This window comes from Rhipicephalus microplus, chromosome 7 (genome assembly GCF_043290135.1).
Source record: "Rhipicephalus microplus isolate Deutch F79 chromosome 7, USDA_Rmic, whole genome shotgun sequence".
Taxonomy (NCBI): domain Eukaryota; kingdom Metazoa; phylum Arthropoda; class Arachnida; order Ixodida; family Ixodidae; genus Rhipicephalus; species Rhipicephalus microplus.
The window spans coordinates 10,962,485-11,249,977 of record NC_134706.1 but is presented as its reverse complement, the minus strand read 5'-3'; the positions used below and the strand labels follow the sequence as shown (position 1 = coordinate 11,249,977).

Genomic DNA, 287,493 nt, shown 5'->3' with positions numbered 1-287,493 from the left:
TGAAAAGTGGCCATCGGCATCGACGTGAACACGAGTGATGCAGGTATTCGCAACAGCTCTTGGATAATGATGACGTCATAGAGAAGTCACCCTGACTTCACATCACGTGACAGCCCATGGCGACGTCAGCCCATAACATAGTCACTTGGTCGATCCCGGGGTCATATGAACGGTAGGAAACCTAGGGGTATTCCAATACATTTAATGGGATCAATACAGTCTATCCAGAACGAAATTAAAGAGAAGATAAGATGACCATAATGTCTTTCACCTTCGAGTCTTCTTATGCAAATGCGTAAGAGACCTTGCTACTTTTAGTTCATCTATCCACGATGAACATTTGTTGGACACTGGGCCGGCGGAGTAGGAAAAAAAAATCTGGAGCAAAGCCGAGCAAATGCACACACAATAATTTATTTGCCGTTGTGTGGCGGGAGCGGTGCGGCCATAACTTAGTGCCACTGTTAAATTTAGCTCGGCCTTGTGCAAGGACGTTCTATCGTAACAGGGAACTCGAGAGAGAAAAAAAGGTTCTCCTGCCAAGATTTAGAAAGGTCGCCCACACCGTGCGTAGTGCAGTAATACATCACATGGCGAGAGAAAGGCAGGAGAGAGAAAAAAGAATGTTGCGCCACCCTGGACGAATACCACCCGTCCCACACACGTTGTGCTTTCGACGCATTAATGTTAACTGATCATAGAGTGAAGTATAACGATAGTCCTGCGAGTCTCCAGACTGTACACAATGCAGACCGCTCGTTTTTACTACGTTCCGATTCAGGAACGTTCCGACGTCCACTGTTGCATTTACATACGCTGAAGGTCTCCGCAACGCCAGGGGCACCCCTGTTTCGAATAACGGCCCTGCAAACTGAAAAGAAAATAAACGCTCTCAAGGAACGGTCGGCCACACCTTTCCTAGTAGGCCACGGGGTCCTTAAAAATTAGAGCCATGAATTAGAGCCACGAAAGCTGGCAGCCATGGCAGGCTGTTGAGTTATCTACAGCTCGGCGGCGCTGCGAAACCGTGCAGACTGCGATCTTCATGAATATTTATTGAATCGGCCCACGCCTGAATAAAGCGCTCCAGTTCAAACGAACGGGCTGAATTGAAACACGCAGAAAAAAGACTCCGCCCCCCCCCCTCCCACCACTTGCTTTCTTTCCTTGTGGAGAGGGTTAAACCAATCGAACAGACAGCGCGAGTTAGCGGTACGGCGAGTGCTGGCTACGATTGCGTTGGCCACAAGCACTGTTCCCGCTGCAAGACCGAATGTAGTGACCTCGAACGGAAACCGACCTAGCGATTTGTTTCTGGCAGCAAGGACGTATAAGATTAAGCCGTGGCTGAGTATCACGCAGAAAGAAAGGTATACCGACTGAGCCAATCTGTATTCGTTATCTGCAATCCGTAGAAATAGTTACGTTACTTTATAGACACGATAAGCGCGCGTACCTTGCCTTATTCACTATAGATATCGCCCTTGGTCTTTTAGATAATGATGATCTGTGGGGACTGTGGCATTTGCAATGCCATGCTTGCACGACCACGGTATTGACTCTCTCCATAACGGAGATAGCAAGGAAAGAAAGTATGTCAAGATGAAGCTTAGATAAGGAAGCTGAGATTAATTAGTCCATTCTTCCAGTGCTCTTTCTGTTCTGGCAGCCGTTTCCAAGGGAAGTAAGGAAGGATACAAAATAGAGAAAGGGAGCTTAACAAGAGACGTGCCCGGTTGGCTAGTTCACGCTTGGATAATAAGAAATAGGGTGGACAAGAGAAAAAGCAAATACTCCGTGGTATCCCATCCGAACGGCATCTTTATTTATGTTTAGAGCTTTGAGTCCGGGCTTTCTCACTTTTTGGGCGTTACCCTCTTTTAGTCTTATCTAAGCTTTGTGCTTCATTTAATTGTCCTGAATCATGTAAATATCTTATACGCAATAAAAAATCCCATCAAACCTTGTGGACGCAATGAAGCCCTAAGAACTGTGGCTGTGGCCTTCCTCTAGCCTCTAATTTTGTTTAAGCTACTGACTCTTTCTCTAAGTTCATGATGACGTACACGACATTACCACATACTTTAATTTATAACCAATGGTTGAGCAATACACACTTTACAGTGAGCGCAATGTTTCAATGAGGTATGTCAAATTGCCACTCGAGTTCCTAATGTTCCCCTTGGGCCACTGTCGGTTGCCTCACGTTGTTCGGATGTACAGCTTGAACTTTCTTGGTGTATTAAAGCAGTCATGAATAAACTATTATCTGGCATTTTGCTGCCCTCATATTGTTTTTTTTTACCTACCACACAGAACTCTGTTCCTTCTAGAAAAGCATTCAGAATGTGAACTGCTCGAATCCAAATGAAGAAAAGCCCAATTTTCTTCGTAGAAGGTTCGTAAAGAGTTCTCACTTGTACCTACGCAGCTATTACTTCCTAGCCAGATTGAGGTTTTTACTCATGCGAATTCAACTCATTTCTTAAGAGGACCTGTTCCACAAGAAGACAAAAGGGATTTCCACAAGAGAATATGCTATCGCCTTGGCAAATTTGATTTCTCTCTTGCTGGTCGCTACTTAAATGAGGGGGCTTTTTCTGTGCCTTTACAAAGAGAAGTTTTCTCGTCTAATAATATCCACCACAAGTGGTTATCTATTCATTCTTCTGAAGAGAAGTTTATTCGCTCGAGTGCCAACACTATATTTAGGCACTCTATACTGTATCTGCTTACTAGTTCTGCTGAATCTTTATAAACTGGGGCTGCATGACGCTAAGACACGAGCCGTGGAATGGCGGACCATGATGTTTGTTGAAATCTTAAAACTGAGTTGAAGAGATCGAAAATTCGTGACAACGAGGTTTCACTACCGCCGACGTTTGGACTAGGTTTCATATTCACCCCAATTTTTGCCTTTATTTAATTTACACATAACTGAGGCACTCTCCTTCGTTTGCTATTTGCTATTTTTGCTGAATGTTTCACAAAGAGACCAGCGGTGTCATGTGAAATGAGCCCAAAGCATATATATTTTTTCGCTTTTTCTTGCTTTATAACGGTGAGTTTTAATGATCAGTACACCAGATGTTATGAATGCGGGTCTACTCATCACCAGTTCCTCATCTTCGATTCAGTGTGGTTCTCAGAAAAAGGCATTCACATCGTTTGCCCTTCTAGACACCTAAACTATACGCCTCCTCCCCCCCTCCCAAAAAAAAAAGTTATCAACTCAAAAACAACACGAAGTTTCACACAAGCAATCATATTTTTAGCTTTTTTGCTTGTCACTGTGTCACTGTGAGTCAATGTGAGCTATCATTCACCAGATAAGTACAATAAGCATCGAAGTGAATTGTGCAAAATATTTTCACTACGATGCACAGTGTACAATCACCAAACGCAAAGCACCTTCTGCCTGTTGAGACACGGAAGTTCTAACGCATTTGAGTGAACAAACAGGAGAAATGCCATTTGTCTGGTCCTCTCATTGCTTCGTAAAATAATATGTGATGTTATAGTCTAAGCCGTATACAAAAGTAACCGTAAATCTGTATATTCGTGCATTCATTTGAAGATTGCATGGCACCCAGTGTTGTGCACTCACCTGAGTGTACATCATGATTGCACATGCAGTAAACGTTCAATTATTCTTGAAGATGACCCACGTGTCTATAATACTGGTGTACAATCCAAAAACGACTTGTATTTACCATTTCAGCGGTAACCTGGGTAAGCACGCAGAAAAATATTCAGACAATAGACGTCCATTAATAAATTTATTTGTCTCATGCGCAGAACACAAAGGTTGCAATGTACCCACACCATCGTTAAACATACACGGTAAAAGCAATCCATACCGTGCCTGAAATTCGAGCAGTTCCCGCAGCAAATGCAGCTACAATGCCATACAGTCAATATATGAAAATCATTTAATCGCAGTTTTGTTTATATGATCCTCCATTGGTAGTGGCGTAGGCAGAATCTTTTCTTTTTTTTTTTTTCGAGGGGGCGGAGCGGCCACGTTCCCAGTTCGGCATGGGGTTCAGGCTTGTAAGCGTGATCGAGTGCCATTTCCTGCTCTGCCTCCCACAGAAAAAAAAAATTAGTGGGAAGGCTGTGAAGGCACGGACCAATTTTCCCACCCTCTGCCTATTTTATTGTCAGTAGGTATCATAAAGAAAGCCAATAATTAATAATCTTGTATTTATCTCCGGCAACACTGCATCCCGCTCCTCTAGCTAACGCCTGTAAAGCGAGCTTCACCTTTTACCGCTACGTTGTGAGAGAAAGCCAATGTAAAAAGCAATTGCCCATTTGCGAGGCAAAACGTTCTTTACGGGTTCGCCATCAGGGACTATTACGAAAGCACAGAAACAACAAAGTGTTTTCATGTTAAGCCGGCTGATAGTATTTAGAGCCGCAAACTAATTTGTCTCGTCAATTGTGTTCGCAAGTGCTTACCAATATCTGGACGGTGAACTTGTTTCAAGATGCATTTTATGAAAACCGCATTTATTTCCGTTGTATTTTTATTCTTTGACCTCGTTGAAACCAAACAGCACACTTCAGTGCAAGGTTCTCAGAAGCTTTTGTTTATTTTCAAGGCTTTGTTGCAAGCAAAGCGAGGATATACACAAGCCGTGAAAACAAAGAAGGAAAACAAGAAGAGATGTACAAAGCCACTGAACTCCCTGCTGTGGTCAGCTGGAGTTCAAGGGAGACTAAAGTAAAAAAAGCCTTATGAATGATAACGTGCACATGTATGAAGTGGCCCCAAATGATCGCTTTCATAAAGCCCATTTCCGGATAAGCGGAACAAGCAGATATTGTGCCCACAGCTTGTTTGGCCCGCGCAGGATATAAGTGGTTGTCACCACGATGACTTTCTATGCTTTTATATACCTCCCCTCTCCCCTTAGAAGTGCAAAATGGCGAAGCATTTGTTTGTTTTCAATAACTTAAACATTTTATTAACGACAACAACCAATGACTCCAGGCTGACTGCGTAGCCCAATGCAGGCCGGACTTGCTTGCAGCCCTCGTCCCGAAGATCGGTCTTCTGGCGGGACCATTCATTCAGTATTTGTTTCCTAAGTGATGTTGTACCTGTAGCGAAAATTGAAAAAAGAAATGCATTAGTCATTTCAGCTTAGTAACACAACTCCCTACAAAATTTCGGCTAAGATAGCCAAGATGCCATTAGCACTTTAAGTAAGGCCACTGTGGAACCTTAACATTGGCCATCTCGGTACTCGTTGAAAATCTGCTGCATGGTTTACGTAGAAGCGGGCACAACACTTTGCGATTTATTCTTAGCTATCTATCACTTCGATGAGCTACATCATCGCTACACTAATACAAATACTCAATGCTTTTTGGTCATCACATACCCCTCTTTACCACCCACGAAGAAGCAAATCGTGTGGGTTTCATTAACATCCCTTCCTTTTCCTTTGTTCTCAGCTGTCTCTCTTTCTTTCTTGTCTTGCCCAGCAAGAGAGCTGCAGCATAACGTATCGACCGCAGTTGCCAGCATGCCCAATTCTACACCACGGCAGAATTCTATTCTAACAAGAATATCTGCTCATATTCGAATCAGGGCGCAAACGTACCGCTTAGTACTTCTTGACGGCGAGGCCGACGCCGTAGCCGAGTCCGTGTCCGTAGCCAAGGCCATAGCCGAGTCCGTGTCCGTAGCCAAGGCCATAGCCAAGTCCGTGGCCAAGGCCGTAGCCGGCTCCATAGCCGTAGCCAAGGCCGTAGCCGGCTCCGTAGCCAACGGCGACAGCGGGAGCAGCGACAGCGGCGACGGCGGGAGCAGCAACGGCAACAGCGGGACGCGCCACGGCGACGGGAGCGGCGACAGCAACGGCGGGACGCGCCACAGCGACGGGAGCGGCGACGGCGGGAGCAGCCACGGCGACGGCAGCGGCGGGACGAGCCACGGCGACGGGAGCAGCGACAGCACGGGCGGTGTAGCTCACGCCGTGGTTAACGTGGCTGGCGTAGGAGGAACCGACGAGGGCGGCAGATGGACGGGCGACGGCCACAGCGGGGGCGGCGGCCACAGCTGGGGCGGCGACAGCGACAGGGGCGGCAGCGACGGGGGCGGCAGCAACAGCGACAGGGGCGGCAGCGACAGCGACACCAGCACCATAGCCGAGGCCACCGTAGCCATAGCCGCCGTAGCCGAGACCATAGCCGCCGTAGCCGCCGTAGCCACCGTGGCCGTAGCCTCCGCCGAAGAGGCCGATGCCACCGGCGTTAGCGGCGGCGATGAGTCCGCAAAGGGCAACGACGGCCTGTGAAAATGGATTGTTGGGATGACCACAGTAGGACAGTGACAAAGCGCAGTAATATGAATGCGAAAACAATAGTCCAGAAGCTCCACAACAGTAGACTTCCTCTGCATGCCCAGCGCATTCCTATAAACAATGATGTAATGGTTTGTGCTGGCAATTGGGGGGTCTTCAAGTAGTGTGTGGTTGTTTCTCGTTCAGCCCGTAGTAGTGATGAACATATAAACTTTCCAGGGGCACTTCCAGGAATACGAAAACAGTGCACGCCACAACAAATATTATATTAAAGACCATACGCACATACACAGTGAGAGAAAGGGGCTTTAACTCTACTGCAGTAACTGAGTGTCAGATTAAGGAATTAAAACCTTGTGGCACGTTTAGCTCGCTAACTACCAGGCCTTTAGATCCAAATCGTCATCAAAGTAAGCAAGGTGGTCCTATCGTCGTCAGTTACAGTATCTGGCGTTCAATTTTCAGGGTGGGTGAGAGGTCGGAAGGTGAGGACAATCGGGAGCGTAGTTCACACCTATAGGTAGGTGTCATTCGCAAGCTCGGTGATACTCCCAGCTTTCTTGCTTCTCTCTTCATAATCTTACATACACCGTGCCGTTTGAAATGCAAGCCGCATCGGGTAACCTCATTTTGTCAGCGTAATAATTGCGAGCCTAAATCTCGAAAAACCGTGAGTGGTCCTTTTACGGGACGGGTTACAGTAACAGGCGCCCTTCTTGCGGGACAGACCGTACCAATATTCCTCATCCCGCCATTCGGCAACGGAATGTTTCTTTCGGCACCCGTCTCAACCTCTGCACGAGTGGTTTAGGTATAAATACTTACGAGGGCGTTCATGGTTGGCTTGTGAGCTGTTTTACTCGTGGACCCGAGAAGACCAGTGAGTTGTAACGGCTTCCGTCGGGCCCTTATATACTTCGGCCACCTTTCCGCGTCACGGGCGAGAACGAGAGGGTCAGTTAGGCTGACCGTCAGTGAGAGTGGGTTATCGCCCTTCCTCTTTCCTTCCCCCTCCACACCACACCTTCTCTCCTCTCGCTTGACCCTAAAGCCTACCGGGCGCAGTGCGGCAGCCAATGATCTCGGCCAAGGGACCGCGAGCGGAAGAGGGGGTTCCGCTAAGGAAAGCGAAGGCGCCTTGGGCGTGTCGCACGCGGTCGGGACGGAGGAGGCGACGGACGATACAGAACACCGCTGACCGCACCGAGTCTCGGACGACGTCCGGCGCCCGTGGCCAAGGTCGCTGAGGACCGGTGACGTTCCTATCGTTTCCACGGGACACCGCCGCGGGGAAAGAGGGGGGCCTTCTGGTCAGAGGCGGCCGAGAAATGCAGGGCATGGAAAGGAGGACGAACAGTGTTCTGAAGAGAGGGGTATTCCGGCGAGGTGTACAGTGTTAGATCAGTGGTACTTTTAATAGCTGGGACACCTTGCCTGAGTAAGAGGAGGTTAGAGAAATATGCAGTATTGCAAGCAGTTATTCCATCACGTTCTAGGCGCGTTGGAGGTCTTGACCCAGACATGTGTCTGGGGTACTTTCCACGACGTATTTTCTTTTTTCTAGATTTTTTTTTGTTCGCGGATGCATACACGTGTGTGCCCGGCTGTGAGCGCTTGCGACGCGAAACTTCTTAACAGGCATGGGTTGTACAGATAGTCGACATTTGCCTTCCAAAGAACAAAAAAAAAAGGCATGTGGGCCAAATGCGCGATGTACATATGGACCACATACGTTTGGTGCAGTTGGTCTACAATAGACATAAGAGGTGGACCAAATGCCTGACAAACTTATGACTTGACGTAACACGAAACCCCGATCTGTCTGTCCTGACTTAAAGGGACTGTCTACCGTCTTTCGTTGCCCTCCTATTTTTTTTGTCACAATAAAAAACGTACCATGTGAAGTGTCTAACTTTGCAGCGGCTTCTCTGGAACGAACGTAGAAATTTTTAAAACAGAATTTTTCGTTCCGCGTTATGTCTCCTTCCATCGGTGGAATGAATGTTCCCAACACTGGTCGGTGCCAGGGAAAGTCGGAAACTGAAACCACGTGAGGTTCTGGCAGGCTTCATCAAGTTTGGTTATTAATAAAACAAATATCTTAGTGGTCGTTCTAAGCACACACACACACTTTTGTGTTGTTCTCATGAGCGGTGGCGGACGCCGTGGTCGTGTTTCTCCGCCGTTTGCAGGCAGGCATGCAGGCAAGGGAACACAATGCTGGCAGCGCCACTGGGCACGTGAGAAAAAAAAAGCAAGAATTGGTCTCTGGCGCAAGCTAACGCTGCCTCAAGTGCATGAAATACAATTTCAAGTAAAACGTGTTTGTTTTTAAACAAAATAAGTTTAGCGGCGTGTATTTCTTGCCCTACCAATAGATTTTGCCCTACCACCTATTTTTTTAGTTTAGCACTGTTTAGAATATTATGTAAAAGTTGCAAAATGGTATTGTTGCATGCAAGGAGGGAACGAAGAATCACTTAATCAGTCATGCATTACCCGCCATGATAGTCTGTCTAGTAGTTATAGCGTTCGACCACTAAACCGAAGGTCGCGGGATCGAATCGCGGCCTTGGCGGCCACATTTTCGATAGAGTGAAAATGTTTGTCGCCCTTGTGCTTAGATCTATTGGTGAACGTTTGCCGTCATGAGCCACATGCGTAACATAGATTTTTTTTTTTTCCACCGGGTGAAGGGGCCAGTCAAGCTGTGAAATGCAACTTTTTTTTTTTGCACCATGCCGCGTATACAATGCGTTGTTCATGTATTTTTCAAGTGGTTAAAAAAATGAACTCAGACTCAAACGTTAAAAAAGCCCACGTGGTCGAAATTTGACGGAGGGCTCCATTAGGGCGTCCCTCGCTAGCATATCGCTGTTTCGAAATAACTTCGTCCTGCACAGCCCCCAGAACCGGCCCACATTCAACGAAGTGACGATGTCGCAGGTTGAATTGCGTCATTATGATGTCATGTGTTGTGACATCATAGTGACGCGATGACGACGTCACAAAATTCGGCGACCTCTGACGTCAGGATTGAGGCATCGTCAAATGATGATGATTTTTTTCATCGCTCGTTTGGACACCCATGGCACCAACGGCAAATTTTCGCATTTGATTAGGTATGTAAAACATTCACAGGGTATTGCTATATTAATATCTGTAGCATTAGTCACAACGCGTCATCCGGAGCATTTATTGTGAGACAGTCGCCATCCATAGTTACGACGTGATTGTACCACTTAACCCAACCAAGTATCCAGTCGCAGCAAGTGCGAGCCCCTCCCGCGGCGGCCTTGCGATGGCATCGCTGAAGAAACGAGGGCAAAGAGGAGTGGGGCAGCAGTAATACGCGGCGCGCCCTACAGGCGAGGGAAAGGGAGCGTTGGAGAGGGCGTCCAGCATCGACGCGGGCGAGCTTCTTATAAACGGGAACCCCTCCTCGTGCCTCGGCTGTCATCGTGGGAACCGCTGGCGGCGGCCATGGCGAGCTCTGGCTCGAAGTAAAGGACAGCTTAACGACGAGGAAGTGTACGTTCTCCAGGCAAGAAGTTCCGACGGTGCTTTCGCGTCTGTTCTCAGTCCGCCGCGGCGGAGCAGTGTTTAAGGTCCTCAGCTGCTAACCTGAAGGTCGCGGGTTCGATTCTGGCCGCGCCAGTCGCATTTCGACGAAGACGAAAAGGTAGAAGCCCATGTACTGAGCGACATCAGAGCACATGTACATGGTAGAAATCTCCGGAGCTCTCCGCTACGGCTTCTCTCATGATAATAACACGGGTTTGGGACGGAAATCTCTAGCTATTATTATGATCTTTTGTTCTTGCGGAACTTTTCAAATCGCCGCCGCTGTGTTCTGTCCTCGAGCGGCGAACGATCCGTCTCTCATTGCGTCCCACTCGAAGGCAACCGGCACTGGACTGCTAACATAGGTGTGTAAGGGTATAACGCCCCGAAGATTACGTTACGTTTATGAAGTATGTCATAGGCGAGGGCTCCGGAAATTTCGACCATCTGGCGTTCTTGGCCCTGCACTGACATCGGGCAGTGAACCTGCCTCGAGCTTCTCGCGTCCAACGCGCGGTTGGCTTTCAATCCCTCGACGTTGGGCTCCGCATTGAAGTCATGGTTAAATTATATGAATCGCGAAACTTGAAATAACTAAAAGTGTCGGACACATATTGCCATGAGCATCAACGCCCGCCGACGATTGAAGCACGACTAGGTGAGGAGGAGAAAATAACAAAAATCAAAAACTCAATATCTTTTTTTTTCAAATAGTGGTAATTTTATATGCGTAAAAGAACTGTAAATTTACTTTACGTTCATCTGACACCTGGCTAAATAGTTGGTTGTTACAGTTTTTGGTCGAGTGCCATCGTTGGAAAGGGGAGGGGGGGGGGAGGTGCATCCAGACAACTTGCTATCAGAGCTTGTGTTTAGTTCGGTGCATCGCTAGATCAACGAGGCATCGCTCACTTTTGCGTGGCGGTTTCGTGCGTAACTTCCGTAATTCGTGTATTTGCCAATGTGCTGTTTACTGGTGGGACATTTCGGAGGTGAACTAGTTCAGAGAATCTGTAGTTAGCCGCTCATGGCCGATCCCCCAGAGTGGGTAGGTTCCAATGATCCCATCATCATCATCAACATCATCGTCATCATCATCATCATAATCAGATAGCTGCTTCTGTGACTGCCGACTGTTTTCGCTGGCGCAAGATTGGCGTGCCCTCGCCTTTGGTGACGGTAAATTCGACACGCTATACGCAACGAGACGCCGTGCTGTACGGTTTCCAAAGCGATATTCTGGAGGCTGCAGCCTGTCTGCATTGGTTTTCCGCGATTGGGCACCGTGAATATTCGAATCTTTATGCTATTCTGCTCATAAACATTCGTGTGACAATTTCATCGGCGAAGATATCGGTGTCCGTTGCAAGTACACCATTTGGCTAATAAAACAATTTTGCTTCCTCAATCTTTTTTTGTTGGTCTTTTTTTTCTTTCGCACACGCAATTAGCTAGCCATAAGGCGGATAAAACTCGCGTCTTTATAACGCCGCATAAAAGGGGGGCAATCTAAAAAAGTTCAATTTCGCGTCGTGCAGGGAAAATGCGAGACGTCGCTAGCGCTTCCGGTTGTGGCGTCTTATTTTTTTTTTACTTTTTGTTAGCTTGCCTCTCCACACGTAGATGGCGACGGTGGTACAGGCCGCCAACTACTGGACACATGGGCTTCTATGGAAGTTACGTTAACAGTTTACGTATACCATCCTGGAGCTCTATAACTACAAGACCACCAGCTGGTGCGCTGGACTGAAGCGAAGGGAACAAGACAAGTGACACCGATCATACATGTATTTTCCCAAGACGATTTGAACACGAAAGCCGCTTTATTTCTTTCTTAGTACAATACATCTTTTCGCCCTCCACCCCACCCTCTGTCGCCCGCTACCTGAGAACATTCCGTACCCAACATGTTTTAGCACTACCTCCGGGATCGAAACATCTTTGATCATGCGTGCATGTCATGTGATGAGGCCAAAATGGCTGCATTGTGGATCAGTGCAAAACTACAAACTGGCCGGCTATACAGAGCAGGTGCGTGTTAATGTCTCTCTCGCCGGTGTCACTGTGTTTTGCATAATATATGCATACCAATTAGCTCGACATGATCCTTGTTAATGTCATAGTACAGTCGTGGCGGTAACCCTAACGAGGAAGGTATACACCAGTTGCATCTTGCCGGCACTTATCTACGGAGCAGAAACCGGGAGGCTTACAAAGATGGTTCAGCTTAACTTGAGGTCGACACAGCAATCGATGGGGGGGAAAAATGATAGCTGCAACGATAAAAGAAACGAGAGCAGAATGTACAGGGAACAAACCGGGGTTAAGGAAGGACATTATAGTTTAAATCAAGAAGAAGTGGACATGGGCTGGGCACGTAGCGCGTAGGCAGGATAACCGTTGGTCATCACGGGTAACTTACTGGATTCCCAGAGAAGGCAAACGCACGAAGGGGAGACAGAAAGTTAGGTGGACCGATAAGGTAAAGACGTTTGCAGGTATGACGTGGCAGCAGAAAGCACAAGACCGGGTTAACTGGCGGAACATGGGAGAGGCCTTTGCCTGCATCATCATCGGTCACTCTGATTATTATTATTATTATTATTATTATTATTATTATTATTATTATTATTATTATTATTATTATTATTATTATTATTATTATTATTATTATTATTATTATTATCAAGATAGCCAGATTAAAATTTCTGTATGAACTAATTCACGGTTACCTAAAATTAGAGGCCTCAGACTATATATTCGTTGATCGAACAAGGCTAACCAGACTAAAACATCCCCAAAGGCTGACAGAATACTGGTTGTATGATGCTTCATGAGCCCCGGTCATATGATGCTTCACATATATGATGCTTCACGGTTGTATGAGCCCCGGTCATATGATGCTTCACATATAAAATGGCGGACACTTTAGAGCACTACTAGTACTGTACTGTGGGAGAGCGCTACGCTAAACGAGAAACGTTGCGCGTTTAGAATTGTGAACGCTTTAGAGAACAATACATGCACACTGATATGGGAGAGAAGACATATGCTGCCCCGGTATGGGTTTAGAAGAAGTGGTTAACGATATACAGTACTTGGTACTGAACTATTGGAGAGCTGAAAGCCGTCCCACGTGATGTGTTTTGAAAAGAATTGTCAGATCCCACGTACTAGTGCGAATCTACGGTATGCGAAGCACGAATGAGAAAGGTTGATATGTCGGATTGAAATCAGCACAACGTTACGAGGCGGAGGTAAATTATGCCGTATAAGACTTCCATGCCGTGATTATCATGTTTGGACGTACCGTTTACCTTCGTCGTCTATTCACGTCACTTAATACCAATTTCGGTATATGTTGAGCTAGCAAAACCGCCGCGAGCACACTATGAGCGTAGCATGTAGTCATGCCTTACATGACACGGATATGATGATTATCATGTTTGGACGTATCATTCACTTTCATCGTCTATTCACGTCCCGTGATACCAAATTCTTTTTATGTGTAGTTGGCGAAACGGCCGCGAGCGCATCGTGTGTGTGGTATGTAGTCGTGTTCTTACATGACACGCGTGCCATGATTATCATGTTTGCACCAGTCATATGCCTTCATGATCCATTGACGTCACGTAACACCGAATTCGGTATATGTGGAGCTTGGAAAACGGCCATGAGCGCATCGTGAAGGGCCCAATATACTGATGTAACGTTGACGCACGCGATGCTACGCTAGCAAAACGCGAGCACTCGATAGTCTGACGCCAGGCGCGACCGGCGTCCGTCGGCGCTGCCCGGCGGCAACCGGCGCGAAATACGACATGCTGCATTTCGCGCCGATGACGTTACGCAGACAGAAGTGCGTCTGCCTCTTTTCGTGACGGAGGGACGCCGGACGCGCTGAAACGCGCATGCGTCAACGCAACGCAGCACGAAATCGGCGTTTGGCATGGAGGCGCCGTTGTGTCACGACAAAACGAACGCCGGCGCGCACGTGTGCCAGGTAACGTCGATGTGTATTGGCGCCTTGAATGTGGGATGTAGTCATGTCTTTACATGACACGAACCTCATGATTATCATGTTTGCACCAGTCACATACCTTTGGAACCATTTACGTCCCTCAATGCCAAATTTCGCATATGTGAAGCTAGCGACACGGCCGCGAGCGCATCATGAGCGTAGCATGTAGTCATGTTGCTGCATGGCACGCATATCATGATTATCATGTTAGCACTAGTCACATACCTTCGTCATCTATTCACGTCTTGTGATACCAAATTCGGTATATGCGAAGCTAGCGAAACGGCCGCGAGTGCATCATGAGTGTGGTATGTAGTCATGTTGTTAGATGACACGTATGCCACGATTTTCATGTTAGGGTCTGTTCCTTGTGTTCGCCATGCGGTCTTGTACCATACCAGTTTTGCAACATGCCATGTGAACGAAACCACCACAAGAGCAGCAACACCATGGAATGTAAACCATGACAATGACATACATGACATGACTTTCATGTTATGAGTAGTCGTGTATGCTCGTCTTACAGTCATGTTATATGCCATACCAACTTTGGTGTAGATACCATTATTGACACAGCCAGGAGGGCTCAAAGTCGTAGGCGTCGAGATAGATAGATACGCTCAAAGTCGCCGAAGTTCACCAAGAAATGCTTCGCATTTAAAAGTGGTTAACAATTTAGAGCACTAGGTACTCTACTATGGGAGAGCGTATGTTTAGAAAAAATTTATTTCCACATACGTCAATAACACTCAACAGAACATTTCCGTCTTAGACATACTCTAACGATGATGACAAGACAGACGTCATTTACAAGAACATGGATATGAGATGACGTTGAAAAAACATGTACATTCGATGGTTCACTCAAACACAACCACAAAATACTTCAAGGTAAACAAGAGACAAATAAAACATAAATATGCAGTTTGCCTTTTATGGACGTTTATTCTGTTGCAGTCTTACTTGAGTGTGACTTTAGGGTTATCATTGTTGCTGTGCACCCTACTTTCACTAGTTTTGATCGGAAACTACAATGAATTAATGAAATTTTCACAACATAGGGGCAATCTTTATTAACCCAGTGTCCCAATTTCTTCTAAGAACAGCCAAACTTTATTTGACCATAACTCTCTATTCAGTTATTATAGAGACACTAACACTACTGCGCATCACACACGCAATAGGGATACGCAGCCGACCCGCCGAAATGGGCTGATGAATGAAGTCTGCCTGGTTGGTCTGAAAGAACCGGTGTCGCACGCCAGAATCACACAGAACACGTGCCACGACATGCGCTCTCCGCCCCTGCCCCCGACCTCTCTATCAGGTCGAACGCGGGCGTGATCGTCCTGTCGAACTTCTTCTAGGACCTGAGGAGCAACCACAGGGTCCTGTGCAAGACCGAGGGTGACGACGAAAGGAATGTGAACGGCTGCCGAAACGCCCGAGTCGTGTATTGGGGCAAGTTCAGAGAGAACAGAGAACGAGAGAAGCAGGAGGCGCTGATCTAGAATATTAGAGACTGATGCAGGTTAGTACTCGCGCACGTAGAGAGAGCTACAAAAGAAATCAAATGGGGCCGTAAAAGAAAAAGTAGCAATGCCACCGGCTGAAGAATCACCGGCTCGCCACCTAACCTCAACGAGTGGGCCCACCTCGTCACGAGGCAACTTGCCCGCCGCAACGCGGTCACTCAGGCAACAACAGCCGCAGCCGTTGTTGTCAGGGTCCCCGGTGGAGGAACGGCGGTGGCAGCCACTGGCACCAGTGTTGCCGCTATCGTCACCACCACTGCCTGCGTTGTAGCGGTGACCGAAGTTAAGGCAGACGGAACCAGAGGTGCAGAGACTGCTAGGCCGAAGAGTGGCCACGTGCCACGCGTTGCTTCGACACTACAAGAAAGAACGAAAGAACAACATCTGGAACACCACGTGTGCCTGGACAAGTCGCAAGCGCTGGACTTCAGGGAAGCGGGTGCTGTCGACCACCGCTACCACCTGCACCGCCTAAGGCTCGTCTCCTGGCTGTCCATGGCACAAGCACGAACGGGCCAGTGTGGCCCGTTCGCATCGCCATTCGCATCGCCGTTCGCCAGTGTTCGCCCATTCATTGTGCATTGAGAATGCGTCAGAAACGAAGGTTGGTCCCAAAAAAGGACGACGCCAACAGAATGACCCTCTGAAGCGGGGCACCTTGCTGTGCGATGGCAAGCCGCCCTCCTCAGCGAGGTCCGCGAAGAACAGGACCTGGTTATCCAGCGAACCAAGACCATCGCGAAGATCCCGAAGATGTTCCTCGAACGACGTATCTATGGCTACCTATCAACGGGCGCAGTGGCAGCCGTTTGACAAATGAACTGTATTCAACTCCATTCACAATACTTTTACTCCTACTCTCATTATTTTACAACTACTCTCATATTCAAATAATGTTACCACCACTCTACAATTCAGTAAAAAAAAGAAAAAGCTCCCAAATGTCGCTGGATCGCAGCTGATGTGAACTTGGCTGCCATGAGGTCCCCTTACCTGCAACAAACGCCACGTTTCTCTCGGAAGATTCACTTACGACCTTTCATGCCACGATTGAATGAACTGCAAACATGTTTCTCTTATCAGTTTTTAAATACGAATTCATCCTTAGTGAGGCTATGTCAGGCGTCCGGTGGCGTCCGCGCGCCGGCCGGTATTATCTCTACTCTCTCACTCCCTCTTCTATAGCAACAGTTGCGGGCGCACGTGCTTATCCTCGCCTCTTTCCACCCGAGATGATGGTGCGGGCGGGGTATCAGAGGATGAGTGGAGAGGAGGAACGCGCTGTGGCGTGTGAGTGCGCTCGCATAGCTCCAGCTCGGCTAGCTTCCACGTGTGTGGAGGGTAGTGATTAGAATGAAGAGGAAAAAGGCACCTAATTTCTGTCTGCCTTCAGGCGACACGGCGCAGTGTGTGGAGGCAGTGTAGGAGAGGGTAGGAGCAGTGCTTCGCCGCTCCTTCTCTCGCCCTTCGCTCTCTCTCTCTTCCCTTTACCCCACTGTCCTGTCTGCTCACTCATACGTATATATGCATGGAGCGAAGCGCGCCTTAATTTTGACCATTCGCTAGCTGATGAATGTGTAAATAAACGGTTAGGGTGCAAACCCTTGACTCGTCATTAATATACGCCACTAAAATTACTACGCCGTGTACTCTCGGTCTGGTTGTATGTGAGCCAAAGCGGTAATTACAGGTAAGGAACGTTTCCACTCAATACAAGCTGAACTCGGCCAAGCATTGTCGTCCGCATCGAGGACATCACCGTACTCTCGTAAAGACAGTGGGTGAAAAAGAGCCTAGAGTATATCGCTTTCAAAAATACTAGCGTTTTCTTTCGTGATATATTCGGTGACACATCAGCCTCAAATCACCATTAACGCCAGAATGGCAACTGCTCTCGTTTTAACAACTTTGACCATGGCGTAAAGCGGTAACAAAAGTGAACCGCGCAACGAGGAGGAGTTCGCATTGTGATCTGAGACAGGAAGCGGTGACTTCAAACAATTCTATACCGAAAGAAAGCACTTTTTTAAAGTTTCCTCCGCATCTGAATCGCGTTCTTCGTGTAAGCCAAGATTATTTAGACACGAAACAAAAGCAAAGATCGCATCGTCCGATGGGCGAAAAAGGGAAACCTCGGAAACGGAGTATGCATTCCTGCATCGCGACTTTTTTTAATGGAGCGAGAGCTCCTTACTGACTGCCAAGGGTAGCGCCATCGACAATAAAACACCGTGGAACAATGGCCACCTGGCGGGTGCGTGACGAAACAATTTGTCGGAGACGCCATTCGCCCAGCGGGCGCGTTCTTGGCTTACGGCACCAATTGCGCAACACGTGACCACCGAGCGACCGCGTGCTCGGCCGCTCACGCGAGGAAAGGAATTTGCAGACAGGGCGTAGTGTACCGCACTTGCTCATTTACAAGGTGCGCGTCTTTGCGTGCCGTGTTCCTTCGAGATTGAAAAAGGATGGAGCAGTGTGACAAAAAAGACGCTGCCACCACATTGTCGTCGGAAATCTAAAATTAAAACCTCATTCATCATCATCATCAATGAAACTGTATTTTCATGAATAGATGTATGCAATTACAGGGATTATTCGGACCTATAGCCTAAAGTGGCTAGTGGACGGTCCAATACAATGTGCAACATAAAAAAGTGTACAGGTCAGCTCTGAGGTAACAACATAAAAAAACAAAAAAAACAATCATATAATACCGATAACACAGTAATACATTTTTTCCTGCAGATATGCATACTTATTAGCTTGCAGCTAGTTTCTATAGATAGGCACTTATCAAAAAAATACAATGAAAATCGAATCAAACACACACATGCTTACATGTCTTGACTCCACAGAAAAAATGATTTACATGCCATGCTGAAATTACGTGCCGTTTTAATCTCTAGGGGGACCGTGTTCCATATTTTTGTTCCATTAAACTGTATCAGTCTTTCTCCGTAAACATTAAAACATTCACTTGTCGTATGCAAGATATTATCGTCGTCACCGTCATTATACGATAGTGACAAAATAATAATTTCCGTTTACTGAAAACTTTTTTTCCGCTAATTTCTCGCATAATAATCGTAGTGTAAAGTTTGCAGTTCCTAACTAAGTTCAATTTTACTTCTTTTTTTGTTATACGGCACGCTTTCTCACGCTTACACAAGATGAATTTCACATGAACTGGACATGTAACGATGACTTCGACGGAACATCACCTTGGTAGGTAACAGGATCAATGTTAGAGCGGGTGACTCGTCATTTACGCGTACAAAGAAGTTCACGCTGAAGCTAAGGGTATCAGAGGTGAAGCCTATGATGGGCGATGCAATCTAAATTCACCTTAATCATAGTAACGCACGTTGACTTAATATTCAGCTCAATAACGTACACAGATTAAATAAAGATTGACATCAGTTACGCCGATTCACAGTGAAATCACTTCATTTCCTATAGAATCACACCAAAATTTTCAATTCACATTAAACTCCCGCCTGATTATCTCGTTTCACTCATTATTAGCTCAAGTTTTCTTAAAACATGAACTGGCATTTGGGGGTCCACAAAGTAAATAGTGTTCACAACTAGGTAGATGAACTGCGGTGTCTGTCATGTTGCAACAGGCGTGGCATACATCGCCAGCAAATGTTTCAACTATGCCTATCACGGTTTAAGAATGGAAACTTCAGTTGGTTGACGTTCATTTTTTGTTCGAAGCAGCGCACAAGGATAGAGAACGAAAAAAAATGAGAGTGCAGTAGTGGCGCCTGTGCTATCGTGATCGCGATGACGATGCCTCTAGCATGGCTCACAGTCACTTGGGAGGTTTGGCGAGAATGGATTTTATCAAATTTATTGACCCCTGAAGTATTAAATATTCATGACAAAAAGGAAAAACAACGTAATAAGAAACGGAAAGAGCGCAATAATTGTTTTTGCCATTCAGATGAGATAGTATAGTTTTTATCTTGAATACAAATGACAGTAATAGAACAAGAAAAATTATTTACTTTTTGAACTAGTTCATTACTGCTATAATAGTATATATACAGGTAGAAATTCGCTGTTATTTTTTTCGTCCACGCCCTATGTGTGCTAGTTCAGCCAAAGCTGGACTTCGATTATCATGGTTGGTTTGCAAGGGCATGTCGACAAGTAGGCCTCAAGGGAAGCCAAACAGCAGCCTTTGAACTTTTGCGTTGGTTGTCGCAGGCGTCGGCGTGCGCACGTTTTCTTATGAGGGGAGTGGAAGATGAGGTAAAGAGGCAAGGTTCACGAAAGCACCCTCCGCCCTTTCTGAGTGGTCAAAAAAAGGCAGAAAGAAAGCAGACGATGACGCACTTTTCACAGTTATATTGAGCTTTGGTGTCTTAGGTTGGGAACATTGCCTAATGAATGCTTTTGATGTGGTTTGCAATCATATTCAAGCTTCTAAACGTACTACATGGTAATCTTTACTTCAACAAATATTCGAGAAGTAATACGCATATACTAAGAAATGTTAGAACTCAACACATTCGAGATTGATATCATAAGGTTAATTCCACAGTCTGGTCTGCTAGCACCATTGCACAGTGGAATAAGCATTTTTAAAATACTGAGTGTTCCCGTTTCGTTTATTTATTTCCTAATTATTCAACGTTGTTGAAGTCATCTTCTGCCTTTGAAACTACCTCGTCGTGGCCAATCCCCCTGATTGGGTATGTGTCATATCCATTAAGGCACGAACAGCAATCATGCATGCGTATTATATATTGGCATACAAACTTTGAAATTACGCCGTAAAATACTCTGGCCTAAATTTCTTTTTCTCCCGAAAAATAACAAGTTGTACTTTCATCCCGGTCCATATCTACGTCCGTCAACAACAAGACAAACCAGCCATCATCCCTATGAAACTTTAATTTCTATCAAACAAGAACTCACACCTTCAAATTTTCTTTTTTTTTTTACTTCGCACTATTGACGAATGGAACGCACTGCCATCATCATTGCTAAAATCAGTCGAGTCGGTCGACACAAATACCGATATGTAAACTTTGAATTGAGTTCTCAGTGTTTGTTTGTTCTTTTTTCTTTATCCTTTTGAAAGTCTGTATTCTTTATTTCAATTTCACCCCCCCGCCTGGGCCCTGTAAGCCTGCAGTATGTTGTAAATAAACAAAATAAAAACAAACTAACACAAAATTCTGCCTTCCGTCCTCGGCTTTTCTTCGTAGAGTTAATAAACCGACTTTCGAGGAAAACCTTTCCATGGAGTCCATGCATTAAATCTTATCTAAATCTTAAATCTTAATCTGCCACCTAATCTTAAATCTTAATCCTTATTTTAAATCTGCCACCGTGCATGATGGAACGATACTCAGCATTCCGGTGACGTTCAATCGCACTCGCCCCTGCATGCTGCAATAACTCCTGGCATTTTTTTTTTATTTTTCGCGTATCTCTGTTACATCGCAGTAAGATACTGTCCGATGAAGCCAAGTTTTTGGATCATGGCAACAAAAGGCACGGACGACGTACGAGGCCCCGTAAGCGACTCACTCGGCGGCCAAGCAAGCCAGCGCAGCACACCGCCACGCTCTCAACGTTACAAGGATGGTGGCGCCATCTACTAAACAAACCTGCAAACGCTCCAACCCGCGCGCGGTAAATTGCATAAATGGTCATTGGTATCTGTTCTAAAAGTAGTTGATATGAATGACATGAAAAATTTTTTTTTCGTTAATTCTACTCGGACATGCTTGTTTATGCTTGTACTGCGAAAACTTGAATGTTTTAAACGTCTAAATTCGCCGGTTCTTTTTTTTTAAAGTATTCTGATGACGACATTGACAACGTTCCAAGATGTCAGTGCATAGGTCGTTAAAGCCATGGAGTTAGCATGGTGAAAGCTTTTCCGGCCCAGCTTTTCTTCTAGAGTCGGTATATTAACTCTATGCTTTCCTGGTATGAAAATGGAAGGTAACCGCTATTTGAACGCCAGATCAGGGTTGTTTGGTCGCATCATTGACAAAAATCTATACTCATAACCCCGCGCAATGAAAACTGGCCTGAAATTTCCAACGGTTTTCAGCGGAATCCAGGCCCCCTTTACATGATGACCCTGGTTATAAAAAAAATAACGTGAAGGGTCCGACTCAGTAAAGCTATGTGTTAAAGTTGCCTCCCCCCCTCCCCCACGCCACCTTTTTACGGTGTCAGGAGGAGCTACTGACCCCCTTAACCTCCACTTCCCATCTTCCGCCTTTGCGCACGCCTGTTTTGGCGTGCCCTTGATGCAAAATAAACGACTTCACAGATACACTGTTCCGCACAAGCTCTATGCAGGCTGTGGTGTGTATATCATCGCTTTTCTTCCCGCAAATTAATGCGGACATAGTACAATCTGATGTTCAACGTCACCGACGTCACTGATTAAGGCACAGAAGGGGCACGCGCATCGTCTACTTTTGAATAATCAAGGCGGGGTGTACAATGAGGTTCAGTTTGTGAAGGGATCTGCGTGCATTCGGAAAATAGCTTTTGTGCCGAGTCATTCAGCGTCTCTGACAGTGACCTGCTGTACTAATCATGAGTGACAGATCTATGAGAAGATAAATTGCTGGAAAGCCGCAAAAACAATTAGGCACCCTTGGGCGTCTGTCCGGTAACCTCTTTTCCTTTCGTGCTGTTTTCCGCTCATACTTTCACAAAACAGGCTTTTCTCCTATCTAAAAAATAGGGGCAGACGAATTTTCGCATATACATACCAAGCCTGCGTTTTTTTTTTTTTCTCTCAACCTTTCTTTTTAGCATTGAGCGATATTTCTCCTGCAGGGGACAGTTTGTAGAGGATAGTTGATGTTCTGTTAACCCACACCCCTAACCCTTTTTTTTTTTCCAACGTATCGGGACTGAGACCTTCACCCCGTACTTATCAGCGCAACACTTCGCAGCGCGACGTATGTTTCGCCTGCGAGTTCTTACGGAACTCATCAAACGATCTGGGTTGCCCTCAGTTAGCAATAGTGGTAGAATTTGCCGCCTAAAATTATTTTACCAAATAGCTAAAGGGCATTATAACATAGACTCCTCTCCCATTATCAATTAATCTCAGGGTTACGAAACCAGGAAAAAACATTGTTTCACGATAGCCCCTTTAATTTCATGAAATAACTACTTTAAATACTCATTTTCTCTAGAACTATTGTTGATTAGAATAACCTCCCCGACAATATTGTAGCGATGCTGAGGCAGACAGGCTAAAAAAAAAGAAGCACTTTGACTATATTGTATCACAACACTCGCCTTCTTTCTTTGAAAAATATTTGCAGTAGCTCGTTAGCACCGTTTAATATAATTCTTTTTATTATGAGTTCCAATTTATTGCATTCCCCTGTTCAATTTAATAAATTTTATCCTTAAAATTATATTCTTTTTTGTGTTTATTGAGTTTGTTCTTGTACTCTTGCCTTTTACAGTTACTATTTGATATTAAATTTCCTTGTGTTCTCGTTCATTTTCTTAACCTTATTGTTTTATCGGTTCGCATTGTATTTTTCACTTCTTGTGTTTTCTCTGAAAACAATTGTGCCTGTTTTTATAGCACGTATCAATGTATCACAGCTGTTATAGTCTCTGCTTGAGACTGCAGTATCAATAAATAAATAAATGAGCGCAACACTACTCATGGCAACTTATACCTTTCACCTGCGACTCGTCTAAAGCGGATGCATGAAGACTTTAGGTGTCATTGTATACCTGGTGCTTAATTAATGCGAATGCAGCATGGCTCATTACTTTAAGCTCACCTGTTGCATGTCAGATTCAGCGGGCGTATTAAAGTCGAGTAAACACGGTACATGCTTCGCCCGGCGGTTTCTCTTCGCGGTTGTGCACGGAAGCGGACATGCGTGGCACGCGGCGGCGTCTAGCGTACCCTTCGATCGCATCTGGGTTAAATGTTTTATTTGACGTCAGCGCGCTCGCAGAGTCGGCGTTATTCGCCTAGCCGTACGCCCAAGAAATGAGGTAATGGTGCATGAAAATCGGCAAACTTGGGCGGTGCAGATTGTAGCATTTTCTTTTTTTTTTTCATGCGGGCGCGTTTCTGCATTCCACGATCACCTTTCGTTGCTTCGAGGCACAATGAAAGAAATAGTGTGACGGCCACGCCATTTCGGCACGATGCTTTTCGGGGTGGTGGTTGGGTGCCCTTCGTTAATCTTGGCACTCTTTAAAACAGATGTGCGTGTTTATAATCTAGTTCAAAGCTTTAGGGGACAAAAACCACCTGGGGTTCTTTAACGCGCACCGAAATCTGAGCACGCGGGCCTACAATATTTCCGCCTCCCTCGGAGATGCAGCAGCCGGGATTCGAACCCGCGACCTGCGGGTCAGCAGCCGAGTAACTTAGCCACTAGACCACCGCGGCGGGGCACGGCACGCAGAACAATTCAGAACACGAGTATCCGGCCATCCGCACTTATGCCCGTCAGTAAGTGCTATGTACACCTCACGGCAAACGTTTATGGGACGTTGGCTCCAGATAAAACTCCAATTTCTGCACTATTATTGAGTAATGAGTATAATTTAAATGATGACTGTGGGGACTGCTATAAGCAGGAACATTTTTTGGGGGTTATGTTGCCAGGCGAAGTGAGACCACAGTTTTCTCGAACCATTCGCGTTCCTCAGACTGTCGCTGCTGCATTTACATGGGGAGGGGGTCAAAAGTTCCCAAGCAACTATCCCATGTATTTCAATGGAAGCGTGCCCTGAGAACTTTTGATCATGACTGTACGCCTGCCTATCTAAACATCTATTTGCCAGTTTCTCTATTTGTTCGTCCGTTGTCCGTACGCACCCCTATTTCTGTCCGCATGTCCATACGCCAACTTCTTCGTCCCTCCACTCATACTTATATACATCAGCCTATATGTTCGTTCATTCATACGCCTGCATGTCTGTCTGGCTACCTGGGCGTTTGAAGGAAATTCTTCTCTCTGTCTGAATGTAAGTTGTTGTGTCAGAGATTTTCACATTAATTTGGTACGTTGGTAAACGAGGCGCGTCAGTCCTGAGTCATGATGACGGCCAAACTGACTACCTTGTAGAGTGAGCGATGATGCAACCGATGACAATGCCAGCAGAGCGGCTGACGCAACCAACGTCCAATGCCACTCTAGCGGCTGATTCGATCATCGTCCAACCTTGCAGAGCGGTTGAGGCAACCCTAATCTAATACCAGAGAAACAATTGATGAGACCATCGTTCAACTAGGAATATGGTTGCATCCGCTGGCTTTGGAGCATCCACTTGTAGTGGCTGACGCAACCCGCGTCTGATACCAGCAAAGCAGCTGATGCAACTGTCGTCCAACCTTGCAGTATGGCTGATGCAACTCTCAGCAAGCCCTCGCACCAGTTCGTCCCACTCGGACTGTTCCCAGGGGCGTTTCATGATTGGAATCCTTGAACTGCTGACTGCTCTGGCTGACCCCGGGGCCCAAAGGGTCCCGCGAGGGGGAGGGACCCCCGGGTAGAAAGAGAGAGAGTGAAAATCTTCGTTCTTTCGAGTCATAGACGCGCGTCTCAACGCAAGCCCGTTAAGCTCTCAGCTACTGTGCCGACAGTGTAAATCCTTATATTTCGCCCAGAATATCTTTATTTACATAACTCTCCAACGCCTTGATCCCTTCATGGATGATCTGCATGGTCAAGCGACAGCAGGCAGCATGCACGAGAAGTGGTGGATCTACCGAACGCCCTCTACGTCTGGGCGGTGAGTACTTCATGTTTTCTGATGATATCCCTAGTCTTCCCTGGCACGGATTGTCGTAGTTTGGTGCAAGGTGGTGAGAAACATTTAGGTGAGCTTCGATTGTTCCTACAAAAAAAGGAGCGCTTTGAAACTGAACTCCACGCAGAGGGCGTAAACACTGTCCTCTAGTGTCTAGATGGCTTACGCCGCGTGTTGCTATATTAGTGGCATTGCGGGAACCGTAAATAGATTTCAGGAGAGACAAGCAGCCAGAGTCTACTGTAAACAATGGACCAATATTGAATTAAACAATTGCTCTCGGAGCTTGACTGTGTCGTTCGGAAGCATGTGATTGTTTAGATCACGCACAAGGATGACCTAATGCCCGAGGAGTTGGAAGGCGTTCAGACTGAGATCCAAGCTCACCGCAAGTAGGCTATGAAAAAATCCAAGGATCCGAATCACGTACCACTTATCATTCCATCCACTCCTTGAATGTGGATGACCACTAAAGTTACTTAGCCCACGGCACAGATGTGACATAAAACTTCGAGTTGTAGCAGATCACACACTCGGAACTACATCCAAAATGTCTATCCTGAAATTTCCGTACGAATTCAGCGCAAGTTCCTTTTGGGGTTGTTCATTTGAGCACCATCGTCCTCACGTCATTTTGCAGCCTTTTCCGTTAAGCGACATGCGTCGCCTTGTCGGGCTTGCCGCAAGCGCTTGGCGTTTCAAGCTGCGTTCTCTCCTTCATGTTTAGTGGGCCAGTGCTCAGTAGTGGGGCCTGCTGAATGTCCATGGCACATACGCACTTAGGTTTTTTTTTTGTTCGCACATAAAATGGACGAATTTCAGGACCCCGTGAATGTCGTCGCCGGCTTGGTGGATGCCTTGACGCCCGGGTACCCACACTCGATGAACTCGCGCGCCGCACCTTAGCCGCGTTATTCCAATCACCAGCGCGACTCTTTCTCTTCCTCCTTTTCTGTGCAGTGGCTCTGGATTCTATCTTCAGTTTTCTTTTGGTTTACATCCTTTTTTTTTTTCCTTGGTGCTGGGCACTCGTGCAAGTAACATGTTGTCACTAGCTCGTTCTCGTCATCTTGCCATGCCAACTTTGAAAAACACCTCACTCGCGCACTTCACTCCCAACAGTAAGGTCGTGGGACATGCCGCTTTTTTGAAGATAGTTGACATGTCTCCTTAAAGGACTACATGTGTGCCGTAAGAAAAGTCAAAGAACTCTCCCTTCTTCTTTTTCTTAGTGTGTATGGTAACATATGAGCTTTTACGTATCATCTCATGTGCTTCGCATGAGATTACAATGAAGCGAATACAAATATCAAGCCTCACAGATAACGTGCAACAAACTAAATCTAACCGCGCGGCAATATTTTCTTTTTTTTCTGGCTAACGCTTTGCTGTTATACGAAAGTCATACGAAAGGCAGCCACACAACCCTAGATCTCACCCTGGACCTCAAGCAAAACCAGTGCCACGCATAACTTTCGCAATATGATTCCCCTGTTACTACTCATCATAAACAGCCAGAAAAATACACGGCGACGTTAAGCAGACACACTGGACAAGCGTTGTCCAGTATATCCGCTTTACGGTCCTCGTCTTTTCTTTCGTTCTTTTTTTTTCCGCGCAGTTTATTACCATTATGAACGACCAACCATCCCAGCCATCTATCCATCTGATTGCCCCTACGCTTCAAGTGAAAACATGCGTACTGGCCATCCAGTGAACTCAAATATAAAACGCCACGCCATTGCGTCCGGTGGTGCCGGCTGCCTGTCGGCGACCAGCAAGCGCAAAGTCGACGCTAATCGAAGACGGCCGAACCCCTGATTGGGATCGGCGCGCGGTGCCGCTCTGACGCACCCATGAAAAGAAAAAAAAAAAAAAGGCCGGCAGTGCGCCGTGGCCGAGGACGAGTGCTGAGCAGCTGCAGCGTGCCAACGCTAGAAGGCTGGAAAGTAACAGCAGCCTAACGAACGACCTATACCGAACGGGCGACTCGCTGGCGCCAAGGACGTCGTAATCGAACGAGAACACGTCAGTTTCGACACGCCTATACACCGTGCAGCCATCACCTCGTGCCGTCCACACCACATTTACACCCTAACTATAGTGTGATGGGAGTCTGAACATGGGAGTCTGAACCAAAGAGGTTTTTAAAAACACATCGGGTATTTTATGTATGCGCCCAACATAACCCGAAAGCGATTTGCTATTTCTTCTTTGTCATTGAAACGATCCTCAATCCCCCTTCCGCCCCCTCCGAAAGTCTTTCTGTCCTTGACGAGGTTCTGCACTGGTTCCAAGATCGAAGGCATTGCAAAAGCTTTACGCACCTCAACTGGTATCGCATTGCCTCCGTGAGCAGTCAACCAATCACGGAGGCAGTGCAAAATGGCGATGTTATGTGATGACGTAATATATTAATGCAATCACGTGGTGCTGACTTTTAACATCACTCTTGTTGAAGCCCCCTTCGAGAAGCGCTTCCTGGTCTCAGGTCAAATCTGGACAGTCGCAAGTCTTCTCCAACGTGTGTATTAGTGACATTTGTGTGCCTGTCAGGTGTGGGGAGATGCCTTGAGGAGCCTGAGGTAGTGTAATACACGGGTAACACAGGACTTCCTATGCAGAATCTCGATAACACGTCGAAAATATGGAATGCAATCTCTTTAAACGGGATGAGCCTCAGTTTGAATTCTTCTCCGAATGATGGCCTCATCCCTTCTGAGTTGTTTGTGGGGAGGGGCTTATATTTCTCGGGTAAAATGTTGTCTGTAGCCACAACCGTATCAAGGTCACAGCCCACCCTAGCATACCACGCATTATGGTACATTGGTGCATATGCACGTCATTATTGCCTATCGCAGTATGGGATAAATGTTGGGCTTAACAAAGCGGACGCACAAACGATGTGCCGCACGCATGAGCGTCTATAACCGAGACGTTGGTGCTAAGACCCTTTTTTGAGGAGTGGGGGATCTCCTCCTTTCTGGGCTGTTTCTCGGGAGCCCAAAAACGGACGTCACAGCTTCGGCAGAGCCTTTTCGGGTGGTCATGCACGTTAACAACAGCCGTGAGGGGACTGTGGTGTAGCCCAGGGAGCCTTACAGGTCCGAGAAAAAGCGCCGTAAGCGCGAGATTACAAATAATGACGTCACAGCCTGGGCAGTGCACTTCGGCGGGGGGGGGGGGGGGGGTAACGCTTGTTCAACACTTCCTAAAGAAGATTATGGCGGCGCCCGGTGAGCTGTCTGTGAAAATGTCTTCATAGTAACTCTTGCGCCTCACGCAGCGTGGCGCCATCTCTTGAAGAAACGACGAAGCCCGCACCGCTTGTGACTGCTTGGCCGGATATCTCGTTTCGTTCTGCTTTTAGTGCACGCCCGGTATCGTTTGACAGCACTCCTCCGTGAAGTAGGCCCGTTTGGCTCGTGTTTTCAACGACGGCCATGTTCGAATAATGCCACTGCATAAAATTTTCTACGTCGGCTTACACAGCCATTTCTGAGTGAAATTCATCGCAAGCTCCTTCGGGGAGTCGCTTAAATAGCTGGAGGGCGACGACAGCTCACCTAAAGGCGAATACGCCATTTTGACTATGAGATGCACTTAAAACGTGCGACGTTCGCAGACGTTCCAAAACGCGCAGTGACACTTCATAAAGCAAAACAAATATTATTATTCCTTTGGTTTGTGCAGCGTCTCCTTAAAAACAGCGTCCCATAGAAAATAATGTTTTTTTTTATAACTTTCATGCTGAAAACACAGACGCATTTGTGGGACTATGTTCTTCAGCGGTGGCATACGCCCACTTTGGTTCCGTAGCCTTCCCTTCATTGCCACCGAAAGTTGCCCCCGGGTATAGTATAGCTACTCGACTGATATTCTTATCTTCAGAACCACAGTTGCAGCAGCGATTTGTGCAACAAAATAGCGTCCGTAGACCTCACGTTACCACTTCCTGTACCTGTATAGCGTTTGTGACGTGCATGCGCACCTGGCGGTAATTAATTACCACGGGCAACGACGACGGCTGGGAGTCACGAGTGGCAACGCTGCCGCTTCCAAATGTGCTATATAGAAATGCAAGGTCGTTCCGCGTGTCCGGCAACAGCGAGTCTAATCGAACAACCTCTCAAGGCCACTGCATCGGCTGCTCGCTTTAATTTGCGGCAACGGCCAGCCGTGGACGCACTCGTATTTAAGAGACCCGCGTCGTGCCGCGCCTTCTTCAAGTCAAGCGCTCTTCGATTTCTCAGAACATAGTCGAGGCACCGGCGCACAGCTGCGGATAAGCAAATAATTGGTCCCGTTGTGAACGATGTTGATTGATTGATTGATTGATTGATTGATTGATTGATTGATTGATTGATTGATTTTTATGTGTGGTCCCGCTGGCGACGGGGAAGTGAAGGTTGAAGCCACAGGCACGCGCACGCGTCTCCCTAGTCATCGAAGTGAGGGGAGGGCAAAGTTTGCCACAAATTTTGTGATAAACATTCGCCGCTAACCTCCCGAGGAAGAAACTCTGCTGAAGAGTGCATGATGCGCCAAAAAGACGAGACACAAGAAGGAACACAGGCAGACGAAGCGCTAACAACAGTTTATTCGCAAGAAATTTGACCTATTTATACCAACGGCTAACACTCGTTGCGTGTCAAGAAACAAGTGTTAGCCGTTGGTATAAATAGGCCACATTTCTGGCCGATAAACTGATGTTTGCTCTTCGACTGTCCGTCTGTTTCTCCTTGTGCCTCATCTTTTGTTCGCATCACTCCCCATCAAGATGAAACCATATCTGCACATGATTGCGGCTGAAGCGTATAAGTAAGGGGTTGGTTGGCTGTGTTGAACAAAAAGTAATTTTAAAGAAGGTTCTTTTCATATCCCATATAATGATCATTTCTCTGGTTGCGTGGCGTAGAAGAAAGGGATGAACCTTCTCGCGCGAGGGCGGATTTCTTTAACCTTTACTGAAAAGAGATTAACACGAGCTGATGATATAGTTTTATATGCTTACGCTGTACACCTAAGAATCCTTTCCCCGCCTATTCTCAAACTGTGCCCGAGGGCCGTCCTCTTCTATGAAATCAACATTCATTCATTCATTCATTCATTCATTCATTCATTCATTCATTCATTCATTCATTCATTCATTCATTCGTTCGTTCGTTCGTTCGTTCATTCTCAAACAGATTGGGCCTCAGCACTCGTGAAACAGGTTGACAGTGATCTACAGGATGGCTGACCCCCGTATCCTAGAACGTCCCTTCACTCAACGCTCCACCTTCACTCGGGAAAGCCGATGGGAGCGCCGTCTCTGGTCACGAGCTGTCACTGCATATTAGCGATAATCTGCTGCCATTTTCCAGTAGCGCAGTGCCATTTTCAGCCGAGCGGTGGCGCAGTGCTCAACTCTGTCGAGTGAAGGGGGAAAGTCGAGTCGAGGAGCGTTTGTGAATTCGGGGGTGAAATACAGACGCCGATTGTGAAAGACAAAACTTTCTTTGCATGGCTATGTTTCGACATGTGCTAACAGCATGGGGTGACTCGCGAAAACATATATGTCAAAGGCAGTCACATATGTTCTGGCTGGGTCACTACCGAAATGTCAGTGGTCTGCGCACGGCCCGTGAACCACGTGTTTCGACCTCTGGGCTGGGCGATAAGATAGCGACAGTTAATCTGGCTCAATGATAGGCTTTAAAGAATGCAGTGGACAACGATGTCGGGCCACTGACGTCGAACATGGAGATAAGATAGTTCGTCCAGCTCTAGCACATGGTTTTGAGGAATGATGTTGACAATGGTGCCCAGACACGAGCACTCGAGTCCGAATCTGAGACGACCTCACTTTCTCCTGAACCTTTGTTTATATCCAGGGTAGAGGTGTGAAGGATATGAAGGCGATAATTTCACGTCGAAAAGAGCGGATGATAGTAACAGAGAGGGGAAAGAAAAAGCAATACGAAGCTTAGAGAAGTCAACTTGGAATGCACCCGGGTCATGGTCTCACGCGTAATAATAATAATATTATTATTATTATTATTATTATTATTATTATTATTATTATTATTATTATTATTATTATTATTATTATTATTATTATTATTATTATTATTATTATTATTATTATTATTATTATTATTATTATTATTATTATACATAGGTGCTCACGTGCCAAAACGACGATATGATCATGAGAAACGCCGACGCCGTACGATAGGGCTCCGGTGGTTTTCTGACCATCTAGTGTTCTTATATATATATATATATATATATATATATATATATATATATATATATATATATATATATATATATATATATATATATATATATATATATATATATATATATATATATAAGATTTAAAAGACAATAATTCCAAGAAATGTATAGAGGAAGGTATTAGAACCAATGTAATGTAAATAGTAAAGAAAGAAAAGTGGGTGAAAAAATAACTTGCCGTGAGCGGGAATCGAACCTACGACCTTCGAATAACGCGTTCGATGCTTTGATTACTGAGCTGCTTTTAACTTTTGTGTATTTCACCTTGGTTGGCGTTTTGTTTTTCTTTTTTTTTTTACTTTGCACTATGTTTGTCCCCGACCAGACGGGATTATATCGGACTCTTGACTATGGTGAAGATGTCCTGAATTTCTACAGGATGACGTCGCAAAAGTTGTATTTTGTAACAATTGACTTTTTTTGACAATCACTCACGATAACAATAGCACGGTGCCATTCATGAACCAACAGTGAAATATGAGAAACATCACACACCTCTGTGTTACAAAGCACCATCGTGGAGTTGCGTGACCAGCGTTTCTTGGTGATGATCAGTCGACAGACAAAAATGTAAGACTTGCAGAAATGTGCGCAGGATACAGAATCGTCACACACAAACTCCAATTATGAAACTTTGGGGTCCATTTTGTTGGAAAATGAAAATGGGGCACAAAATCTTCGCCTGCTCATCTGCGAGAATGGAAGCTGAACTTCCGTAGTCGTGAAAGCTCATTGGTGGCCCTATTGAAAAGGACCTTTCAAGCACAATGTCCTTCAGCATAGAGTGATTTCGCCATAACTAGCACACATGTAGATTGATGTAGCAAGCGGCTAAACGTATAGTTGTGGTAAAGAGTGGCGTAGACGCGAGTACGCAAATACAATGGTTTCGCAACTGCTCGGTGACGCATCTCTAGAAGAAAATTGAGATGAATGTGATGCAGACTTTGCAAAGGTAATACTTTGTTAATTGTGTGCCACTGAGGCGTGAAAACTCGGCAGGCGTTATTTTCGCAGCGACAATGGTGAATACATTGCCCTTACAGCGATCGGTGGTCTACATTAGACAGCCGTTAGCCGCACACTGAAGCACACCGCGGAGATACGATTCAGAGTAAAAATAGCAAAATCAATTCAAAGATCTTGAAACCATGCCTGTACGCATGCAGAATATTCACGTGGTGTACAAAAAAGTTGCGCGAAATTCGGTGTGTACCAGTTCGTCCGTGTGGTGCTTCATAAAAGTAGGAGACGTAATGGCGGCCACTGCGGCCAACAGTATGGTTGTCTCTACTCTATTCGGAACAACGAAAAGAGAACGCTAGGTGCACGGAACTCTTTTACAGCACGATCTGGCGCACTCCGGAGGACAGTCGCGGAAGATGGAGCTGCTTACTGTGGAACTGGAATGGCGCACGGGGGCTCCTTTCCGCGCGGATCTCCGATTCGGCCGTGTTAGGCCTGGCAGTTTCGTGATATAATTTTTTCTGCTTAGGACGCTTGAGGGCTCTCTGCCCGACACAAAACTTATAGCTCCGATTCATCATAATCATCACCATTATCATTGATTGATTGATTGATTGATTGATTGATTGATTGATATGTGGAGTTTAACGTCCCAAAACCACCATATGATTATGAGAGACGCCGTAGTGGAGGGCTCCGGAAATTTCTACCCCCTGGGGTTCTTTAATGTGCACCCAAATCTGAGAACACGGGCCTACAACATTGCCGCTTCCATCGGAAATGCAGCCGCCGCAGCCGGGATTCGATCCCGCGACCTGCGGGTCTGCAGCCGAGTACCTTAGCGACTAAACCCCCACGGCGGGGTGATCATCATTATCATAAACATGATCAACACCTGTGACGTTCTGGTGGGAAAACATGGTTCGTATGTGGGTTCCATGATCTCTGACTCCCTAGATATAAAGTGCTTCGACTTTATTAGACCACGAGTGATCTACCCTGGTTGTAGCATAACCACCCACATAATTTAGGAAAACTCTATAAGGAATAATAAAACTAATTGGTATGGGGTTCAATCATTTTGATGATATCAACTACAGAGTCACTCTAATAATACACGTCTTCACTTCAGACATTCGACCCAATCAGTCGCGGGCTGATATATTTAGTCACAGCTGTGTTAGTTTAAGGCGCTAATCAAGTTTAACTAAGGTATGTTTTGACACAATGTGTATCTTCTCTCGCAGGGTATGTACTCTCGCATGGAGGAACCCACAAGGACAACAAGTCAACACAAGAACAAGCATACGTGAACCAGGCAAGACAGCTGCAATTTTTCAATAAATACCAACTCAATTTTATTTTTTCATCCTAAGTGTTCATCGACCAGTGAGAAGCGATGAACAGCCCAATCACTCCAGTTGTTCAACAACGCTCCCTGCTAGTCTGTACATGTCTGCGTCGCGCGCCCAAGGACATTTCGTGCAGCCTGACGCTGCCATCGTCGTGCGTTTCTGCACAGACGAGCATGCGAGGCTCTCGCGATGTGGCGAGTCCTGGCCCAGAGTCGGAACCTGCGTGGGGTTAAAGGAGAACGTCAGCCTGAACCCTCACACTCCCTCTGACAGCATTAATCAAAGATTGACTTTGGGGTCGTCGCAATCGTTTACATGATACCGCTCATCAGTTTTTCTCCTATCATCTCGCAAAAGGCAGCCATCCTAAACGTGCGTTCCTCAAGTTTCATGGTTGATTCTAGTCGTTGCCTTTTGCATGCCCCTGTCTCACCTGTTTTTGCCTTCGCGTTAATTTAGTTTGCTTTTCTCTGCAGAGGTTTTGAGTGGACCACTGCTAGCATGTAGTCGTACGGCTAGAAAGGCCTGCACCAGGGGCGAAGTGCCCTGACTTCAAGATCTCAAGTCAGTCTCTGATCATTTCACTCAGACTTCAGTACTCAAGACATTTGCGATGAGCCAGGAGGCAACGAAGTTGAGGAAATTTGCCGCAAAGACAACTCGCACCTGGTTGGGACCTCACTCGTAACTCTCACATTACGCTTGCGATTTCCCACAAAATGACCTGCACTGGCTGTCGTTCTCCCGCCCACTTGGCCCGCATATTTCTGCGTACGCGACCCTGGGATGTTAGCCAGTGTCACTCGCGGCCGTTGCAGAGAATGTAAACATTCCTACTGCCAGATGGCGCCAGGTAAAGAGTGATCCTTTGAGAACTGTCCTTTGTCCGAAAAACCCACGCGTGTAAATCCTCACCCGAGGACATTAGCCCTGCCAGGTAGGCTATGGAATGAACACTTTTTTCGTTCTGAACCTACCTATTTCTGTCTACGTTAACTGGAGATTTGCGTGTGCAAGCAAGCAAGGCTGATCTGCCAAACTGATGCAGCATGAGATACATGTGTATTCTACAACATTCATTGGTGTAGTTACGTAGACCGGGCAAAATGTTTCCTCGCGCTTTATGTCGGCAGCATAAAGGTCAACGAAAAATTCGTGACTTTCGTACTGCAACTTACGACATCATGTCGTCCTTGCAATTCATTTAATCAGTCACAATTGCCGTTGAGAGAGTATTAGACGGACATGGAGTAAAGTAGGCAAAATAAAAGACACTCACAGGTGCACTGATGGCTTGAGGTGGCAACACGGGTGCTCACAGTCTGCGCTTAGCCGTGGTAGCCGTAGCCGTGGCCGTAGCCATGGCCGTAGCCGTGGCCGTAACCATGGCCGTAACCATGGCCGACGGCGACGACGGCAACGGGGGCAGCGGCGACGACATGACCATAGCCGTGGCCGTAGCCGTATCCGCCATATCCGCCATGGCCGTAGCCATATCCGCCATATCCACCGTGGCCGTATCCTCCGTATCCGCGGGCAGTGTAGCTGACGCCGTGGTTAACGTGGGTACCGTAGGAGGAGCTCCTGTAGTGGCCGAGGGCCTTCACAACGGGAGCGGCGACGGCATAGCCATGACCGTAGCCGTGGCCGCCATAGCCGTATCCGAGACCGTAGCCATGGCCAAGACCATAGCCGTATCCGCCATATCCTCCGTATCCGTACTTGGGATAAGCGGTGGCGACGGCGACAAAGCCCAGAAGGGCAGCGACGAACTGGAAAAGAAAGGCGAAGGCTTAACATATTGGACTAAATCCCGCTATATTTATCGATGAATGCGGTAAATGAGTTTATCTCGCATAAACCCTCTGGTTAATTCACCAAATAAGTACAATGTCCCGCTCTTTTACAGAAACTCGGTCTATTTGAAACAATTGTGGCCTAAGATTTACTCTCAACAACACCAAGCCGTCATTATCGTCTAACTGCACAATCTGGTTCGCTACTACTGTGACTACAGCGCTAGGCAAAGGCGCGATTAACCAGAACTATCCACGTCCCGTTCCTGAGCGAGCTGCTCCGACTCGCTCGTGTCCAGCAGAAACCTCAAAGAGCGCGCACTTACAAGAGCGTTCATGATGAAAACTGGGTGGTTTTTGGCTGTCTCGCTACGGAAACTGTGACTTTGTGTGAGCACGACACCCGCTTATATGGGGGACCCCCGAACCATCACGTGTCCAGGACAACAACAAAATTTCCACATCGCAAGACAAAAGAGGGGGTGATATAGAGAGTAAGGCGACAATATAATGGGCAAAGGCGTGGTGTTGGCGCGTTGAACCTACATGACAGCCGCCGTATCGGTCAGCAATCACGGCTTTCAGTCCCGAAGACAGGGGTTCCTTGTTTCAGCTAGCACCCCCTTCCTCTCCAGTTCCGGCCCCTTGGGCTCACGAGCTTCTTGTTCATATTTCGCCTTTTGTTTTCCTTACATTCGCCCGGGATAATTGGTCCACAATACCCCGCTTTTCTATTTTTTTTTTTCCGATTCTGATCGTGCGTCTGCGACTGAGAAAACGATGCATTTTTGGCCCCGCGTGATATCTTGCGTCCCAAGTTTGTATATGTGTGTGCTTTGTCCCAAGGGACAAGCGGTGGTCCAGAGAATGTTCCGAGGCACCTTTTTTTTTTTCCTACTGAGAAACACACACACAACGGCGAAAGGAATGTGCCCGATGAGGGCTCACGGGCATAGGTATATACGTAGGTGGCTGGCAGGCAAAATGTATAGAGCCGCGTGCATTGGGGACCTTGGGCGTGCCCCGATCTCCGCAGGCTATGACAGACGGCCGGAGCGGGTACCTTCCAGATATATGGCGCCTTCGTGAGGCCGTTACACTGACGGCGATCGCGGTAAACAACGGAAGGCGGGTTGTTCGTTTTCTGACGTCCCGCCTAAAGACTATGGCGTTCAAAGGGGAATAAACGCATTTTGCTTTGTTACGAGTGGTTCGCGGTCGAGGGTATTGTAGATTCGTCTAGAGTAACTGTATAAGTTCCTTTAGCATACACAGTTACTCTAGATTTGTCAGCATCTGCAGCGGCTGCATTTCCGCTGGAGGCGGAAATGTTGTAGGCCCGCGTGCTCCTATTTTGGTACACGTTAAAGAACCCCAGGTGATCAAAATTTCTGGAGCCCTCCACTACGGCGTCTCTTATAATAATAATATAGTGGTTTTGGGACGTTAAACTCCACATATCAATCAATTAGATTAGTCAACATCGTGGCTCGCCTCGCGAGAGATGGGACCGATCATGAAACACGATGATTATAGGTGTGAGCTGGGACAGCTCACTTTCACCCTGCTACACTTTGAGGGGTACCGACAAGAAAATTTTCACATGTTTTTTCATGTCAAATGGAAGTCAAAGTTTTGAAGAGCGTAGAGAGTGCACTGCTAAACGTGTGTGTACTATGCAAGACCAATTACGTGCGTTTTTGAAGCTAGCCTCGGTAGCTCCTGTAAACTGACGTCACGACAGTAAATGAACTTCCATTAACCTGCTCGTGTAAGGTATATAGTAAAGTTTTCTAGAACGCTCCGGTGACGCATAAGTGGCCATTCCCGATTATTTTTGTGCCGGACGTCACGAAAACTGGCCATACTGGTGTTGGTCATCAATACTTTTGGTGCGTATCTTAATCGATACTGCAGCCTGACATCACGCTGGGGAGATTAAGTTGGTTAGATTAAGAAATTCGTGGGTATAACGCGGCAGCAGAAAGCAATAGACTAGGTTGTTTGGCTCGACATTGGAGAGGTCCTTGTTTTGACGCGGACGTAGTCAGGCTGATGATAGTCATAATGGTACTAATATTGTTTCAAAACAAAATAACGAAACTCCAAGTTAGTTGGATGCAGCGCATTGAAGATAATTTTGGTAATGCATACAATGCGCGCTATAATGCAGAAACATAAACTACTTGACATGCCCAAAAGCAGAGCACTCGGTAAGTGTTGCGCCAACACGTCGGAAAGTAAAAAAAAAAAAGACACAGTTTCTTATGCATTAGGACGCCAGAAAACTACCATTTTTTTTGGGGGGGGGGGGCGTCGAAATAATTGTTTTGTTAATAATCTTGCCTTTTCTTTCATTGCATCTGCCCCGCCGCGGTGGTCTAATGGCTAAGGTACTCGGCTGCTGACCCGAAGGTCGCGGGATCGAGTCCCGGCTGCGGCGGCTGCATTTCCGATAGAGGCGGAAATGTTGTAGACCCGTGTGCTCAGATTTGGGAGCACGTTAAAGAACCCCACGTGTTCTAAATTTCCGGAGCCCTCCACTACGCGTCTCTCATAATCATATTGTGATTTTGGGACGTTAAACCGAACATATCATATTTCATTGCATCTGGTATGGAACGCGAAAGTACAATAAACAATGTACAAAAGCCAGGCCTGGGGAATGAGGCTTAGTAGAAAACAAAATCGTCCCTGACGCATGGGCGGGCAGGACAAGCTTAATGATAGCGTCAAGGCCGTGCGCGTGTCACGCGCGTTTCTCAGAAAAACAAGGTCGATTAGCGGGAACACTGCATTAATGTGCGCTGAACTATGACATGCAGTGACTGGAAAGGTTTGCAGAAGCAAACTGGTAAGTATTGGCGATGTTTTACCTAAAAATTAAGAACGCAGAGCCTTCATAAGCGCTCACTTCTTAACCCGGGTATTGTCACGTGGCCAAGGACGGCGCAGGGTTCATAAAACAAGGTTTATTAGACCGAGCGTGGCTCCGCAACAATGCAAGAGAAAACAGCGAGAAAAAAGCTATAAGAACGACGTGCACAGGTGAGCGTTGGCGGGAAAACAAGATGGTCGCAGCGTTAGTCTATCCGCAACCATCAAATTCTTTTAATATCTATACAGTCTGGTTGTGACAGGGGAAAACACTATCCCTGCCAAATTAATTTAGCTAGTGTGGCAAGAAAAGGAAGTAAACTTGCATTTTGCTTCAAACAAGGATTAGACAACCAGGCGGGGCCATACGCTGGCCACAATACAGCTAGACCAAGCTTTGTGGCATAAATCGTGACAACATTTCGTTCGGAATATTCGTGTTAATTTGATATCACGCGAATGGTGGTCGCGTTACCATCGAGTGAATATGGCATGTCATTTCATTGCATGTATCGGGAGTGTAAGCCCACTGAGATGGTCTATAAGGGTTATGATGCTTGAATACTGATCCCAAAGTCACGTGATAGAATCCCGGATGCGGCGGCAGCATTTTTGTCAACGAGAAGTGCTGCATGCCCGTGTACTTGGATTTGGGTGCACGTTAAAAGGCTCCATGTGGTCGGTATTTCCGGAGCACTTCACTACGGCGTCTTCCTTATTCATATGGTGGTTTTCAGACGTAAAACCCAAATAAATATTTATTAACTCAAGTTTAATCCGTGTCATCTATGGCGTAAATTGCAAAATCGCCAGTCTTTAATATTGTCGTGGTCGCTACGTTGTTATTTGATGTTCGTCCCATACAACAGCCAAATATATTAAAACCGGCAGCTCCACTCATTTCGTACCCGGCATGATCTGCAGAGCAGAGCGGTGCTGAGAAGGGGGGGATATCAGAAGCAGCCAAATGAAATCAACAGACAAAAAAAAGCAAAGTGTAGCTAACAATATTTGTATTCTCTAGCTGTAGTTTAGTAATCATTGCATGAATGGAAATGACTTAAAGTGGATGGGAACAAACAACTCCCCGCCTGTAGAGGTCGAAACTAACAACCTTCGTATACCGCGTCAGTGAACAAGGGTTTCAACTGTGCTTCTTTCATGACGCGTTACAGCGATACGTGTTTACGTATGGCCCTTCAGGAATGGACTTCGCATTTTGTGAAATATTGCTGGCGGATAACTGTAATACCAACCCAACCACAATGACGTATACAACATGGCATCCCCCATATGGCCCAGTCGATCCGCTTCCATCCGAAGTCGTGCTTCTCGCTGGCTCTCTGCGCTCTGAGCAAAAAATAAGCGGCATAATCTGTCATCGCTTAATCTCATTTGACACTAAGGTCAAATCAGCAGGTATCTTTTTTTCGTGATTATTTAGATCGCTTGTTTGGTTTTGTTGCTGCTAAGACTACCAATGTGGTGCCGAGCCGTAAAAGTGGCCTGATGTGAATTGAACAGTTGACACCGCAACGTTAGCAACGATGATGCGTTTACTGTGCGAAACTGACTCTGTGCAAAACAACGTGAATTTGTATATCGTTTCATGTGCTGATGATTTGCTGTTCCACTCAAGAACGGTACGTGATGGTCGCTGAAAGTGCATCAAATGAATTTGCGGAGCATTGTAGGTCGAACAGCAAGAATTTTGCCAAGGAAGTAAGATTAGCAGCGCTAAATGTGTTGGGCGCTTACAAAAAAAAAAAAAAGCGGTGAAAGCGCCAATATCAACGCTTTCATAAAAAAAAGAACCACGTTCCTCACAAACGCCACTAAACATGCCCTGTACAAGTAGGTGTCTGAATATCAAAGAAGCTGTGAGGTGGCGTTTTCGAAATTTTTTTTTTTTGGGGAGCAAGTATCGACAATGTAGGCGAGCAACGAGTAGACAACGCGACAGGGATGAACACGTCTTACGGGGCTTTCTTCGCATTTCCTTATTGGCCAACAAGCGCTGCAGCTTCCTTCAGAAGTACCTTGCTTCCTGAAGCGGGGTACTTCGGAAATGAACTATAGAGTCCTGTATGCTGCACGATGTAAGGGTAAGTTAACGCACAACGAGTAATCGAAATTGTGTAGCCCCCCAGTTCTCCTTATTTCATCGATTTCTGTCTATTTATAACTTCCCCTCAACGATATGGTGAAACTATTTGGGGTCTAACGCCTCAAAACTCCGACAGGATTACGAGGCACGCCGTGCAGTGAAGGCCTTCGGAAATTGAAGCCATTCGGTGTTCTTTGCCCCGCCACGGTGGTCTAGTGGTTAAGGTACTCGGCTGCTGACCCGCAGGTCGCGGAATCAAATCGCGGCTGTGGCGGCTGCATTTCCGATGGAGGCGGAAATGTTGTAGGCCCGTGTGCTCAGATTTGGGCGCACGTTAAAGAACCCCAGGTGGTCGAAATTTCCGGAGTCCTCCACTACGGCATCTCTCATAATCATATGGTGGTTTTGGGACGTTAAACCCCACAAATCAATCAATCAATCAATCATTTGGTGTTCTTTAACGTGCAATCACATGGCACAGTGCACGTGCCTCTAGCACTCCATACCCATTGAAATGCAACCAGCGAGGCCCGGAATCGAACCCACGACTTTTCGATCACAGCCCAGACCCGTAACCGCTGTGGCAGACTCTGTACACACAGTAATTCATCACATTAGGAGCGTGCCGATAGTAACAAAATAGATATTTTACATTTGAAAATGCGTAGAAATCCATAGAGGTCACATCCCGTAAAACTTCGTGGCCGATTTTCAGCCTGCTTTCGTTCAATCCACGACCCCCCCCCCCCCCCAACAACAAAAACAACAAAAAACAAAAACTACAGTGACGCTCACTCAGTTCATGACGACCACATTGTATGCTAACATGGGTACAAGGTCGCAACGTGAAAAAAAAAACAAAAGGAAAAAAGAGAGAGAACGCCCTTCCCTTGGCACCAATTCTGTCACTATAGAACGGGCCACCTACTGCTACTGCCTGCCATACGCATTACACGAGCGGCGCAGCCCTATTTTTTTTTGTACGCTTAATGTCAACTAAAGACACTTAATGTGTTTGCCTCGAGTGAACCGAGCTTATAATTATTTAAATATACGCGCATACTTAAAAGCTAGATCCTATTGATTCCTCGTGCTGGCGTACGGCCTCCGGCAGCTTTAATAATATCGCGCCAGTGTCGACCACAGGAAGTATCAGCGCCTTACAACGGCGATAACTGGCAGCAGTACCAGCAGGAACACGAAGCAGCGCTAGCGCAAGCGTCGTCTGCCAGGCTGTTTTTTTTTTTTTTTTTTCATGATGAAACACTTCCTTTCTCTGTTAAAGGCACCCGGAGTGCGCTCAATTGCAGATAGGAACGTTACGAACGTTTTGATTTTAAAGACGATAGTCCTTTTTTTGGGTACTTCGACGCAGAAAGTTTGGTCTGTCTGTCTATCTGTCATTTTGTCTGTACATTTGTATATTTGTCCGCCGTAACAGTACCCCAAACAGCCCCGAATACCCAAAACGGCGAAAGCCACGCAGAACCCATCAATATTGCTGAAGTTTCTGCGTTCAGAATTGTGCTATTGTCCATTTAAAAGCAATTATTCCGCATATCTGAGCCACCGTAGCAAAATGTCAATATTTTTTATGCGTCTTTGTACTATATAAAGCATACATACGTAATTCTAAGGACCGTAGCGTTTATCACGCTGCGCTGAAAACGCAACACGACGCTCAAAAAGATTTGATTGATATGTGAGGTTTAACGTCCCAAAACCACCATATGATTATGAGAGACGCCGTATTGGAGGGTTTCTGAAATTTCTACCACCTGGCGTTCTTTAACGTGCACCCAAATCTGAGCACACGGGCCTGCAGCATTTCCGCCTCCATCGAAAACGCACCCACCGAAGCCGGGATTCGATCATGCGACCTGCGGGTCAGCAGCCGAGTACTAGACCACCGCGGCGATGCGGGATCGTCAAAAAGGAAAGTGTTTCGAACGCTTTGCTAAGACAACCCGGTGGTGGCACTTGTCCGTCGCTTTGCGTTCAACACTTTATCGCCTCCGAGCCAGGTGCGCACGCCTTCCTTCGTTTTCGAAGATAACTGCCAGATAGCACTCGTGTCTAACGTGCCTCAATGCGCTCGTTTGCCTCCGCTGCACGGATCGAGATTCTCTATTGCAGCGCCTCCAGAATATAATTCAGCAGTTTTCTCGCTCAGAACACCAAATAAACGTTGTGTTCACTTTCTCTAGACGTAAGATTATTGCCTTTCGACGAGATGTGGAGTGAAACATGCAGATACAGGGCCAATTTTTTATTTCCACGTTTGCGTTCAATAGCACGCGCTGCTGCCAATACTAGCACCTTCTTTAGGTGGAATAAACTGACATAAGCGTGACGTAAAATAACGTTTTTTTTTTGCAGATTATTACATTTTATTACTTTTTCATTCAAACTCTCCCGTGCATCAACTTTGAGCGATTTCCTTGACTGAAATCACAGAAACGATCAAGAGAACATGAATCGGTAGATCACAGTTTAAGTTGTGCGCACAGTTTCGTTCACACTACTTTTGTTTTTCTTTTTTTATCTAAAGATACTATTACAGTCATTGTGGTAGGGCGTGCATCGTCCTCAAAGGAACAGCGTTGCGGACGACGCTAGCGCTGCTTTGCGCCTGCGCGTACTGGTGCCTTGTCTCGCAGATTATCGCCGTTGTACCGATACTGCCTACGGTCGACGCTCGCACGATATTATTAAAAATGTTGGAGGCTGTCCAGTTACGACAATAATGTCGTAACTGGACAGACGTTCTCTGTCTAATTTCACGTACTCATCCGCTGACATAAACCTCCAAAGAGTTACAGAATATAAGTATCTTGGCATTATTTTCACAAGTGACCTATCCTGGTCAAAACACATCGAATATGTATGCACAAAGTCACTTAAGAAACTGGGTTATCTTCGACGCACACTCAGCCAAGCACCGAAAGACACCAAACTCCTGATGTATAAAACACTAATCCGACCGACACTCGACTACGCATGCTCCGTGTGGAACCCTTACCGAAAAGGCGAAATTAACAAAATTGAAGCCGTTCAAAAGAAAGCCATCCGATTCATCTGTCGCAGGTATGACTGCGCTTTTTCACCAACCACAGCCCTCGTATCTCTAGAGCTAACCACCTTAGCTGCCCGTCGTGAAATTGAATCACTAACCTTTTTTCACCGCATCATTCACTGTTCATATCGCCTATCATCAAACAAATATGTCACATATGCAAGCCCCACTCAGACCAGAAGCAATCACACCCTTCACGTTTCCCCGTATCATCCCCGCACAGACACGTTCAAATATAGCTTTTTTCCGCGAACAATTGAGCGTTGGAATATGTTGCCTGGCCACGTGCGCTCTCTTGACTTGCTTACATTTCCTTCTAAAATACAACTATTGTAAACTACGTACATATACCGCTTTGTTTCCTTTCCCCCTTTGTACGAGTGCACTTTTGTACTTAGATGTGTGTATTAGGTCGATTTTATGTAACTCTTTACCATGCCGCTAAAACTGTACACTTCCTTCTATGTTGACTTTCGAATACCTGGTTTTGTCGTTACTATGTTTTCTTTCTTTCTTTTTGCTTTTGTTTCATTATTGAACTTGTTCGATGCACGGTTTTGTGCGATGTACCCACTCCTGCTATAGCCCCAAGAGGGGCTGCAGTATGTTAAAATAAATAAATAAATAAATAAATAAATAAATAAATAAATAAATAAATGTGTCCTATGTGCCAAAGTAGGCAATCACTCAGCTGTAATGAAGTTTGTTGCCGGTTTTTACGAGGCGAAATCGTGGAACTGAAACTTTCTCACTTCATAAGGATTTAAAACGCTTATCGGTGGGAGTAAGATAGCAAAATTGGAGCGCGCAATGAAAGATGGGGACGCAAAAGGTGACCACGAGGACGATGCTCTTCCTTTCACCACACTAATAATTATTGATGTTTGACGTCCCAAAACCACGGCGTGATAAAGAGTGACGCCGCAGTGAAAAGCTCGGGAAATATATATCCACCAACTGGGATTATTTACCGTGCGCCTGTATCTAAGCACATGGGCCCCAATCATTTTCCATTCATATAAATACAGGCTACGCGGGCGGTATTCAATCACGCGACGTTCGAATAGGCAGTGGAACGCTATGGCCATCAGACTACCAATGCGGTATCTCGAAAAGATTAATGAGCCAAATGGGTACATGTATGCATTTCATTTCTTGAACTAAACGCGAAGACATGGCTATAAATGTGACAATGTGTCCCATTCGAAGTGCATTTTTTCATTTTGTTCACTCCATTCAGTCATTATCAAAGCTGCAGGTACAAAAGTATGACCGGAAAAAAACTGTTATAATCAGAAACGGGCAGGTACCACAGAAATTGGGCAAATGCCACAACTACCCATTGGTTCAATAAAAAATTCAGTCTACAGGCGGCCTACGAAATCGAGTAGCCTAAGACTTCGAGGACGTATAGAACGAGAGAATACTATAAGGGAACGGGAGAAGCAACGGCGCTTGCTAGAAGACCCCGAAGCGATAGAATTCGAACGAGGACTTTCCCGTAGATCTTTGTGAGGTGCGAACACTCAGTGTCAGCCCGAGCTTCTTTCTTTGAAGTTCGGACGCCCTTGTCGCGTTTGTGAGTGTCCGTGGCTTCACTCGAGCCTCTCTCCACTGCAGGTTAATCGAAAAACAACATCGCATCACCTGGTTAAAATCTAGCAACAACCTTGGTGGGCATGGTCGAGCAGCAGCTATGCAGTCGACTTAGGCCCGTATTCACAAACCAACCTCATACTTTAATTCTTCCAGTCTTCCCGACGAACTGGCTAAAGTCATTAGGGCAATAATTACACACGTTGACACGCGCCATAACTAATTAAAAAGTTCTTGATGAGCTGAAGTCTACCCAGGTGACTTCGGAGCAAACTGTTTCGATTGATTGATTGATTTGTGGGGTTTAACGTCCCAAAACCACCATATGATTATGAGAGACGCCGTAGTGGAGGGCTCCGGAAATTTCGACCACCTGGGGTTCTTTAACGTGCACCCAAATCTGAGCACATGGGCCTACAACTTTTCGCAAACTGTTTCGAATATTTACTCCAGATTGATTGCTGTAGAAGCTCGCGTGAATTATTTCGACGAAAAGTGACCTGCAGCAAACCGTAACTGACGGAGTTATTGCGGTTAACGCTGAATTAGGTTCACGCTTAGGTGATTTTGAGAATGGAAAACGACGAGAAAAGCTCATTTTTTTCGGAATACCCGACACTGCAACCGAAACCTGGTTATAGTCAGAGGAAAAGGCTCGCGAGATTGTGTCCACTCTTCGTCTCCAGCTACCGTCACTACACGTGCGCATTGACTTGGTTCGTACGCAATTGAAAAATGTCGCCGTCTACATTTAACAATTTAAATTAGGCAAAAAAGTACGGCAAAGAAGGCAAAATATAAAAGGTACTGGGATCAGCTTACGTGAAAATTTTTGCGAAGAAACTAAAAACACACGGAGCAAATTGTATGAGTTCACTACAACAAATGGTTTATTAACAAAAAAAATGATTTCTTTACTGCAGATATATTGACGGCGTTTGTGAACTCACCCGTAAGTATGCCTCATTGTCGCCTTCAGGTTCTAATATTCTCAGAAGTGTTCCACCTACTTTCTAGCAATCCCATCCAACTAAACGTGCAGCAACACTTGAACCAGTTTCAGGTTTGATTACAAATATTAGAAGTGTACCAATCAAACGTGATGAGTTATCCTTTTTAATTGATTACTGTTCAGCAGACAAAGTAGCGCTAACAGAAACTGGGTTGCCGAGTAAAATTCGCAATACTGAAGTTTTACATTGCAAGAACGCTCACAATTTTTACAGATCTGATCGAATAACGAGGACATGGGGCGGCGTTCTCGTCGCGATATATGATAAATTTTCCTCTCACACTATTCCTACATGTTCACCGGTTGACCTCTTATGTGCATGCGTTCGCTTTGCGTATCACAAATTAATTGTGAGTGCTTGCTACAGTCCGCCGAACTGCTCCTCCAACTTTTGCGATAATTTCCTCGCCTGTTTGCACGCTATTTCTGTCAGATACCTAAATTCGCAAATATTTGTCATGGGTGACTTTAATTTCCCAGAAATTACTTGAAGCAGGGAGGATGGAACGGCTAGCTGACTTCCAACGGAATGTAATCGCTTTTTAGATATAACGCGAAGATTTCAATTTATCCCAAGTAATCCTTGAACTCATGCGCAAACAGCATTCTCTTCCATTATACTTGGCTTGGTTTTCACAACTAATCCTTCAATAATTTCATAGATTTATTACCTGCCTGAACTTAGTGACCGTCGCGTCGTACACTTCAGCTGCGTGATTCAACCACAGCGTCGCATGCACGCAACCAAAATAAGAACAGATTATGCGAAGGCTGATTACGTATCCGTATACCACATGTCACTGAAAAATACACTGCATCTGCTACTGATAACACTGTAGAGGATAACTGGCTATCGCTTAAAAATAAGTTTAATTCACTCATAGATTGATATGCTCCTACGCGAACTGTTTGAGCAGCGTTCCGCTCTCCGTGGTTCACATCAGCACTTCTTCGCTTACGTAATAAAAAAAGCGACTTCATCGCAGTGCTTCATCATCTGATACCACGGAGAGATGTACGGTTTATCATAGTGCAACATTAGAATATAAAAAAAGCTCATGCATTTGCTGAACGTAGTTTCTTTAGCGATACACTTCCTTCTCCTCTACAGTCTAACCCTCGTAAGTTTTTGGTGTACTGTAAATGGTCCGAAAAATAAGAACATCGATCTTTGAACGAACTGGGTTTCACGATTGCAAGTGACAGGTGCTGTGAAGTTCTGCAAGATATACTTAGAAACGCATTTTTATTCTGACAATTCTAATCATTAAATAATTGAAGCTGATCCAGCATATCCCCGAACGGAACCAATATAATTTGATTAATACGGCCTTTTTCAACTGATACTTAAAATGGAACCTTCATCACCTGGCATAGATACAATCACTCCCCTGTTTCTCAGACTGCCATTTATTGTTCAGTCATCCTTTCACAGCCTTTTTCACAGTCATTGCAGCATGCCTTATTACCCAGTGACTGAAAGGTGGGGAAGGTGGTTACTGTGCCTAAATAAGGCGACTTATCTAATCCTTCTAATTACAGGCCCATTACTTTGACTAGTATTCCATGTAATCGTCTGAAACACTTCTATCCTTACTTTTGTGTATTGCTCAAAGAAAATCACTTCTTTCACAACAGTCAGCATGGTTTTAGGAAACGCTACTTATTTGAAAGCCAACTACTACTCTTCACCAACGACTTATTTTCAGCATCTTGAAACTGGCTCCATTCCAGACTGAATTTTTCATAATTTTCAAGAAGCTTTTCACATCGACTCCACCGCTCACTGCGACTAAAAACTACGCACGCCGGAAATCGACTCAAACCTATTACGATGAATGCTTCTTGTCTAACAGAACTCAACATGTAACAGCTAACAGTTACATGTTTCTCAAGGTTCTACTGATGTTTCTCAAGATTCTGTCCTTGGACCCTCACTGCTCCAACTTTTCTTACTCGGCAATAAGCGTAATAAAGTGCGGATGTCAAGCCCAAATTATTAAGCGACTAAACAACAGCAAAGTACGTACAGTCATTCGAACGAATTATTCGGACAATGTCAAGGCTTGTGCACCAGGTATAACGTGTGGTGTCGATTTTTAATTACCTTAGTGGGGCACTCTGCGCATAGATCGGCGCAGTCTCTGCCTCATCATCATCTAGCCCGCCATGATACTGATGCTCACTCCAAGGCTCCGATAAGTGACAGCTTCAGCGCATCACACAACATAATTCATTTAAAAAGACAAACTATGTGACCAGGAAAAAAAAAAGTGTCTCATTTCTTCTTTGCTATTCACAGTCCTCCCACTCCCTTAAGTGTCTTGATGAGACATATTGTGGTTGATTATTACTCATTTTAATGCTGCACCTAAAAATGCAATCACGATTTTGTTTGCTCTATCCCAGTAATTTGGGCTGACAACATGATTATCTGACCGGCAGAATATCTAACCGCTAATGACGTTCATTCTTTTGCAGATGAGACACCAACGAGACCGGGTGACGGTACGTCAGCGACTAAACCTTTTAAAACTAACGCCCCATGGGTGACAAGGCACCTCCTTTGCCCTCTCCTTCCCTCTTTTCCCTGTCTCCTCCCCTTTTCTTTGGCGCCCATCCATCATAGGAAAAGCAGCAATCTCACCAGGCCATACGGCGTGCTTCACAGAACAGGCTACCTCGTCCTAGTATCGGTTGTTGCAGCCGCGTTTAAGCGTACACAAACCATAACTATACATTTTGTTTTATGAATTTTTCTTTATTAAGGTGAAAGACTTAAGTGTCTCATCAAACGTTATCGTTTGATGAGACACTTTAGACACATGAACTAGGTTATCGTTTTCAACGATAACCTAGTTCATGATTTTGTTTTGCTATTACTAAAATTGTTTGATTGTGTGTTCTTTAACGGCAATGTATAACCTATGATTTGCATGTCATTTTGTAATACCGTCTTTTTTGTGTTTTCTATCAATATGAATCTGTGTAAACAAATATTCGTTTTCATATGCCTTTCTTGCTATAGTCTTGCTATAGTATCATTAAATAAAATGAATAAATAAAAATAAAATAAAATGGCAAACTTGACCACTGCATGGCTACGACCATCCCGCTGCGCCGAGGACGAGTGATACAAAACATCATCATCACGTGTTCTCACCCTACGACGGTACCACGACGTCCCAAACCACAAACTTTTAGGACGTCATTATGACGTCACTAGTTCTGGGGTGACATCTTGTCACGTAACGCCACATGATGCCGTTGTAACACTCTTCTTTGAACGGTGAACACAACGAAAGAGCGTGCGACCTCGAGAGGAGGAAATGAAAACTGCGCTCGACAGCGGCACGTCAAGCCACGGTTCTAGTTCCATCTCTCTTGTACATCGGCTGCGAAGAAAAGAAAAGGAATACGGCTTTTCCCTTTAAGTCATCCCATAGTGAATGCGCAACGGAGTCTGCTAGTACTTTACGTATTGCAGGCCACAGAGGAGCCAATAAGTTACGCAAACACTGAAAAACACACTCGCACAGTACTCGTGATTTTTTTTTCTTTGCACAACGACTGCTATGAGGGGTCGCTCGTGATAGACGCGTTACGTCCCTGCATATCTGACCACTTAAGGTAATCTTGGCTCTGACACAATTGTCTGAGGCAAGGTTACGCTAATATGACACAAACTGTGGATGCTGCAAACAAAAATAAGTATACATCACCCTAAACTTTCGCGCTTTCAATAGGTAGGTCCTGCACAACAGTGAAACAATGCACATTCAACACCAGAAATGCATAGCACTTCGGAGCGGTAAAACAATGTGAGAACTTTATGCATGTAACCATTCCGTTATTCTTGTAGAAAATAGGTGAAGACTGCCAGAAAAGTGGTCGTAGCATACGAAACAAGCAGCACGGATAGGCAAGTTCTCTATTTCAAGAGAGTGCTCACTGCTTGTCTTCTCACTTGGCTCGTGGTCTTACCAGTTTGAATAATTATTAGGCTATTCCGAGAACTGGATACGATTCACCAGAGTCGTCTAGCCTTCTAGAGTGTCAGCCACAAGTTCTATACGTTCCACGAAACTAACCAGTTCTGAGAAACGAACTAACTTGTTTGTTTCAATCCTTCCTTCGTCCTTGTTTGCCTCGCGCAAAGTGGTTAAAAAATGACTCCGCGTCTTGTTCTCAGCAAACTTCCTACAAGATGTTGGAAGTTCGCTGGTATCTTTCTGGCAGCTCACAGCTCACGTTACAAAGGCTGTTGGAAGCTTAGTTCTTGGAAATCTCGCAGATCGAAGGATTGTATGTCAGTAGCCAGATTTATAGTGTCCTCTTAAACCGGTTGTGTTGTTGAAGCTCACGTTTGGGCTAGTGGTGTTGTCTTCTTCAATGCCTCAGAAGGATTTTTTTTTTCGTAGCGCACAAACTAGACAGGACTCAAATAAAGGCATACATAGACACGCAGGCCCGCAACCTCAAACATCATGTTGGAAGTTAGGGGCCCATGTGTTTATATATGCTTTCCTTTTGCACAGACAGAGCACTCTTCCAACATGATGGCGGAAGTTCTTGCCCTGTGTGTCTACATGTGCCTTCATTTTAGGGGCGAAGCATCCGAGGCTTGGCGTGTCATGCCATTGTCACGGTCTCGGCACGTCGCCGTGTCATGTCTTCGTCACGGTACATCATGGACTGGCATGCCCCACAAAAACTAGGAACATATCACCACGCACCACCAGTCCATACTATGCATATCACGAGGTAAAGGTTCGTCGTTACTGCCTGAAACATTATGTTTGGCTTAGAAGTGGTGTAAAAATACCCAAAGAAACTCGCTAAGGTGCTCAAGTTCTTTTGATCTAAAACTAGACACACAAACGCGTTCTCTATAGGGTGAACTGATATATTCGAAACACCCCCTTCTTGAGATGTTTCTGCAAAGTGATGGTGCGTTAGTGGAGTGGTGTTGAGTGTAGCGGTAGAGAGTATATATTTTGCTGTGGGAAACACTAGCGCCCACTGCGTACTTCTCTATTCTACAAGTTTCACGCTATTGTAGCTGAAACAGCCATTCTTTCTCGTTGCGTAGTTCCTCTTCTTATTTCTTTAAAGACCATGCGCTTCGAGTTGTGTACTCATTCATCCCCTCGTACTGCCAACTGCTTTTCTGGTTAACTCATTTATTAGTGCGACAACGTGGCAAGGTGTTGGGCCCTGTTTGAACCTCTTGGAGCAAGACAACTGTTTTTTCATCACTTCAGAAGCCTATAGGTGTGAGTAATAACTGTTAATTTTATCGAAGCTTTGTGCAACCAATGGGTGCATGATTGACAATTTTTTTTCGCAATCTTTTTGATAACTTCCTTTCGTAACCATGAAGGAGAACTCCGCACCATGTTTATTTATGGGTTGCAAAAACCACCGCCTTTCCTAACCTCAAACTAGTAGCGTAGCCACGTGGTAGCTTGAGGGCTCCAATCTCCCCTGCCCCGAAACTTTTTACATGTTGTACTTGGATATATACGGGCACGAACACACATAACGAGAATCGGAGCTTTCCCTTCTCCTTCTCCGAAACGAAAAGCTATTCCTGACGACGTCCTTGCATCCCTCCTCGGGTACAAGACAATAGAAGCTAACGAGTACACGAGACCAAGAATATAGGCGAATAACGTGTACGGCAGCAAGTAGCCATAACGTATCTAATTCTTTTATTTCACTCCTAAAGTCCATTGACTAGTGAGAAGCGGCGAACAGTCCAATCACTCCATTTCATCCACGCTCCCCGCCAGTCTGCACAATCTGAGTCGCACACCCCATGACGCTTCGTAAGGCCTGGCATAGTCGTCATGTTTTCAGACGAGCATCCGAGGCCCTTGCGATGTGGCCAGTTCTGGCTCATAGTTGGAGAGTCCGAACCTGAAAGACGGTAGAGAAGAACGTCAGCCTAACCCCGTGCCCTCCAACTCTTCTAAGAGCCATTAATCAAAGAATCATGTTAGTCTCAGTGCGAGCATCGACACAATTCCGTCGATTACTCTTACAGCGAACCTGTATATGACTACGCGAAACCAAAGTTCGTTCGCCTTATGGCAAAGACACTTGGCCAGAGAATGAGAGTATTAAGAGTATGAGAGTATTTTCTCATACTCTTAAGAAAGTGGCAGCTAAGTACGGTGTCAAGGTACTATTCTAAACAAAAAACTAAGTAGGGGGTATGTGTCCGGCTGTAAATAATATGTACGAAAACAGGACAAAGGATATCGGTAGTGTATACATGCTCCAAGCGTGCAGGTCATCAAGTGGTCGAATGCAAAAGAAATGTATAGTGTATAAGACTCCCTTTATTTGTGGGCACTGTTATGTCGGTCAAACTGGCCGATGCATGAATGTGAGATTGAAAGAGCACTTAAACAATTTGAAGGGAAGGCTGGAGACACATTTAGCATTAAATTGTGCGCGTTGTTCATTTGGTTCATGTAAACCTTTGTTTAATCAAGCTGAAGTTTTGTATGTTAACCACAATCAGACAACAAGAGAAATTGTAGAGGCGTGGCATATATCTAGCCTTAACGACACGTCTGTTAGTCATCCATCCGTATCACTGAATGAAAAAGAAATTGAACCGATGAATAACATGTGATATTACAAGGCATCTGTTAAAAAATGTATATGTTTTATATATTTTCTGGTTGTACAATGCCGTTTTCGCTCATGCGTAATGATCACGAGGTGCTGTAAAAAGTATACATAAAGTTTTTTTATCGGAATAAAAATCAGTTGTCAGTCTGCGCCGGTCCCTGTGTCTCTATCGTATTTGTCTTCGTGCGTGTGTGCTAAAGCTTCAGTATGCAACAAAACCAACTAGCCCCTGTTTCCGTTTTACTGCAGTAAGATTTCTCGCTTTATTATTTCACCCCTTTCTCTTCTCGTCTTTTTCTCTCCCCTTCCTTTACCCAAGCAGAGTAGAAAGTAAGCGATTTCTATACGCCGGCTAAACTCTCCGTTCATAACTAAAAACAGCGCAAAAACACATGAACCCACACATACTCGCCCAACTACCACTGCTTCTAAACTCTCTGTGGTACAATAAAAGGTACTCTCTCTCCCTCGGCCAATGCTGCTTATTGTCAGGAAAGTATACCAACTGGCATAAAGAAAAGTGGGTAAGACCAGACGCTCACCGAGTGTACTGATGCCTTGAGGTGGCAACACAGGTGCTCACAGTCTGTGCTTAGTAGTAGCCGTAGCGGCCATGACCGTAGCCGTAGCCACTGCCGTAACCTTGTCCATAGCCGCTGCCGTAACCATGGCCGTAACCATGACCGACGGCGACGGCAACGGGGGCAGCGGCGACGACGCCGTAGCCGTGGCCGTATCCACCGTATCCTCCGTGGCCGTATCCACCGTATCCCCCGCGGCCATATCCGCCGTATCCGCGCACAGAGTAGCTGACGCCATGGTTAACGTGGCTGCCGTAGGCGGCAGTCTTGTAGTTAGCGACCTTCACAACAGGGGCGGCAACGGCGTAGCCGTGTCCGTATCCACCGTATCCACCATAGTTGCCATAGCCACCGTAGTTGCCATAGCCACCGTAGCCGCCATAGCCACCGTAGCCGCCGTAGCCACCATAACCACCGTATCCGCCGGCGAACTTGTGGGGATAGGCAGTAGCAATGGCAACAAAGCCCAGAAGGGCAGCGACGAGCTAAGAGAGAAAAAGAAAATGGCAGGCTATACCAACGTGAACTTAATCACATTATAGTGAAGCATAGCGTTATAGTGGGGCACCTACTCAAGCGCCATCTAGTGGATTTCTCTCTAGGGGACATTATCAGTGGACGCTGCTCGTACTTGGGGTCCGTGAATTGAGCTTTTGAGTGAGCTTTTGCCAGTGTTCGATAAATGCCTTTGTAACATTGATATCTGAACTTCATCACACTCGTTCCCGACATCAACTCTGAGAAGCGCACGTCAATTTCATCTCTGGCCCCGCCGCGGTGGTCTAGTGGCTAAGGTACTCGGCTGCTGATCCGCAGGTCGTGGGATCAAATCCCGGCTGCGGCGGCTTCATTTCCGATGAAGGCAAAAATGCTGTAGGCCCATGTGGTCTGATTTGGGCACATGTTCAAGAACCCCAGGTGGTCGAAATTTCCAGAGCCCTCCACTACAGCGTCTCTCATAATCATATCATGGTTTTGAGACGTTAAACACCACATATCCAATTTCATCTCGGAAGTGAACGACTTGGCCGATCATCTTTTGATTCCCATGTGCCACTTTTTTCCATAAGCTGGCTTTATTGAACGCTAAGACAACCTGAAATTCACATCCTACATATTCAAGCCGTTTTCTGATATTTTTGTTCTCTCTCTCTCTTTATAGGCTAAATTACACAATACGACTCGCTTGTACTTCGGCGAGCGTCAGGGGAAATAAAAGTTATTAACTACAACCTATATCAGCTTCCCCCACTTCTAACAACTGCTGCAGTTTTGCGTCCGAAAACCGCGACATAATTATGAGAGAGAGGTCGTAGCGGAGAGTTCCGCAAATTGCAGCTACCTTCTCTTTGTCGTGCACCCTGATCTGAGCAGACGGGCTTCTAGTACTTTTGCCACCATCGAAACGCGGTCAGGATTCCATCCCACGACCTGCGGCTCCCCAGTCAACCACCATAACCATCAGACCACTACTGCAGCTGAAAGCTATACCAAAACAAACATGTGATACGGTATCAGACAGTGATTCTGACCAGGGCGTCCACTGTAGACGTGCAGTGATTACAGTGCGCAGCCACAGGCGCGGAAATCGCAAGTTCGAACCCCGCCATGGTGGTCGCGTTTCCATAGACGCGAAATGCTATACACACCCGTGTACTGTGCCATGTCGGTGGGCGTCAGAGAACTCTATATTTTCGAAACTGCCGGAGTCTTCCAGTATATGGCATGTCTCACGATCGTTTCGGAAAATCCCAACAATTACTAGTATTAATACCGACGACGACTTTGTTACAGGACGAAAAGACACCCTTTCCACTCGATTTTTTTTTCTTAGATGGAACAGGAAACCACGGGTATCGTTGAGTCATACTTACAAGAGAGTTCATGATGAAGTGTTGGGGTTCTGGCTGTCTCGCTACGGAAACTGACTTTCTGTCGGCACGGACACCCGTTTTTATAGCAGACCATCTGGGAACCCCGTATGCGAGGCGAAAAACATCACCACACAAAAGGTCCTACATGATCGCAGCGAGAGGGAGACTAAGACAGCAATATAATAGGCAGAGGCGTGGAGGTGCTGCTGTGGACAGACGTGACAGCAGCCTATCGGTCAGCAATCAGGGCTTTTGATCCCTGCGACAGGCGATACTTGTTTCGGCTCACAGCTTTCTACCTTTCCCTTTGATGTGTCTGTTGCGAGTGCGATGGAAAATAAACGGGGCATTTGTGGGCCCGCGTGGATACTTGAGCGGAACTCTGTGATGCGTGAGTGTGTGTGGCCCGCGGAACCAATGCTGGTCAAGGGAATGCTCCGAGCCATTTCCCTATTGAGAAACACACACAGAACTGCAAAAGGAATTCTGCCGCTTTAGAGCTCACACGTTATTTTTCGGAGGTATATATATACAAAGGAGCCGATAAGTACGAACGGGCCAGCGGAGTAGCCTCGTGACAATTAAATGAAAGTGGATAAGGATAGAGTCGCAGCAAGAAGGCGATCCAGGAACCCGGAGGCGCATAATTAGAATTTTTATTTCGAAGACTTGGTGTGGTGGGGTGGGAAGGCGACCCCTTGCTTGCATGTTCGTGGGTATATATATATATATATATATATATATATATATATATATATATACACACTTCGGGGCACCTATGCCAGCGGGATGCAGCAGCTGACTACCTGCAAGCAAATATATACAAGTAGATATCCTCACATTTGCAAAAAATAAACAAAAAACGAAGCAATTACAACGCAAATCGGGCTGGTGTCATTTGTCATCATCATTGAGAATAGCGTTCGTGCAAGAAGCTAATAGCACGCTCACAAACACCTTACAACACCTTGCACGTCTTTCACGCAACTGGATATCGCTTTCAGTTTCTCATTACTTGCGCGTACCCTTTGTTTGTCGGCGTACTATCATAGCTTTGTTACATTTCCTATTTAGTTCCCACCATTTTAGATGTTTCCTTTACATCGTTGCAAGCTTTTGTCGCCACTGCTGCCGCTTGGCTGAACACTATGTGCTTCCCAAAGCGGCAAGCAACGGACGGTGCGCACTGATAACTTACATATTAAAAGGCTACTCCAATGAGAATTGTCAGTTGTTTTATTAGATTCAAAGCAACTCTTTGACTCACATGTGTAACGGCACACGTACGTGCGTCCGTATAAATGCACTGCAACGCGTTCCCTTCGCTGTAAGTGCTGGAGCGGTGCCAAGTAGGTCACGCTGCATCTGCGCGCTGAGTAAAGAAACTTTAGCGCTGACGGTACGCTCCCCTTGCATGCTTCCCTCGCAAGTGCGCACTGATGTCGCTCTCTTCCTCACCCGCAGCACGCTCGCAGCAGCACCCACAGCTGCCGGCTCCTCCGTCCAGTCGCAACTCACTTTGCTCTCGCTTCACCCTCTTCACCGCTTGCAAAGCTCGACCGCACGTTGAGTGAAAAGACTCTTTCGGCTCGTTTATCTGTTATGAAACTTGCACAAAACCCAACCCACCTCGCGTGTCCTTGCGTTTCAAACAAACGTTTACTCGAGTAAACGCAACACCGAGTTTCGCTTGAATTAATTTTTTCCAAACCCGCGTCAACGCCCGTTTCAACCGCGTCAACGCCGTGCGCATCGCTGCCACTTCACATCCCATCAGGGTTTAGTTCAAGAAGATAGTTCATTTTTCTTTATTTTTAGGGCGAAGCACTCCGTCCATAAAGCGCCACCAGGCGTCTAGCTACGACAGATGTAGAAACCAAAATATTTGAGAACAACAAAAAAGTTATTAAAAGACTGCTAGCCAGAACAAACAAAATAAAAGGCCACAACACTGAAAAAACATCGACATTAAACCACTCATCAATGAAAGCACGACAGAACAAAAGGTTACTCAGAACAAAATAAAAAAACTGTTATTGAGAACAAAATTGAAGGCCATAATTCATCATTGAATGCACACCGCTTCACCCGTTCACTAGCCTTCACTTCGTAAATATGCGTGGATGTATGTTCATGTGGATGTGTGTCCGCTTATGTCGTATGTTGATTCTTTCGCGGTCCCGTTTTTAGCGCTGTTGCCCACTGTATTATGCGTGGATGCTTTTTTTGCGCCAAATGAAAAGCCAGACGCTTAACAGCCCAGACAGTGCAATCAAAACGCAAGCGAATCACGAAGAAATCATTAAAGCATGTGTTTAAAAGCTAGTTGTTGTTCCTACTGTACCCTGATGCCGAACCACGGTATTTTATAAGTGAAGCTCCTAAAGCCGTGGGTCTGTCCGTGATAGGTGGTTACAAACCAGTCTTCGACCGGTTTCTAACCACCCAGTTGTATAACTCACTCGGCAGGTGGCGCTAGTGTGAGTAACAGACACACAGACTGACAGACGGACAAACTAATGGACGGATCTAGACAGACAGACAGACAGACAGACAGACAGACAGACAGACAGACAGACAGACAGACAGACAGACAGACAGACAGACAGACAGACAGACAGACAGACAGACAGACGAACGCACGGACGGACGCTTCGCCCCACTCGTTGCCAGTCACACCATATATATGCTGATGTTTTTTTAGGGGCGAAGCTGCTCTTAGTCTAACCTTGTCCTGCGTGTGGCGTGCGCTGTCTTATAGAAGTACACACAAACTGCACTCTAGTGAGGATATTCTAAATGGCGCTGTACCACTACTCTCCGATTGGCTGCTGCGCGGGTTGTGCCTGGGTGCGCGAGGAACGAGTGCCTCCCTCAGTCTCCTGGATAGTCGCCGTACGTGGCGGATCGTCGGTGGGGCATGGACGAAGCACAGAGCCGGGCACGTTGAAGACGCTTGCGCTCGGCTTTCCTGGCTCGCGTCTCGTCGGTGTTACCCGCACGCCATCTGCCTTCTCTAACGCGATCGGACACATGCACGGATGGACGCACTCACGCACAGACGGACGGACAGACGGACGGACAGAAGCACGAATGAATGTCGAAAACGATAGTGCCTACATTACAATGATTACATTACAGTGCAAGATTGCGTTATGTGAAGAAATATTAATTATGCAGCAAATTTTCTTCACCCAAACATCAATGGACGAGTATATCGCTGCTTTTAGGCATACTTGACACAACTATAGCAAGAAGTGCAGTGCACAATTCATTTTTATAAGCCGCAAGTTCGCTTTCCCGCTGTGACTGTGCTGCGTTTTCACGCTGGCCTGGCGTTTTTTTTTTTTTTTAACTGCAGTGTCATAATTTTTTACTTGATTCGAAAATAATTCATGTGAATAAGAAAAATGGCAGATTCCACGTACAGTGGGAATCGAGGATATGCGAAGCATGAATGAGAATGGTTTTGTCACTTTGAATTCAGCACAACGTTACGAGGCGGAGGCAAATTAAAACGTAAAGTCCTCCGTGTGATTACTATCATGTTTGGGTGAGTCGTTTACCTTTGTCATCTATTCACGTCACGTGATACCAAATTTAGTATATGTGTAGCAAGCGAAACGGCCGCGAGCACGCTATGAGCGTGGCATGTTGTCATGTTCTTACATGACACGCGTGTCAGGTTTATCATGCAATGTACCAGTCATATATTTCGTCATCCATTGACGTCACGTAACACCAAAGTTGGTGTATGTGGAGCTAGCAAAACAACCGCGAGCGCATCATGAAGGGCCCAATATACTCCAACGTAGCGTTGACGCACGCGCACGCTGGCCACAGCGACGCTACGTTAGCAAAATGCGAGCAATCTATAGTCTGACGCCGGGCGTGACCGGCGCGACCAACATCCGTCGGCGCGGCCCGACGGCAACCGGTGCGAAATGCTACATGCTGCATTTCGCGCCAATGTGCAGCTAGACTGCCCTGCGTCTGCCTCTTTTCATGACGAAGGGACGCCGGACGCGCTGAAACGCGCATGCGTCAAAGCAACGCAGTGCGGCCCGCGCCTGCGAGTATATGGCAGGACCGGCGCCTGGCGTGGCAACGTTGGCATGACGCGACGAAACGAAAGCCTGTTCGAACGCGTACCGGGTCGCGTCTAAATGTGTTGGCGCATTGACTTTGGTATGTAGTCATGTTCTCACATGACACGCATCTCATGATTATCACGTTTCCACAGTCGCATACATACCTTCGTCCTTCATTGACGTCACGTATAACCAAATTCAGCATAAGTGAAGCTAGCGAAACCGACGTGAGTGCATCATGAGTGTGGCATGTAGTCATGTCGTTACATGACACGCATGTCTTGATTATCATGTTTGGATGTGTCATTTACCTATGTCGTCCGTTGGCGTTACGTAATACCAAATTTGATAGATGTTAAGCTAGCGAAACGGCCGCGAGTGCATCATGAGCGTAGCATGTAATCATATTGTTACATAACACGCATCTCATGTTTATGTTAGGGTCTGTCGCTTGTGTTCGCCATGCAATCATGCCCTACCAAACCAGTTTTGCAACATGCCATGTGAACGAAACCACGGTAAGAGCTGCAGGACCATAAAATGTAAAACATGGCATTAATGACATACATGTCATGATTTTCATGTTATGACTAGTCAAATATGCTCGTCATACAGTCATGTTATGCCATGCCAAGTTTGGTATTGATACCATCAACGAAACGGCCAGGAGAGCTAAAAGTCGTAGGCAGACAGACAGACAGACAGACAGACAGACAGACAGACAGACAGACAGACAGACAGACAGACAGACAGACAGACAGACAGACAGACAGACAGACAGACAGATAGATAGATAGATAGATAGATAGATAGATAGATAGATAGATAGATAGATAGATAGATAGATAGATAGATAGATAGATAGATAGATAGATAGATAGATAGATAGATAGATAGATAGATAGATAGATAGATAGATAGATAGATAGATAGATAGATAGATAGATAGATAGATAGATAGATAGATAGATAGATAGATAGATAGATAGATACGCTTAATGTCACCGAGGTTCGCTTAGAAATGCTTCGCATTTACAATCGTTTTCTGTTGGTGGGATCTGGTCGAAAGGCGAATTGCTCTCTAGGATACTTATGTGTGCCTGATTCCTGGGAACATACGAAGCGTAATTCTAGAGTTCTCGGTTCATTTCGCACCGACGGCAAGTGCAGTTCTTGTTCACTTTAGTTTATTTTACATTGCAGTTAAAGAAACAACCCGAAATGACCCGTATGACTTTCCTAGCTCTAACCCACTGTTGGTTTCATTGCTTACGAAGCGTCCCAAAGGGATAAGCAAGGAAACCGGGGTGAAAGTTCGTGTCCCGCGACCCGTACCTTCTTTCTTTATCCGCCTGTCTACGCGCACTCCGTTTACAGTCTCCGCATAATGCTTACTCGTTCCGGAAAAAAAAAAAAAGTTAACGCGCAGCAATCGTAGCCACGGGCAAATTGGCAGAGACCGCGAAAGAGTGGGGGGAACGGGGCTTTGGTAAAAACGCGGTGGACAGTATTTGGGTGAGAGAGGGTGATGGGGGTGGGCACGGATTTCTAATCGGCCGCTACAACGGCGGGCAGCTGCAAGGGTTTCCTATTTGGGAAGGCCGAGACCTCCACACCAGGTGCCGGGCGCGACCACTCCCTTCATTCTTTCGAGCGCGCAGAGCCCGCAGCAAGGTCCCACTGAGACCTTCGTTGCATATCACACGAGCGCTGATCCCGAAGGCGGGACACGTATAAACGTCCGCACACCGCTCAAAGGCGCCCGCCGGGTCGCCCCTTTCCACCGCGCCCGTTTATACGAAAGCGGCGTCGGAACGCGCCTTTCAGTCGGACGCACACCGTTGTGCGCAGTCGGGCGTCCCGAAATCAGAGTGCCTTAACAAGTCCCCAGCCCCAATGTCCTTCGTGTCCTTCTCGTCTCTGTGTCGTCCTTTCGTTCTCGCGCTATAACTATCGCCATGCCATACCAACTAGCCCAAGCTGCCACACTTCTAAGTCGCAATATAAAGCCTAACATGTTTCCTGCACGCGGGCAAAAATGTTCGACCTGTCGAGCCATGCTTGAAGATAGGAAAGACCTCAGCACCTTGTCAGCGAAGGCACTTTGGGCGACGCTATAGTCCTGTCTGGGTTGTTAACATGTGTGACCCCCCAAGAAATGCACGGTTAAGGTTGTGACGTCGGATTTCGTACTCCCGGGCAATAGGACAGAAAGGAGAGCCTCCTCCTAAGCGTTAAAACAACGCATCTTTACATTGAAGCGAGAGCTACGGCAGTGGTGCTTCCGCACATTCATGTTGCTTTGCAAGTATACTCCGGCAGCTCGCGGACGATTTCACTTTTGTATTCTGGCACGTTGACGCGTTTATAAAATTATATTTACGAAAATGTGAATGATAGAGACATTACGATGGTTAAGCATACATTTTTGTCTCATATTACGACCAGATTTTTCTTGAATTTGCGTCCTCACAGTGACCCACTAAGTTATGGACATGATGTTTAATCTGGAAAACGGTAGTGCCGAAAAGGTGGAGCTGTCTAAGAAACGGAAAGAAGGAAAGGAAGTCATTATTGCAAAGTGAACAGTAGCTGTATTTGGCCTATACGACTTCGTGTGTGAACAGTAGCTGTATTTGGCCTATACGACTTCGTGCAGCTGTTTTGTTCTCGTAATGAATGAAGTAGCATTTATTTCAGCGAGGAAAATGAGAAAATTATCGGTACACGCAACTACTAATTTCCTGGCGCGGTATCAGGCGTGCACTTCGGTTCTGTAGCTTCCACAGTGCTTGCAAGAAAGGTTGTCGCCGAGTGCGATCCTTAAAAACTTCTCGCTGAGCCATAGTTGGCGAATATTTCAGCGGTAAGATAAACGAACCAAGCGCTTGTCCAGTGATCTCTCATGAGTTGGTCTTTTTTACCGCCGAAATCAACGTCTAGTCAATTAATGAACACTCAGTGTAGACAGGTAAGGGGGGCGTCTCTCATAATCATATGGAGGTTTTGGTACGTTAAACCCCATAAATCTAGACAGGTAAGGAGGTCCTCCAGATACGAGTTTCGTATATTCCTGTACTACACACACACACACACACACACACACACATATATATATATATATATATATATATATATATATATATATATATATATATATATATATATATATATATATATATATATATATATATATATATATATATATATATATATTCTGACGAAGGCCGGGCCCACGACGAAGGCCGGGCCCACGGTCGAAACGTCAAGTAAAAAATCTTTTCACTTGTGAGTCAAACTCCTTTTATTCTCCTATTATTCCCGGATCCGGCGACAAACGCTCCTCCAATATATATATATATATATATATATATATATATATATATATATATATATATATATATATGAGACAGTAATGCCAAGGAATGTACAGGGGAAGTTATTAGAACCAATGGAATGTACATAAGAAGAAAGAAGAAAGAAAAGTGGATGAAAAAATAACCAGCCGTGAGCAGGTTGGTTCACGGCTGGTTATTTTTTCATCCACTTTTCTTTCTTTTTTCTTCTTATTTACATTCCATTGGTTCTAATAACTTCCCCTGTACATTCCTTGGCATTACTGTCTGTTAGATCTCATAAATATTGTGTTAAAACACGGAAAAACGAGCCCTTAGAAATACACTTCTTTCCCTTATATATATATATATGCTGTTATATTTCTACTGGTACCAACTACCGTTCACTACTACATTTACTACAACTATACTACGACTGCTATAGAGAGCCCCAAACCGAACAGATCATCTACTTCCCTTATCTTCGCTATGGCATACCGCTACCTCTATAGGCGTAAAAACTTGAATCAAACGCGAGCAAAACCACGTGAAGCGAGCCAATCTTTCAAAACGTACAGCGTTCGTATCTGCAGCAGAGCGGCTAACACGGTCGTCAGCGGTTGGGCGGAGACGTGGGAAAGGCGAGCACGCTCTCGCCGTGCACTAGGTCACCTCAGGAGGGCTCCCCGTTTTACGAGGCCAGCCTGCGGCAGCCTTGCCACCACCGAGCGATCGTGCAAGTGATTAAAAGAAAAACAAAAAGAAAAAAAGAATTCGATATGCGTCGAGAAAAACTGTATCACCGACCGCCCAACGGGTAGGGCATACGGCGGACCCCAAAAAGAACGCGGCGGCCGGGCATGAATGCCATTAGCCGATTCGCATAGCCGCATTCTATACTGTATTATCGGTCCGGCTCTCACTCGATAACCGTAGCGAAGCCCACACCCCGTGCACGCGTTGACTGCCGCGGTATACGCAGGCACGCACGCACTACAACTACGGCGAAAAAAGCGACGCCCACGACGTTGGAATTCTCGTTTACGACATATACTCTACCAACACTCATGGAGTGTATGATTGATTGATATGTGGGGTTTAACGCCCCAAAACCACCCTATGATTATGAGAGACGCCGTAGTGGAGGGCTCCGGAAATTTCGACCACATGGGGTTCTTTAACGTGCACCCAAATCTGAGCACACGGGCCTACAACATTTCCACCTCCATCGGAAATGCAGCCGCCGCAGCCGGGATTCGATCCCGCGACCTGAGGGTCAGCAGCCGAGTACCTTAGCCACTAGACCACCGCGGCAGGGCTCATGGAGTGTATGCATGTGTGTGTGCTTCGATCCGGAGCAGCACTTCCGGCAGTCTATACGTTTACCGCTGCGAGCTTTTCAGCGCGAGTTGCCCTGACTAATGAAAACGAATCGATAATACGACGATTATGAAGGTGATAATTAGTGAGGCGGAAGCCATATAGGTGCCTTATCAAACGCGAAAAGTCACCTTCGGCAGCATCAAAATGAGTCATGAAAGAAAAACATAGTGCGATGACGTCAAAGAATCGCGTCATAATGACTTCACAGCTCGTCAACGTGTGTGCCGTCGTCATAGATTCACATGACGCGTCGTCATAGTATCCTTTCTTCCTCGACGTTGCGTCAAGCGACACGTCATCGAGAGAAAGGTATGTGCCGGCCGTACACGTTCATTCTACACGTTCACTCTTTGTATAGCATGACGCCTTGATGCCGCCTTGATGCCGCCTGTTTCCTTTCTCCGTGCAGGAAATTGCACCTTTATCTACACGCTTAGCCACGCTACAGTTGAATTGTCACATATGCAACAACCATACGGTCATGCGTTCATAAAATGTGGCAATGTGAAGTGACAAGTGACGTCGATAAAAGATCACATTGCATTATCAGAAAACAGCAGGCGCAAACGCTCATACGCCAAATAATAATAATAATAATAATAATAATAATAATAATGATGATGATAATAATAATAATAACTCTGGGCTTTACGTCCAAAACCACAACAAAATTATGAGAGACGCCATAGTAGAGGACCACCTGGGACTCTCTTTAACGTGCAGTTAAGTCTGAGTACACGGACCTCCAACATTTCGCTTCCACCGAAATGCGACCGGAATCGAGCCCGCGACCTTCGGGGCAGCAGCCAAGCGCCACAACAACCGCTGCTCCGCCGCGGTGGACGAGCATCAATTATTTGAAAGCGTAGAGCGCGAATATGCATGTTATCAGCGCACCCTCGAAGGCCGCGTTCGCGTACTATCGCGTGCGCCGGATTTATTTAGGTACGACGCAGCAACCGCAACGTGCGAGTTTTACCAAGCTTCGCTTGAAAACAACCCTCAATCAATAAACATAAGGGCAGCTTCGCACTAGCCATGCCAGGCCTGAGGGAACTGCGGAGTTGGGCGGCATTCTTCGTTTTAAATGCGGATGCATTTCATAGTCGGGCTATGTCAGGCGTCCGTCGGGATCCGTCCACCGCCCTCTCCCATAGCAACAGCTGCGGGCGCACGCGCTTATCCTCGCCCCTCGCAACCAGAGCCCCCGACTCCTCGACTTGAACGTGACCTGCCACCGCCTCAATGCAGTGCGTTTGAAACGCGTTTGCAGCGTTTGTGCTTCCAGCGTTTGTGTGGCGTTTGTGTTGATAAGACGCTCACAATATGGCCGTTAGGTACAATGACAACACAAAGAGGGGCTGATGATTGTGCAAGTAAATGGTTACGGCACAAATCTTCATATCGTCGTTAATTTACGCCATTACAATTACTACGCCATGCACTCTCGGCGCAAGAAATGCATTCGCATTTCCTCACGACTTACTTCGGAGAGGTGGGGCACTTTTTAGGGGCGAAGCTCCTTAAAGCTGCGCCCGTTCGTCCCTCGTAGTAGTCGTAGCCGTAGTGTGTAACCAGTCTTACGTTTTAACCTGCAAGGTGGTGCCGGGGGGGAGATTTCTCCTGTGCGTTGTTGAACTATAAAAAATTCGCAGCGTGCGCGTTACTAAAGGCCAAATCCTCCGGTCTCTCATTCCCCATTAGCAGCCATTGGCATGTACATTGAGCACAATCTGACAAGAAAGGGTTGCTACGTTATACTCGCCGGGCGTAACCTCCTTGGTTTTAGAAAGGTTTAGCGAGCGTTAGGCCACAGTGCCATGAATACAGTGAACTAGTATATACCATGGACTCGAGGTGGTTAAAGGTGGGAAGTAGACACGAAGCGCAAGCCGTAAGAAAGTGTGCGTGTGCCACCTCTCGTTTAGTCCTTGGAATGTCCGCTCGATGGCGGTGCTTATATATGGGGAATATATGATGAAAAGATGCGAGATGGTGGTACTTGTAGTGTTGAATAGATGGACTAACGGACAGACAGATGCATGGACGGACACACAGGTGGCTGCACGGACAGATGGACGCACGGACAGACGCAGGGGTGGATGCATGGATGAACGCAGGGACGGACGCACAGATGGACGTGCCGACGCACGAACAGACGCACGCACGGACGGGCAGATGGGCGCACGGACGGTCACACAGACGGACGCATGAACGGACGGAAGCAGGAACGAATGGACGGACGGATGCTTCGCCCCACTCTCTATCATTCACTCCGTGAATATGCTGCCATTTTTTTACTTTATTTTCTCTTTCTCCTTGCCTCCTCTCTGTTATTTCTGCATTGTTGTTCCTACTTATTGTGGTTTCTTTCTCTCTTAATTTTTTTCTTTCTTGCCCTTTACAGGTTTCTTTCTCCCTTTCTCTATTTCTCGCTACCTAATTCTCTCTCTTTTTTACTTTACTCTTTCTCTACAGCATTTTCGCCTCCATCAAAAATTCTGCCGCCGCAGCCGAGATTCGCTCCCGCGACCTACGAGTCAGCAGCCGAGTACCTCAACCACTAGGTCACCACGGCGGGGCAGGACATCAGGAGAGTTAACTACTGATTTTGTTTTACCATAACAGCACATTTCCTGCTCCATTGTTTCAACCACCTGCCCATCATCCTTCGCGACAAATGGTACAAATCACCTGTGCTGCGAAAATTAACGTGTTCAAATGTTCTCTTTTCCTGTGTATCCACCCCTTATGTCATACCCCCCAGTGGGGTCCTTAAGTAAATAAAAATGAAATGAAATGAAATGAAAAAGTATATACATCCAATGACATTCAGAATATGGGTACTGGTTTTCGCATAGTTCGGATATACTTATAGCGGTTTAAGTAGGATATCAACAGAAAAACATTAAAGCGGACGTATAGACAACTTGCCGCAGGCAGCAACAAGGCGGTGAACCATGCACCACTCAATCGGTAGGGCAGCATACACGTGAGCTGAAGGTTGAAGGTTCGGTTCCTGCTGGCGGCAAGTTGCCTTTCCGCCCACGTTCCTTTCTTCTGATTTATATCATGGTGATACCACAAATATATGGTTCACTTTAGTGTTTCTTTAAACGATGACGTAATTCTTATTTGGAGCCGCAGACAGAAATTCATTCGTGGTGTTTCCTTGATAATTCCACTTCGAATATCGAAGCCTGATGAAGATGAGCAGTGCTGTTTTTTTAGGGGCGAAACTCCTCTTAGTGTAACCTTGTCGTGCGTCGCGCGTAACCGAGATAAGAAGAGATGAGAAAGAAAAGAAGGCAGTATCTCCCGGACAGTATAAAAAACGGCACTTTTTCATAGAATTATGCATACAAACTGCAGTTAAGTGAGGATATTCTAGATGGCGCTGTACCGCTACTCTCCGATTGGCTGCTACGCGGGCTGTGCATGGGCTTGCGGAGAACGAGTGCCTCTCTCAGTCTCCTGGATAGTCGCCGTACGTGGCGGATCGTTGGTGGGGCAAGGACGAAGCATAGCGGCGGGCGCCTTGAAGACGCTTGCGCTCACCTTCCTTGGCTCGCGTCTCGTCGGTGTTACCCGCGCACCATCTGCCTCCTCGAACGCTGTAGAACGCATGGACGTATGCACAGACGAACGGACACACGCACGCTTCGCCCCACTTATCATTTACTCCGTCGATATGTTGGGATTTTTTGTTATTTTGCGCATCTTTGTTTTTGTCACGTGTGCACAAGAACACACGCTCTACATCAGCCCTAGCAACCGGTGCGCATTTGTCAGCAAATATATGGTCAGCCATATACATTTGCAAACCGGCTTGGCGCTTTGTCACTCAATCTTTTGATGCAAGCCACACGTTACATTGTGGTACCTCAGCCATACGAGCCTTCGGTCGGGGTGGAGGGTACAACACGTCGACCGACGCGAAAGAAAAGCTAAGAAACTGTATTTCGGTCATAAAACAACAACAAATAACTACTAAATGTGCCAAAGCAGACGTTCAATGTAGCCAATGAGCAGCCACGGCGCCACCATTAAATTTTTTCCGCCAAACGCAGTCGTAAGGAAGCCAATGGGTGCAAAGTAGCCACCAACGGCGACACCTACGTGTCCCGACCATGGCTTCCTAATTTCGATGGAGGCATATAACTTGCAGCACACAGGCGTACGGCCTGTGTGCTGCAAGTTAGGTGCACGTTAAAGAACACCCGATGGTCAAACTTACCGGAGTCTCCCGCTACGGCGTCCCTATATTTCGTGATGTTGGGACTTAACCATAACACCATAACAGTTACAAACCATAACAGTCGTATCACCTTTTCACTACTCTTCACACCGTCACTAAGGCTTTTTCTAAACTCCGGTGGTGATTGGTATTAGCGATAGATAAGCCACGCCTACAGCTTTTTGTGTTACTCATTTCGAAATCATGCGAGCCGCATACGCGTCTCATCCAGCCGCGTACGTCTGTCACCAGCAAGTCATAAACGCCTTCCTGTGCTGAACGCATATTCAATACGTATCTGTTCCATCTCAATCAAACGGGACGGCCCGCTGGGTGCGGCCTGGCACGAGTCGATGCTCAAGGGACATCGAAAAAAGAAGTCCAGGAAGCGGAAGCGTACGTTTCCGTCCAAAAAAATCCACTCTCCGTCGTCACGAAAACGTCTCGAAGACAATGAAGCACTGCAGCACTTTGTCCACCCCACTCGACCCATAACCGTCAAAGTTTGGGAGCGCACTGTGCACGGAACTAAATGCCCTCGTGGCCTCTTTACGGCGCCGGATGCAGGTGTTATCAACAAGGGCGGGTGCCACGCCTTGTGCGCGACTAGCGCATTTGTGTTATTCGTTTTTCGTAGTTTTTTTTTTGTTTGCCGCATATTCGCTTTGTCTCCTACGAAATTGCGTAGGAAACTTGCAAAGATATGTCGGAGTATCAGTAAAGCAAACTAGAATCGAAATGTAAGGCCCGACGACAACGGACAAGCAGAGAACGCACTCACAGAGCGCAATTTTCAAGGATGTTTATTTCGAAATGAGCACATTATATACAGACACAACACGCTGTCGCAGGCGCAGTCGCATTCAAGTAAAGCAACTCCTTAAGTGATAGTGGCACTGAAGCCACGCCAACGCACTTGCCGCCTGCTTTAATGATTTTTTTTGTTTGCCTCAATGGTTAACAGGGAGCTTTAGAATAACGTTTGCAGGCACTGCGGGCGTTGCGGGCATACCAGGCGCCATACGAGTTTTAGAATAGCGTTTGCCCTCCTGCAAACCGCAACGCTCGATCGCAGCGACACCGTAGCCTCGAAGACAACGTTTGCGGGCCGCATGCGGGCTGCATACGCCATCCGCTAATTCGGATTTTCTGCGGGCGGGCCACGAACGGCGTCTCGCGTTGCGACGCATGCGCAGTGGCAGCGGCCACACCGCAAGCGCTTGCGGTGCGCTATTCTGAAGCTTCCTAATTTTACACATTTATCGTGCTTTCTGTCGACCGCTGAGCAGGCGCGAAAGCTGCACTTCAATTATGCTAAACCAACACGCCCAGCCTGCCATTCTCACAACGAAAACTCGCATCTATTGACAAACATGGTTGACACACGTCCACACGTGTAGTAGACAAGCGTCGCATTGATTGATATGTGGGCTTTAACGTCCCAAAACCACTTCATGATTATGAGAGACGCCGTAGTGGAGGGATCCGGAAATTTCGACCACCTGGGGTTCTTTAACGTGCACCCAACTCTGAGCGCACGGGCCTACAACATTTCCGCCTCCATCGGAAATGCAGCCGCCGCAGCCGGGATTCGAACCCGCGCCATGCGGGTCAGCAGCCGAGTGCCTTAGCCACTAGACCACCGCGGCGGGGCTAGACAAGCGTCGCAGTTCCGGACGCTGCATTCTTAAGGTTTACGCCCAATCACAGAGGGCGCGGCCACATTGCGAGTCGACGAGCGGTGTGAAGACGAATAAATCGTCGATACGTTGGACTTAGATTGTCAGAAAAGTACATATTGTCAATCGAATTCTACGAAATACAACGGTGGCGTATAGATATGGCAATAACAATCGCCACCGATGCGAATAAATTCAAATAGCACATCTGTATTATCTGACAATGTATATTTGGTGCGAACTAGTCTGAAAGAGAACAATCGCAAGCACTTAACACGCAAAGCCTCGTTCACAGTTTCACTCAGTAACTATATTCACTGGTTTTTGTTTTGTTTGTTTTTTCAGCCACAGAACTGAATCAGATGAGAAGCATCATAATGTCAGCTTATTTCGTGGGGCAATAACAATGCGAGCAGCAATTAATACTGTGTGTCGACGAATCAATAAGTCGCATGCAGGTGTGAACATCATCCCGTAGAGTCGTTTTTCGGTCGCCAATCGCTAATTATGGCGCCACCTGTGCTAGTCGTTGGTGTGAGTGAGCCTTCACTGCTGAAAACAAATAAAGATAGTATCAAAGTATGCATCGTACGCGTCGTAAAATGTTGTCGTGAGTTATAAGTGTCAATCAACTGACACGAGGAATCGCTTAACGTGAGTCAATTAAGAGAACAGAGCACCAGAAATTTCACTTGAGCCTCGTGCGAGAAAATACTCGTACTGAAAGAAAGGAACGGAGTAAGAAATTTAAAAAAAAAAAGACACCGCAGTATACGTCTTTTTGCGAGAAAGCAACAGCGCTAACAGCGGCGAGATCTCTGGGACAACAGATCGCTGCAGGAGATAAGTATCGTAGGGCCACCGCTATCGCCGTTATTCACTGCACAGGCACGAACCAACGCTAGATCAGCGGGAGGCCGGCATTGAAGGTAGCCGGCGCGAGACGTACGTTATTAAGAACGACGCCCGTCGAGGATACAAGCGCGCGTTACCGCGATGTGGAGGGGCACTCACTTTTCGGACAATGCGAAACTAACCCCCGTATTCTCGAACGCCCCTCCACTCAACGCTCCACCTTCACTTGATGGATGGATGGATGGATGGATGGATGGATGGATGCTATGAGCGTCCCCTTTATAACGGGGTGGTGACAAGTATGCCACCAGGCTCGACAAAAAAAAAAAAACCCTTTTTCTTTTTTTATGTTGGCCTAATGCCTCTACTTCGATAAATTCTATCTTAATGGAAAAAAAGGTAAATTTTCAGCTTAAGTTCTCTGCCATTTACGGCACACTGTCCATATTTTATTTTGATATTGATAAAGCCGATGGGAGCGCCATCTCTGGGTAGGGTAAGTCACTGCATATCAGTGATAATTTGCTGCTATTCTTGAGTACCGCAGCGTCATTTTCAGCCGAGCAGCGGCGCAGTGCGCAACTCTGTCAAGGGAAGGCTGAAAGTCGAGTCGAGGAGCGTTTGTGAATACGGGGGTAAGGCCCGTGTTCACAAACCAACCTCAACCTTACCTCGAGTGTTCCTCGTCGGTTTTTAAGCCGTTATTGCGCTTCCTGAACAAAGTAGGCTAGTATACATGAACCAATCCCGTAGGTATGTTTCACCCTGTTACCATTTCTGTGCCCTCATAACGCACGTAAAGAGTACAGAAACTTGAGGAAAACGTGAGGAAATGGCAAGGTTAGTTTGTGAATACAGGCCTCGAGAACTGAAATGCCAAAAGACGGCAAAAATCGTTTTCCAAAGAGGGACAAAGCGTGTAGGACAGGCAGTAAGGTTGACAAGACCAGGTGCAGTTTGTTACCCTTCACATGGGAAGGGGAGCAAGGAGTAAAAGAGAGAGAGAGAGAGAGAGAGAAGGAGAGAGAGAGAGAAGGAGATACACGTACGTCTCACAACACACACAAAGTGCACGGTTTCACAGGCGAGCAACGGACGACAAAGAGAAAAAAAAACAACCAAGGCTGCGCTAATCGCGCAGCACAGTCCTATATAGCTAAAACTGGAAGAGCAGCCTTTCTAGAGTGTTTTTTTTTTTCGAAACACTCTTGGGCCAACTAGTATACAAGTGAAAATGCATATGGCAAGCACGACACCATAAATAATCGTGAAGTAGGGAAGCATGCCCTATTTCATCAGTATTTGTCACTCTACGGAGAAGCACGATACCCGCTGCACACCTTAAAGCTGACGACCATAAAGAATTACGGCTGAGCACTTTGTAATGGGTTGAAAGCATTCAACGACCTACTCCTTGTGCAATTCGCAATTCGCGTTGCATAACACCAGGTTGCTTATTTTTCTGAAACGCTCTTTTACACACGCTACCGCGCTTCTTCGTTCAACATGAAGCCTGCAAGGGGTCAGTTTCAAGCACGGGTGGCTCTGTGGCAGAATTGGCGTCACGCAGAGGGCCTGGGTTCGAACCCCATTCGCGCAATAGCGGTACGAACACCGCCAGCGGCGCCCAAATCGACCCTTGTTGTGATCTAACAGCTTGCGGTGTAAAATGGGACGCGCACTAATGGTGCATTCAGACGACGGACTGAATCCGGATTTGTCGTGGACGCGGATGGCTAATCCACAGATGATCCGCCTGCAGGCGCATCCACACGACGGACGGTGTCCTAAGAGAAAACAGCCGGATTACCTTCGATGGCAGATTCGGCGCTCACCTGCGCCCGCTGGCAGCAGACCGGTTTGAGAGTATTCAACATGGATGCCCGCAAGAAGTGACGCTTGACTGTGATGACTGTCGCGTTGTGACAAATGAACGAGGAGTGTTATTATGTCAGGAGAAAAGGGAGTTGCTGGTAAAATATTCTTTCAACTACACTGTTCCCTACTTGTAGAACTTCTGAACGCGTCTCCCATCCTTCTTTAGAAGCGGCACGTCGCCGGTTGCAGAAGTTAGAATATTTCACCATCATGACGGCTAAGAATCTCGCATGTCAAACGACGGCGGCGACATTTCCCGAATCACCAAAAGTGATTTCTGCGTATTTAATCACCTGAGAACAAAGCCCCCGGAAACTAAGTAAATGATGCTCAAGCGTAGATCATGCCGACCAGTCATGCAGCTAGCTGTCCGCGAGCCATGGAGGACATGCCGCGAGCAGACGAAAAGTGTACTGGTTGCCAGAAACCCCGAGCTAATCCGCTGAAGTATCAGCTTTCTCCCGCCAAAATCCCGATGTGAGAAACAGGTTGGGTTCATTCGTCCGCGAGCCGCGCGGACGAGGGAAATCGCTGATGTGAGGTCACGTGACGCGCCGTCCGTCCCGCCACATCCGGATTCGGTCCTTCGTCTGAATGCACCATAAGTGTCTGCATTGAAGTGTTTGCGGACGCGAAGCTTCGTTTAAAGAGTGCAACAAAAATGGCCGATTTCTCCGTCATGAGAGTCTATATAAGGCCAAAGAAGCAGTTGGATGCTTAATGTATTATCATATATGAAAGTGGGGGAAAACATGTATTGGTGTTTGGCGCAGCTATAGCACCACTTGACGTAGATGCACGCCCGTTGAATTCTGACGGCCGATCTCCACCCCGATACCAAGGTCAGAGGTCGTCGGGGTGGAGGTCCGCCAACGCATGCTTGAGAACGGGTTGGTGCATTACATGTTTCATGCGCTAAATAGTAAAAGGGAAAGAATGCAGCCCGCTGCTGCAAACATGAAGCCTGCTGCTCGACACAGTGCAGCAGGCTGCAAAGTTGCTGGCATGCGCAATGGACATAATCACTTTTTATAAGTGTAAACATACCTAGCAGCGTCATATATTAAGGTCTACAATATGCTTTTTTTATTAATAACGTTGCACGCTTCGCACCACTGTGATAAAATTGTGCAGAGAAAAATTTTGTTGATTTGATTTGATTTGTGGGGTTTAACGTCTCAAAACCACCATATGATTATGAGAGACGCCGTAGTGGAGGGCTCCGAAAATTTCGACCACCTGGGGTTGCTTTAACGTGCACCCAAGTCTGAGCACACGGGCCTGAAACATTTCCGCCTCCATCGGAAAAGCAGCCGCCGTAGCCGGGATTCGATCCTGCGACCTGCTGGTCACCAGCCGAGTACCTTAGCCACTATAGTGGCTGAGGTACTTGTTCGTTGCCCCACCGCGGTGGTCTGTAGACCACCGCGGCGGGGCAACGAACAATTTTGTGTTGCAACTAACTGCACCGTAAAGCTGTCACACAGTGTTGCGTTCTGACATTCGCCTAGAAATGAAAAAAAAAAAAAAACTTATTTTGCAGACGTGAATGTACCGATTGACGGGTGATTCTTTGCTTTTTTATTTCAGTCTTAAATGGTCATTATTGAAGAGAGAAACGATTTTTCTCATATCAGTTGATATTTCAGAATTCCAAAGTCGCAGCGAGACGACGCTTGGAAATAAGCGAGAAAACACGCTCAAAGAAAAAGCGGGCAGCCTTGGAATTGCCGCATCAAACGTTGGGACGTCCGCCTTTGAAGACCTGTACAAGGTCCTATGTAGTTCCTGATCAGCGAAAAATGGAGTGAGTGCGATGTCTCCTGAGCGGGCGACACACCAAGTTTCAGGAAATTTCACGAACTCTTTCCTTACCACGCAAATATGGTTATTGTTCATACGTCTCAGGAAGAGAGTTCTTGCCAGTTTGAAAAGTACACCAGCGCGCATTGCGACATACCAAATTTTGCACAAGGAAATGCTCTTTCTAAATATATATATATATATATATATATATATATATATATATATATATATATATATATATATATATATATATATATGTTTCAGAGCGACGAAAATATTTTAAAATGAATAATAATGTAAAATGTGTGTAATTTTTGGTGGCCAGCTAATAAACAGTCCCATAAAGAACGCTATATATGAAAAAATATCCAGAATAGAAAGAATTCAGAATACACAATTTGATATGTTGTAGAAAATTTTCTATATTTCACATAGACAAAAGCCATAGAAACCGAGGTGCTGCTTCATTACTCGTGCCATGCGGTGACGCATTGCTTAGTTTTTTGCGAGACACCTGAACTCATACCCTTTTTTAAGTAGAATTTCGTTCTTTTGCTGCAAGACAATACAGGTCTTCGAATATAGGTGGATACCCGTAATGTGAATAATTCCTGTATAAATCATATGTCCAATGAACTTCTCGATTTCGTATAGCGCCACCTTTTTCCATATCAACCCCCTTCTGCAGAGACACTTATTCTCGCGACGCTTAATCAATCAATCAATCGAATCTTTATTTCCAACATTTTTTTTTACAATTTGTTGAGGGTCCTTCATGAGAAAAGCTGTTACAAACAGCTCCAGAAAGCCGTAATACCCTTTATGGCAGCACTAATCACAGCGTACAACAAAATAAAGAAAATAAGTGTACATGAGTTGCATTAATAAAAGCACATTTATAAAAACATATAAAAATTAGTTTGTGTACAACAGTAGTCATTTGACTGTGATGATTAAAACTAGAGGTAAATACCATAAATATAAATAGCAAAGAAGTCAATAAAATAAAAGATAAAGAGTGATACTTTCAGCAATGCGGCCCTGGATCTGATATAAATAAACGAAGCAAAACCAAAACTGTTGGAAACTGGTTTAGAAGGCCCCTCCTACTTTCCGAAATATTTTTTTGTTGATAAATTTTCCTCGGCTCCTGGCAACAGCTCTCTATTAAATAGCTCGCATAAATTTCCGGCAATTATTACTGATGAGCACTGTCAGATCAGCAGACACCTTAATTTGACATTCGACTTGCAAAGGTTGTTTTCGTTACAGAACCTTGATGTTACTGCAGCGCAATCACGAGAGGTGCGCACTTGTCGCCAGCCTAGTGCACTTTTCCAGAAACTCGCACACATTGGTTCGCGCAAAGGTGTGTCGCAAACGACCATGTAACAGAAGCAGCCAAATTCTAATCGATTATGAATGTTGAGTGGCTGGACTAACTACTATAAGGTGCTGGATGCACGATAAACAAATTCAACGAGCCCACATTGACGACCCGAAGCGTCAATCACCGGTGATCAATTTGCATAGGCGTGGTAATCGAAGAGTTAAGCAACAGCCGGCAAAATACGAAAAGTACACTTTGAAATCCGCTACGACACGTTTGGTTTTAAAAGGGAAACGTCAGCGAAATGTCGTCAATTCCAAGTGACTAAGGCGTTTTTAAGCGCACATGACGAACAAGTCTCGATCAAATACTACTAAAACCAGTTACCCTTGCAGCACCAACAGCGTGCATTTCATAAATACTCTTTCCGTGCTTACTTTTGCACGTACCTGCTGACTGTGTCAACAATCCAGTGGTGTTCTCAAAACACGAGGGCAACGCGAGAAAACAAAAATGCAGCAACACGCAATCCCAATGTAGAAGAAAACTTTTATTCAGAACATTTGCTAACCTCTCACACATCAGTTCCATTCAGAGTGACACAACGTATAGCCACTGAGAAAGCATACATCGATACGACTGTTAGCAACAAAAAACTTGTCTAGAAGCACAACAACTAAAAACGCACAAAAAATACCAGTGGTAGCAATCATAAGTGACATATTAGCCGCATTAAGCAATAAACTACATGAACATAATGACTCAGGTGTTCCCCGATTGATATGTGGGGTTTAACGTCCCAAAACCACCATATGATTATGAGAGACGCCGTAGTGGAGGGCTCCGGAAATTTCGACCCCCTGGGGGTTCTTTAACGTGCACCCAAATCTGAGCACACGGGCCTACAACATTTCCGCCTCCATCGGAAATGCAGCCGCCGCAGCCGGGATTCGATCCAGCGACCTGCGGGTCAGCAGCCGAGTACCTTAGCCACTCGACCACCGCGGCGGGGCTCAGGTGTTCCCTGCCCACTAAAGAACTTAGTTGTCACCCCAGTCTACTGCACTTTGATGCGAAGGCATTGTGTGCCCCACAAAGCGAAAGCTGTCACCTTACCAGAGAGTGTCGGCGTAGCCAAGTGGTGGCAAAGCTCATGTGATCAACTGACGACCTCGTCTCTTTATGTGATGACAAAATTGTGACGTGACAACTCGTCACGCAATACCGAAGTTAATTTCGTCACATCCAGGCACGCTGAGCATTCTCATTGAAGGCATGTATAAGACGTAGGTGCCTCTGTCATGCCATCTGAACACTTTTTTGTGTGTGTGGGATGCAGTGTTACGAAATGAACAATGGGTACAACACAAAGAGGCTACAGGTGCTTTTCCGAAATTTTTACCTGCATCCATAGCAATGTTCACAACTGAAAAAGCCATAATGTTCAAAGCCAATTAGTTTTTGCTTCTACATAAAAGCACTTATATTCGGCGAGCTTTTGAGACACACTGAAAAGCACCTTGAAGAACATCCAAGAACCTCATAATACTACTGTATTTAAACACTCCAACTTTATGTGAACAACCCCTCCCCCTATCCCAATAAACACACACTAAGCATGCCATGGAAAGGATGAGGAGTCTTTCAAACATGCTCCTGCGTATGAAGAAACAAGCACGTGAAAATGCAACTCTCAAAGAAAAGAAATTAGTTGGCAAAGATGTGGGAACACAATCTTCTTCGTGCCATCACGTTAAGTCTAATGTAAAGTTAAACCAAGAAGAAAGACATATAGATCCAAGCAAACACATAGATTACTGTGCTGCAAAATATTTTTTTAGCTCATCCAGAATATCTTGGGCAATTAAATACTGGGTCTACACGTGCCAAAAATCAGATGATCACAACTCCCCATCAGGAAGATAAAGTTTGACTGTACTTAAAGTGGATCTAAATCTAAGCGATAGGGTGCTTTTGCATTTTGCTACGCTGATGTACAGCTCCTGCAGTGGAGAGACGAATCTGTACCCTCATGCTTGGCAGTGCAGTAACATAGTGGCTAAGCTACCAGAGCAAGCTAACATTTGGACATTCTACCTTTAAAGCTTCAGCAGCTTCGGCTAGTTGGTACAGTCCAATGCAGTTACATTGAGTAAAAAAAGCTAACAAAGAAAACTGGACAAGTATGCGTGCAAACTTTGAAATGTTTATTTCCGCAAAACCACATCAATGGTATCCACACAAAACAGTAATGACAGAAAAGGAATACGTGGTATATGTATATGCACATACATGTGATATAAATACACATACATGTGATATACAAATAGACACATATGTACATACCATTTCGGAATATTAAACAAATGTTGGAACGAAAAGAATGAGGGCTTCGAAGCGGGGACTTGAAATACACACAGGGCAGGTGCGATCCCAACGCAGACAAATGTTAGTTAATATAGACAAAAACAGAGTTGACAATTTGCACACATCAGTGTCCCATTCACTTTCCTAGTATGTGCCTCTCACTTGGCACAATTGCAGTAGAATTCTACGCCAAAATCCCACACCATATCTATGACAGGAAAAGCACCAAGACTCTCCCAAATATGATGCCGTCAAATTTTTATTAGCACGCGAAAATTCTACCCGCAATTAAAAAAAGAACTACGAGGCTTGGGCAAAGAAAAAGGTAGAACACCACAATCTTCCTCCGGTCGACGTGTTAAACCTACAAAGAGAAGAAAAAACGAACGTGCGTGCAAACACACAAGACGGCAAACGAAGTGGCACTGAGAAGAGGAGATAGAGAGAGACAGGAAACAACAGCGTCGCACACACACAGTCAGCGGCCGGTGCTCAGGCTCGTGAATTCCCCGGCTAGTTGCGAGGGGTGGCGCAGTTGCACGACACCATGGAGATGTCTGCGCCCTGCGAGCCTTCTCGGGGCAAGCTCTGCGCAAAACCCGGCGCGACACCTCGGTTCAGACAACGGAGGACTTTGCTCATCGCATGTGCTGCGGGGTAGTATGAGAGCCAGCAAGCTGCGTCACCGAAAAACCACCGCGTCACACAAAACTCGGAGGGAAAGTTAACTTCTCTGCGTTTCGGGCACAACAACAAAGACATACACAAGAAATCAGCGGGGGGGGGGGGGGGGGGGGCGCTTTGTAATCTTTCGATTATATCTCATCTTTCTTAGGTTGTTTATCCACCCTGTCATCTGGTATGCCTTCCACGGAACCTCAAGTAAAACAAAAATTACAAGAAGAACACATATACAACAAAGTGGGAAACGTACAGTGCAAACATGAAAGTTAAAATCGGGAAGTCATGTTCAATAATGAAAGTCATGCGACAAACATATCTCTACATCAGAAGCACTTACTGATAACTTGAATTCTTTAGAAGAAAAGATGCTTGGGCAGGTTCGTAAAGATCTGCAACCGTACTTAGAAGTGCAAAAAACAGAACATACACAAGAAAAAGGACTAGACAGGTCAAGTTTGAGTTTATTCCGTGTTTTTTTTTACACTTCTAAGTACCATAATGAATTTAAAACTAAAAGACGCCCTTCGACGAAACCCTGGAGCCTTTTCGTGCCTTTGCCAGAATGAGGTTTATGACCATTGCCATGGCATTGTGAGAATGCACGTCAATACAAACGTTGGCATATTCCCTCAATACATCCAGCAGGGAGGCCGTTTGTTGGTGATTTATTTGATGGAACTTAACACCAGAAAACATGGAACGCTGGAAAACATATAAACGAGCAACGCATACAGTAGGATCTCATTGATACATTCCTGTTTTGTTTGATTTGCCCGTACCAATGTTCCTGGTGTCATTATCAAGCGAAACTACATGATGTTTCCGCAAATTAGGATTGCGCGAGTTGCTCTGCAATTTTTTTCAAAAACGCATAAAAGGGGCTTTACTGTGCGGGGCACTGATTGACTGATTGATTAGTCACCACACTATAAGAAAGGAAAAGTTGAAGATATGAAAGCGGACAGCACACTTTATGCTGTGTACGAGATGAAGTAAACTAAATTTTTGCATTAGAGGACAATGTACACACATAGAATTTCGACAATTTACGAGTGTTATGGTGTTAACACAGAGGCTCCACATAATACAGACTTGGCGAGTAGTTTTGCATCTTTTTCCAACCGTGCAGCGGAGGAGACAAAAGATAGATAATTCAGGACTCGCATGTTGCTTAGGCTGCTTGAACACACAGAAACAAACCAAAATTTATTTTAGCTTCGATTTTTCCAAGCACTGCACTAACTTGATGCATAATGAACATCTAATTCCAAATTTGAAGTGAGCAGTACTACAGTCTCTATCAGTGACACATTTTGTTGAGGTTTATGGGAGGAGCCTACTCTAAATATAGCAGGTACAACCACAGTCGACGTCCCATTTCTCGGACACCCGAAATTCCAGACATGTTTGATTTCCTGGACACATCTATGGCACTGTCAAGTTCTCCGTAGAGTCAATGTACTTTTTAAATAAAGTCCGAAATTTCGGACACTTATAGCTTTCGCCATCCGCTTTTTCGTACTTTTCACTGCTGATTGCAGATTCGAAGCCACTATCAATGCTGCCGTTTTGGTTGTTTTCGAATTCTCAAACCCATTTCGCCACGGCTGCCATACCCTCAAAACTGCAAATGCCCCAATCCGGTGCGTGCAATCCATTGCCCGCCGTAGCATAGTCAAATTCGTGGCCACAGCAGCATGGTGCTGTGCTGCCTGTGTTCCGACAGTTAAAAAAGCTACGCTGTTGACCTTTGGTCTGCTGTTGGCATGCTTGCAGACTCGTGGAAGACGGTTACACAACAGACCCCACGGAACTTTCTTTGCTACGCCAACTTCATACTGGATGCCAAGGCAGCAGTCTTGCCCGGAGTAGACAGCGAGTGCAACGAACTTCTACTAGCGAACTTGCCTTCGATGATCTGCACGCTGCCGGTGTTTTGATTCCAGCCAGGAAACCTTTGAGCATTTCAGGACTTCTTGGACACTGACAAAGACCTCGAGCTGTGTGCGGAATTGACCGGTGACGAAATCATTCGTCAAGTTATGGAGGATTCCGACGACTCTTACACTGAGAACGAAGAGGAAGCACCTACACAGAACACGAGCTCAGGGTTGACGCGACCACTGACACATTCATCGGTGTACAGCGACAGCATGACGCTAGCTGAAATTATGGCAGACATCATCACGGCCAAGTAGAACTTTATGCAAATGAAAATAAGCGACTTTTTTTTTTTTGCCCGTAAGTGTTTACAAACGCTGTAGTGCCAGCCACATTGGATCTTTTTTCTTTTCTTTTACTATATATTAATATATACAGCTCTTTTCAGAGCCTAAACGATACATTCATTCAACTGCAATGAGAGTCCTGTACTCCTGCCGAGACCCTCTCCGTCAGTAAAAAACACCTATTAAAAAAGCGTTCTTGCTTGCATTCGCATTTCCGGACTGCCTCATTTTTTTTAATGTTTTTGCGATTCCTTGAGGGTCTGGGAAATCTGACGTCGACTGTATTGCATTCGTCTACAGCATATTATTTTTAGGTAACATGCTACCTTAAATAATCTCCACTCTCTTCGATTCCTTAAGTCTTAAAGTATATTACTCGTTTGTCTTCATTGTTCCCTTTCGTGTGAGCTCATGCTTTTGCAAGTTAAAAAAAGAACATGGAGACAACATCAAATGTTCATGAAAATATCACATCACATTGTGTACCCTAACTGCTTTCTTTTTGTAAACATGCACAGCTAACAAGCAGAGGTATACATGCCCAACTGCTTCTTTCTTATTTCTTCAAATTATTTGTCCAAAGTATGTTTTTCTAAAGTGTCAAAACGCTGTGTTGTCTTGAATGTGCTTTCTCTTGTTCATGTCCTTTGTCTGCGCTACCATTTATTATCATGCTACCATACCAACAAACCCGAATTGCCACCCTCATCGATTGCAATAAGTGGTGGCACCAAATGTTTAGCACGTAGAGATGGCTGCTAGTGTAAGGTCTCAGAGAAACAAAAAGTGCCCTAGCAAGTTTCCTAGACTTTCTTCACACTGCTCATCTCATCCCATCGCTGCACCATCATCATGCCCGAAGCCATGGTGGATGGAGAAACGATCACTGAAGAGGAAGCCAGGCCTGGCTGGATCGATGCAATCCGTCGTCGACCAAAGTCTTTAACTACAACCACCGGCAAGCCAGCCGGCGCCCGCATTGGCGCCCTGCAGACCAGAGCTGTGACGAGGGTTGCAGCCGCCAGCCGACTCCCCCCGCTCCCAACGGACCATCACCACGTCATCGTCCGCCCCGGAGGTGGCCTGGATGTACGTAGGTGCAACAAGCTTGAGTTCTTGCAAGCTCTACTACTCGCTGCACGACTCCCGCCAACGGCGGCAGAGGAATATATCGTTTGCACTAACGACACACAGAATATCTTTGTGATCAGCACGCCGAACCTACAAACGGCCCAAGCGTACGCCAAAGTACGAGAAATTGTTCTCATGGAGCGAGCACATCCAGAATCCGCTTAAGTAGCGGCGTCTCGCACCACCAGCTGAGGCGTAGTCCGAGGGGTCACCGCTGACCTTCCAGACTCAGAGCTACAACGCCTGTTCGTCTCATCACACAACACCATGTTAATGAGGGTACGATGAATCAAGAATATAACCACCATCATCCTTCTCTTCGATGGACTTAAAGTGCCCAACTATGTGCGCTATGGCATGCTCCTGCTGCGTTGCACACTCTACAAGCAACAGATCAACACCTGCCGCAACTGCGGCCGCGTCGGACATCGACAAGACGTCTCTGCCCTAACCCATCTGAGAAAGTTTGAACACTACGGTATCAAACCCACCGTACTTGACCATGAGTGTGTGACACCCAAGTGCGCGTTGTGCGGCCAGGGCCCCATTACGGGCGACTGCACATGCCCAAATCGCTATCAAGTCCCCTACGTCGGTCAACGTCGACGACGCCGCAGACACCGGCGAAACAAGAACCAACAGACCCAAGGAGGCTCGGCCACGCAACAGCTGACGCCCAAGCAACCATCCCCGACTCCACCGACTAAGCACCTGCCTACCACCACCAAGAACCAGACAGCAACGCCTACTTGGGCCGATCGAATCACCGGTAAAGGTGAGACTCGCGTTACGCGCGGTCGGGTAACTTGCTACAGCATGAAACCGATGAAATTCGAGAGCTCAAAAGAGAGCTAGCCTTGCTGCGCAAAGAAAACGAAGAATTTAAAGCACTCATTAAAAACACGCAGCAGCCGAGTGAACGCGCTGTCGAGACGCTGACGCCCGCCGCTCCGACCGTTGAAGCCGCTTCCACTAACTCGTCGAACGCTAATCGTGCTGCTAAGCGTCACACAGCCGAGGACCCCCTGGACGAGCCCGTTACTATGTCTAATTTCATGGAGGCACTTGCCCGCCTTCGCGCAGACATTGCAGCAGACCGCGTTGCCGATATGACCCCACACACCCTCCAGCTCACCGAACTTCACGCACGGTTACAAATACTAGAAGAACAGCCTGCGGCAGTTCGTGCGACAACCCCTATGCAGTAATCATTGCTAACACAAGCAATTTTGTAATTTGACAGTGGAACTGCTTTAGCTTTCCCAAGCGGAGGGCAGCCTTGCAACAATTCATTCAATCTGGTGCCAATCGGCCTGCCATAATTCTATTACAAAAAACGCTAACCACCGAGCCTGTTTTGCGTACCTATCACACCGAAGCGGACCATCGAGGGATAGAGACGCTCATCTCCAAAAACTATGCATATGTTCGCCATTGAAGTCCGCCCCGATCTTAAAGACGAACACATTATGATAGAGTTAATTCCAAACTCAATGCTTAAACAGTCAGTCTTTATTCTCGACATATATAGTACACCCAAAAACAAACAAACTACATTTCAGGGCCTTTTTCAGCAAGCGAGCAAAATTCCAGGAGACCATATGTTGATAATCGCGGAAGACTTCAGTGCCACGCATCCCGACTTTGCGTACCCCGGCTCTCCCCGTAAGAGCAATGCTCTGGTAGCGCAAATGCGCACACGCAGACTCACGCTCTTACCCGATCCCACTTCCGCTACACGGGCAGGTAACTCGGTTACGCGTGATAGCACCCCGGACCTCACTATGGTTAGGCACGTGGGACAATCCACGTAGGCTAACCTGAGTGAGAATCTGGGAAGTGACCATTATATTATACAGACGATCGTAAACGTATCTACGAACAAACTGCAGCAGTTTTGCATAACAGACTGGGATCGCTTTCGAGAGCTTGAGAAACGCGACGACACTCAGTACGAAACCCTATCAGAACTCCTTGCACAAATCAAAGAGGACGTTGCAAATTCGACTAAAGACATTGAAACCGAACTGGAGGTCGAGCGCATGAATAACAGGCTAGCTCACCTAGTCAAAGCCAAGAAATCACTACACACATATGGCGCAAGCAAAAGCTCAATCACAACCTTCATAAAAAGATAGCTGACCTTAATCGTCAAATCGAGGAACATTGCCATAACCTAGAGGGTCAGCAATGGGACAAAGTGTGTAACTCGGTCAATGGTCAAATGCGAAATGGGGCCAAACGGAACCTGTTGAAACACCTACTAGGTGACAAACCGTCGAAAGCGTCTCAACAATTCACAATAGACAGACTAATACCCAAACTCAAAGTCTCGGGTAAGACCGACACTGAAATCACCGACGAGCTAGCTACGTGTTACCTATGTACCGAACCCAGCTCCCCATCCGGTTACCCACCTGCCCCGGATGATACGGAGGAGAATCCGTTCGCATTCCCCTTCACTAGCACGGAGGTGGAGGTTCGGGCTGTCATTTCCAAACTCAACTGCTGCTCAGCCCCAAACCCGGATGGTATAAAGAATAAGCTTCTCAAAAATTTTGCCGAGGAGGACATAACAGTTCTCACCGAGCATATTAACGATTGTGGGAGACTGATAGATAACATTCCGCCTGAATGGCGCGAGGCAACCATCATACTTATCCCTAAGCCGGGTGTCACAAAACGAGCGCTCAAAAAAGTGCGCGCCGCCAAATTCTCGCGACAAAGCGCCAGAGAGACGCCTCGAGGTCAACAATAAAAAAAAAAAACAAGAATCGAAAGACTCCCCGGGCGCGCGTCTCTCTCCCTTTGGAAGCGTAGGTTCGCTGACGAACCTCCTCACATTGGCGGCTGAGCAAGCCCTGGAAGGTTCTCGATGGAAAAGGGCGTGGTCATGCAGGGTTGCGTCATCTGTCGCGGACGGCCCTCGAACCGTCTCGCGCTTTCCCCAGCCTTTGCTGCGTATCGCGCCGATGAAACGATGAGAATTTTCTAGAATCTAGCGCAGAAGGTATTTAACCGAGCAGCAGAGATGGGAGATCAGGAGAAGAAGGAATTTCGTGCCAGAGTGCGTAGGGTGTTTCCGCCGTGTCTGTCGGCGAAGGTTTTGTCCTTGGTGAAAAAGCAGGAGAAGAAGAAAGTATGCGTCGGAGTGCATAGGGTGTTCCGCTGTGTCGTTGGCGAAGGTTTTGTCCTCAGCGACAAAGCAGGAGAAGAAGGAGTTTCACGCCAGAGTGCGTAGGGTGTTCCGCCTTGTCGGCGAAGCCTTTTGTCCTCAGTGACAAAGGAGGAGAAGAAGAGGATTTCCACCTCAGGGGTAAAGACTCGTGCTACAGACAGGAGGGTGTGTTTACCGCCAGCAAGCGAAGACGCGTGGCAACAGCTGCGTGTGGGAAGCCGACGTGTTACCGGCGAAGAAGTTTGGTGCTTGGAGAGCGGCCAATTGAAGACGCGAGGGTTCCTGGAAGAGAAACTTCAGGGGCAGCGGAACGACAACAGCGCTGAACTTTGAGTGAGTGATTCTCGGAAGAGTATCATTCAGACTTTTGTTCCAAGGACCTTGGACTGAATAAGTTTTCAAACTTTTTAGTCTTTATGTGTCTTGGTTGTTCGATGCATGCGACTGCATTGTAGTGCGTATTGTTGTATGTACCCATTGTTTCGAGTGTGGCTGATTATACTGCGTAGTATGTTGTTTGATTGGTGACATATCGTATTCATCTATTGTCGAGTGTGCATATTTTTGTATCGATTTGATCTGCCATAATTGAGAATATTGTGAGCGCGACAAGCGAATGACTCTTTATTCTCTTTGATATAATCATCACCTGTACATCTTCTTCATCTGTAAATATCATCACCAGCGTGATTTAGCTCGAGCCTGGCTGAATAAACCGGTTCCTTACAAGTGGTGGACGATTCTCTTCGTTCCCTCAAGTCCACTTGCTCGTTCTCGCTGGAGGTCCGCTCGGGTCGTCGCAAAGAGCTCCCTGCCATGGCGGCCCAAGAAAAACATGGCCCATCCAATGTCGCCGTCCTACTGCAGCCACCGCCACCCGCTCCTCCCAACAACATTCGCCTGCGTGATCCACCTGTGTTTTCCGGTCTCCGAGGCGATGATGTCGAAGACTGGATCAAGAACTACGACCTCGTCAGCGATTTGAACAGGTGGGACAATCCACAGAAGTTGCGCAGCATCCCATTTTACTTGTCCGATGTTGCGAAAACTTGGTTCTGGAACCACCACCCGGATCTTCCCTACTGGGAGACTTTCGAGCAGCAAATTCGTCAGATATTTGGTGCCCCTGCAGTTCGCACTGACGCAGCAAAGAAGAAGCTCGCTGAACGCACGCAGCTGCTGGGTGAATCTTACACCTCTTATATTGAGAATGTCCTTGCACTGTGCAAGCGCGTTAACACCGGCATGTCTCATAACGACCAAATACGCCACATTATTAAAGGCATTAACACCGTCGCCTTTAACGCCCTCGCCACGCAAAATCCTGCCACCACCCAGCACGTGATAACCATCTGTCAGCGACTTGACGAGCTTCAGTCTCTTCGCCTTTCCTGCGATGCCACTGACATTCGTTTGCCTGCACCCCTCGACTTGCATGCGCTTATTCGCGACATCGTTCGTGAAGAGCTTCACGGGTGCTGCTCATCCTGTGCTGCGGAAGTTACTTTCCCTTCTGAAAAAGATAGCTTGCGAGACCTGATTAAACAAGAGATCGCCTCCGCATCGCGTCCCACGTGTTCCAACGGTCCCTGCGTGCGCCAGTCGCGCACGTACGCCGAAGTTGCCGCGCTCTCCGCCGCACCCACCGTTTCTGTGCCTACAACAGCAGACCATACGCCTGTGGCTTCGTTATCACGGCCAGTGCGTGCACCACCTTACTACGCATCTCAGCGCCCACCTCGACGAATATGTTACTACTGCGGCTATCGAGGACATATCGCTCGGTTTTGTCGAAGGCGCCAACAAGACGAGCAACGCGGCTACGCTACTGAAGAACATCGAAGCTTTTGTCCGACCATGAACTACCTACGACCACCCTCCCGATTGTCCTATTACCGTTCACCGTCTCCTACCTACCATACGGACATGCCTGGGAATTCCCGTACGTCTCGCCGCAGGTCGCCTTCGCCAGGTCGCCGTTCAGTGTCGCCTCTGCGGCCCGCCTCCCATTCCACGAACGTCCACGCGGAAAACTCCCTAATGCAGTTTTAGGAGGGGAAACTGCATCCACCGGACAGCTAACGATTCCTCCAGAGCGGCCATCAAATTTGATAGTAGTGTTTGTAGAAGGTGTACGCGTTGAGGCTCTTGTAGACACTGGCGCTGCCGTTTCGATTATTCGTGCTGATTTTTGTTCCCGCCTTCGAAAAGTCACCATGCCTTATGGCAGCCCACCTCTACGTGCGGCGACCAACGCTCTCATTCGTCCACTTGCACAGTGTACCGTTCGTGTCTGCATAGAAGGCACTCGTCATCACATTGTTTTCGCGGTATTTCGTGAGTGCACCCACGCTCTCATTCTGGGGTGGGATTTCTTGTCTTCTGCGTCAGCTTTCATATCATGTCATCAGCGCCTCCTGCATCTAAATGCCACCGACTATTCTCCGCTTCAACGTGATGGACGCATCCGCCTTATCACGTCAGATTATGTACTTCGGCCATACATCGAAGAAATTATAAGTGTTAATTGCACCAACATTGTGGATGGTGACGTACTAATTCTCCCTTACGGCCATACCTTACGTAGGGGCATTGTGATCACACCAGGGCTTATTCGCTTCTGCGATGGGTCAACGTACCTAACCGCCATAAATCAAACGCCCGAGTGTGTACTGCTCTCCTGTGGCTCAACAGTATCTTGCGCGGTCGACAGTGAGCCCGTTGCGATTGTTACTCTTCCGAACAAGAACTACAACGATGTCCCAAAGTCACAATCATTGCCATTCAATGCCTCTGCCACACCTGTGTTGCCAACAATAAGGACTGACTGAACACCTGATCAAACTGAAGATTTGCTCGCCCTGTTAAATAGACACCGTCCTCTATTTGACGTGAACTCGCCCGCCCTCAGCATGACTACCAGCGCTACTCACAGCATCCAGACTGACGGCTCTCGTATTGTACATCGGCGTCCATATCGCGTGTCTCAGGCAGAACGCAAGATCATCGAGGAAAACGTCTCAGACATGCTACGACGCAACATCATACGTCCTTCCTCGAGTCCCTGGTCATCCCCAGTTGTTCTCGTTCAAAAGAAAGATGGGACAGCGCGTTTCTGCGTCGATTATGGTGCGCTAAACAAAATAACGCACAAGGATATTAATCCCCTCCCTCGGATCGACGATGCACAGGATTCATTACAGGGCGCAGAGTATTTTTCTAGCCTCGACCTTAGGTCAGGCTACTGGCAGATACCAATCTCAGAGTCTGATAAAGAGAAGACCGCCTTTTCAACGCCAGATGGGTTGTACGAGTTTAATGTGATGCCTTTTGGACTCTGTAATGCGCCTGCCACCTTCGAACGCATGATAGACGGCGTATTGCGTGGTTTGAAATGGAAAACATGTCTGTGCTATCTTGATGACATAGCAGTGTTTTCATCCACGTTTTCGCAGCATCTACAACGTCTTGACGAAGTCCTCACATAACTTGCAAAAGCCGGTCTACAGCTTAACACCAAGAAATGTACCTTTGCTAGCAAGACAATCAAGGTTCTTGGCCACCTTGTCAGCAAAGAAGGAATTCGGCCTGTCCCCGAGAAGCTTGCCGCCGTCGTCGATTTTCCTCGTCCACTATGTCAAAAGGACCTGCGCAGCTTTCTTGGGTTATCTTTGTACTTCCGGCGCTTCATACGTGGCTTTGCGGAACTAGCGTCCCCGCTCCATCAACTCTTCGCAAGAAACGTCCCCTTCATTTGGTCCGAAGACTGCGAAAGCGCTTTCACGGCATTGAAGCAAGCCCTCACGTCAGATCCAGTACTGTGCCACTTCGATTCCACCGCACTCACCATCCTTCACACCGACGCAAGTAGTCATGGTCTTGGTGCGGTACTCTTGCAGCGTGACAAAAACTCACGCGAACGCGTCGTTGCTTACGCAAGTCGTGCTCTTACCACGCCAGAAAAGAACTACACTATCACCGAGCAGGAGTGCCTTGCTGTTGTTTGGGCAGTGCAAAGATTCCGACCATATCTTCACGGCCGTCATTTTACCATCCTGACCGACCATAACGCCCTATGCTGGCTTTCATCGCTGAAAAACTTATCGAGTCGCCTCGGTCGCTGGGCACTTCTCTTGCAGGAGTATGATTTCGATGTCGCCTACAAATCTGGGAAGAAGCATCAAATTGCTGATGCTCGATCGCGCTGTCCTTTGCCCAGCAGAAGCCACTCATCATTGATGCTCCAAAACGACAGCACCTCTCCAATCGCAGCGCTAAGTTCATCACCTGCCACCCTATCCGTCCTTGTTTAACAACAATGTGTCGACCCGTACTGCCGCACCATTGTTGACCGCTTGACCGGCTCTACTACTCCTCCAAACGCCAGACTCCGTCGACAACTTAAACAATTTAAGCTTGTCGGTGATGCTTTATGTCGCTACATTTACCACATCGATGGCAACAAGTGGGTACCCGTCATCCAACGTTCTCTGAAACGTGAAGTTCTGAAAGCCTTTCATGATGATCCAACCGCCGCTCATCTAGGCTATCACAAGACTTACGACAAAATACGAAGTCGTCGTTTTTGGCCTGGCCTCTCTTCGGTCGTCGCTAAGTACGTCGCCTCCTGTGTCCATTGCCAGCGAAGAAAACGGCCGACAACTGCTCCGGCTGGCTTAATGAAACCTCTTCCTTGTCCCGCCTCGCCTTTTGAAGTCGTTGGAATCGACTTGTATGGCCCTCTTCCTACATCATCCAATGGGAATCGCTGGATTGTCCCGGCCGTCGACCACCTTACCCGCTACGCAGAAACAGCTTCTATACCATCTGGGACTGCCATTGAGATCGCCGATTTCTTTCTTCGCCACATCTTTTTGCGTCATGGAGCTCCACGCATTCTCCTGAGTGATCGTGGCAAAGTCTTTCTCTCTTCCATTGTCGAGCAAGTTTTGCGTGCCTCGAACACTGTTCACAAGACCACTTCTAGCTACCACCCGCAGACCAACGGATTGACTGAACGGTTTCATCGGACCCTATCGGACATGATCGCCATGTACAGTCACCACAACCACACGAACTGGGATGCAATTCTACCCTTTGTGACATTCGCCTATAATACGGCTGCTCAACGCACTACCGGCTTTTCTCCATTTTTTCTCGTCCATGGTCGCTTGCCGAGTTTTGCTCTGGATGTCTCTTTCCTTTCGGCGCCTGCACCCTCGACGGCTCCTTTCTCTGAAGAATTTCTATCTCGTCTCGCACACTGCCGTAATCAGGCCCGTGTTAACACCGGCCTCTCTCAAGACACTCGAAAATCTCGCTACGACTCGTCTCGCCGTGTTGTGAGTTTTTCCCCAGGTGACGAAGTTCTTCTATGGACACCAATACGCATCCCCGGACTATGCGACAAATTCATAAGTCGCTTCATTGGGCCAGACACGGTGGTCGAACAGACATCTCCTGTCAATTACCGCGTTTCTCCTCTTAGCGCTAGTCCTGATCATCGTTGCCGAGGGACAGAGATAGTGCACGTATCTCGTTTAAAGCCTTATGCACGACGCATTTCATTATACTGTCAAGCGACGAGACGGCCGCTTTCACCGCGCGGGGGAATTAGTGTGAGCGCGAGAAGCGAATGACTCTTTATTCTCTTCGATATCATCATCACCTGTACATCTTCTTCATCTGTAAATATCATCACCAGTGTGGTTTAGCTCGAGCCTGGCTGAATAAACCGGTTCCTTACAATATAATTTTGTTCTGTTTATCAACTCTCGGCTCTGACTTGTTCTTTGGGCCACAGCCGGCGTCCGCTAGCGCACCGAATAGGACCACTTCTAAATTGTCCACGCTTTCGTGGTGCGGTTCGGGGGGCCGATACTTCAGCCCTTGGAATTAGCCCGGCGATCGCCTCCCTAATTAATGGGACCTGTGACACCGAGTAAACAGTTAGCGCTAGGCTCACTTCGTCCCATCTCGCTCACGTCCTGCATGGGTAAGGTGGCCGAACACGTAATACTCAAGCGAGTCACAAAGTTCGTTGAAGAGCGCCAGACTCTACCGATTAACCAAATTGGCTTTTGTCAGTACCTGTCCACGCAGGACGTAATGCTGATGCTCAACTACGAGCTCATGGATAAGATCACCAGAGACACTAGAGGCATTCGACTGCGTCAAGCACTCTCATATCCTCGACTCCATTTGCGAAGCAGGATTAGGTACGCGTTTCTACAACTATGTTAGCTCGTTCCTGTGCGACAGGACGGCTACAATCCAGCTCGGCTCGATGGGCTCGAAGAAATTCAACTTGGGACCGAGGGGCACACCCCAAGGGGCCATGATCTCTCCGTTCCTGTTCAACCTCTCCATGCGCGATCTGTCGCAACAACTCTCACAGATCGACGGCATCAGTCACACCTTCTACGCAGACAACATCACCGCCTGGTGTACAAGCGGCAGTGACGGCCATATCGAGGAGCGACTGCAAGATGCTGTAAACATGGTACAAATGTTCTTACGGCAGGTTGGTCTTTCGCTATCGGCAGAGAAATCAGAATTACTTCTATACCGCCCGAAATACAAGGTGCGCAGAGATGCATACGCGGGGATCAACGTACTGACAACGGACGGTACACCCATCCCCACAGTAAACCAAGTTCGCATACCAGGCATGGTCATTCAGGCCAACGGCCATAATGACGTCAGTATTTCTCATATTTCCATGAAGGCTGAAGCAATGGCTCAATTAATTAACAGAGTAGCTAACAGGCATGGCGGACTATGTGAGGAGAACCTCCGCAGACTGTTTCACGCTTTCCTCTTGAGCCACACCAACTATGTGGCTCCCGCCTACCTGTGGCAAAAAGGAGACATACGCCATCTAGATGTGATCATCCGCCGGTCCGTTAAACAGGTGCTCGAGTTACCGGGCAGTACCCGTATGGTCAAGCTCAATGAGCTAGGCATTCATAACACATTCAACGAAATTGTAGAAGCTCAAAAAGTATGTCAAATTGTAAGGCTGTCTTCCACTGCAGCTGGGCGACGGTTACTAGCCCACCTCGGGCTCAAATTTCCCGTATCCCAAGAATGTCTGCGGCAGCTCTCCGAAGACCTGCACGAAAAATTTACAGTATCCCCGATACCCTGTAACACGTATCCCATACATAACATTGGGAGACGTCAGCCACTGGCGCGAGCCCTACTCAGTACCGCAGCCGCTATGGAGGATAACGTGGCCTTCGTAGACGCAGCGCAGTACGGCTCTATGGAGCACTTTGTCTCGGTGGTTACAACACTCAAAGGCAAACACTTGTCGTCTATGACTTTATTAACTTCAAAAGCTGATCGCGTCGAGCAGGTCGCTGTGGCACTAGCTCTCGCTGCCACCTATCGCACCGCCATTTACATGGATTCGTACGCAGCCACGCGGGCCTACATGACGGGCTCAGTTTGTCGGCAAGCCGCGCGCGTTCTCTCTGCTGCCAATTAGTCAGGCAAAAAACAGCTGATCTGGTTCCCGGCACATGTTGGCAGACACGTACACGGAACCATCCTTAATACCAACGAGTTGGCTCACTCCCGGGTGCGAGGTCTCACATTCCACGCCGGGGAGAATCACTTGAAGGCTGAGGACGTCACTTGTTTCCTCAGAGACCCGTTTGCTAACTTTTAACGAAATTTGCAAACACTACCAGTTGGAGCGGCGGAAATACCCACTCCCGCACCCACACTTAACAAGATCTCATTCCATAACTCTACGACTCTTACAGATGGAGGCGTATGCATCGCCTCTAAATTGCTCTAAATACATGTAAGGCATAAATCTGGGGTGCCCGCGCTGTGTTCATCCCAAATGTACTCTCAAACACATGCTGTGGCAATGCCCTACGTTGCGCGAGAGCAGCGAGTCTCCCTCTACTGAGGCGGATTGGACCTGTCTCCTCACAAGCCACGACAAAGGACACCAGCTTAGGGTTATCCAAAGGGCCCACGACATAGCCGTGCAGTTTAATCTCCCCGTCCTGTCGTGGGAGTGGCACACCGGTGTCAGCCCCTGAAAAGTTCTTTGCCTGCCTGCCTGCTCATCTCGTGAGCATCGTTTCCCAAGCCCGTGTTTACAGTGATTGAGCGATTCGTGTCAGACTTCGTGAATAGACGCAGTGCTCAATGATTCAATGAAGTGGACAACTGTGCGAGTTGGCGATTGATCCATGCATTTGAAGCCGTATACAAGACTAGGACTAAGACAAGCAGCAACCACCATGTTTTGTTATTCTTTTCATGTTCTAATGTTGCTTGCTACTTCAACATAAATGGTGTTCACTGACGTCCACATGAAACAACAAAATTTTCTTTAATCGCCGCTAGATGGCTCGTTATAATTATCAGCACTTTGCATTTTGGAGGGAGAGCATGCACGTGTTAGAAAACGGCACCTTTTCTTCTAAATTCTCTGGCTTTTCTCTCCATTTCATATTTACTACTGATTGATTGATTTGTGGGGTTTAACGTTCCAAAACCACCATTTGATTATGAGAGACGCCGTAGTGGAGGGCTCCGGAAATTTTGACCACCTGGGGTTCTTAAACGTGCACCCAAATCTGAGTACACGGGCCTACAACATTTCCGCCTCCATCGGAAATGCAGCCGCCGCAGCCGGGAATCGAACCCGCGACCTGCGGGTCAGCAGCCGAGTACCTTAGCCACTAGACCACCGCGGCGGGGTTCATATTTACTACTCATCATTAAGACGTATGAATAGTGTCTCCTCTGCTTTCCAGTTTTCTTACTTTTGCTATCACAAATCCTAACGAAAATTCGCATTCTTCCCCCTCATTTAAACATTGGTCTCTTGAAAAAACAGTACAAAAAGGAGCTTAGACAGACCACCACAGCTGCAGTGCTAATTTCTAAGGAAAGGCCGCACTAAGTTCTCATGCTGCCCAAGGGTGTATCTCACCGGTGCGTTGAGTCATGCAGCTATCAAGCTGAATAAAACGAGCGTCCAAATATATTAAATAATAATGTTTAATGCAAACTGTAAACCACATTTTGAAGAATCATTTACAATTTAAAAAAAACAACACCACAAAATTTTTGCGGACGTTGGAAACAAATCGAACAGACTGCTAGCAGTGTGGCAAAAGGCACAATTCTGTCTTCGTGTTTTTACAGAATATGCCGAATCAGTCCCGAGTGTGTGCTGCATCCTTCCGCAAAGGTGACAGAAAGGAATTAGCGGGCTAGCCTTCCAAAGCGATAGGACAATGTATTGGAATACGTCCTGATGAGCTGCAAACAGAGAGGGCACTGCTTAATGGTGGACAAAGGACCTCACTCATATGGGACGTAAACTTGACCCTTTCAATCCCTCGTCAGGTAGCTCCCACAAATGCAACCTGGCCGCAGCAGTAAGTGCTTGGGTACTGCTCGATGAGTTTTCTCACGATTGACCCACGTGTGTAGTTTCTCATAGCACTATGCGTCATCTCAAAATGAGCAAGACAGCTTTTTTTTTACTTGAGTTTTGATCGCTTCAGTTATGAACAATAGTGGATGAAAGGTGGGCTACAGTTTTGGAGCGCAAATGGTTAAAAAAGCGAGAACTAAGAATAAGTACTTCGCAATAAGCACTGACGCAGAAAAAAATGACCAAGCTGTGTGTTCCTGTTACGAAATGGCACCAAAAAGGCAAATAACCACCATGAGAACCTTTGGCTGAAAAACTTTCTTTTTTCAGTCAGTGCCAGGTTAATAAAATTAAATGCAACAGGAAGAAGAGCTGCAACCTCGTAAGTGTTCTATACACAAACCTATTTTGCCACACGCAACTGGTCGATGCTCGCATGTGCTGTACTAATTCTAAACGGAAATGCACAATTTTCGCCACGCGTGATTGGTCACGAGCCGGGCGCGCTTTATGCATTCTGAAAACAAACGTTTTTAACTGCACGCAATTACATGAAGCTCGCTCACACCAGACGAGTTGGCACAAAGAAGCACTCTTGCTTTGTGCAGGTGAGTGTGCCTCGCACACACTGCACATATTCAAGCATTTTTGCCAGGCGGGATCGGTCGACACTTGTGCATACTCTGTACGCTTACGAACAACATTTTTGTCATGCACAACGGGTCAAGACTTGCCCGCAGTCCTTCCACTTGTAATACATCCATGGGCCTCGACCAGTTGTGTGTGGTAAAAAGAGGTAGCAGAAAAAAAAGAGTTTCCAAGTGACCGGAAAAGTGCTCTTCTGGGAAGCCCGAGTTCGCATAACGCCCCCACTACGCGAACCGGTGTGCCATTTGGCCCGGCTGTGCCCTCCAATACACCGTCGCACACGTCGCGCCCATTATAGTGGCCATCTGGTTACTTGAAATAACAGAGGACGGCAAATTTCTCAAAACGAAACTGAGCTTCAATTAAGGTCAGTCCCTTCGATTAAACAGCCGATCACCTGCAGTCTAAAAAAAAAAAAGGGGGTTGTAGAAAAAGAGCCACCTTGTCCCACAACAATAACCATCTCACTTGTATGCATTTCCCTTCTTGAAAACACTGTGCTTGCTACTTTTCTGTCAAGGAATCAATGCCTCATTGATAACACACATGCCACTTGCGACTTTGAAGTACTTCGGCACGTAGCAATAATGCAAGGAAAGCCACGAGAAATGTATAATTGTTTAGTGACAGAAATATGCCTTTTTTACCCCCCCCCCCCCCTTTTCTTTAGGAATGTACGCAGTGCTATTCCTTACGCATAACGCACATTTTGTCTACGTGGTTCTACTAAATATTACGGACAATTGCCCAAGACGTTAATTTACGAGTTGAATTATCACATTGTGTCCCCCCAAAAAAAAATGGTGTCCTCAGTTTCCATTTTGTTCATCTTCTGTTGATTTGAAGCAGTGATATATTGACCAGGCCGCCAAGACTAGAGTCATAGTGCCAATAAATCAGCATTTACAATTATCAATACTCATACAAGCTTCTGCAGTAACTGCTTGGCATTTTACATTTCTTCTACTGCTGTTCACACAGTACGTAACTGTGTTTCAAAGAGGCAAAAAAAGCCTGCTAATGTACACCCAGCTGCATACTGCTTTTCAGAAAATGATTCGTTATATCAAGCTAACTTCTGATTGCATTCAATCTTTTGTGAAAACCTTTATGAGAAGGTCGTTATATGGGCCTTACCTTAACATGTATCTGATTCTTGAGCATTGCAGACCTCAGTACCAGTGCCTGAAAAAGAATGCACATTTAATAGAGCACACATAGACAACACTGAAACAACAGCAGAAAAAAAAATTTGTAGAAAATGTTTGACGCTACTCCTCAAAAAGACTGCAACAAGGGTAACTTGAGAAGGCAATGATAATTGCACAGATTTGCTTTGTGGAATGCACGCGTATTGTGTCCCATTATACCGGCATTCGCCACCCGTCATCTCTGGCCTTGCAAAACACCTTCAGTTCCGTGTTTATTTTTTTTTTCCTCCAAGATACATAGCAGACTCTAGTCGAATCACTCCCGAAGAGATCTGGAAAATATGTTCTGTTTGACAGAAGTGCTAGTTACTGATAGGTGAATCGGGGTGCACAATTTTAAGTACAAAACCAATCATGCCAGAGGCAGCTGTTCCATTTAGTTCCGTACAGTAGATTTCTGTCTACCAAGGCTACAGTATGTGTTTAGATAAGTATACAAAAGAAAGTATCAGAGCACACAGCTGTAACCTGACCATCTGTCCAGGCCTGCAGCTAGAAGGTGGGGGGGCGGGTCAAAACCTTTAACAAGCATACCACCCCCCTCCTCCATCCTACTGTCTCTTCGAGGAAAAAAAAATTTTCCTACAGGCTTGCTTCCGTTCAAAAACGTTGACTTGTACAAACGTGTTTAGCAGTGTACAGTAACATTCTGAGAGTTGACAATTAGAATAGTATACACAGTAAATATAATACAAGCTGCTAAAAGCAAAGTGTGACTGACAGTTTGTCAAAGAAAATCACAGCATATCCACCGAGTAAATGATGATTCGTGGGGCGAAGCATTCGTCGGTACGTCCATGGTTTCGTCCGCCCATTCGTTCTTGCTTCCATCCATCCATCTGTGTGACCGTCAGTGCATCCATCCTTTCATGCGTCTCTCCATGCGCCTGTTCTTGCGGCAGACCCTCTGCCTGTCTGTCCGTTCGTCCGCCCCTCTGTCTGTGTGTCCGTCCGCCCCTCTGTCTGTGTGTCCGTCCGTTTATCTAATGAACACTCTGAGTACAGCCGTCTCACATCTTTTCATCATGTATTCGTCATATACAAGTGCCGCCATCCAGCAGACATACCACGCTCGGGCTTTGAACAGCAGCGATTTCCTCTGCCGTCAAAATAGCGTGCCTCTTGGAAACATTCGCCCAACCAAGCACAGCAAGTTCCTATCACAAGGGCAACTGAATCCGATCCCAAAGGAACCCAATGCCATCGAGACCACCCCACAGGATGATACAAGATCTATGCGTCATCACAGAAAAAAACACATTAGAGACTAAAAGAGAATGGTCATTGGTTATTAGGGGATCCAAGTGGCCTTCGGCTGGCACATGCAGCCGACATAAATCGCAACAAGGCTAGAACCACAGTCGCCTAGAATTGGGTGCACCGCTTAACTTCTTAAACAATTTGCAAGAAAACACACAGTACAAAAGGAGATGCACTTACAGCTGTCCTGCGCTTGTAGTCCTTGCCCATTGCAAGTGCCCGTTCGAAGGTGGTGCTTCTCTGGTCGATGTCTTTAGCGTACAAAATCTGCAGAGCGATGGTGGCAGCTTATAAGACTCGGTATGAAATCGTGAATAATCACAAAACACTCAAAGCTCAATATAATGAAAACCAATAAAGTTGAAGTCATTTCTAAGGACACTCCCGTAAGAGACAATTAGTAATCCAAATCCGGGTTGACCAGAAAACGAGATCATGGTACCCTGCTTATAAGAGGCCCCACTTTAAAAGACAAGAACTGCTCGCCAAAGCGAGTCTCGTATAAAGGGGCTCCTCCGTGCAATTATTTATTGGTTATAACTAAATAAATGATTAATATCTTTGTCACAAATACAATGTTGTAATTTTAAACTTACAGTTGATTACCATTATAATAATAAGAGACCCTTCGGGGAGCAGGTCTTGTCTCCTTTATCAGGTCTCTCATAAGCAGGGTACCATGTTAGCATTGTTTTATGAACACGTACTTCAATGTCAGCACACTGGTGTCTTTTACACCTATTTCTCAGCTAAATCAGTGTTTCTTATGAAGGGATTTGACTGCATAATGAGTTTTTGAACATAACAAACTTAATTTCGTGTGATATGCAAATTATTTATGATATTCACGTGTAGATAGAAAACACACCTGCCATGCAAGAAAGGGCACACAAGTTTTTATTTTGCCCGTGCAAGTATTTGTTCAATAATACATTCAAGGAAAAAAATTTCAAGTCCCCGTGCTGCACTGCACTCAAACCTCGATATGTTGAACACTGATATAAAGAATTATTGGTTATAACAGGGTAAGGAAGGAATGCTTTTTTTTTTTATAGTGTTACAAATATACATCTATAACAAATTTTCAGATGTAGATAAGTATTTTCATGGAACATGGTGTTATAATGAGCTTTGTATAATTTTAGGCTCGTGTTCTCTGGGGTCTAAAATACCAGTGAGCAATTTTTCCTGACCACCAAGTTAAACGAAGCTGCCAAGTGCCGAATCTGCACTTGGACAAAACCATTGCCACCAACCCATGAAGACGGCAATGCAGACAGTGCTGTCTTGTTTCAATTGCCTGCGAACACCCATGTTCGCTATTTTGCAGTGCTTTGAGCTTAGCTCACTCGAAGGATGGCCCGAATGAACCGAGTTGAGACAAATATGACCGAATTAACGAGAGCTTCAGGCCATTAAACAATGCATATGCTGACCAGGATTAGAAAACACCATCTGAATCATCCAATTTTTCAAATTAACGAGGGTTGAATTAATGAGCTTTTACTGTATATGGTCTTATTGTGAAGGAGGATCAAGCACCGACACAGTTCTGTGGCTGAATATCTGGCTGCCCCACAGAGAGCTTGAGTGAGAATCCCATTCTATCCTGCACATTTTTTTTCTCTCATATCATTCGTTTTATTACACACAATATCATATTTACTCGCGTAATCCTCGCACTTGCATAATTCTTGACCCCCCCCCCCCCCCCCCCATCATCCAAAAAATATGCGATTTTTTTTCCTCTGGTAATTATCGCACCCCTGAAAATTGCCACAATAATGTCTGCTCATTCCAGCCGCTGACGATGATAGTGTGCGCAATCTGGCACCATCTCTTAAGCATTAAGCGTACTATTATTGCACGGAGATCCAATCTAATCCAAGCCAAGTCAAAGCGGCAAGTGTGCGTTGCGGCGTGCTTTGCATGTTGTGTCGGTAATCTTGTCACATTATGGGGCGATACTTAGGCTACACGGCTGCTTTCAAGTTGAAAGTGATTGATCATGCACTAAGCAACCGCAACAGGGCCGCCGATAAGCCTTTCAGAGTCGACGAGTTTTGTGTTCGCTACTGGTGACGGCAGCTGAAAGCCACCAAGACTCGTTAGGCCTGCCGTAAATAAAACTGGGATTGATGGTAAACTTTATTTCTTCAGAAGGAAACTGCGGACGATTCTGTTAAATAGCCATCAGCCCAATACTGACATTCTACGCTTACCTTTTGAGGGCTCCTGTTGAGTGACAACGCCACCGCTATGCCCGCAACGCCCACAAGCTTTGCATATGGTATTCTAATTCTCGACTATGTGCTTGCACTTTTTGTGTCTCAAATAAATCTTGCCTTGTGTTCAACCTCTGCTTTTATTACTAAGGTAAATTTTAATTAGTACTTCTCAAAGCTTGCTGTTAGTTGCTGGTGTGAGAATCCCGATTTGCGGCCACTTTCGTTTTCTTTTTCGCTTTGTACGTTTTCATGGAAAGTTCCCCCCCCCCCCCAACTTTGCATCGGTTCTTAGCCAAAAAAAAAAAAGTGCGAGGATTATGCGAGTAAATACGATAATGATTACCAACACCGATGGCAGAGAGTTGGGTGCGGGACAATTACGGAATCGTTGTGATTTCATAACAGCTTTTGCTGCAAAAGAGAATAGATTGGATAATCTAACAAGAAAGAGAATGCATAGTAACCTTGTTGTGAGAGTCGATGCGTGCCTGTATCTGTCCGTCGAGAATCAGCTGCATCAGCTCCTCCTCGAGCGCACCGACGGTCGTGTTGAATGCCTGCGCCATCTTCGTCATGTCGGCCGACAGGTACGGGCTGAAATACTACATGCGACAAAAACACACACATGAGAGAATGTTTCATTTGAGTGGCGAGTTGGGCCTTGCATGGTAAACAAAGTACCTGTCCAAGGTGACCATGTCTCAGAGATGCTTGCATACTATGAGTGGGTACCCAACCAATAAGCTGCGCTCAGAGTTCCTAACAGGCTATAACTCTGAAATATCGCATGTAACCGTACCTACACACCAGGAACGTTTATTTCAGTGCCATGTTTAGCGTGGCACTAAAATGTCATACACAGTGGTAGACACAATTATTTTACATTTAAGGGTTAAAAAATACCGCAGGGTCCAGGCTTTCGCAGAGTTGTTAGTAGAGTTTCCACTAGCGACTGTGGCGAATTAAACTCCATCATTTGGTTTTGGCCGCCTGGCCTCTAGCACCACTCTTGTATAACACTTTTGCAGAGTATGTTTACAGAGTTTTGCAGTCAATAAGCTTAGAGGGCCAGCCAAGTAACGACCTGAATGCAGGCATGTAAGTCTAGATTAATGAGACTGCAATTTACTAATGCATACACTTGCCGGGAAAAGAATATCTGCCAGATTTGTTCGGCTTTCCGTAATATTGTGGCCCGTACGCGAAACTTGGCGACAACTAAATTCCACGGTGACAAGCGTTCTCTTGCATCCTGCCAATATTGCTGCAGTGCTGTTTGACTGCAAACCAACATGATGCTAAATTAATATACACCCAAACCTCATCATACCGAAGTTGCATCTTACACAAAAGTAAGTTCGTCACATTCGAAGATTCATTATAAAGGCATATTACGTCTGTTGAACGTACAGTCTTCATTTACCTTGTTTTACAACCAATATTTATTTATAACCGAGTTGACTGTATTGAGGTTTTAGTGTACATAGTTGTGGTCCGAGCTTTACTTTTGAGACTGCAGATTCATCAAGCGCACAAGAAATGCAGATTACAAAACACAACCAACTGTGCAGACAACAGCCTCCTGACAACGACAACGGCGCAGGCTGACGCAAATGAACTTTACATTACAGTTCGAAAGTCAAGTGCAACAAATATTTATTCTTTTTTCAGACTGCCACAGCTAGAATCCCACTGCATTTTTCTTGTGATATTTTTCACACTGAGCTTACGTAGGTGAGCTTGCATGAGCTGTATGCCAACTTTATGCTAAAATTGGTCGGTCCAGGCATAGACCATCTTACTTGAGAACACGTCATTAATTGCATAACAAATGCAGATTGTCAGACGCTATCAACAATGCAAACAACAGTCGACGACTACAAGAGCACAGGCCGACGCAGATTAGTTAGTTAGTGCTACATTAGTTCAGTGCTACAAATTTAATCTTTTTCACATTGCCACAGCTTGAATCGCACTATTTTTCTCCTCACGAACGTTTTACACAGAGGTTACGCAAGAACACTCACCTGAATGAGTGCCCGGTTGCGGATCTGAGTGTAGAGAGTGTTGACGTGAGATGCCAAATACACGTCCAACAGAAGATTGTCCTGGAGACAGAGAAAAACAAGCGTCGCAAGAGAAGATGAGGGACACTAGCATTATTTCTATTCTAAAACCATTTAGTTTATCGACATTTGGAGTGCAGCTTGTTCAGGCCGGGCCATTTAGCATAGGATCAGCTCGGAGGTTGATTGTGATTTGATACAAGTCTACTCATTTTTCTCGGCTTAAGGGGGGACGTGGTAATAGGAATGGTAAATTTGGTCAAAATGTTGAACTTCTCAATGAATTTTTTCTGCAATGCTGAGAGCATACTTTCTGTCATGGTGGAATATTGGACGCAAATAAGTACTAGAAGTTGAGAAAAAAAAAGCAGTTTACTTCGTGAAAATTGGCCTTTAGAGAATACAAATCAGCAGATTTCCCTTGGCACAGTGGCACCATATTGGTAACATCGTAAAGAGTACAGATCAGAGCTCAAAATAGCCACAAAGCTGCATTTACCTAATGAAAAAATATGCAAGTTTCCTTCAGAGTTGCTTTCTAGAATCTAGCTCTAATTTCTTCGAGCTCCATTTTCTCAGCTTTCATTTTATGAGCAGCTGCTGTCAGTCATCCCTGTTCCATTTCGCAACAAATGAAGATATAGCCGTTCTGTTCTCTGCACTTAGATGCTGAAACATTGGCAAGTGCCGTAACCTAAACGATCCATATTTGTGTTCCCATCATACTAATCTTCGTAATTGTTTTGCTTGTTAGTGAGACAATATGCCCGGAACATGTCAAAAATTTGTTTGTGAACTTATTTAAATATTAAAAACAAATCAATAGCGCTATGGCACAGAATGGGCACTTGTGAATATCCTTATGCAAAAGTTAAAACAACTTAACTAATGAATTTTAGAATGACAATGATAGTCTATCAAGTGTAACTCAAAACTACATTAGATAACTCAAAACCGATTTCAGATATGATATCAGCATAACAAATGGCATCTGCATGCCAGATTTCATCACTTTATCTTCATAAACTACAAAGATATTTTTCATTACCATGTTTCCCATTGTTTTATAATTGTCAAAAGACGCACACCGTAACGTCCCACAGAAAGTTTACGTTTAGCATGTTCTCTCATTGAACCGCCATTACTGCAAACTTCAGTTACACAGTGAGAACTATAAGCCAACTTTTAAGGGGATGATTTCCCAGAACCACTTTTTGACCTTCTTTACAAAAAGTATTAGAAGTATCTGAATTGTTCTTCGATATTGTTCCACTGTTAACAAAACAACACCTCCCCCTTGCCAAAGCTAGCCCCTGCAATTGGCATACCTCACCTACTGTATATTCTTGTGTGTAGCCTGCCCCTGCGAATGACCCGAGTGCTCAACAACCCACGAAAAAACTATAAAAGACCCTTGCGTATGATCACAAGGTACGTTTTCTCGCGCATCCATAAACCACTGGCCTGAAGGCACCTTGCATGCCACTATACGTGTACTATAGGCCCCACTATGACATCGCTTCAATTTTTATGTACCGTATCTCAGGTTTTATGCGAGAAAATATGGTAAATTTTCTAAAGTGATAGTGGCAACGAAGCACATCCCGTCTGCAAGACAAGTTCTGGCTCCTTTTTCACTCCTATTTATATTCGCGACCCCTTTGCAAAGGAAGCATTACACGCTCCAGGTTGCGTGATGGACTGACATCACCTGTCATCGTTGGAGACATTCCAAGGAGCACCTCTTGCACGCGGCTCATGGGGATGTACCTTTCACTCTCTCGAAATACAGCTTCCACGAATAAAAAAAAGTGTGAACAGCCATTCGTTTCATTTTTTTACTGTCAAAACGGAGAGACGAGCCAGTTGGTGCTGATCCATTACAGAGTAAATGTAGCACAAAAAAGACACGGAGAAGAAAGGGTACACTACAAGCAGCTACTAACAATTAAAAACTTTAAATGCTTGAACCGAAAATATATAACATATACACTTGGTGCTTAACAAAATGCCGCACCTGCGCATCGTCGGCGAAACAATCAAATTAAGAACACACCTCCTGCACCCCCTCCCCATCGGTCCCAGCACCAAAGAGGCAGTTGCAACTTTTGCAATGACAGACAGCAGAACTGGCATGGTTGGTGCACGGCCCACATAGCGAAGGAAACAACGATTTGAAGTCCTCGAGTGTGGCTATGCAGTAACTACTCAACGCCCCCCTCCCCTCGCAGTGATTGATGAATCTCCCTACCCTCAGCAGCAATCTACACGCTCCACTTGCTTTATTTGCAGTGCCCCAAGTTGATGAAGTGCCATTAACTCCATTCTGAATCTACTCAAAAAATAAGAATGCATCACAATGCTTACTTTGATCTCGTTCAGCAGTGTGAGGCATGTGGCATACTTGGACTCGTAGAACTTGAAGATGATGTCCCTCAGCTGAGGCTCAAGCTCAAGGAACAGCTTGAAAGAACTGCAAGGACCGAGAAGCTTTCAATAAGACCAGAGGCAAGAAACCTAAACACGTATGGACACAAAATTTTAATAGTGCGATAAATCATCAAGTAGATATCTATGGATACACGCAAATCATCTGCTATAAGCTAAATACCAGCTGCCTTTGGATTGTGGCGTCGGCGAGTTGAGCGTCACAGTGAACTTTAAAATGACAAAGTTATCACTTCTTGCATTTATGGCTTCTAGCGTTCGAAGGCATTGTTTCATTAGTCGTTGATTGTAGGTGCGGAAAACGGCGTCAGAAAAGTTTGTCGTGCCAAAACTGACCGCAAGTCTTCACGCTGCCTTATTTTTCTGTTCTCCTTTACTGCCGTTCTGCCGGTGAAGGAATGCCTGGAAAATGAGCGACCGCGCTCGCGGCATCCGAAATTTGCGCGCGGTATTCGTCACGGTCTGTGATATCTTCGTCGCAAGTACCGTAATTACTCGAATCTAACGCGCACCTTTTTTCCGGTTAAGCGAGTTCATAAATCGCATGCGCGTTAGAATCGAGTACGAACAAAAAAATTACGGTCAATCTATTGCCATCGGCAAATCCAAAATGGCCGCCCCCTACGTGCGTCGGCATGGCGCGTCGGCCATTTCTGCCTATGTGTTTCCCATGTGCGGCACTTCGTACGTCTGCTGAGGAGTTCGTCATCTAGTAGTGCATTAGCATCGACGGCGTGGAAGGGCCGACTCCAAAAACTTGAGTGCACCACGATGCCGCTTTAAAAAAAAAAGTCATCGCGTGTGCAGAAACGGACGGAAATCGGGACGCATCGCGGTCGTTCGGAGTTCCCGAAACGTGCGTGCGGGACCGGCGGAAACAAAAGCAAAAGATTGTCGACAGCAAAGCTTCACGCAAAGGCTTCAGTGGGCCACAGCAGGGTCGGTTTCCGCAAACTAAAGAGCTTCTAGGCGAGTATGTGCTTGAGCAGCGAGCGGCACAGCGGCCCGTGACGACAGAACTGCTCCAAGTGCGGGCTATGCAATTAGTCTTAGAAAAAGGTCTAATGCGGAGCCAGTTTAAAGCGAGCAGGTGCTGGCTAACTAACTTTATGAAGAGGAAAGGCTTTTCCCTCCGAAGGGGAACATGCATATGCAAAAAGTTTTGCGGAGGAATACGATGAAAAGCTTCACAGTTTTCAGAGGTTCGTCCTAAACTTGCGGCGCAACAACGGCTACCTGCTTGGGCAAATCGGGAATGCCGATCAGACACCTCTTTACTTCGACATGCCGGGCACCACAACCGTCGAGAAGAATGGGGCGAAGCAAGTTCATGTGCTGACATCGGTCCACGGTAAAACTACAGTGACGGCAATGCTCTGTTACACGTCAGATGAGCACAAGCTTCGCCCGTACCTCATATTTAAATGGAAGACGCTCACGAAAGGAGTCGTTTTTTCGAGTGGTGTGATCGTGCGGGCCAGCGAGAAAAATGGGTGCACATTGCAATCGATGTCTTACGGTTTTTTTTTTTTTTTTTTTTTTTTCCCGCGGTGGAAATCGGGTGCGCGTTACAATCGAGGGCGCGGTAGAATCGAGTAAATACGGTAGGCTTCAGCGGGGCTCGCGCGCGCCTGTCACGTGCTTTAGAATGCCTGTTTCAACTTTTTTTCTCGCTTCGTGCGCGCCATATTTTTACCGCGACCATGTCAGAAGTGTTCATTGTAACAGCAGGAGGCTTTGAAAGATGTTTGCTATATGTGGACACAATTTCTACGGGTAGCATAGGAAAATTTTAAGTGCACCGAAATATGGTCGTTATAACCGATAGATGGTTATGAGTGGGTTCAGCTGTACATAAAACTCACACGAAGAAACCTTCGGCAATGGTTCTGATTATCTTTTATTTTTGGTATGTGTAAGGAGCAATAAAACAATGTTACAGAAAGCACATTACAATCGGCTCACCCAGGAAACACTTGGCCATCGAAGCAGCGGAAAATTTGGGAGAGGAATTTTCTCCGTACCTGCTAGAGATGACGTTGCGCAAGAGTTCCTGGCGATCGAAAGACGCCAGAGCACAGAGTCCACCGTACATGGCCACATTGTTCGGCGACAGCATCTGAGGACGAAAACAAAAGAGCAAACATGACTTGTGCCCACAAGGAATTTCAGTTTCTCGTGTGACGACTTGCAATTTCTCGTGAAAAACGAGAGCACCCACAAACACGAACAGCGCTTATGGATTGCAATCCAACATAAATACTTTCAGCTTAATTAAGAACCAGTCGGCACAACTGCATCAGGTAAGCGCATCGTGTTGGTACAAATCTGGCATTAAAGATAACGCTGGCTGAGAACTAAGTGTCTGAAATTTCATCTGTACATAAAGCACGAATGGAAAATGATACAAATGAAAGTATGCACATTACATAGCCCTAAATTTCGGCACTTTATATCGCTACCGCTAAACAATAGAGTGCAGATCACCACAGTGTTTTTCGTTTATAGACTCCAAACTAGTTATGACCCCTGGAGTTTCTCACAAGAGTTGCCAGTTTCACTTACTAACAAGCAGACTTGGGCTTCTTTTTTTTTTTTTTCATCTGGTTGCTTGTAGTATTTTCCCGGCACTTGTGATTCTCAGGCTTAGTTCCATTATTCCCAGCAAGAGCACATTCACCAATAGCATGTCAGTAGATGACTAATACACTTATACCTAATTATAACAGTTGCATCTTACAAGAAAATAAGTTCGTTATATTAGGATGTTCATTGTAAAGGTAATTTTTAACACTGTATCTTTTAAAGACTATTTTTTATTTACTTTATTACAACCAATATTTCATTATATCCTTGTTCGTTAAATTGAGGTTTGAGTGTATCGCATTTGCCTATGACTGAGTAGTTGAGTGTTGAAGTCAAACATAAAGGACTCGATATACTCCGTCGTTTCCAATGCACGCGCACGCCGGCGTTAATTTGGTCACATCCCGCCGGCGATGTCACGCCAGGCGCAGATCAGCCTGCCATATACTCGCAGGCAAGCGCCACGCTACGTTGTCTTGACGCATGCGCGTTTGAGTGAGCCCGGCGTCCCTCTGTCACGAAGAGAGGCAGACAGGGTGCTGTCTGGGTAACGTCGGCGAGAAATGCAGCATGTCGCATTTCGCGCCAGCTGCCCTCGGGCCGCGCTGGCAGACACTGGTAGCCCCAGTTGCACCTGGCGTCAGACTATAGAGTGCTTGCGTATTGCTAGCGTAGCGACGCTACGCCCAGCGTCCCCGCGCGTCGGCATTACGTCGGAGTATATCGGGCCCTTAACTTGGGGGAGTCAATAATAATTATGCACTAGCCAATGTGAGGATATGACTGCCTCAAAATGCAATGCAGTCACACTTTTCCATGCAAAATTAACTTTTCTTGAGAAGACATAACCCTGGATGCATGTCACGCTAGAACCAGCAACACGGCGACGTTGCCTGTGCTGTTCAAATTGCAATTGCACTGGGTCCAAGCTAGTCAGTAAAGTGACGTATTGAAACCAGTAAGCACGCACCAAAACAGGGACAACGAAAACTATACACAAAGCGCCGAGTAACTTAAGTTGGCACTTTGTTCAGCTGCCCCTTCCAGCCCTGTCCCCCTGCTTCAACCTTCTTCCCGGAGCTGAATTTCGCCACTACAACCCGCTAACTGAAACGAGCCCGAGACGCCTGATCTGAGCAATTGCAAAAACCTCGACTTGCTTGCACTCACATCCGGGAAGTCGCAGTGGTCGAAGCTGGCCTGGAGAAAGTTCTTGGCAGCCGACTTATACTTCTTGGTGGCCAGCTCGGCCAGACCGGCGGCGCACCGCAGCTTGGTCACCGTACTCTGGTGGGTGTCCTTGGCATGGCCCTGAGAGACAGAGTACGTTTTAAACCGGTGCTTTGTTGAACACATTTTCCCGGTCTCTTCAGGTTCCATTTAATGAGGGTCTACTGCACTCTGGACCAAATTCGAATTTGTCGTTACGTACAGGTTTACCTGCACATCAATTAACTGCTATTGGGAGGAGGAGGCAGGCAGGGAAATGCTGCCCCGAAAGCATGCAAATCACGCAAGCTGGGAGACAACACGGACACAAATGGAACAAGACCAAAAAGTCGAAGCATACCTCAGTGAATTCCGGCGTCGCCTCGGCCTTGTTGACGTATGTGAGCACGTGGGACCAGTTCTGCAAGTAGATGCTAACCTGCGAAAGAATAGAAAGCTTAGTAAATCAGTGAATGAGTACAACGAGTACAACGCTTGGTTAGCTACCCGCCACACAAATAGATTTGAGGGCGAAAAAAGCTAAGCTACAGTGGAATCTCGGTATAACGAACTTCAGGAGGCCGCGGCAATTTGTTCGTAGCTTTGAAAGGTCGTTATAGTGAAAGCCCAAAAATTAACTGTAAATACTTATTTTCCACCGACCAAAACGACTTACCTTTACAACGGTGGGTCCTTGAACTCGTTTTTCACGAAAAAAAAAAAAACAAATGCACAAGTGAACACCAAAAAAAGCACGTTTACTTTAAAGAAGTCCGTTTTTTTTTTTATGCGTGCAGCACGAACTTAGCAGCGCGAAGGCTGCCGGTTGATCCACATTCTTGTGGTGCTATTCAGTTCTTTGGTCACAACAGCCCGCTTTCTGCCTTCCAATTCTCGCTTAGCGAAAACTGCTTCCACTTCGTCGCAAGCAGACGTGAACTAATTTTTGTTGTAGCACCGCAGCGCAAACGCCGACTTGCTTTGTAGACGCAATAAGTAATCATCGAAAAGAGATGGACACGACTGACAAACAAGGTCTCCTAAAGCAGATGTAGAACTGACAAAGAAAGAAAAACCCGAGGCGTCGCGGCTGTCATCGCCTCTTCTAAAGAAAAAAAAAATGTGCCAGATAGAAAATTCCTCACGTTTCGTTCTCTGCTCCCTCGCTGTATCAGGTTTTCTGCACCCATGCTACGTGCTTCGCAACTCCCACTCTGCCTCGCTGAGCATGCCTTTACGTGTGGCCCTCACCCCTCAGCTCTGAGCTTATAAACCTGCAGCATCGGCGTTTCAACAAGAAAGAAAGTCGCCTTTTCGTTTTTTTTTTTTGTTTGTTTGTTTGTTTTCCCTCCGCATCGTCGCGCGTATTCCGAAAAGCAAGGCGCCCGTTAGCTGTGTCGTCCGCTTGTGTACGGCTCCGGTGGTTGCTATGGATTTCAGAACATGAATTTGTTATACTGAGGCGTTGACACGGAACTAAACTAATGCTCGTTATTCTGAAAAGTTTGGTGTTCTGAAACACGTAGTAATGAAATAATTTTACATTGAAACTATCAGCAGCTGGCGTGGGATTTTTTAAAAGTTCGTTCATCTGAAAAGTTCGTGAATGTGGGGCTCGTTCTACCCAGATTTCACTGTATTTCATGTTAAGGGGGTCATGAGCGAACCTTCGGACTCGGGTGAAATAACGCATGCTGCAAAGTGTTTAGAGATGGAGCGCAAAGCTGCCATTTTCTCAAAGGCCCCTCCTATCAAATCGAGGCATGCACTCACTCTCTTCGAAACTGTCGCCACACCACTTACTCCAGTGGGTAGCATGCTATTGGTAGGCCAACAGCATGCTACCATCGGCCAACATCCAACATCAGCCAAGAGCGGCAGTTTGTCCAAGTGCACTTCTTGCCACGTGCAGGCACCACACTCCATAGTTTGATAAACATTACATTGTAGCCATACTTGGGCAAAGGAATCTTAAAGGAACAGAGCAATGGCGTTTCATTATGTGCCTTCAAGGTCATGACTCAGACTGATGGCAACTTCTTTTCCCCGAGTCATCCACCTCTACGTAGCTTCTAGAGCACTTGTCGGGACGAGAGAAAACGAAAAACGCTTAAGCACGCAACGAGCTTGCACAACTCTGCTTGGTCTTTGCCAATTCGGCATAAATTTTTGCATCAATGAATTTCTGAGGTCACGAGTTCACTACTGAAGCAACTTGATGATTACTGTATTTACTCATGTAATAAACGCACTCACATAATAAGCGCACCCCCAACTTCAGTAGTCAACATCTGGATTTTTTTTTCCTCCCATATAATAAACACCCACCCTCCTCCCCCGCATTCGTCCAATGCAGTCCCGCGAACCGACACCTGGCGCCCCCTTGCTCATTGGATACCTTTCATTTTTATTATTATGCCAACTACTTTCGGCCACCTCAGCTCGCTTCCTCCCCCCCTTCGCCCGCTGTTGCGCGCCACATTGTTGTTTTTTCCATCTGCACTCGGCGCATCCCCTTTTTTTTATTATTTGTGCACCACAGCGGGGTTAAACGGTGCTAGTGTTGAGACATCGCAGCTGATAAGTACACAGTGAGCGAAGGTCACGAAACTGCCCAGGTCAACTAAAGGTCGCTTCCTGCAAATACAAAACTTTAAGGCCCACCCACATGCCCGTGATTTTCAAGTTACGACAACAGGTTTTGCTGTCACCATGGCTGTCGCGAAGGGCCATTCGTCGCCATCGTGTCGCAGATTTCTGAAAAACCAGAAAAAATCCCTTGTCGCCCAGAAAAGATCGTGACAACCGCAACATGATAGTATGCCCATTTCTCACCTCGTTTGCAATTTGCTCTTCATGCTTGTTATACACGCATACTTCAAGGAACGCAAGATATAGGCTACCTTTTCTGCAGTAACTTCTCATGTGAACGAGACGGCAGCCGCATTTTGTGGTTATCTTATTACCAACAGTTTCTTTTGAATGCTTCAGTGGTAGCTCGGTGCAATCTCAACGGTGGCAGCGTCGTCGTCGTACGAGGTTCAAAGCGCACGCTTTTGGATCCCCCTCGCGATCACAGCAGATACCACGGTTGCAGTTAAACGGTTGCGAGAAAAGAGAGCCGTTAAATGCTTTTATGATGGAGTGCGCGGGCCTTCAACTCAATGAAGATGAGTGAAGTACAACAAAGAAGCTGTTTCCCAACAGCGTACGCATATGCCATTTGCGAAAGACTAAGCGACCTAACTTTGCATTGTTTTCTTTTTGCATTACCACAATTTTTTTTCTAATCTCAAAAAGACCTTCATATCATTTGCCCCCCATATTAAATGCACTCCTAACTTTGCTCACATTTTTCGAGGAAAAAAGTCTATTCATTAGGCGAGTAAATACGGCACTTAGACAAAAGCGTTCAAGATTTATTTCAACGTTTTTCACAATCTGCTTCAGCCAGATGTGGCAAGTGAAACGTGTAGAACACCCTAACATTGGACATTTGCAGTATGTATGAACAAACAACTTCCAGCAACGTATGTGTCAACTGATGTTACCTTTATCACGTTGAGGCACATGTTGACGACGTGTCGACTGCTGGTGCAGTAGTCGCGCGCTCGGGAAAAGCATTTCAGTGCGTTGTTGAGGTCCCCGCAGTCAAGGTAGTGGTCCCCCAAGTCGTCGTGGCCGCGCCTGCAGATATGTCAAGGTTTTTGTTCCCTCAATGCGAAAACCACTTTTTATATGAGCTGCGTTTACAATTTATCCACACATTTTCTCAACACACTTGGCAAGCTCGTCTTTCCATTGTCGCATACCTTTGCCATCCGTCTACCGAAAGATGCAGGCCTATCCCAATGATCTCAGATTTGTAGAGGTGGATGAATATTAAGGAGCTTCAAATATTCAACAGAAACTGCAGCATCTGACTTTGCTCTCGCACAAATTCAGATTATTTGAAATTATGCAGTAGTATTCAAAATGAACAAAAAAATGCATAATACCCCTTCAGACGGCATGTGTACAATTGTACACAAACATATTGTACACAAACAGAAAACTAAGCAGACCTCAGGCTTCTTCGGGTCGGGGCGTACGCTAATCCCGCGCTATTGAACAAAATTTATCCCAAAATATAACTAATACATGTTCCTTGTGCCACGATATAGCTACTTTAGAACATATGCTCTGGCAGTGCCCCGCATTACGCTGTGGAAAAGTCATCACGCCTTCCAAGTGGGAGGGTGCTATTGCAAGCTCTGGACTCGAACAACAGCTATGGGCCTGTCCACCGGGCCCGCGACACAACAGAGAGACTTGGTTTTTCTGTTCTGACGTGGCAGCGGCCCGCAACGTGCTAAAGCACGTTTCGAGAACCAAATGAAGTTCATCCATTCATCCATCCATCTATTGGATGCGCACCACGCAGCGAGTGTTTCTATGGTTCGAAACGTAGCGTACAAGTTTGTATAGATTTCCTGGGTGGACAACTAGCTGTCGTTTAACTTTATTGCAGCATATTGCAGCAGAGAATTGCTGATGGACACATTACCATGTTCGACGATCCTCCAACGTACCGCGTATCATGACCGATGTTAAAGGGCTACTGACCCAAAAACTTTGCTTTGGCCTCATGTCTTTCTGCTGCAATGCGCTGCTGGGGGCCCGTTAGTCCTAACACGACACTTTGAAGCAGCATTTCTCTATTGGAGCAGTTTGGAGAAGTATTTCCATCCCCTACACTACCTGTCCCCATGAACAAAGCGACTCATTAAAAGCTGTGCAACAAAAGTTCGGGAGCATTTTCTGCAATGTCCTGTTACGATGGTTATTCACAACTCTACGGCACTTCACCTGATGCTCTCCTTGATAGAGTTGCTCTTGTAGTTCTTGAGATCGGTGTCAAGCTTCTCGAGCTTCAAGGCTGCCTTCTTACTGCGAGTCTCGATCCACTGGTTGTCGAGGGGCGGCACGGCTCCAGAGCTGCCACTTCCGCCGGTGACGTCGGGCAGGTTCGGCGTGCTCCTGCAATTTATATACAACCAAACCTCGATATAATGAACACGAATATAATGAAATACTAATAATAACAAAGTAAATTAAAAATAGTGTTGTATTAGATACAGTGTTAGGAATAACCTTTATAACAAAATTTTTAATGTACTACCTTATTTTCTTGTAAGATGCAACTTTGTGATAATGAGATTTGAGTAGGGACTATTTTAGGAAACGGTTTCGGTGCTAAGATTTTTTCAACTGTTTGCCTGCTACGGTGAATATAAACACATGGAAACGGCTGTGTTGGAGCATTTCACGTTTTCTAAGTTTATCAGCTAACGTCAGGAAATGCCAAAGTTGGGAAACGTTTGTTCGACAGCCCAAGTGGCCGCACCCACATGTCTTACGTGATGTTGGATATATCCATGGTAACGAGAGTAACATGAAAGTACGTCATTGGTCCATTCATTCAACTAACCACCAGTATTTTAAAAAAAAGAAATAAAAGCCACAAAAAGCTCGACTATCCCACATATCCTGATTTAGAAATCTTTTTCTTTTTACAGTAAAGCTACCCAAGTACCCTATGTCATAATAATCGAGGTAATAGTAGTCATAGTAGTAGTAGTAGTAGTGGTAGTACAGTAGTAGCACTAGTCGAAGGAGGCATCACGCGAGTGATCTGACCATAGGAGAAGATGAATAAAGAAATAAGCAAGAAAAAAACTATGATGTCAACTTTTGAGAAAGAGAAAGTGACAACTGCCTGAATGTAGCTCAAAGCTACAAGGAGATACGAATTTCTCTTCTCGTATCATCTGCCGCCCTGCAAGATTCTGCAGACTAATTCACAATGATGACTTTTGGTACAATAGACTCCTAGACTTCATGCCAACTTCAGCTTTCTCTCTACCATGCAAGCCGCAGTAGTTTGTTGTGTTTTAGCAAACATGTTGTCTTACAGCAACGAAATTTTGAAGAAAATAATGCAAAAGTAATCAATTACATTTCTGCAATTGCTCAGTTACTTTCTGGTGGTCTCATTACCACTCCAGTAAATTACATCTCAAAGGTACGAAAATTTCGATACAACACATCTGAAAGAAAAGACCACTGAAAATCATTTGTTATTTTGAAAAGTTATTGTAGTGAAAGTATCAAAAATTTTTACAAAAATCGTAAATGAAAACACAAGCGCCACCTACCTGTGCTGTGTATAGATTCACGATCGCACGCTAGGTTTTATACGCCGTAATTTTTATTTTTCTGCTAGTCCTGTACGATTACTTCTTTATAAATCATTAGCCTGTTCCCCACTTTGGTTGCATCTGTGTGGGACCCCAGTCAAGAAACGCTAATTTGTTAGGTTTATTCCATCCAGAGTCGGGCTGCTCGTTTCATTCTTTCTAACTGTCATCGCACCTCCAGCAGCACTTCCATGAAAACAGCGTTATTGCATCTGGTTTCACAACGTAGGAAAATACCTCGCCTCTGCGATATATTACTACATATATATTATGACAATCGGGTTTTTAAGAATAGATTGATAACCCCTTTTTCTTATGTATTTGCCCCCATTGACTTTCGTCATAAGATTGGTATTCCAACATGCCACACCAACCATTTTTACAATTCATTCATCCCCCGTACGCCAGCAAGTTAGAATCACCTTCCCCGATCTGTCGTCGAGATTACTCTTACCTGCAAGTTTAAGGCTACTGTAACTAACCTGTTTTCGTCATAATGGTACTATCATATCTATGACTATAGTATTTCATTTTTGAAGCAGCCCCTTTCGTCTTTGTTTTTTTTTTTTACATGTCTGTCTTTTGACAAATGTCGCTGCATTTTTTATGCATTTTTTAATTCATAGGCATGTGCTTGAATTTTTTTTTTCGTTTGTGCCAATTCCTTTTTGTAATGGACACTGTGAAACTTTGCATTTATTATTTACCTGTTCATCTTTGTTATTTTACTGTGCACTATTTCTTGTTGGTATCCTTTATGTAGCTATGTAACCCCCCAAGTTTTTTTCTTTTTTTTTTTAAGTACGTTGTATTCAAACTGTAACCCATTCCCCTCTGTAATGCCCTCGGGCTCTGAGGATACTGAAATAAATAAACTAATATTAGTCACAAAAAAAACACGAAATATTACGGAACCAGTGCACGTTTATTTGGGGAAGAGCGCAATCTATCCTGATGTGGGCACCTCGTCTAGATGCGCATCCTTTTTGCGCACTGCAAAGCACCGGCGTTAAATACTGATTTTTCAAATTTGTTCGCGCATGCAGTTTCAACATTGTGCTCGTTCTCCTCACCGTTTCCTTATCACAACAAATGCTAAATACCTTATCGGTCGTCAGCTAAGCTCACGCGCATGCTTTGTTGTCGTGCTGTGCATAGTGTTCGAGCGTTAGCAAAGCATGCATGGGTAATCATGGGCGTCTTTATCCCATAGGTCACTCGCGCTGCATTTTTCATTGTCGTAGCATTCCTTTCGTGCTGCTTCCGTGGAGCTCATCTTGAACTTTCGAGCCACCAACTAAAAGGCTAGAAAGCAGCAGAGTTAACGAGCATGCAGGTAAAGCTGCATGATGAAAACAAAGGGAATGGGGCAAAACCTGATGCAAACAACAAGTACCAGGCGGCGACGATGACGAAAGGCCCATCACACATTTGAATAAGGCGGGCAGATAGCTAAATACGTGGGCGTTCTGATGATAATGGTAGGAGCAGGTACGAAGCAGAAGGTTATATTTTCACAGCTGCAAGTAACATTTTAACTATTTGTTATTTTTAAGTGTTGTGGAGACATAAAGGGGATAACATTCGATACGTTATACTGAAACATTCGCTATTTTTAAATTCACAGTAGTGAAATACTTTTACAGAAAACCACCTATGCATTAAACAAATTGTAGGGGAATTTTACGAAATGTCATCAATCTACAAAATTCGTAAATCTGAAGCTTGCTATACTGAGACTTGTCTGTAATTGTAATTGGTGACTTGTATTCTGTAACAAGTGGAAGTCCGCTCCTGTGTGCTTTTGCAGTTACTTTTGCTAATCATGAATCACTAACTGGCCTACACCCACAAGCTTCTCAGGCATATGCACTCCCGTGCTTCCAGCTTCACTGTCCAACCATTTCCAACGAGTGGAACCGGCTGAATTTTTCTCTCAGTACAGTTTGTCCCGCAACGAATTTCGAAGCAGTCCCCGACTCACCCTACAGCCTCGCTAAGCTTCTTGTGGATCTCCTGGTACTTGGCAATGTTGTACGTGCTCTGCACGTGGGTCAGGGCCATGCGCAGGACCTCGACACGCAGTGACGGGCAGTGGTCAGCAATGTAGAGCAAGCGGTAAAGGCGGGCCAGGCCCGCGTAGCTGTTGGCATGTGCCTCCAAGTCCTGAAAGGGCATCCAAAAATTTCCAATTACAGAATTACAGTTACCGAACCTAGAAGGAGTTGAGTGGCAGTTACCACATTCACTTGATTGTAATAAGACCATGATAGTAACGAGAGGGCGAGTTTTCATTGCGTCCATAATGAAAAAAGTAAAACGAAAATAGAAGATACATGTGCATCACTGTAATTTTAAGACAACCTGAATTTCGGTATTCAATATAAAAGGCCAGTCTACAGGCTACAACTTATTTTTTCGAAGAAGCTCAGCAATTCGTGGAGTAGACCACGGCAATCACATTTTCTATATATTACAGCGATGCAGGCAGTGCCAGAGTCTTCATTTTCAAAAACAATTCCCATGCTCCTTTGCTACATCTGACCTCTTCTCCTTTCACGCACTGTTACACAAAGTCCCCGATCGGTGTCTTGACGTAGCCCGCAGCTCGTTCATTAGTATAAACCAGTCACGACGACAGGCTGCGCCTTCCCCTTCCCATGAGAAAGAAGGATGACGAGGCCGCACGAAAATTTCTAACTGGCTGAAAGCGACGTTCTAACCCCCCTAACTTCCTCAATATAACACATATTTCCAAAATTTTTGTGGCTGAACGTGCACAAGTTTCTTTTTATAGCAATTTTTGAACTTCTGGGTCATTTACTGGCCCTTAAAGGAAACCAAAATTTGGGAGAAAAAACATTACATTCGAGTAAATGTGGTATTAATGCATGGCAGGCTAGAAACGTGTGTTGTAGAGGCAAGCTCTTTAAAACTGCATTAAACCCAAACGCCATTTAACAAAAGGAAATGCTGAAACAACTTGCTCCCCACTTTTGTTCATGTTAGAGAGGACTATCGTTGACCACAATACAACAGTGATTACAAAATGTGTTGAAATCACTATCACTCACTCAACAGATGTGGGGCTTCAGGCTTCGCGTTGGGATGACACTGACAGTGCATTATATACATTACACGGTGACCTGGTCTTGAGAAGCTTATTAACTATAAAATTAACTCTTCAGAGGAATTCCAGCAGCACTGCAACAGTATCAATGCTGAACTGGTCTTGAGAGGCTTACTAACCATAAAATTTACTCTGCAGAGAAACTTGAAGAAATTGTACTGGCCTATTATTCTTCCAGGTAACCGTATATAAGCGTTACTACCTTCCCCCTTTTTTTTTCCAGGGAAAGGCGGCTTGTATGCCTTGACATTACTTCAAATAACTATACATATTGATGAAAAGTTCCCGATTTTGATGATTATAATTTTAAAGCATGTGGAACAGTGTATGTTAAGTGTGGTGTCTGCAATTTCGTTGCTCTCTGCTCAACGTTGGTCACTACTGCGTAAAACTTGAATACTTTTGTGCATTGTACTTTTGGTAAGAGTTGCTTTTCATTTGCATTACGATTTGTATGGTCTGTATGGTGTAGTTTTGTTTAAAGCTGCCAGATGCATTGTCTGTCTTCATTTCACTGTGTGGTGCTTGTGTCTTTGAACAATGTTCGAAGAGTATTTCAGTACTCCACCCTGTATTGGCCTTTGGCTAACAGTGTAAATAAATAAGTAAATAAATAAACACTGAACAAACGAATGACATTCCTGTCCCGCCTTTGCCTTTCAAATTGCAAGCATAGTCGACACACAACGCATAAGTTTTGTGCCTCCCTGCGCCCCTAAAGGAACACAATTGTGAGTGTCCCCCCCCTCCCGAAAAAGTATCCTGGCACCGCTCCTGGGAGAAAGCGTACGCTGAGCAGTCGTACGCATCTGAAAACAACAGAGTCGAGAGAAAGCGTAAAATAAGAAAGAGCCGCGAAATCTACAAACGGTGCTTACCAAACTCGGGTTTTCGACGGTGTACGTTTCCTCCTCGGCCGCTTCGTTCTCCTCGGGTGGCGCGTCAACTTGCATAGGCTCCACCGCACTTTGCTGCTTTCCGGGGCCAATGCGGAAGGGCACACACGAGAGAAATACACGTTATTGCAAAGACGGTGCGGCGGCGTAACTACTACAAACCTGCGAATCGACCTGTCGTCTCCTCCTTTGCGGCACTGCAGATGCATGCATTGCGTGCGATACGCTTTTTTTTTTTTTTTTTCAACAACCACGGCGGAGAGACGACCGTTGCGCGACTTGATACCTCGGGTCGCTCACTTGTAAGACTTTCGCGGCAGCGCGAATAGTCAGTTAAGAAGAGTTAACAAAAGATCGATCCGGCCCGCCACAGGCGACAATGAAACATTACACGCGGCCGAATGCGATAACGTCAGTACATGCACGCGCTTAGCTTGTTGCCAGGATTCGTGTCGTGCAAACGCTGTTACTACACACAACCCGCGCGGTATTTGAAGCTCGCTGCGGCGAATTCGCGCTTCAACAACAGGGACTTCGACAAAAGCTTTTTTTTCAGAAAGCCGGTCCGCACCGCAGGAGACGGGGTTTGGATGCGGTGCTTACCTGGAACATCATCATTTGATGAGGAATGGGCTGCGGCATAATGAACTAAGCAGCTCCTAAATAAGTTCGAATGCTTTTTCGATGCCCCTGAGTAACAAACGAAACCCCTGTTACGCTATTTTTCTTGCACGCGACACTATTTATCGAAAAGAAACATACATTGCGGCAAAGAGCCGCCAACAACGAAGTACGATTGCAGCGACCAATGTTGACTGCGATTGGCTGCGCATTGAACTGCGGATTGTAGCCTTGATGTTTATCGCGATGGAATTTGTTTCTTGGGATTCAATTTCGCTTTCAGTTTTGCATTCTGCGTCTCATTTCTTTGTACGCGTTAATCTATCTTTTCTTCTGCTTCGGATGTTTGTTTTCTCAAGTCATCGTTCACAATTTCTGCAAGTGTTGCAATGTTGCCATTGCAGTTATGTTGCAATAACTGCAATGGGTCAGGAGACGCTGCCATTCTGGAACGATGCTGACTCATGCTGTTCGAGGAAATGGTATGTGAACTGCGTCGGATCTTAAGGTAATGTCGGCAATTATATGTCATAAAGTTGCTGTTTTGCAAACTACCTTTCCAAGGGACAGCTCTTCTGGAGTGCAAGCACGTTATTCACAGATCTCAAAGGATGCGCGTTTGTTCACCTCCAGCGGCAGATTCAAATTTTCGAGCCAAAAACATGTCATGGGACATATGCTTGAAACATTGCACAAGTTCACAAAACAGTGTTCCTCACTATGATTAAACCAAAAACAAGAAGCTTTTATACGGCGGCTGTGAAGGTCAATTAAAAGCATGGATTGATGCTAATCCTAAACCCAGAACTTTCATTTCAATGCCGTTTAAGTACTTACAAGTACCAACGTCAAAAATACATAAGCAACCGCAATTCTTGGTTTCGCATGGGGAATTCATAAAAAGGAAAGGGTGGGTGTGAAGTGGCGGGTGTTCAAACCTCCCTTCCTGAAATGTAGTGTCACGTCCACAACACGAAGGCAGGCATCTCTCATAATCATATGCTGGTTTTGGGTCGTTAAACGCCACATATCAAACAACACGAACGCACACAAACCTACAGGAGGCTTCGGACACCTCGAAATAAATATCCCAACTACGCCAATGTTGCTTTAGAAGTGAGCAGTTTGGCGTATACTTTTATTAGGCAAATAAAACAACCACAATTAAAAATTAATAGTAGCAACGCAATGTACAAAAGTGCTACGCCCTCGTGTACGCACGCTGCCGATACACACAAAAATAAAATAAGCAAAAAAAGCTACAATATACGGAGATGTAACCGATCGTTTCATCGATTTTTTTTTTTTCTTCTGCGTGATATGGCGTGCAGGCAGATTGCGTTTAGGCGACAAACGGGTTCCATCGTTGCGTGCCAGAGCATCCAGGATAAGTGAGTACAAGCGTATAATGTGGCCCCTCCCTCACACGCCTCATCGATTCCTGCGGCCACTCCAGTTGCAGGCACAGCGTTCGTTCTTTTGCAAAGTGCTGCGTCGTGCTTTTTCTGACGCGTTGCAGCCAACTTCGACAGCGTACTCCCGTTCGTTCGGGCCAAGATTGCGAGGAATGTATGTTCCACCGACCATGAGAAGGTGACGGCCCAAGTACCGCCCTCCTCTGAACGGCTCAACATGATAAGACTGTAGTGATTATTTTAATCGTTTGTCATGTGGTTACTGCTCAGCCGCGAGGCTGGGTGGCAGCCATATTGTTTTTGGACTTCAGATAGGCCTAAGAGCAGAACCATAGGCATGCGTGCGGGTGGGGGGGGGGGGGGGGAGACGCTTTTTCTGATCTTCTTAAAGGGTTTGACCCTTAGTTCTACTGAGTCACACCTGTCCCTTTATTGCCCAAGGTTTCTGGCCATGCAACTTTTCTGACGATAATGACGGCCGGAGGTCTTTAGTGTGTCGGGAACGCAAAGCCAGGGATCATGTGCAGTCCAATGTTTTGAAGCATGTCGTCCCCTAATTTTTAATTTATTCATCTATTGCGAAGAATGATAATCTTGCACACTCGGCCAGCGGAAGGTTTGGAGGCACTGCAATGAACTTTTCGACTCACCCTGCACACGCGCGCGGTGCTTTGAAATGCCAAGTGCGACACCGTCAATGCGAGAATGTTGCATTGAGAGAGATGATTTTCTAAAAAGTGTGTGCGTATGATGTGTGTTCATCGATATGTCGACCTGTCTCACCCGTCGTGTTCCAAACCACAGGACCGTCAGCCCGGGAACGTTCGGAACTTCCGTGTCACCTGGGGTTCGACCTATTTACCACTCATGGAACAGGTTAGTGTACTGTGGCTTATATAGCAGAGAAAAAGATAGTAAGATCGATAGTGCCTATCTTGTTCTTATAGAAATACCCGTATTTCTGGTATAATACGTGCACATTTGTAAGTGACCAGTAAGTGATCAGTGGTGGCGTGCTTGCGCATATGTTCTAAACGCTGACGAGCTTGTCAAACTAACATGGATGCTGACGATAATTCTCATAATAACGAACAATTAATGTATTCACGTTAAAATGAATGTTTCAAAGGCCCTTTAAGAGTTTTTTTTTCTTTCAAGCAGCTTCGAATGATAGCTCTTCCAGGCGTAAGTACGCTTATGGCGAGCCAGAACAAACGAGCCTTCTAAGTACGTTGCGCTTGTAAAGGCGTGTGGTATGAGTATACCGTACTAGAATATAGTACACTATAGTATGAGGGTATACTAACCTGTGTTTTTATTCATGAACGCGAAGAAGCTATATAACACCCTCAAACAAAACATAATCATTCTAATCAGTCTGACAGCACCTACCACGGACAAATGACTCTATCATGTCACAATAATGTAACTATGCGTCACGTTACACAGCCTATTTGGTCTGTAATATGTGTGTAAAAGAAATCGAGCTCTACTTCATTTGTCATTTATTATCATTATTATTTCTTTACTGCAGAGGAGATTCCAGGTCCATGGACTCCATCAAGCCCATGATGAACAAGGCGTACAGCCAGCAGCGGGGTGTGAAAGTAACGCGAGGACTAAGCACAATAAGCAAGCACACTTCAAACAGCTCAAGGATCAAGGCTAAGTGGGTCAACCCTTACCTTGCAGTATACTATGTGGCAGTAATGGTAGTATTAGCGGTAGTAGTATAGTAAACATATTAGTAGCAGTAGTAGTAAAATAGAAATACACTACCGTATACCAAGAAGCTGCTGCCTGCTCCCAAGTTACCGATTGCATGCCTGCATGCTCTGGCTTTTTTTTTTTTTGATGTCATTTAGGTAGCGTGAGTATTTTTAACAGTGCTTATAACAGAACTTCATAGAGTGTCACGTGGTCATGACGTTCACGAAGGCAGCATAGCGTACGTTCAAGATGAAACTGTTTTATGTGGCCGAACTTGTGGCCAGGAAAAATGAAGGTCAGATTATAGCAACTCATGGGCACTGATAGAAGGGAACAGAGCGTCGGCCGTGGATCAACTGACAAGCAACGAAACACGTCGGCAGTTATGCATGTGCCGTCGAATATTCCAGCCTTATCACTTCTCGTCGCGCAAGATCTGGAATAATATCGAGTGTTCGCGTCTTGAGCGCAATCTTAACAGAACGATCTACAGTAATCGCGGACCATCTCGAGCAATGAGGCACAGTTCCCGCTGAGCATTCCTGTCAGGCTTCGCGGCCGGAAACAGAAAGACTTGAGCAAAGCGGGGGGCGCTGGTCAGAGTTTAAAAATACGCCGATGCACTCTAACGTGAGCGACCAAATGCATGTGGTTTAAAATTGCATGAAGTAGGTCCCACTATACTTTGGTTGTTCTGCTAACTTTCTTATTTGTACAAAATCTATATATATATATATATATATATATATATATATATATATATATACATATATATATATGTGAGATCTAACAGACAGTAATGCCAAGGAATGTACAGGGGAAGTTATTAGAACCAATGGAATGTAAATAAGAAGAAAGAAAAGTGGATGAAAAAAAATAACCAGCCGTGAGCAGGAATCGAACCTACGACCTTCGAATAACGCGTTCGATGCGTTTTATAAGAGGGACAATTAATCAGCTGCCCGCTCATAATAAGTTCACGTGCTACGTGACGCCAAACATGCGCATAAGAGTGTTTTTACACTCGTCGTTTGGCTTATAGATGGCGCTGACTGTCACTCCTACTTCTAAATTCACATATAAACCCAAAGAAGTGGATGGAGGGAAAGCCGCTATGGTAGCTCAGTGGTTAGAGCATCGAACGCGTATATATATATATATATATATATATATATATATATATATATATATATATATATATATATATATATATATATATATATATATATATATATATATATATATATATATATATATATATATATATATATATATATATATATATATATATATATGTGAGATCTAACAGACAGTAATGCCAAGGAATGTACAGGGGAAGTTATTAGAACCAATGGAATGTAAATAAGAAGAAAGAAAAGTGGATGAAAAAAAATAACCAGCCGTGAGCAGGAATCGAACCTACGACCTTCGAATAACGCGTTCGATGCGTTTTATAAGAGGGACAATTAATCAGCTGCCCGCTCATAATAAGTTCACGTGCTACGTGACGCCAAACATGCGCATAAGAGTGTTTTTACACTCGTCGTTTGGCTTATAGATGGCGCTGACTGTCACTCCTACTTCTAAATTCACATATAAACCCAAAGAAGTGGATGGAGGGAAAGCCGCTATGGTAGCTCAGTGGTTAGAGCATCGAACGCGTATATATATATATATATATATATATATATATATATATATATATATATATATATATATATATATATATATATATATATATATATATATATATATATAGGTTATAAACTTCGAGAATAGTGCAGTATAGGAAACAAAACAATAAAATATTTATTTAATCCTAACAGTTTCGGCTGGTGGACCAGCCTTCTTCGGAGGATGTAAGTGAAATGATACAAGTTCCCGTAGCAGAGGGTCACCCTCACAGTTTAAAGACCCTCCAAAAAAAAAAAAAAAAAAGAGAGAGAGAAAAAGACAAGCGGGCGAACGAGGTAGCAACAGACAACAAGAAGCAGAAGAAGGAGAGGAACTAGAAAGGAGCGACGGAGAGCCGCCGGAAACGAGCGGGTAATTCTGGCATTGTTACTTGGTATAGGTAAGACGCGCCGCCAGCGGAGGCGACCAAGAAAAACGGAAAAATGTGGAACATGTTGCTGCTTACTCGCATCCCACACATGGATCGAGTTTAAGTTCACGTGGTTCGGCGGCTGGCCCGTGGCATCGGGCCACACACACACACACACACACAAGAAGCATACGACCCACAAGAAGCATACGACACAAGAAGCGGGTCGTATGCTTCTTGTGTGTGTTTGTGTGTGTGTGTGTGTGTACCACAGCATAACAAATACCAGGTGTCAGCTAACTTGCGTTAATGATTAAAATATGCAATGATACGCAATGTAAGACGCTGGCGAATAAAATAAGTTGTATATCGCTGATAGCCACCAATTAATTATTATTTATGAATATTTATCAAAATTACTGAATGCTGACTTTACGCAAGTAACGGGATTCGATTTGTAACACCCTCTTTATTATTAGCGATAAAAAGAGGCTCACGTGTGTCATATTTTTTTCAAGCTTCAATGGAAGGACGCGAAATACAAAAAAAAAGACTATTGACTATAGCTTATTCAATAACCATGGCTTGAGCGAAGGCGATCAGCTGCGGTTGCGACTCGCCTCCGCCGTTGCAGTGATTGGCCGATAATTTGGCGGTATAGTTTCTTTGGTCCTACAATTTAGTGCTATAGTTAGCCACCAGATGGCCCACGTATCGGTGCGAATTGTAGCGAAAGCGGACCAAGAAACCGCCGCTAACTTATCGGCCATGACACACTGTTTGCGATCCGAATATGCGCTATATTGGTTAGTAATTGGGCCTTGACGTGCAAGGCGGAGAAATTTTAGTGCCTTTGGCCGAGCATTGGTAAACTTAGCAGTATGAATGTCGGGCAACACTGGTGCACTCGCGAGCCGTGACGTAATAAGCGACTTGCTGTGTGTAGGTGGTGGTGCTGAAACACATTTAGTAACAACAGGAAAGCAAGAGACCTCTTCAGATGTCCCTAAAAACAACGTGGGGCCTCTATTCCGGGACTTTCGCTCTTCTTTTAAGGCCAGCCGCTCCTGAAGTTGTGTACAGACGAGCAGGTGCCACTTCCGTGGCGTCTGCATTTTGTCGGACGATCTTGTTACGCACCCTGCATCGCGCACAATTGAGCTGTTTCAGATTTATTCAGCTTGACCGTGAAATCGAATGATTTACAACTGGTCAGTCCTTGGTAGAGGATGACGGTTTCGCTCGACGCAGCACGTGACGTCACATGCGTTCGCCGGCGGTGGACGAAGTTTATAGCCGAGAACGTGCACAGCTTGATTCGCGCTGAGATATTTTATTTTACAGACCATTATTCGTATACGTATAGGCACAATAGACTTCCGGGCGTGAGTGTGCTGGCAGGCCACATGGACAAGTTAACTCGTGAAATAGCTGAAGCATATTTTATTAGAAAACCTAGTGACGGATGCGTGAGCCAACCTTCGGTGGCCTTGCGTGACAAAGAGTTCGCGCTTTTAGATAAGGGTTAGCCATTTTATCATCGTACCTTATTTTTATCAGACCATTCCCCAGAATATGTCACGTTGCTCACGCTTGCTGTTAAAAGGTTGCCTGTTGTATATATTATCATGTGTGCTGCGAATAATGAAATTCAGTTGGTAGTCAGCGCTCGTGTTGTCCTCTTTGCCTTCCGTGCCTCGCCTTTCGTCTGTTTCTTCTAGCACCTTCGTGCTCGCGCTGCAGCCCTTATTACCACAATAGACTCTCTACTTGTACTTTTTTTCGCTGAAAACCGCAAACTTTTGAATGATCCTATCATGGCCCCTTTAATGAACTGCTCTGAACTCTTGGGATATGCCGTATACTAACAAGGCCAGAAGTTAGGCCTTGCGAACGATGCTTGCGCATTGTTTTGCGCAAGAGCGTGCTTTACGAAGTGTCATTGCACAATGAATACCTTACGCGTTGTCCTTTAAAAAGAAAGTTTGTCTGATGCAACTGTACCGTCTGCCTGGGTGATCTTAGACTCAGTCGCAGTGACGTGCACGCCGCAGGCTGACGGACCCTCTGTTCCTGATCCGCCTGCTGATCACGGTGGCCTGCGTGGCCGGATTCACGTACCAGGCCACGGACTTCTTCATCATGTACTTCAAGTTCCCCACCACCACCAACATCCGCGTGGAGTCCATGAAGGACCTCGTCTTTCCCGCGTTCACCGTCTGCCTCAGCAACTGGCGAGTCACACCGTGTTTAAGCACGCATTTTGATGATTTCCGCGTTCGCCTATATACACTCTGAGAAGTGTAAGAAGGGTGTCTTTTTGTTTCTTAACCATAATCGTCAGCTGTCTTGCGTTCGCTTCCTTGTGTGGCATACTTTTCTTCTTCTTCTGGCACGACACACTTGGGACATAAGTTAGTAGTGGGTAGTCTGCTGAGGAGAAAAAAAAAAGAAGGAGGTTGGAACAATGGTGGAGCTAGGTTTAAAGTTAACCACAGAAAATTTTCTAACTTTTGGTGCCTCTGTTTTGGGAAATTGCCACAGAGATGCATTCGATGCGGTGTGTAATTTTATTCAAGACTCTAAACATTTTTCAACATAAAGCCCACGTTAACAGATACTCAAAAAAAAACGGGTCGAAAAGTAATTTTCAATTCTGGATAAATCCGTGACATACCAAATTAATCGGGTTTGGCAAAACCAGCTGTCTGGTCGGCTCCCAAAATCAAGTTGTAGCTATTAGTGTCTACTTTGTTGTTGATTCTTTTTTTCTCACAATCTAAATCTTTGGTTTATTTCTTTTTTTTAACATACTGTCTTCACTATACAACTCCCCCCTCCCCTTTTTTTTCGTTGTAAGCAATAATGCGGTTATCGTCCATATAAGACTATATGATCTCTTGGCCAATCTCCCAGAGTGGGTACGAGCCATGGATTAGAGGATACAAACAAACAAACAAACAAACAATGGTGGAGATGCAATAATAAACCGCGCTGTGTTTTCGGAACCGCGTTTCAGAGTGCTATATTTATTGGTGACCCGGACGTGATACGCTCAACCTTCCATGGAGCAGCGTGAGCATCTCGCAAGCCACAGCTGTGGTAACGTCATGGTAGCAGTACCTCCAACAACACCCGAAGAGGGTACATGGCCGGGTGCAGTGGCAGCGGTACCAGGGCTGAGGCTGTCGCGAGGATTAGAACGAGCTTCTGGCCTGCATGGTGGTTTGGACGCTGCAGTTGCCGCCGCTCTGCTTCGGCAAATCGCCTTGGATTACAAAGTGGCGAGAGAAGGACGGAAGCTACACTTGCATTATCGCCGCGCACCCGGCACTTTCGGGTCACAAACGACATCCGCGCTATCAACGTGGCATGTCGTTTCTTGATAGGAAAGTGGCCAGCGCCGAGTTTTCAAGAAAGGAAGCTCAGGCGATTGCCGTTCGAAGATTACTGTTGTGGGACAACAAGAGATCAATGTCGCTCGTGTGTTTTTCAGACCGTACGTATGCATTTACACTTCTTTAGGGAGTCTTCTCTTTTGTCCCACAGCAAAAAGAAACAGCCATTTTAAAGGGCTGTAGCTTCTAGCAGAGCTCACACTTTAGCGTTCGTTCTCCTTTTGTTTAACGCTTATGAGAACACATGCGAAAGCGTGCGCTCTCATTCGTTAAATTACTTTTGCGGTTGTCGTGTTTTATCGCACACAAACTGCAGGGATGGAGCTAAGAGGTGCCCCAAAAGGTGCGTGCATTTGTGTATAGTGTGCACCGGAAACACTTAATGAACTTGGAACGCGCAAATTTCCTCGTTTTCAGAGCGAAGTTTTTAAAGCTCGAGGTAAAACCAGAGTCCTTCAACTCAAGTAAAACGTCGGGTGTGAGCAAATAATAATAATAATAATAATAATAATAATAATAATAATAATAATAATAATAATAATAATAATAATAATAATAATAATAATAATAATAATAATATATATGAATTAATTCTTAATTAGTGCCTGTCAGAGTGCATGTGATAAGTCACTAACCTCACCACAATCAGGATTAGTAGAGTCAAAAGCTTCTGAGGAGACAGTGCTGAGGAAATATAGGCTTAGATAGCACCTGGTCTGGAGCATTCTAAACGTGATGGCCTGAGGTCTAGACAACTTGCTGTGCGGAGGAGCAAATGACCGCCTATTCAACGGGTAGTGTTTAGCCACTTCACTGAACGTAAGTAAAGCGTCCCTGAGCATCTCACTGCCAACCTGCGGACCTACCTCCTCCCCAGCGCGGAGGGTTAGTGCGCGTGCCCGGGAGTGAGCAGTGTCATTCAGATTTACTAGAGAGTCCAGTAAGGGTTCGAGATGTCCAGGAAACCAGGTAATGGTACGAGACATAGAAGCCGAGCTGCAGCAAGCGGCGGAGATGGTGGACGCCTACGCCCACCGCTGCGGCTTCCAGTGCTCCCCGACCAAATCGAAATTTGTGCACATTCGCTCCTCGCCAAAGTGCACTACCAAATTGAACTGTCCTTGCAAAGCGGACCCATCCCAGAACACGATGAGATCAGAGTGCTGGGTATGTTTACTCACAAACATCGCCGAGTCGATACAACATTGACAAAACTGCGTAAAGTGGTGGACCAGGTGGGCTGTGTGGTCTGCCGGGTGTCCAACAAGCGTGGAGGGTTACGTACGTTGCACAAACGCCTTGCGGCTGGCGCATGCATTCGTAACCAATCGAGTCCTCTACTCGGCTCCTTACCTCTACCTGCGCAAGTTTTACGAGAACGCCCTTGAGGTGATTGTCGGGAAGATGTACAAGCGTGCCCTCGATCTCCCAATAACCACGTCCAACCAGCGCCTTATGGGCCTGGAGATGGTAAACACTATTGCAGAGCTCCAGGAGGCACACTTGACCAATAAATACACAAGACTTTCAAGGACTCCGTCGGGTCGCCGCCTATTAGCCCGACTACACATCCACCATCCAACAGAGACGGAGGAGTGCGTACGCATTCCAGAAGTCTGAAGATATGCCCTGCACGTGCGCCTTCTTCCGGCCAACATGACACGTGACGACCACCGTGGCAGGCGCCTTGCGCGGGAGGAGGCGCTGGCCCGCCATCATGGGAACAAGCACGGCGTCTTTTACGTGGACGCTTCCGGCCCTTTACCATGGGGAAGGGTACACGGCTGCAGTCGTCCACCAAAATGTTGCGGTGAATGGCCTCACATTCAAAGCACAGGACATGACATATGCGGAGGAGGTCACCATCGCACTAGCTGCCGCAGACCTGGACTCGAGCGTCATCATTACAGACTCGAGAGGGGCCTGCAGAAATATTCAAGCGGGTATATATGTGCCACACCTGACGTACCGCATCTCACAAAACAGCAATTACGCGGGCGCCCCGCGTCTCGAAGGATCGCATGGGCTCCAGGTCACATGGGCCTCGAAGACAATGAAACGGCTTACGCCACCGCCCGCGCGCTCACTCTCCGGAGACCTTTCCGAAATGGATGTCGAACCCAATCCGGCCTTAACATTTCGCGAAATTACTTAATTCTACCGATTCGGCTTCACTTCATCCGAAAACCCGTAAGGCCCTTACAAAGGCGGAGGAGCGTTTACTCCTCCGCCTTTACACCGAAACACTGCTGTGCCCGGCAGTTTTAGGGACGAAGCTCCTTAAAGCGGCACCCATGCGTCCCTCATGGTAGTGCGTAACATGTCTTACGCTTTGACTTGCAAGGTGGTGCCGGCGGGAGATTTCTCCTGTGCGTTGTTGAACAATAAAAAATTCGCAGCGTGCGCGTTAACTAAAAGCCGGATTCTCCTGTCTCTCATTCACCATTAGCGGTCATTGGCATGTACATTGAGCACTATCTGACAAGAAAGGGTTGCTACGTTATACTCGCTGGGCGTAACCTCCTTGGTTTTAGAAAGGTTTGGCGAGCGTTGGGCCGCAGTGCCATGAATGCAGTGAACTAGTATATACCATGAACTTGAGTTGGTTAAAGGTGGGAAGTAGACATGAAGCGCAAGCCGTAAGAAAGTGGGCGTGTGCCACCTCTCGCTTAGTTCTTGGAATGTCCACTGGATGGCGGTGCTTTTATATGGAAAATATATGATGAAAAGATGTGAGATGGTGGTAGTTGGAGTGATGAATAGATGGAAGAACGGACCCACAGACAGATGCATGGACGGACGCACGGATGGCTTCACGGACGGTTGGACGCAGGGCGTATGCATGGACGAACGCAGGGACGGACGCATGAACAGATGCGCGCACGGACGGGCGGATGGATGCACGGACGGTCACACAGACCAGCGCTTGTAAGGACGGAAGCAAGAACGAATGGACGGACGGATGCCTCGCCCCACTCTCCATCATTCACTCCGTGTACATGCTGCCATTTTCTTTAATATCTCGATCAAGGAGTAGCCGGCGCCATAATGGTGCGCCAACATCTCCTTATATATCATATCAATAAAGAAAAATATATCCCGATCCTATCTGTACAGGAAAATGCCCGCACTGTGCGGAAAAGTCTTCGAACATCTTCCACATCGTGTGAGTATGCCAGTCAACCCCTCATCTCACCCCAAAACTGAACACCACCCGGGAGAACCATCCACATACTCCCTGTATATAGATGCAATAAAGGTTTTTCTCTCTCTCTCACGCTTCGCATTTGAAAGAACCTAAAAACTTGCTTTCAGTTTTGACGTTAGGAGCCGGTAAATAAGGTGACCGGAAGTTTGCTTGGGTGCAACGCTTGTGACGTTGAAACCATCTATAGCACGAGAACAGAACGACGACAAAGAGACAAGGAGACGCTATAACTATTGTAATGCCATACCATATAGCTCAAACCGCTGCACTTCTAAGTGGCCATGCGTTTACAAAATGTGGCAAGAGAGAAAAAAACCAAGTGACCTTTGAATAAAAATCAAACTACTGCATGAAAAAGCAGCGGATTGGCTTCAAGTCTACGTTTGGGAATCTAAGATTTATTGCAAGACGGCGCATACAAACCTGCGTGAGACTGGTGCACTTTTGAGGGCCGCATTCTTTTAGGGGTACGAGTGCCTCCTCTTTCATCACTTTATACGTTAACAATGTGAACGAAGTCTCAATGGAATCTCCATAGGGACGGGACGGCTTTAAGCTCTCCCATAGTCGAGTTTGAAGTACTCTAAATTGTTACCCACTTTTTCTAACCCCCCCCCCCCCCCCCCCCTAAGGTATCAGTGTCTATCGAATGTCCAAACCTTCTTGCTGCTCACAAATTATGTGACGCCCATGGGACGGCTTTTAAACCCTCCCATAGTAGAGTACTTAGAACTCTAAATCATTAGCCGCTTTTTCTAAACACGTAAATTATGAGGCCCACAGTGGAGTACCAAATACTCTAAATCGTCAACAACTATATCTGAACCACTTACAATCGGATGGCTCACATCTCTCCTGCAGTTAACTTGAAATCGCGTGCGCCGTGCTTGTACACTGCCGGTGTCCGTAACCATATATCTCGCAATAAGAAAAAAAAAAAAAACTAACGGCACATTCGGGTGGTCGTTTTCAAGCGCTCTGGCCGTGTTTCGTAGTGGCAAATTCGGCAGTTTTGAGGCTCTACAACGAGAATAAAGAGGTATGCAAGTCCTGTCCTTCGTTGCTGAACGTCTGTTTGCCCAAATATTTTAGCGGCAGTGCTTAGTCGCTATTTTACGTAGATTTTTGAGAGCCGCCGGAGCGCTCGGAAACGACCAGTCGAATGTACCATTTGTGTATAAAAACACCATAAACATGGAGGGATTCGAAACCGGGTTAGCTGCGTGCCAGCCCAGTGTTCTGCAACTAAGCCAAGCCTGCTTTTTGGTGTTTGTTATTTGAGCCTGACTTGGAAGTCTGTCCAAAACTGACCCTAGACAGGCATGATGTCGGCTAAAGGATCGCGTTAATATAACGGCGTATTCAGTTGGGCGTTTTTGAGCGCTCTAAAAAGTAGCTGCGCCTTCAGTTGGTACTCTGAATTCCACTCTGAATTCGAAGTGCGAAGGTGGCGTGATCCGACCGAGAGGGCAGATCACGTGACACAAGTCGGCCAATCACGTGGCTGCCGGCACGTGAACGAGGTGAGATGAGGAGCGCGAGCGTGTATTACGGATGAGAGCATTGCCGGGAGCGTAATACTTCGTACACGTGCGTTGTTAATGGCATTTTTACGCGTGTCTGCGGCTAAATCACACTTACGATGCCATAAATGCACCACGTCAATGACGATGCGGCTAACGAAAGCGGGGGAAACGTCAATACTTCGTTACAGCAGCTCGCAGGCAGCATCGTGATTTGCCTTGAATATAGCAGTACAGACGAGAACGATTGCCAGATTTATGTGCACAGCTCAGAAGGCTTTCGCTTTGCCCAGACATGTCAGAGAGAGAGAGAATATAAGAAAGGTCAGACATGTCAGATATCCACTAAACTGATTGATCGGCACCATTTGCTGACGCGGCGCAGCAATGTTTACTCGGCAGCTTTCCGCACTGGCTGCACGATGGCGCTACAGGCGTGCTGCTCTGGGCACTCTGTAATCGCCGATGCGTTCGGTACGCTGCCTCTCGCGCTCCGATTGCAAGCTGCCCCCTGCATCTGGCGACTCTGGGCCAGAGGTCCAGAACGGGCAACCGAATACGCCACAAGTGATAAAGCGTTTTAGAACTACAAGATATCACACAATGCGAGTTGCGCAAAGAGTGGGTCATCGGATGCTCTAACCCATTACGAAATCTTCGGGCACAATTCTTCCTCATTGTTTTCCTATCATGAAAAAAATGCACAAAATTTCTCGCGAAAAAGGTGTAGTGGGTGCCACGTTACTCAGAAGGATGACTTAGTTAATGCCTGCCTATACTACACAAAAACTACGAAGATGTGTGGCATAGTTGATATTTTGCGTGTTGTAAACCAGTTACCCGAAGAGCTAAAAAATTGTTTTGAAATGCCACTCTTCCAGCTTTCGCTGTCATTGTGCTGCGCGTCCCACGAAGGCCTGGTTATTTTTTTTTAACACGCAAAAAATAGTACTTATGAGTGCGATCGAGGTTCGATTTAAAAATGTACGTTGAATAGGAGTTTTTCTAATCCAATCGTGCACTCGCAGGATCGACCTGAGAAAAGTGTGCGCCGATGAGAATCTGAAAGAGTACTGCGCCGGGAACGCTACTTCGGTGAGTCGGCATGTGCACTTCCAATTCCACTTTGCTGGTTAACTAGGCGTGGAAGTTGGAGTAATTTAAACATTTTTATCAAGAACTTAAAATTCTTATGTGATTCTCAAAGAGAAGAGAAGAGTGAGCCCCGTAACTGTCTGCATCAGAGTGCGACACCTCAACAGTACCTCACGAGGGATGGGGGTAAGGAGGGATTAAAAGGATAGGATTAAAAGGTATATAGATAGAGAGAGGAAGAAGAGGGCGAGGCGCAGGGACAGCGAACGACAGAAAACGAGGGAAGCAAAGAGGAGATAGGAAAGATGGACACGGTCGCAGGAGTCCGAGGACGGGGCACCACTCGGCGAGAGCTCTTGTCGGCTTCAGGAGATGGCGTAGGGCGAGCCTATAGTCGGCCAGAGCTGCGCTGCTGTCGGAGATCGCGGGGACACAACCGGTCGGCATGAAATCCACAAAGCGTGTGGGATCGGATATCGCAGCAATTCAAACTAGTTGGTATTTATTCAGCTCCAGACAGTGCACACACAAACACGGAGGCACGAGCAGCCCCTTGCGGTCACAGAAGTCACAAGAAGACAGTGAATAAGCGCTAATGACGTTAGTTCCTCCTGATGTCTTCGTTTGTGTGTGCATTATTTGCGCATGTAATGTGAGCTCGCAGCGGAACGAATAAATCGGCTATTTACTATTCACCTTGAAAAGATATCACGTGATCGCTTGTTACACGTGAATCGATATGTAGTAAATGTTCGAGTTTTACGCAGAAGCCTCCCTGCTGATGTGTTTAGGGTTTCTAACATTGGTTATTGACCCGCCACAAAGGTATAGTGGCTAAGGCACTCGGCTGCTGACTCGCAGGTCACGGGATCAAATCCGGGCCGTGGCGACCGCATTTTCGATGGAGGCGAAAATGTTCGAGGCCCGTCTGCTTATATATACGATAGACTTAGGCGCACGTTAAAGTGTAGGACTCCGGAATATCAAACCCGGAGGGTCGAAATTTTCGGACCCCTTCACTGCGGCGTCTCGCATAATCATATACGGTGGTTTGAGGCGCTACACCCCAGCAATGTTATTATTATTGACATTGGTAACACATTTCGAACATGAATATGCAAGTTTGACGCAAAGGGGGTTTGACCCGTCAGCCATCTTGAGCAAGCGCAAGAAAAACAAGGAAAAGGAAATCGGACAGGCGAGCAGGAGAAGGCACGTAATTTCGCATACTCGTCGGGGTAGCTTCCACCGTGCACTTGCCAGGGGCGCTATCTAGCTCTTGCTCATCAGCCATGTTTCACCGTCATTGGCCAATAATTTCGCTGTGAAAATTTGTCGCGGGAATAAATAAGACCAAGACGCACTTCGGTTTTCCCCGCTCATCGCATGGAACGCATGCGTACTTAGAAACCTTCAGATAATAGACACTCTCGTGCCTTGATAAAAAATACAACGTCGCAGCTGATGGTCATCGCATCTGCCCGATTTTGCTTTTTTCTTTCGCTACTCTTCGTTATGGCCCTGCCGTCGAAAGAGGAAGTTCGGATCGATGGTGCTGTCGCACCGTTCACACCGAAGGCGAGGCGGCCAAAGCGGCGAGGCGGCAACACGGAAAGCGGGGAAAACCTCCTCTCCAAGCGGCGAAAGCGGGAGAAATACCAGACGGCAAGGGCGACAGCTCTCGAGCACCGCTTTGCCGCAGCCAATCAGAACGCCGCGCAGCGGAGGCGCGGTGGTGGCGCGGGTGTACGTTTGGAAGAAGCACTGACAAGTCATAGCGACACGTGTGCAAAAGTGCGAGATGCCCACCTCTTCTGCCGCGCGGCCAGCCGAAGGAGGCATACAGTCTGAACACTTCGAAAACCCCGCTTTGTCGCGCCGCCTTCGGTGTGCGACATGCAATGACGCCTTTCTTACACGAAATTAGCTTCACGTCAAAGGAGCCCTCGCGCTCGCCGAAATGCACCCGGAGTCGCACATTATGGCGTGCCTAAACCGTTTCGTGATGCTGGGGCTTAAAACGTACGGGGGTTGTACATGAATAAGCAACGCACCTTTGCCTGCTGGTCGAGTTTCTTCCACATAGTGACGTGCGTAGATCGCGACCGTTTTGGAGGTTATCGCGCGAGCATCGACCACGAACTACAACGGCGCCACGTCCCGGAATACTCTTTCGAGGAGAGGGTGGAATCACGCAAGCTTTGCTCGCTCTTTGTGCTGTTCTTAATTTAAGCTGCTATCACTCCCGTCTCGGGAAACTGATTGAACGAAGCAGCGCCAAGCACTAGGATTAACACATATTTTCCAATAAATTTTTTTAATAGCCAACGGTGATAAGAGCCCACAAAGAATACATTTAATCGCAACAAATAGGAAGACTCAAAATAAAGAGGGGGGGGTGCAGATTTCGTCGTGTACGCGGTGATTGTTGTAGCGTGAAACATCCAACGAGGGCGAGAAGAATGCGCAATCTTCATTTTATTGTTTCTAAAACGTGTCGCTAGGCCCCTTGGGACGTTAGGCACGTCAACGCTCATGCGATAATCTTCATATCGCGCGCGACTGTGCCATTTTTTTTTTCACATTTCGAGCACGACCTGGTTTTACCCGTCAAGCCTATTTGTTAGACATGCTATCACTTGGTGGAGGCTGCGCCTTGGTGTGTAGGAAGCTTCTGGAATGATATCGGTGATTTCATTAAGATTTGCTGTGGAACTTCTACACTGGGGTGCGTACTTCCTGCATCTTAACGGGAGCACCAGCAGTTACGCCAGCATCTATATACCGGAGGAATACAAAGTCTAGTTACGCTGAGAAGAGAGCTCGCTTCTTCCGCTTTCTTTGTCCGTGTTGGCCGATAAGTAAGTGTGACTGGTTTGTGTTTTTGCCTTATTCGCCTATGGGAACTCGTGACAGCGTGTAATTTTCCGCTCCTGAGTATGTGCTGAAACGCCCAGCTACAAGTAGAACTACAATATTTTTTGGCAGGCCAGCGCCGTGGTCACCGCCATCAGGGAGCACCGGAACCTGTCATCGCTGTCACTCGACACCAGTGACGTCATCAAGAGCTGCAGCATGAAGCCCACCAGCGGCTGCGACCCGTTCGACTGCCACAACGAGTGAGTGATCGTGTGGTTGTTGCTGCCACTGCCATTGAGCCTGTCCAATGAATTATTTGTGGAATCAAGCAATCAATTAATTTTATCTTCGAGGAAATAACACGTTATACAGAGGTTCTTAAGCTAACAGCTCTTATGCATGGTGAGGTTGGATCGGCCAAAGAAACCTAAATTGATAAATGAATTAACATATTATACTTAATATTGCCGAAGACAACACTATATTCACCCGCTGCACTATAGTTTTAGGCGAAGATGCGCTGGTTGGGTACATAGTTTTTTCAGCTTTATAAGGGAAGCAGGATTTCTGGGGAATGTTTAAATTCTCGATGGTCGTTTACGTCATGCACTTTGTAATTTTTGAGAAGACGAACGAGGTTTTTATACTGATTACTTGGGATGGTGGAAGCCCGTACTCGGACAGGAGCCTCATTTAGGAGGCCGAACTTTTCGCGCTGTTTATATATTCTAATTAGGCGCACTTGGAGAAGGGGGGGGGGAGCGCTGAGATAAAACTTTGCCTCCCTCCTCTCCACTCCTAATGGGGAACACTGCACACACATATGAGAGTTACATTAAGAATGGTGCCTTAAGTGGGATGCAAAATACGCTAGCAGACTTACAAGAGACACCTCAACATCACCACTGATTTTTAATACATCTATGAAGTTGCTTAATACATTTATGAAGGCCCCTTTGTAACTGGAGAGGTATTTGCCCTGCAGTGGGTGTAGTTAGGCTGCTTCTTTAGATGATGATGATGATTATTGTGATAGCAATATCACGTGCTCTGCAGCGTGCTGAACTTGCATGTTCTTGTATATCCAGGGCGACATCTTCACTGAATATATCTGCCTGTCTACTGTGCCTCGCGCGGGTGAGGGGTTCCTTGTAGTTGCGCACGCAGATTCGTTGTCATGCATGACAACTTCGTTAACCACGGTGGCTAATGCAACCCCGGTGGCTAATCGGGACGCGAGTGTTCCCGGCCGTCCAGACCAAATGCGTGGTTGGAATTTTCACAAACGCCGTGATCAACGACAGCATTTCGTTTATTCAATGACACGAAATGACGATCGATACGTGATCTCTTTGCTGCCTTGCAATGAGAGAATGAGTTTGATTCCAGTCGCGTACCAGTATACATGGTGCATGCTCACGGTCTTTTCCGTCGACCCTTCTTGCCTATCATTCAAGTCGTCGATCCACATGGGCTTTCACTACATTAACTAATCTGAGCGTTTGGTGATCCTTCGCCACCCTCATGGTACCGCGAACCGGTAGAGCACATTTGATTGTATCGGGACTAAGAAGTCTTCTTTCCTTCTTGGAGACATGTTTGCTTTTTCCCTGCAGGGGAAAAAAAAGTAGTTGGATACTTGCGTCCCACACTGCATCGTGACATAATCTATACATTGTTAAGGTATTTCACCACTGAGGTACAAATACATTTTGCGAGCGTACCTCGATACACAAGTACAGATATTCAAAACTATCTCTATCGCGATACACTTGCGTCGTTCTTGTTGGCGATCTAGACTTGTCGATCTGGACTTGTCGGTCTAGACGTCGGGGCACAGTTGTCTCCTGTGCTGGCGGATGGGCTCCCCGCAGGCGTCCGCAAAGCGTACGAAGCATTCCTGCGGTACGCGGTCTTTAACTTCCTTGCGAACCCAAAGAAGGCATTCTGGAAGGAAACGAAAAATAAAACAAAAGCTAACGCTGGAAGTCTGGCGAGTTGGTGCGGGATCATGTTACGACAGAAGAGCGCAGCAGGACAGGACACAGCGAAAGAATAAGCAGACGAGTGCACACTCGCAAATAATTCAGTATGTATGATCCGCCCGACTCATGGCCGATCCCCCAGAATGGTAAGTGCCAATGATCCTAGCATCATCATCATCATCATCATCATCATCATCATCATCATCGTCGTCGTCGTCGACTGGTCTATTGAGGGCACGTGGCAACCGCCTTCAATGGCTTCCAGCGGGGATGACATGTCAATGTCAAAAACTAACAGAGTAACAAATGAAATAAAAAAATCATTATGAAATTCAATCAAGGCCACGTGGTCAGCCGCAGCGCAGATAAGCGAACTCCTTGTCAAACGTGCTGATAGATGGAGGAGACATCTTCCTTATTCCTGATACTTAAGGACTGCAACATCTCGTGGCCTGTGTTTCTTTCACTGGAGGCAACTGTCCCATCCTTGCTGGACACTAAGGTTGCGACGTATTTTCAATAAATCACTTCTAAGTCGGTGATTGTCTGTCTCTTAGTTTCCTAATTTTGTACTGTTCTGCTGAGCAGTTTGTTATGAGATGATACACTGAAAAGAACAGTCACAAAACTGGAGCGGTAGGAACGTGTAAGAATGTCTCCATCGTAAGCTGAAGTGGCAATTAACTGGATGTGGCAAAGTTTTCTTGCCCTTCCAATCACTGTGTTTTCATGTAAAATTATCCCTGCAGCTGTAGTTTTTTTTCTGAAGTTGCCGCTGCCGTGTTTCCCTGACATGAGTGTTTATGTCAGGTAAACACGGTGGAGGCGAGGCTAGCAAACGGCGAGGCCCCATTCCCTCCTCCCCGTTTACGGTAGCTAACCGGGCACTGGTCTTAATGACCTCCCGTCTTTTTTCTTCGCTATTTCTCCCTGACCCAAAGCCTACTTGGTCGTCGCCCACCCTGACGACTTACGTTTATTACGCACAATATATATTACTTTCCGACATTCTCGCTGCAATTTACATGATTTTCATTCTCTCCTTAAGTTTATGAGTTACACAGAAAATTACCATGCTCAAGGATTTGGCCTTTATGAAGAGGCGTGTCTTAATGTGATTTACTGAAGTCATCCCACCCCTCCTCTCCTCCGTTGCTGTTCTGAATACACTCGTAGGGTTAATCTGATTCAATGCGTAACCTTGTCGTCACTTGCACGTGTTTTCATTGCCATGTTCTTAGCCCATTTAAATTTAAAACGCACCATTTACGCACGGAATAACTTTCCCGCTGGGATCCCTATCAGTAAAGACCCATAGTGCGTCGTTTAAATGTATGCGACAGCGTTTCGGAAGTGCAGTCATCTTGAAATAGCAAAAAAAAAAAGAAAGATATTGGGAAAGTTACCCACTAATGGTACGAAGGCTGTGGAAACAGAGAAGCTGGTGACGTTCCCATCATTCACGACTCTTTCCCATCCCCTTGCTATGTTAACCAAACTATACTAAACTATATTTCACACGGCTAAGCTTTTTTCTGAATCTTTCTCTTTCTTTCCTTCTCAGTTTCACACGTTGGTTCTCTCTTTCAATTTATATTTCTGCCTTTCTTTTTCTCATTATCTTTTTTTCTTGTTCTTTTACCCATAGCAACGCAATCGTATGGTCCCCTAATTGCTTGCCCCGTTTCCCTGTCTCGTTTTCCGAGGATATAGTTAGGACGCTCGCCTCCAGACCGTGGGTACCCATTCTCGAATTTCGCCTCGGCAAGAAATTTCATTTTATTTTAGTTATTTCTTCCCATCCTCCTCTCCGCTTATCATCTCTTATCCTCCTTATTTCATTCATCCTCTGTCCGTTGCCGAGCAGTTTCCCCTTGACGTTCGCGTCCCTCCTCCTTCCCGGCTCCTTCTTGGCTCCTTCCCGGCTCCTTCCCGGCTCCTTCCCGGCTCCTTCCTGGCTCCTTCCCGGCTCCTTCCCGGCTCCTTCCCGGCTCCTTTCTTCGGTACCCCTAGTTTTTTTACTAGGCTTTACCCTTTCTGACCTCGGCCTCCAACCTTCTTGCCCATCACTCCCCTGCACCCCCTGTTCTCTCTTGGCATACCCTAATACCGTGTACCTTCTGTACGCTGCTGTGCATACACGCCTAACTTCCGTGGCGCATAAAGAGGGAACTCTGGCGCTCAGTGTCTATGGTAGCTGCAACGCACGGCGCTTCAGCGAGCATGGGAATGATGGGTAGTACACACATTTGTCCATTATTCGTACTTCTGGTCTGCTTTTGGCTCCGTGTGTGTGTTCGTGTGGCTTGGAGCTGTTTTATTACGAAACGAGTATTAGCAAATGTCCAGCGGTTGCGCTTCACCATTTTATTTTATTTAGACTTACTTTCCAAATCGACTCACGAAGTTCAAAAGGGTTGAATCTTTCTTTCAAAACAAAACCGAAACACAGCAATAAACGAAGCCGCAAGTACGAAGACTATAGGCAAATGTGTGTGCTACCCATCATTCCCATGGTCGCTGAACGATCGCAGCGCCAGAGTGCCCTTTAGTTAAATTTAGGGAACTAACTCTATGCCGTGGCGTATACGAGTTTTTGTGTGCGCCACCTGGAGTTAGGCCGAGCTTAAAAAGCTATACACTGTTATAATATTAAGTTGTCACAGCTATCCAGTCTTATATAGCTGCCCACGAAGTCATCATGTGGTGACTTACGATGTCCGTGGTACTCGAGGTCCATCACGAGGCAGTCGTCGTCCATGTAATAAAATACTCCCTCCAAGACTGTCGGGTCTGAAACGAAGAAAAAAAAAGTGGCGCTTTATTTTTAATCACCGTTTCTTACTTCAACTCCCCTATCTACATCACCTATTTATATTCTCCCTTCTATATAAAGAGTAAGCGGTTCTATTCCTCGGGCTGACATCGTGGTCAGACATTTTTTTTTGTTTAAATTTCTTCCGAAAGCTACTGCCACGGCCCCCTTTTTCTTAACTGTGGTTGCGCGTTGGTTCCGCGACAGAAATCGAGTGCATAAACCCTTGATGAACCTTTGCGTTAATAATAACAGTTGATGCTGGCTGAGGCTCGAGCTACTTGCAATGCTCCCGCTTAGTAATTACTAGTTCGTTAGTAAATTTATAGAACTCTCTGGAAAGCAGACGTTTGACCAGACTTTTTTTCACTTACTAACCTCGTATATGGCGCAAGTTAGCTGAAACATCCTGTGGGCACTCACCGTCGCCTACTGTCATTTCCATTGTGCCAGGAGTAGGCCCGGGTCTGACCGAAAACGTGATTTCCTGTCTGCAAATCAAGAACAACGTAATGTTAAGCAGGCTGTCCCAACTAAAGTTATCAATAGTTACAACAAGCAAACACAGGAAAAGTGAGAGATTTGGGTCAGATGGGAAGTTTTCCTGTCAATCAATGTTGAATGCAGTTTTCTTGCACAGGAACCTGAGGCTGGTGAGTTAAAAAGAAGCACTCCTAACAATTCCTTGACACCCACACGCACCCTATATATGAGCCGGCTACAACATTAGAATAAGTCTATACGAATAAAAACTCTGTACTCTTCTAACCTTGTAGCCAAACTGAAATATGTGAAAAAGGGTTTATTGACGACTGTTGCGACGGTGGTCCTACGAAGAAACACGATCGTGCAGGAGCAACGGTCAAGCAGATGCCGGCGATGATCAGCACGAGCCGAGCGAGCGAAGCCCAGCACCCAGTACCCAAGCGGTGGCGATGTTGCTTGCCAACGACGCTCTTTCTTCTTCACAATTTGCCCCCGCCGAAAAAGAGCCATCCTGGCGACCTAAGAGTCTGGAGGCAGAGGGCTATAATATGGCTTAAGGCGGGCGACGTGGACGATGTCACGTCCACGCCGGCGCATGTCGTCAGATGGGGAAAGTGGCTCGATGAGAAAATTCACCGGCGAGGTTTGCTGCAAAACGCGGTATGGGCCCTCGTACTTTGGAACGAGTTTTGAGGAAATGCCGGGGGTTTGGCAAGGAACAGCCAGCCATACAAGTGATCCCGGGGAATAGCTGGGGCTTTGTGAAGAGTCGACGTTGTTTTCTTTCTGGCGCTGTTGTTCTCGAGACGTAAAGGTGCGTGCGAGTTCACGGCACTCTTCCGCATTTCGGGCAGCTTCGGACACAGATGGGCATTCGGATGCGTCAGGACGGTATGGAAGGAGAGTATCGATGGTGTGGGATGGTTCGCGTCCATAAAGAAGAAAGAAAGGTGAAAATCCAGTGGTAGACTGTGCCGCGGTGTTATATGCGAACGTAATGAATGGAAGAATGCGATCCCAGTTAGTATGATCGGATGTCACATACATGGCGAGCATATCGCCAAGGGTGCGGTTAAATCTTTCCGTGAGCCCGTTAGTCTGCGGGTGGTATGCCGTGGTCTTGCGATGAACAACATGGCATTCAGAAAGCAGAGACGTGACGACTTCTGATAGGAAGGCTCGACCTCGATCGCTTAGTAGTTCTCGAGGTGCACCATGTCGTAATATGAAGCGATGAAGGATGAAGGATGCTACGTCCCGCGCAGTGGCACTTGGAAGGGCGGCGGTCTCAGCGTAGCGTGTTAAATGGTCCACAGCGACTATAATCCACCGATTTTCATCTGATGTTGTCGGTAGAGGGCCATAGAGATCAATTCCGATCCGATCGAAAGGTTTGGCAGGGCACGGAAGCGGTTGAAGCGCACCGGACGAGTGGAAAGGCGGTGATTTGCGACGTTGACAGTCAGGACAGCCCATAACGAATTTTCGAACGAAATTATACATTCCGCGCCAGTAGAAGCGATGGCGAATGCGTTCGTAAGTTTTGAAAACTCCGGCATGACCACATTGGGGATCGTCGTGAAAGGAGGCGCAGATTTGTGATCGCAAGCTGCGCGGGACAACCAAGAGCCACTTACGACCTTCGGGGGCGTAGTTGCGTCGGTGTAGTAGCCGATCACGAATGGCGAAATGAGCAGCTTGACGTCGGAGAGATCGTGGTACCGCAGTGGTTGACGATCCAGAAAGACAGTTAAAAAGAGAAGCGATCCACGGGTCCTTGTGTTGTTCACTGGTAAATGAGTCGAGGTCGAGAGATGCGATGGAGATACGAGTGGTTCCGCAGGCCGAGTCGGGAGGTAAAGGCGAACGCGACAGGGCGTCGGCGTCAGAATGCTTGCGTCCGCTGCGATAGATGACACGAATGTCGTACTCCTGGATTTGCAGTGCCCACCGAGCTAGGCGGCCAGAAGGGTCTTTCAATGTGGCGAGCCAACAAAGTGCATGGTGGTCCGTTACCAGGTCGAATGGGCGACCGTACAAATAAGGGCGGAACTTGCGAAGCGCCCACACTAGCGCCAAGCACTCTTTTTCAGTGACGCTGTAATTGGCCTCAGCTTTAGTAAGTGTGCGACTCGCATAACCGACGACGTATTCGGAGTAGCCCGGCTTGCGTTGGGCGAGGACGGCGCCTAGACCAACCCCACTAGCGTCTGTGTGAACTTCCGTTGCAGCTGTTGGGTCGAAATGCCGAAGAATTGGAGGAGATGTTAGCAGACTACGGAGCGTGGCAAACGCGACGTCGCAGTCAGAAGACCAGGATGAAAGGTCTGCATCACCGCGTAGGAGGTTGGTCAGTGGTGACATGATCGATGCAAAATTTCACACGAAGCGCCGGAAGTACGAACATAGTCCGACAAAACTGCGTAATTCTTTCAGTGTTGTAGGTTTCGGGAACTCAGCGACTGCTCGCAGTTTTGCAGGGTCGGGTCGAACACCATGCTTGGAGACGATGTGCCCTAAGATGGACAGCTCTCGCGCGGCGAAGCGGCACTTTTTAAGGTTCAGTTGGAGCCCAGCGTTGGTTAAACACGTCAGAACCAGTTGGAGCCGAAGCAGATGCGTAGGAAAATCGGGAGAGAAAACGACAATGTCGTCGAGGTAGCATAGACACACAGACCACTTCAGTCCACGCAGTGTGTTGTCCATGAGCCGTTCAAACGTGGCAGGAGCATTACAAAGACCAAATGGCATTACGTTAAATTCGTACAGGCCATCTGGTGTAATGAACGCAGTTTTCTGGCGATCAGCTTCTGCCATAGGAACCTGCCAGTATCCAGATCGTAAGTCTAAGGAGGAGAAGAATTCGGCTCCTTGTAGGCTGTCAAGGGCGTCGTCTATGCGCGGTAATGGATAGACGTCTTTCCGCGTCACCTTGTTTAATCGCCGGTAGTCGACGCAAAATCGAATCGATCCATCTTTTTTTCGAACTAGAACGACAGGAGATGCCCAAGGACTGTGCGATGGTCGAATAACGCGACGGCGTAGCATCTCTTCGACCTGGTCGTTGATGACGTGACGTTCTGCAGCAGAGACACGGTACGGTCTTTGACGCAATGGCTGGTGCGAACCGGTGTCAATGTAGTGGTGCACTGCGGAAGTCCGACCCAATTGCGGCTGAGAAACGTCGAATGAATTCGCGAAGTGCTGGAGGAGATTAAGAAGCTCGGCGCGTTCATGGGCACTTAAGGTGTCGGCGATGGAACTCGAGAAGGTGTCACTCGATGAGCACTCCAGTGGGGAAAGCGCATGAAGTTCGGTCGAGGCGATACTGCACGATTCGTCTGGCATGTTAAGGAATAAACAGGAATCGAGGTACTCCACTCGACCGAGACATTCGCCGGCAAGTAGTGTAAGCGGTGCAGAAAGGGGGTTGTGGACGAAAATATTGCTTCGGCCCGCAGTGACGTCGAGTGTAGCGAAAGGCAAGGAAACGGCTCTGCGGCTCATGAAAATGTCGGAAGGTGTAAACATTACTGTCGCATCGTTATAGTCATCGCAGCAAACCGGGACAACGGCAAGAGAGGCTGGCGGAATTTCAGTGTCCTCACGCACGACAAGTTTTGGCGACCGCTCAAGGGTTTCGTGCAAAGGTTCGTCACACAGGTGCGAAAATTGAACTTCAGCGCGTGCGCAGTCGATGATGGCATGATGATTTGACAGAAAGTCCCACCCTAGGATAACGTCATGCGAGCACACCGAAAGGACGATGAACTCGACAACGTACATAGAGCCTTGGATGAATATGCGGGCCGTACAGGTGCCAAGAGGTCGAACTTGTTGTGCGCTAGCTGTACGAAGCAATAGTCCAGAGAGCGGTGTGGTCACTTTGCGTAGGGAGCGGCAGAGCTGGGCGGCTATAACAGAAACGGCAGCACCTGTGTCGACGAGGGCAAAGGTAGAAACACCATCGACAGATATAGCGACGACGTTAGCTGGTGAAGTGCGAGGACTTGAGCAGGACTTGAGCATTGAGCATTGCGAGGACTTGAGGACGACGGCGCAGTTCTTGCCTCTGGAACTGCGGCGTTCAGTTTTCCCGGTTGGAGGAAGCGGGTCTAGGACGCATTGGGGACAGTGATCGCCTGCGAGGAGATGGGGAGCGGGGAGAGTGAGTTTGAGGCTGGTGTGACCGAGACTCAGGAAAGTTAGTGCATCCATACTGCGGTGAGGGATAGGGAGCAGGTATGTGCATGGGCTGTGGGTCATACGGTAACGGCCGAGTAGCGTCGCGGAGTGGTTGGAAGCGACGGCGACAATATCGTGCCACGTGTCCTGGAGTACCGCAGGCGTAGCAGATCGGTCGATTGTCAGGAGTGCGCCAGGAATTGCTGACTCGTGGTGCGGCCCAAGGTGTCGAAAATGGGGCGGAGTGGGGAGCGACTGAAGACATGGGTGGCAAATGCTGCTGGCGGGGTCTGCTACGTACCACCTGGGCATACGTAAGGGGCGCGGCCACGGGCTGCATAGCCGGCGCATGGGCAACAGGCATGGCCACAGGCTGCTGGTGGGCAGCGACGGGAACAGCCTGAGCTACCTCTTCGGCAATAACGTCGCGGAGTGGTGAGGGCAGACGAGAGGACGGCGGCTGCTGCGTGAAGGGAATCAACGACAGTTGCCGAGCTACTTCTTCACGCACAAAGTCTTTAATCTCTTGCAGGGTTGGTGAGTGGTCGGGAACAGAAGTGAGACTGGAGAGTGAGTCGGCGTGTGAGGAAAATGGGCGAGTCAGGGCGCGCTGCTTGCTCAACTCGTCGAAACTTTGACACAAAGTGACAAGTTCCGCAACGGTGGCAGGATTACGGGCCAGGAGCAGCTGATATGCACCGTCATTTATCCCTTTGAGGATGTGTTGAATCTTCTCCGACTCGGGCATGGTGGTGTTCACACGGTTGCAAAGACCAACAATGTCTTCGATGTAGCTGGTGAAAGATTCCGTTGGCTTTTGTGCGCGAGTCCGCAAGCGTTGTTCGGCTCTGGACTTGCGGACTGCGGGTCGGCCAAAAACGTCAGCAAAAAAGGTTTTAAAGATGGACCACGTCGTGATGTCGTTTTTGTGGTTATTATACCACATTTCGGCCACGTCAGTGAGGTAAAAGATGACGTAAGTCAATTTGTCCGCGTCATCCCACTTGTTGTTAGCGCTCACCAGTTCATAGTTAGCGAACCAGTCTTCCACGTCGGTCTCATCAGCTCCGCTAAAGACCTTGGGCTCTCGCAAACGAAGAACGCCGGGGTTGCTGGGGGATGGAGTGGAAGAGCCAGGTTGCGCGTTGTTGGTAGCCATGATGGGAGGTAGCGTTCGGTTGCGCAGCTCCAGGTTCAGGCGACGGCGAATGGCAGCACCCAGGTTCAGGCGACGGGGAATGTCAGCACCTTCCACCAATTGAAAAAGGGTTTATTGACGACTGTTGCGACGGTGGTCCTACGAAGAAACACGATCGTGCAGGAGCAACGGTCAAGCAGATGCCGGCGATGATCAGCACGAGCCGAGCGAGCGAAGCCCAGCACCCAGTACCCAAGCGGTGGCGATGTTGCTTGCCAACGACGCTCTTTCTTCTTCACATATGTAATAAACTTGACTTTTAGTCCAATGTTTGCCAAGTTAAAATTAAAAACTAAAACCTGACCCGACGTTTCGGGACCAATTCGGACCCTTCTTCAGGGTTGACTGTTGGGCCGGCTGCGATGCTCGCGACTTTTTTTTGTGGTGTCCCCCGGTCCATCGCCCGTCTTCCCGCCATGCAGATCTCTGTCATTTCCCAGCCAGACAGATCTCTGACGAATATGATCGCCTTTAAATAGGAACAAGTGTAAACTCCGCCCCAAAATTGAAAGAATTCGCATAAGTGCCCGTATAATCACGTTTGATGGTTTCCGTGACGTCAAACACTGTTCGACTATTTCGGGTAGGCAATTTTCTGATGCACACAGATATTCGTATAGCTGATTTTCGCTAAAAAATTTGCGCTCTCAGGCAGCCGAAAATAATAATTTATGTACATGCAGGACGGACTTGAAATTATTAATACGAGGAGTACTTCCATTAGCAGCGAGAAAGGCACTTGCGATTAGTGGCGAAAGCGGCAGCGGTGGTGAAAAGCGTTCATTAAAAAAACGAGACAGATAGATAGATAGATAGATATATATATATATATATATATAGAGAGAGAGAGAGACGTTTGAGTCTGACAGAGAGGCTCTGCGAGCCAGGTGGTGTCCCTATCGTCTGGGAACCCATTGGTCGAAGCTGCCCGCCTGGCTCTCTGGACCAAGGCCGTCTGGTTAAAAAAATTGGCGCAAGAGCACGAGACACAAACGCAGAGTACGCAAGGACGGGCACGTCATGTTCTTTCACCGGTTTTAACTATATGAAGCCAGGCCAGCTTGTCCAACTATCGGTGTTACTCAAGGCCTTCTGGGCCTGGTGGTCTGAGTACCCATACAGTCAGGATCGCTTCCCAATTCTTTCGGTTAGGGGTTAGGGTTAACCGTCTGCTGTCGAGAGCGTTGCTCCGGCAATGCCAGAGCCGCGACAATGGCATGGCCAGAGACGACAATGTCGACGCGCGCTGTCGAGGTCCACATTGTTTTGTGGCCGACTGTATGCATACCTTGGCGAATGGTCTGTCTGGTGGAGGGTCCACACGAAGGTTGCCGTTTGTGCCTCGTAGTCAATCGCGGTGCGGTTCGCCGTCAGACAGTCGAAAATGTCGTCGCTGTCCGAGTCCGCTATGGACAGCGCGGACTCCCAGCTTGAAATGATCTGCGGTGCGGAATAAATGGCCGGTATAATGCCACAAACAATGCGAAGTTTCAGAATAGCGTACGCCAAGTTTGCGTTCGTTACGGTCGCCCGCTGTCTCCGTCACCTAACTGGAGTTGGCAAAAGGTTAGTGCACGACGTGTGTGCAGTGGCGCGAAACACCAACACAAAGCTTTGCTTAGAATATTATAAAACTTCATAGTACAAGGCTGACCTCACGTGTAGCCCTTTGATATTTCAAATTCATCGTGATGGTCTATAGGGATAAGTGTGCTCTTGACCCCCGACCCGAAGATCATGGTATCGCACATCGGCTGAAATGTCCGCGTTTTGATGAATGCTTAATGCTAGATAGAGGCTTAGATTTTGGTACACGTTAAAACCACTTAGTCTCAGTTTAGGAGCCCTCCACTACGGCGTCTTTCATAAGCGTATCATAGTTTTTGGACGCAAAGCAACATATTATTACCTATGGTATAACACCGTGGTCAGTACTCGCAGATGTCAAGAGACCTTTTCCTTTTCTTTTCTAGATGTGTTTACCACGGTTACCACGCAGGCTAAATGTACCGCGCCATCTAAGGTACGTTAAAACGGTAATATAAACTTATAAAAAAAGTTCGCATGTAGCCATGTCTTAAACTGTATACCTTGAAGCTTTCCGGTAGATCGAACTTCTTCAACTTCATCGGACCACCCGGTGGTCCGAGCTTCGCCTGGATAACGTTGACAGTGCAAAGCACGGCGACCAAGACTACTACACTGAATGCTCCTTCCATCGTCTTGTAATGTGGGCCTATACAGTCTATCTCAATTTAGTGGTGCCCTGGACAACTACTTATATATAGTACCTACTGCCGATTCCTCCTTGTTTGACCTCGCGGTCTTACGGCGTAGATTGAGGAGCATTTTGAGGGTGCGGTGCGTCTTATTTCTGGGGAAATGTGGCTTTTTGCTTTGCTCTCAGTATAGGGCCAAACAACTCTCGGATAGTTTAGATCCGCGCTGTTGCCGGATACCTGCGCGCGAGACGGCAGTTGTCGTAAACGCGCGGAAACAATCAGCGCTTATTGTGGCTTCGTATCAGCTGTAGCACCATGCAGAGGCGCGAGGGTCTGGTTCTCATGGTTCCTGCAAGGTGACCTAGTTGGGGTCGTCGCGCCACGGGTGAATAGTACTGCCATCGATGTCGTGTAAAGATAGCGATAATGTGGCAATGACAAAAAAATCAACAACCAAAAAACGCGAAAGAAGAACCGCCCGTGTCATCTTGTTTACTTCTACGAGACGATGCAGACAGGATTCCATGGGTGGCGTTGGCCCCTTGTGACGTAGCTGAAGGACGACTTTTTTTGGAAGGCTATTGTTCTGTCGCGACGCGCCATGCGTGTGTCGGCCATAAACTTCGGATTATGTTGTTTTGCGTCTCCACATGCTGATGTAAGTGAGTTTCCTCGTGGCAGACAACCTATACGAAGACCAGTTCCATCGCGACTGTGGAGGTATTATCATGCAAAATTAGCTAAACAAACTCTCGATGTTCCCTCTTGTACGCATGAAAAATAAAGGAAGAAAGTCCTTCAAAGCCCACTTGCTGTGGGAATAAATGTAATGTGAATCAGCCAGCAAGAAACTGCATACACCGCATCATAGGTGTTCGCACCACAGGGGCGGGGGGCGGAAAGGGGCGCCCCCCTCCTTCTAGTCACCTTAGAGAGGGGTGCGCAAAGTCAGCCCCCTACATTTGCACATTAGTAAGAGGGGGTGGGGCACTGTGACGATAGAGCTTTCTAAATATAACGCTAGAACATTAGAACATTCTATGGCAGATGTCACAGTATCGTGACGTGGCTGAAGGCAGGAGACTGGTCGGATGGTCGGAAAATAAACTGTTTATTCGGGCCTAACTTGTGGCCACGTAAAAGGAAAGTAAGATTACAGCAAGACACTGTCACTGATAGCGGCGAGCAGAGCGTCGATAGATAGCGGCGAGCAGAACTGACAAGGGGCGAAGCGCGTCGGCCTTTACACACTTGCCAATGAATGTTCTAGCCTTATCGCTAGCGGCGCCGTATAGGCTCCAGAATAATCTGTAATGTTCACGAAGTGGGCGTAATCTTAAGAAAACTATCTACTACAGCCTCGAAGCTTTTCGAACATCGTAGGGGCGATTTGCGCTGAATGTAGTTTAACGGGGTGATAACAAAACCTGAGGAAAGGAACGTGGAAATACACATTAGAGGGAACTGTGGCACTAGTGTCTATGGCAGCTGCAACGCACGGCGCTTCGGCGAGCATGGGAATGATGTATAGTACACAGATTTGTGCAATTTTTGTACTCCTGGCTTCGTTTGTGTTCGCATGGGTTGTACCTTTTTTGTCACGAAACAAAAATCAGCACATCTTCAGCGGTTGCGCTTCACTACCACAATATTTCAGGCTTACCGTTTCGAATCGGGTCAAAGTTCAAAAGGGTTTGTTCTTTCATTCGAAACGAAACCAGCCACGCCGCGGTGGTCTAGGGGCTAAGGTACTCGGCCGCTGACCCGCAGGTCGTGGGATCGAATCCCGGCTGCGGCGGCTGCATTTTAGATGGATGCGGAAATGCCGTATAGGCCCGTGTGCTCGGATTTGGGTGCACCTTAAAGAACCCCAGGTGGTCTAAATTTACGGAGCCCTCCACTACGGCGTCTTTCATAATCATATGGTGGTTTTGGGACGTTAAACCCCACGTATCAATCAATCAATCAAAACTAAACCGAAACAGGGTGATAAACAAAGCCACAAGTGCGATTCGCCCTCCGAAAGTACGAATACTATAGGCAAGTCCGTGTACTACTCATCATTTTGTGTAAATAGACATGGGCATTGATATTTGCACATACCGTGTTCGAATTGGTTGTTTCGTAGAATTAAGTAGACACGTCCAAACACATTCACCTTTGTGGTTCCGGCCGAGTACAATCTGCCGTTCTTTGGGTGTTGGTAGTAGGCTTCTTGTTGTCCTGTTCTGCCTGTCGCATCTCATTGTTCGCACTGGAGATGTTGAGACTAATCCAGGGCCGGATAAGATAGATCAGCTACTAACGTTCCTGAAGGAGTTGGCGTCTTCAAACGAGAAATTTCAAAGGGATGTAACAGGTAGGCTGCAGGATATGCAAGCAGGCATCACAGATGTAAAAAGACGAATATCCAGTTTAGAAAGAATACCCAAAGATATAGACATCCTTCGGGAAGGTGTTGTTGCTCTAACCTCGGCGCTAGATGATGTAAAAGCTGACCTCAAGAGCTCCGACGTGCCGGCACTTCGCCCCGTCCCTGAAGAAGTCAAAACTCATCTCCAAAATACTGGCTCAAGACAGTTTGAACAAGCTAGTATTGTAGTTGACAATCTGAGTAACCGGCTGAGATGAAATAATCTGATATTCAAAGCAGTGCCTGAACAAGGAGGTGAAAAATGGGACGATATGAAAAAACTTATAAGCGAGTTCGTTTTGCGTAACCTTGGCCTTAACATTGGAGAAATTGAACGTGCACACAGAATAGGTCAACAAACACCCGGTAATAATCGCCCAATCATTGTGAAATTCTTGAATTTCATGGACAAGAGCACCATCTTGCAAAGTGCATCAAAACTCAAAAATCTTGCATCTCCATTCGTTTGGATAGAAGAAGATTTCTCACCACGAATTCAACTTATTAGGAAAAGGCTGCGGGACTCCGCACGCTCTGAACGTAAACCTAACGAAAAGTACAGATTGCGGTTCGATAAACTGTTCTTGGGTAACAAACTCTATACCTATAATAACTCGAGCGATACGGTAGTCCCACTTTCGAGGCGGGACGCGCCTGCGCCAACTACGTGACCCAAACAGCATTGCAGAAGTAGAACCTTATCTTTGATTGTGTCGAACTTCAGAAGCATTTTTCATAAACAGGACCACCTGTGTTCTTTTATCGAGGGCTGCTCTGCCGACATCGTACTTGGTACAGAGACATGGCTGTCCCCAGATGTGGCTAACTTTGAGCTATCACTGTCGAATAACTTCCTCATCTTTAGAAAAGATAGAACGGCCTCTCGGGGCGGTGGTGTGTTAGTTGCTGTAAAAAAACAGCTTTAACGCTCACATAGTTGAAACAGAGGCTAGCATTGAAATTTTATGGGTCGCACTACAGTTATCGTCATTTGTAACCTGTACTGTCGGAGTATGTTACCGTCCGCCAAACTCGCCAGCCGACTTCAATGAAAAACTGAATGATTCGCTCAGCCTCATACAATGCAGTTATCCCCGGTCCCCTATTTTTTTGGCAGATGACTTTAATCACCCAGGCATAAACTGGCGGACGTGTACACCCGAAGACAGCGCAGGAAGGTCTGACCGTCAGGAATTTCTTGATGTACTAGCCCTGTTCAATTTGACACAAATGGTTGTACTTCCGCCTCGCGGTGATGCTATTTTAGACCTCGTATTGACTACTGAGCCCGATCATGTACTTGTAAATGTTTTAGACAATATCAGTAATCACAATGTGCTTCATTGTGAATATACTTTAGAGAACAAAAAACCAGAAAAGCCAAAGAAAACAATCTACAACTACACGCGTGGTAATGTTGATATGATTTTAAATCAACTGTCTTCTTTTTCTTCGGACTTTTTGCGCACCTTTTTGCTGCGCACAACTAATGAGAACTGGCATCTCATACAGACGCAGCTAAATGAACTAAAAGAAAAGTATATCCCTAAAATTGAAATGACAACGTCAACCCAGAGCGCCCGGTTTAACTTGCATGTCAAGTGCAGCATAAATTAAAAAAAAACGACTTTAATCGAAAGCCAAATAGTCGGGATCCGCTAGTGATTGGGAGCGTTACCGTGAACAATCCAAGCAATGTAATACAGAAATCGAAGTAGTCAAACACAAATTCTTCAACAATGATATAACAGCGCTCTTAAGGGAAAACACAAAAAAATTTGGAAGGTAATTAACCCTAAATCATCTTCGTCATCACAAGTGTCTATATCCAAGGATGGTGTACTTCTTTACCCATCATGTGTTGCAAAGGAGCTAAATAATGTTTTTGCTTCAGTATTCGCAGAAGAAAATCCCATTCCGTCTGACCTTAAGTTCACTACTCTAGATTCGGTCATGAACGATTTAATTATTTCACACCAAGGTATTGAACGAGCTATTGAAAGGCTCCCAAACAATTCGGCACCCGGCCCGGACGGCATCTGCACAAAAATGCTAAAAATAACAAAGCCTGTTATTTCTCACATTCTAGCTTCTTTTTTTTTCAGCAATCTATTGATAGTGGTAGCATACCAGACGCGTGGAAAATTGCCCACATCACTCCTATCTTTAAATCAGGTGACCCCTCTATGCTCAGTAACTATAGACCAATTTCACTAACGAGCATATCATGTAAACTTTTAGAGCACATTATATCATCCGCAGTTATGACATATCTAACCACGAACAAGTTCTTCTTACCAAGTCAGCATGGTTTCCAGCGTGGCCTTTCATGCGAAACTCAACTATTCGAACTAATAACCGATATTCACGAAGCGATACATAATAAAACAGACGTCGTTGCCCTCTTTATAGATTTTGCCAAAGCCTTCGACAAGGTCCCCCATAACCGCCTAAATATGAAACTAAGCGCCCTCAACATCAACCCTAACATCTGTAAATGGGTTGCTAATTTCTTGTCCGATCGCTATCAGTCTGTTTTGTTAATAATACCTTGTCTTCATTAGTAAAGGTAAAATCAGGTGTTCCGCAAGGTACCGTGCTAGGACCAATCCTATTCCTAATTTACGTTAATGATATAAGTAACCAATTGTCATCCCCAATCAGACTTTTTGCAGACGATTGTGTAATTTACAGACAAATTACTAGTCATATTGATGCGAGTGCGCTGCAGTCTGACATTAACCAAATCACCCGATGGTGCTGCCAATGGCAAATGGAAATTAATGTTTCAAAAACAAAGTATATTCAATTTACAAAAACTACGAAACCTGAGCTGCATTCTTACATGATAAACAATAGGCTAGTGGAAAATGTGAACACAATAAAATACTTAGGAGTTCATCTTGCACACTACCTCTCATGGAATGCTCATGTTGAGGCAATAGCCAGTAAGGCTTTAAGAGCTCTAGGATTTATTAAATGACATTTGCACTCTGCTAACCAATCCACCAAACTTCTCACATACACAAACTTAGTTCGCTCGAAAATGGAATACGCCGCTTTTATTTGGAATCCAAACCAGCAATACCTTATTCATAAACTTGAGGCCATTCAAAACAAAGCAGCCCGCTTTATCACAGGAAAATATTCTCGGCTATATAGCATAACAACTATTAAAACGTCGTTGAAATTACCGACTCTCGAAATACGTAGGATTATCGCACTGCTGTCTCATTTCCACAAGCTTTATTTCGGTGAGTCATCTTCCTTACATTCACAGATTAAACCAGCTCATCGCATTTTTACACGTGTGGATCATGTTTACAAAATACAGCCCATGTTTGCCCGTACTAACTTCCTTCGTGACTCACCATTGTTTCTTGCGATTTATCATTGGAATAAACTACCAAGTGATGTTGTAACTGTGCGTGATCACGACACGTTTGTCCGCAGATTAATGGAGATGTGGAATGTAGAACCGTAACATTTTGTGGCTTTCTTTCGTTTAGTCTAGTGCCAATATTACATCAGTTATCGCGCACATCGTTTCATGCCACACTGAGTACTACATTACTATGTCTTCTTTGGTGCAAAATTTGTTTCTGTATTTACCTTTTTATTATTTTTTGCGTGCTCTGTGTAAATATTTCTGTTTTGCATATGACCCCGCTGTATTGTAACTACCCCCCCCCCCCCACCCTATGTAATGCCCAAACGGGCCTTTAGCGTATATGAATAAATAAATAAATAAATTCCCATGATCGCTGAATGATCGCAGTGCTAGAGTTACTTCTAGCTAATTTTGGGAAACACATCTGTGACGAGCGGCGACTCCTTTCGGAGGCGAACACATATGGACCGTGTTAATTCGCTTTGAAACGAATCAAGGCCTTCGCGCCACGGCATGTCCAATATCGGATGATTGTCATGCATGCATTCATGCATGCACGAAACTGTGTACACCATGATAAAATAACTTGCATCGTTGTATATGCAATGCCTGACGTGCCGTTAATGTTCGTCGTAGCAGTGTTCATGTATATCAAGATAATAGTTTGTACGTGAGCTCATCAAAACAATGTCATGTAAATCGTAATGTGCATGACATGTGTGTGCATGTAATGTGCATTGTTTATACTCGTCATGCGCCCCTCCCATGCCATTCTGATGTGTATATAAATATCAAGGTAAGGAGTGTAAGCCGTCAGGTGTGGCTGTCTTGCCGTTAACACTTAAACGGGGGAGCCAGGATTAAAACTTTCATTACTTATTAAATGGTATTAGCGTTAATATATACGTGAATATTTCCATGCACCTTGGCGCAAAAACCAGATGGTATTTGGATTAACGAGCCATCGCATTTCTATGTGGCACTAGCTCATGCTCGGGATACAATTTTGATGAAGAAGTGTTAACTTGCTGACATGCTTTCGCCGCAAATAACACACACACAAAGTATAAAAACATTCAACGACAAGCACAAGTGGCCTTTGTGTGTGTGTTATTTGCAGCCAAAGTATGTTAGTAAGCAGGTACCAACTAGGCCAACAATCAGTATTGTTACAAGCGTTAACTTATAGCCCTATTTCTTTCGATGTCACTCGGTCTCGCTCACCTCGATGCATCTATTGTCTTAGTATACTGTTACAATAATTTATGGTTGAAGAAAACGTGAATGATTCATAGTACTGTGCACTGTACTCTGTCGTACTCCGTAGTTGATCGAGAATGGGCATTGACAATACTCTCTGTGACAAACCAATAAAAAGTGGAAGCTCAGCCCACGTGATGGCGGCAAGTCTGCTCTGCAATCATGGAAGAAAGTTCCAACGACTAGACTACCGACTCGCAAGTCACAGGCGAAAATACTCGAGGTTCGTGTACTTAGATTTAGGTGCACGTGAAAGAGGCCCCGCAACGTTTTTTTTCCAAGTCCCCATGGAATGGATTCACTAAAGGGGCTTATTGCTCACACGTTCACCACCGCAAGGGTTTTCAGAATCCGTCCCGTACCAAGGAAGCCACAAAGACTTGTCACACGCTGCGATTGCATTCTCTCTCATTTCGTGCCAACGGAAGCGCTGGAAGCTAAGCAGTGAGGGATGACACGGTGAAAGAAAATACGTCACGCGTGCCTCGTGACGTTGAGCACCTTCTCTCTCTTTCTTTTTCGGATGTGTTCCTAGACGAGACGGGAATCGCGGCCTACCGCTGAGAACGGGACCCTTGTTACCGCTATCCTTGCTGCCGGACTGCTGTTCGTGCTGAATACGACGGCGTCCCTGCTCACTTGACCTTTTTTTCCCTCATATCCACTTTTCTCCCATTCCCCCTTCCCGCAGGCGCTGCGCCGTGCTCTGTACCGGGCTGCAGAAATGATGATGATGATGATGAGGATGATGATGATGAGGATGAAGATGATGAAGACCTAAAAGCTGCAAAAATTAATCACCTTCTTCTTTTTATATACTACTACCATGCTGCAGATCGATTGCTCAAGTGGTGGTATCCAGCGGGGGCCCCAGTAACGACCGAGCATGCCATGCTCAAACCAGCCAATGGCCGATGCTTGCCTGGGACGTAGTGATTTTTGAGCCTGTGACGTCATTTGTCAAGAGAAGAAAAAAAAGAGGCGATTTTCAGTGGACTGAGAATGAATTGTAAATTCCAGGCTGCGTGCTTCGCTAAAATATTTGGCATGCGTGTTCTCGGTAACCTCGACTATGCCGATCGGTAGCGCTTTCGGACCATACTTCTTCAAAAGTTTTCCAGGACCTCTTTAAAGACCACAGGAGGCAGAAATCTCGAGAGCCCTGCACTATACGGCGTCTCTTGTAATCATGTGGCGGTTTTTTGGCGTTAAACCCTTTCTATTATCATTAGCCATGGTAGGTGGTTTCCGCTCGAGACGTAAGTACTTTTTATTGGCTAATGCACATACTACACATATTAAGAGACAAAAATTTCGCCGTTACTACCCGACACATCATGTTCGGTTCAGAGGCGATGTCAGAATGAATCATTTTGCTGGGACGCTCAAGCTTGCGACTTGACTTTATAGCCACGGAAAAGGGCGTTTGTATAGGAAAGTCCGCCACATGAGACATCATAGAGGTGCTTGACTTTACGAAAATTAGTAAATGCTATTACGTGAAGCAACTATATATGCAGATTCTTTCTGTGGGAAGGACTGCCATGGCCGTGGGTGGAACTAACGTTTTTTTTTTCTTAGATTCTACCCGTGTATGAAAAAGCCTGTTCGATTCCTCGATTCAAAAAGTTAATCTTACAGCACAGCCGTTAAGCTGACAGTTTGGCGTGTGCCATAAATAAAAAAAATTGTCATCATCATTAGCTGGCACGTGCCTGATCACCACCAAAGCACTGACTATACAGATGACTTCCTTCATCTCTTCCCCAGTGCAGGGTAGCAAACCGGATCTGTGTCTGGTTAACCTCCCTGCCTTTCCTTGCATCGTTATATATCTCTCTCTCTACAAAAGAAGCTGAAACGAGCTATTCTTAACGGTGTTTGGCTAATCGGATGTCACTGCGTGTTGCTGTAGAGACCTCTTGAGTGGCTATGCCACTGGTTAGTGAGAGACGATTAGACTCTAATTAAGTATTCTTTTAGGGAGCAGAATCGACGCCAGTCGGGAACGTGCCACTGCCAATTTGTTGGGTACCCCATTTTAGAGCTCTCCGTCTTCTGCCGGAGTTGAAATGTGCGCCTCCGACTTGCACTTTGACACACAGGACATTGTCACCCATGCTGTGACGCTTATCTCTTGAGTGGAAATTTTGTGCGCCTTTTGCTCTCCCGGCAAAGGTCGCGTTCGAGGTATAAACTACATTGAGATCAGTTTGCTTGGTGAAGCTACCGCGTTTGCGAAAAGAATGAACTGCTAAATGTGAAAGCCGAAGTATATAACTATAAGAGCTAGGTGAAGGAGCAACTGAGACAGTTCGTGGTCGTCCTGTGTATATATGTGCGTTCTTTTCGTGCGTCATTATTTGTGTTTGAGTAGCGCACAGCAAGTTTCTGGCTGCTTGCATGTGACATTCCAATTTCTTGCAATCATATTCATTGCTTCGCCCTTGAGGTGAAACTTTTTTCCCTTATTTTTTCTCATTGGTACAGTTGGTATAAGTCATTCGTGAGGTTCCCGGACAGCTACTGCTATACGCTGGACTACAGCCGGATCGCGAACGAGTCGCACCCGCTCAAGCGATGTCGATATCCCTGGGATTACGGTGAGTTTTACAGAGCTCAGCACGGTGGAGCACACACTAAAGCTCACTGAAACAGCCAGCGTCCTACGACACTGCCCTTGGCGACTACTGCGGGTACCTATACTGGGTTAGTTTAGGTCCCCGCTGCAGACGCAACCAGAGCTGACCAATAGAAGCACCAGGGTATATTTGTCCGTTAATCTTTTTTTTATAACTAGGCTATACAAGACTGTCAGGCGCCTTTGTCTCGTATGTTTTGGGAGTACGGGTCGTTGGGCACCAGGTTCACCGAAGAAGAGTGGGACGCGCTCCTTCAAAGCCCCGCCAATTAAAACCAAGTCCTGGCCGCCCAGTGCGCCCGTGATCACGCCGGCAGGCTAGACCTGTCGGTAACGTCTTGGGATTAACCAGGTTCACGTTTTATTGCGTTTTTCTAGACCCTATAAAAATTTGCTCACTCACTCACTGTCACTTCCTCGTAATTTATTTTCTATGAGCCAAGCTCCTCTTAGTCTAACCTTGTCCCTCGTCAGGAGTAACTGGTAGTATATCCCGAACAGTACAATAGATGGCACTGTCTCATGAAGTACATACAAACTGCAGTTGAGTGAAGATGTCCTAGATGGCGCTGTAGCGCTACTCTTCGAGTGGCTACTGCGCGCACTGTGCCTTGGTGCACGGGGAACGAGTGCTTCTCTCTGTATCCTGCATTGTCGCCGTACGTGTCAGATCGTTGATGGGGCACGGACGAAGTGGAGTGGTGGGCGCGGTGGGCCGTGGCAGCTCGTGCTCGTCGCCATACAGACAGACAGAAACACGGACGGATGGACAGATGGACGTTTGTCTTATTCATCATCATTCACTTTGTGGATATGCTGTGATTTTTTTTCTTCGTGATTTGTGGAGCCTACTACATTTTCTTGTTTTTCAAATATCCGTGTTCGTGATTGGTTGGCTTGCTGTTCGTCGCAGAAATGACGTCTGTGATTGGCTGGGACGTCGTGAACGCCCTGGAGGCGGACCCGTTTGGCGCCGACGCGTCGGTGCACGAACACGACACCAATTCGGCCGAGCAAGCGCACTCGCTGTTCTTCGAGCCCCAGTCGAGGTACATCATTCTGGTTGAACAGGTACCGACGTTGATAACACAATTCATTCAATCAATCAATCAATCAATCAATCAATCAATCAATCAATCAATCAATCAATTGCTTAACTTAGCATTCCAAGTAGCAACATTATAAGACCTGGGCGCTGTGGCAGGCACAAAAAAATGAACTATAGAGAAGACGAAAAGCTACAAAAATTTTAAATAAAGACAAAAAACGAGCAAAAATTTACAAGAGGCAGTGCATTATACTAAATATTATATTATAATGGGATTAGAATCGTAATTTGATTTTTGTAAATTCTACACGGTAAGTTTTAATAGACGGTTTGAAACCGTAGCTAGAAGCTTTAAAAGGGTGCAAACAGCTCAAGGTGACAAATTGTACATGAGAACTTGAGTACGATAAAGACGCACGAAGGGATATGCATAACATACTATTACGCATGTGTGAAAAGTTCTGTTTGATAATGAATCGAATGCAAATCTTCTATAGTGCAGGAGGTTATCGTGTGTCTTTCATATATATTTTGCGAATGATATCCTCCATTTGTTACTATACCGATAACGAAATATTTTTTCATTCTATTGAAATGTCGCACAGGATGGCATGCATGGCTTGATAGCGACCTGTTGCATTCGTTCTGAGTGTGAACTAATGAGTACGAACACAGTCGCGGGTCTTAGATGTATGACTTTGCATCTTCGCAGCAAACGACGCTAGCATTGCCCAAACCTTACCAGACAAGGTGCGTCAACTACGAGCTGATGAAGAGGTCCAACAAGCACTATGGCATGATGACGCAGAATGTAAGTGAGAGCTGTAAGATATCATTTAGTTAAATGTAAAATTAATACTTGAGAGATCACTGAAAACAACTTCAACAAAGCGAGTACACTCCAAGAAAAAAAAAGTAATTTGACTCTTCCTCTCTCGTGTGAATGCCGACATACCACGTACATGAGTCGCTTTAGAGAGAATCATGAGCTCTCTGTGGAGACTATCATGTTCTCGTCTGAGGGTCATGAGACACAAAAGAGCTTTGCGTGCCCTCCTAAAAAGGGTTATATACGTGGTGGCATATAACCCACGAAAAAACAGTTTCCTTGGGGCGTACGTTTACGCAATCTAAAAACACCAGTTGCACTGCACACAACTGAATCACTCGTGCGTTTCGGTGCGCAGCTCTGCTACGAGCGGTGCCGCATGAAGCTGTGGATGAAGAATTGCGGCTGCATATCCAGTCGCTATGCGTATCGCGATCTGGAAGGGGCGCCGATATGCTCCGAAACAAAAACCAGTAAGTATACCACGTTGTTTGATGAATGCAACTATGTCGTTCACGTTGTCCATCATCTAGTATTGTCATTCGGGTTGCTGTAATCCTTCTCCGATTCCTCCTACCCCTATTCTTACTCCTGTTATAATCACCATCCTCTTATTGCAGACCACGTTCACTTACTGCACATTTTCTTCTTCTCATCACCTACACGGCATTCAATCATGCCAACATCATTCATTCAACCATGCCAACACGCCGCCACAGTTGTTGGAACGATGCCAAGTAGGTCAAGTCGCAGATGCGCGTTGACGTCACTCTCTCCTTCACCCGCAGCGGCAACCGGCTCTTTTTAACACACCTATAGGAGGTGTTGCTCCTCCGCCCGATCGCAATACACCTCTCTCTCTTCACCCTCTCCACCGCCCGCAACACTCGACTGCACGTCGAGTGGAAACGCTCTTTCGGCTCGTTTGTCTGCGATGAAACTTACACGAAACTTAACCCGACTCCCGTGTCTTTGCGTTTCAAAGAAACGTTTACTCGAGCAAAGGGTACACAAAGTTTCGCTTAAAATCATTCTTCCAGCACCCGCGTCAACGCCCGTTTCAGCCGGGTCAACGGCGTGCGCACTGCTGCTGCTTCACATCCAATCATGCATGGGTTCCTTCGGGAGGATAGTTGGAAATTTTTTCTAGCGACTTTTCTTTTTTTTTTTTGGAGTGAAAAATGCCGGTTAATTTGAGTGTTCTTCGCTAACGGTTATTAAGAATTGCACAGTTTCATGTTATTTTCACCAACCATCACTCGCCGTCCTCTCCTGCTACAGGACAATGCGCCGAAGTGGACGTGGCGCAAAAGTATACCAAGAAGTGCCTGAGCAAGTGCCGGCAGCCTTGCAAGTGAGGCACTTTTTCTCTGTATACTGCCATTGAAATATTTCGCGCTTGCGTCGTTTCTTGGATCAAGAGAGAGCAACATGTCAATGAAAACAAAAATAATTAAAGGACTAAAGACAATTTTTGAATTCTAAAGTGTGCTCGGCGAAAGCCTTTAGTCATTCAACCGACTTTGTCATGTTTTTTTTTACACTCTCAGCAATCACGTGTTTGCTGAGAGTGTAAGGAAAATAGGCCCCAGCCGCCACCGTTCCAGGGGACGAACGAACGGACGAGATTGATACATTATAGAGACATTAAAGACCATGTGAAACGGTACAAAAACAGGACTAGCAGAAAATACGCTGTTGCTGTTAGTCCGGTCTCCTTTTTGTCGGTGCAGATACACGCGGCTTTGATACACGCGGCCCGCTGCACTGAACGGAAGGAAGTTTAGTGAATTTGAACAATAGTATTTGCTTTGATTGATATGTGGGGTTTAACGTCCCAAAACCACGATATGATTATGGGAGACGCCGTAGTGAAGGGCTCCAGAAATTTCGACCAGCTGGGGTTCTTTAACGTGCACCCAAATCTGAGCACACGGGCCTACAACATTTTCGCCTCCATCGAAAATGCAGCCGCCGAAGCCGGGATTCCATCCCGCCACCTGTGGGTCAGCAGCCCTTAGCAGTACCTTAGCCACTAGACCACCGCGGCGGGGCCACAATAGTATTTGCGTTATTTTTTCGCCCCTTAACTAATAGCATTTGTTAAATTAAGCTGCAAACACGTGGCTGGCTTCAAGCATTTTTTTTCGTGAGATCCACCGTACGGCCACTATGAATTGACAGATCACCGTGGAAAGAAAACTCATCATTTCAACACCACCTTCCAAATTTTAATCACTGTGGAAATCAATACCAATACGTTTTTTTTTTCGAAGACTGACCTCAAATCCCCGTCACACATGACTCATTCAGGGTATATTGGAAAGGCATTCGTTCAAATGGCAATGTTAGCTCACGCTGAGTTCGCATAAATCAGAGTAATTAATATGTAGATGAAGAATAAATTAAAGGGCCGAAAAGGCGATCATCTCTGTTGGCTTGCAACCAAACCTATAACCTCCTCATTACTAGATTTTTTCGCGATACCATTAACAAGCTCATTTCGGTGTTGATGATGGTGTCATGGGTTGTTAGCGAAAAATCTGAGGTTTTTTTCTCACTTCAATAAGGTTTTCTTTTATGTCATGATACATACACTTCATTAAAGCTACAAACAACGCTCCGCGAGCTTTCCTTGGGTTATCTGTTGCCTTCAAAGAAGTGAACATGGATACAATAATCTGCTATGGTGATTAGGGTAATAGCTATGTTCGCAGCATATAAGAACTGTGGAGTCTCGATGTGGAGAAAGCGCCATGCTCTTGGAGTGGATGGACGCAGTTGGCACGGTCGGCACTAACCAAACAACACACATTTACTTAACTACTTTTATAACGACGATATCGTCTGCCGTATTACTATACACCAATTGTGATTAACATGCTAGACAACCTTACACAATATTACACAACACAAGGCAGTGTCGCTAACGCCGGACTCACCACAAGGGACCCCGGCAGACGGCCCGCGGTGCCGTGCACCAGGGACCCACCGCGAGGGACAACCGTTTGCGCCAAGCGCCACCCGCCAAAGAAAACCGCTCACGACCCAGGCCTGCCGATTGCCGTCACTCCCGGCGCTACGCACCAACTATGATGATGATGGTGGCGAAAAAAAAAAAAACGCTCGCGGGCACAACGCCACCTACCGCTCGGCAGTTGTGAACCCAAAATGCGGCCTATGTGCGAGACACGTGCGCCATGAGGCGCAAACAACTTTACAGGGGGTGTCAGAACCGTCACAGAATAGACATTAGAATGTTTTATATGATAGGTATGCGTGTTCTTATTACCTGTAGAGAGGTGAGCTATGCAGGAAATGATGGTTGCAACTTCGATGGCGCAACCAAATGAAAAAGAGTTAGTCTCAACGATTAATATGATCTCCAGTCACATAAATTATACAGCCACTTGTTCACAAATTCGTTGATGTCATTTATTTACACTTGCTGCTTAGTGGAGTGTGGATTGTCCGGGCATCGCAAACCGTGTAGCTCTTTCGTACTCGTTGTTTGAACTTTTTTACCGCTAGACGGCGCCACCGACGACGATGTTCAAGTTAACGTATCCGTTCAATAACGTAGCATGTGCAGCACTTGCGGAGAAGTTAAAATAAATGTATGGTAATTTTATCTTTCAAAGCGAAAGTGCACGCGCACGTCAGCAATGTAATTCATTTTGGAGGTGTGATGCAGCGTTAGTGGCATTCAATGCTCGACTTTGTTTTCGAACGCATTGCAGGGAAATCACTTACGAAGTTCAAATCACGGCACAAGGTCAAAAGGAAAGTGCCCAAGAAGATGAAGACAAAGAAGCGGTGAGTGAAAGAGTGGCACTTAGTGTAGCAAAACATATAAAGCTGGGAGCCCAGGTACGTATTTGATATGAGAGATTAGATATGAGAGATTAGTAATTTGCACATATACCACAAAAGAAACAACAACCAAATGAAAAACTATCAGCATCTAAAATTTTCGTATAAATCAGTGGAGTCAATCTAGACGGTGAAAATTATGATAACTGGATTTGATAACTGATTGCTGGATTGATATGTCTGCCCCCTCTCCTATTCTTCGTGGAGCCTATATATAGCTACAAGCATTTCTTGCTTCCATTTTGCTGAATTCGGTGCATACCCACAAAGACTGCCAGTCACAGAGAAGGCGGTGGCCATGCTCGACGCAGATCGCGCCTCGGCGTTCGATAGGCTTCGCGACTGGAACAGATATTTTGTTAAATTTGTGCACAAGACGCGAGCAGTCAAGTTAATTCCAGAGCTTGCGTGACCACCAGCAATAAGGCTGGAAAGTTGTATGCGCGCTGTATAAAGTAGGCGTGTCCAAATGATGGTCAATATATCGGCGGCTGACGCTCTGTTTACCGCCACCAGAGTGAGCTATACAATTACTTCGCGATTCACGGCCGTAATTTCGGCCAAATGAAGGTTGTCATCTTGGACAACCCGACTGCTGCATTCGTCTACGTCACGAACATGTGACAATATTTACTCAAGGCTGATATGATGGTGTCACCCATTGTCAATTTTGCGACGAAATAGGGACTATTAAATAGTATTTTTGTCTAATGTCGAGGATATTCGTTGCTTAGAAAGATACTTTACTAATAACAACATCTGAGCTTTTACGTTCCAACACCACGAGATAATTATGAGAGACGCCGTCGCGGAGGGCTCTGAAATTTCGACGGCACACAGGCCTCGAGCATTTCGCCTCCATTGAGATGCGACCGCCTTAGCCGAGATCGAACCAGCGACATTGCGGTCAGCGGCCGAACACCCCAACTGCTACACCGCCACGGCGGACAAAGACACTTTCCTTCGTTGCCGTTTACAAGACACGTTTAAACTTCCCCGCAGAAACTGTACTGAATTACGGTTGCTCCCTTTTGGCATATTGTCGCAGGGATACCTTTGGTGCGGTTTGTAATTTTATTCAAGCTACGCAGACCATGTATCGTCATTGCAATCTTTCCCTTACATATTTTCTTAAGCTAACAAAAAATTATAAGCTTGCGTTGTAGTATAGTGGCAATCCCAAAGAATGTTCGGAGCTGGCCAGCCAGGCTCATTTCTCTTCGTTTCTCATTTTCCTTCCACCTCTTTTGCTTTCTTTTGTATTTTTCAGATTCTAGTCATTTTTCTGTTTATTCCTATTCGTTTCTATCTTCTCCCCATTTTTCTGTGTCTCTCTTTCTATTGTTTGCTTGCTTGCAATTTTCGTGGTGTTACGCGGTGTAACACCACGTGGTGCTACGCGTGGTGTTACGCGGTGCTTTCGTGGTGTTACGCGGTGTTACGCGGTGCAAAGTATACCTAGAGTATACTTTGCACTTAGTATTATGGTCAAGACGCTCGTAGAACAAGAGGAGAAAGACTTGCATGCGCTAACGCGTGCTGCAAAGTCAATTTGTGTTTGTGAAGCCATAAGTCTTTAACTTAAAGATCCTGCCGCCCAGTTCTTGGGCGATCCCTCTTATTGGGTGTGGGCAACTATTACAAGGATCAGTCAAACAATGAACCAATTATTATTATTATTATTATTATTATTATTATTATTATTATTATTATTATTATTATTATTATTATTATTACAGATGACTGCTACATTTCGTATTGCCAGCGTATTGCCAGACGCCTACGTCAGCCCGGCCACCTAAAAGTACGCCGCACTTAAAACAAACAAACCAGCAAATAAACGACAGATTCGTCGGGAAAATACTCTATTAAACCGCTACCCCGACAATCAAACGACGTGAAAGTGGAAGTTTTACATCGTACAAAACTCGTACAAACAAACAAACCAAAAAACAAGCGAGGAAACAAACGAATGGCAGATGTTTTCGACGTACAACGTCATCAAAAAAAAAGGGGGGGGGGGGGACCCTAACGGGCAACTGCCTCGAAACTTGAGTGACGCGGAACCTGCGTCGGTTCGAAGACATTATAGTATACGCCAAACTCGTGACCTGCACGCTCCTTACATTTAAACATTGGCATTAACCCCCGTATTCTAGAACGCCCCTTCACTCAACGCTCCTCCTTCACTTGAGAAAGCCGATGGGAGCGCTATCTTTAGGCAGAAAAAGTCACTGCATATCAGCGATAATTTGCTGGTATTCTAGAGTAACGCGGCGTCATTTTCAACCGAACAGTGGCGCAGTGCTCAACTCTGTCAAGTGAAGTGTGAAAGTCGAGTCGAGGAGCGTTTGTGAATACGGGGGTAAGTGACTTGGCGTCACTCGTTGTGCGGCTTGAAAATGAAGAACACGCTCTGACAACAACCGACGTTAAGTGGGTGCCCTTCGCGATTTTTTTTTAAAGTTGACACAAACTTAATTAACTGTCTGTCACTGACGTTCAACGGTTCTACTCATCAAATTGTGATGCTAGCGGACAAATGTCATGGTCACTCTGTGTGTACATGCGTAAACGTATGTATATGTATCTGTGCATATGCACAGCGAATAAGCTTATTCTATGGTCGGTACACTCTTGGATATCTTTCAATTGAAGCGCTAGCTAGCCTGGATACTAGACGAAAAAAAGGACTAGCTTCCTGGATATATCTAAGACGTTACGCGGAACCAGATTAGGAGTGTGGGCTTTTATGTTTCTTGGTTGCTTCTATATATTACCGTTCCGAAAGAAAACTGTCTGGGTCCCGCGTTTATAGACATTTTTCTATGTGACTACCAATATACGCTTACGTGTGTGTGTTTTTCTTTTTTTTTTTCTTTTCTCTTTCTTCTCTTTACCTTCATTTCTTCTAAGTTTCTCCTTCCCAAAAAAGTGGGCAGGCGTTGTTCCCCTCTATATGCATTTGTCAGGCTGTTGCACCTTAGAATTGCTCTGTTTTCATGTTTACTGGGTAACCAACTATAATAATAATAATAATAATAATAATAATAATAATAATAATAATAATAATAATAATAATAATAATAATAATAATAATAATAATAATAATAATAATAATAATAATAATAATAATGATGATGATGATGATGATGATGATGATGATTATTATGATAATAATAATAATAATAATAATAATCCAATGAAAACGACCCAAACGCTTTATTCATGGCTACTTTACTGGTATTTCAGGACTACGAGGAGTCACCTCCTAAACGTCCTGAAAGGTAAGCAAGCAAAGTCAATAAGACATTTATTCGCAAACACGGGCGCCTGTGTGCATATATATGTGCACATGTGTGCATACTTTGCACATGCGTGTTCGTACACCGCATGCATTTGGGTGTCACGTGTGTTATAAAAGAGGTTATGACAACGACCCGTCTGTCACACGAATCTACTACAGTGCTTAGCACGCTTAATTCGAGTGTTTGAAACAATAAGTAACAAGCCTATATTAACTCTTTCATTATTGAGTTAGGTGGTTATGTCAATTAGAAGAATTGAATTATTCGTGGGAATAAGCTAACGAAGCTTCGAAAACTACAAAAAGCGGCCTCTCTATAGTGATTATTGTAGAGTAATTAGGTTCAACCAAGGTCAAACGCGAAACCCATACTGGAGCACCGATGAGCGCAACAAGAATACGACTAGAATGATGTCACTGTTCAAGACAGTCATTGCGGATTTGTAGTTCTTCCACTTATGTTAACATATGCGCGATGCATGCTGTAATCGCTAGCGCAGGCCGCACCCCGACACTACAAAGTCGGTTGAAATTTGATGATCGATATAATGACAGTAACCCATTCTGGACTTCCCAGAAGACTATGGTAGTCCACGCTTCGGTTTGGTTTCAGCGTTTAATTTGGTTGAGTTTTGTTACCTTGCACTTATTAATAAAGGCAGTGTTTTCGAAAGCTCGAGGCTATTCAGTGGTCTTTTCGCAAGAAGTAGTTCAATTATGCTGTTTGACGTAACCGTCAATCTCCGTTATTAAAGAGGTAATTGATGTATCTTTCTTAATTACTGTCCCAAGAGATGTCGTTATATCTTACTAGGGAGTCTGCGGCTACTGAAGAAGTAAATGTGGAGGCATCAAACAATTGCTGCGTCTCCCTGATTTCTGACAATTTTCGACACATTCTTTCAGACTACCGGCGTATAGTTTTGTCTATGTCAACGTTTTAGAATTCACAAATCACAGCATCACAGCTTAAATTTGTTTATCTTTTATAGCACAAATAATCGAAAATTCTACAGTAAGGTTACTTATTCGAGCCTTTCCAATGCTCATCGAGAACTGACCTTAGTAAAATAATGCGACATCGTTCACGCTGCATTAACACACGCAATGATATTCACTATTTCTCTCGCAATCTATTCTTGGAACTAGTTAGCAGTGTTGTTCATCGCTTCATCGCAACTCTGTAGAACTTTTTCTTACACAGTTCGAAACACCACTTGCATTTTTTTTTACGGCATAACGACTCCTGCAAAGGGCTGTTTATTTCTGAAGAGTTATGTCTGGATAATTACGGAAATGCACGACAAATGAATTAAATTGTGCTCCCATAATAACGTTAATCCCTATTAACAAAACGGGTCACACGTCTAATTATGCTCCGGCAGCTAGGAGAATATTACATTTTGACGTGCTTGGCAAACGAGGTCGACACGCTGCAGATAGGGCAAATGTTTTTTCCATTCATCTGTGTCACACACATACGATCACTCATGTTTTTCGAATCTACTCGTACAGCTCGACATCATTACAACATTGTTTGAAAAAGACTGGCACATGTAGAGAAAAATGGAATATAATATAGAACATGACGATAGTTATAGCGCGAGAACAGAACGACGACACAGAGACAAAAAGAACACGAGCGCTCATGTCCCTCGTGTCCTTCTTGTCTCTGTGTCGTCGTTCTGTTCTCGCGCTATAACTATCGTCATGTCATACCAACTAGCCCAAGCTGCCACACTTCTAAATAATATAGAACTTTAGGCGTTAAACTCTCACAAAATGCACTTTATGGGAGGGGAGACGCGTTGAAATTTGACCACTGGAATTGTCTTTTAATGCCAATCGAAGTCAAGTATTTTTATTTACACGATGCACAAAGCGAAATGTTGCAGGCCATTCTGACAAGAAAGCTACAAGCGTGATGCTTGAGGGGGCCAGGGGGCCACAACACACCAGCGTGCGCGTGCACAATGCAGTATTTCAGTGAGGCCGCGGTGTTGCAGAAAACTTGGCGGATATGCGACAGAGAAGGCGGGCACGAGGCAAGCGTAGCATATATTCATGCATGGTGTTATCCCCCTCCCATGCGCAGGGTAACAAACCGGCTGCCTATAGGCTGGTTAACCTCCCTGCCGTTCTTTTCCTCCCTTCCATGCACGGTGTAGTCGGAGTCCTTTGATAACTTTTGCGTGAAGTATTTAGTGACACCGGTATAGCTTAGTGAAGAGATCGCAAAGGGAGGCGAAGTTTACAAGGAAGGAAAGACGGAGAAGAATGATGTGGCCTTGCATGTGGTACCAGTAATGCATCACGGACAGTGGCCAAGCTGCTCCCAGAATAGCATAGCAATGCATCAGAAGGGGGTGAGGAATAGTTGTGAGGGAAGGAGCAATTCAGTGAGGGACAGAAAGAAGAGGAGGTCATAGAGAAACATACATAAAGAGCGGACACTCCCGTAGGGTCCTACGGCCCAGCTATTGCGCTGCTTTCAGCGCCACGAGTGGCTGGTCAGACCCGGTAATGTCTTCAGCATAAATAAAATAAGAATTTTTTTTCTTTTCGATGCTGGGATTTGAGCCCGTACCCTCATGCTCCGAAAACGACTGTCTTTACCACTAGGCTACACACCCATCCCTGCACGAAAGGCGTACATCTACAGCACATCTAAACCATATCAATTTGTACCCTTTGTGCAAAATAAATGCAGAAAAACAAGACTTTCTAGGCAAACTTTACTGATTTTTGTGGTAAAGCATTAAACGTCCTCAGCGGGACACGCTCTAAAGCGGATGTGGGAAATTGCACAAATCAATGAAGTTTCTTCTTTGAAAAATTTGATGCCAAATTTATGTTTTTGTTGTCCTCTTGAGGCGGCTATTACATGCCGTGATAGCAATGTGAAAGCAATCACGGGCGCGCCATCTAGCGGTTGGTCAGAGCCTATCTTGCTAGGCCGCGAAGAGGCTCGAGTGGCCACTCTTTATATAGTATGTTTCTCTATGAGGAGGGGAGATGACAATATAGATAAGATTTTAAAAAAATAACAAACGTGAAAGAAGACAAAAGAGAAATACTAAGATGTAGAAAGAAAGCAAGAGATAAACTAAGTAAGAAAGACAAAAGAAAGAAAGAAGGAGAGGGAGAGAGAAACTGAATTCGCTAACGCTAGCAGGTTGCGCTTTCTTGACAGCTCGATTGTTTACTTAACTTTCTGAGGCGTAAAACGGGCTTTATGTTTGACGCTATGACAGTTTCAGCAATACAAGACGAGGCTGCTTGGCGGTAAACTCATCTACTTACGTGTGCATGCAGTACAAACGCATTAAGATACCCGCAAGCAACATAGCCGCCAAGTAAATGCGTACTGTTGTACTGTTAAAATTAATAGTAAATAGCAGCAGCAGTAATCAAAATTGGTATAGTAAAGAATGCTCATGTGTGACCTACTAGAAACTCGTATACACATGCGGTGAATGAATTTTCACAATTGTGGTAACAAGCTACGTTTGCGACTTATATCATGAGTCACGACATTCTGTTTCTTTTTGTTTTGTTTTCTAATTCTGCCTCGCGCGATACGCGAGTAACTTATACGCCTGAAAGTTGAAATAACCAACTTACTTTTGTTCATTTTTTTTCTTTGTTCGATGCAGCCAGCTGTTCACCATCAATCTCCTCTTCGCCAGCGAGAAACACACCATCCTACAGCACTTGAAAAAGTTCACGGTAAGGTTTAGAGGGAAAAGCCTCGATCATATGGCTTACGGGTTGAACTAAAAGTTCCAGGTTTCCGTGGTCCGTACATGACTGAAATCGAAAGTGACGCTAAATCTCAAGTGCATGCGCTGGGTTAGAGTTCAATTCAAAGATGTGTCAGATGTGAAATTAGATTATTTAAAGTAGTGAGTATGCTCGTCAAGTAATTAGAGAGCATAATTTAGTGCTCGATGTGAGTCATTTGTGATGCCTTGTCACTGAAGGTGAATTAAATGTGGACGGAAGCGAATCAAATAAATGCTAAAGCCGAGCGCATTGTTTAGAATGTCAATAAACAGCGAATAAAATGCTGAAGTAAGCTACAGGTGAATGAAAAGTGAGACCAGCTGCTTTCATCTGAGCTATTCCTAGAATGATCTAAAGAGACTATCTTTTTTTTTCGTTCCGTTCACAAGAAAACTCTTTAGGCTTCTCCAGGTAAAGCAGTTAGTTTTCGAATACCATAACGCTAGATATACCACGTAGCTATCTCCGTAACACGTCATTGTGTTGCTTTGCCCGTAGACCAGATACACTCGTTTATGTATACGTGTTATAAGTAGTTTTCTTATTAGAACATCAACAGGTCGTGCTACGAGCGTTGATGTATAGTAAATGCCTACAGTAACACTCAGGCCGACGAAGACGTGAGCTTTGAATGGCATTGAACAGATTACATGTCCTGTAATTTGCTTAAGAATCGATGTCCCAGAACGCAGACGCAGGTAGCGAAGAAGTTGGAATGAACAGGACAGGAGGCTATTTGTTGCTGCCAGTTTGTACGTGAAAGAACCAGTTGTGTTATACATGATAAAATGAGGTATATGCGTTCAAGCACGGACACAAGAAAATGGTCAAAGCAACGCGGAGGCCCACTTTAAGGGTGTGGCAGCTTATTGGCCCATAATGTCGTCCGTAGATTTCATTCAACGTGACCACGTTCACAATCAAGTGCCTAATACAGACCTAAAACACTGCTGACAATGCTTAAGAGCGGGTTAAAACAAGCGAACAAGATCTAAATTCAAAGAATTCATTGATATAAGTAATAACTAATCGCAATAACTAAATGTCGTTGAAAACGCTTCGAAAACGTGCGGATGACACCCGCTTCATACTATAGAGAGCGCCACCGCCTCGGCAAGTACACGGTTGCTCTCCCCGCCAGCGCTTCTCTGGCGCTTTCTCGCTAAATTTGAAGGACACAATCTGACAGAACCCGTTGTGCATGTCGCGCATCTGAACTGCCGCAACAAGCCGGAAGTCTATACAGCATATCAAAGCGCATCAGTCTCCCTAACGAGATTTCGCTTGTGCTGGAGAAACCATACACACTTACCTCAAACAGTGACGTCATTGACGGTTTGGTTAACGGGGCAGTGCGAACTCAAGAACGGGAATAGCTGGGCGAACGTGCTATTCACTTCTTCAAGTTTGGCAGGATTTGGAACCACCCTTATCGCTAAACAAAGTTTCACATATGATTTCTCTTGTGGCCATGCCTGTGAGCCTATGTTGATTAAATCGAGAATCAGTACTAACCAGCTTCTGAAGAACAGAGGGATAGGCTAAAGAAGAAGACGCAATTTCAGTCGTGTGGAATTGCAGTTTAGGTTCACATATGTTGCGTTTCGTTCCGCCCACATTGTGTTCCATTTTGTGGTTATGCTCCTGCCTCAATGCGCAGTTCATCGAGGTGTTCGGCTATCTCGGAGGCTACGTTGGCATCTGGCTGGGAATGTCCTTCTTCTCGCTCCTGGACTCGCTCATTCTCTACGTCCAGGAGAGACAGCTCAAGAAACTGGACCAGAACAGAATACGGCCTATTGAGTAAGCAAATGATGGGAATGCTCCCGGCATGCTCAGCGTTGCTCTACACCTAAATGGGACGCTGAAGAAAAACAATGAATTGGTTCAGATATATGAATCGTAATCTGAGAACTTAATCGTTAATTTCATCTTCGCAGGTTTTTAAATGGAGGAGAAAATTAAGGCAGGTGTGTAACGTTTGAATTTCGCGCCAAAATCACAGCGCCTCATGTCACGGATTTGAACGTGTGCTTTCCGTATTTCGGCTAATGTGTATCTCAATCAAATTTCTGAAGCTTCTTCCGTTAGGTGCCTTCAGGGGACCATGCGCATAATTTTTATTGGTCATGAATTACGTATGACCTAGTAGACGTCATCGGAACCTCAAGGACATGGCGTTGGGCACAGGAACATCAAGAGAACGTCGCAAGCCGCATCTCCCTTTTTGAGTGTTTTCTGCCTCACTAAGTGTCTTTTCGTAACAAGCATGATGATTTTGGAATTGTGACAGTAATTTGCGAGTGTGAGGAAGACACATTTTCAGGAGAGTGTCCTATTGAAAAATTATTGACACCTATTATCGAGCTAGAGTTGAACTCGTGCAAATATCCTCAACATAAAGATGGCTCTAAGCAAGTAGAAATGTTGGGAATGTTTAGATATATTTTATTTTGACATTACAAATTATTTCTTGCATGGCGCACCTTTTGAAATTGACAATAAACCATGACGTCAGACGATGTTCTAGCGCCTTCATACCACTGTAGATCTAGATGCGATGGTGTGAGAAACAAAAGGAAATGCCCCATGTGTATCATTAATGGAGCCACTGAGCGTAGCGCCCGTACAAACGTCACGATCGAGGTCATGCGTACATGCGTTGTTTCAGAAATCACGTGACGAGAACAACTAACTGATGAACGCGGGTCTAATGAAGTGCGCTTAAGTTAAATATTTCACGCCATACTACGCGATGTTTCTTTTTCGGACAATGCGGAATTTCAATTTAAAGAATTTCAATGACTGTCCGGCTCCTGTGGGTTTTCGCGCAGCAACTCTGGATTGCGTCTGAAGTACTTTGCCGCAGCTCAAGTGACAATGGAGTGAATACTTACAGGAACTCTATATTCAGCAGTATTATTTCGAGGGCATTTGTTTATTTTAAGGATTTGTATGTGCCCTTTTTAGAAGCGACAAAAGTTGCACGAAATTGGGAATATTAACCGTCGAATTTTAAGGTCGGTGACAGGGCGGTTGCACAGGAAACGCAGCTTATCTGTTACGTCACACCAGGACTATATTAAAAATCTTGATGGGAGCCACCGGATGGAAACAACGTAGTGGGATAATCATGATATGAACATGTGAAGTGCCTCAGACTGGCTGGCCGACGTTTCCATAGGAGGACCTATCTTTTTCAAAGGCGCCGTGTCATCCGTGATGACATCACCACTAAACCATTTAAAACTAACACGCCAAAGATCACATGGCGCCTTTGAAAAAAATAGGTCCTCCTATCGAAACATCGGCCAGCCAGTACGAGGGACTTCACCTGTTCATCTTATAATTATCCCACTACAGTACTATATTAGTGAATTACGATACAATTTCAGGCCCACGTCCGGTGGGCACGGTGCACAGCCGCAATAATGATAACTCAATTCCTTCTTCTCCTTCTTTTTAATTCTTCTCTATTACAGGGTTGCCAGTCAAAGCGACGTTGCTTCAAGGCGAGCCGTTTATTGAAGATGCCAACGTTACATATCTATATGCAGATCAAAGTTTCTGCGGCCTGCTCTGACTAAACATGAAATTTCGGATTCGTTGAACGTGACTTTCTTTTTCTCACTCACCCACTCACTCGCTCACTTAATCATCATTCTTGTCCACCTCGGTAGAACAGCGTTGGCCGCGTTCCGCTTCTGAACTGGAGGTGATGGGTTCGAATGTACATTGTATGATGCAGCACATACACAAGGAGCAAATTTGTATATATCTTGCCTGATATTTTCATCATTTATTTATTTCTATTATTTTATTTTTGGCAATAATGGTGTTATGGTTGTTGGATTACGGTTGCGTCCATGTAATCTTCTGTGCTATGCTGGTATCAGGATGTTTTCGTAGGAATGTATATATATGTTTTATTACACCGTATTTTGGTATTGTAATGTTAGCTTATGGTCTTTATTGTTATACACATCTTTGTTATTGTCCCACCTGCCTTGTATAGGGTTCACTGGCCTCATCAAGCTGTCCATAAACAGCTTTTAGCCAGTGAACCTCTCCAGAACCTATTTCTTTCTGGGAAAATAAAATGATTCGATTTGATTTTGATTTGATTGCGGCTGCGGCGGTGACATGTTTCGGTGGACGCAAAATTCCAGAGGTCCGTGTTCTTCGCTAAGTCGGTGTACGTTGAAGAACACCAGATGGTTGAAATACTATGGGGAGCCCTTCACAAGGGCGTGCCTCATGTGCATCGCGTGGTTTCGACACTCAAGACGTCGGGTATTATGACACACTCGCAGACACAAATGCAGAGCATAACGTGGTTGTTAACAAAGTTGGTTTCACTTTTTTTCTTACTGCTGATATTAGTTGGACATCTAGCATAACTCGTTAAGTTTGACCCTCGCTCTAATGCTCAGCAGTGCACCCTTACGGCTTCCAAGACCTTCGGAGCCCCTTCGCCATCTCGGAGGACAGCTATGGTCCCCGTTGATCTAGTAGTCCCCTTCTCCATCGGGGCAGAGGTCTCTGCTGTGTGCTGGAGGTACGACGCCACACGCGTCTACAAAGTGATCGATGCAGTCCTGCGGCACGGAATCCTTGTATATCCACTTGGTCCAGAGAAGGCACTCTGAAAAAAAAAAAATAAAGACGCAGAGATAGGGTGAACAACTACTGTGTCACTATAATTCAGAGATAAATATTGGTGATGACAGAGTGCCTCTGGGGCCAATGCTTCTACAATTCTGTCTTCAAGGCGGCTGATGAACCTTGAATAAGGTTATATCACTTGTTGACAGGTTATCTCTAGCCATAAAACTTGCCACAATACTTATTGGATGTAACTGTGGCGCTGCGATCGTTCATCCGTGGCACCATGGGAATAGTGAAAATAGTACGTGGATGTGCCTAGTCTTGGTGCTTGTGTCTTGGAACGCCCGTGCAGCTTTGTTAATTGCGGCATTTAGGATTTTGCTTCGGACAAAATAATGGCTTGTAACGCGCACGCACGCACGCACGCACGCACGCACACACACACACACACACACACACACACACACACACACACACACACGCACACACACACGCACACACACACGCACACACGCACGCGCACACACACACACATACACACACACATACACACATACACGCATACACACATACAAACACACATACACACACACATACACACATACACACACACACACACACACACGCACGCACAGTAAATGATTTCGCGTTTGAATTTTTGCGTACTGCACGTAGCCGGTTGGGATAAAAATTGTTGGGGTGAGAATGCATCTTGAGTAAATGCTTCGAGAGGAGGACTTGTCTTGGTCCTTTTGCTGACAAGAAAAAATTCCTCGCGTCGGCACAATCCCATTGACTGTTCAAACAGCTGTCTTCACTTGAAACTTTCCTCAGGCCTGCAGCGTGAAATCGCAGTGTGAAATCCATCTTGGTATGCGTTCTTTCGAAAAATACTGACCGTCCGTGGAGCCGACGCCAAGAGGAGCACTGGTGAATGCTTTACTCACATGGAATACACACTGAATCACACATTCGCGTTCTATTTTACGGTCCCCCCTCCCTTGACGGTTTTATTTTTGCAAATTACCAGATGTTTATTTGTACTGATTGACTGACACCTGAGCAAAAAAAATGTGCCATCGCAAGAGGGGGAGGGGGTAAGCACGCACAAAGATAAAGGCAAAATACCGACACACAAAAAAAATAGTTATGGAGAGAAATTAACACAAAATACGAATTTCTTCTGTGTCTAACGAGTTGTGACAGGTAGATAATTGTAGATATCAGCAGTCGTTTATAAAAAACGTATTTAAAGGTTTAGAGTGAAGGAAAAGGACTAAGTTTGATTGATTACTGCTTCTTGTGACCTTCGGCTTTGCATGCTAGCAATACGCGCAGTAGGGAAGAGTAATGTGGGGAATAATGCACAACCTAAGGAATCGGCACGCCTCTAACCACGAGATAATTGCATCTCAAGAGGTCATCATACGTCACAACATGACGCCACCGATGATGAGATAACGACCATTGATGACGCCATCACTTGGCCCCGTGATTTTGTTCCGTCGTATGTGTTCCGTTGGCCTTTTTTTTAACTCGCAAGGTAGTAGGGCGTTTATCTTAGCAGACATCGGTTAGAGGACAGCACTTGGCTGTGTTGGTGTTTCTTGTCCTTTGACTTATGTCTTGCTAGAAGAGAAAACACTGCTGCGCTCAGCCACTCTATAGGGCGTTATGTAACGGTGTCACTTACGGTGTCCGTGATACTCCAGGTCCATTACGACGCACTCCTTGGTGGAGTAGTAGAAGATGCCGTCCCGGACTGTAGGGTCTGGAAGGAAAGAGTTGGCGGCAAATGGGCCACCGTGCACTGTTAGTAAAGCTTACCGTACAGCTATTTGGCCTAGTTGGAAACGGTTTATTCTTAAGAAGCGCTAAAGAAACACACGGAAAACAGAGATGCACAAAAGCGCCTTTACAGTGTGTATTCGTCTTCGTCCCCGTGTCTCTTGTTCCGCGCTTCTTAAGGCTGGCTAGAACCTTCTATAGGACACTTATCATGAACTCCTGCTATATTGTTCACATTGAGATGGGAGAAAAGAACTATGAATGAAAGCAAGGAATGTAACCCATGACTGAGCGCGGTTAGCTACCCTTCTCCGGGCCCCGCCGCGGTGGTCTAGTGGCTAAGGTACTCGGCTGCTGACCCGCAGGTCGCGGGTTCGATTCCCGGCTGCGGCGGCTGCATTTCCGATGGAGGCGGAAATGTTGTAGGCCCGTGTACTCAGATTTGGGTGCACGTTAAAGAACCCCAGGTGGTCGAAATTTCCGGAGCCCTCCACTACGGCGTCTCTCATAATCATATGGTGGTTTTGGGACGTTAAAGCCCACAAATCAATCAACCCTTCTCCGGAGAAGGGCAGAGAATAAGGCGACATAAAGTTTACGCATATAATATATATTCAAAAGTAGATTGATATATATCGTTTGTTCCTTTTCGTAGTTATCATGTCAAAAAATGACTCCATGCTCAAATTATAGTGCGTACTTATCAGAGCGGGTTTTATGTCATGCTTATTGGTTGATATAAAAGCAGGTACATAAACAGAGGCGCATCAGCGGGACAGCAGCACTGCAGGAGTAAAAAGTTGCTTATTTCATCACACTGACCGTAATTTTGGCTCGCGTCACTAGGTCATAAGAACGCAGGCTCTTTGCGTGATACATTAACTGCCGTAAAGACGGCTCAAGAACAACTGAGCAAGGCTGTTCATCTTACTACATCCCGTAAGTCCACAAAGTCGCTATGTGTTAGAAATTAACAGGCGATTACGTATAATGCTCCTGCTGGCTGATTTTTCTACTATATGCCTGCCTGCATGCCAGCCCGCCCGGCTGGCTGGCTGCCTGCCAGCCAGCCAGCCAGCTGAGGAAGCATCCTGTAAAAACCAAGTGAAGAAGGTGGTGTAAGTCTAACTGGTGTAACGAAGTGCTTCGTGCCATAACACGCTGCTACTTATGCTTCTGACTTACCGTCCCCGACAGTAACTTCCATCGTTCCCGGACTTAATCCGGCCTTTCCATAGAACGGAATATATTGCCTGCACAAGTAACAGAACGAGTCACGTTAATTTTCCTTTCTTGGTTGCAAAAACATGACTAGGGAGTCTGGGGTGCCATGTTTTTCGAACCTGCGGTTCGGCAGTGCCACATATGCACTGGCAAATAAATGTAAACAGAATACAAAGAAGACGAGAATTTCACAAATAGGAAGTCAAGTGTTAGAAGAGCACTGCATGCGAAACAACAGATAAGTTTAAAATGTACATTGTGTCGCTACAGGTCGCCAAACTGCAAGCGCGATCTCATATTTAGGAAACAATACATCTTCCGGCTAGGATTGAACAACCCAATTTATCTTCACTGTCAACGCCTCGGAGCATACAATTAATTATTCAATCAATTAATCAATCAATCAATCAATCATCCAATGAAGCGGCGAAAGGTGAACGCAGTTGGTGAGCATTCAACATAAGAAAGGGTTAGGCGCATAAGAAACGACAACAAGACAATGCAAATGCATTTGCGTTATCTTGTCCTCTTTGATTGCGTCCGTGATTGCATGTTTTAGCTTCTTTTCTGAAGAACATATCAAACAACCAATCATTATATCGAAGCACAAGAAGCAGCCGAATGCTCAGTACTCAGGTGAATGGTCCGTCTCCGGGAAGTGCCAGACGAAGGTGGCCGTCCGCGACTCCGGGTCGATCTCTGTCCTGTTGGCGACCACGCACTCGAACATGGTGTCGTTGTCCGAGTCCGATATAGCCACCGAGTAGGGAAAGTTGGAGAACGCCTGCACTGGGCAGTATAGTCGCCACGTTAAATGACGACCACAAACACACTACACGTTGCTTGCGTTACACGCGCTGTTCACGTGATGGGCTCAAGAATACACGAGCATCTCTAACTTGCCTTCGCCCCACTTAAGACGGCAGGGCAGAAATGTTTTAAATATTTTTTGTTTATCTTCATTTCGATCTTTGTTTTTTTGTTTTATTGCTACATATACCGCATCATAAGTATCGTCGATGAGACTAAGACTATTGAACATATCTTATGTCACTGCCCGGCATACACAAACTAGAGGCTTCACCTGCGCAGTGTTTTAAATGAAGTTTTAAATGAACGGGAACGAAGTGATTTCACTGTGGAGAAAGTATTTGGACCATGGAACTGCCCATCCAATTTCCGAAAGGCAACGAAGGCAATGTTGCGTTTTCTCAAAGACACCGGCCTGTTTCATCTCTTGTGATGTCAAACTGGTACGCGTTGGCCCAGTCAATGACTTTTTTCTCCTCCTCTATAACTTTCATTCCCCCTCTTCCCTTCCCCAGTGCATGGTAGCCTACCGGGGCTCAGCCCTGGTTAACCTCCCTGCCTCTCTCCATGTGTTCTCTCTCTCTTTACCCTGAAATCTACCACAACAGTATCTGCAAGGCCTGTGGTACAAAAACCCGTAACGCTCAATACAAGGGCTCAGGGATTGTGATGCGGTTACTAAAGACATTGTTTCCGATGTTTTGTCGGTGAGCTGGATTGATGGCCTCTGCAGATCAAAGCTCGCCGACCACATTTGGGTCGTCCAGCAGGCCCGTAATACGGCGTCTAGGCAAGGCCTATAGTCCCGACGTAAGAGACCCGAGGCCGGGTCATAAAACCACATAACACTGAATAAAGAAATTAAAGAACAAACTACCAAGTTTGCACAGACGCCCCTCACATTAAAGAAATTACTTGGACCATGGCCTGAAATGCATCTTCATAAGAAGCCGAACAGCTTCCTGACAGACTTTTTTAGCGGAGACTGGAATGGATAAGCACCTGTGATAAACAGCCAGGTATGGATATATATGAAATATGTTAATGCATATAGTGACAGTAGAAAAGGAAGGTGTGCGTGTAAACAGTTTATGACACTGTGAACTGCTGTGAGCAAACTGTGTATTGGCATGATATTTGAAGTCGTTTCACTGTGCTATTATGTTTTTTTTTCGGATTGCTCATTTTTAGGTACCGTTTTGTATTATTCCTTTTTTTCGCTACAGAACTTCGTAATATGGAGTAGCCGAGGTAATATGCACCTCAACCTCTCCACAGCAAAACAGTCAGAACAGAATTCAACTGCATAAAGGTTTGAGGACCACTTTGCCGTCGTCTCGTGCCTCACGTTGGCGTGACGCAGGTTCCACGTTTGATACGCATAAGCCAATAAGGATTACGCCTGATCGCCGTAATCGCATCAACTCATCGCATCATCGTGCACGCGGACATGGATCACCGCCGTTTGAAAATTTTCACAACTGCCTGCCGCCATAACTTTGGGCAGTGATTTGACAATCACGGGTGTGAAGCGGTGTCCTTAGCATTACCAAAAGAAGATAACACGTTCCCAGCCTCTTTCCCTTTAATCTACACCTGAATTTAGCCTCGTATACCTCAGCCCAGTCGTGCCTTTATCGTCGTTGTCTGAAATGTAGTGTTATGACCTTGCAGATTTTTCACTACGAACGTGGTCTAAGAACCTGGATGCTGTATGCCAAGAATGGTTTACTTTCCACGTTTTCGATTCCTCGTTGAAACCTGGGACCAAAGGCAAGCCACTGTGAGTAGCATGTCACATCGAAAAATTGTTTTGTCTCAGTGATTTCGGAGCTTGTTTTCTTTCGGATTCCAGGAGGTCCGAACGCGTAATAGGCTAGTTAGTTAATGAAGGAAGAAAAATAGGAGGAAGAGAACGGCGAGGAGGTTAACCAGCCTATAGGCAGCCGCTTTGCTACCCTGCGCATGGGAGGGGGATGAAAGAGATGAAAAATAGAGATAAATGAAACTGCCTTAGATGATAAGCGGGTTGCTGCCCCATTAATAATAGGGAGGGGAGTAGCTGCTATGGTCCTTGGCCCCTCCTGAAAAAGAACCCTGCGCACGCTTATGCTGAGACATCAGTTGCGCATTCGGTGCCATCTTACGAGAACAGTCTGCGTAAGACTTGAGACACAGCGATGCCGGCCCACGTGACGACGTTTCGTGTCTTCTATTACGTTGAACTAGGCTGCCAGTAGGTTATTTTGCTTGTCGCTGCCGTTGTCGTTCTCGTACCGCGACAATCCCCGCCGCATCAGGATGCGCTGTTGCTTCTTCGGGAGTTCTCGAGTACTTTATTGGCTCGTTTTATGGATTTGTCTGATCGAGTGGCAGAACTCGGTATCGCCACGTGCCCTAATCACTGGGCGTGGCTTAGCGGTAGATAGAGTTACTCAATGTGCTACTTTCTAAGGTAGCTTATGCAGTGACTCTAGTGGTAGAGCGTAGAGGTGGTCGCTACTACGCATGCGTGGCTTGGTATGACGTCACGAGGTATTTTTTGGTGGGCATCTTCTGGCAGCTGTGGCATCGCTGGTTGCCATGCACGGCTAAATTGTCGTGAAACGCGTACATTGTACGGCTGGCTTTGACACCTTCACTGTTCAGAACAGAGGTTGAAAGCACAAGAATAAATAATTAATTTATGTCGTCTTACACGTTTGAACTACGACGTGATTCTGAAAGAGTCCGAATGAGAAGTTAAACGTACGCTTCTGAGGGTTCCCAACGCATGAGGCTGTCTTATATTCGTGTCTTTGGACGGTCGCTACTGGCATTCGTGTGATCACGCTGTCTGTTTATACATCGCATCGTTCATGACACTCGAAGACACCCTTCAAGTATGCCACCACACTCTTTATCACTTATTCAATTAGGCCGTGTTTCAAGGAGTGTAATAATAATGTAGGTGCTGGTGGCATAAAGTGTCCCTGCGTATGCTGATAGCGTAGTTAAGATGCAACTTACATTACTGTTTGCCTATTAGGGTGATATCCTAGAGACATTTGCCTATGTAGAGTACCACGTAGGCAAGTTTTTATAAACCGGCAGAATTTCCTGTTTTTCAACAAAGATATTTCAGCTCTCTCTCGTTTTCCTTGTCTGTGTGGTATTGTGGTGCACCTGCATGCGATTTCACCTGGATCACTAGAAGTCTAGTGGTCATGATCATCCGAAGGTCGCGCGGTCCAATCCCGGGCACGGTGGCCACCTTTCGGTGCACAAAAACATGCAAGAGACTCGTGTACTTGAATTGAAGTTCACGTGAAATAACCCCAAATTGTCCAAATTGCCGTAGTCCTCCACTATGGCATCCCTCGTAGTCATATAGCAACTTGGAGACGTAAAACCCCAACAATTGGTGCCACACTAGTGGGAATTGCTTGAAATAACACAATACCTCGTAGCTGTCTGCAACTTCGTACGCCAGCTTCATCGGTCCGCCCGGGGGACCCAGCTTGGACGAGACAATACCGAAGAGGGCCACGAAAAAGGCAGCAGCGTAAGCAGTTCCCATCGTGGGAGGACGTTCTTTGCAACACAGAAGAGAACAGGCTATGCTGCAAGCGCTTTAATAACGGAACGCTCGGGTAATGTATTTGTCCGATTGCGCGATAGACAATCCTGCGATGAGTAGAAGAAAGAAAACATACAGAAATGAGCACGACAGCCGCACCTGTCGTTCTTAAACCGCTTTACACCCTACTTTATTTTGTTATCTTTACTGATATCGTGCTCAATTACGATGTTTTGCGAACTGCAGTCGAAATTCCATTTCTCGTATGCTGTTACACGTGGCGCGATTTTTTTTTTTCAATTAGCACTCTCAGTGACGGATACAAGCTTAGGTTGAGCTTTTACTCTTATGTGATATGATATACTCGTACGTTTCAGTTCTCGTGGCAAACAAAAGAAGACACCTTTTTCGTCAAAGCGAGACGGACGAGTGTGGTGGCTGTCCGAACAAAGATATGTTTTCTCTCTCTCTCTCTCTCTCTCTCTCTCTAGGTCATCGTTTATAGACGAGCAAAATAAAAGCGTTTGGAATCCTCCACAGTTATGAACGAGGTCACTTGAAACAGCCGCCTGCAACGCGGCCACTGCAAATTCTATTCGTCACGTGGTTGACGGCCGTACGAGCTCGATTGGTCCTACCTTAGGCATAGACAACACAAATGCAACCTCAGGACGTCCGCAATATACATCCATGAGGACATTGCGACGGCCTCAGAATGTTTTCTTAACGTACTAGAATGACACTAGTCCAGTCCTCTTGTCCGTACAGATAACGGCCTGAGCACATCCTCAAAACAACACTTCAAGACTTTTACATTGTTATTTTTTTTCAGAACAACAAATGCGTGGCCGGTTCGATACTTTAGACTGTGATACTACTTAGGACTTACTTCTTTTTTTTGGTATTTACATTTACCAAAAGGAAAACACCCCTGTAAGGTCTTGTGCGTGTATATTTTAACAAGCAACGGATAGGTGACAGGGCTCGACTATTACAGTGAAACATACATAGCTTGTTGAGTGAAATTCTTTTATTGAACTATAATTAGTCACAACTGACAGCTTTGTTAAACATTCGAGTGCACGTATAGTATGAAAAAAAAACAAAAGAGATCACCACAACTCAATCATCCATGTTTGTAATGTTCGAAAGTTTGACACAGTGTCCTCGTCGCCACGTGCCCAATGCACTCATCAGTGTTAAAATTCACCGCCCTGACAGCCTATACCAGTACACTAGCCACAGGCCTTGAGAATGGCCCGAGGTCGAGTCATGTGTCAGATGCAGAAGTCGATTTCTTCACGTTCGGACCAGGCTACTTCGAAGCACAATTTATTACCGCGATCAGCGGTTGTTCCGAGCTGCTTCTAAGCACAACTCGCCGCGGTCGGCTGGTGTCGATACATTCATTGTCAGCCAGAACGTTGAGCTACCAGGTGCATGCGCCCATCAGCGCGGCAACTGACCTCCCATCGTCGTCTATTGATTTACATACTGACACATATCTCGCATTTAACCATGCACACAAACAACAGAGGACACGAACCTTCGCTATATAGTACACTCGCACCAGAGGTGAAGATACTATATAGTACCTCCACCTAGAGAGTTTCCTAAATATACACTAGAGAAAACTCTGGCGCTAGTGTCTATCAGACCTTCAACTCGCGGCGCTTCAGAGAGCATGGTATTACATGGATTTGTCTAATCTTAAGACTTCTGGCTTCGTGTGTGTTCCTGTGGTTTTAAGCTGTTCATCTAGCTTGGAGCTGTGACTCGACGTTCACCTAATTCTTGGCTCCGGCGTCTTGTGTGACACGATCACGGAATGCGTGTATATGGCATGATACGGCGAGAAACCTATTATAGGCAAAAAAAAAAAAAATGGCCCGTGGGCAAAGCCCCCACCCCCGGCTGTTTGAAGTGAACGGTCGACCTAGGCACCAGTAGGCAAAATGCATTTTCCCCGTCCTGAGGGCTTTTCGTAAAGCCAAGTGTGTGAGCTGCCGTTTATTAGAGCGAAAGCTGTTAAGGCATCAACACAAGGGTTGTGATGCCTTAACAGCTTTCGATGCCTTAATGCCACCCGTAACGTATATGGCGCTGCATAAGAAAAAGAAGTTCCTAAATAAGAAACATTAAAGACACAATGGTATTCGAACCCGGGTCCCCTGCGCGCCAGCCCGGTGTTCTCCCACTGAGCCACACCGCTGCTTTTTTTTTGCTTTAATGAATGGCATTATCACCAGTAAAGTACACAGAACATGCTTCATCAGAAGTCAGGCAAACCCACACAAGCGTCAAGAACGGGAAGCCACTCCGGAACGCGGTCAAAAGTCTTGACAACACTGCGCACTTGAGCAGCTGCTTCTCGGAAGAAAGATCTCGTCGACCGTGGTGCTGAGCCACACCGCTGCTTGGAACTCCGGTGCAGCTTGGAACTCCGGTGCAAACTAGCCTTAGGCAGGCTTTATGTCGGGAAAGGAATTGCATTATTATGAGTAATAAAGCTTTCTAGAATGGCAAAGGAATAACCATGGGCGTCGCACAATAGGAATTGCGTCACGAGTGGGTCGTCAATTACTCCAACCCATTACAAAACGTCAGGCATAATTCTTCATCGTCGTCAGCCACAGCACGAAAAAAAAATGGCACGAAATTCCTTACGAGAGTGTAGCGGGTACCACACTTCTCCGAAGAATCACGATGGACGGGAGAGCGAATGCCTGGCAAGTTCCCCACCGTGGGTATGAGCCAGAAGACAAGATGAACGAGAATACCTGCCCCCTACACAAAAGTTGTGATGATGTATGGTGTAGGGGGCACCCTTCAAGTGGGCTTGCAGCAGTTACCCAAAGAGTGTAAAAAATATGCTCTGAAAGGCCCCTCTTCGAGCTTTCGCTGTGACCGTGCCACGCGCTCTGTGCAGACCTGACGATTTTCCTTTTTCTGCGTACAAGCGCAGGGCGCCCAGAATACTTCGCTTGGTGCCTCATAGAATTGAGGTAAATGTATGCATAGTATTAAGAGCCACAGACTTGATTGTATGATTGACTGATTGATTGATTGATGTGGGGTTAAACTACCTAAAACCATATATGAATATAAGAGACGCCGTAGTGGTGAGCTCCGGAAATTTCGACCACATGGGGTTCCTTAACGTGCACCCAAATCAGAGCCCGCGGGCCTACAGCAAAGGGCCACAGAGTCTTTGAACAATTTTGTAAACTATCGAGAATCGTTGGTGTCACTCACGGTTAATTAAGTAAACAAAGTGTGGCCTATAACCAGGCTCATAACATGCACTGCACAATATATGTCCTTCTTTCTACAAGTCTACAATAGTTAGCATTTTCTCAAACGAAGCCGCCTGCGTGTTTAACCCGAGAAGAAGCGGCGGAACGGTGCTCCCTCTGGAAGGCCTACGTTTTACGTTCTGTTGTGAGCCCATCTTGCATGACGATAGTTATAGCGCGAGAACGGAACGACGACACAGAGACAAGAAGGACATGAAGGACACGAGCGCTCGTTTCCTTCGTGTCCTTCTTGTCCCTGTGTCGTCGTTCCGTTCTCGCGCTATAACTATCGTCATGCCATACCAACTAGCCCAAGCTGCCACACCCATCTTGCAATTTATTTTAGTTACGACGTTGGCCGGCAATATCTTTTGACCGCCTGTACCCGAACTTGCACGCGTACAAGCATGTTTACCCCAATAAATGGCTACAAATTAGGCGGGTTTTATGATAATGACAAACTGCGTCAGAAATGCGCAGTATATTAGTGTTTATGAGGCTGAGGTCACTGCTATAACATACCAATAAGCGGCTATTGATCTTTAGAAACGCCTCGTGTGAACTTGCGAAATGCATGTTATTACGCTGAATATCTATCTCAGTATTCGGCTCCGGTAAAAATATTAGTAATTAAGTTATCTTTCTTTATTATCTTATGAAAAAACAAAAAGAAAAAAATGCAATCTTGCCACCACAGACACTGCGACATTCTCAACGGTGAACTCGATTTTATTGATCGCTTTAAATAATGTTTTTGTTACGTTCGACAGTAATAATAGAAGTAGCAGCAAGTAGGCCACTTTCCGTTGAGCCAGTGTATACAAGGATGATCCGGCTTAGTTCCACGGCATCTGCATGAAAAAAAGCAACATTGATAGACATAATATGTCGACACGATTCCATACAATGTTTCTTATTTATTTTTATTTATTTTATTTTATTTATTTATTTCCATATACTACAGACCTTCTCGGTCCAAGCAGGAATGATAGTTTAGACAATTATTACAGTGCTGTCAAAAGTGACGATCTCATTAAAAAACAAAAAAAAGCTGTTCATGTTTTTTTTATACAGAAAACATGAAATCTGACCTCGAACCACCCAGATTCTTCGATTGTAAGCCTTGGTTGTCAGTAGCTTCGAAATGCGTTATCTGTACCATCATACCATTCCCAACGACTGATATTCTTACGACTTTGATAAGTCTCTCACCAGTCCGTGTTTAAATACGGGTGAGTGCTTTCCTCCGCACCTTCGGTATTCTTGTACACACGATATATCTTCTTCCTGCCACTCATTTCTTAAAGCACGTTACAATGTAAGCACTAGACGTCTAGCTTATTAGTAATTAGCGCTTGTCGGCTACGCGTTGTTATCTCCGCTTGCGCAGTCGGAAACACAAAGGTAAGTGGATCAGTGCATCGCACGTGGTCAGCTGATTAATAACTCCAATCTTGATTATCTAATCTCTTTAAGAGTGCTTGCTGCAATCTATGCAATCAATAAAGTAACGAACCTTTCACCATCTTTTTGTCGAATGATTCTCTGTTATGAATGCAAGTACACGATGAACAAAAGTGAGAGTGTTTGGGCTTGAAATGACTTTTGCAATAATGAAGGATACTTGTTCAAGTTTTACTCAAGGGCTAAGGAGTAGCCGGTGCCATAATTGGGCACCAACATTTCCTTATATATCATATCAATAAAAAAAAATGGAGACATTGTAAGCGATGCATATGTGCTCGCGGTTTGTTCACGGAGCGGTTGTCAGTTTACAAAGTAAGCACGACACCAAAACATTTACTCTCACTGATGCGATGGGGCATATCATTTAGTAAGTGCAAATCTTACCGGAATTACGCGAATTACTTCTTCGGAATGTGAAGTGATGCAGCGCGTGCTATTTTAAAGACGGATGAATAATAAGCATTGCTGGTACTCTGAACTACACGACAGTGTTCAGCGGAATCACTACTCTTTGGTAGCAGGAAACAGTCGGTCGTCATGACCAATGATAGCAGTCACTGATTTAACCTTCTGTATTTTTAAAAGGAGTAAGTTACGAATTAAGCTGTAACTGTGTACAAGTTGTGCCATGATCATTCCAACATTCATGAAAGAAAGTAACCGAAATAGGTAGCGCATTACCAGTGCACAAGTACTGTATAGCTTTACTGTTAAATATCAAGGAACATTCACAAAGTCCATCATTTAGAGGCTATCTCAGCATTAAACAACAGCGATATCAAACAACGAAAATCACGAGCACTTGAGGGTCACTTACCTGGTCACTCTCATTTTCCCGCCTCGGCGGCACTGCCAGTGTTCACAAGGAAATTGGTGTACCACGTATTTCTTTGCAAGAAGGGTCAACCCATTACGTGTGCACGTAACTGAAAAGGACAGAAACAGGTGCCGACGATTAATTTTTTTTTGTTTATAGCAAATCAGCCATGAACAAATTTCACACGCTTTCCTAAGACTGATTCCACCTTGACCCTACCATCAGCCCCCTCGGTCCAGCACCATATTTAAACGCCTCATACAAGAGAAGGGCTCTCTCTGCCCGGCGGAGAATTGCAGCGAATACCGCGCAACTTTCGTTTCTTTGGCAGCTGAAACTAACCCCCTTATTCTAGAACGTCCCTTCACTCAACGCTTCACCTTGAAAGTTGAAAGTTGAAAGTTGAAATTTTATTTCACCACAACGATACACCGTGATTCACACAAACAAGAAACAATTGTGGCATGGAAAGTAGGAAAAAAGCTGCGCTATAGCAGCTTGACTAGCCCCACCTCCCATTTGTACAAGGCAACAGAAACAATGGCACACCAAGCTCCATACGGTGCTCACGTATGATTGAAAGGAAAAAGAAAAGAAAATAACATTCTAGTGGTTGTTTATGAAGTACAGAATAGATGCACACTTGGGTGTTTACAAACAAACAATTTTTGGGAAAAAAGGCAACCAATATAAGACGCTATAACAGAAAGGGGTACACTTAAAATTTCATGCATTTACAAGTACTGGGTGTAATTTTTCTGGGTTTATAGCTCCTTACACAAACAGGTTTAATATATCACTACTTGAAAGGAGACGCAATTGCTGTTCTGTGAGCTTGAACTTATTTAGTATATGGGGAACAGAGTGCTTTAGCATTTGGAGTCCGTAATTTGTTCGCGGTCGGGGGATGTGCCAGTGTTCAGAACTCCGCATCGGACGCAACGAAATTTTCGGCTGTAAATGTGCTAAGCCTCTCAGGTTTGCGCAATTCTTTCGAATTTCAGACCTCAAAGACAACAACAAGTTATGTTCATATGCAACACAAAATTTTAAAACTTTAAACTTGACAAATAAATGGGATGTGTGTTCTCTGTAACCTATATTTGCAACAGCCCGCAAAGCGCTTTTTTGAAGTGTATACAACTTTTGTTTTGATGTTTCAGTTCCAGAAGCCCATACCAACTGACAATAGCGTAGATGAGAACAAAAAAGCGTATTAAAGATAAGAAGTTTCTGGGGGAGCGGTAGAAACGACTGACACCTTCTCAGCACGCCAAGGGCTTTTCTTAGCTTAATACACAATTGTTCAGTGTGAGAATTCCAGAACATAAGTTGATGAAAGATGACGCCCAAAGCTTTGACAGTCTCTGAAAGTTCGATATTGAAATTATTTAGCATCAGTTTTTGTGTGTACGTACATGTCATTCCTTTCGCACGGAAAAGAACGGCCTTGGTTTTAGAGCTGTTGATCTGTAACGAATTTTGGCAGGACCATTTCGAAAAATTGACTAACGTTTTATTAGCTGTTTTTATCAAATCGTCTATATTTGTTCCCGTAAAGAATAAGCTTGTATCATCCGCATAAATAATGTACGTTATTGAGTGATCCACATTTACAACATCATTGATATAAAGGTTAAATAGAAGAGGTCCTAAAATGCTTCCCTGTGGTACACCGCGTTTGATTTTTTTGGGCATAGATGTTTGCCTATTTATAGACACACACTGGTACCCATCACTAAGGTAGCTTCCTATTAAATCGAGCGCGATGCCTCTAATCCCGTAATAAAACCATTTTTCTAACAAGGTTTGGTGATCAATTCTGTCGAACGCCTTCGTAAAGTCTATGAATACGCCTAATGTTAGCTTTCTTGCTTCAATGTTGCCCAGTATCAACTCTTTTTGATGCAACAGCGCAATCTCCGTCGATACGCCAGACCTGAACCAATATTGTGCTGTTGTAATCACAGAATGCGAGTCCAAAAATTTATACAATCTAGTGAAAATGATTTTTTCTAGAGCCTTTGAAAATATAGGTAATACCGATATTGGCCGGTAATTACTCATTTCATTTTTGTCACCACCTTTAAAAAGCACTGCAACTTTGGCATTTTTCATCCACTTAGGGAACATACCTGTGCTTAAAACAATATTATAAATATGCGTCTGGCAGGGTGATAATAAATCAATAACAAAGATAACCGGTTCCATTTTTATGCCGTCAATGTCCTCACTTTTGCTTTTTTTAAGTTTCATGAAAACGTTGTTTATCTCAGTTTGCTCCGTAGGGTCAATAAATATTGAAATATTCACTCGAGAAAGCCGATGGGAGTGCCGTCTCTAGGCCCGGAAAGTCACTGCATATCGGCGATAATCTGCTGCGATTCTTGAGTAGCGTAGCGTCATTTTCAGCCGAGCAGCGGCGAAGTGCTTAACTCTGTCAAGTGAAGGGTGAAAGTCGAGTCGAGGAGCGTTTGTGAATACTGGGGTAAGCGTTCACTTCATTGCCTTTTTTAATAAGAGATCACGCCATACCGTCTTGATCGCCTTCCCTGGAATCACCCGACTGTGAGAGATATCACACTCGACGCAAGTGGCATCGTCTGATCATCGATTCATAAGAGCTAAATTAGTCAATCTGTACAGATGGAACCGACCCTAACTAACATTGTGAAGAAACTAAAGATGTAAGAAGTCGGGTGGTTTACCTCTTCTTCTTTCTCGCTCTTCCAGTCCGCGTTACAATAGATTTCAGCGATGAGCGTACCATTTAATGTGGTGCCAGAAGGCTGAAAAGTGGGCAGTGCTATTCCGATCACACAAAAATGTGAGTCAATGTAAGCCAAAATGATCGCCCTAGTTCGCCCACAATCTCTTGCTCGAAACTGATGAGCCATGTAACTCGTTCCCACATAGTTGAATTTCTCACGAATTTAAGATTAACATGTTTTAAAAAATGGACATGGTTTCCAGCAAGGTCTTTACTTTGATCATCAAGTCGCACTATTATTTTGAGAATCCCAGTCCCTATTGCTTAGTTACTTAGCCAAACTGGCTTGAAATGTACAGATGTAAAAAAGAAATGAAATAAAATATCTTGCTTTGAATTTGCGTTGAAAACTCTCTAGAGAACGTTAACGAGCGGTAGAAGCCACGATACCTCACTTCTGGTTGTTCCACAAGGCAAAAGCGTCTTGTTTCAAAGGCGAAGCTTCTTACGGTTTATAGGGCAATACCTCCCTTCGGCGTACCCAGAAGCGTCTTCCTTATCAAACAACAGACGCCGCCTTATCATACAATAAATAGCTTTGCTCATAGCAAATAGTTTTAGAGCCTTGATAATGGCTTACGCTAATGTTCCTTGTTGGCAAATCTTGTACTTCTTAAGGACCACCAGGCTTCACGACCACTTGTGAAAGAACAGTGTGAGACCGTGCTGTGTAGTCTCGAGCTAACTATTCATTCTTCTCTTTCTTACTCCTCTTCTTTTCTATCTCTTTCCTTTCGATTGTTCTCCCTTTCCCCCACCCAAAGTGTAGGGTAGTCAACCGAGCCAAGCTTGGTTAATCTCTCTGCTATTCTTCTTCTCTCTCTCTCTCTCTCTCTCTCTCATGTTCCTCACTCGTTTTGTGAGAAGTAATGGCCAGGCTATAGGGAAGCATTCATGCGTGTCGCGTTTCTGTTCGCGTTTCACGACGCTCCTAAAGAGTGCGTACGCAGTATCTGTGTCTACTGCGTGCTCGTACATGCCGTTTTCGCAAGGGATTCTTCATGTGCGGTGTCCAAATATAAGTTTACAACTATAGACACCACGAGGATTAAATCGGGATCAGGGTGGTTAGTTGTCACGAGTGAGATGTGTCACTACACTCCAGGAAAAAAAAAACGGTATATCCCACGTACCAGAAAATTAACGTTATGCGAAGCATGCGGATGGAAGGTGACCGTGTTGCGTTTTTTTTATTGAACGACACGTCATGAAATGACGCTAAATATATGTACAAATGTTGCACGCGCAGATATATGTTGAAGAGTTGCAGATGTTTATATAATCAGTTGTTTGCACTTGCACAACGATGCCCACTAGAACATGCGTATTAGCAACACCAGAAGCTGATATGAAGCGCTGATGCTCGCGAGGATGCTGGCCCTGGACACTGCTACATAAACCAACTTTAGCGCATGACAACTAACCGCAACTCACGTTAACTCGACGTGACGGCTGTATCAAAAGAGTACATATCTAATGTTTATAAAATTGGGTAGCCAGCACTGCAACCACTATTAACGTTTCATGAAGATTAGCGTCTATTTGAAAAGAAGTTCCGAGACATGGCGTAGCTCTGTAGTAAGATGCTTCGGTGCCACGAAGAACGCTTGGGTTTGATTCCAGCTGAGACCCTGACATTTACTCTTTGCATTCGTCGGGTTGACGCTGCCGATGTCGGGTATGCCATAATGCTCGCGCGTTAAAATTGCCCACTTGTGTTCTCGTCGTTCCTGGGTAGATACCAAGTGTCGTGAAAGAACTTTTTGTTGGGCTAGTTGGTACAACATTTTTCAAAGTCAATTCGAGCGCGAACACACGACACAATCACTCACACATGCCTGGGTGTGTGCGTGTATGAGTGATTGTGCCGTGTGCTCACGCTCGAATTACCATTTAGAGACCAAGTGTCAATCACCTGTGGCACATACCCGCCTACCAGCGGCACATGCCCGCCCGTGGGTATGTGCCACTGTCTGGCGGGCAGTGTTTGACGAAGTACGCTACGGGATTGGGACATTATTCGTGTCTTGACTAGCGCGTCATGTTCGTGAAACCATCTTACCCTCCCATGCTAATTTTGGTTCACGCTCAGTTAAGCCAAAGGGTAACCTAGAGAGCACCCAACCGTAAGCACATAGATAGATAGATAGATAGATAGATAGATAGATAGATAGATAGATAGATAGATAGATAGATAGACAGATAGACAGACAGACAGATAGATAGATAGATAGATAGATAGAAGCAGTCAGAATACTCGTGCCAGTAATAGTCCTACGTGAGTCTAATGACGCGCGCCGAAGTGTCGAGATACTCTAGAACTATCTTCAAGTATTCAATCGACTCATACTCAAGTGTTGATTGGCTGTTGTTCGAAATAGCGAAGCATTAATTTTAACGAAATCAATAGTACTCGCCGTTGTGTCTGGTGACTGCAAAAGAAAAGGAATATTTTAGTTTAAGAATATTGTAATAAATTAGTCAAATGTTACATCAACTGACTCGGTCTCCAGTGTTACGCGATAATTGTTGGAAATAGCGAAGTATTGATTTTAGGAAAATGAAATAATACTTTCCGTTGCGCCCAATGTCTGCAAAAGAAGGAATACTTAAGCGTGATTAATTTTTTAATGAATTTGTCAAGGTAACAGATCATTTCACTCGTGCTTAACTGTCGTGCCACTATTGTTGGAAATAGTGAAGTATCGATTTTAAGGACGTCAAATAATACTCACTCCTACGCCTTGAGTCTGCAAAAAAAAGCAGTGGTTTATTTTAGCAACATTTTAATAAATTTGTCAAAATAGCACATAGCTTGAGTCATGCCCTGGTTTTGGGTCACATTTGTTGGAAATATGATACTTAAGGAATGTAAATAATACTTACTCTTGTTCCATGTGACTGCGAAAAAAAAAACGGTTCCATTTTAGCCTTATAATAATAATAAATTTGTCGAAATAACTGATCATCGATTCGTGCTTTCGTGTTGCGCGGCTATTGTCCGAAATAGCAATTTATCTATCACATAATACTTACCGTTGTACCTAGTACCTGCAAAAAAAGAGATCAGTCTAACTTCAGCATCATTTTAATAATTGATTCAAGATAATAAATCAACTGATTTGTGCACTAGTGCCATGCCACCATCGTTGAAAATAGCGAAATATTCATTTAAAGGAACTAAAATAATACTTACCCCTGCGCCTGGTGACTGAAAAAAAAAAGGCTTAGTTTTAGTAACATTGTAACATTTTTTTTTTAAATAGCACATTGAAGGACTCGTGCTCAAGTGTTGCGTGACTTTTTTTAGGGCATAGCGTAGTACTCATTTTAAAGAAGACAAGTAATCCATGTCATTGTGCTGAGTGAGCGCAAAAATTTTAGCATTCTTTTGATTAGTCAAACAACACATTTTATTTATAGCATTGTAATATAGGAAGCACGACGAGTTGACCTGTGGTTTTCAATTAAGTGGTTGACATACACCCTATTTGCATGTTCTTGCTAGTAATATAGCAAATGAAAGATGATGTCTGTGGCGTAAGTGAAGTCATAGGCTACAAAATAAAATGAAGAGACCAAAGTCGTGTTTCCATATTCGTTTTTATGATTATGAATAAATAGAGAACAGATGATGGCTAGAGGCACGAGGCCTTCGATTTCATATATTGTCGCTTCTGTGAAGCGTAAACAGCCATGATAATGGTATCTGGAAAACAGAAAGCAACATGAAAAAAAAAGAATTATAAGTGGTTGAAAACCTCTGCACAATAAGTCATTAGCACACGTGTAATAAAAGCTCCCAACAAAACAACAAATTCAAACACTCAAGGCAAGGAACGTTGTTTTTGACGCTGTCGTGTATTGCAGAACTTGGAAATGTTTTTTTTTTTTGAACATCTTACTTTGCAACAAGTTTTCAACACAAGATGATGTGATTCTTTTTTAGCAAGAAACGAAATTTGTTTAGGCTCATTTGCGTAGGCGCCACTCACCTCTTTTTCTACGTTTGATCAAAGGAAATGCTGGACCGAGTTCCTCAGTGATAGGGCGAACGCCGCTGATGGCGTTACCTTCACGACGGGGTGAGGCGCCACACAGCACACTTGTATCTCCAAGTGTGGCAGTCGGCTGGGGGGAAGAGGTGGGGGAAGTGATCTGGAATTCTGGGAATAACCAACACACGCTGACTGAATATTTATAAGTGGAAACACTCTTGGTACCACGAACCGTTGCTTTACGTACCTGACATGATAGCTTTGTTTTGAATAAGTTCAGCATAAAAACCAATTTTCGCGTAGAAGAACGCGTCGACCTCGTTTCGCAATCGGCAAAGCCTGTGGACGTATGAAAGCACTCCTTTTCTGAGAAAGCGCTTCAAAATTCGCTCTCGACATAAAGCTGACTTGTGCCGGCATATTCCGACATTCGAACGCAGTCTACGCAAATCATAGGCAGACGCCGTGAGCGGTTAATGTCCGCCAGCAACGGCTCCGACTGACGGCGAAAAACGGCACCACAACGGCGCCGAACGCCAAACTCGCGATGTGTATGGCGCATATGGCGGCACTTTCATCACGGAAGCCAATTCAAACAAGCTTTACGAGAGTCCATTGACTTTTGCCGAATTGTAAGCTCTCTTTTTTCGCTTCTACCTTCCACTTTTGTGTCAAGTGGACACCGTTACTGCCTTTTGGCTGTTTGTTTTTTAAGACTCTAGGTGTCAGTGCGTGTGCGTCCACATGAAAGGGCGCTATATTTGCCAAACACCAACGTATTGTCTCGGCTTTCCTGTATCAATGAAATATAAACAACCAAGCACTTCTGTGAGGACACATTTCATTTTCGTATTGTACCAATTCATGTGATGAAGGAACTGCCTATCTTTTTTTCTCTGTATTTTTAAACCGCTACTATAGCCGTTGTTTTCATTCCTGTGTTGTGGTAGCGCTGATCACGTGACCTCGTACTGCGACGAGAGTGAGCCTCGATTGGAAGGGGAAGGGGCGGCGTGTGGCTGCGAGAGGCGTGAGAGGAGGATGAACCTTCGAGAAGCACGGCAAGATATAGGGTGACGGTAAGGCACACTGAAGTGTACAATAACATATCAGTGCCAGCGTTCAGGAGTTCCCGTTTTCGAGATGGCAAACTTTTCTCGTTCTCCAGATGAAGAAGCCGCTTGGAGAGTCGAGTGTCAGCGAGAGTTGACGCGAGAGCAGGCACGCTATATCGGTGAGCCAACCGTGACTTTGGCGCATTGGAGGCTGAATATAAGCGCTAATGAACGAAAGACAGAAACACGTTCTATGTCAATGCACAAACCCGCCCAAGAGCCTTTCAGAAGTACAGGAAACGCTACAGAAGTACGATATAGCTTCACGAAGGATGGGAGTGAGCTTCACCATTTCGACAGTATTCGCGAAGTGAAGCTGGCTGGATTTTTTTTTTAGGGGCGAAGCTCCTTAGGGCGTGGGCTGTGCGTCCCCTGTAGCCTGTATGTAGCCACCTCTAGTTTAGTTCTTGCAGTGTTCACTAGATGGCGGTACCGTCTCCTGTATGTAGCCACTTCTCGTTTAGTTCTTGTAGTGTTTACTAGATGGTGGTACTTGTAGCTGATGATGAAAAGATGCAAGATGTTATAAACTAGAAAGCGGTACTTGTAGTTGATGAAAGACGCGAGATCTTATAAAATAGGAATGATGTCACATATGGCGCGTGTCATTGGTTGAAGGCAATCGTTCGATTTAGTGCGGCGACGTACGCTAGGGGGAGCGATGTAATAAAATCGAGTGGGCAAAATGTACAGAGGATTCATGGTTTACCAGGTTTACCTCCGGAGCTTCGCCCACTCATCATCATTCACTTCGTGGATATGGCGGAATTTTTTTCGTCTATCTCTTTCTTTAAGTACCCCTCCAATTCTTTCTCTTTCTTTCGTTATCTGTGTTTTTTTCTGTTTCTCTCTCTGTATGTCCTCTGTCTCTAGCTTTTTTTTTTATTTCTCGTTCTCATGGCCCATGACAGCACTACCACTTGTTTCTCTGTCTCTGTATCTTTTTTCTCGCTCTATCAAACGTAGCAACGAAATCATATGTTTCCCACAGATACTTGTTCTGCTAGCGTTCCTCAATAACCTCTGGAGGGCAAAACTAATTGACAAAAATGCTGAACCTCTGTGGTCAATGAAAACATTTTTCAGGAACCAGCAATTCAAATATGCTAGACACACCAATGCTCTAGTGACGTTCTGGAGAATTATCCTGTGTTTTATTATCGGTTGGATACGCTGGATTGTTAATTTTTGAAATGTCAGTCTAAGTGTGACGGTTCCCATCCCTGTAATAAAAAAAAAGAAGTGTCTTGATAGCCCAGTGGTTACGAGACCTTCGGACATGGCTAGTCCTGTTTTAATCCCGAGCCACGAAAAAAAACACTTTGTTTTATTTATTTATTGTCCCCTATTCTCCAGTTCCGTTCTCCTTTCCACCTGATTTCTTTTCTCCGAGCCGAGATGTTATATAAAGAAAAGATCGTCAGTGATGGTGAGAGTTTTCCTTGCACAACATAATTTTTCCTTCAGTTTAAAACTGCCTTGCTATTGGAACAACGCTTTGAAGTTCTTTTTTTTTGCCCCATAACTGAAGCAGAATGAAATTGCCTCTATATGAACTACACGTTGTCACGTTGGTTGACACTGAACAATTTCAGGCTCTTCTCGAAGGCTTACAGGATTGCTATTTGCATCGCAAAAGCTTTGCCAGCATTTTGCTTTACAATATGAAATACCGATATTTTGCGCGGATGTTTGCTGGTTCCAATACTTTATATTGCCGCAATTCATGATACGTTGAATTATTTATGGCATGCTAGGTGCTTTTTATAACCTAGCTAGAACTGATATTATTGGAGTTAGCACTATCGTAAATGATCGAAATGAATAGATAACCTGCTAGTCAAGTTCTCCATATACTCACAATCATTTAGGGCAATCGTAGAATATACGAAGTAAAGGCGTGACTTTGTGAGTTCTTTGGCGCATGCGGCTCTCGATATATAGCAAGGTAGATATAAACAAAAAGCCGAAATGACTGAGTTTACTAATAAATTATTCGCATTTCGAACACATCCCTGTAGCGTTTATTTTTTAACTTTGAAAATTTTTAGCATTCATTATGCGCACCAACGATCCAAAATTGTCAATGCTGATCTGCACATTTTTTTGTCTTGTGTAGCAGGCTTGTTGTTGTTATTGTTATTGTTATTGTTATTATTGTTATTGTTATTGTTATTGTTATGGCTATTGTTATGGCTATTGTTATTGTTATTGTTATTGTTGTCGTCGTCGTCGTCGTCGTCGTCGTCGTCGTCGTCGTTGTTGTTGTTGTTGTTGTTGTTGTTGTTGTTGTTGTTGTTGTTGTTGTTGTTGTTGTTGTTGTTGTTGTTGTTGTTGTTGTTGTTGTTGTTGTTGTTGTTGTTGTTGACCTAAAAAACTTTTGCCAAGACTGAAGGCCGTGCGCTGAACCTGCCCCGTTGCTCCACGTAAATCAACAACCAACTTACCGTTTTCCTCCCGTTGATGTTGTGCTTCAGCCTCATGTGCGTTCCATGTGAAATAGCTCAAACACAGTAGCATGATTACAGATAGTTTGATCGTCATAAACATCGCAGCCCTCTGGAAGACCATCGTAAGTTTCTCATAAGTCTCACAAGCACGATACACCGTCGCAGTTACTATAGTTATACAATGGTAAGCTGGAACAGTCAAATACACAGTAAAAGAGGGCGAAGGATGGGCTCTTGCATGCTTGTACAGCAATTACCAGTATTTGTACTCGACCCCACGACTTTTGGATTAGCATCCGAGTGCTGTTACCACTAGGCCACTGTGGCGGGTAAATATGAAATACCATTACCAACAATTCTGAGAACGCTGGCTGGACACTGTAAGCTTAGCAACAATCCAATTTTTTCCTGCCTAATTATATGTCAGAAGAATCGTTAAAGCCTGCGTTTGCCACATCGACGCCGTAATATATCGAATATGACTGTTACAGTGCGATAACGTCCGTATTATATGGTTTGCTAAAACCTTTACGCTGTAGCGCAGGCATAGTATGTACTCTTGTATTGCGACACGAAACGTAGACAACCGGTGCATGCCGTGACTAATGGAAAGTTGAAGGAATAATTCACATTGCGTAAGCAACTGAAGAAATGTGTTCGTCGTTCACATGAAAAAAAAAATGTTACCAGTTGGCAGCTGGCCTATATTCCCTCGTATACAACCTAAAGGCACCAAGTCTGCCAGTACGATACCCTCGTAATGAATAAGGGAAAGAAGTGTACACTTAAGGGCTCGTGTTTCCGTGTTCTGACACAATATTAAGGAGATATAACAAACAATAATGCCAAGGAAAGTATAGGGGAAGTTATTAGACCGAATCGTAATGTAAATATGAAGAAAGAAAAGAAGGTGAAAAGATAACTTCCCGTGCGCAGGAACCGAACCTGCAACCTTCGAATAATGACTTTAGGTTGTATACGAGAGACTATAGGTAGCTGCCGACTGCTAATAAGTTCACGTGCTACGTGACGCCACACAGGCTTATATAGAGTGTACCACACTCGCCGCCATGGCTACTAGTGGCGCTGACTGACATTCCCACGTTTAAATTCACATATTTACCCAATAAAGTGGCTGGGGGGATAGCTGCCGTGGTAGCTCAGTGCTAGAGCGTCGAACACAGTGTATATATATATATATATATATATATATATATATATATATATATATATATATATATATATATATATATATATATATATATATATATATATATATATATATATGCAGCTGTCCTCTAAAAACTTCTGGGTTGCTGTCATATCGTTCAAATATTTACGACATATTTCATTCCACCTTGTAGCATGAAAAGGCGTGATAGAAATTGCAGTTTTTACATACAGCTTGCTCATTTGCGTAATATAATAATTTCTGCAATGCGCTCTCTTTCTTTAGAGAGAGAGAGAGAAATATTTCAATTAAGAGATGGAGATGTTTGTCTCGCTTTTCGCCTGGCATGCTACTCGAGGTGCTGCGGGGTGATGACTATGATATATACAGTGATAAACACATAAGACATGCAGCTATGAAATATGCAGCCACACACATGAGTTTATATTGCATCGCTTCTTGTTATACGTAAAATACGCTATAAACACTACCTGCATAACAAATGTTTAGCACCTATACTTACCTCATGCCTGCCGCGAGTGCTGAGTTCCGGTGGATCATACGTTCAGATGGAGTACTTATACTGCACTGATACCAGTGACGTCTGTAGTATATAGCACTTGCAAGTATGCGAGCATTGCTAAGTATGCTTCGTCTACTTGCCAATTAGCCAATTAGTAGATTGACGTTCGGCCTTTCTACATGACCTTTTATCAGCCTTTCTTACTAACGTATCAGTCATTTAAGATTGGGGTGAACAAACTGTAGGTTTCAGGTCAAAATTTGGGGCATTCGAAACTTCGTCGTCAGCGGAAACGTTACCTAATGCTTATTGTCATTGCCTTAGCGCATTGCAAGCGGCCTAAAAGGCGATGAAAGAACACAAAAGAGTTTTCTGGAATATTTGAAAAAAATGAATATACAATAAGCCATGATGCCCTTCACTTTTTGCTTCACAACAACTGACAGGATGTTGATAACAAAGACTTTACTAAGAAGCTTTGCGTATTATAGTATATAATAAAGCAAACGTTCATTAGTAGTGACGGAGTAGGTGGACCCCAACGTGTGGTTCCTGTGCGAAGAGCTCATGTGCCCGACGCTCATTACATCTTTATCGCAAATGTATTTTGCCTCAACCCATTCCCTGTGAGACAGAAAGAGTTGCGCCGCCCAAGAAATACATAACTGCCGGTAGTGAGTGGCCTTGATAATGCAGCTTTACAGCGAAAGCTATATATGGCTAGGAATAATGAAAAACCATTCGGCATCGGTGTCACGAGCGGTTTCCATTGGCTGTGCTATGAGTTACGTTGTTCTCAGCGTCGTACTAAAGCACTCGCGCTATTGGCTGCGCGGTGAGTGACGTCATTCATCCCGTCGCAGCCGTGGCGCCGAGGACGCGCGCATCAGATTATGCTGAGAGCTTTCATACGGGTTGTCCTCGTGTCCTACGAACTACTGAACAGCGGACAATTTTAGAGGAGTGCCGACAGTGGAAACACGAGGGCTCGAAACCGCCGGGCCTATGCTGCAGTACGGGCACAAAAACAGGCCCGGGAGGCCGAGTGGTGGCAGCAACTGCTTACTGATGATCCGGCAGCCTTCTAAGCCGTGTTAAATCGCGAACGGCAGTGCAAGTGCAGGTGGCGGGTGGATCATGCAAACCGCGTCTGCGCGTTAGCTTGCGATGTCGAACGCTCGCGACAACGGCGCGCCGAACAAGCGGTGTTGCGGGCACAACAGCATCGACGAGATGATTGCTGGATTGAGTTCCCCGGGGAGAACGGGCTCCCATTTTCGGTGGTAGTTTCTCCAGTGGCACTTTTGGCTTTCGCTATTTAACCATTTGTACGGAGTGCTTGGATGGTGTTTCTTTTACTGTTAACCGATATGTGTGTTTGATCTATGATCTGCCGCTCCCAGGTAGTTGAACTCTACATTGTGCGAGAAAGAAAAAGAGAGAGATAAAGATGCAAGGAAGGCAGGGAGGTCAACCAGACGTTCATCCTGTTTGCAGCCCTGCACTGGGGGAAGGGATGAAGGGAAGGAAAGAGATAGGAGATATGGAAGAAAGATACACGCAATCACAAGCACACTTGTGTGTTCTCACATTGTGAATCTGCTGATGAATGTATCAGGAGAGGCAATCATGGAGTTTTCTTTTCTAAAAGAGACATATAAAAAATTGAAAGTAGGCTGAATATTACGGCAGTCCAAAGCGTGCAAAAGTAGCTATAATTTTCCAAACAATTGCATTCAAATGCGGTGATTCGTGATTGTGACGCGAACTAGAAAATGGTGTTTTGACTCAAAAGGAAGTCAAATCATGCACCTGTTTGAAACAATGTGAGTCAGATCCATTAGCCTAGCGCTGTGTCAACAATTGCGACCAAAGCAGCCAACATGGCCACACGCGAACTGTTCCATGTGTGTCATTGCTAATCGGCTATCGTGTTTTTTTTTACGTTCCTTTTTAGGCGACCTGCCATGGTGGTCTAGTGGCTAAGGCACTCGGCTGCTGACCCGCAGGTCGTGGAATCGAATCCCCAGCCCGTGGGCTTAGCTTTAGGTGCATGCTAAATAACCCTAGGAAATAAAAATTTCCGGAGCCCTCCATTACAGTGTCTTTCATAATACCCAGCACCTCCACCAAAATGTTACGGCAGGGTACACAGAGAAACGAGGTTACAGCTAAGATATATTTGCACGACGCCAAGTCTAAGCCGAGATGGCAAGCCAGAGCGTGCCCCACATCCCAGAATCACGTCGTCTTTCTCGCTGTCTGTCTTGATTCTTCAGCGTGATGTAGTCTCGTAACAATATGGTAGCTTTGGAACGTCAAACCCCAACAATTATAATTATTCTTAGGCGAGTTGGTATTTGCTGAACGACATGTGTTTGTTGGCCCAAACTCGAATATAAAGAGTAAGGGGCAGACTTCTATGCCTATTTTTGTCTCAGAGTTTTTTTTTTTTTCGAGCTATCCGTTACAGTATCATGTCTTGCTTTCACTCCAAGACAGCGTATTTAAAACGGATGACAGCCGGAACGAGGATATTAAGCATCGATCTAATCGCAGAAGAAGAAATTTGATCATCGAAGACGCGTAATTGAACGAGCTAAGAAGAAGAGTTGAAGAATTTTCGAAAGGTCTTCAACATATACCAAGAATGAGGAAATCCTCTCGATTGTACAAAATAATACGCTTTTCAACTAGAAGGAGCTCTCGATATACGAGCCTTGTAATCACCAATTCACTGGCCCTCTGCGATGGTCTAGGTCTAGTGGCTAAGGTACTCGGCTACTTACCCGCTGGTCCCGGGATCGAATCTCGGTTGCAGTGGCTGCATTTTCGATGGAGGCGAAAATGTGGTAGGCCCGTGTGCTCAGATTGGGGTTGCACGTTAACAAACCTCAGGTGGTCTAAATTTCCGGAGCCCTCCACTACTGCGTTTCTCATAATCGTATGGTCGTTTTGGGGCGTTCAACTCCTCCCATCAATCGATCACTAATCACAACGAAGTACGGAAGCGATGGAAGAAAAAGGGTGGTGTTGTCGCAAAGTGTTGTTTTTACGTCCATTAGCAGCGATTTAGGCTTGATAAGTACAGTGCCAACACGTGGTACACATGTTTCGCGGTCTTGTGTTACGTCATACACCGGCCAAATAAAGCAGCTCTGCGTGGGTTCCTGGCCCAGCTCTGTCACTCCGTCAACCACTACAAAAAATTTTTGAGAGCTAATTTTAGCCCGTTCCTATCTATAAGATCCCAATTTAAATGTTACTCCTGATTACCGATGATAATAATATGGATATGAGGTATTTTTTTGGTGAGATAAGTACTCCGGCAGAAAATTGCTGAAGCATACCCGACCTTATTAGCAGTGACGACAAACTATTTTTTTCTTAATTTTTGTGTTAAGGTCAGACTAAAGCGTAGAAACAGATAGAGTTGGTGAAGAGGCATTTTTGTCGTTAGCGCAAAAGCCGCATTTCGTCTTAGTAGGAATGATAGCTAAGTCCTTAACAAAATATGAAGAACATGAATGAAATATGAATATGAAATATAGAGTGCACCTCAATTTAGGCAGTGGGGCCTCTGATATTTTGCTTTCTATTCAATGAATTAGAAACTAATAGGTTGACTAATTAATCTGTTTCATTATCCTAACGTGTCTACAAAATATATGCGTATAAAATCAGATTATCGCTCTACTCCAAGAATAAATTTGTTCCTTTATTTAAACAACTGTATGCTTTAGATCAAGCACTACTCTTTCCTAGGTTATCGGTAATCTTTCTATTATCATCTTCGTTATTCTAAATCTGAACAATATTTTTTAAAACCCCTCGATTCTTGGCCAATCCCCCACAGTGGGTATGCGCCACGATCAATAGGTGAATAAGAACAAGAACAACCACCCCCCGCGGCCATGATTCCCTTCCGAGACCTTTGTGAGCAACGCTTGTCAAAATGCAATGATATTACGCTTTTCACTTATTGGGTAGCGGTAAATGGTCGGTCATGGCTTGGGGAATACTTTAGGCACACTCTCAAGCCCCTCTTCATTTTTAGTGAGCTTCATTAGCATTACGGCGTGGTAGTCTCACAAATTGATTTAGACATACAATTCTATACTTCAAAGCTGAACTCCATTTTCACGTCAGAAGTTTGAACCCTTTCACCAGACTTTTCAGACGTTCTATTTGACTGCTGCACTTCTACTTAAAACTCAAAACGCTTCAGCCGTTTAGCTCGTACTTATTTATTTTTCAATTTGTTGACATTTTCTTTAGGTACCCTAATCACTTAAGAAGTTTAATCTTGTTGCCATCGGCCATACCATGCTGAATGCGCCGGTTCTCGTCCAATTAATCTTGTTGTGAGAAAGGAGCAAAAGGTTAAGGAAAAAAACACAGAATATCCACTGAGGGAATGACGATGAGTGGGGCGAAGCGCTGGAGGGTTTCTTCGCTAAACCGTCAACTATCCGCAAATATCGCCCACTGTATACATCAGCGAAGATGTGACAAACACCTTATATATTTACACAAGTATTTTTATTATTTGTAAGTGGTAGCAATTCATCGCTTCCGTTCCCCCTTCATTATACCGGCTTTACGGTCAGTGAAGTGGTGGATTGGTGGTGGGGTGGTGTGGGATGTTTGCAAGGACGAAGTAGTGGGCAGCTGGCAAAGGTGGAACTATAAGCGGTCACGTACATACATACAAGGGACGGACAGACCCACGCTTTTGGATGCTTTGCCACTAAAAGAAGAAAGGGAGGTTAAGCAGGCACATGCCCGGTTGGCTACCCTACACTGGTGAAACGGAAAGGGGAGTGTAAAGGTGACAGAGTGTGAAGAGAGATAGCTTTAAAAAATTCAAAATCAAAGGCGTCCACATACGCCCGTAGGCCTGAGAAAGCACAAGAGGGCTTCGACTGCCCTGCGAGCCGGCGAAAGACGAGGACGGTGCTCCAGCAGCGTCTGCACGGAGAGTGGCCGATCGTCCAACTATTGCAACGCGTCAGAAAACTTTTTGTCTCTCACAGGCGAACCGAGGGCAATAGCATGGCAGATGATCGATGTCTTTTTCGGTGCCGCTAATTTCCCATGTCGCACGGTCAGTCGCTCTAATTAGAGTTGTGTATGCCTTCATGAGGACAACCCACAGCCTATACCTACAAAGAAGCGAAGCTTCACGTTGATGTAGTCCGTATGGAGGTCACAGTTCCACTTGAGTGAGCAACACTGTAGAGGTATTGGAACGGGGACAAAAAAAACACAGAATGAAGTAGACGATACGGAGATAGAGAAAGAAATAGCCACAAGAATAGAGTATGTAAAGTCATGCGTACTCCAGTATAAGAAGTGGTGGGAAAGAGAAGGCTGAAAGGGTGAAATTCTAGCTAAAGCAGTGCTAGCTGGCTGCCTAAAGAAAACTTTGTTATAACGTGCCCCTGAGTGAAAATGCAGCTATCTTTCAGAAAAGTTTTCTTTTCGTCCACTTTTCTTTCTTCACATTTACATTAGGCTTACTTCTTATAAAACCCCTACACTTGTTATCTCATGATTGTCTGTTAGCTCGTATTATTGTTGTGTCCCTAAAAAGAATACCATTGCTTAATGCAGCTGCGCTGTTTCTCTTTACGTGTGTTTACTTCATTTGCTCGTTTGGGCAGCCAAATTCAGTGTGCGCTAAAGCATCAAAAACTACAGCGTGATTGCTGGGACTTCAAATTTTATTTATATTTATTTTATTTATTTCTAGATACTTTCAATCTCAAAAGGATCATAGCAGGAAGGCATGTGCACTAGTTGATGCAAAACAGCACAAATGGGGCCACAATGGCACAACAAAATTATTACAAAGAAGGCGCGAAAAAGACAGCTTAGCAGCATGTGATTATAAAGCATATATCATGTGATAGACCATGCAGCTGTGAGCGTAGAGCCTTATTTGAACAGTTCTATTGTGAACTATGTCATAAAGATAAAGAAGACCAAATGGCCGAGAAACGACCGTCGTGGAATGCCCTACTTAACAGGTGAATGAGCTGAGCATACGTCATCTTTTCTGACAGGCATGCATGAAAGCAGCAAATATTTAACCCTAGTTTTATTTTCAAAAGAAGACAGAACGTGAGACGCTAAGGGTTTTTGAAACTCAAGAAAGTCGGGTTGCTCAGAAGTTGTGACTTATTTCTACGAGTACCATTGAAGTCAAAAAGTTCTGTTTTGAAATTGGTGTGACCAGTGGTTGACTAAGTCGTTGTTCGGAAACGGCCAAAATATATTTCTAAATGACACGCTTGACGGCCATAGACATGGCAAAGGTATGTTTGCCTATAAAATGAAAGTAATGATGAAAGTAATGGGCACAATTTCGCTCAGCTTCCACTCAATCAATAGCTCTGCTTTACCTAGCAATACAGTTATATAACTTACTGACCCATTTGGTATATCTGCTGAGACAAGTGTTGTTTATAACGAGTGTATCTGTAAGTTTTTATGGTGTCACCATTGAGCAAAAGTTATAAAAGCCATTGTTCAGAGATAATGACATTATAACTTGCTGGAATTCGGATACTGCATTAAATAGTGGTGTTATAACGTGATCATCAATGAATACATAAGAAATTTTGAATGAAGGTTGTCGTGATTTATGATTGCAGAGCTATCATTTCTTCGTTTATAGATAACTTGCCGACTACATGAGCCTGCTGAACTGAAGTCTTAAGGTACTTTGAAGAGGTTATTTTTTTTTACTGCTTCCTTCACCTGTTCGACGTTATGCAACCCTAAATCACTGAATAACCTGTGAATCAGCCATGAGAGCATGAAACTCCTGCTGGATATCTCAAGGTATTTGCTTTTATGAGCTGTCTTTTCTTTGTTATTATTGACTCGTTTCAGGGGAATTGCTTTTTGGCTTGGTCTTTTGATAGCCAAAGATAAGTGGGTGCTTCGATTAGGTTGTAAAAGTTTTGTTTTTGTCTCACGTATGGTCATTTTTGCCGTTCTTTATGTCCTAATTTCGTGTAAGGACAATCTTAATCCCTCGTTTTATTGAAGTCATTGTGATTGAAGTCACTGTGATTTTGCGCTCGATATCTCCAGGTCGAATGTGATCCTTGCCCCCACTAACCAATGGCCCCTACATTTTACGTAACATATTGATACTGTTTGCCATTTAGTCTCAGTTCACATATATTATCAAGTTTGAAGAGCCCCGGGTGGTCGAAGTTTTCGGAGCCCCCACTACAAAGTCTCTCAAACTGCAAAGCTGGTCATAGGAAGGAAAATAGGAGAAAAAGAACGGCAGGGAGGTTAACCCAAAGCTGGTCATAGAATGCGTATAACGCCGCGGTGCTGGAGGAAATGCGCAGGAGACGCTCCAAGCACCGTTGTTCGAAGAAACTAAAAGAAAAAAAAATGTAATGGTTTTGATATATAGACGCAATCGAAAAAAGAAAGATCAATGAAACTACAAAACATTGCAGCAGTGTTCGCGCGCTGCCTCGTTTTTCCCGGGTTGTTGCCTCGTAAATAAAGTACCACACTATTTGTTACCATCGCGACGGCATCCTCGATACGTTGGAAGATGGCATGCAAGCTTTCTGCACGGTAGAGCTTTCAGTTCATTTCATTGGGCAGCCTTCCAACGTCACAGTTCAAGGAAAACACGGGCAGGTGAGCTCGCGAAAATTGGTTTGAAGTTAAGCGTCCATTGAAGTGTATTTTCTTATCCTTACGCTGTTAACAATTTAGAGCACATGGTACCCTATAGCTATGGGAGAGCCTTAAGCTGTCCCGTATGTCTCACTCTTGATGAGGCCGTGCGTCACAACCATGTAAAACAATGAGGTCGGGAAAAGTGCGAAAGATCCTTCAGCAGAATGCCTATCTCGAATGCGAAGCCCGCATTTGTTGCTCAAGTTTGTCACGCAGAATTTAGGTGTTTTTTCCTCCTCGGAAATTAAGCGACAAAAATCTTCTGAAACCAAACGAATATATTTACGTTTCTCGTTATTTCTTTTATTTTATATCAATCCTTAATTTAAAAAAGGAACGAAGACAATAGGTTAACAAGTGTTATGGTTCATGCACTACTATTCAAGGGAAGCGGTTGTAGTATTCGACATTACTCATTTCATCAAGCTGTCTGGCAAGGTTCTGTTTGGCATTGATTTGGTGCCAGGAGGATTAAAGAAAGATTGCTGGAGTGGAAGCTCCCGCAATGCCTTGCCAGCGGAAGTGAAGCCACCTTTTGCCACCACCAAGATGGCGGAAACATCCTCTTTCCTGATAATGCCTACTTGGAGATCAAGTGGCTTTGATATGGTAGTCTAAATTCTACATTAGTTCTATATTGAAGGATAGTTGTTCCGACGAAATAACACACAGAAGCGGATATGGGTGAGTGAACTTCCCAAGAACTTTGCCTCGAAGTAGAGACTCACTAAGGAAATCTAGTAACACTAAAATGCACTTATAGCACTATCAGACACGAAAAAGTTTCCGCATTACACTCGTTAAGCGTGTGAGAGAAACGCTCCGTTCTAAATCGCTGAACGGTGATACTTTATCCACTTTTAATATAACCTCCTAGACTTTGTCATGCCCCTAGTAAGATGGCCACCGCACCCGCCATCTTGCCAGATTCATGGCTTCACTCCTAGGCAATGGTTTCACTCCGGCAATTTTTCTTTAATCCTCCTCGGTTTAGTGTTGTATATCTCAGTTGCCAGACTTTGGGGTAACATAGGGAGTTTTAGAATATCGCGCCACGAGCCCTTGCGGTGCGGTCGCTGCCTGTTCTAGAATAGTGCACCACGAGTCTTTGCGGTGCGGTCGCTGCTACTGCGCATGCGTCGTAAGGTGAGTCGCCGTTCCCGTTCGTGGCCCACGCCCGCAGAAAATTCGAAAGAGCGTGCGGAGATCGCGGCCCGTGAGCCCCGCGAAGTTGATTGATTGATATGTGGGGCTTAACGTCCCAAAACCACTATATGATTATGAGAGACGCCGTAGTGAAGGGCTCCGGAAATTTAGACCACCTGGGGTTCTTTAACGTGCACCCAAATCTGAGCACACGGACCTACAACATTTCCGCCTCCATCGAAAATGCAGCCGCCGCAGCCGGGATTTGAACCCGCGACCAGTGGGTCAGCAGCCGAGTACCTTAGCCACTAGACCACCGCGGCGGGGCAAGCCCCGTGAAGTGCTGTGTGTAGCTTCCAAGGGGGATTTTAAAAAATTGCTGGAGTGGAAATGACTGCGCAGAAGTAAAGCCGTTTCTCTGGCAAGATGGCGGTTGCGGTGGCCATCTTACTAGGGGCATGATAAAGTATCGCTGCTCAATGATTAAAACCGAAGTGTTTCCCTCACATGCCCAACGAAGTTATCGTAGGAGCTTTTTCGGATCACATAGCCCTCCAAGTGCGTCGTACAGTTACAAGTTTTTCCTTAGTGAGCCTCTAACTGGAGGCAAAGTTCTTTGAAGATTCACTCATCTATACTCGTTTCTGTGTGTTATATCGTCGGGAACAACTATCCTTTAATATAGAACTAACGTAGCATTTACATAACATATCAAAGCCACTATATCTTTAAGTGGGCGCTATCAGAAAAGAGCGTGTTTCCGCCATCTTGGCAGTGGCAAAAGCTGGCTTCACTTCTGCTGGCAAGGCATTGCGGGAGCCTCCACTCCAGCGATTTTTCTTCAATCCTCCTCCTGTGCTTCTGTGCCTCTGTGCATTTGGGTTTGCGGTCGGGGCGAAAGTCCCTTGAATTTTTTATAGGGGGAGCAAACGCTATTCTAAAGCTCACATGGCGCCCTCTATGCCCGCAACGCCCGCAGCGCCTGCAAACGTTGCGTCCCGACTTCTGCAACGCCACACAGCAAGGCTTTACGATACCTTCAGGGGTCGTCGTGACATCTACTGTTCGATTAGGTGACGTCATGAACAGCACACGCTCGTGCAAGAAAAACTGTTTGTCCGCTGGCCAGTGCGAACGCACCCGGTTCTTTCTTCTCACACGGCGAGAAGGAATCCTCGGAGAGTTAACGGGGCCGTGCGACACAAATGAATGCGTGCTTTTTTATCGCGGCTTCTGGAACTCTGCAACGCGTTTATGTATCGTTGCACGAGTGCAAATGCTATAAAAACACAGCTTTTATAACTTGTTTCTACGGAGAAGCAACATAACTTTTGGACTAAAGCGACACTAAACAGTTATTTTTTTGTGATCGGAAGTAGCACTTCATTACATTAGCCAGGCGTTTTGAAAAGTTTGACGCGACAAGTCGTACGTAATGCTTATACCGTTCCAGATAGGCCGCACTATTGTGTGCCTTATGCATGCCGATACTTATCAATACCTAATTGCATGCGAATGCTTTTCAATACCAAGCTATCCAACGAATGTCACATCTCGAACTCAGAATTCCACGTCACCCCTGCCATAGTAGCGATCGCTGTTGATCAGAAATACTTCGATATATCGGCTGATATTTAAAGAGAGAAACGAGAAAAAGAGAAGGCGGGGAGGTTAACCAGATTTTACTATCCGGTATGTTACACTGCACTGGGGTTGGGGAATAGGGGGATGAAAGAGAAAGGGAGAGTTAAAAAATGAATAAGAGAAAAACACCGACACACACGCACACACAAAATCAGTCCACTCAGAGGCGTTCCGACAGGCCAGTAGTTCGTAAGAAGCCCAGTAGCGCTTGCACGGCTTTCTTCTGTGCATGATGAGTCATGACGATGGTGCAGTATACTGACAGCGGCTGGTCATCTAACCTGTTCAGCTTTCGCTTGAACTTATGACGTAGAGAGGTTACACTTACAAGATATGCATTTATGGCGCTCATCGGACGATTGATATACATGGGTGTCGTAAATCTGTAATATTGGTGCGCAGGCATTCCTAATGCTGCACTGAGAACTATTTTTTCGGGCGTGTTTTACCAGCGGTAATAGCAAGATATTAACCCAAAGAATCACTTGCTGACCCGCAACAAAGGGGGAGCGGGATAGAAGCCGGCCGTCTTCCCTCTCAACGAGAGAGAGAGAGAGAAAGTCTGTCTCAGGCTACCGCTATAGCTGCTGCGTTGGCACGCTTTGATGACAGACCCTTATCAGAACAGTCGGCGCTTGAATACCGACACAATCCGTCTTCACACAGAAAAAAAGTCATGGTCTTATTGAACTTTTTGGCTGGCAGTGGCGTATTAAATAGGCTATAGCACCCTCTCCATGAGGTGTTGGCACGTTGTTTTTTCTTTCCCGAATAGTCAATGCAAGAGCCACCATTTCTTCCCCGCGCTGCGTAAGAAAAAGAAAATTAGCAACAGATCTAGCTGCCACAGTCTTTCCAACGCTGAGAAGACAACTGCAACATCTTATGTCAAGCAGCATGAGGGGGCCTCCCTGCTGGAGCACATCGGCAGTTTTTCGCGCTGAATCTTTTCCGAAATCGCCGAGACAGTGTCCTCTTTGAGTTGTTCTTCGTATTGCTTGTATTTACGAAAAAAATACGCATTTATGTGCGGCTTTTCTTTCTTTGTTAAGTAAAACCTAGTTTACACATTACTTGAAGTTTCATTATATTATATTGTCGCCGGTGAAACCAGTCATTTGAAGTACAGTTAGCCCTTTCAACAACACGTCGTGTGCACCAGTAAGCATACATGTGTGTGACAATGCAGTCCCCAGCATGGCGTGTGGAAACAGTTTACAGGGAGCAATGCCAAAGACAGGAATAGGAAAAGAAAGAAAGGTGGTGTACCAGCTGGGCAAGCACCAAACTTACATTTCCAGTTGGGAAAAAAGGTTCAAAAAAAATTTTTTTTTGGGGGGGGGGGGGATAGAAAGGTCGCCCAACCGGCTTTTCCTTTGGGTACGTAAAGTGCACCAAGACCAGGTTCAACAATCGTAGCTACCTTCTGCCAAATTGTCTACTTTTTGACCCGTTAGGCAACGAAAATTTTCAGTTGGCACCATGGCTATTTACAGGATACTTTTTTAATTTCTGGCTTTACTTATTTGAAATGGTTTCATTTATTCATCAACAGTAAAGACTGTTCTTGATGCCACTCCTATTCTATTTGGATGCAGGTTTGGCCATATTAAATGGCATGGCCACTTTGGCCACGTTTGGCTTGGGTTATGGTGCCTATTCAGTTCCACCTAACGGCACACTTCGCCAAGGCCAAACCTGAGGAAAAGCTCTTGAAAGTGAGACCGCGAAGCGCTAGTCAGGAAAAAGCATTAAGCGGACGCCAGGTGGCGTCAGCTTTGAGCAAACCAAACCGAAGCTATAAAAGGCAGAGAAAGTTTATTTGTGTGTATGTGTGTATTTCTTGTGGTTGTGCTAATCAATCGATAATATATCCGCGATGTCTTCTTCAAAGCCCCATCTGAGCAAGGTGAGATTGTCTGGTAGCCCCTTGTCCCTTGTACGATGACTCAAGATGAATATGAGCTGCGCGACCTTGAACAGCACCTCGTCAATCTTCCCACGCATTAAAGTCGAATCAACTGCGTCAAAGCAAAGTAAAATGTATTGTCTCAGTTTACTCTGTGCATGAACGATAATAGTAATAATAATAATAATAATAATAATAATAATAATAATAATAATAATAATAATAATAATAATAATAATAATAATAATAATAATAATAATAATAATAATAATAATTTAACAACCACAAAATTTGCATATACAGCAGAATATGACAATTCCTGATGCACAAGTAGGTGTGAAACGGAGCAAAAAAGCAGAAGAAAAGACAAATGATCATACGAATACAAACGCCAAACACAAGTGCAATGTGAACATTTGTCTTCTAAATGCGAATCATTTTTTTTGCGTACTGTAAACACTTTTGGCATATATATGAGTATCCATCTATTGATCTATCTATCTATCAAGCCGCTTACGTCTGGGTGCTCTCATGATCACCTTCTCAACTTAGCGTGAACCAAAATTAGTATGGGAGGGCAAGATGGTATGACAAATTTGACGTGCTTGTCAACGAACCAATAATGTCACAATCCCGTCGCGTACGTTGTCAAGCACTTCCCGCCAGACAACGGCACATACTCGCGGGAGGGTATACGTGCCGCTGGTATGCGGGTATGCATGCCACAGGTGATTGACACTTCATCTGCCCCGGAACGACAAGAACAGACATGGACAATTTTAGCGCGTGAGCGTTAGAAAAAACCTGACATCGGACATCGACACCATTGCTCCGACGAATACAAACAATAAATGTCAGGATCCCATCAGGAATTGAACCCAAGCATTCTGCGAGGCAATCAAGCATTCTACCACAAAGCCACGCCAGGCCCCGGAACTAATTTTTAAATAGATCCCAATGTTCGTGTAACGTCAGTAGTGGCTGCAGTGCTGGATATCCGATTTTATAAAGGTTACATATGTACTCTTTTGATACAGCCTTCACGTAGGGTTGACTGAATTGTAGTTGGGCGTCGTGCCAGGGAGTTCATGCTGATGTACGTGTCCGGAGGTATCATCCTCGCAAACACTGGCGCTTCATATCAGCTGATCGCTTCTGGCGTTGCTAATACTCATGTGCCTGTTGGCACCGCGGCGCGAGGGCTAACTGTTTATATAAACATCTGCTATTCTTGAACACATGTTTGTGCGTGCAACATTATATATATATATATATATATATATATATATATATATATATATATATATATATATATATATATATATATATATATATATATATATATAGCATCATTTCATGACCTGCTACTCAATAGAAAAATTGTTACAACACGGTCAACTTCTCTCCGCATGTTTTGCATAACATCGATTCCCAAGGTACGTGGGATCTGCTGAATTTTTCATGTGATTTGTTGCGCCGTTCTAAATCCATGCATCCGTACCAAGTCGCCCTATGGTCAGTGTTAAATATGCAAATAAAGTTTGACAAATAGGACACAGCGTATTCATGGTTACAAAATGGCCCCGCCGCGGTGGTCTAGTGGCTAAGGCACTCGGCTGCTGCCCCGCAGGTCGCGGGATCGAATCCCGGCTGCGGCGGCTGCATTTGTGATGGAAGCGGAAGTGCTGTAGGCCCGTGTGCTTAGACTTGGGTGCACGTTAAAGAGCCTCAGGTGGTCGAAATTTACGGAGCCCTCCACTACGGCGTCTCTCATAATCATATGGTGGTTTTTGGACGTTAAATCCCACATATCAATCAATCAATGGTTAAAAAATTGTTGTATCCGTAAAATTGTTGTATAATTGTTGTATCCGTAAACCACGCCATGATAATCAAAAGACGCCCAAGTGGAGGGCTCGAAAAATTTCGACCGTCTTGTGTTCTGTAACATGCACTTCAATGTCAGTACACGGCCCTTTAGCTATTCGCCTCAATCGCCACGGCCGGCATTCTGTCCCTCGACAATCCGGTCCTCAGTCGAGCAACATAACAAGACCAAGGCAGCTCTCGAATGATTATAGAAAAGGGCATAATTATTGGTAATTATCACTCACATTCGAGGAGTTGCTCTCTAAAGCTTGAATTGTAGTCTTGCAGACACAGCGATCGGGCGTCCTGAGCTCCGTCTTCTTCCGCGACGCTAACCATGGCCCGCAGCAAGAGAAGATCAGTTTCGAGCTTGTGGATGTCGACGTCAGTATTTCGGATTAGCGCTGCCAGAGAGAGAGAAAGAGAAAGAGAGAAACAGAAATAAACAGGACGCATTCAGGTAAACTAATCGCGGATGCCATGGTCATGACGCATCACTCCACTTTACCGAGAACACTGAGAAGACAGTGGTAGTTACAAATGGCATATTTTAAGCCAACAAAGCATGTGGCCGTGGCAAAGTGGAAGGTGTACCAGCATCTGTTGCCACGTACCCGGAGGCCATGGGTTCGACTCCCAGCAGTGGCACATTTTTTTCTCTGTCTTCTGATTGTGCGTATCTTTTTCTACGTCATTTCCGTGACGGAAATGACGTCCCCGAAGTATTTGTTGACCCCGGCATAAAACACTTTCGTGTTAAAAAATTCGGCCAGTGAAGCAGAAGTGCTGCGAAGACTGAAAAAATGGCGGAGCTGGCGGCGTTCTCATTCTTTCATTCTTTATCACCCTTGTTTGCGTTTCGCACCTCATGCTTTAGTATACAAGGCTATGCTTGCTTTCGCACCTACCTTCATCATTTCCTTCACTCTCACTCTCATCAACCTCACTTTCTTTTCGAACACGCTTGCTTTACTATCCATTCAGTTGCTATGCTAACCCTCCCTTTCCTTGTCTTCCTCCTTGCCCTCAGTTCACATTGGAACACCCTTGCTGTACTATCCATACATTTGCTATGCTTAACTCTCCTCTTCCTTGTCCTCCTCACCCTCAGCTCACTTTCGAACATCCTTGCTGTACTATCAATGGTTTTGCTATGCTTAAACTTCCTATTCATTGTCTTCCTTCTCTCCTTAATTTCAATTTCATCACAGCAATGCTTCACATGGTTCGCATAACTGCTTCTGCTTGGTTTTTGAGCTTGTCCAATCGCCGTGGTGCATACCCAACTGTGCATTTTTTTAGAGCACACCACGGTATAGCGAATATCTTCAAGAGTCTTTCTCCTGAAGTGTGTTGTGGGGAAGTGATACGCAAAAACACGCTATGATGATCAACCAACTAGCTTACCAGTACATTTTACGCAAGAACTTCGGGGAGAACAGCAATACAACGTAGTGCGTTTTGCGACCAATGCTGGTTAAATGTGCTCGTGCGCAAAGGGTCACTGGGTAACGTGACATCATCTGAGACACACAGCTTGATTATGTTTAAGATATCACGGTGCCTTCAGCGAGCAGAGTCTCCTCACTATACTGTTTATCCCGCCTGCATATGTACAGAACTGTGCACATATACATACATGGGGTCCAGATTCGGTGCATGAAGGAAATGTTATTTCACGTTTGCTGTCTAAATCACCTAGCCAAGACGACGTCAGTTTGGCTGCGACACGGAATCGAAGCCAGGTAGAAGCACTGTGAAGCGCTGCTCGGTCGACATTGCAGTAGAACGCGAGATGGGTATATGACGTGCTGCCATTCCGCGATAATTCTGAGCAGGCGTACTACCGTTGCCACTAGAAATTTCCTTATCTGGCTAGACGGTCCCGAAACCACCGTAAGATTATGAGAGACACTGCAGTAGAAGGCACCGGAAGTATCCACCACCTGTGATTGTTAACGCACGGCTAAATTTAAGCTAGCATTTCCGCCTCCATATTTGATTGATTTTGTGGGGTTTAACGTCCCAAAACCACCATATGATTATGAGAGACGCCGTAGTGGAGGGCTCCGGAAATTTCGACCACCTGGGGTTCTTTAACGTGCACCCAAATCATTTCCGCCTCCATAGAAAATGCGACCGCCGCGGCTGGTTTCCGATCCCGCGACCTGCGGTTCAGTATAGTCGAGCGTGATGCCCATTAAACCACCACGGTGGGGCGTTCCCACCGGTTAATTATCTGGTTAGCAGTGGCGCAGTAACGCGTGAAATCATGGAAGCTTAGGGATTGCATAGTTAAGTGCATCTGTGCGACTTCTGTCCGCATCACAGCTAACTTTGAGAGTAGTATTGAAAATTGGGCACGTCGGTAACGATTCATTTTTTTAATATGAACAGCGCTAAAAATGAAGACAGAGAAGTATAGGAAGACACAGGACAAGCGCCGACTTTCAACTGAAAAATTTTATGAAGAAACGATTGATTTGTGGGGTTTAACGTCCCAAAGCCAACATATGATTATGAGAGACGCCGTAGTGGAGGGCTCCGGAAATTTCGACCACCTGGTGTTCTTTAACGTGCACCCAAATCTGAGTACATGGGCCTACGACATTTCCGCCTCCATCGGAAATTCGAGCCCGTGACCTGCGGGTCAGCAGCCGAGTACCTTAGCCACTAGACCACCGCGGCGGGGTTTATGAAGAAGTCATATATATACAGTTATTCGCGCATGCTCTTGCAAGGCGAGAAAACTAAACAAACTAAATAAACTAAAATAACTGCTGTAGACACGAGGCGACTTGCCCTAACAACGTGAGTGGCAATAATCAAAAGATGACAATTCTTTATCAAACAGAGCGATTGATGGTTCACGGACGCAGTTTTCGCCCGCCTTTTGAATTCTGCATAGGCTTCGAAAATTTCCCTTGCCAGCTGGTCACGGTGGCGGAAAAGAACCTTCGTTCTCGAAAAGTCTGGGTTGCATCCACAGTCCCGGCAGTGGATGGCCAAGGTGCGATACTCCGAAGGGAATTTCGGTGCTCCCTCAGTCTAGAGTTGACCCACCGCCCCGTCTGGCCAATATAAACGCGCCCCGCCGTGGTGGTCTAGTGGCTAAGGTACTCGGCTGCTGACCCGCAGGTCGCGGGATCAAATCCCGGCTTTGGCGGCTGCATTTCCGATGGAGGCGGAAATGTTGTAGGCCCGTGTACTCAGATTTGGGTGCACGTTAAAGAACCCCAGGTGGTCGAAATTTCCGGAGCCCTCCACTACGGCGTCTCTCATAATCAAATGGTGGTTTTGGGACGTTAAACCCCGCAAATCAATCAATCAATCAATATAAACGCATCCGCACGGGAAGAGTACGCTGTACACAACTCCAAGTGCACTCTCTACAAACATATTTCGGTATTTCGACGAGTTTCCGCACCGCTGCGCAAACATTACCGACCTTATTCTTGGAGTCTGCACTGCAGACCCGTATCCCTTTCTGTCTTCCACTCTGCTTGTTAGCTCGCCTAAGCATTTAGTGCACGCCCCAGGACGCGGGAGTGAGTGCAACGTTCCAGATGTTTAGTCGCGGTGTAAGTGACATGCGATGACATCGTGGTGAAAACTCTTCAGTTGTGGAAACGGGGCCTTTCCGTCACGTTTTCTTTTTCATCTCGTATGTGTTGTACTTATTGTATACTTATGTATTCATTACTTTCTTGGCTTGAACGGTGAAAATAATTGTGTTTATTGTTTTTTTATTCATTATGTATTTATTTTTTACTTTAATCGCCCGACATACGAAGTATTAATTTGTGGTGTTTCTTTTTCTCTTTTGTCTGGAACATGCGTTATTATGAAATAATTTGCTATGTCGCTCCTTGTGTTCACTATGAGTGTATGAAACACTCACCCCAAACAATCTTTATGCCACTTATTGTTTCGACTATGTCCCCAAGTAACTGCCCACCTGCTTGGAGCTAAAGGTCTGCGGTATGTAATAAATAAATAAATAAATAAATGAATAAATAAATAAATAAATAAATAAATAAATAAATAAATATCTTGTCTCTCGGGCGATTGCTGAAGGCGATTGCCACGGTAATTGCTGAAGAGATAGCGAGCGCTTCGACCCCGTTTCGGGGCGCACACGTGTGAAGCTATCGAACGAAAGGTGCTCAGGGCGAAAAAAGGACGCCCGTGTGCGGTGTGGACCTTATTTGCGGAGAGAAGGATTTCCTCCTTTCTGGGCTGTTGCACAAGAGTATAAAAGCCGACGTCACAGTCTCGGCAGTGCAATTTTTGGGTGGTCATGCACACCAACAACAGCCCAGGGAGGACTATGGTGGCGCCCAGGGAGCCTTGAGTGAAAAGGTCTGTACAGCCACTCTTGAAGTGAGCCGTAAGACCACCAGAAGGCGCAGCGATGCAGCCTGGCACGCGCTACCATGGTTCTCATCGGTTTCAACTTAAGGATAAAGAGAAGTGCTGTCATAACCTTTTTGGAAACAACTGGACTATGTGCGCGGCTATGAAAAGTGTCTCAGCTAGAAAGAACACTACATACTCACCGCTCTATCTCACCATCGTCATTCATTAATCTTTTTCCCCTTTCCCTTCCCCCAGTGTAGAGTAGCAGGCTAGAGCAAGCTATCGCTCAGGCCAACCTCTCTGCCTTTTTGTAAATAAACTTACCTCCTCCTCCTCCTCCTGCCCACTTCCATCCCTGCCCTACTGAAGGTATACAATTTACATAGATGTCCCAATCAATCGCCTTTCTTTCTCTGTGACGTCAAGTGCCCTTGGCGGTTTCAGGTGGGTGACTTCCATTGGAGCACGTCAACGTCGCTGCTTTCCGGTAGAACGCTAAACATTCTTGTCCAATTTCAGCATATATGCCTACACCAGTGCCCAACCAAACGCAAATAGTTTAAGTAGGGGTGACAAACGTCATTCTGTGTAAGCGAAGCGTTTACATCAGCCACAAAAAAAAAGCACTGACAAGTACGGTGCAAACAATCCAGCACGTGTACGTCCAGCACAGATGAATTGCAGTCATGTTGCAATGGGCGTCTTACATTTATTTCCGGTTGTAAATGACCACAGAATTTCTCACGCGATGTATACGTCTGACCGGAACGGAACTTCAGTGCGCTAACTCTGCGGGATATGTGAGGGCCTTTAGAACGGTGTAAGAGCACGAGCCATGATGCGGGTGGCAACGCGACGGGCTACAAAGGGAACACAGGAAGACAAGCAATGAAACGTGGAGTTATCGCCAACAACGCACTATCAACTACATTCATAACACGGATTGTACCTCTCCAATGTATCAAAGCCTCTGAACTGTTTGGTCAACCTGAACACAGTCATGTCGTAAACCCCCAGTGGCACGGGCAATCGACGGACACTGGAAAATTATTCATAACTACGAAAGAGCAGCGCGTCTATAACCTGCCCCTTAGTAACGCATGCAAACAGAAAGTTATAATAAAAGCCATTCCTGTACCGACGCACTCTGTAATGAATGCCGATAACTCCATTCTTTCTCGTTTGTTTCCGGTAACAAACGCTGGCCCATTTCTCGCCATGGATGCACCTCCTTGCTGAAGCCTCGCTTGTATCCGCAGCGAAACATGCCATGCATCGAATTGGCGCCGTTAAATGCATGCAGAATTTCCGTGCGTACCAGATATGCGAATATTGCGAATGCGCACTTTGTACTCACTGAAGTTTTCTTTGTTGGCCATGGCTGAATCATACGGAACGGTTTCTTGAATAGGTTTTCAACACCGGGCAGTGCGCGGCAGCCGTCAAAACTCAGCGCTGTTCCTAGTACTTGTTCACCTAATAACCACTGATTTCCTTACGCATGCTTCTGTGCCATCTCGTCTGCTCTGCGGCCCTCTGGCGGCTATTCGTGCACATTATATGTGCGCATACTAATTGCCTCCATGATCAGTTCCGGTAACGCAATACGGCTTGCCGTAGCACGTTATTGTTAGCCAGAGCAGACTGGTTTGGTACGCACTATGTACCTGTGCACACCATTCAGTTGTCTGCTGAAAAAAAATGAAATGAAAAGCCCGCCTCATCTCCGCGCTGTATCAGAAGTATTATGGCGTGCGCGTGTGCATGACGTCACTTGCTTTACGCGGCATTGGAAACTTATATCTAAACGAAAGTGCATGCTAATCATCTCTACCCGATTTCATGTTTCTTGTTGTTCGTGCTCCATGCTTAAGGAAGAGAGGTATGCTGGGACATGTCTGCGCAATTTTTCTTCTATCTATAGCTTATCGGTGATATATACTTCACTAAATCGACTGATATTCGCCTTCAGTTTGACTCGATACTGTCGAGATATTACTTCCTATACGATATGTATTTATGACACTTACGGGGCTCCCAGTACACGTGGTGATCGTGCAAGTGGCGCGCTTGAATTCTTAAAGAAGCACGCGATAACCAATTTTTGGGCATTTCCCTCCAGCGACAATAGTACAAAATTAAGGCAAAGTGTCACTTGCATCTATTAGTTATGGCTTACGGCTAATTGATCGATTTGATTTATTTGTGGGGTTTAACGTCTCAAAACCACTATATGATTATGAGAGACGCCGTAGTGGAGGGCTCCGGAAATTTCCACCACCTGGGGTTCTTTTACATGAACCCAAATCTGTGTACGCGGGCCAACAACATTTCCGCCTCCATCGGAAATGCAGCCGCCGCAGCCGGGATTCAATCCCGCGACCTGCGGGTCAGCAGCCGAGTACCTTAGCCACTAGACCACCATGGCGGGGCATGGCTTACGGCTTGTTTCTTCAAATATGGCCCTGCCGTCCCCCTCAAGTACTTATGCTAGAGGGAGGGGGGGGGGTTATAGGTTATGTCGAATATGAATAATTCATTAGTTACTCTGAAAACACACTCATTACGTGTGTGAACGAGGGTTCAAGGGGCCCGATCAGGCTATTGCGTTATATACTCTTGAAGGCGAAGCTTTACCGTTTTGCAAGTTTTTTTTTTCTTCGCGTCAGTTATGGTTTTTTTTTCTCACTAACACCGCCAAATGTGACTCCGGATTTTCTGTGACCTTCGGTTTTTGCACACTTCCATGTTAGAATTTTCTGATTCTAATTCTCACAGTTCCTGGGTCGATGTAGACAGTGTGAAACACTGGCTCATACCCCTGGTTTTTTGGTACGCGGTATGGGCCACACGTGCCCAAGTCAAATGGCTCCGTGACAAACGACGAGCATGCCGCATCATTCGTGTGATCCCCCGTTATCCGAGGTAGTTGTACACCACTGTCCTCCCACGGTAATTTGGTGCATTCAAAATGGAGGAGGCAGCCACGAGGACACAGTGTCGTAGACGCTTAGACAGGTAGACAAATAAATAAAAAACGACCGAAGCACCTTCGATATACGCAAATAACGACTTCGCATACAGGCGAATCAATGCGCCACAGCTTCCCTTTGAGGCGGAACTGCCTGATATTTGTTCTTTTACACGTGTGCGGCGTTCATTTGAGGTCTTGGCGTGTGAGTGAAGCTTCCGAATGCACAGCCTCGCTGGATGAAGAATTCAACTGTCAAAGTTGAAACTTAAGGGTCCGTCAACATCTTTTTCGTGGAAATTCGTCATCGCTGCGATAATTGAAAACAAAATACTTGTTTCAATCTCTGAGTGTTTGTGTGTTGGTTATTCCCGGGATCCTGGATCATCTATCTCTCCAGCCTCTTCATACACTCTAGTTGACGGCCACAGTCGGGAAAACGAAGACATCGCTTTTGTCTGGCGCCTCACCACCATAATGATCGGAAGATCAACAGCGGCATTCGCCCTGTCAACGTGGCAGTGGGTCCTAGATTTCCTCTGCTTGGACAAGATGATGTAAAAAAAAAAAAAAAAAAAAAAGAGAGAGAGAGAGAGAGAGAGAGAGAGAGAGAGAGAGAGGGGTAAGTGGCACTAACGCGCACAAGAGCCTCAACTAATTGTGTTTGTTTAAAAAAAGGCTCACATTCGTTTTCACTGCAAGTTCGTCACCAAGGAACATACAATTTTACCAAAGCTATTTCCAAGCTGTGTTTTACGCGATAAAGATAAAAAAAAAAAACATCATCCCTTACCAGTCCTGCATTTGTTTGGTTGTGAGCCTTCATTAAGTCTGTGTAAATTACTTATTGTGTAGGTTCTGCGAACTCCTACTACGATTCCGTTCTCTCATCGTGACATCACGTTCTTCTTTTCGGGTACCATTTTTCATGGCTGCATGCTCACGCTGAATAAGAATAGCAACATGACAATTCATGCGTTAGATTTCTACAGCCGTCACGACTTTGTTCATAATCATAAGGAAAAATTTGGAAACATGATGCCAATATCTGCAGTCGACATGACGGTGTCATGTACGACATGACACCATGCACATCACAGTCACACATTTTGGTTGGCTACACTCATACCAGAACCTAAGTGATGAATACATACACTGATACAAGCATGTAAATGAAGAATACCTATACTGATTCATTGGGAACTACAGAGCATCTCTTTGTGTTTTTTAACTTACTCTGCTGGAAATGGTGTGCTGCTTTGACAACTTTTATCAAAATAATGCTAAACGTGATCTTTTTGTTATACAGGTGTTGAGCACAGCGGTAAATATTACTAGAGTAATTTAAATCGAACACTTCACTAAGTCCAAAAGTAATCGCGCAAAAGTAGACCACGGGTCAATTGAGTAGCTTAAAATGGCCGTAGGGTCGATTGACACTTCGGTTGGTGTCATTTGACCGACGTATACAGTCACCGGCTCGAGTCATCTGACTCAGTCAAAAGTGGTAGTGTGATCCTTCGCATAAGAGTAAAGTCTTCCTAAGGGGGTTCCGGACACTCTCCTAGACCGCGCCAGACCAAGAGAGTCGCCGTGCCTCTCTAAAGGGAGTCGTATACATGGCCTGTCAGAACTCTCCGAAAAGAGTAACGCATACTCTCTTTTTTTTAGAGTGTAATGAACGGCTTGGTCGAGGGGAGCGGGTCGATCGCAGTCATTTTTTCCCTCTCTCTCTCTACTACTGGACCCGAGAGGTCTTATTGTAAACACAGCCGGCCAATGAATATCCTTTCAGATAAGGAAAGGTATTTCGTAATTACGCCTCTTGATATGTTCTCGGAGAAAGCATTAACAGCCATAAAAAGGATATTAGGATGGTAACACTACAGCCACCGGTAATTAGGCAACGTTCCGTCGACTAAGATAAAACCAATATAACATTGAGAGAATAGCTTTAATGTCAAGCAGCCAAAGTTACTTACTTTAGAACTGTTTCTTTTTTTCAGTGAAAACACATCAGAACCAGAACCGCTCTTGGTTACACGTGACCACACAATACAGTGACGCACGGTATAACGTGCGTATGTGAGCGCCCAGTTGATAAACGTGGCAGGTTTCACTTGCAAGAAGCAGGCACTGCTTCTGCGCTGCAGTCAAAATGAAAAACAGAGATCATCGCGCGGTTTGAGCAGCAGTTTATTGTTGTCATTTCTATCACCGCCTTTATGTCGCTGACATACTGAAAGAAAACCAGGGCACAAATCGCGCTGTGAGGCGAAATCGCGTCTATCTCGGGTTCTTCTACGGGGTAATGTGGAAGTAGTGGGAGGTCATGTGGTTCTTGGCAGCGTTCCTCGTCAGATCCGTGCCTGCAAATGTAACACACACCACGGGAAAATGCTGAATGCCTCAAGTAAGGTCGCGGTAAGTCAACTAACGTTCACTCTAGAGCCGTTAGAGGGACCAATATTAGTGTTTCCATTGTTTAGAAATTGCAAGAAGGTATCTGAATATACAAACAGCACAACTTAAAAAAGTTGCTACAGTATAAATACGGAAGCAAAGATACACAAATAAAAAAGATTCAGTTATATTTAGTCTATTTTTTTCAGTATCTATGCTTTCAGTGTTTTATTCAGTATATTTACTTCCATAGTTACACTATAACTACTTTTAAGTTGTACTGTTCGTATATTCAGTTATGTCCTACCAACTTGCGCAAGTTTCCGCGCTTCATCGCTAAAAGGTCTCACGAGATTTTCGGGTCTGACAATGTGTCGCTAAGTTTCACCAAATTTCAACAATTTTATGATTCATCACACACAAAAAAGCAACGTCGTAAATATCACACTCGAATCAGCTTACATTTTAAGAAAATACTACTTAAACGAACTTCACTGAAAGTGGCTTTCCAGTTGCACGAACTTTTCTTTAAAACATTCTCTGAAACGCTATTGAACTCCGTGCTTTTTAGTTGAACAGAATTAAGTCCACAGTGCATTTCAGTTTCCCAAAGATTTTCTAAGACACCATTTAATGCCTACCAGGTCATGAATATCACATAAAGTACCAACTATCTTGTACCATTCTCACCACGATTTGTTCTACCAACGCCGCGTCAGAACGGTCAATTTCCAAGGCGGTGATTTTACGGGGCCAACGGCGCTTCATTGAACATGACCAAGATTGGGCCCCAATTGGCTTGAACTGAAGTAAAGTGGTGTGCAGAGAGAGCTGGTAGACTCATCATGAGGCTTAGCGTGTGGAAAACTTGACGCGGGTAAGACACAAAATAGGCGCTCATTGAAAACAGAACCTTGATGAAAACGAATCCCCCTTTTTCATCGTTGTGAAGAACGTCAGAACAAATTATCTAAGAGATGACTTCCCAGGATAAAAGACGTCTAAACTCTGTTATCGTTCAACCCAGGATGGACGATAACAGTCTTTCAAAAATATTTGCACGATTGCGCTATGGCGCTTTTGGCGCAGAGAGTGCTGAGCAGTTGTCGGCAGCGTAGTTAGTGAGGGATAAATTGGAGGGAAGCCAAGATTAAAAATGAAGATTGGAACCAGAATCAAACCCGGGCATGCTGCATGGCAGCCGAGTATTCTACCTCATAGCTACACCAGTTTTTTAACGTGCTAACGAAAAAATAATGACGGCATATCACGACAGCGTCTATTGTGGTTGTAACTTGCAGAGTTCGCTATCTCCTTTTATGAATGACCCTTCCTCCTCTCAGATATGTCGAGTTTAGCGTCCCAAAACCACCATATTGACGCGTGTCTACATGTGGACGATAACGATGATGGGGCATTTAGTGGGCACGAGGTAGTGGGCCTCTAGCTTCTCTCGAGGCTGAAGAAGACGATCTTGTGGCTCAGCTGTTGAGGACACGCTGCTTTCGTCGTCCCAAGGTGTATCTGTGTTTTATTCGCGTTGTACCGCGACAATATGATTATGAGATATGCCATATAGTGGAGGGCTCCGGAGTTTAGGACCACTTTGGGCTCTTCAACGTGCATCTAAATCTGAGCCCACGAGCCTACAGCACTTCGCCTCCATCGAAAATGCAGCCACCGCAGTTGGGATTCGACCCCGCGACCTGCGGTTCAGCAGCCGAGTACCTTAGCCGCTAGACAACCGCGGCGGGGCTACTCCCCTGGCTCCGCAGGCTATGGTGAACCGTTGCTCAACCCGGAGGAACAAGCCAAAACGGCTTCTTTTGATATGCACGCCATTGCACAATAGCGTGCAGTTCATTTCGAAAAAAAAATTGACATCTCAGCTCTAGCATATGTACCACCGTTACATCGCACCATAGTCCCTTAGGGCTTCAGTGTACTCGACATGCCTGGTAAGCCCATGATCAGTCCCGTGGCCAGGGGAGATCTAGGAACCTTCCCAAGCCACACCAAATAATTGCTTCCACAAGTAGACACTTTTCCCAATATGGGTGCTTTCGTCATATAGCCAAGGTTATCAGTCAGTGCTCCCCCCCACAACGCACCAAAAAATTTCTAGCTGTGGGCCGGTTCTTGGTATACCTATGACTACTCCAAATGCACAAAGAAATGCGTGAATGTCGCAACGCTTCACTCAATTGAATAAAAAGGAGGTGGTATAGGCCACTGCTCACCTACTGCTTCGCATGACATCGACTCACAGAATGACTGGCGTATGTCGTTTCTGTATACTTATTTATTTTCATCTATCCCAAATTTCGGCTCACTGACAACGCTGATCTTCCACTCGCCAAACCAATGACGCTGACACCAGGATTTCCGCGAAAGGATCTCTTTAATGCCATGTCGTTAAAAATTGCTACGGGCCCATTTAATAGAAAAAAGACAGTTAATGATGTGAGTTTGTGCTAATGATTTTGCCCACATTGCATTGTCTGTATTTAATTTCTCTAACGCAACTTCGAGTTCTGTGATAGTGTATACCGTACAGATTATGTTAATCGTGCTCACCTCCGTAAATGCGAACTCTCGAGTCGGGTGAAAGCTCAAGCTTCGGAACAGCGGGGCCGGGAACTTGCTGGTGCCATCGAGATGGACAGGGAAATCCGGAACATTGTTCTGATGGCCGCTCGAACAATGGTAATAGCTCGGGCTGCGTTGGTGGTTGAGGCAAGTGTACCAGCCATGGCTGCGGTGAAAGGCTGTCTGGGGCCACATGCCGCTGCTGCGATTGTGGCTGGGGTGGCGCATGACGTGAAAAAGTGGGCCATGGATTGTAAGCTGGTCGATGTCCCTTAGAAGGTTGAAAATAAACATTTGGCAAAGATTCTGAAGGTGGCTTCAACCATGTAGTGGACTCGTAATATGCCCCGGACCAACTATTTGATGCACTTGGCCATGACTCGGGATGCAGAGTTGTCGAGGGACTATGCCACGACTCAAAATACGACTTCGTGTCAGGGTTCTGCAAGGGCTCGAGATATGGCTTCGAGCAGGGGATCTGCCATGGTTCGAGATGCGGATGCGACCGAAGGATCAGACATGGCCCATGATACTGCTTTAACCAAGGGCTCCGCCAAGGTCCGGGATCCCGTCTTGACCAGGGATCCTGCCACGGCTCGTGATACGGCTTCGACCAAGAGTCCTGCCACGGCTCAGGATAGGGCTTCGACGTCTGCCATGGCTCGGGATACACCTTCAACCAAGGGACCTGCCGTAGTTCTGGATACGGCTTCGACCAGGAGCCCTGCAATGGCTCGGGATACGGCTTCAACCAGAAGCCCCGCGACGGCTCGGGATCCGGCTTCGACCTGAAGTCCTGCCATTTCACGAAATACGGCTCCGACCAGTAATTCTGCCCCACCTCGGTAAACGGCTTCGACCAGGGGCGCTGCCACTGCTCATAGTTTGCCTTCGACCATGGGCGCTGCCACGGCTCAAAGTTTGGCTTCAACCAGGAGCCCTGCCACGGCTCAGGATTAGGCTTCGACCAAGGGTGCTGCCATCCTTCGACATACGGCTTTGACCAGTGGTTCTGCCCCACCTTGGTATAAGGCTTCGACCAGGGGCGCTGCAATGGCTCGAGGTTTGGTTTCAACCAGGAGCCCTGCCACGACTCAGGATCAGGCTTCGACCAAGGGCGCTGCCACGGCTCCATATACGGCTTCAACCAAGGGTGCTTCCATGGCTCGAGATATGGCTTCAACCAGGAGCCCTGTGCGGGCTCGGGATAAGGCTTCGACCAGCCCTTCCACGGCTCGGGATAGAGCTTTGGCCAGCCGTCCTGCCACGCATCGGGATATGGTTTTGACCAAGAACTCTGCCATGTCTCGGATTGCGGTGTCAACCAAAAACCATGCCCCGACGAGGCATAAGGCTTCGACCAGGGGTCTTGCCATGGCTCGGAATCTGGTTTCGACCAGGGGCCTTGCCATGGCTTAAGATCGTGCTTCGACCAGTGATCCAGCCACATATTGGGATATGGCGTTGGCCAAGAACTCTGCGAATTCTCGCGATGCGGCTTCAACCAAAAACCCTGCCCTGGCCCAGGATACGGCTTCGACCAAGGGTTTTGCGAAGGTTCACGAAAAGGGCTGTACTGCGAAGCTGGCCATAACTCAGGATTAGGCACAGACTGAGGGAAGGACCTTGGCTGCAGCTGTGACCACGGTATGGTCGAGGAATTGAGGCGCTCGTGTGAAAACTGGACCGGGTGGGCGGGAGAAAACCATAAAGATTTCTGTGGAGAATGAAGGGAGGGATTCGCCTTTGTAGTGTTCGGCGACGACGGAGACCATTCACGAGGGTGGTACTCGGGGTACGTGGGATACCACGGCATGAGCCGCGGATCGGTTGATTGTTCCGGCCAAGGGACCAACCACGGTTTTTGTGTATGCTGCATGAATTGCATGGCCATATAGCATGGTGACTCTTGGGCACATGGCACGGCGCATTGCATGCTGTGTGGGTAGAGCCAAGGTACAGGCCACGCAACTGGCCATGGTACAGATCTCAGGTCCGCAGACTTTTCAGTGACGGGAGCACTCGTAGACTCATCCATTAAGGTAGACATGCCGTACGGAGTAGATGCTGCAAATGCATTGAAATATGACGCTTAGAAAAAAGATCTTAGAGTGGTGGTGATTGAAATGGTAAAAATATATATGCCGCTATTAACAAGAACTACCGGATAGCCATAAAACCATGACTACATGTACGTTTTGTAAAAAGCTAATATAAAGAAGTGTTCAAGCGGCAAGAATGGTCGTATCACGAGCTCGTAGATCAAGTGAAGTGTTTTTGCTCGTAACGCGATGCAGTGAGTGCGATAGTTTGAATATGTCCAATGCACTTGTTATTTTTGTGAGTATAGCATTTCTAAAACGTATTTCTCTAAAAAGAAAAGAATCGCTGACATGGTATGAAAGCCATTTGCATGTTAGCCCTATAGCGATGGCTTCTTCTGCTTGCCTCTTTTCATTCTCCATATACTCGGTAAGAGTCTCGGCTTACTAGCAAAGTAAGCGGTTCGAAAGATTGAGCAAGCCATGGATCGCAAATCGCTTCGTGCGCCATTCCCGCACGTCGAGTATCGCAGATCTCGTTATTTCAAGGAAGTGAAAATAAAAGCAGCCCGCTTGTCTATGTCCTTCTCGCATGCCATCGTTGTAGAAGATGGTGTTCGTCATCGAGTGAGACGAGTGTTCTTTTATGAAGATATAAAATAAATGAAGATGTCACCATTGCTTGGTGGCGGTTGCCCCTTTCCGCCAGGTTAGGATGCCATTTTTGTTGTGCATTTTTATTGTATATTGTAATATATTTCTTTTGTACTCCTGTGTGACAGACAACCGGAAATAAAAAAAAGAAAGAAAGCCTACGTAGCTCTCTTGTAGAACTCTCAACAGCCACGCGGAAGGCCAGGGTTGAAATTCATCTGATCCTCACTTTTTTTTCAGTAATTTTTTATGCCTCTTGGTTACGTCCCCAACAAGGACGCCAATAGCGATGGCGACGCCACTGAACGCAGGAAAGGGCGACTAATGGCTTCGCATTAAAAATTTTGCCTTGAAACCACCAACTGCCGCCTTCTTCAACGTCACAACTGATGACCACGTGACGCCTGGTGGAGGTGCTGATTTCTTGATGTTCCGGAAGCCCGCTTGAAGACCGGAACCGGGTCCACAGCGAGAAGAATACACCGAAACTCTCGCGCGACAGCGAGCTATCCGCAGGCTACAATGCTTGCAATGCGCCCTCCAATCCGAGAGGCCAGAAAACCATGTGGTTAGCACAACAGCGGCGACGACCGCCTATATGACACACGCGTGAGGCAGTAACTCAGGCAGCTGCCATCTTTCCGTGGATCATCGACTGAAGACCCAGAAAGCTGGTTGGAGATGTACGACTGAGTCACCACCTTCAACGACTGGGACTCTAGCGAAAAACTGCGTGACGTCTACTGCTACTCAGAAGACGCCTCGAGGATGTGTTTGATGACCGAGAATCTATGCTAAAAACCAGGGACCTCTTTCAGATGACGCTTTTAAGCACGCTCATTAGTGGTATCGACAGAGTACGGGCCCGAGCTATACTGAAGACTTGTGCCGAGATTCCATGCTAAAAACCTGGGTTCTCTTTCAGATGACGTTCCTATTCACCAGTGGAATCTACAGGGTACGGGCCCGAGCTATACTGAAGACTTGTGTGCACTGCCCATGGAAACATTGGGAACAGTGGCTGCGTCTCGCTCCCTGCTTGAAACATGTATTATCAAGCCTTGCTGATTTCGTTGGTCTTTTTTTTTACACCTGCTGTAACATGACCGTTGTGGGAGCTGCAATTTCATTTGTTAGAGCCTGCGTCGTGTTCCTTGCGTTTCTTCGTGAAGCGTGCCCTGTTTTTGCCTTATACGACCTTAAAATTAATAAAATACTTTACGCAGCCGCAGACAGAAAAGAGCGCCGACTTTCAACTATTTGTTTCTTCAGAACAAAAGCCTACACATATATGCATACAAAAATCATGCGCCGGACTTGTGTGCGTACCCCCTATACAGCCTCTGTGAATGCTTTTGCGCAATACGAAACACTTTCGATTTAAATTGAGTAGCCGGAAAGATCTTAGTGTGCTTAAATTGGACCGTCAGTAATGCGACGGGCCTATATGATAATGGCCTGATCTGCTTGTATCAGATCGTTATAACATTTGCCTGGTATCTTCAGCGTCCCTATTTTAAGCCGAAATTGGTCAATGTTCGGCAAACTGCAGCCGTTTAACCAACGGATAAACGGTTGCGGAGCAAACGCGCGGACGTGCGTGTTGTGCTTAAACGCCCGTTAATCAAGGGACTAACGGGGAGGGTAATTGCGCGCCGATCGCGCCTGCTGTTGCGCTGCACTGCGCGGTCCTGTCGGCTACGGCACGAAAGCGCGTTAAATCGGCTGTACGCCTGAGTGAAAGCGAAGCGCTAGCAAAGAAAAAAATAAAAAAATGTGCCGCGAAAGCTCGAAACACCAAGTACAAGCAGATACCAAGAGGACGTCGTAAGCACAGGTCAAATTCGTTAAACAATGCCAACTTGCTCTAACACTCGTTTTTAGCAGTCACCTTTCCTTCGCGTGCTTCGCATAACGCCGATCTCCAAGAGGCGTGATCTGCCTTTTTTTTTTTCTTTTCGTAAGGCGCATTGCGAGAGCGTGTTCTGTTAGCTCTACATGTTAGGCAGTGATACAGTAGATCCAGCGTGCTTGCTTGTTGTTTCGAACCAATACAACCGCAAATATTCACCGATCATCCTAGCAACTCTTGTGAATGCTAACTCCTCGATCTTCTATCGTAAGAAGCATTATAAAAGGGCCACGTCGTTTCTTTTTTAAAAGGGGCACAGGCGCTCAAGATAATAATAGCCGTGCTTTCTTTAACCCCAAGTCTTGACAAGTATTTGAAGTGAAATCTGGAACAGCGCATGGGACAGGGGAAGCGAAAATGCGGGAAAATGCTGAAGCACTTCCGCACTTCATCCATCCTATCCGTAAGTTTGTCTTTCCTTGTACTAATACTTTACTCAGTTATAACGAGTGTCATATTTTTAGAGGGAGGGGGGGGGGCATTACTACATCAATTAGATAACTCTGTTTGTCGTCACACTGTAGCTTAGAAACGTGTCGAAAAGTTTACGGAAAGGAATCATTATCACTGACCTTGGCAGAAGCCCTTGTGAACAACAGAAGCCAACAGGGCGACCGCCACGAACACATCCATGATTTACGCCGCACCGCCGGAAGCTTGAGCCGCACAAAACGCCCTCTGCGTGCACCTCACTCAGTCATATCATATCTCCATGCTAGGGGGTCTCAATCACACACAAACATTCTCTTTGCTTCGGTGGCTGTACCGGCTGTACGGTGCCTTGCGCTTCATCTGACGCAACGAGCGAATATTGCTTTAGCGCCACCTTCCTGCCGATGCTGGTAGGCCGGTGCTGTAACACGGCATGTGAGATGTTCGAGATAGAATGGCGCGTAACCCGTCTATTTCCCGATGCCACGGCACATGCGCCAACGCCTAAGCGGAAAAGTCGTGAAAGGTCTTTTAATCTTGGAAGCGTTTGTTCTGGCGACACCGGTTCACACGGACTATACTGGCCCCAAACAAAATACTTACAGAACAGCAGAGGGCCACACGGAAAAAACCCCGCCGCGGTGGTCTAGTGGCTAAGGTACTCGGCTGCTGACCCACAGGTCGCGGGTTCGAATCCCGGCTGCATTTCCGATGGAGGCGGAATTGTTGTAGGCCCGTGTGCTCAGATTTGGGTGCACGTTACAGAACCCCGGGTGGTCGAAATTTCCGGAGCCCTCCACTATGGCGTCTCTCACAATCATATGGTGGTTTTGGGACGTTAAACCCCACATATCAATCAATCAATCAATCACACGGAAAGAAAAAAAAAGCGAATTAACGAGCCCGTTCTTAGAGACCAGCTTGCTTAGACCAGAGTACATTCCCTTTCATCCTAACTCCTAATTCATTTCATACATGAGGGGCTATTGGAATCTGCGTGCGAGACCAGACATGGTGGTCTAGTGGTTGTGATGGTCGACTGCTGGCCCGCAAGTCGAGAGATCAAATTTCGGCCGCGGCAGCCACTAATCCATTTGTGGCAAAAATGCTTGAGTCACGTGTACATTGGGTGAAATCGTAAGCTATCTTTGCCACACGACTGAATTAAATGGACCAGGAAACGGTTTCGACGATTTTTACAAACACATTGGGCCGGTAGACCAAGTCCAAAGGGTGATTCAGAGACCGATTTGAGCTCCCCGTGTAAACTGTGTAATTTATTAAAACGCTTTGAAGTTGCGAATCACTCCCTGCGCTGCAGATCGCCGCGACTCGGCCAAACGCGTTTTCAACCGCCCATACATGAAGCGACACGCTCTGCCTCACTGACGTCATCGTTTCCAGCTGATCTGATTGGCTGTGAAACGCACAACGCAGACTGCCAGTATCGGATCGTCGGTGAGATTTACGTGTATGCCACGGAGGAAGGAAAAAGGTAAGGAGAGGGCATGCCCAGCCGGCGCAGGGCGTAAAAAATGTGGCGGAAATGACATCATGGCGGCCATAATCAGTAGGCACAATGGCGGCGTTGTTATGGTTACGTGTTGCGCAGTGAAGCTGGTCTAGCGGTGAGCGGCCGCGGCTGGCGGCGGAATGTGTGCCTCCCCAGGTCTCGTGCTGAGCCGTGGCGGACTATATCTGTGCTCTGCGCCGCGTTATTGGTTACGCAGTGTTCGTCTGGCTGCTACATTACTCTTAGCAACATTTACAAATCTCTTTGTCCATCACGGGGTATCAACTGTGCGTAGAACAAGTGCATATACATGTGTCGTGCGGTGGATGAAGCAGTTAGTGTTCAGCGAAATGGCGTTGGGCACCATGACGAAGCTGAATGACGACGAACGCCTTGCAGGTCAGTGACGGTTGAGCAGTGCTCCTGCTTGTGACAACGGACGACGCTGTTGAGCCCAGCAAGACGCCGTGAGGACCATGTGCACATACGTAGTTTCGTGTTGTGTGTGTGTACAGTAACAACTTGCATGTGCGTATTAAAACGCCTTTTCTGTTCCGCTTGGTACACTCTCCACCAGCATTGCATGTAATCTCAACGTAACAGCAACCACGTTCAACTGTCACTAGCACCGTGCTCAAAGTCACCACGGTCGCAGAATGCTGACGCAGGTGAGTTTCACGCGGAACACGGACACAGTGGCAGGACGCTGCGTCAGTCGCGTGGCGGAATGCAACCGTAGAAGGCGCACGACCGATCGTGTTGTCTGTACAGTTGCTGAATTAATGACGTGAAAGCACTCGCCGTTGTCAGTGCATCTAGCGCGCGTTCTTTCGTAGTTGCTTCGTTGTCGGCGAGCTGTTACTCCCTGTTATTACTCGGACGAAGCGATTTCGCTGAAGGTGTCCCGCTGGCTCCGAGTGATGAGCCCAGTTCCATTAGTTTCGGATCGTCACGACACACGCGCTGCGCAGCCCACGTGCTTTCCGAGCCGGAGAGGGAGTCGCGCCTTCTGCTTCGCATTCATATGTAAACAAGAGAGGAGAATTTGCCTACTCAATATGGCCGACTTCCGGCTTCATCGCGGCTTCACAACGAGTGACGTCAGGGCCTCTCCTTACCTTTTCCTTCCTCCGTGCGTGTATGCGGTCTCACGCCACATCGTGACGCAGGCGCCATGAAGGCGGAGCTTAGTCCCGAGCGCTCGAAGGAAGAGTTGAAGGCAGTTGAGGGTGAAAAGCGAAGCGGAGGAGAAGGGCACTTTTTTAGTACTCGTAGGTCCATTAATATAATGGGTGTTTCGATTGAACTCTGGTGCCAATGATTCGCTCCAGTAATGGTCTAATAAAAAAAAAATGGAATGTGAAAAAACCTTTTCAGGGACCCTCTAAGGAAAAAAGAGGACAAGTGTATGTCCGCGAAGCAATTTCTTGTAACTTCGTTCCATAATATGATGCTGAAAGACAAAAATGTGGCCGCTGCGCTCAATAGTTAAAGCTTTGGCCGACTGTACACTGTATGTAAATAGAAAAAAAAAAAACCTCCAGGTGGTCGAAATTTCTGAAGTCCTCTGCTACGGCTTCTCTAGTAATAATACGGTGTTATTGGGACGTGTGTAAAAAAGGGCAGTCTCGGCGAAATCATGTTTTATCAGAACAGCGGTGTCACATATCAGAGAGCTTACTCGATGGCGTGCTGTTTCTGAAATTATGCCTGCTCCCATGACGCGTAACATTCGGCCTCATATATTAGAATGATCTATACAATCATGCGAAAAATGTAGTTTTATCGGCAACGTTTTATCAATAAACTGCTATTTTTTATTATCGCTTAAATTTTCAAGTTTGAGTGTGCACGTAAAAACCGTTACAAAACTTTGCGGAACTTTTTTTTTTTTTTCCGGAATGGAAACGGCATTCTGGAACGGAACCTTTCTTGGAGGAACGAAACTGAAAACAAAATGAAAGAGAAAGTACTGTTCTTATACCTTACTGTGAACTTTTTTTGAAAACCTGGAACTGAGTTGAACGAAGTGTTTTTCGATTGACACCAAAATTTTTGTGAACAAACTTTGTAAATCGCGCCATTGTAAGTAAGTCTTTATTGAAAAAGCTAGATGGCAGCACGAACTCAATAAGTTTACAACACTAGCAATGTTAACATAAAACAAAACTTAAAAAAAGTTTGTTCTTCTAACACAAATAAATTATTCTTGCACTATCAAAACGTAAAAAATAATTTAGTATTTTATTTGCAAAATTTTTGAAGCTTGTTTAGTCGTCGACGGCGTTTCAAAGTAAAGCCAGGGTAAAGCCAAAGGTCGAGCCAGCCACAGCTAGCATCTACCCGGCATTTCGTTCGACGTGCGTTGTGCCGGCGTTCTTTGTGCGTGTGCACTACGTTGTCAAGTTGCTTGTCGGATAACTCGCCTGTGCGATGGCATCGTTGCCGCTCAATCCGAAGCCGTTCCTGAACAGCCTGACCGGCAAGCCCGTCATGGTGAAGCTCAAGTGGGGCATGGAGTACAAGGGCTACCTGGTCTCCGTGGACGGCTACATGAACCTGCAGCTGGCCAACACCGAGGAGTACATCGACGGCAACTGCACCGGCAACCTGGGCGAGGTGCTGATCAGGTGCAACAACGTCCTCTACGTCAGGGGCGTCGAGGAAGAAGAGGAAGACGGGGAGATGAAGGACTGAGTGTTGGCCACATAACCACCGAAGATGGCCTCCATCATGTACAGCCCGCGTTCATTCTGTTCACTCATTATGTTCCCATAAATGTTTTCATTATATTCCTTATTTGTTGAGTCTTGTGTGCTTCACTACGCGCTTAATTACACACGTCGTTTAACTGAGTAATACGCGTCGGTAGGCCCGAACGTTTTCCAGCCTAACGAGGGTGGAACGGCGTACTCGTGCGCAAAGCTTGCGGGCGTAGCGTTAGCGTTCTGCACTGTACGGGAGCCCTTAAAAGAGCGTATGGCGCAACGCTAATGCCAAGCTAGTCAAGCTTAGCGTTGCGCTGTTTTAGGGTGCGTGTGGTTTACTTTACGCTAAGCCCCAATTACGATCTGTGTCGTGTCGTGTGCGAGTCTTTTCAGCATCGACCGTTACCCGTGAGAGTATTCACTGGGAATTGATGCGGTGTCTTAGCGCATCTTGCGTTAAGCGATGTGCGTAAGCACTCTGCTGAAACAATTTTTATCGTGTTGGTTCGGAGTGTCTAGAGAGAAAATAGCCAGGTAAAATGATTACCTTTTGTAACGTATCTGCCCGAGTGACTACGGTAACGCGCTTTGAGTTTAAGGCAATGATATTCATCACAGTGTTCATGCTCAATTTGCATGGGGCCATTTTTGCAGCAGCTGTATGATGCAATACTGATTGTTGGCCTAGTTGTTACTTGCTTATTGACATGCTTTGGCTGCAAATAACACACACACAAAGTTAAGAAGCACGAGCCGCTTGTGCTTGTCGTTGAGTGTTTCTTTACTTTGTGCGTGTGTTATTTGCAGCCAAAGCATGTCATTAAGCTGTATGATATGGCAATAATTGTGCAACACACTCATCGTGCTTGTGAAGCAGCTGCTCCAAGGCCTGAAAGATGCAGAACATGTGAAAATGAGGAAACCTAGACAGTTGATGCTTTTTTGCCATGTTCTGTTGCACTCTGCTATTGAGCACGCTTTAACAATTACGGGGGCCAGCCAGTATAATTGCTTAATTAATGTGAAAAAGTCAGTGTAAGAGGGAGACTTCAAGAGATGAGAAATTATCAAGCAGTCAATGTTTCGACAAGTGGGCTTCTCTTCATCTGGGCACCGACTGATAAAGACGGGACCTTTTGTCAAGGTATTGACTCCATCGACATGAGCTGCTTAAAAATTTCTCACCAGTTGATGTAATGTGGCAAGGCAAATGAACGTGATATTATACAAAAGAGTCTAGAAGGACATGTTGGGCCAGACCGTTCATGTTCAACGGAAAACCACAGTTGTCGCTATTTTGCGCAAAGAAATATGAGGGAAGGATAAAGGGGTACTCTCGAAGAAATGTAACCCCTTGACCGTTCTCTCGTTATTTCTTTGCACGAAATATCTACACCTGTAGCTTCTAGTTGAACATGAACCGACTAGCGCAACAACTTGTGCTTCTAGTTAACATTTCTTCTACAGTGGGCCCGTATTCGAACCTTGACAATCCAGGTTTGAGTGTAAACTCGTGTGTAAACCTCATAGTTGCTGCACGCCCCTTTACCCTTCTCTCATTATTTATTTGCATGAAACAACCACAACTAATTGATGACAAAGGAGGACAGGATTGTTGCTTACACACATTTTTCATCCATTAAACCTTCAGTTGATAGTCATACACTTGTTCTGCGGCCTTCTTAGCTCTGTCTTGCATTAATTTCATGGACGTTTCTCATATCATGACTTACCAAATGTCTGTTCCAAGTTGAGGCAAATAATTTTTAGATTAAACACTTTGAAAGGCCCAATGTGATAGCAGCTATGGCCTAGTGTAGCTAAAATTGAGGACACAGACTTGGTTCCCAGCCATGGCAGCTGCATTTTGATGAGAGCAAAATGCATAAACAGCCATGTTTTTGAACTAACGTAATGCTGCAGGACTCGGAAGTGATCAAAAATAATTCTGTCGTCCCCCATTATAACCATAGCTCGGCAGAAATGGTGGAGCTTACTCCGACTCACTGATGAATGAGATTTTGTGCTGAGGTAGCCTTGCCGCCTGTCTGGTCTAATACTAATTTAATCTCCTGGCAGCTCAACCCCCCTCTTAGAAGGGCCTGTTTTTGTCCGAGAAATGGTGGTAACCCTATGCTTAGGGCTCTCTCGGATTCCGACTCGCCAAAATTTTTCTGAGCCGTACTCACACTCGCGTCAATCTTCTTCAACCAGTCTGACTTGGACTCAAGCTCACCAAAATATTACTTATCTGGACTCACTCAGACTCGCGGCTTGATCTGCGTCTGAGTTAGTTCGCAGACCTATGTCTATGACCTCCTTCATCTTGTTGTTGTGTCGAGACCTCCACTGAAGGAAGCAGAACATATGGGACAAGCTGGCTGGTGCGCAGTTGTGTTGCTCTGTAATATTGACTATTTGAATCTATAACTGTGTAGAATATATGCACGCATCCTGCTCATCCTTCCAAGATCCCCGTAACCATATTGTCAATATAACACAGCGAAGACTACGACAATTTAGACATCGTTCCAAATTTAGGAAACGCATAAAGAGCAGTGGCATAGCCAGGGGGTGGCACACCGAGCCTTTGCCTTGTACCCCCTCCAAGATTTTTTTCCCCATAGCATACAAAGTGATGAAGGACCCATTTCGTGGGCGTGTCCATCAGAAATCGAGGTGCCCTTTCTGAGAAAAGTTCTGGCTATGTGCCTGACAAAGAGGCAGCCGTACTTAGTGGGGGCTTGATAAAGACCAATCTTGCACTGTTCAACTACACTGTCGTCCTTTATGAAAGGGAACATGCGAATGCGTGGCCTGCGCTCTGCGGCGGCTGCCTACAGCACCATCAAACGACAGCAAAAGAAAACACGTTAGTTTTCAGTATGATCTGTTGCCAAAAAAATAATGCGTCATGGCGGGTAGACAAGCGCTGCTAGATTGCACTCCCTCTCGGCTCACGGCCAGCGTAGTCCACTGACAACATATCCAATATCAAACGTTGTGCGCGACCACGCCGCAAGCTGCAGTAATCGCCCGATATCGCTCACCACGGGCGAAGGGAGGTAACATAATCGAGCAGCGCTTGTCTACCGACCACGACCTGTTATCTTGCTTGGCAATAGATGACGCCAAAAGCGAACGTGCTTTCTTCACTTGTCGGTTGAAGGGGCTGTAGGAAGCCGCCGCAGAGCGCCGGCCACGCGTTCGCTTGTTCCCTTTCATAAAGGGCGACAGTGTACATCTGTGTTTTATGCCTTGTGTTTTGACATTGTGTTCATGGTGGACGAGTCGGAGCTGGCGACTATCTTTGCAATACTGTGGTTTTGGTACATATAACCAGAGTTACAGTTTAATAATTGGCCGTTCAATGTGTATAAACTGGGATATGATTATGAGAGACCTGGTAGTGGAGGGCGCTGGAAATTTCGACCACCTGGGGCTCCTTATTGTTCACCTCAATCCCTCAAGCATTCTCATCTCCTTCGGAAACGTGTCTGCCACAGCTGGGATTCGAGCCCGTGCGCTTTGGGTTAGCAGTCGACCACCATAACCACTAGATCACCCTGGCAGGTGCAGAGTTACAGTGCACTCTAACCACTAGATTACCCTGACCCGCTGGTTGCGGGATCGAATCCCGGCTGCAGCGGCTGCATTTTCCATGGAGGCGAAAAGGCTGTAGGCCCGTGTGCTCGGATTTGAGCGCACGTTAAAGAACCCCAGGTGGTCGAAATTTCCGGAGTCCTCCACTACGGTGTCTTTCATAATCAAAGGGTAGATTTGGAACATTAAACCCCCACATATCAGTCAATCGAATCAACCATGGCTGGTGCAGAGTTAGAGTTTGTAGCAGTGATGGAGAATTAAGATAGAAGTTAGGAGAATCGAGGGTCGTGAATTTGAGTTAATCAAGTCACATGAGACCTCAAATGAAGTTGAGGATTTGTGTGGCTGTAAATCTCAACTGCAAATTAATTATTTTGGAGGAAACCATATAAATCAAGGAAGATGAAGTGACTGGATTATCTTGCAGTGCATAATTGCAAGAAATTGAGATCACATGAGAATAGGTATAGTAGGCCACTATATCAGTGATAGAACATGAAAACATCGGAGCTTACTATCAAATTTAGCTCTTTTTCTTGCTGCAGAAAAAAGTTACTTTTGGCATGTTCATGTTTTAATATTATTTTTAGACTTGCTAAGTGCGACAAGTATTCATACTTTATGAGACTTCCCAATCATCGAAAAATTGGGGGACCCTTGATCTTCACCTTTAGTAGCTGAATGTGATAGCAATATCCTGTTCATAGCGTGTACTTCAAACACTTAGTACTTGAAATCTTTTCATGGGCTTGATAAGGGGAGAGGTAGAGCTGTGCCTTATTTTCAGAGCATTGTTTGTGGCAATTGCCATCACCATAATTCCGTGTAATGGTAGAAGCGACGTGAAAGTTAATGGAATAGAAACATATCGTAACCAAAGATATTCTTGAAACATGCACACATATATTATGCTGGAGTAATGAGCAATAGTTTACTAAAAAAAAAGTGCCACAATTTCACTTCTTATATATTATGCCTTACTTGAAGATTATGACACCTCTTGCTGCTTATGTATGGTATGACGTACCATTAGATTAAACACGATGCAACATGCGAGGCATGACTGGGACTTGAGAAAAAGGTGGAGTTCACTTTGACATTGAGTAAATGCGCATAGCTGATTTTTATTGTAGGCTCTCACTGAAAATAGAGAATGCACTGACTACCGAGCAGCTGCCATCACTACACCGGGGCAAAAAAGTAAAAAAAAAAGCTAGAACAGCTATGCTGCCAGACACGCTTTTTTATCAACCAAGATGTAGGAATGCTTTTCAAAGAAAGTAGGTGGAATGCACCCGTTCCTGGTTTGAGAAAACCCTCCACACTTCTTTTTTTATGGTGTCAGTGCTATATCTGTAAGGCAGCCAATGTGAATGACAATTGTACCTCCTGTCATATGGAATGAAAAGTTTGTGCACCTAAAACAGACTCACTGGCACACCCAGGTGTTGGAGGGAGGGATCTATTTCACTTACTATTTCTCGCAAAGTTATGGAACACGTAATTTTCACCCATATTGTGAAATATTTGGAATCATGCAACTTCCTTCACAAATCTCAGCACAGTTTTCCTAAATTCTATTCGTGCAAAACTAAACTAATTATATTTGCTGATCATTTGTATGTTACTTTGGGCAGAGCCATGGTGACTGACTCCAGGTTCTTAGATTTTGCAAAAACATTTGACAAGGTTAACCACTAGCTCCTTCTACTGAAATTAAAATCCCCAGGCATTGACCATTTGTTGTTTTGCTTGATTAAAGAATTCCTTTCTAAACACACGCAGTTTGTTTCCGCTAATGATTCTGACTTTTCTAAAATACTTGAGTTCCGGTGCGCCACAGGGTTCGGTTCAGGGCCCACTACTATTTTTAGTTCATATTAATAATTTGGCTAATAATATCACTTTTTATATTTGCCTTCTTGCAGATAACTGCATTATTTTCTGCAAAAATAACGACAGTGATTCCGGAGGCCTTCGAAATGACCTCAGTAACATTCTGCATTGGTGTAACTTCTGGAAAACGCAACTTAAAGCTTCTCAATGTAAAGCTAAGTTCCCCATAACCACTCACATTCACCTAACTAGTCGTACTCCTTGAATGATATCCAGCTTGAATACATTAGGTTTTATAACTACTTTGGTATCAATATTATTAACGCTATCGTGGTCAAATCATATAGACTATGTAGTGTCGATGTTTAGTCACACACTAGGAAACTTTCCTCTCACACCATCATTACATAAACAGCTATTTATCATTTATATTCATCCTGTGTTAGAATATGCCTCATTAATATGGGAACCTGGCCAAATAACATAAATAAACAAAATAAAGGTTGTTCAACATTGGTCGGCACATTAAATCTTATCAAATTATTATTGACCATCCGGTGTGTCTGCCATGAAAGTCGCCCTTAATTTAACCTTACGCCACTTGCAAAGCACAGGAAGCTGGCACGCCGCTGTATTTTTCATAAAATTTGCTTTCAAAATCAAATTTCAAAATCGCATTCAATACAGCCTGCATTTTTTATATCATCTCGTTTAGATCACAACAACAAAGTACTCATTCCTTGTTGTAACACATTAATATATTGTGATTCTTTTCTTTCGAAAACATGCCACGACTGGAATCACCTGTCAGCTGCCCTCGTCAATATCATACTAACTCTGACACATTCCGAAAGGTATTAAATACGGCACTTTGATTTCATTTCATGATTGCGTGAAGTAGAAACTTATCCTTTTTATGCTTCTGGTTTTCTGCGTATGAACTGCGCTTTTCTGTAAGGTATGCCTTCGTGTATTTTTATTTTCCTTATTTCCTGTATTAACTACATTTCAAATGTATGTTATGATGCTATCTTCCATTACTGCTTATTAATATAATTATTTATTTATTAATGTAACTATTAATTCAATAAATGATGTTATCTTCTATTATTTTTTTGGCTTTCCTCTCCATAGTGCTGTAAAGCCTTGAGGGCAGAATAAATAGGTAAGTAAATGGCCACACATCCTACGAGTTGCTCCAGTGAATTCCCTGAAAGATCTCACTTGAAGCAAAGTTGGAGGTTTAGCCAATTAGCAATAAAGCTACGATCAAGGGGCCAAACGACAAAGAGAAACATGCCTCAGCACAATTTCTATTGAAGGGGTTTACATGATGGCAACACGCATAGGTGCATTTAGTAAAACGACAGCATACGTTACTGAGTAAAATGAATAAACGTTGCACCATTAGATTAATACTATATGTGTGGCACACAGCAAAACAACATCTAAAGAAATGGAGAAGAAACACATTTCTGTGCATTAATACGTCATTTTTTGGAAACAACGACATGCTAACCACTGGTTCTGATTTCTACTGTGTAAGAATAGCAGTGACTCCATAATTTGTACACTTGAATGTACTCACTTTAAGCATGAGCAATCAGTCATCTGTTCAATGGTGCCGTGCCTTTATTTGAAACCAACATTTGGTGTCGACTCGGGTTTCCATATTTCAGTGTGAAACGCTAGATCCTGGCAGACTTCTAGAAGCCTTTAACAACAAGGCTTATTGACTGGCTGATGCAGTCAATGCGGGGAGCAATTTCTTTCGTACAGTCAGCTTGATTTGTTGCAGCCGATACCTGTGGCACAGCAGTCTGTTGGAGACACCTTATACTTTAGCAAGGTTACCAAGGGACGGCAAACACAGTTCAGGCAGGTAGAGAGTTAGATTGAGCGACAAAATTAAGGGGCTCGTGCCAGATTCATGATGTCAGTGGCACGACGTCGGGAGACTCGAGCCATCAAGAGGTTTCACTTTTCAGGAGGAGGTCATGTTTGGCAAACTTTCTATGAGTACCGAAGACCCATGTAGGATGTTATCTTATCAAAAACAATGAAACAACAAAGACGGAACGTGAATAAAAACACGAGAGTGTGCTTCGAAGCGAAGTTTATCGAAAAATGAAAAAAAAGTAATAAAGGTAAGATAATGTGATGATGGTATGTGCCTTTGCTCCTCTGCAAGACACAGGCCGTCACATTTTAAGGTTGATCTCAAAGAAATACCTGATGAAGTGAAGAGGTTAAAATAATAATTGCTGGGGTAGAATGCACAATATGCGACATGGTGTATTAGTCACCTCTGGCTGTCGCTAGCCTCCTAGGTTTCTCCAATAAGACAGCATGAAACTTGAAAGTAGGGTACTGTATCCAAGAAGAGAGGAAGGATACTGAGCAGGGCTGCAACAAGAAGGAGGTTGAGGGGGTTTCGACAACCTCTGAAAGTTTTTATTGCCCTGACTTTTTGGGTGATACTAAAGTATTTACAAGCCTTCACATAGACCACCAGTTGCCAAAGCTGGCCATTCTACACAAGAACACCCCCGAAACAAATTCTTGGGTACGACACTGGTCGTGACAACCAGGGTACCACATTTGGCTGGGAACGGACGAAAGTGTTTGGTAACGAAATAATGGATAGTCATTGACCCTCGACAAACACATTTAATGTAGATACTTGGGAAAGACAAATTAATAATAACTGTTAGTGTTTACCGTCCCGAAACAGACTACTAGTCACCTAAGCAGAGGGTCGGGGTAGGTGAAGTCTATATCACACTAGAATATGGGCCCATATTCTAGTACACTATACTCACACATTGACTTTGTAAGGAAGGGGCGGCATTGTGACAAATCTCTCCCCCCCCCCTCACTTTTTTCCTGAATGGAAACCTTGCGCACGCTTGAAACGGCGCAAGAGGCAACGCGCTGTCGTTACTGTTTTTATTGAGAACACGGGTTCTCTGCATGTTTACTACTTGTGTCATCACATTCTACACAGCTGATCGCCGTTAAGCCTTATCCTGACGAACTCACTTCTTTCTAGCTGCAGCTCACCTAAAAAAGGCCAATCGCGATCAAGAAGTTGGATACGGGTAAGCCCAACAGCGATCGAAAGTACTCAAACCACCTTTTTTTCTTCAAACTGACTCTGCCGATTTTGTTTGAAACTTTGAAGTGCGAAGGAAACACGGAGGAAGGAAAACAACGGCGCGAAGAAACGACAAAAAGGAACACACACAAAAACTACAAGCACTTCGTTATTTTTAATAAGCAGATTTAGTTTATTAAAAATATTTTATGATGTATTTAAAGTATAGGAAGTATTTGTAACATTGTTTTTTATAAAAAATTGTTTGTGTCTTTTTTTTTTCACTTTCACATTTTCTGCGGCGCTACGTTAGGTCACGTGACAAATCTAGCGTGGCTGTTCAAATAGTTTGGCGCAGCGGCCGCTGTTTTAGTTGGTATCATTGTGGTGCAGTTGCCGCCCTGTTTCCAATGGAAGGCCAGCTGAATGTGGACGACCTCGAGTCTCAGCAGTATGCGAAGCTGCTCGCATTGGCCCGTGAGCTGGGCTACACCTGCAAAGGCAACCCGAAGAAGTCCAAAGTGGTCAAGTTCATACGGCAGTCCGTTGCCTGCGGTCTCGTCAAAGGGAAAGGTTGGTAAATCTCTTATACGGCGCGTAAACATCGTGCCTCGTTGAATTCGCATTCAGTCGGCATTGCATGTAGCGAGAATTACCTTGTCCGAAATGTCTCGGGAAGCACTTGCTCCGCATGTGCATTTCTAGAGTGGTGTTGGTCACAAAGGGCTGTGCCCTGTGCCGGCCATGCACCGTGAGTCGTGCCGGTAAGAAACCACTTTCGCGCGTTTGCCGACGTATGTACTCTGCTTATGCACTGGTGAGTGGCCTGCTTTGCCGACCAATTGTGGTCAAGTTTTTATGTGTGTGTGTGTGTGTGTGTGTGTGTGTGTGTGTGTGTGTGTGTGTGTGTGTGTGTGTGCGCGTGTGCTAGAACGGAAAGAAAAATGCGCTCTATTCTGCAACTATTGCGGGACCACGGCTCAGCGCCAGAACTCGTTAATTGTTGCTTGATGGGCCGTCACCTGAGAATTCTGAAATTCTCATGGGCGTTCCCCGTAGGAACTGTACAGTACGTTGCCGACGAGCAGGTTTGACTGTGTGCATTTGCTGCTGTTACTTCGCCCCCTAGGGTAACGCCCCCCTAGGCGTCCGACCAAACTGGCGGCATTTTCGCACAAGTGGTATTTTGCCGGTTCTTTTGCTGTCATCTGTGGCTGTGGACTTTGGATGCTAGCATAATAGTGGGAACTGCAAAGCGGCACGGCAGAGACTGCTGGGCCGCAGTGATACGGGGCAGCCACTGGAAAGACAGAACACTTATGCCGATACTGGCAATGAAAAAAAAAAAAAAACCCACACACCAAAAGACAAGGTGTCGACAGGTTGATGTCGTTCACTTGACGTGAACTGGAGCATTTAATACTCTTGTCTGTTCGCTGGCCCAATCTACTGTGTTCAAGTCTCTCAATGTTGCACTTGCCATTTGCAGTTTGATTGCTTGCTTCGTCGTCCTTTACTGTTTCTCAAGCTTCCTTGATACCCTCAAAGTTGCAACCCCATGTGTTGGAACCGACAGCGATTTCACACTTCTCGTTTTGAGTACAGCAGCAGATTGCTTGTCACTTGCAAGTGCCTCCCATGTGCACTCCCACTGACCCTTCCTCTTCGTGGGCTTTTCACGAGTAGGCTTCGCTGTAATAATTCTTCTGTTTTAACATCCCGAACCCATGATGCAATTATAACACTCCATTGTGGAGGCCTCTGAAAGAGTTGGCTACCAGGGGTTGGGCTTAACCTGCACCTTAATCTAAATATATGGGCCTCGGGCATTCTCACCTCCTCCGAAAATGTAACCGCCGCTGTGGGCACTTTAACTTGGGGTCAGCAGTTGAATACCATAACTACTAGACTACCATGGTGGCTAGGCTTCGCTGTGAGTAATTTACCTTTGTATAGACCGTTTTCATTTCATGGAGAGGAGGAATGTAGCCTTGAATCTGTACATTTTCAATACAGGGAAACGATTTAGCTATACAAGCAAAATCTATGTGAAAATTTGTGAACCCGGCATTTCGGAACCGACTTGGTTCCTTCTTCGGGGTGACTGTGGCTACGTTGCAGCGGCGTCTTCAAGGCACTCTAGGGGCAGTTAATGACCCCCCTCCTCCCATTTTGCGACGCGAGTGTAGTCCGCGGGCATACCCCGGTAAAAGGGTTTCGAGAGAACGGATGATGTTTTGGGTCGTTCCTTGTATATGCCACGACTTGGACGAGAACCGGCTGACAGGCTACCGCGGCACTATGTTTGGCTGCCACAACTGTCGAAAGCACAAAAGGCTGGCAGCCGAAACGTGCGAGGTTAAACTTCTTCGTAATGACTTTACTTAGGACTCGGGCCTTCTTCTCTGACATTTTATTCTATGCGGTATCTGTCATTGTGACGTTTTTTTCATTTCATGAGCTTGTGATTCTGCTTGGGTACTCGGGCTCTTCGTCCGCAGCAAAGAGAAGCAATGTCAAAGCTGAGAGTTCACAAGAAAAACAGTTTTGCCCAGAATTCTGCTGTGGTAACTTCAACATCCCCATTTCTATGTAACAGCACATAAGTTAGTGCTTGCTGGCTATTGAAATCTGAGTGCGTGCAGTTTTAGAATTATCTAATGAACACTTTCCAATCTGCATAGTAGAAAGGTCAGCATGACATAGTGTAATTTAGCTCAGGAACGTGCCTCTAACGTTTTTGTGACAGCACGGTACTTCTCATCTTCGCAGTTTTGCGACAACTGGGGCAGTTTTATGACAACCACACTTTTTTTTTTTTCGAGGCAGCCCGAGTCTTGTGAATCGTCAGCCTACAATCATCAAAGCCAGGTCTTATGTTGATACGTATGTGCATAGTAATGCTTCTTTAAAAAATAAGACAACAATGTTACCGAAAATAGGCGCACTTCGGCGTATCGCCAATGGTGATTGGTCGCGCCGAAGTGAACTTGCATCATATCGTGCTTCATAATGTGGAGGAAATTCATTTTCGCTCTCTTTGTGTTGCTCCTATGCAGAAGTTCAAGCTCATGGATCTGTTGTACATCTGTTTGTTATCCTGCGCAATGATCAGACACAAGCTTTCAACTACGGTGACGACACAAAATCAACGCAGGCATCGGTGTTTGTGCTTTCTCCGTTCCATAAGCTTTGTTCTGCGGCATCCTCAGTGAGACCAGATGATCTGCTAGTGATTATAGAGTTATGTTAAACTCAAGCAATTAGGACAAAGAAACCAGAGTCATTTTAAACACTTAGTGCTCACATGTGCAGCTGGACAAGGGCATATGTATTCGCTTGTCTCCGTGTACGTTTCACCGATTACTTCGAGAGTTGTCTGAAAATTTAACGCTTGTGCATAATCCCATAAGGCCAGCTACATATAACGAAACAGGCTAACCAATTATCTACTTACACGTGCCGGTTAAGCAATTCATTGATACTCTACTCGCCTCCTGTCCATCGTCGGCACTGCTGCGGGAATGTCTCGTGGGTTGCTGCTGCTTTCTGTTTCAGCCATTTTGAAGCTGACAGCTTAGCGATTACTTACCTTGCGCCTATACACTCGCAAGGTGTTGTGTTTTGACCCTGTACTGCGAACAGCAGCACTACCCTTTGTACCGAGTGCATATGCTGCATACACCGCCGCAGATTGCCACACACAAGCAAGGCAGCGAAACATGGCAGATTCTAGACGGCGCTGTAGCAGAAAAATGGCAGCCTCCTTGGTGAATTGGTCTATGCACACTCTTGTACAGACTCTGAAGGTTGGTCATCAATCATAGCATACTCTTGAAACTCGATTTAACGATGTGATTACCATGGTAAAATTATTTGGTTAAATCTCGAATTTAGAGAAATTAAGAAATTTTCTCTCCTTCAAAGTTCTAAAATGACATAATGGCATCCGCAAGCTACCACATCATTTTTTTTGCTGGCAACCATTGCCTGTACATTTAAAAAGTGCACGAGGGCAGCCCAGACATTTCTGGGCTGTGCAGGCAAGATAGATGGTCACGTGAAGCTGTGACAGGCTTCTGATATGCAGGGATATAGAGAACTAATGCTACCATTGTGCAAGTTGGTTGAGCGAGAAAGATGTGCAAAAATAATCAGTGTGATCTGCGCTTGATAACCATAGCATGAACAAAACAACCATGTCTAGCACCACCCTGTACATAGGGCAGTAAAGTCTGTTCCGTGAATGTTTAGAGCATGCCGCTTAGTTAAAATAAAGCTACTGCTGTTACTAGTGTGCCTAGATGTCTCAACCACATAATGTTGAAATGCTCTTTGTCATGAAAGCTGTCATGTGGGCTCATGCTGGTCACATAATACCAGAGTCACACGTACCCTTTTGGTATACCATCCAGTCGATGGCCACCTAAGCACCACAACTCTGACTCGATAGAGTTGTCTGGCTAGTACACAGCAGTTTTGAGGGGGGGGTTGAGTGGTTCAGACGCAAACGTTTTGCGCCACTGCGGATCTTGATTTTCGTATTCATATGTCAACTAAAGTTAAGTATAGGTTCACTTAAAAACTCAAGCATGTCGCTTGATGTTGTGTAAATGCTTTAATAAATTGTTTATTTGCCTTTATGAATACATATTTTGCTCCTCAGTTGTTGAGCAGAGAAACTGTGGCAAGCAATGCATACTACAGGGATTGATTGATTGATATGTGGGGTTTAACTATCCAAAACCACATGATTATGAGAGACGCCGTAGTGGAGGGCTCCGGAAATTTCGATTACATGGGGTTCTTTAACTTGCAATCAAATCTGAGCACCTGGGTCTACAGCATTTCCGCCTCCATCGGAAATGCAGCCGCCGCAGCCGGGATTCGATCCCGCAACCTGCGGGTCAGCAGCCGAGTACCTTAACCACTATACTACCGCGGCGGGGCATACTACAGCGACAGCATGATGAAGAGAAGCACGTGGCTGTTGTCGAGAATATATGCAGTTCACTCATTTCGAGTGGCAAAGATGCTTACTGTATGATTCACGACACAACACTCATGTTGTCATGGGGTCGTGACGTGGATGAATGGAGTAGTTGGCTTCGAGGTGAAACTCTTTTTTTCACCAAACTTGAGTCAATAGACCATCGGTTGGATGGCAATGCGAATGCCCATACGACACGGATATAACTCCAAATGTAGTTCTGTTCCTCATGGTGGAACTCTGCTTTCAGCCTTAGAGATGAGAAATCGCTAGAAACAGTGTTTCGACTAGTGGTCTTTTCTTCAAGGCAGCAACTGCCTACCTTGGTTAATGTATGGGTATGCTTTATACCTCTCACCGAACCAAGACAGGAGAGGAGGGAAGGGCAAGTGATAAAACTGAGATGGTGATAGAGGAGGAAACAGAGCGGACATGCCAAGTTAGGTGAGTAAGGAGAAAGATTAAGCAGTCAGTGAAAATAGATGAGTGGGAGGTTAGAAGTGGTGTTTAGATGACTGAATCATGGCAAGTTGAAAAAGAATACCACCTACTGATTTAGTTTCACTGTGATGTGGACTGTTAAAAATACCTGAAAGAAAAGCTCGAGGCGTACTGGTTTTCATTTTGTTGCCGAGTTGCAAAGTTTGAGCGCATGCAGCATCCAATGGAACAAAAAAATGTCAAGTGTATCACTAAGAGATTAAAAAGCAGCGGAGTGGTCTAGTGAACAAACGGGTAGCAGATGCTCCATTGGACACTAAGTGAAAGGCATAGACCGGGCCAACTATGAAGGACAGACAACCGTTGGTCGGTTAAGCAAACTGAATGGTCACCTAGGGATGGGGAACAATGTCGAGGAAAGTGGAGATGTTTACAGGGGTAAAATTGAATCAGCTTGCGCAGGAAAGTGTAAACTGCAGATCATTGGGAGAGGTCTTCGTCCTGGACAACAACAGGCGAGAATGAGGAGAAATGTTTATTTTTCGAAATGGTGTAGCGGTGTAGGTTCCGCGTCCACCTTAGGCGGGAGGTCTCCTCATTCCAGGAACCCTCTGGCCTTCGCTGCCCTGGCCTTCGCTGCCTCCTTGGCTCTGGCGACGAGACGTCGTTGTGGGTCCAGGTCCTCCAAAGCGAGCTTGGCCTCCCACTTTTCGAGAAAGTGTTCGTTTTCTTTACCAGTGTTGCAGGTGTTTGGCAGAGGTGATAGATCAGTATTTGTATTGAATGGACACTCGAGGATCAGGTGGGCCAACGTGTCAGGTACGGCGCAAATCGGGCAAACATAGTCATGTAATGTTGGGTACAATCGGTGCATCAGTAAGCCGTGTGTGTACGTGTTGCTCTGCAGTCTTCTCACTATGGTGGTGTCCTCTTTGTTGAGCTTCGAGTGTGGTGGTGGATACTCTCTGCGCGCCAGTCTAAGGTGTTGCAGTATTGCAGAGTAAGGGTTAGGTACAGACTTGGCCTCCGCTGACACAGTCCTGGCGTCAAGAAAGCGGGAAGGCGTAGCCCGGCAGGCGTGATCGTGGGCCGCGAAATGAGCCGCCTCGTTTCTCTCCAGCCCTTCGTGCCCAGGAACCCGTCACACAGGTGAACGGCATCGGAGTGCTTCGGCGCTTCAGTGTCTGAATTGCTTGGGTAGACACACGACCTTTCCTGTAGTTTCGCAAGGCTCCTTGAGAGTGTGTGAATACCACAGCTGCGTATAAGCACGTTGTGGTAGCTAGGGCGATTGCCACCTCCTTTGCAGGTTCTGGGCTTCGAGTACGTACTGTGGCAGATGCGAGCTGTACGCCCCGAGTATCAATGACGCTCAAAGCGTAGGCATCTCTACCAGGATACTTGGCTGCATCTGTGTATCTGGCGTCGGGATATTGGCTGTGATTTTTTCGTAAAACATTCACTTGTGCCTGCCTCCTTTCCTTGTGATGTGTGGGGTGCATATTGCGGGGGATTCGTGCAATACAGAAAGATTTGCAGATGTCAGCGGAATCCGTTTTTTCCGGTCCGCGTCTGTGTTGCCTATGAAGGTTTCGCTATAGTTCAGCCGTTGTAGCACTGATCTTCCAGTGGGCAAAAGCTTTAGTTGTTCTAGCTGGCTAGCCCTGTGTGCTTCGGCTAGTTCCTGCCAGGTATTGTGCACACCCATTTTCAGTAGTTTCGCAGTGAAAACTGTGAACGGGAGCTCTAAAGCGAGTTTGGTGGCCTAAAAAGTTATGGTATTCAGCTTCTCTATCTCTGCGTTCTTCAGGGTGAGGCAGGGAATGCCATACGTTATTCGACTGCTGAGGAGAGCTTGCACCATGCACAGTGTCTCGCTCTTTAAGGCCGTTCTAGGGTTCGTGATTCGCCTGACGAGATGCGTGTTGAGAGTTTGCTCTGTAGTCGAAGGAGTGTGGCCGCACCTGACCTATTTTGGCACATTATTCAGTCTACAATGAAGGACGCCTGTATGATGTTGCAGTTTTCTCTGGCTCTTAAACGACCATGTGACCCTACTGGACGCCATAGGCGCTAACATGTGATGTCAGTGAAACATCATGGTGAGAGGTGTTATAAACAGAGCGTTAGCTTTCTTTTGCTTCAAAATCATAGGTATATAAGAACCTAATAAATCTGAAAATAACGAAACATTTATGCTGTAGCATGTGTAATGCTGTGGAAGTATAGTGAGTGATCTGCTTGGGTCCGCTTAAAGTACATCCAGACTCCATCAGGTCTTGCCTTCACTTGCTTGGCACAGCGTCCCGATGTTTTTGTTGCTGATAGAGTTAAATTGCGTTTCACGACGTGTTTTGGTGGCTTAGTTCTCGCTATGCCTTCTGTGTGCGTCGTCACACAGTGCTGCTCAACCTATTAACCCTTTGTAGGTTGATCAATAATATGTGGGGTTTATGTAGTACCGTACGGTGGACACCCTGCACGGAGAAAACGTGGCACGGCGCTGAAGCGTTGGCCGACAAGACGTACGCAGCAGCCGGTAGCCAAGTAGGAACTCCTTTTATGTACACAAGCATGCTATTATGTACATGTGCACAACGCCCCCTGGGGGCCAGAGAACCGGTTCTGAAACAAGAACTGTAACCGCGACACCACATCAACCACCCCTTGAAATGATGTGGGGTCTTCCACGCAACCAATAGACATTAATACAATGCACAGAATACACGGAAGAGTAAGAAATTGTACAACATAACGCATGAAGAATTACACAGCAAACACACAAAAATACAAAGGTAATGCACCCTTGAGAAGGAATAACAAGCACACACTGCACATAGCACAAGGAATGATGAATTAAAAATGTGTAGCATGCAGACCAACAATACAACCGCAAGGTACATTGCAAAGTAACCACCACATCATCCCCTTCCTTGAGAGAGGATGTCTGCATAGTTACTGTCGTGTTTGAGTCTGTGGCGACGACGCCTGTAGCGGTGCCATTTTAATGACAGGCATCTGACCTGCCGCCGCCGCCCACAGCAGCCTGGTGGAGCGACATAATAGACCCATGAACTCTGCATCCAGGGTACCTTCGGCATAGTCGGGGCCGGAACAAGCAGGTTACGACGCTCCGATGGGTCCTGGCTTGGCGCCACCGATGCAGAACCCGCGCTGAAAGCAGGAAAGGGCACTGTAGTCATAGACGTGACTAGGGGAGGAACCTCGGCAGCATGTAGAATAGTAACTGACTCTGGAATCGTGGCTGGAACGCTTGGTGGATGCACTTCCGGCAGATCTAGAACAGACACAGCATCCCAGAGGCCACCACAAGCCGAAAGACGCACAGCAAGACGGGAGCAGCAGACACAACCAATGTCTGGTTTAGCTGGGACGCAAGCAGGTAGAGTCCGGGTATGCTAAACCACAGGAAACGCGACGGGAGCAGGCACACCAGGAGCACGGCCAGCTGGGATGCTGACAGATGCAGCACAAGCGAGCACTTTTTCAGTCTGGGCAGGGATTGTCGCCGTTTGGAAATTCGAAGTATGGCCCGGTAGGATTTGCAAGATTTCCGCAGAACTCTGAGGGGCCGGTGGCGCAGCAGGGTTGAAGCATAACGTTGCAACAGTATGGGTCGAGGACGAACGCCGCGGCATTGATGCTCGCGTCGCGTAACCGAGTCGACCTCCAGAGCAGCCAGCTGTTGCAACGCATGCTCGACGCGCTCCTCTTCCCTGGCATGTTCCAACGCCGGCTGGACAGTGAAAGCTCTCCCACCTGGATGAATGACCGAAGCAGGTCAGGGTCACGCAGGCCGTGTAGAATATGGTCCTGTATCATTGTATCTGCAGTGTTGCCGAAATTGCAGTTGTTGGCCAACCACCGCAGCGCTAGAATGAATTGGACAGCGGTCTCGTCCGGCTCCTGAACTCTCCGTCGAAATCGGGCCCGCACGCAGAAAGAGTCTTCTAGCGATGTGATGTATGCATCCAGAACGGCTAAGGCCTGCTGGTACGAGTCGCATGTTGCACCTTGTCCTGAAGGCTGTACGCCATCAAGCGGCGTCTGTTCGTCGGCAGCCTTGTAGTATGCTTGCGATCCCTCCACTCCAAGCGCGTTGAGCAGCAATGCCTTTTTCGTGTCTGGCGTAGCATCCGATGCCGCCGCGTCAACGTACACTTGCACGGCGCAACGCCCAGTATTCTACGAAATCGGAGGCAGGCCAGGGCATTGCAGGAGCGGAGATGGTAGAATGGCGGGGAACATGCTACTGCCGAGACAGAACAGATGTGGAAATGAATGTAGAGCTGCCCCAAGTGTAACAGTCTGCAGTCCCGTCAATCTGCTAAAATATCCTTGGGTAGCATCATGAATGTGAGCCGGACGGACAGCAGAAGAAAGTAGAACGAAGAATGGCTCACATTTCGGCAGGATATACGCAAAGCAGTGCAGGTATGGTCTCGGTGTGTCACAAGCAGGTAATCTTCAGGAAATACCGCTTCGGCGGGTTAGCTTACTTCCGTGGGTTAGCGGTGGGTTAGCTTTTATGTACACAAGCATGCTATTATATACATATGTACAACGCCCCCGGGGTGCCAGAGAACCGGTTGAGAAACACGAGCCGTAATCGGGACACCACAGTGTAACGTTCCAAAACCACCACATGATTATGAGATGCTGAGTGGAGGGCTCCGGAAATTTTGACCGCCTGGGGATCTTTAACGGGGTTGATCAATATTCACATAACAGACATTATACCTGTGAAATACCTTATTAGCATGCTTAGAAATAGAATAAAGCAAGTTTCACCACAATATGACCATTACTTTTCAAGAAAAAAAGTTGATGTATGTCTCTCATTGACTCTTGAGGTGTCCTTGGAAAAGTGGGACGTCCCATTGTCTGATGAAGGCACCAAGCTGTAATACTTTGCGAAATTTCTCTCAAAAGAACGCCTGATGCAAGCGATACAGAGATGCATTTCGAAAACTGTGCAACGAAAAATTTGTGGGCGGCCCTATTTCCAGATGTGATGCAGAATCTGCTCCTCTGCCTGTTGTGTTCAGCCAAGTGGCTCTGTTCGAGGTCTTCGCATACGTCTTAGCTTCTTTCTGTCTCTTTGGTTGGTGTAGATAAGGACAAACACCTCGGTTATGCCTGAATATTGGCCCATATATAAAGTTGTGGTAATGAATCGTGGCAAGCCATATCGATGCAATGTTGCTACATGCATTGATTTCCGTAAGTGCATTTACAACTGCTGCATGAGGTTCGTGAACTCTATTCAGGGCCGAGATCTTCTGCACTTGTTTTCTGCGCTTCCTGGCTGTCTAAAGCATCAATTCTGTCATTCATATCCTTTGGCCCTAGATTTCAGAAACATTTTAGCCACAGCTTTCGCTTTCAGCGTCGCTGCTCTCGTAGTGGCAAAAAAAAATTAATAATGAAGAACAACTTGAGGGTCTTCTCGGTAATAAAATGAGTTTTTAACAATTATGCCCATCTAACTAAAAAACAGCAGTGCGTACATGTTATATTGTTAGGCTAAGTAAGGAAATGCTTCATTTTTTGTCAAGTGCTTTTACAACATGATTTTTAGCCATTATATTGCTTCTATTTTGAATGAATGTTCATAGATGCATTCTAAGGGTATCATTCAAGATCCAGAAAAAGAGAAAATTACCATAAATTTAGAACCTTAGCTATCTTCCCCACTATGAGACACCACTTTTAAGAAAAGTTCGACAGAACAAAACGAACCTAAACTGAACGTATCACCGATATCATGAATCACAAATGTGCCAAATATATTTTCTTGGTTTTTTAAGTGTTCCTGCTACACTGTAGCAGAAAAGTATAATGCTGATGGCAACAGAAAGTGGTGGAGAAAGCTTTTACTGAAAAAAAAGTGGCACACATTTGTCCAATTATTCCTCAAAGGGCTAAAGTGTAAGTGTTCACGACTGCTTTATATCACAATTGAGACAGTATGATGCTGGAAGCTGTCAACTATGGCTCGGCAAACATCGCTGTATCGCCATGTTTTGTCGACAACAGAGACTTTGCATCAGCTGACTTAAAGTGATGTCGGCTGAAGAGTTGAGGGGAATGTGAGCTGGTATGGATAATGTGCTTTTATAAGTATTAAATGAACCCGGACAATAAAAGAAGACGAGGTGTAGTATTGAAGCTATAGTATTGGCCATGTTTCAAAATACACAAGTACTTGAAAATTTTCGGAAAACGTCTCGCGACCCTTTTAAAGTGCCCCTAAACCACTTCAAGTTTTTGAATTTATTTTGATAATACTAAGTGTGAGCAGCACAAAAAAAAAGGACGAAGAAAGGCACATAAGTGGAATTCGCAGAGCCATGTCATTTATGCACTGGTCTATGTTGTATGTGTCTTTCCTTTTCTTCATTTTTTCTTTACTGAACATACTTAGTACATATCAAGACATGTGCAGTACTTGCCGATTGCAACAAGAACATTTAGGTCTATGTAGCGCACATACATTTGTTTTCACCATCCTCAGTTTGGGTCATAGTGGTGTAATTCCGATTCGAATGCATAAATAAGAGCCAATATTATCTTCAGGGACCACATTGATCACAACATGACGGGGGCACCTCAGTCAATAGCGTATGACAGGTGTTATATCAAACAATTTGATGCTTCATTTAAATTCGTGAGCGCTGCATCAACTATAGCCTACCAACAGGTTTTTCTAGACTAAATTTAGTTGCAGTGTTAAAGTTGAGGTTGACTCTGCTATGAACACATAGCCGTAAGGCTTTTTTGAAACTGTGCACTGATAGTGGACTTCCACGTGTTTCATGATCCAAAAGAGGCCTCTCTTGTTTTCCTCTTTCCTTCGCTCTGCTCCGTTCGTGGGCCCATCTCTCCTCCTGGTCGACTGCTGCTCTTCACCATGCAATTAGGAAGAGCAGCGAGCTAAAAGTGCCTGCGAGCAGACAAACGGGTTCTTTTAACAGCGAAGCGGATTAATCGCGGCATTCTGCTGTTTTGCGATAACAACTATTATTATGACTGACCACTGCATTTCTAGCACGGGCAGTGCAGTAAGTCAGCCGGCACAAGCTCTCCCACTGTGTAATTTCTCGGGTATGGGATGCAATAACCCATGCGAGTGAGAAAACGAGTATAGCAAATGGAAGAAAAGAGATCGGAAAAAGAACAGTGAAATATCTCGGGTATGGGATGCAATAACCCATGCGAGTGAGAAAACGAGTATAGCAAATGGAAGAAAAGAGATCAGAAAAAGAACAGTGAAATAGAGGAAGGGGAGAAAAATAAAAGCAGATAAAGGTACAAAAGATACAGAGCGAAAGATGGAAACACAAAACAGAGATGGACAAGGAGAAAGACATAGAAAGGAGGAAGAAATAAAGAGAAATGTGAGAATAAGGCGAAACAGAAGGCAGAGAGGAAGGACAAAACAAAAGAGAGACAAGGAACTAGAGACCAGAAATGCCACCAATCTCTAGTTCCTCTAAACGATGCACCACTAGTGCGAACTTGCCTTAATTTTTTTTTGTCAATGGCACGAGGAGAGAGCATCTTGACGCCATGGCGAACTTTGAGGATTACCACTGAAAGGCCCAGAAAGAAGGGGTCGTTTCTCGGAACTCGCGGAGCATCGCCGCTCTTAGAGCTGCCGCGTTTGGCATTATTAATTGCGTCAGCATTTTGAACTCAATATGTGTTCACTGGAAATGTAAAAAAAATCACCGGATGTGGTTTAGGGGCCTGTTTATTATTTATGACCGCCCGCTAAGTGTAAATATAACTACTCTGAAATTTCGGAACTTGTGCATGTTCTTTGTTCATAATGCGGTAGATGTAAACTTACTGTTGGCTTGGTCAGTGACCATGATTTTTATTAAATCAGAATTTTTCAGGTGTCTTTTTTTTTAAAGAAAGACGTGTAAACTTTCCTTGTAATAGTAAACAAGCTTATTATTTAGTGAACAACTTTACTAGACTTCCCTTGTAATATTTTGCAATGTGGGTGACCATTTTTCATTTTTATTGAATCTTCAGTTTTCGTTTGCATTGACCAATCTCAATGTTTCTCGCCAGTGCACACGAGAATATTTTAAGAAGTCATTATTTTTAACCTTGCAGAAAACAGCTCTGTGACATTTGCCCCCGACACAACCGCGGCAGAGTCGAGCCCCGAATTTGTGCAGCCCGTGGATGTGGCGCCGCCAAAGCGTGCCGTAGCTGCCAACAGGACCCCCGGGCCAAAGTCTGCGTCTAAAGTGAAGAAGACTCCAAACTTTTCCAAGCTTCACGCTGCCGAATTCGACAAGATGAAGTCCGTAGTGGACTGTGCTGCCCGCCGCAACATCCTCGCGAGCTCTGCTGGTCGAACACCCAAGTCGGCTGCCCGTCTCAACAATATCCCTCACCCCGACACATCGCAGACACCCAAGGCTGCTTCGCGCATTCCCAGGCTGATCGTGAATAAGGCGAAGACTGTGCCGCTGCGGGAGCCAGTTCGGGCACGCATTTCTCCGAGCCAACGCACCGCTACTCGGCAGCGCCAAGTGCGCACCATCCTGGGCAAGGTGCGCTCAAACAGAAGGTTCGATTTGCTCATGGCAAAAAGGGGCTTTGTGTGTGACTGAGCCAATATCACAATTTCAGCTGCTAGCTTGCCATCTTTACCATTTTTTTTTTTTTCAAACATACTTGGCAAGCAGGCTTGTAGCACATAGGCTGAAGCAGTGCATATGTTTTATTCATACTGCCGGCTCATAGGCAGTGGGAGATTTTCTTTTTACATCATCCGGCATTTTAACTATTGACTCACTTAATCAGTAAGTATTTTAATGGTTTGCTTTATCTTTAAGCTCATACTGTACGCTATGGCTTTCACATTCAGCTACAAGAGATCTCCTCATTGGCCACTGTTCATACAATATGAGGGGTTGACATAAATATGTTCTACATATTTTGTTTGTGTCCGATGTTTTCGCTATTGTCTTTTTACTTGTCTTCATTTTCAGAGAAAGACAAACATGCTTGTATTTTGCTTTACACACAGTGCTATTTTAATGGTTGGCTTTATCTTTAAGCTCATACTGTACGCTATGGCTTTCACATTCAGCTACAAGCAGAAGTGCCAATTGCTTTTAGTTTTCCATTTTTCATCATAGCATTAACCATCCAATTTTCTTTATTCTTTGTAGATTCGCAATTTGGAATTCAGTTTCATTGAATGCTTAAATGCTTTCGCTGAAGTTGTACATAATTAAACTTTCCTTTGATCACTGTGTGCGTGCGTTTCTCTCCTCAGTGCCTCCACATGTACCCCTGCTACACGACAAAGCACGAGACTATGGCCATTTCTTTCTTTCTTATGTTAGACGACACCGTAGCTGTTTTGACACCATTGTGTCTGTGCTGCTTGCAAACATTAGGGCAGCAATGAAATGATAGACCACGTTTTTTGTCACTGCCCTGCATGCAGAGGCTGCATTAGCCCACCTTGACGACAGACCCTTAATCAAACACAGTGCTTAAATGCCGACACTTTTCACGAAAAATCGGTCGAGGCCTAGAAACTTTTTGCATGGCAGTGGCCTCTGGAATAGGCTATAGCACCCCGTTCTTATTCAGTTGTTTCTTATGTTTTAAGTTTATTTTTACTTTTCTCTCCACTTTCCTCCCCATCTTTCTTCACCTTTCTCCGCCCCTTAGGGTAGGCTAGCCAACCGGATGCTACAATTTTGGCTGACCTCTCTCTCTCTCTTTTTTTCTTTCTGCCGTTTATTGCTCATGCGGGCTCTTCAAACGCACAAATTCTGTGCTACGCAGAGGAATCTCGCCACGTAGCTCAGTTTCACGCGTTGCCATCTCAGGCCCGTTCCCAGATCAGCTACGACCCATGGTACAGGCATGTGTGGCATGACAAAAGAGACATCGTATGGCTGTGGACGCGACTTCGGAAGTGTGGCTCAACCCAAAACTTTTTGGTGCGTTAAACTGGCCCTTTTGTCACCGTCGATTGCTGAAGTGACCCGATTTATTAAATAGCTCATCTTCTATCTCATAGATACCATTCTAAGCAGACTCAACATGTCCACGTCTTCCGCCTAAATCGCTCTCATTTCCATCACTCGGAGTTCGCACAACCATTTAGCCCAGTAGACTTTGTCTAAGCGAGGAGTGCTGCTCTTAAGTGACAAAAGGGAACAGAAATTTCTAGTCTTTGGAGCGAATTGGTATTGGTGCAACAACTATTCACCCCTCTTCCATCAGCCCATTGTTAAATAAAGCCATCGCATCATAACAGTATGTACAGAAAGAGTTTCTTTGCCATTTGTATGCTGTAGTTCCTCGTAGTTTACAAATAATTTTAAACATAAGGCATGCTGTAATGAAATCTTTTTGTTTTGCTTATGTAATCATTGAGCTTTGCTTGTGTATATGTAGTAGTATTACATTTTATGAAATAAAATTTCAATTAATCATGCAAATGCTTGGCTTATGTGCCCGTGTGATTTCCTCGAGTACAGGCCAGGAGAATTTTGCATATTCAAATGCAAACAAACTTTATTTGTAAATTTAGTTAATGGAATAGCATTGCACATTTTAGTGGAATTCAGTATAGGGGGTGCTTTGAGAAATGTGTCAAATTCTGTGTGCGGACTGCACTTGCGTTCATGGCTGCATGGAGCACATGTTAATGAATGCAGAAGAGCTACACCTCTAATTGTTTTTTGAATAGTGATGTCATTCTGGTCGACTGCTTGTTGTGCTCATCAGTGCTTCAGTTGTCCCATTGAATTTGGTTGATTTCATTTTGCCGCAATAACTGCTGCAGGGAGCTTTTCCTATATCTTGAAGCTGTTATTGGCTTTTCGCATGGAGAGCTTCAGTTATTCCGTTTCGCATAACTGCCCAACTCCAGTGATGAGAATGTCAACAGATATAGTTTCCCAGTAACACCCAAGAGGTGGGGAGGGGGGGTGATAATCGTTATCTGTTTTTACGAGCAAAAAAAAACACTTAACAGCATAAATACTGTTAATGTCTGCTCCCAATGGTACCACTTATTTGTCCTGATTGGTGATAGGAGGTGGACTACAAGCCCCGCCGCAGTGGTCTAGTGGCTAAGATACTGGGCTGCTGACCCGCAGGTCGTGGGTTCAAATCCCGACTGTGGCGGCTGCATTTCCGATGGAGACGGAAATGTCGTAGGCCCGTGTGCTCAGATTTGGGTGCACATTAAAGAACCCCAGGTGGTAGAAATTTCCGGAGCCCTCCACTACGGCGTCTCTCATAATCATATGGTGGCTTTGGGACGTTAAAGCCCACAAATCAATCAAGGTGGACTACAAGCATTGAAGTGAGAGATGGGGGTGCTGACAGGGACTTCGGGGGGAGGGGCGATGGACCCTACCATCTCCCCCCTCTGGATCAGTCACTGATTGCACGACATCTTGTTGCCACAAGTCGCCTACAAGTAATCCCGAAAAGCACGTAAAGCTGAGGATTAAAAAAAAATTACGGGCTCTTCGTTTTGAATTTGTTTTGCCAAGGAGCATAAATTTAGAGAGGGTGATTATCAGATTCATATCACAGGAGGTGACTTGAACGTAGCATCAATCAACCATCGCATTAGCGCCATCGCGGTAATAACTGGTGCAACCTTTAGAGTGATCGCGTTAGTAGTTATACCACAGAGGACTCTGGTTATACCAATGTTTGCCACTCCCTAGTGCTTGCATGCTCAGTAGCAGTGCACGCATAGAGAAAGCTCTACGGTGAGTGTCTGCGCTCGGTAGGCGGAGGAGAAACAGTGCAACAGGATAGAAAGGTGGGCTAGTTGTTAATTCGTAATTGTTAAGCGAACTTGTGGGAGGAACACACACAGGAAGCAAAAAGGAGGCACACAGCACGAGCTATCGCTAACAGCTAAAACAGCGCGAAATAAAGGTGCGACTGCGAAACACAGACACACAAGACGAGGGTTGGCCTGCTTTTCGGGTCTACTTTTTTTTTTGCTATGTTTATCAAAAGTGTGAACAACCAACCAGCCCAGACAGCTAGTTTTATAAGCTTCAGAGGGCGTGTGTATACTGCAGAATACACATGGTCATATCCAATATATTGCACGAGCACTTTAAGGCGCGCGTTGCAAATGGTCTATTTAGTGGCCCTTACCAACGAGTGCCCGCCCCGCCACGGTGGTCTAGTGGCTAAGGTATACTCGGCTGCTGACCCGCAGGTTGTGGGATCGAATCCCGGCTGTGGCGGCTGCATTTCTGATGGAGGCGGAAATGTTGTAGGCCCGTGTACTCAGATTTGAGTGCACGTTAAAGAACCCCAGGTGGTCGAAATTTCCGGAGCCCTTCACTACGGCGTCTCTTATAATCGTATAGTGGTTTCGGGATGTTAAACCCCACAAATCAATAAATCAAACCAATCAACCAACGAGTGCCGGTGTTTCGCTTTCTGGCATGTATGGCCGAGCACTATGATGAAAAAGAGAAAAAAAAAAAGCTAGAATGAAATCGACGGTTCTTGCTCAAGTGTCGGATATCGCGGACATGCGCACTAGCAACTTCTGTGACCCCGGGTTTATGTCATCGCGTGGATATTGTACGTTGACAAGGAAGACAGAGTCCGGGCGATCCTACACGTTGTAATTCGCTTCCACCATGTTCCCATCCAGACGGAAGCGTTTCGCACCAGCAGCTTCATTCTCTGGTGCGGCGAATAAAAAAAAAAAAAAAGACCTACAGCGGCGGTCGATCGAAGCGTGCTGCTCGAGTTTACGGCCCAGTGGTCTGTTTAAGCCCTCTCGTGGGAAATCGGAGATGCATGCGGGTGATCTTACCCTCGGCTGTAACTTTTGCTCCCCGATCGTCAGGGAGTCGGAAGAATGCTCCAGCTCTCGGCTTGACTGTAGGCCAATGTCCTTCTGCGTTCAGCTTCTCTTTCTATAGAGCGAACAATTTTTGATTGCCTAACATTGGTACGTATTCTTTCACGCTTGGCGCTTGTCGACCGCCGTAGGAGGCATTGAAGCAGGCGTAAATTAATTCAGAAATAATTATTATTCGATAATAAAGTAATGATAATAAAGAAGATAAAGCTACATCAATAAAGCTTGCTAAATCAGTTCTTTATCGCAGTGGTGGTCTAGTGGCTATGGTACTCAGCTGCTGACCCGCAGGTCGCGGGTTCAAATCCCGGCTGCGGCGGCTGCATTTCAGATGGAGGCGGGAATGCTGTAGGCCCATGTGCTCAGATTTGGGTGCACGTTAAAGAACCCTAGGTGGTCGAAATTTCCGGAGCCCTCCACTACGGCGTCTCTCATAATCATGGTGGTTTTGGGATGTTAAACCCCACATATTAATCAGTTTCTTGACGTATGCAAACGGTTAAAAAATAAATATTGAAAAGCAGTTACCTATGAATAGATATACATGTAATAACGCGGATCAAGATAACAAGTCTAAAAGAACAGAGAGATACAAAGATTAAGACGTGACTAAGAATACGGAATGCAGTCCCGATTCCGGCAAAGTTACATCCCCAGTAAGATGATAGCACCCTTATCAAACCGCACCGTTGGTTGCGGACTGAATTCATGAGGTGACCTGCAGGGGGAGACACCAGAAAGAAGCTATCAAGAAAAGTCCCAAGTATGCGGAATGAATGCGCCGCTGTTTCTACTGACGCACACTCTGGATGTTTTATCCGCCCTGGTAGTCCACTGGTTATGGTACTCAACTGCCAGGCCGCGGGATCGAATCCCGGCCGACGTTTTGACGGAGGCGCAAATGCTCAAGGCTGCGTATACTTGTATTTGGGAGCACCTTAATCAAACCCAGGTGGTTAAAATTTCCGGAGCCCTCCATTGCGGTGTCTCTCGTATTCATATCGGTGTTTTGGGACGTTTGCAACTAACTTACTAACCCTGGATGTTTTACTATTCCCCGAAGAAGGCCACCGCGTTAGCTCCCTGGTTGCGTCGCCGCCTGGTTTCGTGTCCTAATGAGCGATATGTGACGCTTCCGTTCACGTGACGTGACTGCCTCCTCCACTCGTGACGGTGACCGGAAATTACACTGCTTCTTCTGGAGAGGGGGAAAGAGGGAGAGAGTAGAAGCTTTCCTTTCCCCGCGTTTTGTTCTCGATGTACCAACGGGGAAAATAACTGCCAGCAATCGAGAGACTTTCCTAACGACAGGAACGTAACCAGAACTTTCAATATCTTTCTTGAAGGGAGGGGGGGGGGGGGGTTCAACCATACTTTTTTTATGTTTGTGCGTGCATATCTACGCATGCAAAATTCAAAAATGTCGGTGGCGGAGGGGGGGGGGGGGGAGGTGTTCTTACGCCAGTGCCTTATCATAGATTTTTGCAATTCCTAAAGCCATCATCCGTGACGTGTGTAACTGCCATTATAAATAAAAAAAATCAACTTTGTCATACATATCTGGTGAGGAAATAAGTAAAAAAGCAGGTCAAATATCAAATAATAATAATAAAGACGCTAAACACAGACGCGAGACACGCGCAGTGAGTAGACGGGAGTTGCCGTGAATGCTGTCGCCATGGCAACGAGCTTCCGCTTGCATACATCTATCTGACAGTTGTGGCAGCCGCAACAGCTGACGCGAGTGACCGCTGACCAAAGGTCCCCGGAACAAGGCGAACGTCCACTCTGTCGCATTCTTGCCGAGTAACATCGCGGTCGTATTTTGCTCACCCTTCCTCGTGCAAATTACTTTCGGACAGTGCAAAATAACAAAAACGCCGACCAAGGTGGAATACACAACTGCGGTCACGGTGAACAAGGCTCCCGTGTGGGGAGACGAAACGTCTTTTTAAATTTTTGTGTATTTCACCTTGGTTGGCGTTTTTGTTATTTCGCACTATGTTTGTCCCCGACCAGACGGGATTCCGTCGGACTCTTGACTACTTTCGGACAGGACACGTCAGAGCGCTCTGCTGCGCAACTTATTATGTACTATTTATTCGCCTTCATATTCTCAGCCTTCCAGCATTATTGATTTTTTTTTCATTCGCTACTTTCCTTGCCACCTAAAATATAAAATACTCGAACTACTACCTCAGAGAAACACCGATGAAGTTGTCACACACTAACACACACACAAAATGGAGACGTTTACTCTAGATGTATAAAGCTCAAGAAAAGACCAGCGAAGCTGGTTGATCATATTAGAGGCTTGACGCGGACTTCTTGGCTGACGCTGTGTCTTCCCTTGCTGTTCGCAGAGTAGAGTAGAACCACTACCTGTCACAGACCACGCAAGAATGTCGAAACTCCAGCGCCAGGAACTAACGTGGCCCCACCGCGGTGGCCTAGTGGCTAAGGTACTCGGCTGCTGCCCCGCAGGTCGCGGGATCCAATCGCGGCTGCGGCGGCTGCATTTCCGATGGAGGCGCAAATGGTGTAGGCCCGTGTGTTCAGATTTGGATGCACGTTAAAAAAAAAAAACTCAGTTGGTTGACATTTCCGGAGCCCTCCACTACGGCGTCTCTCATAATCATATGGTGGTTTTGTGACGTTCAACCCCACATATCAATCAAGCAACTAACGTGCTAAGCTGACTGTGGCTCCCCCTGTAAAAAGCGCCGCGGGCCTTTGGTCGCTCATGCTCGGCTCGCGCCCCTGGCGGGCAAACTTGGCGCAACGACTGCGCGGCTGATAAGCAACAGTGTGCGGAGGAGTTTTTGCGGACACCCGACGTTTCACCTCGAGTTTCGCTTGTAAACCATTTCCGTTCGCTTGCGCAATGCAGGGCAATCTTGCACTTTCTTTTTCTTTAATTGCGAAGCACTTGAGGGCTTTCCTGTAGGCTTGTCGTATGCTGTCGCTTGACGTAACGCAGGCAAAACCACGTGCTGCGTAACCATCTGTAACATATTGAGCGCGTGCTCGAGACGAAGAAAAGCCTTCTTCCTCTTGTTCTTCGAGTGCCCTGAGGATGATAATAAGAGAGAGAGAGAACTATGGAGAGGCAGGGAGGGTAATCAGGTTGTTTCCGGCTTGCTACCCTTCACCGGAGAGGGGGAAATCGGAAGTGCGGACGTTACTACTACGGCTATGAAAACACGACAACACAAACTACGTTAAAAATTGAAAGATGTGAACGAGAAATATCAAGAGAAAAAAATAAAGAGAAACAGAAAAAAAAAGTTTAAATAGAGACAACAAAGACAGAAAGAACAGGTAACGAGAATAAGAAAAAAAGGAGTGCAGGAAAGAAAGTGACCAGTTAAGCAGATCCCACGTGCACTGGGAATCGATGTTATTTATTTCTTTGTATTTTTAAATACCTTGTGAATACGTTGTGAGTACACTGAATACGTTGTGTATTCAGTGTACTTCCTACTATCTGGATAGGCTGTACTGTACTTGCCGCAAATTGAACTTGTGTTCTGTCTTGTAATCATGTTGTATTCCCCCCACTGTAATGCCTTATGGCGCTCTGGGTATCAAATAAACACAAACAAAAAACAAACCTTACTGGCCTCTGTTGAGGCATTGAGTAAGGGGCGCTGCTGAAGCTCAGAAAAAAGGGAGCTTCGGCGGCGCCCTCAAAATACAACATGCGAGAATATCCACGTACCAGTATTCGTGTGTAAAAGGACACAATAAGCAGTGCAATACTGAATAATTAATTAGTTACGACAGTACTGACAACAATAGAGAAAGCACAAGACTTATTCCAAAAAATAAACATATACAAGAGAAATAATCGCAGGAGGTAATGTTGATACAGAAATGCAGTCAAACAAACTCGAGGTGTGGTACAATCTAACGGTCACACGCCAAACAAAAAAAAAAGAAAAAGAGGATAACTGCAGCACCATGGCATTATAAAATGATGGATTTCAAAGCAAAAAAAAAAGATTGCAAAAAATACTGACGTCACTAACACAGAGCTCACTGCTATAGCAATGTATGTATTTACACATTCTCTTTCCTCTCTCTTTCATCTTTATGCCCCCCTTCTGATTCCCCCAGCGTAGGGTAGCGAACCGGGCATGTGTCTGGTTAACCTCCCTGCCTTCCCTCTTGTTGTGTATCCCTCCTCCCTCTCCCTTTGGCCAGATAACAGGTCAACGCCTCACGGAACGCCGCAGTATCTTCCAGACATGCGATGCTATCTGTTAGAGAATTCCAACATGGGACTGTACGTGGCAGCGCAGAGCAGTCGAATTTATTTATTTATTTATTTATTTATTTATTTATTTATTTGATTTGCATACACAAGGACACAGAGGAAAGAGGGAGAGAGCAATCTGGCAACTGCCACCTGGAGGGGCACAGCGCCTGCTCACTCTTTCGGGAGGAGGGAAGAAGCAGAGGAAAGAAAGATTAGAGGGGAGAAAGAGGAAAGAAGATGAGTCGAATGCATAGGTTCATCAGTAAATGCGCATGTAGCTAAAGTGATTATGAAGCCTGCGCGACTTAGAGGATGGCCGTTTCAAGCATGCTAGTGTTCTAGATGAACGAATGGATTCCCCTTTGAGACGAATGAATGACGTTAGGGAAGGTGACTTTGTTGTAATTTTTCATTGAGCCAAAGATTTCGAAATGACGCTGAAGATATGTACAAATGCTGTTCGCACAAACGTACGTTGAACAGTAGCATATGCTTCACATAACCTGTTGTTCGCAGTTGCGTAACTATTTCAACACCAACATGGGTATTACAAACATCAGAAGTGGTGTGCCGATATGTAGCGCTTGTGCTTGCGAGGATGGTAGCTTTGGACACTGCTATATTTAAATCAACTTCAGTGGATGGTGCATAACTACAATGGACGTTAACAGGACGAGACACCTGTATGATAGGAGTACATATGTAATGCTTATGAACTCGGATAACCTGCACAACAACCACAATTGATGTTTCACGAACAAAATACGCCTGCATAGGGTCTTGGTCCAAGCAGCTCCAGGATCTGGCGTGGCACTGCGGCAGAATACTTTATTGCCACGTAGAATGTTTGGTTTCGATTCCTGCTGGGACCGTGACATTTATTCTTTGCACTGTTCGTGTCAATGCTGCCGATGTCAGTTTTTACTAACGCTCTCGCTTTTATATTACCAAATGTATATTCTTGCCGTTCCTAGATTACATATGAACTATCAAACACCTGTGGCGCATATGTACCTGCATACTTGTGGCACATACCGCAGCTCGGTGGTATACGGGTATGTGTCGCACGTGTCTCGCGGAAAAGGGTATGACTACTTACGTGACGGGATTGTCATCATGACCAGCGACTCGTATTATTCGTGAAATCATCCTACTCTTCCTTACCGATTCCGGCTTACACCATGTTAATAGGGTGATCACGAGAGAACCCAGGCGTAGGCAGCTAGCTAGCTAGCTAGATAGATAGATAGATAGATAGATAGATAGATAGATAGATAGATAGATAGATAGATAGATAGATAGATAGATAGATAGATAGATAGATAGATAGATATGGTAAAAGTCACCAAAGGCCGATAAGAAATGCTTCTCATTTAAAACAAACGACTTGCTACTGTCGAAACATTGCCTTTTTTTTAGACACATTTATGTTGCACTCGTTTAGTTGTCGATACCGTTTACGCATTATTCGCTAACCCAGCTAAGAATTTCTCTGCGGCTTCGTTCATTTGTTTTAACTTTTGTTTTAGTTTAGCTAACTTGTACTCTTTCCCCTCTTTTGCCAGTAACCTGCTTGACGAACATCATTGCTATCACGCGTGTTGTGTAAGCCACAACATCTAAATGTCATCATGGCCTACTTTTCTGGGGATTTCCTCTTATTTGCCTTAGAGCTGTGTCATCCCGCCTTCGTCACGTCGTCCTCCCTTCTACGTTCTTTTTTTTTCTTTTTATAACTCGATTTTCCAGTTGGTCTGTTTGCATTGGAAGAGCCTCAACTTTCCCGGGCTGGCTTTATATTCTCGCCTTTTCCCCTCTTACTGTGCTCCCTGTTCCAATATGACGCTGGCCCGTTCCTCCTCATTTGATCCCGGGATTTTCGAACCGCGCTAGAGAGAATCGCTCTGGCGCAAAGAAAAGTGAGAGAGAAAGAGAGAGAGAGATAAAAGGCTTTCATGAGGCTTCCAATCCATTTTCTTTTTGGCACGCTGGATCCGTTTTCTTGAGTGTGCCTATTCGCTTTCTGCTTGCCGCATCTGGAGACACCGAATTTCAAGTAATCATGCGTTTGTCAATCGTATTCTCTTCCGCGTACTTCGTTAATGGAATCCCGCCGTGCCGTGTCCCATCGAAGGTCGCATTTTGTGGATCTCTGCCTCTCTGCTCTCGTGTTCCCAAAGGAAATAATATATATATATTTTTTGTTTTTCTGCGAATCACGTTGGTATATGGAGATACCGGAAATTTGAGAGCATTCGTCTAATGCGGGAAATGTGGCGCTGAAAGCAGCCGTATGGTGTTGATGTAAGCGTATTGTAAGGACTGTTCCTGTATTATCAAGAGGAAGAGGTGACATACTGGGAATAACGAGAGCGAAAATTTTACATTGCGGTGATTTCGCAATGTTTTCTTGACATTACTTTTCGCTTCTAGAAAGGCTAGTGGCGGATGCTCACGTAGTCGAGAGTTCGACGGAATGCCGTCTGGTCAGGTAAAGGCATTGTTGAAAAAACAGGTCACTGACCAATGTCAAATAAAAACAAAGACGTTTCGAGATCCGTACGGATCCCGAAACGTCTTTGTTTTTATTTGACATTGGTCAGTGACCTGTTTTTTTTTTCAACAATAGAAAGGCTAGGAAGCGGAGAATGGTTCATCACCCAACGGGCTGACAGACCAACGAGCATACTGGTTTCCTCGCTCGACCATAGCGACTCTTTTTCAACTCTTCTCCACTTTCTCACTCACCCATTCGTTTGTTCACTCAATCACTCGCTCACACAATCACTCAATCAATCCCTCACTCATTCGCTCACACACTCTCTGACTGACTCATGTTGAATTCCAATGGCGGAGACGGAGCAAGTGTTTATGCTCCTTTTGGAGCTAGTGTGTTCCAATGGGAGAGTGAGCGCGGGAGCCAAGTGTTCCAATGAGAGAGTCGGAGTGGATTCAAAGCGGAGTGGACCGGAACTCGGCTTCACGTACTTCCGTGACGGTGACGGGACGGGGTGTAAGACGGCTGTGTGAATGACCCCTAACACGTTCGCCCGCTTGGGGGTGCGGCCGGTGTCGCGTGTTGTGGCAGTAATGGTGGACGACGTGAAAGGCTGGGTAAATCGGTGACAGCCCCGAGTCAGAAAGCTCCGGTTCATCGGATAGTGACAGTGAAAAAACCGCGTCAGGCACTATGTAACTGGCAAATCTCCGCCAGACTTCACGACCGCTTGTGAAAGAGCAGTGTGAGACCATGCTGTGTAGTCTGAAGCTGACCATTCATCCTCCTCTTTCTTACTCCTCTTCTTTGCTATCTCTTTCCTTTCTATTATTCTTCCTTTCCTTCACCCCAAGTGTAAGATAGCCAAACGAGCCAAGCTTGGTCAACCTCCCTGCCTTTCTTCTCCATTTATGTCTCCCCCCCCGTTTGAACAACATCTAGCCTCTTCGAACTTACCTATTTCTTTCCATCTCCATGGCGATGCATGTATCAACTGCTATCGAAGAAACAACTGCATTAATGAACTTCAGAACATGATTATTCCATTAAGTATTTTAATTAAATCTCTTACGTAGCAATGAGTGACAGGTCGAACCAACGATCTATGGGCAAATTAATGGTAGGTGAAAAAGAAAGAACCGCCTTGCCCTTCGCGATGGCCGAAAACGAGCGAACTTCAGCAGAATCGCCGTTCTTTTGCGTTTGGGCAACGATGCGCGCGAAAGGATAAAACGGCCGCTTCTTTGAATACTGATGAGCTTTCATAAGTGGACCGAGACTCACCGTCGTCGAATCATCGGTAACGAGCGGGCACTTCTTTTTATCGCCCTGTATGTGTGCGCTTTCTTCGCGTTGATTGAGTGCCCATTTACAAGTGGCGGCTGCTCCAGCCCCGCGCAGAATGGAGTCGCGGTGGCCGAAAAGGGCTCGCTACTTCTGTTCGTTCCTGCGCCGACAGATTGTTTTGACTGCATACGAACTACGCAGTGCGTTATTTCAGGGCAAGCTCGAAGGATCGTTCACTCGATGCACGAATGAGGCTAGACGAAGGAAGTCCAGTTCGTAAATTTCTACAAAAATGAAAAAAAAAAACGAAAGTAGAAATTGGTGTTACTCACGAAAGTGAATCGTGCCTTCCCATAGGTATAGTTCAATGTTTATTGCAGAAGATACTAGGACCTTGGGCATCTGCCTCAGTTGCGCAGAAAGCAACTAAAGCACTGCTTCTTTACCTTAAGTCAACAAACCCGAGCGACCGCCTGTGAACTGTGTGTGCTCATCGAGTGTGCTCGTGATTGTGTGTACCTTCTCATCTTTGTGCAACCTCTTTTCTCCCCTTTATCCCTTCCCCAGAGCAGGGTAGCAAACCGGATGTGCGTCTGGTTAACCTCTCTGCCTTTCCTTGTATCTTTATCTCTCTCTCTCTCTTATTGCACATTGATGTATAATGTCTTATCGGTGTTTAGTGGCTACAGCACCCTTAGATGCTGATGCACCTATGTTTACACCTGGTGGTACGTCTTCTCCGTCATGACAGCCAACGATTGCCATCTTGAAATTTTCGCGCAAGCACACAGGGACACAGAAAGGAAGACAATCGGCTGTAACTTAAGAACTGGTTTATTTTTCGAAACACATTCACTTTATGCCCCTCGAATCTGCGCTCTCTGGTCACCAAGAAAAAAAACAAAAAAAAAAACAAATGCACTGCGCACATTGCACATAACACACACACCGCACACACAGTTCAGGTTTCACAGGCGGTCGCACAGTGACGTTGCAAACGTCAAGAAAGAGAAGGGGACGACAATATAACTTGCCGCTGCTGGCATAGACAGAACCTCCGACCTTCGACTAACGCATCCTACGCTCTATCTGCTAAGCTATTCAGCGGCGCTCATCCCCTCGTCCACTGTATGAGGTATAGCATACATGCGCATTTAAGTGTGGGAGCGTCAGTCAGCGCCACCAGTAGCCGTGGCGGTGAGTGTGGCGCACTCTTTGCGAGTCTGTTTGGCGTCACGTAACACGGGAACTGACTACGGTTTGGCAGCTGACCAATAATCCCTCGCGTATACTACCTAAAGGGATCAGTTCTACCAGGATAAGACCCTCGCTATGAGTAAAGGAAAGAAGTGGCAACTTGAGGGCTCGTTCCTTTGTTTTCTTTTCTTTATTAGACACAACAATATTGAGAACTAACACGCAATGATGGGATGATTGCCTAACAAAGAAAAAAAAATGAGTCCATAAACATCTACTTCGGTCCTCATTTCTTAGAAAGAATTCGGTTTACTACAGAACGAGCGAGACACACAATACATCTGCAAGACTGGAAACAGGCGTATTTCAAATAAGTATAGGCTCAAGCCATGAAAGCAGCATGGCGTTTTAAAGCTCCGCAAACCTCGGTCGGGAACTTTTTTCTTTGTCATAACGACGATAATTGATCTATCTTATGTCTAATGCTGGAACAAGATCTCTACCGATGATCTGCAATTCACCCTTCCTGCACGGCGTGGCCGACTTCGAAAGACAAAAGAAGAAGGGCAGAGAGAGCGATTGACATTTCACAAAGATAAGTTCGACATTTAGCTTGTTTGCAACGATTGATTGTTTGAAGTCGCATCCGCCGCAAAAAAAAAAAAAAAGAAAGAAAGAAAATGATCGTTTCAGTGGATCTTGCGGCACTGGCTATGTGTGTGCTTTCTTCGTTCGAGTGTTCTATTGAGTTATGTTTATTATCGATGATGATTTTCCTGGCTTACATGAACCGATGTCACTCGATGACACTTGCTGCCATGGAGGCGGAAATGTTGTAGGCCCGTGTACTCAGATTTGGGTGCACGTTAAAGAACCCCAGGTGGTCGAAATTTCCGGAGCCCTCCACTACGGCGTCTCCTAATCATATAGTGGTTTTGGGACGTTAAACCCCACATATCAATCAATCAATCAATCAATCAATCAATAAATCAATCGACATTTGCTGCCAAAATGTTGGGATGACGAACAGCGCAGACAGCGGTGAGCATGAGATATATGCGACATGCGCGCAAACGTATACGCACAGCTTACATGCTTGCCCCCTGATACCCACTGCACTTCTTGGCAACCGAAACAAGAGCTCCCAAGCTAATGGCGCTAAAAGACGGTGCAATAAGTTCGCGCTTGTTGCGAAAGCAGACGAACCTGCCGAAACAAGGCAAGAAAAGCCCTTCGTTAAATGCTCCAGAGGGGTGGTTTATGCTATATCCCCCTGTCCTGTTGTCAAACACGTATCTTCGAAACTGAACATTGTGTGAATGACCGATTAAGAAAACGTGCTAAAAAACGGCCAAGGGTGCGTGCAGCAGCTAGACCATAGATCATTGTGTAGTAGGCAAGCATCTACGAAGGCCGTGTCACGGCAAAAACTTGAATATATATATATATATATATATATATATATATATATATATATATATATATATATATATATATATATATTAGTGTATTTTAAGCAATACAGATTTTTCCTTCAAAAACTTATAATTGGTAGGCACTTATCGTCTCTGCAGCCAGGTGGAGGCGGAAATATTTTTCCACTTAATAAATCAATTGGGAATGAATCAAGAGACAAGAAGAGAGCACAGTGGATTAGGGGACAAACGGGGGTTAAGGATATCATGGATATCATAGTTGAAATAAAGAAGAGGAAATGGACATGGGCGGGCACGTAGCGCGTAGACAGGATAACCGCTGGTCATTAAGGGTAACTAACTGGATTCCCAGAGAAGGGAAGCGGGTTAGGGGGAGACAGAAGGTTAGGTGGGCAGATGAGATTAAGAAGTTTGCGGGTATAAATTGGCAGCAGCAAGCACAGGACCGGGTTGACAGGCGGAACATGGGAGATGCCTTTGTCCTGCAGTGGACGTAGTCAGGCTGATGATGATGATGATGAATGAATCATAAATAAATACAATTGAATTACCTTTTTATTATTATTTTAGGGTGATTCTTTACGTGGCAAAGTTGTTGTGCGCCACAATTTATTTAGTTTTTTAAACATTCAAAATATCACGCGTGGTTTCAGACATTCCATCGTCGAATTTCCCGATTTCCAGAACGCCGTGCCGGAGAAACCGAAAGTAACGCGCTCGGAACTATATAGCGCACCCGGCAAGGTTGTCAGGACCGAACGTGCGACCTTCGATTAATGCGTCCTATGGATGCTCTTAGCTCTACCGATTGAGCTAAAGCGGTGCTCACCCCACGTGCAGTCTTTTTTTTTTCCTTGAATTGAATTTTATTCATCAAGCGTGAACATGGAAAAGTGCATGGGTACAGATTCACTGGGAGGTCCCAAGGTAAGAACCGCAGGCGGGACCTCCCATGATGGAAAAAAAAAAGGTAATGATCAAGCAACACTGAAATACATTGTCAGCAAATAAACACAGCATAAAAAAGAGAAAGATGAATAAAAAACAAAAGAAAACAAAAAAACCATTAGAATAATAAGCAGGAACACTAAAAAACAGGAAATACATCGTCAATAAAAAAAAATGTGGATATGAATACCACAACAAAAAAAGACATGATAATACAGTTACAATTCAATCAAACAGAAGGGCCTAACAAGAAAGTCTTTAGTTTGGATTTAAAAATGCAAAGTGATTTAGAAAATTTAACATCAGAGGTTTGTGAATTCCAGAGCGAAATGGCCGAGAATAGAATCGTTTGTTTGCCGTAGTTAGTGTGTATACACGGAAGTAAGAGATTCTGGCGTGAGGCAAAGCGCGTTGAATTGAGATTATTAGTGATGCAATGAGGGAGAATATCTAAGACAAGGTGATCGTGCAAAACGTTAAAAAATAAAATACCAATGCTGTACCTAAACACATGTGTACGGGCTCGTTTCGAGTTCTCCCTGACTTCCCGCAAAGTTTCGCTCAAGAGACTGCGGAAAAATATATGTGCACTTAAACGTGGGATCGCGTATCAGCGCTGCTAGTAGCCACGACGGCGAATCCATGGCTCCCTTAGCGCGTTACCTTACCACAAGATGGCAGCTAACCAATAATTTCTCGAGAACTTCTTGAAGGAATCAAGTTTGTGGAACGTGACCTTCACTATCAGGGAAGAAAATAAGTGAAAATCGGAAACAACGGTTAGCTCCTTTTTGAAAAAAAAAAAGTAACGAGATACCCGCGTCGTGTACTGTATCGCGATTTATTCGATTCATTCTAAAGATATATCAATGCAGAGACACAAATGCATTTTGAATATGTATCTCAATACAGAAATGCAGATGCTCAGAAGTATCTCTAAAGTATCACGATACTGCCCAGCCTTGATTTATGTATACAGGGGGTTTCAAGAAATGTGTCCAATAATATATAAAAATCACAGGACGGCATCTGCGGGCTAAGTGCGGCGTTACCTTTACTTTGGCAGTGGGTAGGCGTTTCCAGATGTGTACGAACTATATTTACGGCACTAATTGCATAATGAAAGCAATTACCTTTTTAACCAGTGGTAATTGCCAATCGAGTCCAAGGGGCGATTAAAGTACTTCCTATACGAACAGTCCATAGCCACTTTGGAATTTCAGAAAGGCGGTCATTGGTAATCACCGCGGAGTGATGAGATCTGGCCCATTCAGCTGGTGAAACCTAAACCGACGGCCAACACAGATCATCGACCATTCACTTCGACAACGCCCTCAATGACGACACTGTTTCCCTTGCATTGGGGGATAAGAATAAGCGAGAGTCAATAAGCGCCCACGTATACCGAAATGTCTATATAGATTGAGGCGTCCTTCAGACGCGCCTTATATATCTCACACTGCTTCGCTCATTACTTGCGTAAGTTCTTCGTTTCTCGAAGTGGTGCCGCGGCCTAATAACGACGAGGCAAATCACTGCGTCATGACACGCACGCCGACAAATAGAACGCTGCCGTGATCTTCGTCATTCGGCGCCTCGATGCCCGAATTCTAACGGGTGCTGGCCTCAGAGTGTTCAGAGGTGGCATTGGTGCAGGTCGGCAATCGTCGCAAAACTGCGATTCGGCCTAGTTGGAACATATCCATCTTGAAAATTTTGCGCAAGCACACAGGGACACAGATAGGAAGACAAACGGGCACAATCTAACAACTGGTTTATTTTTTGAAGAACATTTACTTTGTATCCCTCGAATCTGCGCTCTCTGCCCCCCCCCCAAAAAAAAACAAAAACAAATGCGCTGCGAACATATCACAAAGTAACGATAACAAGTTCATTGATTAACAGACATGAGCGAAATTCTTTCTCTAGTAAGGCTACCGACGGGTGGCTAACACACTTGTCTTTCTGCTTGTCTATAAGATAAGCCTCCATTATCTCTCTCTGGACGTCCTGTTTCGATTCCTATACACCAAGGTAGTGTTGCGAAAACAAAGAGGGTACGCACACTCATTGCAATGCATTGCCAAATGGGTGTTTGGGCGACTTGTTATCGTTAGTTCGTGATATTTCCTCCCCCTCTCTCTTTTTCTTCCTCATTCCCCTCTCTCCCGTGTAGGATAGCAAACTGAACTTAGTCTGGTTAACTGCCCTACCTTCCTGATATTTTTTCTTCTCTCTCTTTCTCTCTCTCTCTCTCTCTCTCTCTCTCTCTACATTACAATTACTGCTAGTAACATCCCCTACAATTTCCTTGAGCGCATTGCAAGTTCTCATTTCTGCGAAATAACGTGATATAACGGTCCCTTTCTATACGTGGCTCCACCACGCATATCAGAAACTGATATGTGTGGACAGCGCGGCAGAAAGAACCTTGCGGTGTCAGGAAACAGCAGGGTTGTTCTGAAAACGAGTGTTGTTTCGGCGGTGCACAGAAAGACGCCAATAAACGCGTCTTTCGTCCCTTCCAATCCTCGCGTGCGGCTGCTTCCACTAAAGCACCGCAGCCGTGCTGTAAAACAGGCTGCAAGCGGCCCTCAATTTTTATCTACGTCGCCGATCTTGTTAAGCACGCTTAGGTATTTCGAACCCTCCGGGGAGAGGCATGTGTGTGTTTGAGTGGAGTGCAGTAATCTTCTAATTAACGACTGGCTCGTTTGCTGACGGCCGCCGCTAATAAGTTATCCGACTTTGGCGCTCGCTTTTTCTCCTACCTCGGCCATCGTGGCATCCTTCCCACCTATTTTGCTCGAATAATTCTGTGCAGCGCTCCGAATCACGAGGATCGCTGAGGTAGTGGCTATTCTGCTGATTAAACCAAAAAAAAAAAAGGAAAAAGAGAAAGCATTCTCCTTTTTTTTTTTTCGCACGACATTTCTTCTTTTTGTTCATTGCATTGTGAAGTCCTGGCAACAGAGACCGCCCGAGATGCTGCTTACATTTTAAAGATTGAAAATGAACATCGAGTATGAGGAAACATGAAAAAATAAAAAAGTAAAGAAACACAAAGCGCTGCTTTCAGGCAGTGAAAGGCAGGGTAGGTTGCTAACCAAGGCTATTGCCCTCTTACATCTGTCTTCCCCACCGTAACTTGTACTTTGTTGTTAATGGCTTCGCTTGCTGTGTTTTTTTTTTCAGTGTTTGACTGTTTGTATTTATTTCTTTTAATATAGCCCAACAAAAGAGTTCTACGTGAGCTTTAAGTAGGGACGCGGCTCCGTGGTGAAACATCTGCACACGGCTATAGGTTCATGCAGTGTTCATAGAGGGTGACCTCCATGAACACTGCGTGCATCTGTTAACCCAAAGAACTTTTTCATTTGCCTGCGTCTTGGGCCCTTTAAGCCGCTTCATGCAACAGAGGCTTGCGATGAAACTTTTATTCGCGTATTCAGACAATATCGGTCAGCACGACAAACTGTATATAGTGGCGCCTTGAAAATTCGCAATAAGTCATTCTGTCAGCACACGTCACCGCCAAACAGACAGCAAAACTGTCTGAATATTTATTTTTTTTCTTTACATTTTAACTTTTATTATTCTTTCTTTCTCTCTTACCTTCCGTCTTTCGGTCCACAATCCCCTTCCCCACGCTGAGCAGCAAGTCGACAATATTCGCATGCCGTACAAGTGTTCCCCGCATTTCAATAAAAAGCTCTCTGTCTCTCTCCCATCGAAACGAATAACGTTCTTTGCAGGGAGTGGGGGGTTCTTTTTTTTTTTGATTTTCGGCCACGGGCAAGATTACTTTTTGCTCGCAACCAATGACACCGACACCGAAGCTGGAATATCTGCGAAACAAGTTTTTTACGCAATCCCGTTAAAAAGCAAAACAAAGGCGCGTTGAATTTGTTTATGTTCCAGTCATGAAAAGGACGAAGGAAGCTTCTTGTGAAGTTTAGGCTCCTCGTCTCTTCTATATACCCATTCCATGTTTGTAAACACAGGTAGGCCGGCGTCGACATTATGGTTAAAATTATAGCGACGTCCGCACGTAAGTCCCAGCAAAAGCGCTGAGAGCTGCGATGTGCGCCAATAAAACGACGCTGTGAGACGCCATAAGCGTTGCGAAAGCCATAAGCGCTGAAGGCTACGATGTGTGCCAAAAAACAAAACTAAGTTGTGAGACGCGACTCACATCCAACCGGGACGCAGCTCGTCGGCATACCGTTTTTTTTTTTTTAAGGGGCGAAGCTTCCTATAGCGAGACCTGTTCGTCCCTCATAGCCGTTGTAGTGTGTAACAAGTATAACATTTTGACCTCCAAGGTGGTGCCGGTGAGAGATTTCTTCTGTTCGTTGTTGAACAATAAAAATAGTGCTCAATGTACATGCCAATGCCTGCTAATGGGGAATGAAAAAGAGGAGCATTCGGCTTTTAGTTAACGCGCACGCTGCGATCCCCATCAGCAGCCATTGACATGTACATTGAGCACTATCTGATAAGAAAGGGTTGCTACGTTATACTCGCTGGGTGTAACCTCCTTAGTTTTAGGAAGGTTTAGCGAGCGTTGAGCCGCAGTGCTATGAATACGATGAACTAGTATATACCATGAATGAACTCGAGGTGGTAAAGGGTGGGAAGAGATGCGAAGCACAAACCGTAAGAAAGTAAATGCCGAATTCTCCTGTCTCTCATTTCCCATTAGCAGCCATTGGCATGTACATTGAGCACTATCTGACTGAAAAAGTTTGCTACGTCATACTCGCTGGGCGTAACCTCCTTAGTTTTAGGAAGGTTTAGCGAGCGGCGGGCCGCAACGCCATGAATACAGTGAACTAGTATATACCATGAACTCGAGGTGGTTAATGGTGGGAAGTAGACCCGAATCGCAAGCCGTAAGAAAGTGTGCGTGTGCCACCTATCGTTTAGTCCATGGAAATGTCCGCTGGATGGCAGTGCTTTTATATGGAGAATATACGATAAAAAGATGCGGGATGGTGGTACTCGGAGTGTTGAATAGATGGACGAACGGACACACAGACAGGTGCATGGATGGACGCATTGACGAACGCAGGGGCGTATGCATGGACGAACGCAGGGACGGACGCACGCACGAACGGGTGGATGGACGCATGGACGGTCACACAGACGGACGCATGGACGGACGGAAGCAAGAACGAATGGACGGACGAATGCTTCGCCCCACTCTCCTTCATTCACTCCTGCCAATTTTTTTCTCGTTGCTTGCCTGAGAGCACCACATGCACCACTGAAAACCCAGCAGAAACTGCGGTAGGCAGATCGTCTTTTGCCTATATACCAAGACAGCGCCACCGCATTTTCGTGACGTAAGTCCAGTGGAATTTGTCTATAGACGTGTGCAACCGTCGCCCCGCGTTCTGTGTGAACGGCAAGTGTGAACCACTTCGGCGGCTCGCGATAATCGAGCAACCCCTTTATTTCACACGGCGTGAAACCTTGGCTCGCGGCGCAGGGCAAGGTCTGACGCATGGGACACGAGACATTCCGTTTTGCCGCCATCCCCTCCAACAAGCACGCAGTAATTAAATTCTCTTCCGAGCCATTTCAGCCGAGGGAAGAGGAGAGGAGCTCGATCGTTTTCTCGCGAACGGCGTCGTATATTTCGTTCCCTGCACACGTTAAAGCTCGCGCGAGGAATGCGGCGTCATTTCTTAAGCACATCTGGCAGTGGCGTGGGGCAGCACTAGCCTCGTGTCTTTTATTCTTTCGTTTCCTAAGGAGGACGGTACAATACGAGGCCCGAGACAGGCTAACAATCTGCGGCTAACCGATTGAACGAAGATTGGAATATATGATGATATGTGGGGTTTAACGTCCCAAAACCACCACATGATTACGAGAGACGCCGTAGTGGAGGGCTCCGGAAGTATCGACCACCTGGGGTTCTTTAACGTGCACCCAAATCTGAGCACACGGGCCTACAACATTTCCGCCTCCATCAGAAATGCAGCCGCCGCAGCCGGGATTCGAACCCGCGACCTGTGGGTCAGCAACCGAGTACCTCAGCCACTAGACCACCGCGGCGGGGCGAAGGGTGGAATATGAACTATAGTGAGCAACAGCTTGATTTGGGCGAGCTGGTTCATGGTGAATGTAATAGGCCCCAGATGCGAAGGCAGCAATTTTTATCGAGAGGTGGGGGGGGGGGGGGTATCTTTTTGAAATGATCATTTCTTGCTCAGCCCGCCATGACGAAAAAAATTCGGAGGGGGGGAGGGGGGGGGGCACCAGCTGTTTTCATATACGAAGTGCACGATCCGTGCGCATGTGCGACATTGCACGTGCGATTATGAATAAAATTATTAACTGAGAAATGAATACTCTCTGTCAGATAAGTGAAGTGTTGATGCATAAATCCGCGGTATGTCTGATGAAAAAAAAAGAAAAAGGACAAAACGCTTCTGCGATCTATCTTTCATTCTTCCTTTTCGCTTTCTTCGAAGACCCTATAACAGGTGAAATATAGGATTGCATTTGAGTTCCTTGCAGTGCAGAGCCACGTGACTACTATATCCATTTTTTTACGCTGTGTTTATGAAGTCTCGCTGGCTTATTGAAGCATTGTCTTTTATGTCCTGTGTATATGTTTCCACGTGTCAAAGGTGATTCGCGGAGGTCTGGCTGGCATTTAGCAAACATGTGCTCGTCACGAATGTTGCATAGCCGACATAGCCGAATAGTCTTGTTGCTACTGGGACACACCCTTTTACAAGCTTGCGCAAGGGGCGGAAGGGAACAAATTGATATCATGTCTGGTTGCTATCTTCTTTAAATTGTGAGAAACCCTATGTATACGTACGGTATAGCATGCTAAATTGGTTGTTCGAATTTATTTATTTATTGGCTACTCTAAGGGCCAGGAAGGCATTATATAGGGGGGGGGGGACTTAAAAGGAATGAAATACAATCACATATCAGGCATACAGCAACTAAGCAAGAAAAACTAGAAACATAACGCAGAAACAGTAACATTTCACAAAAACGATAACATGTAGACTTTTTTTCTTTTTTGGGGGGAGGGGGGGTGTTCAGTTATTAGAATGAACACAATCAAAGATGATATGCAGTATAAAATTCAATTTACGGCAATCTGAATTAACCAGATTGAAATATTGAAGGCTGCGAACTATCCCAACAGCGTTGCCCCGCCGCGTTGGTCAAGTGGCTAAGGTACTGGACCGCTGTCCCGCAGATCACATTATCGAATCCCGACTGCGGCGGCTGCATTTCCGATGGAGGTGAAAATGCTGCAGGCCCTTGTGCTCAGATTTGGGTGCACGTTAAAGAACCCCAGGTGGTCGAAATTTCCGGAGCCCTCCACTGTGGCGTCTCTCATAATCATATGGTGGTTTTGGGACGCTAAACCCCACATATCAATCATTATATTCCAACATCATCATCATAAGCGTTTACAAAACCTCCCTGCACAAAGTTCATCAAAAAAAAGGAGCAGGAGGTAAAGAACATGACCAATTATCATTGCATGTTATACGCTACTGACACAAGGTGTCTCGCAATTTAAGGAAACTTGTGATCAGACGTGATATCAATTTGTTGTTTTGCGCCCCTTGATAGCTTGCAAAAGTGTGTGTCCTTAATAGCAACAAGACTAGCTGACTATGCCACATTCGTAATGAGCACAGGTTAGCTGAGTGCCAATCAGATGTCGTCTACCGAATGCCGTTGACCTGTGGAAATACATAAGTAGGACAGACAGGGCGATACTTTACAGTCAGTATCTAAAAACGTTGTTTACAGTATATCCCGCGTTGTGTTGTGGTTGTCACAGACAGTAGTGAGTAATCTCTTCCTTCTGTCTGAAAGAAATAATAATTGGACACCGTAGTGTGGAGCTTTCGTGCGAAGGACACCTGATAAGTATTCGCTTTCGACATTTCGTGCCCAAGCCGATGCAGCCAGCCAAATGATGCTATAAAAGAAAAGCACCCTTATTGTGGGATAATGACATAAAGAAAGGCAAAGTTCAAAGCCATTTTCTCCCGTAGTTTATGTTTTTCTGGTACGGGAAACAACAACAACGAAAAAAGAGTTTCGATCAATATAGTGTCGTTTTACGATAGCAGTGCCGTCATCCTGCCGATTTACACCGGTACGCAAGCGGATATAAAAACGCTATGTGGTGCGAATAAGAGTCAAAAGCAATTGTGCCTTCCCGGAGCCCATCTGAAGAATTTGCACGTCTTAATAACCTGTCAAGGGTGACAATTCTCGCTTTTGTCGCATACCAGTAAGGGACGTGAAAGCGGAAAACCTTCTGAAGGCGCCTCAAGGCTTCATGGTTTTCATTACACGTATAAAAGTCTGCACGCGAGGCCGATGAGAGGAGGCAATTCTCGAAATTCCTTCCGCCGACGTTTAAGAAACACCACAGAATTCAGGAAATTAGCAGGTGCTGTCAAGGTTCATGACATTCTTTTTTGGTCAGGCAGACTAAAAGAAAAGGAAATTTTACTTTTCTGCCTACGTACTCATTGATCAGAACTAAGAAGCAGTGATGCCAAGGAAAGTGTAGGAAGTGTAATAGTAGCAATTGTGGCGTAAATGGGAAGAATTGATTTATCGATATGTGGGGTTTAACGTCCCAAAACCACCATATGATTATGAGAGACGCCGTTGTAGAGGGCTCCGGAAATTTCGACCACCTGGGGTTCTTTAACGGGCACCCAAATCTGAGCACACGGACCTACAACATTTCCGCCTCCATCGAAAATGCAGCCGCCGCAGCTGGGATTCGAACCCGCGACCTGCGGGTGTAAATGAGAAGAAAAAAAAGTAGGCGACTAAATAACTTCCCACTGACGGGCACCGAACCTGCGACCTTCGAATAACGCGTCCGATGTTTTACTAACTGTTGCGAACTGAACTCTCCCACTTTCTACGTCCCCCCTTTCCCCCCTTTTGTGTTTCTGTCGATGGCTGAAGCGATAGCCGTTCCCGCCTCCCTTTTCCCCCCATCCCTGCTTCTTAGGAGGAGCTACAAAAGAAGCTACAAGAGACAATAAACGTTCGTCTCGTTGCCATAGTCTTCGGTTGTCTGCGTATGCTTGCCGTGGCTGAGCGGCTAGCTATGTAACACTAACCGAGCCACAGCGGTGGCCATCCCTCCGTCTACTTTATGGGCTATATAAGTGCTTTCGAACGAAGTAGTGTCGATCAGCACTGATAGTAGCCATGACGGCGAGTGCGCTACACTTTTCTTGCTGGCTGTCGGCGTCACGTGATCCTATTACGAGCTGGCAACGTACAAATAATTGGTCAGCTGCCATTATTAATTCGATATGTAAGGTATAACGTCCGAAAACCACCGTATGATTATGAGAGACGCCGTAGTGGAGGGCTCCGGAAATTTATACCACCTGGAGTTCTTCAACGTGCACCCGAATTTGAGCGCACTGGCCTACACAGTTGCCATTACTGGAAAGTGAATAATAATAATAATAATAATAATAATAATAATAATAATAATAATAATAATAATAATAATAATAATAATAATAATAATAATAATAATAATAATAATAATAATAATAATAATAATAATAATAATAATAATAATAATAATAATATAATAACAATAATAATAATAATAATAATAATAATAATAATAATAATAACAATAATAATAATAATAACATGGTTTCACGTCTCGAAAGCATGGTATGATTATGAGAGACGCCGCAGTGAAGGGCTTCGGAAATTTCGACCGTCTGCCGGTATTTTAAGCACACACTGACATACTGTCCACGGGCGTCTAAATTTGGCCTCTCGTATCGAACCTACGACCTTCGAGTCAGCAGGTGACAAATATATCCCTTGCTACACCACGGTGGACTGTAACCTGAAAGTTTTGCGTAAGAATTCACACACGCATTTTCTTAAGGTCGAAGCTCTTTGTGGCGTGGATTGTGCATCTCCCGTTGTCGTTTTGCGTAACCTGTGGCACATATCCGCATGCCAGTGGCACATATAGCCCCCCTCGAGCACATATCCGCATATCCACATGTTACGTAGCACGGCGTCGTTATTGCGCCCTCGGTGTTAACAAAGCACTGACAGGGGAAATGTGGTACATACTCTCGTTTAGTGCTTGCATTGTCCGCTGGATGGCGGTACTTGTATATGATGAATATATAATAAAAAGAAGCGAGATGGCGGTACTTGGATTGTCACTAGAGGGACGGACGGACGAGCGGATTGACAGACATACATACAGACAGAAACACGGACGGGTGGACGGACGGACGCTCGAACGGGTGCACGTACGTACGGACGCACGGATGAAAGCATGAACGCATTGACGAACGCTTCGTCCCACTCATCATCATTCATTCCCTGGATAGGCCATGATTTTTTTAAATATTGGTTAGCGTGGTACACCGAAGAAAGAAAATTAGGCGAGAAGGTTATAGCAGCGTCTAGTGAATTAAAAGGGGCCCTGAAACAGTTTTCCAAGTAGCCATGGAATGAATTCATAAAAGAGCTTATTGGATCTCGAATATATCACCGCAAAAATTTTGAAAATTCGTCCAGTACTAGCGGAGTTCCAAAGATTTATCGCACGCCGCAATCACATTTTCTCTGTCCTTCCGACGAAAGAGCTGGAAGCTAAGCAGGGAGGCGTGGCACGGGAAAAGAAAACACGTCACGTGTGTCTTGACCTTGAACACTTTTTATCTTCCTTTTTTTTCTTCGAATACCGGGTTTTTCAGTGAGATCGCGCGAACGCGCGTGGACAAGTCGCGACCGTCCGCGGTGGCCTGAGTAACGGCTAAGCGCGCCATGCTCAAATCAACCAATGGCTTGGTGGCCTGAGTAACGGCTGAGCGCGCCATGCTCAAATCAACCAATGGCTTGGTTGAACCTTCTAAACCTTCGCCTTTAGAAGTTGATCGCGAAAGTGATATCCTGTTTTATAGTGCGTATACTTCAAACGCTTACTGCATGAAACGTTTTCTAACTTGCTATGCGCAGTTGAGTGTGTGCCTTTTGTAGTGGGTGGCCGGCTCTAAATCACGCAGCCATTATGATACATAGAGTTTCCTAAAATTAACTAGAGGGGACTCTGTCGCTGCGATCGTTCAGCGACCATGAAAATCATGGGTAGTACACACTTTTGCCTAGTCTTCGTACTTGCGGGTGGCGAATCGTACTTGCGGCTTTGTTTATTGCTGTGTTTCAATTTAGTTTTGAAAGAAAGATTCAACCCTTTCGAAATACGTG

The 287,493-nt window shown here is 45.5% G+C and overlaps 11 protein-coding genes across 20 annotated transcripts; 3 read left to right on the top strand and 8 right to left on the bottom strand.

Moving 5' to 3' along the window:
• Positions 1–4,572: 4,572 nt before the first annotated feature.
• LOC119180398 (uncharacterized) lies at positions 4,573–7,300 on the bottom strand. The gene is made up of 3 exons (XM_037431588.2): positions 7,143–7,300; positions 5,616–6,305; positions 4,573–5,109 (listed from the first exon to the last, which is right to left on the bottom strand). The coding sequence occupies exons 1-2, from the start codon at positions 7,152–7,154 to the stop codon at positions 5,619–5,621; spliced, it is 699 nt and encodes a 232-aa protein (XP_037287485.2). The 5' UTR covers positions 7,155–7,300; the 3' UTR covers positions 4,573–5,109; positions 5,616–5,618.
• A 26,510-nt stretch (positions 7,301–33,810) lies between these two features.
• LOC119180064 (uncharacterized) lies at positions 33,811–36,109 on the bottom strand. Its single transcript, XM_037431204.2, has 3 exons — positions 35,955–36,109; positions 35,112–35,604; positions 33,811–34,051 (listed from the first exon to the last, which is right to left on the bottom strand). The coding sequence occupies exons 1-2, from the start codon at positions 35,964–35,966 to the stop codon at positions 35,161–35,163; spliced, it is 456 nt and encodes a 151-aa protein (XP_037287101.1). The 5' UTR covers positions 35,967–36,109; the 3' UTR covers positions 33,811–34,051; positions 35,112–35,160.
• A 15,884-nt stretch (positions 36,110–51,993) lies between these two features.
• Positions 51,994–119,739, bottom strand: CSN1b (COP9 signalosome subunit 1b). Of its 9 annotated transcripts, none has more exons than XM_037431193.2 (15): positions 119,074–119,739; positions 118,894–118,989; positions 116,870–117,051; positions 113,495–113,665; positions 112,198–112,333; positions 109,008–109,085; positions 108,608–108,748; positions 106,876–106,970; positions 104,771–104,876; positions 102,365–102,445; positions 100,802–100,939; positions 98,290–98,376; positions 96,776–96,823; positions 53,484–54,007; positions 51,994–52,218 (listed from the first exon to the last, which is right to left on the bottom strand). In XM_037431193.2, exons 1-14 carry the CDS (start codon positions 119,122–119,124, stop codon positions 53,534–53,536), a joined length of 1,884 nt encoding a protein of 627 aa, XP_037287090.2. In that variant the 5' UTR covers positions 119,125–119,739; the 3' UTR covers positions 51,994–52,218; positions 53,484–53,533. The 9 variants fall into 9 exon arrangements, with proteins under 9 accessions (XP_037287090.2, XP_037287091.2, XP_037287093.2 ...); XM_037431194.2 differs by having other exon boundaries at positions 118,894–118,986; XM_037431196.2 differs by having other exon boundaries at positions 119,515–119,738.
• Positions 119,740–120,995: 1,256 nt separating this feature from the next.
• On the top strand, positions 120,996–175,834 carry LOC119179417 (uncharacterized). Its single transcript, XM_037430483.2, has 16 exons — positions 120,996–121,125; positions 121,752–121,823; positions 122,482–122,616; positions 126,756–126,935; positions 133,859–133,925; positions 136,914–137,044; positions 159,230–159,342; positions 160,294–160,451; positions 161,141–161,239; positions 161,616–161,730; positions 162,539–162,611; positions 164,998–165,073; positions 168,383–168,417; positions 172,094–172,166; positions 173,884–174,026; positions 175,706–175,834. The coding sequence occupies exons 1-16, from the start codon at positions 121,100–121,102 to the stop codon at positions 175,749–175,751; spliced, it is 1,542 nt and encodes a 513-aa protein (XP_037286380.2). The 5' UTR covers positions 120,996–121,099; the 3' UTR covers positions 175,752–175,834.
• LOC142766812 (uncharacterized) lies at positions 138,079–149,696 on the bottom strand. Its single transcript, XM_075868032.1, has 5 exons — positions 149,544–149,696; positions 148,742–148,893; positions 142,008–142,075; positions 141,485–141,562; positions 138,079–138,731 (listed from the first exon to the last, which is right to left on the bottom strand). The coding sequence occupies exons 1-5, from the start codon at positions 149,670–149,672 to the stop codon at positions 138,607–138,609; spliced, it is 552 nt and encodes a 183-aa protein (XP_075724147.1). The 5' UTR covers positions 149,673–149,696; the 3' UTR covers positions 138,079–138,606.
• Positions 175,722–184,292, bottom strand: LOC119180031 (uncharacterized). The gene is made up of 5 exons (XM_037431164.2): positions 184,096–184,292; positions 180,476–180,627; positions 179,805–179,872; positions 178,525–178,602; positions 175,722–176,868 (listed from the first exon to the last, which is right to left on the bottom strand). Exons 1-5 carry the CDS (start codon positions 184,210–184,212, stop codon positions 176,732–176,734), a joined length of 552 nt encoding a protein of 183 aa, XP_037287061.2. The 5' UTR covers positions 184,213–184,292; the 3' UTR covers positions 175,722–176,731.
• Positions 184,293–188,216: 3,924 nt separating this feature from the next.
• On the bottom strand, positions 188,217–201,903 carry LOC119180317 (uncharacterized). 2 transcript variants are annotated; one of them, XM_075868029.1, is made up of 8 exons: positions 201,820–201,903; positions 200,123–200,234; positions 195,759–195,773; positions 195,599–195,613; positions 195,449–195,463; positions 195,298–195,312; positions 189,793–189,901; positions 188,217–188,359 (listed from the first exon to the last, which is right to left on the bottom strand). In XM_075868029.1, exons 2-8 carry the CDS (start codon positions 200,223–200,225, stop codon positions 188,266–188,268), a joined length of 366 nt encoding a protein of 121 aa, XP_075724144.1. In that variant the 5' UTR covers positions 200,226–200,234; positions 201,820–201,903; the 3' UTR covers positions 188,217–188,265. The 2 variants fall into 2 exon arrangements, with proteins under 2 accessions (XP_075724144.1, XP_075724146.1); XM_075868031.1 differs by lacking the exons at positions 188,217–188,359; positions 189,793–189,901 and adding an exon at positions 194,766–195,153.
• A 12,224-nt stretch (positions 201,904–214,127) lies between these two features.
• LOC119180170 (uncharacterized) lies at positions 214,128–222,132 on the bottom strand. The gene is made up of 3 exons (XM_037431312.2): positions 221,823–222,132; positions 216,352–216,510; positions 214,128–214,349 (listed from the first exon to the last, which is right to left on the bottom strand). Exons 1-3 carry the CDS (start codon positions 221,842–221,844, stop codon positions 214,183–214,185), a joined length of 348 nt encoding a protein of 115 aa, XP_037287209.2. The 5' UTR covers positions 221,845–222,132; the 3' UTR covers positions 214,128–214,182.
• Positions 222,133–225,614: 3,482 nt separating this feature from the next.
• LOC119179418 (uncharacterized) lies at positions 225,615–233,902 on the bottom strand. Its single transcript, XM_037430484.2, has 3 exons — positions 233,609–233,902; positions 228,417–230,495; positions 225,615–225,805 (listed from the first exon to the last, which is right to left on the bottom strand). Exons 1-3 carry the CDS (start codon positions 233,667–233,669, stop codon positions 225,738–225,740), a joined length of 2,208 nt encoding a protein of 735 aa, XP_037286381.2. The 5' UTR covers positions 233,670–233,902; the 3' UTR covers positions 225,615–225,737.
• Positions 233,903–237,289: 3,387 nt separating this feature from the next.
• Positions 237,290–237,780, top strand: LOC119180030 (small ribonucleoprotein particle protein SmF). The gene has a single exon (XM_037431163.2). The coding sequence runs from the start codon at positions 237,415–237,417 to the stop codon at positions 237,676–237,678; it is 264 nt and encodes an 87-aa protein (XP_037287060.1). The 5' UTR covers positions 237,290–237,414; the 3' UTR covers positions 237,679–237,780.
• Positions 237,781–246,546: 8,766 nt separating this feature from the next.
• Mink (Mitotic spindle and nuclear protein) lies at positions 246,547–260,515 on the top strand. The gene is made up of 2 exons (XM_037430894.2): positions 246,547–246,801; positions 259,811–260,515. The coding sequence occupies exons 1-2, from the start codon at positions 246,639–246,641 to the stop codon at positions 260,314–260,316; spliced, it is 669 nt and encodes a 222-aa protein (XP_037286791.2). The 5' UTR covers positions 246,547–246,638; the 3' UTR covers positions 260,317–260,515.
• The last annotated feature ends 26,978 nt before the right edge of the window (positions 260,516–287,493 follow it).

Excerpts from the sequence above, each read along its gene's own strand:
- CSN1b (XM_037431193.2), bottom strand. The coding sequence starts at position 119,124 with ATGCATGCATCTGCAGTGCCGCAAAGGAGGAGACGACAGGTCGATTCG. Across the intron at positions 100,940-102,364 it reads GCAACCGGGCACTCATTCAG|TATTTCAGCCCGTACCTGTC; the intron begins GTGAGTGTTCTT and ends TGTCGCATGTAG. Across the intron at positions 96,824-98,289 it reads ACTACAAGCGCAGGACAGCT|GCACTGGTACTGAGGTCTGC; the intron begins GTAAGTGCATCT and ends ATTCTTTTTCAG.
- LOC119179417 (XM_037430483.2), top strand. The coding sequence starts at position 121,100 with ATGTATGTTCCACCGACCATGAGAAG. Across the intron at positions 162,612-164,997 it reads AAGTGCCGGCAGCCTTGCAA|GGAAATCACTTACGAAGTTC; the intron begins GTGAGGCACTTT and ends AACGCATTGCAG. Across the intron at positions 174,027-175,705 it reads AACAGAATACGGCCTATTGA|GGTTGCCAGTCAAAGCGACG; the intron begins GTAAGCAAATGA and ends TCTCTATTACAG.
- LOC142766812 (XM_075868032.1), bottom strand. The coding sequence starts at position 149,672 with ATGGAAGGAGCATTCAGTGTAGTAGTCTTGGTCGCCGTGCTTTGCACT. Across the intron at positions 148,894-149,543 it reads ATCTACCGGAAAGCTTCAAG|ATCATTTCAAGCTGGGAGTC; the intron begins GTATACAGTTTA and ends TCCGCACCGCAG. Across the intron at positions 138,732-141,484 it reads CCTCGAGTACCACGGACATC|AATGCCTTCTTTGGGTTCGC; the intron begins GTAAGTCACCAC and ends GTTTCCTTCCAG.
- LOC119180031 (XM_037431164.2), bottom strand. The coding sequence starts at position 184,212 with ATGGGAACTGCTTACGCTGCTGCCTTTTTCGTGGCCCTCTTCGGTATT. Across the intron at positions 180,628-184,095 it reads AAGTTGCAGACAGCTACGAG|GCGTTCTCCAACTTTCCCTA; the intron begins GTATTGTGTTAT and ends TGCCCAGTGCAG. Across the intron at positions 179,873-180,475 it reads GAGACGGACCATTCACCTGA|GCAATATATTCCGTTCTATG; the intron begins GTACTGAGCATT and ends TTACTTGTGCAG.
- LOC119180317 (XM_075868029.1), bottom strand. The coding sequence starts at position 200,225 with ATGTTTATGACGATCAAACTATCTGTAATCATGCTACTGTGTTTGAGC. Across the intron at positions 188,360-189,792 it reads GGGAAAATGAGAGTGACCAG|ATGCCGTGGAACTAAGCCGG; the intron begins GTAAGTGACCCT and ends TTTTTCATGCAG.
- LOC119180170 (XM_037431312.2), bottom strand. The coding sequence starts at position 221,844 with ATGGCCAACAAAGAAAACTTCA. Across the intron at positions 216,511-221,822 it reads GGCCAACAAAGAAAACTTCA|CGCTAATCCGAAATACTGAC; the intron begins GTGAGTACAAAG and ends TCTCTCTGGCAG. Across the intron at positions 214,350-216,351 it reads TAGAGAGCAACTCCTCGAAT|TTGATTCGACTTTAATGCGT; the intron begins GTGAGTGATAAT and ends GCTTTGACGCAG.
- LOC119179418 (XM_037430484.2), bottom strand. The coding sequence starts at position 233,669 with ATGGATGTGTTCGTGGCGGTCGCCCTGTTGGCTTCTGTTGTTCACAAG. Across the intron at positions 230,496-233,608 it reads TCACAAGGGCTTCTGCCAAG|CATCTACTCCGTACGGCATG; the intron begins GTCAGTGATAAT and ends ATGCATTTGCAG. Across the intron at positions 225,806-228,416 it reads GAGAGTTCGCATTTACGGAG|GCACGGATCTGACGAGGAAC; the intron begins GTGAGCACGATT and ends TTACATTTGCAG.
- LOC119180030 (XM_037431163.2), top strand. The coding sequence starts at position 237,415 with ATGGCATCGTTGCCGCTCAATCCGAAGCCGTTCCTGAACAGCCTGACC.
- Mink (XM_037430894.2), top strand. The coding sequence starts at position 246,639 with ATGGAAGGCCAGCTGAATGTGGACGACCTCGAGTCTCAGCAGTATGCG. Across the intron at positions 246,802-259,810 it reads CGGTCTCGTCAAAGGGAAAG|AAAACAGCTCTGTGACATTT; the intron begins GTTGGTAAATCT and ends TTAACCTTGCAG.